Source organism: Aotus nancymaae, unplaced genomic scaffold (genome assembly GCF_030222135.1).
Source record: "Aotus nancymaae isolate 86718 unplaced genomic scaffold, 86718_ANA_hifiasm-v0.15.2.pri h1tg000002l, whole genome shotgun sequence".
Taxonomy (NCBI): domain Eukaryota; kingdom Metazoa; phylum Chordata; class Mammalia; order Primates; family Aotidae; genus Aotus; species Aotus nancymaae.
The window spans coordinates 56,012,364-56,255,883 of record NW_026988413.1 but is presented as its reverse complement, the minus strand read 5'-3'; the positions used below and the strand labels follow the sequence as shown (position 1 = coordinate 56,255,883).

At 38.3% G+C, this 243,520-nt stretch overlaps 2 protein-coding genes across 5 annotated transcripts; one reads left to right on the top strand and one right to left on the bottom strand.

Moving 5' to 3' along the window:
* Window positions 1-59,633: 59,633 nt before the first annotated feature.
* On the bottom strand, window positions 59,634-235,007 carry PHTF2 (putative homeodomain transcription factor 2). Of its 4 annotated transcripts, none has more exons than XM_012466553.2 (18): window positions 234,810-235,007; window positions 192,220-192,299; window positions 139,890-139,946; window positions 132,293-132,362; window positions 130,851-131,009; window positions 114,605-114,770; window positions 113,158-113,322; window positions 95,690-95,876; window positions 93,419-93,574; window positions 87,041-87,259; window positions 79,017-79,145; window positions 76,933-77,205; window positions 76,574-76,705; window positions 74,432-74,518; window positions 67,326-67,481; window positions 65,416-65,511; window positions 63,195-63,320; window positions 59,634-62,264 (listed from the first exon to the last, which is right to left on the bottom strand). In XM_012466553.2, exons 2-18 carry the CDS (start codon window positions 192,262-192,264, stop codon window positions 62,244-62,246), a joined length of 2,244 nt encoding a protein of 747 aa, XP_012321976.2. In that variant the 5' UTR covers window positions 192,265-192,299; window positions 234,810-235,007; the 3' UTR covers window positions 59,634-62,243. The 4 variants fall into 4 exon arrangements, with proteins under 4 accessions (XP_012321976.2, XP_064230977.1, XP_064230983.1 ...); XM_064374907.1 differs by having other exon boundaries at window positions 234,698-234,810; XM_064374913.1 differs by lacking the exon at window positions 87,041-87,259.
* Window positions 235,008-235,228: 221 nt separating this feature from the next.
* TMEM60 (transmembrane protein 60) lies at window positions 235,229-239,810 on the top strand. The gene is made up of 2 exons (XM_021667868.2): window positions 235,229-235,530; window positions 239,116-239,810. The coding sequence occupies exon 2, from the start codon at window positions 239,166-239,168 to the stop codon at window positions 239,565-239,567; it is 402 nt and encodes a 133-aa protein (XP_021523543.2). The 5' UTR covers window positions 235,229-235,530; window positions 239,116-239,165; the 3' UTR covers window positions 239,568-239,810.
* Window positions 239,811-243,520: the final 3,710 nt, after the last annotated feature.

The window sequence follows — 243,520 nt, the reverse complement described above, 5'->3', positions numbered from 1 at the left end:
CGCACACGCTGGGTGGAGAGGAAACATGGCAGAAGAACACTCATCCACTTCGAGGAAGTTGTATGTCTTTCAAAGACTTGAAGAAACACTAAAGAAGAGGCAAATTAAGGAGTCCGTATCCTATGCATTCTGTGTTTTCAGCTAGTGGAAATCGGCTCAAGTTTGTAAAACGCAGAGGTAACACTGAAGACGTTAAAAGAATGAATACACTTTCTTGGGAATCCTGAGCAAGAGAAAACAAACACCAACCAGAAAACAAAACAAAACAAAACAGAAAGGGCCTTTCTGAAGCTATCAAGCGGCAGATCTAGAATTTTTTCTTTTCGGAGCAGGTGTGAAAGTTTACTAAAAATCTTTAGAGTAATAAGGAAAGAAACAAAGCAAAATACAACTCGGAAGAGGTCCAAGGCGGCGGCTTAAGAAACCAAATGTGCAGCTTACCTCTCGACTTGGGGTTTTGTCCGTGGGCCTCCTTCCGGGATCTCGCCTTGCTTCTCCCGACTGGCCTGGCGAGATCTTATTGGAAAGCTGCTGATTCGTTTCAGGTGTTTTCTATTAGGAGCCTGTCTTTCCCTAGCACCAGCTGTGACTTTATTACTTTAGAGAAGCAGTTAACAACCACCTGACCGTGCCCTGAGGGTCTCCCAGCACCCCTGGTGTGTTGGGAGGAGCCCTCTGCTGCCCTGCTGTACCTAACTAGCCACCAGCTGTAACATTTTCCCCAAGAGTTCACGACCCCAAAGCTTTGGGGTAAAATGGACAGATGTCTGTCTTCTGTAACTGCTTCCTGCTGACAGAGGGGCAGTGGTGGTTCTGTGGGTCTTGGTCTCTTGCCAGCAGGGCTGAGTTGTCTCCATGAGTCGGTGAAAGTGATATCCAGCCAGGTCAAGGGTGACAGGGACAGGACTTCGTCTCTGTCATATCCCACTGACAGGCAGTCTAGAGGGTCCCTGTAGAAGGGTGATTATTGAATATTGAGAGGATGGTATCTCTCACTGAGGATCATGTGGAACTTAATGGGCTGAAGGCAAGAGGAGACAGATCAGGTTATTAGATTAGAAGACATGGACGAAAGCAAACAAGGGGGTGAGGACAGCTCCAAAATTCCTGAGGCTGCTGACACACCCAGGTAACTAGTGGCTACAATTATGCCTGCTAAGACCTGGGTGCATGGGGTTTGGCTTTCGTTAGCTCCCTTGGTCTTATCTTACCAAAAAAGAAACCTCCAGGATTACCCCCATCACCTGGCAGGATTTGAAGGATAATTAATTGCACAGAATTAGAATATTGATCCAGACTTTTACAATACCTATCATTTTTTTTTCTTCTGAGCTGCAGCCAGAGATCACTGTTGGTTTACAGGAATAAGCAGGGTTGATCTAAAATACAGACAAATACTTAAAAACAACTGATGAGACTTGAATTTAATGACAGGTATGTCATAACTTTTGAAACATAATTTGTCTCTTCAGTGCTTATTTTTGTCAACAAATCATGATAGGACTGATTTTTTTTTTTGGCACAATTAACTTTAGTCTTATTATACTTGGCCTGATTATTGCATAAAGTACAGCAAGAATAATTATTCTTCACATAGGCTTTTAAAGTTGACTTTGATGAAACTCTGTTCCATAAGGAATCTTCGATAAGACATTCTTAAAGCCCAGCCCAGCCATGGTTTTGTACCCTCAAATACCTATGAATTGGGTAAATTCCTCTTCTCTTAAGGTCCCAAGATAACTTGGGGCTCCTGGGCCTTAAAAAGTGACAGTCTTTACTCACCGCAGGTTAACAACTCTGTACAGGGACTGTGCAGACAGAGTATGAGGCCACTTTTCCCAAGGGGCTGTTATTGGCTCTATAAGTCAAGCTTGATTTCTTAAAATAAAGCATACCATTTCAGTCAAAGCCTTGGTAAAACAACCAGTTTCTCCAATTGCATTCTATTGCAAAAGAAAACATTCTTATTGCTCTTATGCAATTAACTATATTGCCATAAGAATATTCACCAAGTTTCTAAATTCTAGAGAAACCAAGTATCACAAAACAAATATGCCCCAAATTTTGTTCACAGGAGTACACTGTATTCAATTGTTAAAAGCTGTAAATAGCTCAAAAGTTTCCTTGACTCTGAAAAATAAAACAAAGATTAGCAGTGTTTTAAGCAAAAAGGCAAAAAAGATTACTTCACTATTCTATTAGTTTAATCCATTCAAGTAAGCCCTGGTCTGCTTGACATTCATGAACATTTCAGCTCTACATAGGTATAGCCTGGATATCCGCTTTTAATCAAGCTGACTTTTGATCATAGTGCTCTTAAAATCCTTTTAATCTCTTACTACTCAACTTTAGCCTGGCCAAATGGCCAAAACTCATGTCTTTTGAGATTTGCCAAAGGCAACCTCACAGGCGAAGTCGATACGTTTTAACTAAAGTTATGACTTAATCATGAGTGTACATCGTAGGTGATAAGAAGTTTTTACAAAATTTAGAGTCTACAAAGGTAGTTCTGAGAAAGGAAAATTCAAGAAGAGAAATAAGATGTTGTTCATGGAGGGGCAGGGAATACAGTGATTTTTATCATTTCTACAACCAGTTTGCACAGAGAGAGAAGTCTGACTGGTAAGAATTTTAATATTTTCTTTTGGAGGGAGGGGATGCCATCTGCTCTACCCAACAGGCTTAGCCCTGTCATCCTTATTCTACTCTCCATTATAAAAGACTTAAGAGGCTAACCTGAGGACCTCCTGCATGGAGGTACTGGGTTTCGAAGCTGACTCTTGTAATTTGTTCCCAGTTTATTTTTAAGCCAAGAAGTTTAAGATTTGGGGAAATTAGACTTTTCCCAGTTTTGGGGAATGCATCCAAGGGGCATGTCCTGTGATATGAAGATGTGATTACCCATCTGCCACTCATGGAGAACAAAGGAGGGACAAAAGAAGGCATCCTCCCTTTCTTCATATTATCCTGGATGGGGCATTCCCCATCATCCCGGGTTCCAGGCCTAACCAGTCTTACTGCGTACCTTTGGAGAGATCTAGAATTCTAACCTAGGTCTGTCTTAACACAAAGTCTGGTATTAAGTGCTCAACAAAGAGTTGTTGAATAAAGGAATACTCCTTCCAAAACACTTCTGAGAGCAGGAGTGATTCAAGCCGCCCTGTTTAGCTGCAGGCATTTCTGAAACAGAGCATGCTCTGCCTAGGACTTCCCTGGGTCATCTCTACACCTGACATGGCCCATATATATATACAGGATTTGTCCCCTAACACTAACAGCTAGCCTCGTTCCAGGGCCAGTAGCCAAGGACATAAACAGTAGACTTAATCTAGAGTTAGAATGGCAGGATTATTTCTCTGGACATATATAATGATTGTTTTTAAAGTGATATTATGAATATTTCCCTTTGATTCTCACACTATATAAAATGGGAATGGGAACTATCATCTTTGCAGAGACGAAGAAGTTGTGGTCCTTAAGATTATTTGCACAAAGTCACACAGCTAAGAAGCACAGTACTCAGCTTCTACATCCCAGTCTCAGACCCTTTCCAGCACACAATAAGAGGAAGGGGGCAGAGGGATTATAAGGACAAGGCTACCAAGTAGGAGGGGCCCACCTGCTGGGCAAAGGGGCATGACAGGGATCAAGACAAGGGAAGAACATCAGAAGTGGGTGAGATGGTGGGGACTGCTAGACCATGTAGCTGGAGGGGACCTCAGAGAGATGGAGATGAAAGGTGGTGCAATTTCAAGTGGGTCCTTCTGAATTAATGTGATGAAAACGACTCCCAGGAATAAAGAATAAAACATGCTCATGAAAGCGGAATGCTCCCTTAATATCTTTAAATGCTTACCTTAAGGCAAAAGCCACAGCAAAGGGAGACTGCTGAACCATCAGGGAGAGGACCTGTCCTATGTATCATAAATATTTTCACAAAAGTGTTAGCACGCAAAGGGTGCCTTGTTACCGGAAGCAAAGACAGAAAAGATCTGACTTCTTGAAATCCAGGTACCGCCAGGAAAGACATCAGCCAATTTATTTTTCCAGTGCTTAACAGGATAGTACCAGTGAGCTGCAAGTGCTTCAACCATAATGGACATGGAATAAAAAGAGAAATTCATAGAAATAATGCTTCAAAACAGAAACCCGTGTACATTACCCTGTACAAATGTTAAAAATCAGTAGGGAGTTATGAGACTCAGGGACATACCTTCAACTCTCCCTGTGTTATCCAGGTATGCCTGGATTCTTGCTTCTTGATCTGGATTTCCAACTCTGAGATGGCCCTAGTCGTGGCTCAAAGCAAGCCAACGTGAGCAAATGCGGCAACTGTGAGACAAAGGCTGAGAATATATGTATATATACTCACACATGAACACACAAAGACTCACAAGCACATGGATACACACACATATCCAGGGACTCCAATTTTAATATTTTTATTGTGACAAGATAACATATATACCAAAAAAGTACATAAAAACATTTGGATGGTTTACTCGGTTTTAAAATAGGCACATGCAGAACCATCATCCACGCTGATAAACAGCCTGAGATAAATTACTTAAGCCTGGGTCAGGCATGGTGGCTCATTCCTGTAATCCCAGCACTTTGGGAGGCTGAGACAGAAGGATCGCCTGAAGTAAGAAGTTTGAGACCAGCTTGGCCAACATGGCAAATATCCATCTCTACTAAAATTACAAAAATTAGCCAGGCATGGTGTCACATGCCTATAATCCCAGCTACCTGGGAGGCTGAGGCAGGAGAACTGCTTGAACCCCTGGTGGGGTAGAGGTTTTAATGAGCTGAGATCACACCATCACACTCCAGCCAGGGTAACAGAACAAGACTCTGTCTCAAAAAAAAAACAACATTGAGACTAACACAGAGTAAATACTTGACACATACATTTTGTATTAGTAATACTGTCATTAAGAGACATATAAATATTTGCAGTGGTGCTCTGGGACTGCCATTCAGCAAGTATGTTCTAGCTGTCAGCCGTGTGCCAGGAGCTGTGCAAGGGCCCCACCTGTGACAGTGAACTTGACTGGCAGTGTACCCTACCTCTTTTCATCATCAGGTAAATAATGCCACAATCAGTGACACAATTGCAGGGTAATGTGTACCCCCAGAGAGAGGTCAAGGACACCACACAGGGGTCTTGCTTCCTGATGGGACAGGCAGGCCCAGCTTCTCCTGAGGAAGGGACTGCTCTGCTGAAGGCTGAAGGTGCCCAGGACTCAGACAGGAACACACTCTGTGAGAACGGAAGCATCCAGAAGACAGTCAGGGCCTGAGGGAACCAGGATGATCAACTCACCATTCTGATTTTCAAACTAAAAATCCACATTCCAGCAAACCTCACAGGTGTGGGCAAACCACAGGGTTTGATTACCCAAGAAGGTATGGTGTGGGGACCAGACTGGCAAATCTGAGACCCCAACAGGAGCCAGTTGCCTGAGGCACAGAGGATGAGAGCAAAGTCACCAGCAGGAGGCTGGGAGCTGCAGAGTCCAGATCACGTAGGGCCTAATCAGCCTTGGCCAGTATGTGGGCCTCCATTCAAAAGGCAGCAGGAGGCTGCTGATGGGTTCTAATTGGGCAGAACTACCTGATGTGATGTCAGTTTCTTGTAAATAACACTCTGGCAATGGAGTGAAGACTTCAGAGGGGACAGGCCATGAGGAGACCACCATTGTGCTCCCTACCCCACCTGTCTCCCCTGTCCTCAGTTCCTCCTCTCCTTCCTCTCCATTTTCTTTGTCCTCTGCTGTAGGCTCCCGAACCTTGGAGGCTGGGGGCACCAAGCTCAACCTTCCTGAACTTCTGTCTTGGGGCTGGCATGAACCTTCTGGGGAGGGCTCAGGAGGCCTCACTGGTGCATTTACAACTCTGTGAAGAACCTTCCTGGACAGGTGTCATCAGTACACCAACTCACAATCCTCACTTTCCAGGTTCTCAGACCTTTTCTCCAACACCAAGGTGGATTGAAAGTTGATCTTATGTCTGTGGAATTAATACTCACCATGCCTAGCATAGAATAGGTGCTCAGTGAATGCTTGCTGGAGGTTGAATAATTTTTTTAGTACTGGTCTGTTCTCCAAATCCAACATCGTTTCCCTGAGTGTATTAATTCATTTTAATGCTGCTGATAACGACATACCTGAGACTGGGTAATTAACACAGGAAAAAGGGTTTAACCGACTTACAGTTCCATGTGGCTGGGGAGGCCTCACAATCATGGTGGAAGGCAAGGAGGAGCAAGTCACATCTTACATGGATGGCAGCAGGCAAAGAGAGCTTGTACAGGGAAACTCCCATTTTTAAAACCATCAGATCTCCTGAGACTTATTCACTATCACAAGAACAGCACAGGAATGACCTGCTTCCATGATTCAATGACCCGCCACCAGATTCCTCCCATAACATGTGGGAATTGTGGAAATTACAATTCAAGGTGAGATTTGGGTGGGGACACAGCCAAACCATATCAGTGGGTAGAAATGGCTTTCAGCCTGGCAAGCATCCCTGAGGAGTCAGTGGGCAATTTGTGACTTTCCTCAGGTTTGCAGCTGTGTCTATGAAATTCTGACACAGGAGCTTGACTTTGTTACTTAAGCATCCCTTGGGACAAAAGCTAAGCTTCTGGGACTCATTCAGGTGCTTTATCCAAAATAAGTCCAATAGCTCTTTCCCCTGGACTTTCTCCTCCTCATGCTCAGGTCCAGCCTTTGAAGCCAGCAGGGCTTGAGCAGGCCTGGCCCTGGCTCTTATTTTAGAAAGGCAAGGGCAGGAGCTGAACTACAATGACGGGGAAGGCCTTCTTGTTCTAGCTTTCCTTGCACAAACCCAGAGAGAGACTTTCCACTAATACCCTTGGCTGAATTTGGATACATGTGTCCAGCTGGTCAGGATTCCTTAGATGGGCTCAGCCTCCATACCGTAAATGTTTGCTGGAAGCATGTAAAAGGCCTCTGCCAGTCTGGGCCAGAGCTGATCCAGACTCCCTCTGCTTCTCTGTTCCAATTGCAACTCCTTTAAGTAACACCCCTCCACACACACACACACACACACACAGCACCCACATATCCTATTTGACTTCCTGCCCAGGGTTCCTCCTACTCATGTCAAGCAGCACTTTTGAGCTGTTTCAACCAATCTCAGCCCCGCAGCCTGCAATATGGTCCTGCCACTCACCAGCCAGCCCCTTGGATAAGAGACTCCAGCTGAACTCCCTGCATTGGTCTCTGAAGACCAAAGTCCCTCATGGCCTGTTCTCCACTGTCCTTCCCAGCAGAAGAGGCCATTTACTCACAACCCAACCCTAAAACACATTTTCACTGTTTTTAATCTGAGTCAACAAAGACAAAACCAAAATTGTTTTTTTCTCACCACAGCTATCATCAAGGAGCTAACAACATAGGGTGAGGGCTTTGTAAGGTTTAAATGCATAGTTAAGTATAAATGCCTTAAAACATAAAGCAGTCATCTGGAACACATAGCCACACTAAGGGGGTAAGAGCAGCGGGGATAATTTTGTCCTGAATGATCTTGCCAAGATATTGAAGACAGGAGCAGTGAATTGTTTGAACTACTTCTAGAAGACTAGCTGCTGTGACAAATAACCCTCACCCTCCAACCCCCCACAAAAGCTTATTCCTCACGCAAGTGACAGGTCAGAAGTTGCTGGTTGAAGAGGTGGCTTTTCTTGTGCACTGATTCAGAGCCCTGTGTTCCTTTCATTTTCTGGTTCCACCGTCCCCCAGGAGACTCACTTCTGAAAGAATGGCCTGAGTGCCGGCAGTTCGGACATCCTTGCAAGCTTGTTAGAAATGCAGGATCTCAGGCCCCACCCTAGGACCCAGAGTTTCAGAGCCGCATTTTAAGAAAATGTGCATGGGCAAGTGACTCATGCTCCTCAACTTGTGATGGGGTTACATCCCACTAAACCCATTGTAAGTTGAAAAAATATCATAAGTAGAAAATGCATTTACCATACCTAACCTATCAAACATCATAGCTTAGTCTTGCTTACCTTAAAATTATCAGAACACTTATATTAGTCTATAGTTGGACAAAATCATCTAACACAAAGCCTATTGTGGAATAGAGTGTTGAGGGCTGGGTGCAGTGGCTCATACCTGTAATCCCAACACTTTGGGAAGCACACAGATGCCTTGAGTCCAGAAGTTTGAGACCATCCTGGGCAACATGACGAAACCCAATCTCTACCCCTCAAAAAATACAAAAATTAGCAAGGTGTGGTGACACAAGCCTGTAGTCCCAGCTACTCGGGAGGCTGAGGTGGGAGGATCATCTGAGATCAGGAAGGTCAAAGTTGCACTGAGCTGTGATTGCACCACTGCACTCCAGCCTGGGCAACAGAGTGAGATCCTGTCTCAGAATAAATAAGTAATAAAGTGTTGACTACCTCATGTAATTTATTGAATACTATACTAAAAGTAAAAAACAGAATGGCTCTATGGGTACTTGAAGAATGGTTTCTACGGTATCACTTTCACACCATCATAATATTGAAAAATCATAAGTCTAACCATCGTTAAGTTAGGGACCACCTATACATATAAATTTGAGAATTTGAGAAGCCTTCAGAGCCCCAGAGTCCTCTGGAACCAGATAGCAGAAGGGGAAAGAAGGTTTGGAGCAATGACAGCCCCTTTTTTCCTCCTCAAGTGACTGGTCATGCTCATTCGTATTCCCTTGGTGAGAACTGGTCATGTGGCCACAACTGAACACAAGGGAGCTGGGAAATGTAGTCCCTGATGGGGCAACTGTCTGGCAGATACAACTCCACACTACGGAATTGGGAGGACAGATTTTGGTAGACAGACATTTCTCATTCATACACAGTACTTTATTTTTTACTTGCTCTGTTGCCCAGGCTGGAGTGCAGTGGTGCTATCAGTGCTCACTGCAGCCTCTGCCTTCCAGGTTCAAGTGATTCTCCTGCCTCAGCCTACCAAAAAATAGCTGGGATTACAGGCACCTGCCACCATACCTGGCTAGTTTTTTTTAATTTTTAGTAGACACAGGGTTTTGCCATGTTGGCCAAGTTGGTCTTGAACTCCTGACCTCAGGTGATCCACCCACCTCAGCCTCCCAAAGTGCTGGGATTACAGGTACGAGCCACCACGCTCGGCCTTTATTTTTTCATTAGAAGAAAGAATATTTCTGCCTCTATTCCAGAAACTGCCTGGGGGATGGCATCATGGGAATTTTTCCAGGTTTCTGTGTGAAGGTGGTGCTAACTGAACTGATATTTCAGACAAGAAGATAAAACATCTTCTTCACCACAAGCCATCATGTTCATAAGAGTCTGTGATCCCATGTGGTTCCCAGCAGTGGCTGCTTCCCCTCACCCCTACACAGAGGGTATCCCCAGATGACCTTCTCCTCCAAACACATCCAAGGGTTCTGACCACGGAACAGCAAACATTTTTGTAAAGTGTTGAATAATAAATATTTTAGGCTTTTCAAGTCATGTTATGTCTGTCATGATCACTCAGCTCTGCCACTGAAGCATGAAAGCCGCCATAGATAAACTATAAATGAATCCATGTCATATAAACAGAGCATAGGAGGATTGACCATCATTCATTTTGCAAATCTTTCCTGAGCACATATTAAGCAATGTAATGTCTCTGAACCCAGTCAAAATGTAAACTCCATGAAGGCAAGTATTATATCTATCTTGTTCCTTACTCTAGTCCTTGAACATAGCACCATGACTGGCACATTTATAGAACGAAAGAATGAATGGTCAAATGAACATCAAGCAAGGGAAAATTTACAAATCAGAAGAACTACAGCAAGTCATTTGCGGTCCATCACGGATAAGAGATCCACAGAGTCAAGGTTGCCATGAAACCTATGATAAGAATAAGACAAAAGGAAGTCATCCACCAGGTCATAACCTTTGGTAACTTGGCCCAGGAAGGGCCCTTACAGCAAAGCCTGATGACCCATTCTCCCCAGTGAGCAAGTGGCCACCATCTCAAAAACAAAGGCCCTACAGTAGGACAAGCAATGCTTGTATGTGCAGAAGAGAGACAAGCAGGGACCTATTAACAGAGAACTCATCAGAGTGGGGCTCAAAACCTAATATGGAAGCCCTAGACAAGTACAGAGGCCACAGCGAAGGGATTGCTATGAGAAAACCTGGTCAAGGGCAGGAGCAGTCACAAATAATGAGGAAATAGCATTAAATCAGCATGAGCTGTGTGCCCAGACATTTACATATGGCATCCAGTGTTATCCTCACAGCAGTCTTGCATGTTCATAATATTCTCCTTGCACCTCCAAAACTGCTTTGGTAAGGTCACGTGACTTCATTCCAGTACTTTACTGTAAAGCTACATAGAGTTTCTTAGCCCTAGCTTTGGGCCAGATAATTCTTTGTTGTTGGAGGCTGTCCTGTGCATTGCAGGATATTTAGTGATATCCCTGACCTCTACCCATCTATTATAATGATAAAAAATATCTCCAGACATTGCCTAATATCCTCAGAGGTAGAGGAGATTTGAGGGCCACTGAGCTATAGGAATCCAGACAGTGAGACACTGGTAAATGATAGACACATATGTCAGTGGAACAGAACAGAGTCCAGAAACAGACCCATTCATACATATATACATATGCCCATACATAAACAGACCCATACAAATACTTACATTTACATATAAATTTCAACAAAGATACAATGGCAATTCAATGGAGAGAGAATAGTCTTCTCAACAATTGAATATCCATATGTACAAGAAAAATGTATCTTGATGCATATGTGATATGATATACCAAATTAAACTTAGAATGGATCAGAGGCCTAAATATGAAAATCTGAATATGTGATAAATTGGACTTAAAATTTAAAATCTCTAATCTTCAAAAGATGGCTAAGAAAATGAAAAAAAAAAAGTCACAGATTGGGAGGAAATTTTTTCAAAACAAAAATCTGATAAAGGAGTTGTATCCTCAATGTATTTTTCAGTCTCAAAATTCAATAATAAAACCAAACAACTCAATTCTTTAGAAGAGTGGACCAGGCGCAGTGGCTCATGCCTTCAATCCCAACACTTTGGGAGGCTAAAGCAGAAGGATCACTTGAGGCCAGGAGCTTAAGACCAGCCTGGGCAACAGAACAAGACCTCCATCTCTACAAATTAAAAAACGAAAAATAGCCAGGCATGGTAGCATGTGCCTGTAGTCCTAGCTACCTAGGAGGGTGAGGCTGGAGGATTACTTGAGCCCAGGAGTTTAAGTTTACAGTCAGATGGATCATGCCGCTGCACTCCAGCCTTGGCAACAGAGCAAGACTCTGTCAAAAAAATCAACCAATCAATCAAAAATATAAAGAATGAAAGCTGTAAAAAGGCACTTCAACAAAGAAGATAAACAGAAGACAACTGCATAAAAACATGCTCAACACTATTTGTCATTAGGGAAATGCAAATTAAAACCACCAGGTGATACCACTTACATACCTACTTAGTAGGAATCCAAAAATGATACAACCATCTTGAAAAATATTTGGCAATTTCTTTTTCTTTTCCTTTTTTTTTTTTTTTTTTTTTTTGAGACCAGGTCTTACTCTGTCACCCAGGCTGGAGGGCAGTGGTGTGATCATGGCTGATGGCAGATGACCTTGCTTCCTAGTTCACATTAAGAAATTAGAAGAAGTTTCCACCACCATATCTACATTCATATTTGTGCCCCTATACTCTGCCACCAGGCCTTTTACTCTCAATTATTTGCCTATGCCACTAGCAAATGGCAACCCCTGCCCTTCTGGGCTAGACTGAGCTTGCCTGCTCAGTGGCCATACTGCAGCAATTCTCCTCTCTTTCTCCTGTATCATTCATTTGTCCCTCCCTCTTTGATCTTTCTCATCAGTACACAGGCTGAAAAACAGTACATTTTTCTTGAAATGGCAGGCATGCCTTGGGAGGCTTTTTCATTCCCTTTTTCCTCTAGGGAAGTTGCTCTTCCCCAAGATAGCCACATGCCTCTCCCTCTCCTTCGCTAGTCTTTACCAAATGACACCTCTGAGGGATGCCTTCCCTACCTAAGCTTGCAACCCCTCTGTGGCAGGAACACCCTCAGGTGACCTCAATGGGCCCTTGAAGAGTCCCTCTCCCCTTGAACGAGGGTAGACCCTGTTACTACTTGCTTCTAACTAATAAGATACAACAAAGGTAATGGGGTGTCACTTCCTTGAATCAGTTACATTATGTGACAAGGTGATGGGCTGTCACTCTTACGGTTATGTTACATTATTGAAGACTCCATCTCAGCAGATGAGCAAGAGACTGTCCTCATTGGCTTGGAGTCAGCTGCCATGTTGTGAGAAGGCCCTTGGAACTAGAAGGCCTCTAGGATCTGAAGGCGGCCTCCAGCAGGTATCCATCAAAAAGCGGGGGCCATGAGTCATCTGAAAATCTGAATACGGATAAATTGGACTTAAATAAAAAAATTTAAAACCTCTAATCTTAATTTAAAACTTCAGTCGTACAACCATAAAGAAATAAATTTTGGACTAGGCTTGGGAGCTCACACCTGTAATCCCAGCACATTGGGAGGCTGAGGTGGGCAGATCACTTGAGGTCAGGAGTTTAAGACCAGCTAGGCCAACATGGTGAAACCCCATCTTTACTAAAATATAAATATTAGCTGAGCATGGTGGTGCAAGCCTGTAATCTCAGCTACTCAGGAGTCTGAGGCACAAGAATCCTTCAACCCAGGAGATGAAGGTTGCAGTGAGCCAAGAGATTGCACTACAGTACTCCAGCCTGGGCAACAGAGTGAGACAAGGAAGGAAGGGAGGGAGGGAGGGGAGAGAGAGAGAAAGAAAGAATGAAAGAAGAGAGAAAGAAAGAAAGAGAAAGGAAAGAAGGAAGGAAGAAAAGAAAGAAAGAGAAAGGAAGGAAAAAGAAAGAAAGAAAAGAGAGAGAGAGAGAAGGGAGGGAGGAAGGGAGGGAAGGACGAAATGCTGTCAACACCATGAATGAGTGAGCTTGGAAGAGGATTCTTCTCCAGTCCATATTTCAAATGAGACTGCAATTGCTGACACCTTGATCACAGCCTTGTGACGTCCTAGAGAAAAGGCCTGGTGAACCCAAGTTCAGACAACTGGACCCACAGAAACTCTGAGATAATAAGTGTGTGTGTTAAGCATTCCTATATACCAATAACAGAGAGCCAAATCATGAGTGAACTCCCATTCACAATTGCCACAAAGACAATAAAATACCTAGGAATACAATTTACAAGGGATGTGAAGGACCTCTTCAAGGGAACTACAAATCACTGCTTAAGGAAGTAAGAGAGGACACAAACAAATGGAAAAACATTCCATGCTCATGGATAGGAAGAATCAATATTGTGAAAATGGCCACAATGTCCAAAGTAATTTATAGATTCAGTACTATCCCCATCAAGCTACCATTGACTTTCTTCATTGGAAAAAAACACTTTAAATTTCATTTGGAACCAAAAAAGAGCCCACATATCCAAGACAGCAAAAAGAACAAAGCTGGAGGCATCATGCTACCTAACTTCAAACTATACTACAAGGCTACAGTAACCAAAACAGCATGGTACTGGTACCAAAACAGAGCTATAGACCAATGGAACACAACAGAAGCCTCAGAAATAAAACCACACATCTACAACCATCTGATCTTTGACAGACCTGACAAAAACAAGCAATGGGGAAAGGATTCCCTATTTAATAAATACTGTTGGGAAAACAGGTTAGCCATATGCAGAAAGCTGAAACTGGATCCCTTCCTTACACCTTATACAAAAATTAATTCCAGATGGATTACAGACTTAAACATAAGACCTAAAACCATAAAAACCTTAGAAGAAAATCTAGGCAATACCATTCAGGACATAGGCAAGGGCAAAGACTTCGTGACTAAAACACCAAAAGCAATGGCAACAAAAGCCAACATTGACAAATGGGACCTAATCAAACTAAATAGTTGCTGCACAGCAAAAGACACTATCATCAGCATGAACAGGCAACCTACAGAATGGGAGAACATTTTTGCAATCTATCCATCTGACAAAGGGCTAATATCCAGAATCTACAAAGAACTTAAACAAATGTATAAGAAAAAAACAACCCTATCAAAAAGTGGGCAAAGGATATGAACAGACACTTTTCAAAAGAAGACATTTATGTGGCCAACAAACATATGAAAAAAAGCTCATCATTAGAGAAATACAAATCAAAACTACATTGAGATACCATTTCACACCAGTTAGAATGGCAATCATTAAAAATGTAGGGAACAACAGATGCTGGAGAGGATGTGGAGAAATAGGAACACTTTTACACGTTGGTGGGAATGTAAATTAGTTCAACCATTGTGGAAGACAGTGCACCAATTCCTCAAGGATCTAGAACTAGAAATACAATTTGACCCAGCAATCTCATTACTGGGTATATACCCAAAGGATTATAAATCATTCTACTATAAAGACACATGCGCACCTATGTTTATTTCGGCACTGTTCACAACAACAAAAACTTGGAACCAACCCAAATGCCCATCAATGATAGATTGGATAAAGAAAATGTGGCACATATACACCAGGGAATACTATGCAGCCATAAAAAGGACGAGTTTGTGTCCTTTGCAGGGACATGGATGAAGCTGGAAACCATCATTTTTAGCAAATTAACACAAGAACAGAAAACCAAACACTGCATGTTCTCACTCATTAGTGGGAGTTGAACAATGAGAACATGTGGACACAGGGAGGGAAACATCATACACTGGGGCCTGTCAGGGGGTGGGGGGCTATGGGAGGAATAGCATTAGGAGAAATACCTAATGTAGATCACGGGTTGATGGGTGCAGCAAACCACCATGGCGTGTGTATAACTATGCAACAAACCTGCATGTTCTGCACTTGTACCCTAGACCTTAAAGTAGAATGAAAAACAAATAAATAAAAATAAGTATGTGTGTCATTTTAACCTATTATGTTTAGTAATTTGTTATGGAGCAAAATTGAAAGCTAATACACCCTAGGCCGGGCATGGTGGCTCATGCCTGTAATCCCAGCCCTTTGGCAGGCCAAAGCAAGTGGATCACAAGGTCAAGAGATCGAGACCATCCTGGCTAATATGGTAAAACCCCATCTCTACCAATAATACAAAAATTAGCTGAGCATAGTGGTGTGCGCCTGCAGTCCCAGCTACTGGGGAGGCTGAGGCAGGAGAATCGCCTGAACCCAGGAGGCAGAGGTTGCAGTGAGCTGAGATCACACTACTGCACTCCAGCCTGGTGACAGAGTGAGACTCTGTCTCAAAAAAAAAAAAAAAAGAAGAAAGAGAGCTAAACACCTCGAATGCTCCCTGGGACCCTTTTCTATTTATCTTTTCACCTTAGCACTTAGCACTTTCTGACTTATTTTCTATTTCACTGATTTCCCTTGCTTATGGCCTATGCTTCCCCCGTGACTCCCACACAAAAGTTCCACTGAGACAGGGATTTTTGTCTTTTTTTTTTTCTCTACCATTATATTCTCAGCACCTTCAACAGTCTCAGGAAATATTTGTCGAGTGAATGAATACATGAATGGATGCTAAATCCTATTACCTAAGCAGAGAAATTCATCAAATGCATATATATCTCAGGGAGGTGAGACGGAAAATACAACAGGTTTGCTTTGTTTTTAACTTGTTGTTAAGGAAATGTTTAAGCATTGATTCTACAGCTCATGAGCAGCAAGGGGGAAAAGCATTGATTCAAGACCAACGTGATGTGTCCAAGTAATCGCTGCTTACAAGTGTGGCTTATTCCAGGGGTAAATTATAAATTTCTAATTTTTTATTTTTATTTTGTTTATTTTTTTGTCATCCAATATATAATTTTGACTGTTTCCAATACGCAACTTCTTAGAGCAGCATTCTTCAAGGTCTTTTAACTTGACTCACATTTTAAAAATACATTTTTGGTTTTTTTTTTTTGAGACAGAGTTTCGCTCTTGTTACCCAGGCTGGAGTGCAATGGCGCGATCTCGGCTCACCGCAACCTCCGCCTCCTGGGTTCAGGCAATTCTCCTGCCTCAGCCTCCTGAGTAGCTGGGATTACAGGCACGCGCCACCATGCCCAGCTAATTTTTTGTATTTTTAGTAGAGACGGGGTTTCACCGTGTTGACCAGGATGGTCTCGATCTCTTGACCTCGTGATCCCCCCGCCTCGGCCTCCCAAAGTGCTGGGATTACAGGCGTGAGCCACCGCGCCCGGCCCTTAAAAATACATTTCTTATCAAGCCTCAGTACATACTGATACATACATAATTGAAACAAAACTTTCACAAAATAGTAATTCTTTTAACACACTCTGATTATTTCCCATTGTGTTGCATTCTGTTATATTTCATTTTTTAAAACTGGACAAGACCGGCTGGTAGGTCTTAGAGAAACCCTCCAGGTGATTCTCCATGAAGACCAATCCGCAGTTGTCAAGCTTCTCCCAGGCTTGGATTGCTATGGGTTTGACATCATCCTTCCTGGTACCTGCAGTGAGGCTCCCTCCTCTGTGCTGCATGGAAAATAGAAGCACCTGCTGTAGCAGTTAGGGGAGCTGGGGGCAGGCCTGGCATTTTATTGTGAAACTGACATTGAGTGAGCCTGGATTGAGCCACCTGCTTCTACTGCAGCTGAGCCAAAGAAACACCAAGCCCCAGAGGTTCATCATCATTAGTTTGTGTGAGTGTTTCTATATTTCAAAGACTTTATAATATCCAAATAACACCACAACTAATCTTTAATCACAGTCATGTCTCAGATGTCTTAATGGTCCCTGAGTCACCAGCAGTTCGCCTTTGAATCTCTGATTGTAAAGTGATTAAAAGAATCCCTGAAATATTAGCCACCTTACATGATTCCAAATGGCATAACTCGTGAAGATAATGAAAATTATGGTAAAGCACTTTTCATATGGCGTGAACTAATCAGTGAGCCCAGAAAAGCTGATGTTGATGAAGTGCCATCAAGTTATGGCATGAAATGCCACCTGCGGGTAAACCTGGGTCTAATTTGCCTTTGCAAGTAGTTTTCTATTTATCTGGATGTGAAATGAATCCTAAGGATGGCAGATGGTAAAGATGCTGCCCCTTCAACACTGATTTGATTGGAAGTGCATTTGTCCTTTCTTTGAGGGTATAGTTTCAGAGAATTTTTCAAATCTCCCTTTGTGTTAGCTCAGCAGTGCAGGCAGAGGGGGAGATGCCCCTGGAAACTTCCTCCCTTGCTGCCTTCACCCCACCGTCCCGTCCAAAGGCTGAGGTGTGCCAGGGCAAGGAGGGGAAGTGCAGAATGCCAGAACTCACTCAGAGAGAAGTCAGGAGCCAGTGAGGCCCAGCATGCTTCTTCCCACACTTTTTGGCCCCCATTTCCCTTCCCTTTTGGCTTTGTCCCTGTTATTGTGATTCCCAACGTTAGATGGCCTCAGCGCTCCTGTTTAATGGAAATCTCTGCTAACGTAACATTCTCTTATCATCATGTGGCAGCAACAGCCAAATCCACAATGTGGACGATTCTATAGGACAAATGGCCCAGTTTCTTCACCTCATGAATAATTGGGTGGAGGTGAATGGGAGGAACAGCTATAATATAAGAGAGGAAAGGCATTACTCATTCAATCTTGTCTCAAAGGAGAAACAGGAGTATAGAGAATCGCCAATTGTGCATCACCCACCATCAATGTTTATCAATATTTTGTTCTTCTTGCTTCAAGTATTCACTCCAACAGGAGTGTGTGTGCATGTGTGTGTGTGTGTGCACATGTGTTGTGTATAGTAGCTATGGTCTCAACGTGCCCCCCTAAATTCATGTATTGGAAATGTAATCTCCCCAATGCAACAGTGTTGGGAGGTACAGGCCTTTTGGCCTGTAGTGAGGGCTCTGCCTTTGTGAATGCATTGATGCCACTATGAAAAGGGTTTTGGAAGTGAGTTGTCTGTCTTTCCCTCCTCCACTGTTCTGCCACATGAGAATAATCTTCCTCCTCTCTTGCCCTTCCACCTTCCATCATGTGAGGCCACAGCAAGAAAGCCCTCATCAGATGCTGGTCCCTTAATCTTGGACTTCCCAGTTTCCAAAATTATGAGAGAATAAATTACCCAGTCTCATTTCTGTTATAGCAACACAAAACAGACTGAAACAACAATATTTTAAATCCTAGAGTTTCTATTATTTCACCCATAAGTACTTTAATATATGTCACTTGCAAAGCACACTTTGGCAAAATTTTTTCAGCCTTTGATAAGGGGCTCCACTGGAAGCATCCCTGTGACTTTCTGTTTTTTTTTTTTTTTCTCGAGGAGTCTAGGTCTCATTGTGTTACCCACGCTGGAGTGTAGTGGTACTCCATTGGAGTTTGAGTGCATTACAGCCTCAAACTGCTGGGCTCAAGTGATCCTCCTGCATAAGCCTCTTAAGCAGCCAGGACTACAGGCATGTGCCAGCATGCCTGGCTGTTTTCGTTTTTGTACAGAAAGAGTCTCGCTATGTTTCCCAGGCTAGTCTCAAACTCCTGGTCTCAAGTGATCCACCTCAGCCTCCCAAAGTGCTGGGATTACAGGAGTGGGAGCCACTTTGCCTGGCCCCCTTTGTCTCTAAATGAGGGTTTATTCTAAGGACAGTGCTGACATTTATAAAAACACATTGTTTCTCTCTCTAAATCCTAAGGATAAAATTCCTTCTGGACTGTGCTTAGGAGAAACTTGGGTACCAAGATCTGCTAGGAAGCTTAGCTATAAAGTCTGTGGCCAACCATGTCATATATCTGCGCACAATGAGATAAAATTTTCTATTAGTGTTATTTTCTATTCTAATATGTTCCCCTTCTTTTTTTTCCTTTTTCTTTTTCATCCACTTCAAATTTGTGTTACCTTATTTTTATATCTCTGTAAGCAGAGGCAGAGTGGTGTTTTACAACTAGTTCTCTAAAAAACTGCATATATATGTATACATTTGTTATACATTTTGTTGCTATGAATAATGTATATCCCACAATAAGCAAATAATAGTAAAATACCTAATATTCTGTATTGTAAATTCCATGTAGCCAATTGATTCTCACATTTGCTTTCATTGAACTTTGTCAAATCCTTTACTTATCTTGTTGCAATTGACAAGAATGGTTCAGATATGAATGTTGACTGATATTTTGATTTAACAATAAAATAAAAATGAAATAATAAAGATATATGTCAGATGTGAGAACTTCACTCATTCCTTAATGATGTAATCAGGAACTGGCTCATTGTTTTCAAATGTGGGAGGAATATTTCCTCAATTTTTTGTGCTATTCCAAATATAACTACTATAGAGATCACTCACTAAAGTTTACTGTGCACTGTAACCATTCTCTTCATCACTTTGTTAAGTCTAGACAATCAATAAAGCAATTTTTAAAAGCCTTGATTTACAGTGTTTGCCCATTTCCATGGTGTAAATACTGCTACCCATGGCCGATTTCAAGATGCTAACATGTTGCCGAATGTGCATTTAAGAAGAGATGCAAAGTAGGACACCATTCTGTTTCACCATAGCGATTTTCACCATAGAGATACAATAGGCGTTAAATACCTCAAGCATATAGATAACTGTTGAACGTAATTAGCAAGTGATGAGCCTGAGTACTTACTACCTTTGTTTTTCATTTAATTAATTATAAATTTATGTAATTTAATTTTAATAATGGCTATGTTTAACAACTTATAAAATTCCTAAAAATTTAACAATAAAATTCTCAAAAGCCAGTATAAGATGACTCCAACACACCACTGCCTATAAGCCACCTAAAATTATTTTGGAATTAGGTGGGATATAAAACAGAAAAAGATTGACACACTTGTGGGGATTTCTCTTCTGGGAGTATTATAGGATGCTATTATAAAAATCCTTCTTTTAGAATACAACAAGATCCTGGATTATAATAACAAACATACTTCATGAAGTATTGCTGAGCTCATAAGAAAATATGGTCACTCACGCAGGTAGCACTACCTAATGACCAAGCAGAAGCAAGCACAAATCTCTGGAGGAAGAAATTAAGATCAACCAAACATGTTACCTCAATTACATATTAACAAATACAAAGGGAAACAGGAGAAACAATACACAATAGATTTACATCCATGAGAACCTCAGATATCAAAACTATTGGGAACAAAATGACTGTGTATGAAACGTTTAAAGAAAAATGTGGAATCAGAAAATTATCACGAAACAGGGAACCAGAAAGATTTGAAAATAATTTATATGAAAATTTTAGGAAAAATATTATTAAAACTAAAAAGAGTAAATGGCTTAAACAGAAAGATAAGATATACTGGAAAAAGAAGGAGGAACCTGGAAAATAGGTCCAAAGAAACTACCCTAAATTAAGCACATAGAGTTCTTGGAAATGAAATATGAAAATAAAGAGACATGGAAGATAGAAAGTTTAGCAAATGCCTAATCCAAAATGGAAGAATGGAGAAAAATGTAAAGTTATAGCATCTAAACATTTTTATAAATTCCTGAGACATAAATACATACAAAAGAAAGAATTTTATAAATTCCTGTGACATAAATACATACAAAAGAAAGACATGTATATTAGTCCATTCTCACACCACTAATAAAGACATACGTGAGAGCGGTAATTTATAAAGAAAAAGAGGTTTAATGGATTCATAGTTCCATGTGGCTGGGGAGGCCTCCCAATTATGGCAGAAAGCAAAAAGAATGTCTTACATGACAGAAGCCAAGAAATAATGAGAGCCAGGAGAAAGAGGCAGCCCCTTATAAAAGCATCAGATCTTGTAAGACTTATTTACTACCACAAGAACAGTATGGGGGAAACCACCACCATAATTCAATTATCTCCTACCCAGTCCATCCCACAACACGTGGGAATTATGTGAGCCACAGTTCAAGATGAGATTTGCATGGGGACACAGCCAAACCATATCAAATGGATAAATAAAAAGGAATCCCTACCTAGATATATTATAACAAAACCACAAAACAACAAACATGAGCCCAAAAGCAGTCCAAGAAGAAAGACAGCTTGTTCACAAGTAGTGACAATTAGACCACTAGCCAGCTTCCCTACAGCTATGAAGGAAGCCACAAAAGGGTGGGAAAATATTGCTGAAAGAAAATAACTGTCAACATATTTGGTTGCTGCAAAAGTAATTGCGGGTTTTGCCATTACTTTCAAATGGCAAAAACTGCAGTTGCTTTTGCACCAACCTAACAGAATTAGACAACCAGCAAATTGTCTTTCAAGAAGACAAGGTGGTGAGTTAGCAAACAGAGAGTTTACACCCAGAGGACTGCACAGAGGGAAGGACGTGCTTCAGAAGAAAAGACAGATTTCAGACGAGAGGATTGTGAATAGAGACATTCATAAGCATGGAAGCAAAAATAAAAACTAACTGTATAAAATAATAACAACTTTTAATGTTTAGGGTTAAAAAGACATTAAAATGCTCAACAGCAATCTGGAAGTAAGGAGGGGAGTTCTGAGTTAAAATGGTCTTCAGACCTCGTACTGACGGAAAGGAATTGAGATCTTGATCGAAGTTGTACCTTCAAAAGTTAAGTATGCATGTTCAAGTTTTAAGGACAAACACTAATAATGTATAAATAGAGGATATGACTTCCCACAGGTAAAAAGGGGAAAATGGAATTAGAAAACAGACAAGCAAGAAAACAAACAAACAAGACAATCCTTCAAAGGAAGGTCAGAAAGATGAGCAAAAGGAGCTGTGTGTTTAAATTGTGAAATTAAGGACAGTTACCAGGAGGAAGGGACTGATTTAGGGTATCTGAAAAGAAGCATTCATCTCTTGATTTGTACCCACCACCCTGCAGCCCCCTTAAGCCAGGCTGCCTCCAAGCTCAATAGCCACCCAGCAGATGGGCAGGCAGGTAGGTGGACAGGTGGGCAGGGGGAAAAGGGGTAGGCCCACAGTGTGCCCAGGCTCTAGACACCTCTTCTCAGGGAAGAGGGAGACTCTGCCCTTTGGCTTCCAGATCCGTAGCGCTTCAGGATCTCCCGAGCTTTGTTGCCTCTGTTCAATTCTCCCTTCCCCAGCTGCCTCCCCGAGGGTTTTGTCTAGTTACAGCAAAATCATGACATGTTTCTCTGGACAGTTAAGGCCTCTGCAGCACAGTAATGATGAAGTGCACTGGCCTGGACAGAGAGTTGAGGGGCTAAGACCTTGACTGCCAGTCTCCGCCCTACCCCTTGTAGACTGTGTAAACTCAGGACATGTTATCTCTGCACTTCTTTTCCTCATGGGTACAAATGAGAAGGTTGAACCAGATAATTGGCAAGGTCCCTTATAGCTCTACTATCCTTTGGTTAGGCTCTTATTAAATATGCATCAGATACATTCAGCTGTAAGCTTTATTTTCTGATAATATTAAACTCTGCCCTTGTGTGCATAGCCCTTATAAAATGCTGCTTGTATAATACGTTCATTTGCTCACAAAACACAATAGCAGTATTCCCTCTAACAGCAGCCTTCTATTCAGTGACTGCCTTTCTCATTATTACTTTTTTTTTTTTTTGAGATGGAGTCCCACTCTGTTGCCCCAGCTGGAGTGCACTGGCACAATCTCCGCTCACTGCAACCTTTGCCTCCCGGGTTCAAGCAATCCTTCCACCTCAGCCTCCCAAGTAGCTGGGACTACAGGTGCCCACCACCAGGCCCAGCTAATTTTTGTATTTTTAGTAGAGATGGGGTTTTATCATGTTGGCCAGGCTGGTCTCGAACTCCTGACCTCAAGTGATCTGCCCTCCTCGGCCTCCCAGAGTCCTGGGATTACAGATATGAGCCACTGCACCTAGCCTCAATATTACTTTCCTTATATTTCATGGAGGAGATGATGAAAATATAAAATAATTTTTTAAAAGCAAAAAAAAACAAACAAAAAAACACAAAACCCCAGTAACTCCCTTCACTTTGGTATATCTCCTTTTGCCTTTTCTCAGGTATTCAGGTGCATCAGGCTTGTGGAGTTGGCTCAGATCCTAAGTCCTCCACTCTGGGGAACTAATGGACCTTTATCTGCCTGGATTTAGAAGCCAGGTCCTATTGACAACATGCTATTAAGAGTTCCAAATGACCTTTAAGTGGCTAAATGAAATGATCATTATCCACCATGATCCTACTTGATTTAAGTGTTGTTTGTGATGAGAATCTCAGGGCAGTGCTTCACTAACTATTCTCATTAAACTTTCAAGGTTCTGGACTACAGGCTGTGGCATGTCTATTTCTGTCTACACCTTCCCCTCAGAGAGGTTTAGTGCCCATCATTCTCATGCAGAGGGCATCCCATAGCCTAATGCTCCCAGTCTTTCTTTTTCACTTATTATCTTTCAGGCCCAAACTCATCCACATGTTTCACCATAACAACAGCTGAGAAACAGAGCAGGCCTCTTCCTTCACAGGTCACTCAATTTCTGCCTTGCCTTTGCCTCCTGTTCAGGCCTTGTAGTCAAGTGCATGGTCCAGAGGCTTCCACGTGCAGAAGCCAACAAGACCAGGCTGCCAGCCTCTTTCCCCCATCATCCTGGGTTTCTTCTCTGAGAATGCCACAGTATTCTCCCTCCTTTAAGGCCTTGGGTGTGTTCACGGAGTCTCATCTCAGGCTGCCACCCACTGGCACCTCATGTAATCTCAGTGAAATCATTCACACTCTGTGCACCCAGGACCATCAGGATAAATCTAGTCACTTCATATTACTGTGCCAAGCATATTACCTCACTTAATTCTCACTTAACTCATTTAATTTAACCCTGAGAGGACTGATATTCAGCTGATTGGCACCAATAAGTCCTAATGAATTATTTATAATCCATTTCCATTCTCATTGGCCTAGGCCTGTGCCATGCCAGTCGTGAAAGGTATTAAATACGACATGGAGGCAGATGCCACTTACAGTTTTCAAATGAGGAGATGGAGGCCCTGAGTTACATGGGAAGAGGGGGAGAGTGCAAGGCATCTTTCGAAAGAAGACACACAGAAACTACAACAGGGATCATCATGGCAGACAGGAGGCAGAACAAGATTGCAGCTCTGATTTGGACAGACAGAGCAGTACACAGAGGCTCACATTGTGAATTTTAGCTCCAGAACAACCAGGAATCCTAAGAGGACCCACAGACCCTCTGAAGGAAGCGGACTGTTCCTGCAGGACCCAGGAGGTACCCCAAATACTGTGAGTGCCCCAACTGTGGAAGTGGGAAAGAGAGATCCTCTGTGCCTGAACACACACCCCTAATGGAGAAACTGAAAGTCTAGTTTGCAGAAGATGTTTCCAACCTTACCTGGAGCTGAGTCAGTTTAGAGAGCCAAGCAAAATATAAGGGTAGAGGAAGCAGTGGGAAAGGCCCTGGGAGCTCACTGGTTTCCCAAGCAGCCCATTCCTGCGTGGCACCACAGGGATCCTTCAGGAGAGCAGCTACAGGTGCGGGGGAAAAATGCCACATGGAGAACAAAGCCTCTAGCTGAACTTTACAACAATTTGAACCAGAGGAGAAGCCCCCTGGCCAGAACACAGGGGAGGGCACAAATCCAGCATGCAGATTCCACATGTGTGGGAAGAACTAAGCCCTTTTCTTTTGCAGCTGGGAGGCAGGTAGTCTGGGGCAAGTTCTCAGCCCTGCTTGCCTACTGCCTGGAAATAGATTTGGTGCTGTTAGGTAGGGGAGGCACTCTGGCAGTGAGACCAACCATTCAGATTGTATGGAAGCTGAGTAAGGCCTATGACTGCTGGCTTTCTCCCATTTCCCTGACAACCTGCATGACTCAGTAAAGGCAGCCATAATCTTCCTAGGTACACAACTCCATTGACCCAGGAACCTCACCCCCATCCCCCATAGCAGCCACACCAAGACCTGCCCAAAGAGAGTCTAAGCTCAGAAACACCTAGCCCTGCCCCCACTTGATGGTCCTTCCTTACCCACCCCAGCAGCTGAAGACAAGGGCACATATTCTTGGGAGTTCTAGGGCCCTGCCTCTCCATGCTACCATAGCTGATGCTCTCTGGAAAATGCCACCTCCAGCACAAAAATAGAACATTAGACCACCAAATCTAATAACCCTCACAGAATCCATTTCACCCACTTGCCACTTCCACCAGAACAGGTGCTAGTATCCATGGCTGAGAGATCCATAGATGGTTCACACAACAGGACTCTGTGCAGGCAACCCACAGTACCAACCCAGAGCCTGGTAGACTTGCTGGGTGGCTAGACCCAGAAGAGAGATAACAATCACTCCAGCTCTGTTCTCAGGAAGCCATATCAATAGCACAAGGGGAAGATTAGAACATCAAGGGAACACCCCATGGGATGAAAGAATCTGAACAGCAGCCTTCAGCCCTAGACCTTCCCTCTGACAGAACCTACCCTAACAAGAAAGAACCTGAAAACCAACTCGGGTAATATGACAAAACAAGGCTTTTTAACACCTCCAAAAACTCTCACTAGCTCAACAGCAATGGATCCAAATGAAGAAGAAATCCCTGATTTACTGAAAAATAATTTTGGAGATTAATTATCAAGCTAATCAGGGAGGAACCAGAGAAAGGCAAAGCCCATTGCAAGGAAATCCAAAAAACAATATAAGAAGTGAAGAAATATTCAAGAAAATAGACAGCATGAAGGAAAAACATCAAAACCTCAAGAAATACTGAACACACTTATAGAAAAATGTTCTGGAAAGTGTCAGCAGTAGAATTGAACAAGTAGAAGAATGAAATTCATAGCTTTGTAAGATTAACCCAATTCTACAAAGACAAAGCAAAAAGAATGAGAAAATATTAACAAAGCCCCCAAGAAGTCTGGGGTTATATTAAATGACCAAACCTAAGAATAATCAGTGTTCCTGAGGATGAAGAGAAACCTAAAATTTGGAAACCATATTTGGAGGAATAATCAAGGAAAATGTCCCAGCCTTGCTAGAGACCTAGACATTAAAATACAAGAAGCACAAAGAACACCTGGGAAATTCATGACAAAAAAATCATTGCCTGGGCACACTGTCATCAGGTTATCTAAAGTTAAGATGAAGGAAAGAATCTTAAGAGCTGTGAAATAAAAGCACCAGGTAACCTATAAAGGAAAACTTATCAGATTAAAAGCAGATTTCTCAGCAGAAACCCTACAAGCTAGAAGGGATTGGGGCCCTAGCTTCAGCCTCCTCAAACAATTATCAGTCAAGAGTTTTATATCCAGCTAAACTAAGCATCATATATGAAGGAAAGATACAGTCTTTTTCAGACAAAAAATGCTGAGAGAATTTGCCACTACCAAGCCACCACTACAAGTACTGCTAAAAGGAACTCTCAATCTTGGAACAAATCCTGGAAACACATCAAAACAAAACTTCTTTAAAGCATAAATTTCACAGGACCTCTAAAAAAAAATACAATGTAAAAAGCAAAAATAAAAATCCAAGGTACACAGGCAACAAATAGCATGATGAATGCAAGGGTACATCACATTTCAATACTAACAGTGAATGTAAATGGTCTAAGTGCTCCACTTAAAAGATATAGAGCTTCAGAAAGGAAAAGAACTCACCAACCATCTGCTGCCTTCAAGAGACTCACCTAACACATAAGGACTCACATAAACTGAAAGTAAAGGAGTGGAAAAAGGTATTTCATGTGTTTCCAGGATACCAAAAGCAAGCAGATGTAGCTATTATATCAGACAAAACAAACTTTAAAGCAAAAATAGTTAAAAAAGAAAAAGAGGGACATTATATAATTGTAAAAGGCCTTGTCCAACAGGGATGTACCACAATCCTAAACACATATGCATATGGAGCTCCCAAATTTATAAAACAATTACTAATTGACCTAAGAAATGAGATAGCAACACAATAATAGTGGGGAACTTCATTACTCCACTGACAGCACTAGACAGGTCATCAAGACAGAAAGTCAACAAAGAAACAATGAATTTAAACTATACCTTGGAACAGATGGACTTGACAGATATATACAAAACAGTTTATCCAAAGACCACAGAATACACATTCTATTCAACAGCACATGGAACTTTCTCCAAGACAGACCATACAATAGGCCACAAAATGAGCCTCAATAAATTTAAGAAAATTGAAATTATATCAGGTACTCTGTCAGACCACAGTGGAATAAAACTGGAAATCCACTCCAAAAGTAATCTTCAAAACCATGTAAATACCTGGAAATTAAATAACCTGCTCCTGAATGATCATTGGGTCAAAAACAATAGCAAGATGCAAGCTGGCTGGCCACGGTGGCTCACGCCTGTAATCCCAGCATTTTGAGAGGCCAAGACAGGTGGATCACCTGAGGTCAGGATTTCAAGATCAGCCTGACCAACATGGAGAAATCCTATCTCTACTAAAAATACAAAATTAGCCAGGCATGGTAGCACATGCTTGTAATCCCAGCTACTTGGGAGGCTGAGGCAGGAGAATCACTTGAACCTGGGAGGCAGAGGTTGCAGTGAGCCGAGATTGCACCATTGTACTCCAGCCTGGGCAACAAGAGCGAAACTCCGTCTCCAGAAAAAAACAAAGATGGGAGTTAAAAAATTCCTTGAACTGAGCAACAATAATGACACAACGTATCAAAACCTCTGAGATACAGCAAAGGTGGTGCTAAGGGGAAAGTTCATAACCCTAAATGCCTACTTTGAAAAGACCCTAAGAGCATAAACTGACATTTTAAGGTCAAGGAACTAGAGAAATAAGAACAAACCAAATCTAAACCCAGCAGAAGAAACAAAATAACCAAAATCACAGCAGAGCAAATGAAATTGAAATTGAAATACAAAAGATCAATGACACAAAAAGCTGGTTCTTTGAAAAGATAAATAAAATTGATAAACCATTAACAATATTAACCAAGAAAAGAGAAGAGAAAATCCAAATAACCTCAATAAGAAAGAAAATGGGAGATATTACCACTGACACCACAGAAATAAAAAATATCATTCAAGGCTACTATGAACACCATTACACACATAAACTAGTTCTCTAGAAGAGATTGATAAATTTCTAGAAAAATACAACCCTCCTAGCTTAAATCAGGAAGAATTAGATATTCTGAACAGACTAATAATAAGCAGTGAAATCGAAATAGTAATTTTAAAATTACCAACAAAAAAAGTCCAGGACCAGACGGATGAGTCACAGCAGAATTCTAGCAGATATTCAATGAAGAATTGGTACCAATCCTTTTGACACTATTCCACAAGACAGAGAAAGAGGGAACCCTCCCTAATTCATTCTATGAAGCCAGCATCACCCTAATACCAAAACCAGGAAAGGACACAACCAAAAAAGAAAACTACAGACTGATATCCCTGATGAACATAGATGCTAAAATCCTTAACAAAATACTAGCTAACTGAATCCAATAATAAATCAAAAAGATAATCCACCATGATCAAGTGGATTTCATACCAGGGATGCAGGGATGATTTAACATATGCAAGCCAACAAATGTGATACACCACATAAACAGAATTAAAAACAAAAATCACATGATTATCTCAATAGATCCAGAAAAAGCATTTGACAAACTCCAACACCCCTTTATGATTAAAACTCTCAGTGAAATCAGCTACAAGGGACATACCTCAATGTAATAAAAGCCAACTATGACAAACCTTCAAACAACATAACACTGAACGGGGAAATGTTGAAAGCATTTCCTCTGAGAACTGCAACAAGACAAGGATGCCCACTCTCACCACTCCTCTTCAACATAGTACTGGGATTCCTAGACAGAGCAATCAGACAAGAGAAAGAAATAAAGGGCAATCAAATCAGTAAAGAAAAAGTCAAACTGTCACTGTTTGCTGACAATATGATCATTTACCACAAAAACCCTAAAGAGTCCTCCAGAAAGCTCCTAGAACTGATAAAAGAATTCAGCAAAGTTTCCAGATACAAGATTAATGTACACAAATCAGTAGCTGTTCTATATACACCAACAGCAACCAAGCAGGGAATCAAATCAAGAACTCAAGCCTTTTTACGATAATTGCAAAAAAAAAAAAAAATACTTAGGAATATACCTAACCAAGGAGGCAAAAGACCTCCACAAGGAAAACTACAAAATACTGCTGAAAGAAATTCCAGACAACACAAACAAATGGAAACACATCCCATGCACATGGATGGGTAGAATAAATATTGTGAAAATTACCATACTGCCAAAAGCAATCTACAAATTCAATGCAATCTCAAAATACTACCATCATTCTTCACAGAATTAGAAAAAACAATTCTAAAATTCATACGGAACCAAAAAAGAATTTGCTTTGCCAAACCAAGACTAAGCAAAAAGAACAAATCTGAAGGCAGAACACAACCTAATTTCAAACTATGCTATAAGGCTATAGTCACCAAAACAGCATAGTACTTATATAATAATAGGTACATAGACCAATAAAACAGAATAGAGAACCCAGAAATAAACCCAAATACTTACAGCCAACTGATCTTCGACAAGGCAAACAAAAACAGAAAGTGGGGAAAGGACACACTTTTCAACAAATGGTGCTAAGATAATTGACTCACCACATGCAGGAGAATGAAGCCAGATCCTCATCTCTCGCCTTATACAAAAATCCACTCAGGATAAATTAAGGACTTAAATCTAAAATTTGAAACTATAAAAATTATAGAAGATAACATTGTAAAACTCTTCCAGGCACTGGCTTAGGTAAGGATTTCATGACCAAGAACCCAAAAGCAATTGAAATAAAAACAAATATAAATAGCTGAGACTTAATTAAACTAAAGAGCTTTTGCACAGCAAAAGAAACAGTCAGCAGAGTAAACAGACAACCCACAGAGTGGGAGAAAAACTTTACAATCTATACATTGACAAAGGACTGGATACATTCTGTATCCAGAATGTACAATGAGCTCAAATCACCTAGGAAAAAAAAAATCCCATCAAAAAGTGGGATAAGGACATAAAGAGACAATTCTCAAAAGAAGATCTATAAATGGCCAACAAACATGAACAAATGCTCAGCATCACTGAATTGCTGGATCAGATGGTAGTTCTACTTTTAGTTCTTTACGGAATCTCCAGACTGTTTTCCATGGTGGCTGTACTAGTTTACATTCCCACCAGCAGTGTAGAAGTGTTCCCTAACCACTACATCCACACCAGCATCTACTGTTTTTTTGATTTTTTGGTCATGTCTATTCTTGCAGGAGTAAGGTGGTATCAGGGAAATGCAAATCAAAACCACAATGTGATCCAGCAATCCCACTACTGGGTATCTACCCAGGGGAAATGAATTCATTATACAAAAAAGATACTTGCACACACATTTATAACAGCATAATTCACAATCGCAAAATCATGGAACCAACCCAAATGTCCATCAATCAATGAGTGGATAAAGAAACTATGGTATAAATATATATATGATGGAATACTAGTCAGTCATAAAAAGGAATGAATTAATGGCATTCGCTGTGACCTGGATGAGCTTGGAGACTATTACTGTAAGGGAAGTAATTCAGGAATGTAACCAAACATCGTATGTTCTCACTGATATGTAGAAGCTGAGGACACAAAGGCTTAAGAATGATACATAGACTTTGGGGACTTGTGGGGACTTCGAAGAGATATCTGCACTCCATGTTTATCACAGCAATATTCACAGTAGCCAAGATTTGGAATCAGCCTAAGTGGCAATGGATGAACTGACTGCGAAATGTGGTACATATATACACTGGGGTACTATTCAGCCATAAAAAATAATGAAATCCTGTCATTTGCAACAACATGGAGGTCATTATATTAAGTGAAATAAGCCAAGCACAGAAAGACAAATATTGCAAGTTCTCATATGTGGGAGCTAAAAAAATTGATCTCGTGGAGGTAGAGAGTAGAGTGATGTTTATTAGGGGCTGGAAAGGGCATGGCGGGGCAGGGAACAAAGAGAGTTTGGTTAATGGGTACAAAAATACAGTAAGATAGAATAAATAAGATCTAGTCACACAATAGGGTGACTATTCATAATAATTTATTGTATACCTCAGAATAACTCAACAGTGGAATTGGAATGTGCTTAACACAAATAAATGAAAATCTTTGAGGTGATGGCTATCCAAAGTACCCTGATTACACATTGTGTGCTTACATCAAAATATCACATGTACCCCATAAACACGTACAACTATTATGTATCCATAAACTATTTTTAAGTGGTATTTATGAAATACTGTTGGGCTAAGAGAAAAAATTTTAAAACAGTGGGGAAAAAAAAAACCTTCTCAATACCCAGCAAAGAGAATAGCTTTATAATGAATGAACAAACAAATGATGAACAAGAAAGAAAAATTGGACCCTCATGTTTCCTCTCCTCAGGTCAAGCCTATTAATTCCTTAAAAAGAGAAAACGCTTCCCTTAATGACATTTTTTTTTTTTTTTTTGAGGCAAAATCTCACTCTGTTGCCCAGGCAGCAGTGCAATGGCAGGATCTTGGCTCACTACAGCCTCTGCCTCCCAGGTCCAAGCAATTCTCCAGCCTCAGGCTCTTGAGTAGCTGGGACTACACGTGCCCACCACCACGCATGGCTAATTTTGTATTTTTAGTAGAGACGGGGTTTCACCATGTTGACTAGGCTAGTCTCAAACTGCTGACCTCAAGTGATCTGCTTGCCTCAGCCTCTCAAAATGCTGGGATTAGGGGCGTGAGCCACCATGCTCGGCCCCCTTACTGACAATTTTAACCCAGGTGCAGCTGAGACAACACACTGCCGGAGCGGAGAGCCCATCATCGGAAATGTGCAGCACATTTGTCATCAACACTAAGCACAACTAACTGTATTTCTTCTGTTTTTTTCCCTTCCTTTTCAGTGATGAAATACATCCCAGTCGCAGCAAATAGCAAATCTTTACGTTTAAAGTGCACTTGGATTTTACTAATTTACCTTGCTTCTGCATCACTCAAAGGGGGATTTTATTTCAGTACTTTATTTGTGCCTTCTCATTATTATTCCTTCTGGAAATGGCTCTTCACATATATTAGGTCTACAGCTTTACTGAAGATTTTTGGGGTGTGTGTAATTTCCTTTTCTTAAGCCTACAAAATGGAAGGGTCCATTTGGGTGATTGCTTCATGGTGGTGTTGAGTTTGTAGGTCAGTATGAATTCTAGTGAGGAGTGGGGCAGAATGAGGACTGAAATATTTCAGTACCAGAATATGGGCTTATGGTTTCTCGAAAGAGATCTTGTTTGAGACAAAAATCTCTAATTACAGAGGAAATGGCCTGATTTGGAAGTTAACAGGCAGCCTCTCTTAAATGCCAGGAACTATATTCCCCAGGGTCTGAAGAAGTGTGATTTTTTTTTTTTTTTTCTTAAAGAAAGAAATCCATTTTACCCCAGCACTGTGATGTAGGACATTCTCTATGTTGGGGATTGGGGTGGGGGCATGACAAAAATCTCACTGGCTTAAGAGACAAGCGTTGAAACCCCCCAAGGGAAGCAGGTGAAGAAGAGAGCTCCCACACCCTGCCTCCATGTCCCAGGTCGCCTCCTGTCAAGTTTGGTGCAAATCTTGTGCTGCCAGAATTTCCTGCACCTCTGTAGGCGGAGTGACAGCCCATAAGGAGCATCGATAAAACTTGATTGTTAAAACAGCATTTGATTACATGCCCAGGGCATCAGCAAGCATTCGTGGTCAGAGGTGAGAGGACTCAGAGAAGGAAGCAGATGGGTCCGTCTTAAGGAGTGTAGACCATCTATCAGCACAGCTCCTCTTGCAGAGCCCTCTAACCCCTCAGGAGGTCTGGGAGGGCCACTCCGGGCATCCTCCGGTGCCACTTTTCTGTATTGGCCCTCGTCTCTGGCTTTCCCCAGCACAGCACAGACTTGCCCTTGGTGGACATCAGGGAGTCTGAGTTCTTAGTGGCAAACAACAGGAACTAGTGGAAATCGAAGACAGCTGTAATGAGAACCCCTGGGAAGGACGAGAAACCAGACTCAGAGAGTGGGCAGGAACAGGGAGGCCAGACCGTGAGAACACAGCCAGACCTGACTCCTAGAGCCATCCTGTTGAATGCTGCCCTGGGATGCGAGATGAGGTCCTGCTCAGTGCCCACCTCTGCTGCTGAGGCCACCTGAGAAGGTTTTCGCTCTCTCTGTCTGCGGCTGTGCTTGAGCAAGCCCTGGCATGTGCCAACGTCCTCCAGGCAGCCTCTGCAACGGCTGGCTAGGCCCTGTGCTCACCTCATTTGGAACTGTTTCCAGTAAGAAAGGATGTTTGGATAGAGCGCAGCCAAAACAACAACTTCAGGGACCACTTTGCAGGCCCAGGACCCTCAAGCGTGAGGTCTTGTGCCAGTGTGAAGCCAGAAGTCCTTGGCACCATGACACAGTCACTCAGTGCACACCTCCTCACAGGGGAGGCTGACCCAGGGTTCACCTTGTGACCCAATAATGACCTCTGGAGAGACTACAGCATCATAGATGGACAGGGGCTTGGAGACCATCCAGTCCAAGAACCTCAGTGAGGAAACTGAGACCAAGCCCTTACCTCCAATGTCCTGACTCCTGACATAGCCAGAATTCACTGCGGCGTGGTGGGGTTTCCTTCCTCAGGCTTTAACTTGCGTGGTCATTGGCTGTGAATCAGTCTGAACCTGAATGCATTAAAACATAATGGTTTCACTAGCCTCAAAATAGAAACCCAAGTTCACTCCTGACATTTTCCATCTACATTTTCTTCGCTAAGTTTTTTCTTAGCTTCTGCTAGGAAGAGTCTGTTGCTGAAACAACTCTGCTTGTTATACTCTTGAAGAACATGCCATAACTGCCTAGGGTGAACTGATTAATATAAGCCTAAATTTGGAGCCCTTCTAAAAAAAAAAAAAAAAAAGAAGATATGTTATTATTCCAAGGATTTGTTAGGAACAAGTACTCACGAAGGTAGGAGTGAGACGAAATGACATTTTCATTTACAAATCCCTTAACACTTGAAGACCCAGCCATTTCTCCTGGTGATGGCTATCTTGGTCTTCCTAAAGACTGAGCGCTTGTTTTATTTAATCACTTCAAGAAACACAAACTAGCTTCATTTCATTAGTGTTTAAAACACCATTAAGATTAGGGCATTCAGCAGTGAATGGCGTATTTGTGTTGCTTAAAGTGGAGCATCTATTTTCATTGTGATTAATGTTCTCAAACTAGTCAAATAATACTTTTAAATATTAATGGAAGGTGGACAGGAAGGATGTTAGAATGGGTTCATCAAACAGAGAAGGATATACCCTCTTTTGTTAATTTCCACACTCACTTTTTCACATTTGTATCTCACGATCAATGGCAGTGCTTTTTCTCTTTGTCATACATAGAACAATGATGTATTTTATGATATACAGCATGTTAGATTCAATAAAACACTGTATTGCAAGCTACTTGTTCATATGAAATTACTGGTTGATTTATGATCCTGGGGAGAAATCAACTGTAGCCATTTCCTTATTTTAACATGTGCATGTGGCAAATAAGATTATCCACAGTGTCTATGACGTAATGAAAATTCCAAGCTTCCTGGAACTTTCCTTTGCTTCACTCCACGGCAGCCCACGTTAGTTAGCTTCTGGTAAGACTCGCTCTAAGCCTTCTGTTCTCTCCAATGTGTTTTACTCAAGTAGAGAAACAGACTGATTTGGTGATCTTGTCTTCATCAAAAGTGGTCTTATTAACCAGAGAAAAAGTAAAATATACAAGTTAACTTAGTTACAGAAGAATATGCAAACTTCCACTATAGGATCAGTAGGCTTAGTAGGGTTGGTTCTTCTTTTCTTTCTTCTTTAAAACAAACAAACAAACAGGCTAGGCACAGTGGCTCACATCTATAATCGCAGCATTTTGGGAGGAGCACTTTGGCAGGAGGATCACCTGAGCCCAGGAGTTAGAGACCAACCTGGACAATAAGATGAGACCCTGTCTCTACAAAAAAAAAAAAAATTGCCAGGCATGGTAGTACATAAGTGTGGTCTCAGCTACTGTGGAGTCTGAGGTGGGAGGATCACTTGAGCCACCTCAAGCCACTACAGGTTGGGACTACAGGCTGCAGTGAGGTCAAGGCTGCAGTGAGCTGTGATAGCACCAATCACTCCAGCTTGGGCAACAGCAAGACCTTGTCAAGAAAGAAAGAGAGAGAGAGAAAGAAGGGAAGGAAGTGAAAGGAAAAAAGGAAGGAAGGAAGGAAGGAAGGGAGGGAGAAGAAAGAGAAAGAAAGAAAGAAGAAAGAGAAAGAAAAGGAGAGAAAGAAAGAAGACTATACTCTGATACGTTTAAATTTCAACACCAGTGATAATGATCTGCCCCAATGTTAGCACATCCTATGACTAAGCATGCCTGTCTCTCAAGGTGATAAAAGTCATCCTGAGAATCCAAGAAATGATGCTAAGTCATTTTCACCTCATGTGTGGTTGCTGAGGCATCATAAGGACAATTTACAGCTGGTTCAGAGATAACCAACAAAGGCTTGCTGGTCTTATTAACAGGCTCGATGGAAAACTTAAAGAACAGGTTTTGAGTCAGATGAAAATGGCTGAGGGAGGGCACAGCGAGGAGAGGGTTGAGACTGAAGCATCTGCTTTCAGGGCAGGGGCCTGATGCCCCTGAGAAGGGTGGCATACCTGTGGCTGCCCCACCTGCAACTGCCCCTTCTCACTGACAAGGTCATGCTCCCATCCCCACCCCAGCCCTCGCTCCTGCAAGCTGGGGAGAATTCCCTTCTTTTTGATTCAGTCTGAAACCCTGGGCACCGGAGACCTCACTTAAGCTCCAGAGTCCCTCTGGGTTTGTTCTAAGAGGCCTTCTGGTGCTCATGGCCTAATGGCCTGGCAAAGGATCCTGATGTGGGTACCCATTCCAACTCTTCCAGGACCCTTTCTCCACAGTCAGGACAGAGCGCCCCAAGTGGGGTTCAAGCCAAGGCATTTGCTGGCTGCCAGCCAGCCTCATTCAGTAGGCATATCTCGCTTAAACAGACTTTGGTATAGACCAACAACTTTTATTAGGTTAGTGCAAACGTAATAGCAGTTTTCACCATTAATTTAATGATGAAAACCGCCATTATTGCACCAGCCTAATATAATTCAGTATAGATGTGATTTCTTTCAGCTATTTTTTATTGTGAAAGTAGTATGTGCTTATTGCAGAAAATTTGCATAGTAGAGTAGAAAAAATAAAATCAAACTTGTGCATATTCCAGAGACGACTTCTGCCAACGTTTTGGCGTGTTTCCAAACAGCAGCCCACCCATTTAATGGCACATCACAAGTGAACGGGAGGTTCTTGCCTCTCATTGAACTGTCACTCAGCTGGGTCTGTGGAAGGTCAAGGCTTTTATATTTTAATTCTAAGAAAGTAAAGGAATAAAGAATGGCTACTCCATAGGCAAAGCAGCCTCTTATATTTAATTTTTATATTTATATTTAATTCTAAATACAAATTTATTTGCTTGAGCATCCTAGAATATAATAGGCACCTGACATGTTGCCTCTTCATTTTGGTAGCACAAATTTAAACATCAGGCTTAGGTGATAATGAAGAGGGAGACCTAAGCATCTAAGACCACCTCCCCCTTGACTTCCACACTGCATTTCAATAGAAGTAAAGATTAAGGAGGGCCACCTTAATCGCCCTCCTATAGATCACAGGCATGGTATGGGGGAATCTTTCCAGAGGCATTGTTTTTACTTAAACAAGATCAAATCCCCACCTAAGCCACATACCCCATGCCTACTCCATGAACCAAGACCCTTTCACATGTAATTTCTAAAGCTGTAAACCCAAGACCCTTTCACGGGTAATTTCTAGAGTTGTAAGCCTTTATAAAGGCAGAGCTTTTCTTCGTTAGCCGTTAGCTGTTAGCGATTATCCAATAGCTGAGCCTGGTTATTAGGCAGCTATGCCACCTTGCTCCTGGCTGAAGTAAATCACCCCTTCCTTCCTAGTTCAGTGTCTGAGAGGTCTGTTTCCTGAGGCCGTTCCTGCTTTCATAAGTGCGTTCTAAAACTACGACTCCAGTAATACTATTGACCTTATTTTTCTGAGTAAGGAGATCCAGACTCTACATTTCGTTCAGTTCTTCTGAAAAAAATGGAGAAAAACACAGGAACAACATTCAAAGGTGAGTTAGTAGGGCGAGATTTTTACTAAGGGCCACGTCTCAGGGAGAGCAGACTACGTCTTGCATACCACGTATTTCTGGTCAGTGAGGAAGCCCTTTACCTATGTGTTCACCTTCCTTTCCACTCCCAAGGAGGCTACATGGGATTAGTCAAATAAAGACTAAATCCAATGAACACTCCATATCAAGAAATCACCCTCTTTGCTTTTCTTCTTCTTTTTCTTTTTTCCTTTTTTTTTTTTTTTCAAATGGTGTCTTGCTCTGTCACCCAGGCTGGAATGCAGTAGCTCAATCTCAGCTCACTGCTGCCACTGCCTCCCAGGTTCAAGCAACTCTCCTGCCTCAGCCTCCTGAATAGCTGGGGTTATAGGCACGCACCACCACACCCTGCTAATTTTTAGTAGAGATGGGGTTTCACCATCTTGGCCAGGCTAGCCTTGAACTCCTGGCCTTTAGTGATCCACCCACCTCGGCCTCCCAAAGTGCTGGGATTACAGGTGTGAGCCACTGTGCCAGCCTTTCTCTTTGCTTTTTTATTGATTCGTTGTCTTTTTATATTGACTCTGACTCTACATCTCTGTTATACATCAGAATTAAAGAAAAACTTTTCTTTGGGTAGAAAACACTTAGAATAGAAAGGAAGCAGGAGTGTGTTGGCAGACCCTGGAGTCGCTGACTGCAAATGCTCTAGGTTGAGCTGACTATTCTTGATATAACGAAAGTTGGTAAAAGGCCTTGGAGCAAAAAATGAAACCTTACCCAAATACCTGAAAAGCAACAGAAAAAGATTAAACTGTTCCTAGGAAGAGATTGTGGAAACTCAGAAGAAAACGTCAAAGTCTCAACAATGCTATAGTGGCCACATGATTGTGTTCCTTTAAAAAATCTTAAACGTGGGCACAGTTTGCTTCAGTTCACAACACTTCAAGGGTGCAGGTTATCATTGTCCAGCACCCGTCTGTTTACTAAATTGCCCCCTGCCCCTGGCTCATTCCATGTAGTTCTGGTAGGACCACCAATTCCAATTCCTCTTCTACCCCCTGCCTAAGGAGTGGGCACCTAACCCAGTCTGGCCCATGTTGGCACTACACAGCCATGGCTAAGGTCATTGGTTCAAAGGATGGGTGTGCAACCAAGTAAAGCCAATAAAACAGTCTATGGGATTGGAACTGGATGCTGGGAGAGAGTGCATCTGTTTCTATCTCTGGACTCATAAGCTAAAAGGTACAAGTGAGCTTGAAGCTTCTGGGGGCTATTTTGCAGCTGAATGAGGAAAACTTGGCTAAATGGGAAAGAAAAGAAGGAGGAAAGAAAACCCAGAGTGAGGTCATGATGACAATATTTGAACGCCTGGATCCAATTATGCCAGAGCCAGCACTAGCCTAACTTGATTTCCAGTTATATGAGTCAATATGTGCTCTTTTGTGCTTAGGCTAATTTGATGTAGGTTTCTCTCACTTGAAAACAAAGACCTACAAAGTTTTCTGACACTCCTTTTGTAAATGTGGAGAAATTAAACCCTGGAGAGTGTTGGCCAAGAGTAGACAATGCCAATGGATTAACCAGTATACTAAAAATAACCCTAAAATCACAGGGTTGGAGAGCCGCTTTCCAGCCATGTGACCTTCTATCCCTGCCTGGTCAGCATGAGAGTGTCAGCCTTTGTCAGAACACTGGAATCTCTGGATGTTAAAGTGATCCTGGACTCCCCAAATACAAATATCTTCCTTTTAAGCCTACCACTGTGCTTTACTTTCTCTCTTTTGTATGATTTTCCTCTTTAAGGAAAATATATGGAATTTATTTTTAAGATTATCTCGAAGATCCCAAGGGCAGGAGGTATAACTGGGCCTCCCAAGTGTCTAGACAGCCATTGGAAAATTAGAAATCTGTATTATTCTCTGTGTCTCTGCAGGGCTATACGGCTTCTTACCCTTTGCTTTTCTCTGTTCTTCTTCTTTCCTCTCCCTGTTTACGAGCCTTCTCATCTCTGACACTCATGTCTTCCCCAGCACCTGGGTTACCTAACTGCCCAGTTCAAGTATCCTAAAGGGGAGTAAATAGAATAAATTTCCCAACCCTCAAAAGTTTACAGCTGAGAAAAACTTTGTGTAACTAAAGACAGATTAACAAGAGAAAAGCAAGTTTTATTTTAACATATGCAGTGTACATCACACGGACGGAACCTCAGTTCATGGGCATCTTTCAAGGCAAAGGCTTGAAGTTTGGCCTCAAGTCATATTTCAACAAAGAGCCGTAACTCTCAGAGGAGTGAGAAGACAGAAAATCGTGGGAAGGTAGCATAGTTTGCTCCCAGATTTCCCTGGCCCTGTGGTGCCATCTCTGGGCTGATGAGCAAGTGAGAATTTACATCTCTGGCTTTAGGCAGGAAAGGTGCAGAGGAGGTGACAAGGATTTCCTTTGTGAGTCACTGTCCTATCATCAGGCAAGCAGAAGGAAGGGCAGAGTGTCCCCCTGCATTTTAACTTTGTTCAGCTCAACAATCCTCAGTATTTTAAAGAAAAATATTTTAGTTTTCTTCAATCCAAACAGAAATCACATCAGTTCATTTAGATCAGTTGTTCTCAGACATTTTGCTCTCAGGACCCCTTTATCCTCAGAAATTATTGAGGAACCCAAAGACCTTTTGTTTACGTGAGTTCTTTGTATCAGGATTTACCATGTTCAAAATTAAACCAAAAATTTTTTTAAAGATTTATGTGTTAATTTGATGATAGCAATAAGCCAATTATATGTTAATGGAAAATTTTTTTGATAATTTATTTTTTCTCACTCTGTCACCCAAGCCAGAATGCAGTGGTGCAATCTCAGCTCACTGCAGCCTCTGCCTTCTGGGTTCAAGCGATTCTCCTGCCTTAACCTCCCAAGTAGCTAGGATAACAGGTGCCTGCCACCATGCCTGGATATTTTTTTGTGTTTTTAGTAGAGACGGGGTTTCACCATGTTGGCCAGGCTGGTCTTGAACTCCTGACCTCAGATGATCTGCCCACCTTGGCCTCCCAAAGTGCTGGGATTATAGGTATGAGCCACTGTGCCCAGCCAACATGTTAATAGAAATATTTTTATGAAAATAATGATATTTTCCAAAAAGAATGACTTCAAGAATAGAATTGTTTTAAATCTTTGTAAATACCTTTAATATCTAACTTGATAAGAGATGGCTGGGACTTCTGCTTTAAAATAAGATAGAATAACAGGAACTGGATTTACCCTCCTGCTTGAAACAGCTAAGAAACTGGACAAAATATATAAAATAATAGTTCTTAAGACATTAGGAAATAGAGGATAGTGATTTCTGGAGGGATGGAGAACAAACAAGATAAACTGTACAATTGCTTTGAGAGAGTTTCCAGGCAGCAGTGCCAGAAGAGAAACACAGTAAAACTCTGAGGTCTCCCTGAGCTGAGGAGATAAAGCCAGGCATGTGGGTGGGTCAAATTGGGTACAGAACCCAGGAAGAATACCAGAAAAGCAGAACAGTCAACAAAGAGAAAATTCCCAAGATCTTAGAGGACGCCTCTCAAATATTCAGCTGAGAACTGGTCAGTGAATGCATGAAGAGAAACTAACCAAAGTTAATGAAAGAATAACCTGAAAAGGTTGGGAAGAGCACACAATGTTAAAAATAGTGTCTATTTCCACCAGTCAGAATGAAAACACCTCATAATTCATGAAAGAGCAGGTAGAGTACTCAAAAGTGTGTGCCTCAATTGTGGAGAAAAATTAACCCAAAACTAACCTAAATATCACCTGGTCCTGCTACAAAAAGCTTACAAAGCAGGACCCCAAGAGATCAAACTGTTTCTAAGTCATTTATTTTTTCTCAGAACAAAGTTTAAGGATATTTATAGGAATACAACAATATCCCACACAGGGCCAGGTGCAGTGGCTCACACTTATAATCCCAGCACTTTGGGAGGCCAAGGCAGCAGGATTGCTTAAGTCCAAGAGTCAAGACTAGCCTGGGCAACATAGCAAGACCCCATTTCTATTTTTAAAAATTTTAAAAACTAGCCAAGCATGGTGGTGTGTTCCTGTAGTACCAGCTAGTTGGAAGACTGAGGCAGAAAAATCACTGGCTCCCAGGAGGTTGAGGCTATAGTGAGCCGTGATTGTGCCACTGCACTCCAGCCTGGGCAACAGAGCGAGACCCTGTCTCAAAAAAAAAAAAAAAAAAAAAAATCCAACAAAATAAAATTCACAATCTCTGGCTTAAATAATCACCAATACAAAAAAGCAGAAAAATATAAAATGAGGAGGAAAATCAATCAATTGAAACTGAACCAGAAATGACACAGATAACAGAATTCATAGAAAAGAACATAGAAACAGTTTATTCTAACTGTATTCCATATACTCAAGGAACAAGCTAAAAGATTGAGCAGGTTAAGTAGAGACATAGTTTTATAAAGAAGACTGAACTTGAAATTCTAGAGATGAAAACAACAATGGAAATACGCTGACTAGGGATTAGCAACAAATTAGACACTGAAGAAGAAAAGATTAGTAAACTTGAAGATACCACCACTGAAGCCATACAAAATGAAACACACAGAGATAAAAAGGATGAAAAGAAGCAAACAGAACATCAGGGTGAGGCGCAGAAGATCTCTGAGTAGCCTCATATACATGCCTTTGGAGTCCCTGAAGCAGATAAGTGACAGAAAAAAAAATTAAATAAATAATGGTCAAGATTTTAATAAAATCAAATTTGGTAAAAACAATAAACTCATATATTCAAGAATCTCAATGAATCCCAACCACAGGAAACATAAAGAAAATGGTGGAGTCTTGACAAGATAAGTAAGCAACAATGAGGAAGGGGCCCCAGGTCGGGGAGAACAGTTATTCTGAGAGATAGATAACCACAAACAACCTGCTGGCACAGCATCCTGTTTCCAAATACCTCACTTTGCAAGTAGCCCCTTCAGCATGACACTATAAAACTTCCCTCCAGCCCCTACCTCTTGGTAGACAGCCCCTTCTCTGCTGTGCTTCCCATTGCACTCTTGCAATGTATCTCTGAACTTTCTCTAATAAATCTGCCTTTCTTTATCATGACTGTCTTGGTAAATTCTTTTATTATCCACGATGTCAGCCCTAGCCAGTCACACCTGTGACAAAAACTACCCCAACTTACTTCATATTCAAATAGCTTAAAACCAGTTTTAAAGAAAAAAATCTTAAAAGTAATCGGGGGGAGAAACCCACATTGTATATAGAGAAACAAAAATAAGTATGACAGTGGATTTTTTTTTAAAGGGGTCTTGCTCTGTCACCCAGGCTGGAGTGCAGTGGTGTCACAGCTTAATGCTGCCTTGACCTCCCAACCTCAAATGATCCTTCTACCTCAGCTTCCTGAGTAGCTGGGACTACAAGTGTATGCCACCGTGCCTGGCTAATCTTTTTAAAAATTTTTTGTAGAGATGGGGTCTCACTGCGTTGCTCAGACTGCTCTCAAATGCCTGGGCTCAAGCAATCAATCCTCCTGTCTTAGCCTCCCAAAGTGTTGGCATTATAGGCATGAACCATGGTGCCCAGACTGACAGTGGATTTCTCGTCATGAACAGTGCAAGTAAAAGAAAAATGAGGCTAAAAAAAAAAAAATCCCTGCCAAACTACATATATATATATATGTATTGTTTTTTATTTGTTTGTTTGTTTTTTGAGACAGTCTCACTCTGTCATCCAGGCTGGAGTACAGGGGCACCATCTCTGCTCACTACAACCTCTGCTTCCCAAGTTCAAGTGATTCTCATGCCTCAGCCTCCTAAGTAGCTGGGATTACACACACATGCCACCACGACTGGCTAATTTTTATATTTTTAGTAGAGACAGAATTTTGCTATGTTGCCCAGTTGCCCAGGCAGGTCTCGAACTCCTGGCTTCAGGTGATCTGCCCACCTCAGCTTCCCAAAGTGCTGAGATTACAGGCATGAGCCACCATACCCAGTCTCCAAACTATGTCTTAGTTGATAAAAAAAAAAAAAAAAAAAATCCTTCAAAAGTAAGAGCAAAATAAAATACTTTTTCAGGTAGGCAAAAGCTGAATGAATTTGTCACCAGCAGATCTGCATTAAAAGAAACATTAATGAAAGTGCTTTAAGCCAAATCAAAAGAAAAATAGTTAGAAATCTAGAGCTCCATAAATGGATGAAACAGGCCAGCCTGGTAATTATGTCAATAAATACAGTTTTTATCACTTAAATATCTTGAAATAATAACAAATTATTTATAATAAAGATAATTACAATGCACTGTGGCATTTATAACATATGTGGAAGCAACATGCATGACAATAGCACAACTGCACAGAGGGTAGAAATGCAAGTGTGTTATAAAATTCTTTTACAATATGTGAAGTGGTGCAACATCAATTGAAAATAGACTATGGTAAGTTTAAGATGTATAATACAAATCCTAAAGAAATCACTAAACGAAACAAAACAAATAGCTGTAGCTAATAAGCCAACAAAAATGACAAAAGAGAATTATAAAAATGTTCAATCCAAAAGCAGACAGAATAAAAGGTAAAAGGAAACAAAAAAACAACATTTTATTAAATCCAGCTGTGTTATTAATCACATTTCAAACCCAACCATATCAATAATCACATTTTGCCCAGTTGTAGTGGCAGGACGATTACCTGAGGCAAGGAATTTGAGACCACTCCGGACAACATGATGAAACTCTGTCTCTACTAAAAATGTAAACGTGGTGGTGTGCAACTGTAATCACAGCTACTGATAGGGTGGGGTGGGAGGATCACTTGAGCCCAGGAGGTGGAGGTTGCAGAGAGCCAAGATCACACCATTGCACTCCAGCCTGATTAACAGAGCGAAACTCTGCCTCATAAAAAACAAAAATCACATTTTATATAAATCATGTAAACATTCCAGTAAAAAGGCAGGGATTGAGAAACTGAATTTAAAAAGCAAGACCAAACTATGTCCTGGCTACAAAAAAACACACTTTAATTATGAAGATACAAGCTTGGTAAAAGTAAAAGGATGGAATAATATATGCCATGATAACATTAATCAAAAGAAAGCTGGAGTGGCTACATTAGTATTAGACAAAGTCAATTTCAGACTAGAGAATATTACCAGGGATACAGAGGATCATTTCATAATGAAAAAGACATCAACTCCTCAAGAGTTCATAACAATACTAAACATACATGTACCTAAAAAGGATCTCAAAATAAATAAAGCAAAAATTGATAGAATTTAAAAGAGAAATAGACACATTCACAATTATAGTTGGAGATTTCAATATCCCTTCCTTAACAACTGATCAGAAGAGTAAACAGATAATTAGTAAATATATAGAAAACTTAAATAACACTGTCAACCAACTTGACCCAATTGACAATTATTGTATACTTCACAAATAACAGCAGAACACCCATTCTTTCCAAGTTTACATGGATCATTTACCAAGATAGGCCATATTCATGGATATAAAACAATTCTCAATAAATTTAAAAGGATTCGATTCATATAAAACATGTTCTCTGACCACAGTGAAATTGAGCTAGAAATCAACAACAGAAAGATTATCTCAAATATTTGGAAATCCCTAAGTATTTGGAAACTAAAAGCAGGGTGCAGTGGCTCATGTCTGTAATTCCAGTACTTTGGGAGGCTGAGGTGGGTGGATCACTTGAGGTCAGGAGTTTGAGACCAGCCTGGCCAACACGGTGAAACCCTGTCTCCGCTAAAAATACAAAAATTAGCCAGATGTGGTGGTACACGTCGTAGTCCCAGCTACTCAGTAGGCTGAGGCAGGAAGATCACTCGAACCTGGGAGGCAGAGGTTGCAGTGAGCCAAGATCACACCACTGCACTCCAGCCTGAGCAACAGAGGAAGACACCATTTAAAAAAAAAAAAAAAAAAAAAAAAACTGTAAATAACTGATGTGTCAAATAATAAAAGGGAAATTAGAAAGAATTTTGCATTAAATGAAAAAAAACAAATCATATGTAAATTTGTGGGATGAAACTAATGCAGTATTTAGTAAATATTTTTAGCATTATATGCCTATATTAGAAAAGAAGAAAGGTTTCAACTCACTGACCTCAGCTGCCACCTTATAAAACTTGAGGGGAAAGAGCAAAATAATAGAACCAAATATCAGAATGTTAATCAATGAAATAGAAAATAAAAAACAACAGAGAAAAATCAATAAAATCAAAACCTGGCTTTTGGAAAATTACAACGAAATTTATAAAACTCTACCCAGACTAAACAGGGGGCAATGAGAATATATAAATTTCTAATACCGGATATGAGGGAGGTAACATCACTATAGATTCTACGGATATTAGAAAGACAGTAAGGTGGGTGGGCATGATGGCTCACACCTTTAATCCCACCATTTGGGGAGGCTGAAGTGGAAGGATCACTTGAGGCCAGCAGTTTGAGACCAGCCTGGGCAACATAGCAAATCCCCATCTCTATAAAAAATAATACAGACACAGTGTTGTGCACCTGTAATCCCAGCTACTTGGAAGGCTGAGGCAAGAGGATGACTTGAGCTCAGGAATTCAAAGCTGCAGTAAGCTATGATACCATGACTGCACTCCAGTCTGGGAAATAGAGGGACACTCTGCCTCTTTCAAAAAAAAAATTAAATAAGAAAGACAATAAGGGAAATTTAAAAACAATTATGCCAATAAATTGAACAACTTAGATAAAATGGAAAAATTCTTTGAAAAACAAACCGCCAAAGCTTACTCAAGGAGAAATTCCTTCAAAGTCACAAGCTCCCCAAAATCACTTTCATTAAATACATTGAATTTGTAGCTACAAAACTTTCCTACAAGGAATCAAAGCCTAGATGGTTTCACTGGAGAATTCTGCCAAACATTTAAGGAAGAAATAATATGATCCTACACAAGTCCCCTCAAGAAAAAAATGAAGAGGTGGGAAAACTTTCCAACTCATTTTACGAAACTAGCGTGCCAAAACTGGATGAGTTATAATGGGAAAAGAAAACTACAATCTAATATTTCTCAGGAGCATAGACATGAAAATTCTTGACAAAATTGTTAACAGGGATAATATACAACCAAGTGGGGTTTATCCCAAGAATGCAAGGTTGATTTTAACATTCAAAATTCAAACAATGTAATTGGCCATATTAATGAACTAAAAAAAAAAAATCCACACAGTCATCTCAACCATTTCAATAAATGCAAAAAAAATTTTGATAAAATCCAACATCAATTCTTGTTAAATACTCAGCAAATGAGAAATAGATGGCAACTTCCTCATTCTGATGAAGTCCATCCATTAAAAAACTTATCGCTAGTGTTATATTCAATGGTAAAGAATGTTTTCCCCCTAATGTCAGAAACAAGGTGGCTGTTCTCACCACTTCTATGTGACATTGTACTGGAAGTTCTAGCCAGTGCAATAAAGAAAGGAAATAAAAGTCATGAAGGTTGAAAAGGAAGAAGGAAAACTATCTTTAATCACAAATATGTTTGCTTTGTAGAAAATCCAATGGAATCTATGACAACAACAGAAAAGCATTTATAATTCTTAAGTGAGTTTAGCCAGGTTGCCAAATACAAGACTAATAAGCAAAAATCAATTTTATTTTTATGTACCAGCAAAAAATGATTGAAAATTGGAAACCGAAAGTTTTAACATGCCATTTACAATAGCATCCAAAAATGAAATATGTAAGGATAAGTCTGACAAAAAAAGTGCAAGACCTGTATATTAAAACTATAAAACATTGCTGAAAGAAATTAAAGAAGAACTAAATGAATGAAGAGATAGACTGTGTTTATGGATTGAATGACTCAATATTGTACAGATATCAATTCTCCCCAAATTGATCTATAGATTCAAAATTCCAATAGGGTTTTTGTTGTAGAAATTGACAAGTTGATTTTAAAATTTATACAGAAATGCAAAAGACTTGGAATAGGCAACAACTGTGAAAAAGAACAAACTTGGAGGACTTTAACTACATGAGTTCAAGAACTATTATAAAAGCTACAGTAATCAATAGAGTATGGCATTGATATAAAGATAGAGCAACAGGACAGTAGAGAGAATCCTGAAACAGACCCACACATACAGACAACCAATTTTTGACAAAAGAGCAAAGGCAATTTGGTAGAGAAGGGGTTGCCTTTTCAACAGTGGTGCATGCCTGTAATTCCTGCACTTTGAGAGGCCAAGGCAGGAGGATCACTTGAGCCCAGGGTTTGAAACCAGCCTGGGCAAGCAGGTGAGACCCAGTCTCTACAAAACAATTTTTAAAATTAGCCGAGTATGGCACATGCCTATGATCCTAGTTACTTGGGAGGCTGAGGCAGGAGGATTGCTTGAGCCAGAGAGGTCAAGGCTGCCTTGAGTAATGATCACATCACTGAACTCCAGCCTGGGTGACAGAGCAAGACCCTGTCTCAAAAAATAAAATAAAATAAAAAGAGGTTGGCCATACCAGGCACTAGTGAACATGTTAAGCAATTGGAGCCCTCATACACTGATGCTGAGAAGATAAAATGGCACCACCATTTTAGAAAACAGTTTAATCGTTCCTCAAAAAATTAAACATACACTTACTGTATGGCCATTTTATTGCTAAATATTTGTCAAGAGAAATAAAAACTTATGTCTATACAAAGTCTTATATATGAATGTTCACAGCAGCTTTATTTGTAATAGCCCCAGTGAGAAACCTAAAAGTTTATAAAAAGGCAAATGAATAAACCAAGTGTGATATGTATCACAATGTATGTATTTCACCCAGGCTGGAGTGCAGTGGTACAATCATAGCTCACTGTAACTCTGATTCCTGGGCTCAAGGAATTCCTTTCATCTCAGCCTCCCAAGTAGCTGGGACTGCAGGGGTATGCCACCACATTTAATTTTATTTTTTTGTAGAGACAGATTCTTGCTATATTGCCCAGGCTGATCTTGAACTCCTGGCCTCAAGCAATCCTCCTGCCTTAGCCTCCCAAAATGTTGGGATACAGGCTGAGCCACCACTCCTGGACTGATATATTAATACAAAGGAATATTATACACTAATATACTAGGAACTGACTATCGATACATGCTACAACATGGAGAATACCTAGATAATTATGCTAAATGTAAAAGTCCTGACAAACACAAATATAATTTAATATATAAAGTTCCAAACTAACTTATGACAGAAAGCAGATTAGTATTTGTCTGGGTATGGGAGGATGTCCAGAGGTACAAGAATGAGTGGATACAAAGGGGCATGGGGAAACCTATGCAGATGTTATTGAGGTTTTATTGCATAAATATCTCAACACTGACCAAATTGTACACTTTAAATGTGTGCAATTTATGTTAATTATACTGTGCTTCACTAAAGATACTAGCAAAGAAAGAAGATAGCTGTGTTCTTATTATGCTTCCTCATTCAGTTTGTTTTGATCTGTTGTTTTAAAGTACAGCCTCATACACATATGTTGTTGGAAAAGAAAAATATTTTATTAGCCCCTTCTGATAACTGTGGATGTTCTTTTATGCTATACCAAAACTTGACACGGGGTAGTTTCTTTAAGGTTAAGTCACTGGGTGGAATCTCAAACCATGCAATATACTTTTTACTCTGTTGCATTAAAATCCATTGTTTCATACTACACTTTGATGGGTCTTTTATCCATATGTGATTTTAACCTTTCGGACCCCTGAAAGTCTTAGGAAACCCCCAGAGATCCTGGAACCACGCTTTAACAATCACTGATTTAGATTGTCTTTTTAAGATTTTCTCTTTTAACGATTAAATTATCAACTGAGACACAGGTGGCTCTTCACTGAGCTCAGACCACACAGAAGTGAGGAAGGGAGGAAGGCAGGCTTTGTGCTGATTTAAGGGCTAGATATGGTGGGTAGTTTGGATCACTTGCATTTCTGCACCAACTGCTACTTTCTTCTTTAATACCCTCTTGAAACAAATTTCCTAAAAGACTTGCTGCTGTAACTGTGTGCCACATATGAGCACTCGGGGGAGCAGGGTTAAATGTCACTGCCATTCAGCTGACATATTCTGTCGGAACATATCATCTATCTTAAGTCTCTGAGGAAGGAACAGCATTATTTATGTTTACTGTCAGCATATAACTAGGATCACCAGAGTATTAGTCCGTTTTCACACTGCTATAAAGATACTAACCAAGACTGGGTAATTTATAAAAGAAAGAGGTTTAATTGACTCACAGTTCCGCATGGCTAGGGATGTCTCAGGAAACTTACGATCATGGTGGAAGGGGGAGCAGGCCCATCTTACGTGATGGGAGAGATGGGAGGCGAGACAGAGAGTGAAAAGCCCAGGAGAAACTGCTGTTTATAAAACCATCAGATCTCGTGAGAACTCTCTCATCATCAAGAGAACAGCCTGGGGGAACCGCCCCCATGATCTAATCATTTCCCACCAGGTCTCTCCCTCAACACTTTGGGATTATAGTTCAAAATGAGAGTTGGGTGGGGACACAAAGCCTAACCATATCAACCAGGGTCTCTGGGCCTCAGAAGTGTTGAAATGAAAGGAAAATACTGCAACATTATTTAGGGCACAAAACTTTAAGATGTCAGCATAACAGATGCATTTGTCCTAGCCTCCTCAATCATCAAACCCACTGACAATGTCTTCATCATTTGTCCAAAAACGTTTATGATCACTGTTTTAATAATGACAATTCTAGCTCGCCAAGAATAGCTTTGGGGCTTAAAAAAAAAGTCTTCTCAGAAAAATTGAATCAGAATCTCTGGGGGTGGGGCAGAGTTGTTAGCATGGTTTTAAAGATCATCTAAGTCATTCTGAAAGGCAGCCAGGGTTAAGCACATCATGAAGACATCATATTCTAAGCAAACCTCTTATCTCTTTCTGTTGCTCTCTCTTAGCCTCCACTCAATGAGTACCTGTGTCAAAGACCTACACTACATGTTTTGGAACATATAGAAACGGGCCTGGAATGGTAGTTTACCCTATAATCCCAAGGCCAAAGGCAGGAGGATCACTTGAGCCCAGGAGTTTGAGACCAGCCAGGGCAACATAGGGAGGCACATCTCTACACAAAATTAAAAAATTAGCCAGGCGTGGTGGCACACACCTGTGGTCCCAGCTACTTGGAAGGCTGAGGTGGGAGAATAGCTTGAGCCTGAGAGGTGGAGGCTGCAGTGAGCCATGATCACACCACTGCAGTCCCGCCTGGGTGACATACAGAGATCGTGTCTCAAAAATGAAAAATAAATACATAAAATAAATAAGAAAAATGGTAAGACGTAGACTTTGTTTTGGTAAGCATCTTACAACCTTGCTACATAAATTCTATGCACCATTAGAGTAGCAAAGCTAGGCTGGCTTAAATGATATGTCTACCTAGCAATTTTATAAGATGTGTGGAGGATAGAAAAAGTAAACTGGAAAGAGATGGCCAAGCTAAACAATACACAAAGAGCCAAGGGCAGAGGTTTTGTCACCAGCTCACAGGGTGGCAATCAGAGTCTAGTACCTGGTAGGGACTGGAGCACAGAGGAAAAAATGAAATGGAAATCAGTCAAGGGTCCTGTGTCCCAATCCTGGGATTCACTATTTAGAGAGAGACAAGGCTGTAGAGAATAAGAAGAGAATTGCCACCAACAGCTACATTTTAGAGATGGATAGAAGATGAATGGGAAAAGAAACTTCTGTTCTCAGAGTTGTAATACAAGGACCTACTAATGAGATGCAGTCTAGTTAACTCCTGGTAAAATGGGTGAATTAAGACAGACTGATTTCAAGGAATTAGGAAAACCTGAAATTGAAGAGGGTCATGAGCCTGAACACCAAGACTCAGCTTAAAAGTGTGATTGGTTAATCTCCCTTCACCTGAGCAAGTGAAGACTTGCTCAGGGAGCCGTGAAAAAGCCTAATTTGCTAAAGTGATGGGGCATGATGAGAAACAAAAGTGTTCTAAATTAGCTGTCCCACACACAAAAAATAGGCTTCCTCAAATTAAGAAAACTGATGAAAATACTCTGCTATAGTAATGGGGCAAGTGAATTCCTCCACAAGAAAACCTTTTCATTTTCTTTTAGAAACAAAGTTTAAAATACAAAACAATTAGCTGGGCGTGGTAGGGTACCTGTAATCCCAGCTACTCTGGAGGCTGAGGCAGGAGAATCACTTGAACCCAGGAGACAGAGGTTGCAGCGAGCCAAGATTGTGCCACCGCTCTCCAGCCTGGGCAACAGTGAGATTCCTTCTCAAAAAAAAAAAAAAAAAAAAAAATTTAAATATTTAACTATGACCACAGTCTACTTTCTGAGAATAAAAGAATTCTTAATTCTACCCCTTATTAGCAATAGAGAAAGAACATTTGAAGGAAAAATATCTCTGAGTGTTAAAGCTGAATGAGGATTAGATCAAGTAATTTTAATTCTGTCCCATCTTTATTCAAATAGAGGTTAAATGGCTACTTCAGGTCACCCAGGAAACCTATCTGAATGCAAAGGTACAAACCTAGGCTCCTGATATTCAGAGCAGGACCTTACTTCTGTGCATAGTCAATTGACATGAAAAATATACCATTGTAAAAAATACAATTTTCAGGATTACCTGCTATGTGGCAAAAAAGCATATGTAGAATCACAATGTTAAGTAGGACCCGAATGCAGCCACTAAGCCAATTCTTCTTTGCAAGCAGATGAACTTCAAAACTGCCCGAGGCATCATTAGGGTTGGAGAATCCACAGCTTCTATTAACACTCCACGTTGAGGGAGTAATTGATAGTTTTTTTGTGAAGGGCGAGCCTAGATTTAACACTACAAGTCAAATGACTGTGTATTGTTTTAAATCCTAGTATTAATGAATAACAGCTGATTGGGTCTTTGCCATAAACTGACATGCTTAAAAGGTAGGCTTTCCGTTTAAAAAATTTTCCATATCAAGTCATCCAAGTGTTTTCTCCCAAAGCCTTTATATTTCATCCTTTTAACAACTTAGATTTCTTTCGTTAGACAGCTTTGGTTTCTCTAAGTTCATTTTCTAATTGGTCTTATTTACTGAGATCACTTTGAATTCTTGCCTATTGTCCAAAGGGGAGTCAAATAAAAATGATAGTACTAATAGTTAACAGTTATTGTGGGATTACTATATGTCAAACTCTCAACTAAGAGCTTTCTCTAAGTGGCAGGATAATTTGCTACTGGAAGAGACTCAAAAGAATGAGCAATGTCTTTCTTTCCCCTATTCCAAGACAACCAGAAGATAGTCATATAATCCTGAGACTGATTCCCTACCCTCTAGGAATATTATTGCCTTTGGAGTTTCTAGGCTGAAAATAGAAGTTGTCAAGTCCCTGAAGACAACTGCTCAGCCAGGCATTGGTTTGAAAGTCTGGTGAACTCAGAAGAGGTGGTGGAGACTGAGGAGGTGGGAGTTGCTGGTAGAGCCACTCTTCCCCAAAACATGTTGCAGGTGTGCCCAATGGAGCATGGCTGGGAGGTGTGTGTTGAAGGATTCTGGGATCTGAGGCCTTATAACGGAGGTAAGGATGTTGAGGCTGAGCCTGGGGTCAGCAGGGAGGACCTCTGTGAGGAGCATTGCTCAGCGGACTGCAGCATCCACACACAGCAGGCACAGGAGGAGTTGGTTGGGCACCAGAAAGCACCAGGATGGAAGTACAGGTGCCACCAGAGAACAAACAGCAACACAATTCCATGTTTTCCAGGCATTAGCTGAAGCCCCTGGGCTTTTATCTAGGGGAAGGGTTCGTCCACACATAACATTTTTTTTTTTTTTTTCTGACAGGGTCTTGCTCTTTCGGCCAGGCTGGAGTGCAGTGGCATAATCATATTTCATTGCTACCTCAAACTCATGGGCTCAAGCAACCCTCCCATCTCAAACTCCCATGTAGCTGGGACCACAGGCATATGCCATGCCACCATACCTACTAATTTTTACATTTTTCATAGGAACAGGGTCTCGCTATGTTACCCAGGTTGGTCTCCCACCCCGAGCCTTAAGCAATCCTCTCACCTCAGTCTCCCAAAGTGCTGGGATTATAGGTATGAGACGCTGTGCCCAGCCTGACTTCTTGATACCTTTTGAATAGGTACTCAAAGCCAGATTTCATTTGATTTAGGACAAATAAAGTGAAGTTTTGTTGCACTGGAGTGTTGTAGAACAAGTCCATGCCCGTTACACAGACATCCTCGTAATTTCACACTCACAAGAACCACCTAAGGCTCCAATATTAGTTGCTTCCTATCTCATTTTACAGATGAGGAATACAGAAGTCAAATAACTTGCCCGAGGCCATCTACATGCTGCAAGGCAGCCCCAGCTCCCCCAGATTCCAGAGCCTGTGATCTTTACCATACTGCAAGATGACTTGAGCTGTTCTGTAAATTTTTTTTAAAATGGTGTCACTTTGCAAATAATTATAAATCAACTATATCAATCAAAGGTGAAGAAAGGCCAGGCGCAGTGACTCGCACCTATAATCCCAGCACTTTGGGAGGCCAAGGCGGGAGGGTGGATCATTTGAGATCAGGAGTTCAAGACCAGCCTGGGCAACAAGAGGAAACGTTGTCTCTACAAAAAATACAAAAATGAGCTGGGAATGGTGGCCTGCCCTGTGGTACACCCAGCTACTCAGGAGGGTGAGGTAGGAGGATCACTTGAGCCTGGGAGGTCAAGACTGCAGTGAGCCATGATCCCGTCCCTGCACTCCAGCCTAGGCAACAGAGTAAGACCCTCTCTCAAAAATCAAACAAACAAGAACAACAAAGGTGGAGAAAAAAACTGAGGTCAACTTAATTATATATACCCTGTGCTATAGTATTTTATATACCCCTCCAAATCTCATGTTGAAATTTGACTCCCAGTATTGGAGATGGGGCCAATGAGAGGTGTTTGGGTCATAGGACAAATCATGAATGTCTTACTCATGATTTACACATCTCCACATAAATACCTTGGTGCCATCCTCATAGCAATGAGTTTTCACTGTTAGTTCCCATGATAATCAGTTGATAAAAAAAGCATGGCACCTCTTTCCCTACACTTGCTTCCTCTCTCCCCATGTGATTTCTATGCATGCTGGCTCTTCTTCCCGTCCCTGCTGAGTGAAAGCCATCAGAGGCCCTCACGAGAAGGAAATGCTAGTGCCAGGCTTCTTTTACAGCCTCCAGGACCATGAACCAAATATATCTCTTTTTAAAATAATTACCCAGTTTCAGGTATTCCTTGATAGCAACACTAAATGGACTGAGACATCCTTGGATACAAACATACCATGTCAATGTTTTCTTACATAAAAATACTAGCATAGTGAATAGAACCCTTAATATACACTAAATTTTGTTAAAAATTACCAGCCCTGACAACAGAGTGAGACCCCATCTCTACATAAAAATAAAAAATTAGTTGAGTGTCGTGGTGCACACCTGTAGTTCCAGTTACGTGGGAGGATCACTTCAGTCCAGGAGGTTGAGGCTGGTGAGCCATGATTTGCACCACTGCACTCCGGCCTGGGCAACAGAGCAAGACCCTGCCTCCAAATACCGATCAATTAATCAATCAGTCTCAGTCTGGAGCGGTTTACCGAGTATCCTAGTGAAAATGGTGAAATCTCAGTGTTATACTCACCAATCAACTAGGACACGCCAGGCACTGTGCTAGGCAGTCCTTATCTTGAAGGTGAAATTCAAATTTCTTGGCTCCACAAAGTCATCTTCCACCATTAACTTCTACTCTTGCCTACACACATCATATTCTCCAGCCATACCTAACTGTTCACATGTGATACAGTAAACTGAGTACCTTCCCTACTTTGTATCAGTTGCAAAGAAAGCAAGTCCAATTGGAAAGGGCAATCAGGTTTTATTTAGTGGCCAGAAGGGGAGCTCTTGCTTTAAAGGCAGCTACTCCTGGAGCAACAGGAGTCGGGGAATCATAAAGAGTTAGATGAGGGGCAGCAGAGGAATGTAACATGCTCAGGGTGGGAGTTTCAGACGCACAGGTGCAGTCCCCAAACATGCTTCTTCATACATTGCACATACACAACATGGTAGCCATCTTCATTTAGGGACAGGGATTTTAGCATTGTAATGATATGTTAAAGGTCTGAAAGTAACTAGCCAAGCTATTGCTTGGTTTCTCTACTTCTGCCAGTCTTAGGCAGTCTCTGTTCATTTCTTCACCTTTCTCCATTATCACTACCTCCTATTGACTTTATGCCTTTGCTCAATTCATGGTTTCTCCTGGGTTTCTGCTTTTCTAGCAACTCCTCCTGCTAACACTATATCCTAAATTCAAATGTGCAATAAGAGGGAATCTCACTGAGTCAGCAAGTCACCATCGCGGATAGAGTGCCCCTATTGGGCAAGACTCTCATGCCAACCAACCCTATAAGCTACTTGCAGGCACAGAAAATGGCTGGCTGCTTTAGAGCAAGGCACCAATAACTGACCACTGAGCTACAGCCCAGAGAGAAAAGTGATACAGTCCAGCAGGGCTTGGTGAACATGCAGAAACAACTTTCTGTCTGTTCAGATGAAGGCTGAGAATGTGACAAGCCTTCACAGTGCCTTCTAGTATACAAGGGTTCCACCCAACCCGTAAACCTTAAATATTTCTCCCATACTCGAGATTCGATTATCTCTCATCGAAATCTAAATAACTTATAAAATCAGGAAAGGAAAAGATTAAAGGTGGCCAGGGACAGAATCTTAGAGACTGAGGGAGAGTTGGGCTTAGAGAGTAACATCTTTTCCACAGAGCTGTAGTAGGGAGAAGATGGCAGAAGTCAGGCTTAATGATTTCTATCTTTTCAATAAAGTTAGAGGAAACAAACACAGATGAGCAGAACTTGAGGGTGACAAAGGAGGTTTCAAAGAGCCATTGTAGGAAGCTTATAAATGAATATGAAATGGATTAAAAGACACATTACCAAATATAGAGCTCATAGATTTCAGTTATATCTTGATAAGCATGACTTCTAGAAAGTCAAGTTCCATGCTCTCCAGCAACTCCAAGTAAGAACAGCGAGCAGACTCCTTAAAGTTGAGGGTTGAGAGCAGGTTGAAAAATGAAAGGACTCTAGGGTTCTGTTAGTGAGAGTATCCACATATAAATGAGTCAGAGATCTAATAGTGAAGAGATATGAATGGAATATGCATCTGAGAATTTAGCAAAATTGCTCATAATTGGATATACAGTAACATGAAGGCTTGCAAAAGAATGAGACATTCCTCCCACATTTTAGTGAGCCTGCTTAGGAAGAAAGGGAATTAAATGTCAACTTCTTGTAAAAGAATTTTTCACATAGAGAAGAATGATCGTTTATATGAAGGATGAATCTTAATTTGTGCTCATATTTGGTGGGGATGCATGTGGTATCTTATGTAATATGAATGATTTAGCTTGGAAATTTTTGTTAATTGCCTTAGGCCATTACCTGTTTTTCCTGGTGAGAAACGTGAAGAGAACCAATTTCCTGCATAACCAACACATCGGTTCCTTGCTAGGTGCTTTACATACATAATCTCATTAATCCTCCTAATAGCCCTGTAAAATAGGTATTATTGTCAGCAATTTACAGCTGAGAAAACCAAAACTCACAGAGGTTAAGTAATTTGCTCAAGATGTTAACAGAAGTATAATGCCAAAGTGTACGTTCTTTCCACTAGGGCATACTGCAGAGTTGAACAGGGAGATGTCAAGATGAATTCTTTTTCCTATTGCCAAGGTTTACTAGTTTGTATATGACCTCACTACAAAAATGGACAGATAATTTGTCAATATCTTTGTTCTCTCCAGGGTATTCTTCCTATGATGAACAATTTTGATCAGTCAAGAGGTGCCAAATGCTTACACAAAGATATTATTATAGAATGTATACCTGCAAGGGGAATACGGAGAGTTTGGGCTCTATCATTAAGTAGTTGTGTAACCTTGGGCAAGCTTCTTAACCTCTTTTGAAGCCTATTTTTTTCACGTGGTAAAATGGGGACTTTGGAATGGGTGGTGTCAAAGGTCCTATTAGACTCAAGTCACTCATTAGATAAATATATTTTGATTCTTCTGCATATCAGGCACTGTTTCAGGTGCTAAGAGTGGTAAATACAGTTAGGATATCATGGAATTTCTATTTGTCAACCTAAAATAATCAAAAGGGTTAGAATCTAGTAAACTTGCCAGGGACAGGGGCTCACACCTGTAATCCCAGCACACAAGAAGGCCAAAGTGGGCAGATCTTAGGTCAGGAGTCAAGACCAGCCTGGTCCCCCATCTCTACTAAAAATACAAAAATTAACCAGGCGTGGTAGCACATGTGTGTAATCCCAGCTATTTGGGAGGCTGAGGCATGAGAATCACTTGAACCTGGGAGGCGGAAGTTGCAGTGAGCCGAGATCATGCCACTGAACTACAGCCTGTACAATACAGTGAGAATCCACCTCAAAAAAACAAAAACAAAAACAAAAACAAAACCCCTAAATTTAAGTAAGCTTACTCAAGCATGAAGTTTGACAACAAGCCCCGTGGAAGCACGTATTCCAAAGGATGGAAGTCAGTGTTCTGAAGTCTAGAAGTTTGAGATAATTTATATAGACAAAGTTTAGGGAAGCTTAACAGAATTTCTACATGTTTCTATAGAAGGTTTAACACATAGTTCAATGATCTAATTAGCCGAGGTGGTCTTTTCTTTCTCTCGAAAGGTGTATTTAATATTCCACACTGAAGATGTAACAGTCATGAGGTCTTTTGCTCCACCTGGTCTGATTTAGGTATAGGACAATGAAAGAGGCAGTTAATCTATAACAAAGATTAGAGACTAGAAGAGGGAGAAGTCTGGTCTCTGGTCTTTCCTGTCAATTACAGAACAAAACAATAAGGAAGAAAGTTAATCTATAATCTAAGAAGCAGACGCTGCAAATATGCTACCTTACTCTGTCTATAAGGTTTAAGTTTCCCTGGGCATAGTAAGTTTGGAGGGTCCTTAAATTTTATTTTCTTTTACGCATTCTACAAAATTTTGTGTCTTAAGCCTGTAATTCTCAATGTGGTGACGAGTGGTAAGTAGAATAAATTTTACAAATCACTTGGGGAATGCTTTCTTGAAAGTATATCTGTACCACCTCTGTGAAATTTATATGTGTGTGTGTGTGTGTGTGTGTATATATAAATATATATATTTATACACATATATGTAATTATATATATAAACAGGTCTCTGCCCCCAGTCACTGGCACAGAGCTCTTAAAGCCCTTATAATTTCCTGAAAGACAGGGGTGCTAGGACAATCTTCTGTTCTAATATTTGGTCTTTGACTCTAGTTCCTGACACACAGTTCCTAAGAGCTTTGCAAATTCCAGGTAATAGGAATGTACTGTAAGGAGGCAACTCTTGGTGGGCTCCTGAATGTGAGGGCTGGTCACCAGAAGAACCAAACCATGATTATAAACTTAGAACTTTCAGTTCCACATCCCATTCTCCAGAGAGGCTGGAAATGGAGTTTATTAATCATGCCTATGTGATGAAGCCTCCACAAAAATCCCTCAACTATGGGATTTGGAGGGTTTCTGGGTTGTGCAACACATGGAACTTCCTGGGGTGTGGCACACCCCGGACAGGGCATGAAAGCTCCACACCCCTTCCCCCATACCTTGCCTATGCATCTCCTCCATCATCTGTATCTTTTAAACCCGTAAAAGTTAAGTGTTTCTCCAAGTTCTGTGAGCAGCTCCAGCAAATTAATTGAACCCAGAAAGAGGGTTGTGGGAACCCTGATAGAGAGCCAGATCACAAGCTGGGTCTTATGACTACCTGGGGACAGTCTTGTGGGAATGAGCCCTCAACCTGTGGGATCTGACACTATCTCAGGTATAGTGTTAGAGCTGAGTTAAATTCTAAAACACCCAGTTGGTGTCTGCCAGAGAATCTGCTATCAGAAGTGTTAGGTTGAATGGTGTGAGAGTAGAAAAAAACACTTTGGTTTTTCCCATCCCTAACAGCCTCTTAGATTCCCCAGGCAGTCAGTACACTGGGGAGCCAGTGCTACTTACTGTTAAGCATTTGTGGTATCTTTTTGTATAGGTTTGGCAGAAAAAAAGGTTGAGAATTATGTTCTAAGTCATATAGCAAATGATTAAGAGGTGCTAGTCATATTGACATTTTGAAGTATGAAGGGAGATTGATTAAAAGAGTTAGTCTAAGCTTAAAGTTTGAAAGTGCACTTGAATAGTCCTAGATTAATTTAAGCCCTGTGAACACTTGCACCAATGAGATAATAGAAATATTAGAATGTTTAACCATCCTACCGTTGGTCATAATCTCTCATGCTGAATTCACATGGCAAAACCATTTGTTTAAAAACACCACTATACTTTCACAATAAGCTTTAATATTCTAGGCCACAGACAATTTGCTGTATTCAAAAACAAACAAGCAAACAAACATTAGTGATGTAATATCAGTTTGATTATGAGAAGCTTGCGTATGTATGTATTATTCTTTCATGTTCTCAGAACCATAACAAAATCTGAAATGTTGGAAAGTTATACAAAATTTATTTTCACTCCCTCCAAATATAACAGTTATAACTAAATTTTATGTTACCTAAACACAAAATTATCATAGAAATGTATATGACTTGAAAATTTTAAAAAAACAGTCAGTCATAGAATGTTTTATTTTAAACTTGCTGTCAAACTTTCAAATACAACACATGTGGCAAAGAAACAACAGTTCACACACAACATCTGCCACAATTCTATCTTTGAATTGCCTTTTCTGTATTATGTAATATGTTACAATTTCTTATATTCATGGTATTCTTAAAGGCAGCAATGTCAATTTTTCTGCTTTGAAAATAGTTCAGTTAACGTTCTGAAATTGCTTAAAATGACATTTTCCTTTTAGTATTCTACTGCTGCCCACACTGACATAATTCAACATATTAATAAGTTGTTGAGAGGTATGCTGTACTTAATAAATCAACTCCCAACTCTAAGTTAATCTCAATCTAAAACAAGCATTTTCTTAAACCAGTATACTCAGCTACTTTTCTCAAAAATATTTCCATTCTGAAATAAGACTTTTTTTGTGTGAGATACAATAGTTTCATCTTTTATTCCTAACAGAACTCATGCTGTACTTTTTTTCTCAAAATATATTTGATATATTCTGTGCAAAATGTTAAGTTCTGTATAGGTATGTACCTTATTTTGAAAAAGTTTATAAAATATAATTTCTAAAAACAACCTCAACATTAGACAATAGAGGAAGAAAAAACATCAGACAAAGCCTAAGAATGAGAAACTAAGTATGTTTTTAAAGCTCCAGTATTACATTCCTTGAAAAAACTCAGAATGCACTTTGGTCATTATTAAACATATTTGAACACAGGCAAATAAAACGAAATGCTTTCTGTTGTTTTTCATAGAAAGAAAAACAGACTACAAAATGAGGCTGAATTGAGGCTGATCAAAAGGAATGGTAAGAGCAAAGTGATATGACATGGCTCTGTTCTCCACACATTCCTGATTTTAAGATTATGATTTGGGGATTAGAACTGCACCAATCAAATAAATTATTTACAATTAATCGTTTTAAAGTTCTTAAAATATAGTAAAAATATGAAGATATTCCACATGACACACTTTGCACCAAGAAAATTCTAGATTGTTTCAAATGAATTTTTAGAAACCAGATGCTCAGTTTAAAAAAAAAAAGTCACAAAAACCATTTCACGTTTTTTGTAATTCCTAAAATACTAGATTGTACAAATATAACAAGGCCCAAGGTAAGATAATATAATATTCGCCCTAGTTGCCTAACACACCAACATAAGTTCTCATTGGACGCTTGGCAAATTATTCCTTGGGGGAGGTTAAACGCATCTAAAATAGCCCTTATATAATGGGGGTGGGGGGGGGAGAATGCACCAGATAAGTTTAGAGGATAGAATTTGCAAGCTGAGGCTGTCTTTTCTGAAAATTTGGATATAGTTTTATAACTAGCAATCAGAGAATTATTTTATTGGTTCTTAACCTTATTCTTAAGTCGTTCATCTGAGTGTGGTATGAATAGCCTACACTATAGTGTACCATGGGGAGAAAATTATTTACTTGAGTAAACATAATGTACTTTAGTAATATCAATAGGCACTTCACTTGTGAGATGAGTATATACCTCACTCAAAAGGATACCATATCATGCCCCAGTACACTATAACAGATCCCATATAAAGATATGCATTAAAAGTAACAATTTTAAAAAGTGCACATTTTGAGCATGCACAGTTGGAGCTGTGCAAACAGCCCAGTGTTGCAAATAAATACAAGTATTACTAGTTAATTTTTATCAAAATATTTTACAGTATGGTAACCATTTACAATTATTGCTCTATTACAAGTTCTATCATCAAAGAGCACTTGTTGACCTGTTATATAATACCGTATATATTAATACTGAAGGGTGCTTAAACTGAAACAATCAGTTTGGATCCTGGCATTGTTCCAAAATAATTCAAGAGAAACTCTGACTGGATCTTGATTTACCAAAGAAAATGTTTTATGTGTATAGCTGAGTTCAATGCAATATTCCAAAGTTAAAGAATTTTTCCTCAAGTAAGGCAAGTTCACGGCATTGATGGAGAAACAGTGCTTAGCAATGGCTTCTATTTTTACAATTTGTTATTTTGTCAATTATTTATGACCAATTACCAGGATCTCAAGTATCTGGATATCAGTTTCATCACCCTTTCAACAACTAAGTACATCAATGCTTAAAAATAAAATATAAAGACTAAAATAAATGTAAAAATAAGTGAACAAGTAAAATAAATATAAGAATTGCACAAGACAGTCTGATGTAAACACTTCAATTCTCCAGCTGAGACTCCTGAAACAAAGAATCAGTGACAAGCTTTCAGGCAGCTTAGTCAGTACTCTTATTCTGGAAAAGAGGCTACATCTTTTTCCTTTGAATTGTCATGACTTAATCTTCCATAGCTAGGAAAAAAAAAAAAAAAAGAAGTGGTGACAAGCCAATTTTAATATCAAAGCTTAAATTAGATAATACCACTTTAAAATTCAAATTTCATTCACAAATAAGTGCAGATTCTAATATTTTTAACTCCTGTACCCTTTTAAGAAGAACTCACCTCAAACACAAATAAAAATGTGAAAATCAGATTTTTCTTGCCTTCTCTTATTGAGAAGTGGTTATATATATATATAGAACTTGTTTAATATTATTATCTTACACCTTCTTAAGAGTTAGTTGTGCATATATTGCTATATAGATAAATAATACAACTTTTGGCTGAAAATAGAAAAAGGGCTCTTCTTTTTCTTATCACCTAAATTAGATTAAAGTTACATTAGTAAAAATAAATACTTCTGGCTGGGCGCAGTGGCTCACACCTGTAATCCCAGCACACTGGTAGGCCGAGGCGGGTGGATCACTTGAGGTCAGGAGTTTGAGATCAGCCTGGCTAACATGGCGAAACCCCGTCTCTACTAAAAATACAAAATTTAGCCGGGCGTGGTGGTGAGCACCTGTAGTCCCAGCTACGTGGGAGGCTGAAGCAGGAGAATTGCTTGAACCCGGGAGGCGGAGGTTGCAGTGAGCCCAGATAGTGCCTCTGCACTCCAGCCTGGGTGACAGAGCAAGACTCTGTCTTAAAATAAAAAAAAAATAAATAAATACTCCTACTTATCCTACACAAGACTTCTATTTACAATAAATACTGGTCCAAATTAGAAATTCCTACAGTATTATAAGACATAAATATATATCATTCTTTGAAATTAAATGTGAAATGTTCATTAATTGTAGTCTTACCAAAATAATTGCATTACTGTGCATGTGAGGGTAAAAAGAGTGTGACAAAAAAGCAACAGGAAACTAAGAAATAAAAAGTACTTGCAACCTCTTACCTTTAAATTAAATCCAAGCAAGTCACTGATAACACCAGAAACAGCGGACAGGATGACAACCTGGGTGATGTTATAAAGCAGCGGATTCATTGTAAGCCCATATAATCTAAAAGGACTGTCCAATTCCTAGCAGAAGAGAAAAGTCAGTCCCAGATTCAAAAAGAATTACTAAGTAAGCTAATTCAGGACAATATACAATGAGAATTTTAAAAAACTCTCTCAAAAAAGTTACCAATTATTGGATGCTTTTAGAAAGGATAAACTTGGTTAAACTTGAAATAAGTAAATTTTAATAGTAGTTTTAATTGTTTTAAAAGAAAAAGAAACTTCTTTTAAAAGAACTCTGTGACTAAATTTGTAACTCCAATTTCTGTCCCTTAAGCTATTATAAAGAGGCTAGAGAACATTTTTTAATATAAGAACTAGAATAGAAACAGAGAGAGAACAATAGCTTTCAGTAGAAGAATTAGAAATTAGCCAAATTTTCTGATAAGATTATAACATGTAAAAACTGCTCTTTGAGTCAATTCATTTTCAAATACATGGATTAATTAATTAATTGGTTCATTCAAACATTTAAAGTTCTATTATATGCCAAGTGCTAGGCTCTGGGAAATTAAGATTCAGTTCCTGTGCTAGGCTCTGGGAAGTTAAGATTCAGTCCCTGAGCTGAAGGACCTTACAGTTTAGTAGACATGCAACAAATAATTCAAATACGTCCCATTTCATAGGTACGTATAAAAAGCAATGGGGCCACAGAGGAAGGTGCTCCTGAAACTCTGTGGGTAGTGGGGAGTAAATATTCTAAAAGACACATGAGAACATGACACATCTGAATTGCTACAGGTTGCTCAGCATTGTTAGAGCCCAAGTACAAGGGAGAAAGATCACTGGGCCAGCAATGTAGAAGGAAGACTAGAGAGCAACGAGACCAGAAACAAGAGTATCTATAAGCAGTTCAGTGTATCAAAAGCTTAAGTGAGAGACAAAGATCTCACATAGGGCAGTACTGACAGAGAAGAGGATGAACTAGAAGATATTTAAAAGATTGAATCAATGGACCTGAGAATCTATTGGCTGTAAAGAGAGAAAGAAGGTACAATTTATGTTAGGTCCCAGATTTTTGACTAATGTATGGTTTAGGGGACTGTATGATCAAAAAGAATCATACTATTATGCTTTGTATTCTAGTCATTTTTATACTTTACTCTGAGACTGTGGCTGCTCATTAAGTCTCACCTTTGTAGCCCCTTCCTGTCTACCCAGTGCCTACACTCTGAAGATACCCAATATATATGTGTCAAGCAAACATAAAACTATTAATTCAAGATTTTTTTTCCCATTGAGCATTTTAGCCAAAAATAGTTTGCCTCTATTATCTTGCTCATTACTTAAATGTCATCATCTTCCTCAGGATAATGAAAGGAATTTGAAAAAGAAATCAATCTGTAATTGCTTTTTATTATTCCCCCACCCACTTCTTCTGAATCCTTTCAATATTATGTGATGCACAGTCTATACCCAATTCATACTGTTTAGTTGACTGAAGAATTAACTGTAACACTGAAACATAACTAATTTCATACCATTCTCTGAAAACATATAAATAACTATAACAATTATATTCAATTCATTATAGAAATTGAAATTTAAAAAAATATTTTCCTTTTAAGAAAGAAAAACATTACAAATATTTTAAGCAGTGATAAAAAATTACCCCCTGAGTTATTACTGAGATCAAATACATAAAAATTGTATTCCTTTTTATTGTTACCAAAAATGATTTAAAACTTAAATGTTTATTGATGACATATATTTATGATAATTATGTATTATTACTTTTTAAGCTAACTCAGGCCAACTAGAAGACTGCTCTGAGAAATACAAAATAAAAAACTTCCCAAGTTAACAACAAATTTTCTTTTCTGGAATCTAATTTAAGGTCTACGAGGCATACATTTCCAAAGATGCCAACCTCTACAATACTCTAAACATTATTGAGAGCCTTAATACACAATTTCCAAAGAAATTATTTTGATTAGTTTGAGCACTTTTGCAATGAGAAGTAAAATATAAATTGTATGTATATGCAAAAGTATAATTTGGAAACAATTTGAATAATCATGAAAACCAAATACAAAGTAGTATCTATAAACAAAAAAGTAAAATTATGTCAGAACAGCATATTTGACATTATGACAATTTTCAATTCTATTCTTACCTTTAGCAGTTTAGTAGCCAGTTTTAAAACATTATTCACTAGTGTCAGTTCCTCTTTTTTGTTAGGTTTTTTCTCCATTTTCAAGTAGAGGTTTATCTTTTATAAAAAAGAAGAAAAATACATAAAAGTATGAAAAATACACATATTTTAAAGGGCCTGAAAGATATTCACTCAAGTGTCTTGTTATTGAGATTACAGGTTATTTTAATACTCTTTATACTATATATTCCAAATTTCCTATACTTCTTTTATAATAGGAAAATAATAACTGTTACTTAAACATTTTTCAAACGTAATCAACAGCCAAAATAAAAAAGACTGAATGGCATTATTTAAAATGTGAGACACTTCAGTATCAAAGCCAAATCAACCTAAAAAATAAATAATGAGAATAAATTAAATCAATGGTTTATTATTTCTTTCTTTCTTTTTTATTAGAGATAGGGTCTTGCTATGTTGCCTAGGCTGGTCTTGAACTCCTGGAGTCAAGTGATCATCCCATCTCAGCCTCCCAAAGTGTTGGGATTATAGGCATGAGCCACAATGCCTAGCTGGTTTATGATTTCTTTATTTAAATGTTACTCAAAAATATTTGTATTTTTGTTATCCACTCTACAACAGACAATTTTAGGGTGCCTGCCCTGTCCACAGTTCCCTTCTTTGAAAAATGCTCTAACCCCAAGCCAGTGGAAGAAGCAAGCCTAGGTAACTGTGCTTATCCCATTTGATCCTACCTTCACCCCAATCTGGCAGCCACAGCTGATTAGGCTGGAATGTACACCCAAACCAAAGCCAGTCAATATACTGACTGGTGAGACTAACATGATATATCTACCAGATATTGTAGGAACGTGAACTGAGAAGTTAGTAAAAGTCTAAGCCAGAACTCATGCCAAAACAAACCAAAACTGTGTGTAAACCAAAATCATAAGGTAGCAACTCTACAGAAAGGCCACTGGAAGATAGGTGAAGAGCGTAGCAGAAATGAGAAACCATTAGCCTCAGAGTGAGTTGGAGGAAGTGGTTCATATTGTCCAATTCCATAAGGCTCAAGTATACTTGCTTTTATTTCATTTTTTGAGTCAGAGTCTCACTCTGTTGCCCAGGCTGGAGTGCAGTGGTACAATCTCAGCTCACTGCAACCTCCAAGGTTCAAACAATTCTCCTGCCTCAGCCTAACAAGTAACTAACATTACAGGCACGCACCATCATACCTGGCTAATTTTTCTATTTTTTGTAGGGATGGGGTTTCGCCATGTTGGCCAGGCTGATCTTGAACTCCTGACCTCAGGTGATCTGCCTGCCTTAGCCTCCCAAAGTACTGGGATTACAGGTGTCAGCCACCGTGCTTGGCAAGCTCAAGTATACTTTCTTAGGGATCTTTATATTTGTGAGTTACTCTTCTGTTTGAGCTCATTTGACAGGATTATTGATTCTTTAAAATCAAACTATCCCCAACTAAAATATTCATGGGCAATAAGTTTCTTTACAAAATTCCTATAAAATGCCGAGAGGAAAATATTTAACAAATTCATACAAAATAAAATTAACCATCCAAATCATTACGCTTTATTCTTTCTACTGATTAAAAATTTATACTTATTCATATGCAGGTCTGCTACACTGCAAAGCGAACATGTCCCATTCATAGTTTAAAATACATTATTTTAATAAATGGTACTTCCTTCTTGTCAAATAAAAATGGGACATTAAAAAAATAGATTAGATTAGATTAGAAATATGAATCAAGGCAGAAACATTGAAGAAAGGTTTGTGTCCTATTAAATTTTACATTTTGTTTTATAGCGCAAATGACTTTAATCAAAACACATTCTGGAAAAACATAAAGGAAATGAAAACATTTTAACTTACAGACATTAATTTATAGCATAATAAGCATGCATACTCACCTGTTCAGTAAGTAATATTGAGGTATTGCTATATTTTTTACTTGTTTCTGATCCAAGAGTAACAAATCTTAGGAGAAAAAGTGTTAACGAGATGCACCAAATTACCAATTCCCAATTGTAGTGACAATCAAGGAAGATCTCATGCACATGAAGTAGCTAAAAGTATGAAAAAGGTAACATAAAGCAGCAATGTGATTCAATTTCTTTTAAAAGAAATAAACATTTTACTTCATAGATTGTTCATAAATTTAGTATTACATTTTAGAAACATTCTACATATTTTAAGCACATCAAAAGTACACAGCATAATGTAATCAATATCCAAGGGGCCTCTACGCAGTTTTGTAAAATCTTAATATTTAGCTCTCTTTCATATTTAAAAAAAAATTACAGATTTAGTTGAAATCATTTAAACTTTTCCTTGATTCTCATTTCTCTTCCCCCGTCCACTTCAGAAGCAATGAATTTTATCTTTTCCACAATAGTTTTTATAGTTTAGCTACATATACATCCTTAAGCTCTAGCATCCTTTGTATATTTTAAAATTTATTTTCCACAAGCACTTGGGAGTTGAAAAAAAAAAGAAAAAGTTTCTATAAATGTTATCACATTGCCCACATCATTCTTTAATTTACTTTTTATTCCACTGAACTTTGTTTTCAAGGTTGATTCATGATGATAGATTTAGCTCTAAATTTGTTCATACTTATATTATAGTAAAATAATCAATCACAATTTATTGGCCAGTAAAAGAATCAACCACAACTTACTGGTCAACCCTATCATTAGTATTTTGTTGCCCATTTCCGTTATTACAAGCAATGCTGCAATACACATTCTTGTGTTTCCTTGTACACACATGCAAGACTTTCTTTAGAAGTTAATACCTAGGAGCCAGATCACTAGATTCTTGGATATTACATATTCAACTTTATTAGATGTTGTAAATTTGTCTCTGAAATAGTTGCATCAATTTATACTCTCAGCCGAATATCAGAGTTCCCTTTGCCATCACTTTCATTCATACTTGTTATTATCCAACTTCTTAATAGCTGCTAATCTAATAATGGGTGTAAAGTCTTTTCACATTGTTTTATTTTTCCTGATATTTAGGGATGTTGTTTCATATGCTTATTGGTCACTGAATTTCCTCTTCTGTGAGTTACCTTTTTATATTCTACATCCACGTTTTTTTCTAGTAGGCTGTCTGTTTTTCCTATTGATTTGTAGAAGTTATTTCTATAAGGTGACTAACAATCCTACTTAAGTCATCTTGCCACTATCTTTCCCAAACTCTGGTTTGTTGTGGTATCTTTGCAGCACATGAAATTTTAATTTTAATTTGTGGTCATATTAAAAATTTTTGTTTTTCACATTTAGATCTTTAATCCACCTACAATTTACTTTTATGTATGGCATGAAGTCATTTTATTTTGCTCCATTTTTACTTCATATTTCCATTATGTAAAGGCTTCCTGCATTGATATTTAATGCCATCTGATCATAGATTAGGTTTCTAACATATATGTGGCTACGTACAACTCTGTTTCATCCCAATGGTCATTCTGTGCCTGGGCAAAAATCATAAAGTCTTTCTGTAATTTTAAAATAAGTCTCTCATCTGAAGGTTCTAGAAGAAATTTAAAATAAAAAAAACAAAAAGAAAAATTAAATTAAGTCTTCATATTTCTGGTACAGCAACTTGTCCTTCAAAATTATCTCAATTACTCTTGTCTCTCTGTTTTTCCAGATGACTTTTAGTTAGGTTGATTATTTTTTTAAAATAGACAAACCATTCTGTTTAATTACATGGAATTCCAACAATTCCCCCAGGACAATATAAAACAGAGTCTTTCTACCTATTAACATTGTGACTAACATTGTATACCTTCTTTTTAAATTTTATTTATTTATTTATTTATTTATTTATTTATTTTGAGACTGAGTCTCATTCTGTCACCCCCACTGGAATGCAGTGGCATGATCTTGGCTCACTGCAACCTCTGCCTCCAGAGTTCAAGTGATTCTCCTGCCTCAGCCTCCCAAGTAGCTGGGACTACAGGCATGTGCCACTGTCTCCAGTTAATTTTTGTATTTTTTAGTAGAGATGGGTTTTTGCCACGGTGGTCAGTCTGGTCTTGAACTCCTGACCTCAGACGATCTGCCCACCTAGGCCTCCCAAAGTGCTGGGATTACAGGTGTGAGCCACCATGCCTGGCCTCATTGTGAACCTTCCTTCATAATTTTCAATATAGTTTTATCTTATTTCTCCATAAGGCCTTACAATCTTTTGTTAGAATTATTCCTGGGAATCTTATATTTTTTTGTTTGCTATTGAAAATCACATATACAGGGTTTTTTTTTTTTTTGTCGTTGTTGTTTTTAAGACAGGCTCTCACTCTGTCACCCCAGGCTGGAGTGCAGTGGCACCATCATGGCTCACTGCAGCCTTGACTTCCCAGGCTCAGGTAGGTGATCCTCTTGCCTCAGCTTCCAGGAGCTGGGACTGGGACTACAGGTATATGCCACCACACCTGGCTAATTTATATATATATATATATATATATATATATATATATATATATATATATACACACACATACATACATATATACATATATATTTTTTTTTTTGTAGAGACAAGGTCTCACTATGTTATATGGGCTGGTCTTGAACCCTTGGAATCAAGGGATCCACTCACTTTGGCCTTCCAAAGTGCTAGGTTTATAACTATGAGCCACTGTGCCTGGCCAGTATTTACAGTTTTCAATGATCTGTTTCTGTGTGTAGCAGATGTCAACGAATTATGGTCCATTGGTCAAATCTAGCTTTAGGCCTCTGTCTGTCTGGCCCCAGAGCTAAAAATACTTTTCATATTATTTCGAAGGGAATTAAAGAAGAGAAAGAGGAATTAGAAGAAAAAAATATATTTCAGAGATTATATGTGTCAGACAAAAGTCTAAAATATTTATCTGACCCTTTACAGAGGAAGTTTGCTGATCTTTGGTTTATGGAAACAAAGTTGATTTAGTTGATTTTTAAAATGTTGTTGTACCTATTTTTTTTTTTTTTTAGACGGAGTTTCGCTCTTGTTACCCAGGCTGGAGTGCAATGGCGCGATCTCAGCTCACCGCAACCTCCGCCTTCTGGGTTCAGGCAATTCTCCTGCTTCAGCCTCCTGAGTAGCTGGGATTACAGGCACGTGCCACTATGCCCAGCTAATTTTTTGTATTTTTAGTAGAGACGGGGTTTCACCATGTTGACCAGGATGGTCTCGATCTCTTGACCTCGTGATCCACCCGCCTCGGCCTCCCAAAGTGCTGGGATTACAGGCTTGAGCCACCGCGCCCGGCCTGTTGGACCTATTTTTTTCAATCTTGATCTAACAAATGTATTTTAAATAATATGTCTGTAAAGTCACTTGGATATTCTACGTAAACAATCATATAGTCTATTTTTTTCTTCCTAAACTTTAGACCACTTTTGTTCGCCTGTCTTTGCTGATTAATACCCTCCATCAAATGCTGACTAGAAGAGGTAAAGCACGTAACTTTGTCTTATTCCCAATTTTAAAGTAAATAACTTTTAAGGTGATAGCATTATGTATAATAATTGCTCCAAATTTTAAAAGATATATTTTATCAGATTAAGGACAATACTTCCTAGTCCTTGTATCATGAATGTCCACTGAAAACTTACTGTTTTCTGCATCTATTGATAAGATTGCATGTTTTCTGCTCCTTTAAAGGAGCAGAAATTGCATTAATGGATTTTCTAAAGTTGAAATGTGCATTCCAGGGATAAACTATCTTTGTCAGGGCATATTTATTGTTACTCACTTTCTGGATTCATCTTCTTAGTATTTTGTTAAGGAATTTTGTATCTAATAAGTGAAACCAGCTCAGTTTCCCATTTTCATACTAGTTCCATGGTACTGGCATCATGGTTACATTAGCCTCATAAAATAAGCTGAAGAATATCCCTTTTTTCTATTGACTGGATCTTTTGTGTAAGTTTAGGATTATCTATTTTAATATCTGACAAAATTCATCTGTAAAACCATATGTGTATGGAAGATTTTTGTTGGTGGTATATTTTAAATTATTAAAATTTTAAACTACTTACAGTTATAGGTCTCTGCAGGTTTTCAATTACTTTTTGAGTCAGGTTTAATAGATTATACATTTCTATAATATTGTCCACTTATGCTTTCAACTTTAACGACATAAAGCACTTCATACTAGTGTCTTTAAAAAATTCTCAACTGTGCTAGTAGTTTACAGTTTAATAGTGTTCTTTTACTTTTAAAGAATGTATTATTTGTATGTTTTTAAATCTCCAAATACATAAGCTTTTTTTGTTGCTATCATTTTACTTTGACTATATGACAGCTAGATATGTGGTCTGTACAGTATCAGACATTTGATACTTTATGGCCTAATACATGGGAAAGTTTTATAAACATCCTGTGCCTGAAAAAAAATTCATCAATTCAGAAAAATTCTTAGCCATTATCTCTCCAAATGTTGCTTTTCAGCATTCTTTCCTCCTGGAATTCTTTTCTTCAATTTTTTTAAGACAGTCTCGCTCTGTTGCCCAGGCTGAAGTGCAGTGGTACAACCTTGGCTCACTGCAACCTCCCCCTCCAGAGTTCAAGCAATTCTCGTGCCTCAGCCTCTGGAGCAGCTGGGATTACAGGTGTGTGCCACCATGCCAGGTTAATTTTGTATTTTTAGTAGAGACAGGTTTCACCATAGTGGCCAGGCTGGTAGCAAACTCCTGACCCTAGGTGCTCTGCCTGCCTCAGCCTCCCAAAGTGCTGGGATTACAGGTGTGAGCCACCACACCCAGCCTCCTCTGGAATTCTTATTAGACATACGTTGGATCTGACACAAATGTCTTAATATCCTTTTCACATCTTCCATCTTTGTGTCTCTGTCCTGTATTTTAGGTCATTTCTTTCATCTCTCAGTTCAATATGACTTTAGCTGTCTTTAATTTGCTATTTTTTCTGTTCATTGTGTTTTAAAAGTCAATGACTTCATTCCAGCAGTGAAAAGCAAAAGTCAAAAGTCAATGATTGTATTCTTCATTCCTTTGAAGTTCTTTTTTAAACTTATCTGTTTTTTTCTCCCGGTATTATCTATGTCTTTCATCACTGTAGACACTTAGTTTCTGCCTGATCAAACTGAAATAGCTGGAGATCTAATCCTGCTATTGGTTTATCTGTTGACTCCTTCATGTTAGACTGTTTCTTCCTGTTTTGACACCAGAAGGAGCTTTATCTATGGATCCCGTGAGGTCTAGGCTGAAGTTGCATGCCCCCCAAACAACCTTGATTTTGCTTCTGTCAGGTATCCAGGGGCCTAGGACCCCTCTGTGTATTCTTATAGGACAAGATGTATAATGTCAATTTGAACCCTAAACCTGTAATAAGGGCAGAGTTATAATTATATATTCTTAGAAGAGACTTTTCCCCCATCCTTGCCATCCAGAGTCAGATAAGCTTCCTTCTTGTCTTCCAGTGCTGGTGAGCAGACTGTTTTTCTTATCCAGCTTTTCACTGAGGCTGTAGATCTTTGAAGGTTTGACGTCACGGTTTGAGTGGGGAGGTACGCGGGTCAAGGCCTCATCTCCTGTACTACGTGGGCATAAAATTTCAAGTCTCTGGGATACAATACTAAGACTGGCAACGTACCTCTCTCTCTTATCCTCAGGCTGCCATGGCATTAATGCTTATTCTTAAATGCTCTGGTTTTCAGTTTTATCTTCATTTTTGGCCTTTTATTAGCTTATGAACTCAGATATGTATACAATATGCACATTAAAAAGCTGAGGGTTCCCCCCAGCATTGTTTGGTGTGTTTGTTGTTGTTTTTTGAGACACAGTCTGGATCTATCCCCTACGCTGGAGTTCAGTGACAGGATCTCAGCTCATTGCAACCTCTGCCTTCTGGGCTCAAGCGATTCTCATGCCTCAGCCTCCCAAATAGCTGGGATTATAGGCACCTGCCACCATGCCTGGCTAATTTTTGTATTTTTGATAGAGACAGGGTTTTGCCATGTTGGTTGGGTGGGCTGGTCTTGAAGTCCTGACCTCAGGTGATCCACACTCCTCGCCCTCCCAAAGGGCTGGGATTACAGGTGTGAGCCACTGTGCTTGACCTGTTTGATGTTTTTTTTTTTTTTTTGAGACGGAGTTTCGCTCTTGATACCCAGGCTGGAGCGCAATGGCACGATCTCGGCTCACCGCAATCTCCGCCTCCTGGGTTCAGGCAATTCTCCTGCCTCAGCCTCCTGAGTAGCTGGGATTACAGGCACGCGCCACCGTGCCCAGCTAATTTTTTGTATTAGTAGAGGCGGGGTTTCACCATGTTGACCAGGATGGTCTCGATCTCTTGACCTCGTGATCCACCCGCCTCGGCCTCCCAAAGTGCTGGGATTACAGGCTTGAGCCACCGCGCCCGGCCTTGATGTTTTAAAGTAGAAGAATTTCCAGGTAATCTAGCATGTCACGCTACTTGAAATGGAAGTTTGCATTATGTTTGATTATTTTTGTTTTTAAAATTTTAATACTTTTAAACTTATTTTTTAATATTACATGGCCCACAACACAGCCCTCAGGAGGAGACCCTGAGAACATGTTCCCCTGCACTATAGCAGTGCATATCCTGAGATACTTTTGTATTTCCTAACTGATTTGGGTCACTACAATTTCTTTTTCAGCGTATGCAGCAGTTAAATCACAGTAACAATTCAGACATAAGAAATAAAAGAATAGTAAACATGAATAAATTGAGCATTCATGGGACAATGTCATAACCCATATGTTTATTTTGGGAAGTAAAGATAATGAGAAGGGTTCTAGGCAAAAATTAATTAATCTCTGTTCATTCAACAGACATTTGAGTACACATGCTCACTGTTCATGGCACAGAGGTAAGATGCACTTATTTATTCTACCAAACAAAAAAAAATCTGCAAAAAGATAACTTCAAAACTTACTTTTCTAACTAGGCTTTACTTATATTACTATTTAACTGTTTATTAATCTAAAGGTAATATTTATACATCTGGTTAATTTCTACATGGAGGGAGTTAACTCACCTGGGCACAACAGATAAATACAACTGAGATAGTCAACAAGAAAGCAGATGAAACTATTACATCAACTGATCGCTGAGGACCTCGACGCTGTGGGGCATGGGCGGAGGGGAGAAAAGGAAACATTTTAAAATATATTTACTAATTAGCAGATAATTTCCGTGGTTTCAATAAAGATGTTGACTCATTACCATGAGTTGATCATAGCCCACAATGTTGAATATACCTAATTAGTTAGATGAATTTTCATGATAAAGTGTTATGATTTCGTGAAGATTTGCAACAGGGTTAAAAGGGTATCTGTATCTACATAGCATAAAATTATTAGTATAACTTTCGAATACTTTATTTTGTCAAACACAAATCATTTATTCAACAAATGTTTCTTAAGCACCTGCTTAGAACTAGATACTGTGCTGGGTGCTAGAAAGACAACAACAGAGAACAACACATGGTTCCTCTACCTTCACAGGAACTAGGAGGGGAGTGAGACATCAAGCTCAAAATCACAGATAGATGTGATAAACAGTGATGAGTGCTAAGAGGGAAAGATATAGGATGCTCTGAGATACGTGGCAGGGAGACTTCATTTAGATTTGAGGGTTACAAGTGTGGATCTGGGAAGATCTCCCTAAGGAAGTGATATTTACACCAAACTAAGGAGGAGGGGCAGGGGTATGATAGCACATGGCAGTGTTCTAGATAGAAGGAAGAGCATGTGCAAGAACATAAACCAGGATGGATCACAGCTCACATAAGAACCGAAGCAGTCTAAAGTGGCTGGAATGTAGTGGGTTAGGAAGGAGAGTGTTTCAAAATGAGATAAAAAGACAGGTGAATAAGGCAGCACCTAGATCATAAAGGGCATTATAAACTTTGTTAAGATTTTGTGCTTTATCTTAAGAGCAATGGGGAACCTCCAAAAAGTTTTAATAATATAGGGCCAAATACATATTTTTAAAAGTTCACTGGTGGCAGACTGAAGAAAGGAATGAAAGAAAGAAATGTGAATGCTGGAATGCCAGTTAAGAGGTAACTATAGTAGCACAAGGCAGATGATTGATGGTTTCAATGAGGGTGGTAGAAATGGAACAAAGAGAAGCAAATGGATTCAAGACATATTTTGGGAGTAGAAAAGATAGGAATTGGTGATAAACTGGATGCTAGAGATTAAACAAGGATAATTCCTAGGTCTGGGCTTACATGTTTCCTTTACTGAAGTATAAGCTTAAGTATGAGGGTAGGGGCTTTAATCTCATCCACAGTGAATGGCACATGGTTAACATAAATAAGTGTTTACTGAATAAAATAATCAATGTACAAAAGAATGTGACACTTGCTTAGGGTTGACAATGGGGAAAATTTTGGATGAATACTAAGTCAAGCAACGAAGTTCAGATTCATCCCTCCATACAACAGAAATGTCATAGTGAGGAAAAGAATATCTACGCCAATTTGCAACAGTGACACTAAGTGAGCTAAATTTAACAAGTTAAATTAATAAACAGAACAATGATTTTTTTTAAATATGAGTAGATAAATAGTGCAAATTTTTTTTACTTCTTTAATATTTCAAAATATAAAGCATGAAAGATCTAGGTATGTCAGAGGATAACTGGTCTTTAGGTTAACTCTACTAAGATATAGACAGTGTTGTGAATAAGTATCATTGGAACTTGCAGGATTACTCCATATATAATGACATTCTACTGCTACTTAATGCAATAACAGGAAGTAATCCTTAGAAAAAAAGTGTTTTTCTAAAAACAATTTAGATGTTTCCCTTTTCCTTCCAGAGTTTTTATATCATACTTCCATAATTAGGAAAATTATTTAAAAGATTAAAGGAAAATAATGACATAAAAAGAATGACACTGAATTGCAAACTAATATTTTAAAATAGTAATAGGTCACTTCTGTGAGGAAACTTATTGGTTAGATAGTTTTTAAAGTTCTTTTTTAAGTAGTAGGCTCCCTCTGCTGGTTTGTGATAACCAGTCTAGTAGAAACAAAATCCTTAATCCAGCTTTTGAATGAGTAAAAGTTGGTTACTACATATCTAGAGACAAATATATATTGATAAAGAAACGGGAACTATCAGAAGAGGCCAGCATGTTAAAACTACTTTTATCACTCCCATTCTACCTTAAGATAGGAACGGAGAGATAGCCACATTTTTATATTCTGAACTTTCTTCAACCGGAAATGAGGAACCTCAGATTTTCGAGCCCTCCTTGCAGATGTTAAATGTCCAAAGAGTTTTGCAAAAAGTAATCGCTAAAAAAGATTAAGATGAGGATTAATTTTCAAGTAGATTACCACAGAAAAACAAAAATCAACAAAATATAAGTTGTTAAGATTTTATTTGGTTAAGTACTATAAAAGCAAAAAAGAAAAATAATTAGGTAAAAACGATATAATGAAATAATAAAATACTTCAGGAATACTTTTAATATGATGAAAAGAATAAAATATTCTTATTCAGAAGTCTACATTATACCCACCTGTTTATAAGTTCTTTCTGCTACACAGAGCAAAAAAAAGAAAATCCACACAAGAGACACACGAACCACAAAACTTATTATAACCATAGAAAGAACTATGACATCTTCATTAGAACCAAATGCAATCACATAAAGTTCTGAAGCAGAATGTGCTGTGAGTTGTTCCAAATCTGTAGCTTGAGAGAGTCGAAAAACAAATGGAGTTAAACCCAGTATGAGAGAGACTGCATTTCCAAAAATCTGGTATCCTATTCCTGGTATATGGCTGTTCACCTTGAGAAAGCCAGGGGAAGAGAGAGAAAAGAAAATAAAATTATAACATAAATGTTATCTACAATGAAATTAATTATTTATCGCAATATGAAATCATTTGTTAAAATATTCACTTTAATATATGAGTAATTTGAATCCCATTAAAGTTTGAGAACCTACTACACATAAAATACGTCATTAATTCTTCAGATCTTAAAAACAATTCATAATCAGATCTCTAATTCACTAAGTAGATGGCAAAAGGATTGACTGTCTTATCCAGATCTTGAAAAAAAAATTATGTATTTCATTATTTCAAGTTAGAAATATTCACAAATACTGCAATATTAAAGAGAATGAGATCTCATATCCACTTTCTTAAATTTAATTCATTTAAGAAAAAACGTAGCATTACACTTATTTCATACATTTGTACCTTGGGGTTTTCTTTTTTCTTTTATGAGACAGGGTCTCACTCTTGCCCAGGCTGGAGTGCAGTGGCACAATCATGGGCTCGAGTGATCCCTCCCAGCTCAGCATTCCTAGTAGCTGGTACTACAGATGTACATCATCACCCCCAGCTAATTTTTTGTTTTCTGCAGAGATGTAGAGACAGGGTTTCACTATGTTGCTCAGGCTGGTCTTGAACTCCTGATCTCAAACGATCATCCCTCCTCTACCTCCCAAAGTGTTGAGACTACAGGGATGAGCCAACATGCCTAGCCACTTATGTTTCTCTTTGAATAGTCCAATATATAAATAAAAGTCTACTCTAAAAGCATTTTAGAAGAGAGATGATAGAAGGAAAAAATTAAATAGAAAGGGAAAACAGTGAAGGAATTATACGAAAACAAAAACCAAAACCTGGGTATTAGATAATGGGACAATGTAAGACTTTCCAATGTGCTAGACTGGCAGAACTAAAAGGGATCTTAAATATCATATAGCCAACTTTTTATATTATGTATTAGATAAATGAGACTACTGTAAGTTAAGTGATCTGCCAGTTCACAGGTAATTAAGTTATAGAGCACAAACTAGATCCAAGATTCCAGAGACTTCCTGGTCAAGTGTTTTTAATTGCTCACACTGAGATATGTAATAGGGAGTATTATTAATTTCTAGACCCAGTTATTTTAATTCTTGTCTTACATAAAGTGTGCACAAGAGTTCTAGCATAATAATGCACCATAGAAATCTAGAAACTATAAGTTAAAAAAAGTCCAGAGAAATCAACACATTTTAAAAATCAGTAATTATCTGGTAAAAGAAATAAGAGAAAATAAAATTTAAATCTACAGTATTTGCATTAGACTTCAAACTGCTCAAGACTTTTACCACTATTTGCATTACTTCTATATATTTAAGTAGACAAGCATGAATGCAAATTTACTAGTTTAATTTTTTCATGTTTTAAGTACTATTAAATAAATGAACCAGTAAGAATGATACAGAAAAATAAGACTTTTTAATTATTTTTGAAGTTTTTGTAACAACAATCTCTAGTCCCCAAAAAAAGTCTTTATTAACACCTGCATACATCTACAAGTTCCTGAATTTCAAAAGAAAGAATAGCATAAAAGAGAAAAATTATAGACTGTATCCTCTATTCTTGGTCAGTTAAATGAAAACACTAAAAGATGAAGAGTGGTTTGGTGACAAATCACGGTTTAAATCACAGACAGAAACAAATATACACATATAAATGTTTTTTTTCAGGGTAAAGAAATGAGGTCAGCAGGTTACTAATATAACATTCCAGTAATTATCTTATATACTGATAATCACTAAGTCTTATCCTTGAACTACAAGAATAAAATTTAAAAACTCACTCTGTTCATTATCATTCCACTGATTTCAAGTACAGACATGTCTGCTTTCTTACAATCGTTACCTTCCCATACTATAGCACTTATTTTTTCTAATCCAGGGTGGGAACTATGGAGCCAGGGCAAATGACTCTATAAAAAAAAATTAGGACAGATATTGATCACATTTAATAAATAAAATGTGTGCATATAAAATAGAATATATGTCTCCATATACACATACAATTTTAACAAAACTAAAAACATCAATGTATGTTTTATAAATGAAACATATAGATCTGTGCATAGCTAATATATTTATTATACACACAATTTTAAGACACTAAAATTCTATCTTAAAATTAGTTGGTATATAACTGAACATATATCATAAGAAGTTACATGTACAAGTTGAGAACTTTCTGTAACAAGTATTAGACAATCTAAGTTCAAAAAATACTAAAACGTGTCAGTAAAAATACTTAGTTGTTAATCAGTCTGCATAGCTGAAATATACTAATGCTAAAAGACAAATGGATATCAACTAGTTCATAGTAACCATTTTCCAACTTACGATCATTCACTGAAAAAGAATATGACATCCGAGATTTGAATCTCTTTGAAAGACTACAGAGTGCTACAGTCTTATCCCGAAAAAGACTCTTCCTTACATACTTAACCTTTAATATCTGACTTAGTTATCTTTCTGATATTTTAATCCAGCATTTCTCCAAAGGACCAATTCAACTTTTTTTTTTTTTCATATAGAGCAAATGGTACAAAACTGAAGCACTCAGCCTTCTAAGTAGCTTGGACTACAGACACGTGCCACCACACATGGCTAATTTATTTTTAGTAGAGGTGGGGTTTCACCATGTTGGCCAGGCTGGTCAATCTCCTGACCTCAGGTGATCCACCGGTTGTTGCCTCCCAAAGTGCTAGTATTACAGGTGTGAACCACCGTGCCCAGCCCCAAAACAGAGCAGTTGAGTTAATGATAGCAACAAAATTAATGACACACTAAACCTTTACATAATCAGACTTCAAAAGGAGAAGTAACACTAAAAGATTAGACCCAGAGAGAGATCAGTTTGCTTGTTTACATTACAGTATTTCTAGCATATTTTTAAGGAATCATATACTTCTCACATTTTCTAAAAATGATAGTTTTGGCATTTGTAGCAATCTCAGGAAAATAATCAATAGATCTCTGACATTCTAATATTAAAATTTTATAATATATTCCATTAAAAATAACTTCTAACAATGAACAGAAGAATCTACTCCAGGTACATTTATTCTTTAGAAGACAAAATGTGATTAAAATATGGTAAAGAAAGTTTCTTGTAAATGTTTAACGCTTTGCTCTAGGGGGAGTAAAGTTGCATAGATTAACTTCAACAAAAGTTGAATAATAATAATTCAATAAGAAAGCAGAGGTGGAAAATTTTTATCTTTTCCAGAGATATAGGATTTTAATATACTTTAAATTTCATGGTATACATTTCACTACTTGAGGTCCTGAAGAGTGCTAAGATACTAGCTATTAACTACCAACTTAATTTCTCAAATGTTATTTCCTAGTTTATCTCCAAACACAATATTCCATTTTGGGAAAGAAGGAATCTTTACCAAAATATGTATCAAACTTTCTTCAGAAATTTAATAATTGTTAAACATAATGGAATCAAAAAGCCAGAAACAAGAAGTGCAAGAAGCTAAAAGGAAAGAATTGTTAAGCTTGAGAGGCAACAGATTTCAACCACTGATTTATAGACTTTTTTAAACTCTCAGTCTGGAATAGTAAATTAAGATCTTCCTAACTACATGAAGAAAGGAATATCAATACCAAGAAACCCCATCTAGAGACAGAAACAAGAAATCAGGACATTCTCATTGTCCTTCCAAAAGTACTCCTTTTATATCTAGCTACTTGCCAGTTACTCTAACTAGCATCTGATATTATTTCTAGAAAGCCAAAAGGCAAAAGAGAAGACAGCAACTAGAAACTGAATTTTAAAAGATTTAATTATATGTTCAATGTTGTGTGTAGAAACTTGAAAAAAATAAATAAAAACTAAAAGACTGCTATCTGTGTGCATGTGTGTGTCTGTGTGTGTGTCTGTGTGCGTGCATGTATGAAATGTACAGTGAAAAACAGTCTTGTTGAATTATGTCTTCAGTGTGGAGTACAGCATCACATGAAATACTTTTTTTTAAAAGATTCAGGGAAAAATCAAAGCAGATAATTCCATTTTATAATTTTATCACACACGTTATTCTGAATACATTTTCTTATTTTCTTTCTTTATGCAGTTCTTGGCTCACTGAAACCTCCGCCTTCTGGGTTCAAGTGATGCTAATGCCTCAGCCTCCTCAGTAGCTAGGATACAGGTACCTGCCACCACGCCCGGCTAATTTTTGTATTTTTAGTAGAGACAGGCTTTCACCATGTTGGCCAGGCTGGTCTCAAACTCCTGACCTCAAGCGACCTGCCTGCCTCAGCCTCCCAAAGTGCTGGGATAACAGGCATGAGCCATGGTCCCTGGCCTCTAAATACATTTTCAAACTAAAATTTAGAACTTAAATTTTTTTTTTCCTTTGGAGACAGCATCACAGCTCCAAAAATTTATAACTTTTAAAACAATTATTCTTTTCCCTTATTTAAAATCTCAACTGCTTTGCTCCTTTGTTAATTCAAAACTACCTGAAAACCTTAATGCTAAAATGGTGGCATGTTTTATTTCAAATAAATTCACCATGACAACCACATACTGGTGTTTCCAACTGCGGGAATGCAGCCATTTAAAGCTTTATACTTACTAAAAAATGAATTTCAGCTGAATACAGATTTATATGTTATTATATATTCAGCTATAGAGGAGGTCTAGAGGAGAAAAGTTTTCTCCTTTGGAAATGTTTCAAATACTATTTACAAATAAAATAAAACAAACAATAAAACAAAGATACACATTCGGAAATATTCTGATTAGAACATACTAATTCAAATGCTCAGTGTTATTTCATGAGAAGGGATTTTTCCATCTTTATGGTAGGCAGACAAAGCTCTTCCAAACCTAACGGAGACTGGTTAAACAAGAAAAAAACAAACAAACAAACAAAAAAAAAAAACAGGTAGCTTTTTAGTAAAGGGAACTAATTTCTATTACTTAGCTACTAGTAAAACTAAAAACATGAGCTTTATGTTTTGAAACCTGAGAATTAAAAATCTGTCTAAGATCAAGTCTTTAATCTAAAAGCAAAACCAATATAAGCCTAGAATACCATAATTACATATACAGAGTAGAACACTAACAAATTTTATCTTACCAAAAAAGCAGCAGAGTAGGAACAATTTACTCTGCATAGACATCATAAAACAATTTTTAAAATCATTTAAGAAAGGCCTAATTGGCATGTGTTGAAAAAATTTAATTTTGTTTCAAGCACTCAATATTTATTAAATATGTACTGTGTACTTCACACTGTGTGATACAATATTGAGAACACATGGTCCCTGCTTTTATGCTGTTTATTGTCATCTCTAGGAAAATAACTCACAGGTATTTCCCTCAATCTCAACTCCAATTGTTAGTCTCAGTGACTTAGATGAATATGCAGATGACTCATTCAACATCCTATGGTTTCATGGATTGTTCATTGTTTTTTCATTTTTCATTTCTTCATTACTAGGGACTCTAAACTACTCCCATAGCCACACCCTAGATCTTGCCACCAAATGAAACTGTTCTACTTCTAAAAGGAATCTACTACAACCTCCCATCTTACCTGGTCTCTCAAACCTTCAATTCTAAAACACTTGTTCCCTTGAACACACCTATCCTTAAATGTATCAGTCCCTTCCTGATTTCATTTCATTCTCAGTCTAACAATCTAATGACTAGACTCCCACCAGATCCACCATTTCAATTATCTCCTCTCCTGTCCCTTGAACAGCAACTATTTATTGAGCACTTACTCTGTGTGACGTTGGGCACATTACTCAACTCGGAGCAATGTAAAATGAAAATAAACTACATTACCACAAGTTGTGAAGATTAAATGCATGAGATAATTTATCTAGATTACTTTGCACAGTGTGTGGCATAAGCAAATGCTTACTAAATGTCAGATATAATAATTATTACAACTATATTCCAGAAAACATCACATAACTGTATATAGCACAGGCAACTACAAATTCATGGCTTCAAATTCCAGCTAGACTCTCCACAATGTACCAAGGCAGTGTGATTGTTTTGATGTGTTCATTGGCTAGAACTCTCTCTCTCTCTCTCTCTCTCTCTCTCTCTCTTTCTCTCTATCTCTCTCTCTCCCCCTTTCTGTCCCCTTTCTCCATTCCCCACAAATGGTAACTTAAAGCCTTCACCATCATTGAAAAGCCTCCTATTGTATCATCTCCCTTATTGCCAGTAGATCCCTTGGACTCTTGCACTTCACAGAAAAGGGATCATCAGGCAGTAACTCTCTTATCATCTGGCTTGCTCCATGCACTCATCCTTATCCTCCTATCTCAGAAGAGGATGTTTTCCTCTTCCTGTCAAATGCTAAGCTTCCTGATTATGATTCCCCTCCAGAATTCTAAGAAATCTCATTCCACCAGTCAACATTTTCTCCATACCTCCTTGATTCTATTTTTAGTAGAGACAGGGTTTCACCACGTTGGTCAGGCTTGTCTTGAACTCCTGGCCTCTAGTGATCCACCTGCCTCAGCCTCCCAAAGTGCTGGGATTAGAGGCGTGAGCCACTACACGGCCATAGCCATGCTTTTTAAACGTCATTCCCCATTCTCACTCCTCAGCCCCTTGTAGTGAAGCTTCCTTTCCCCTAATACTTTTCCTGTGGCTGAAGCCTAAATTAATGGATCTATTTTTTTAACTGAAACATTTCAATCCGATAGAGAATAATAGTAACAGTAGGTTTTATCACATTTTAACTTCTCCCTTATTTGCATCAGATATTTAATAAAATATCACAGGTAAATCTGAAACCCACTATGCACCCTTCCCTTCTTTTACTCCCCAGATATATTATTCTAAATTTGGTGTATATTATTCCTTTGCATATCTTCATATTCCTGCTGCATATGCTTTTATCCATAAACAATATGTAATATAGTTTTACACATTTTACAACCTTATATAAATAGTATATATCTAAAGTAAAGGCAGCTTGCATTTTTCATTTAAAATTATATTCAAAAAGATTTATTCATGTTGATATACGCAGCTGAGTTCATTCAATTTCACTGCTGTACACTGTTTTACCACACATCATGATTGATTAATTCCACTATTAGTGGCTATTACATTTTCAACTTTCACTATCATGCACAATGTAATTAACATTTTTTAATGTGTCTCCTTGTGCCTGTCTCCTAAAGTTTCATTCTAAAGTGGAATGAAAGGGTTCTAGAATATATAGAACTTCAATTTTACTATATAATGACAAACTGCTCTCCAAAGTAGCTGTAGAAATAAACAACAGCATTAAAGGGTTCTTTCTTCATATTCTTGCCAATACTGAAATTTATCAGGTTTTAAAGGTTGACGATTTGATCAATATAAAATAGTGTCTCAACGCCGGGCGTGGTGGCTGACGCCTGTTATCCCAGCACTTTGGGAGGCCGAGGCGGGTGGATCACGAGGTCAAGAGATCGAGACCATCCTGATCAACATGGTGAAACCCTGCCTCTACTAAAAATACAAAAAATTAGCTGGGCATGGTGGCGCATGCCTGTAATCCCAGCTACTCAAGAGGCTGAGGCAGGAGAATTGCCTGAACCCAGGAGGCGGAGGTTGCGGTGAGCTGAGATCGCGCCATTGCACTCCAGCCTGGGTAACAAGAGCGAAACTCCATCTCAAAAAAAAAACAACAACAAAAATAGTGTCTCATTGTTCTAATTTGTATTTCCCTAACTAATATCAAGGCTGACCATCTCCACTTATATTTTATTAGTCATCCAGGTGAGTTGCCTGTTTACATCCTTTTATTTTTCTATTGAGGTATTTGTCTTTTACTTATTCATCTGTAGGAGTTCTTTACGTCCTGTATGTATTAACACTCTGATAGTTAATGTATTGGAAATATCCTCTCCCAGCCTGTGGCTTGTCTTTTAACATACCCAAAGTTTTACATTTTAAGATACTCAAATTTACCTCTCCATTTTGTTTGAGCTTTTTATATCTTGTTTTTAAAAATTCTTCTCTAACCTGAAGTAACAAAGATTTTTCTCCTATATTTTCTTCTAAATGTTTTAAAGTTTTGTTTTTCACCTTCAGAAACTATTTGGAATAAATTTTCATATGTATCATCATTTGACTCATAACCATATAATCCATTCTTTATCTACTGATTTGTAATGCCACTTATCATCTCATATTAGTGATCCATTATAAACACATGTCTATTTCTGGGTTTTCTATTCTGTTCCACTTGTATATATGTTTATATATATATCTACACCATACTATCTTGAGAGTATTAAATTTAAAGTAAATTTTTATATCCAGTAGGGAAAGATCCCTGTTGTTCTTCAAAATTGTTTTTGCTATTCTTGATATTTTGCTCTTTAATATGGACTTTAAATCACTCTAACTCCAACCAAAACCAGACAGAGATAGAGACTAGAGCTCCCTTATTTCTACCATGTAAGGATACAAGGATAAGATAGCTGTTGTAAGGCAGGAAGAGGACCTTTACCAAGAACCAATCATGCTGGCACCCTGATCTTGGACTTCTAGGCTACAGAACTGTGAGAAATAAATGTTTGTTGTTTAAGCCACCCAGTCTATGGTATTGTTATAGCAGAAGGTTCTTTGATAGCTATGCATTACTCTTTTATTAGACTGAAAGTTTTCTTTTTTTTCTTGTTTTCTGACTTTACTTGGTTTTATTGACAGAATTAGATGAAGAGTTGGATAAGAGAGATAAGGTGAGGAAGAGTGAGAATTTTAAATGAATGGAGAGGTCATTCACTAAAATTCTGAGTGCAACAATAAAAACAGATTTATGAGGGAGGACTGGCTAAATTTGAGGTATTGGTACGACATTCAAATAAAGATATCCTATAAAACTGTGCTGTCCAATATAGTACCCTACTCACATGTGGCTATCAACATTTGAAATGTGGCTAGTCTGGAAGGGCACAGTGGTTCACGCCTGTAATTCCAGCACTTTGGGAGTCTGAGGCGGGCAAATCACTTGAGGTCAGGACTTGAAGTCCAGCCTGGCCAACATGGTGAAAGCCTATTTCTACTAAAAAATACAAAAATTAGCCAGGCATGGTGGCAGGCGCCTGTAATCCCAGCTACTCAGGAAGCTGAGGCAGGAGAATCACTGAACCTGGAGGCAGAGGTTGCAGTGAGCCAAGATCAGGTCATTGCACTCTGGGCGACAAGAGTGAGACTCCGTCTCAAAAAAAAAAAAAAAAAGAATTGTGGCTAGTCCAAAATGAGAAGTGTTTATGCTGGAAGATTTAGGATTAACATACAAAATATTTCATTGATATGTTTCATGTTATACATTGAAGTGATACTTTGAATCTAATAAGCTAAATAAAACAGAATTTCCCCTTTTAAAAAAATTTAATTAGGCTACCAGAAAATTTAAAATTATATATTTGACTTTCATAACATTTCCATTGGATAGTATTACTACGAGCACTTGGAGATACAAATTTGATATTCATGAGATGTAGATTTATGAATATAATCTTATAGGTGGAGTTTAGACCAAGGTGTACATGCACCTGGTCATAAAGTGTGTTGCGTAAGAAAGTACTAATGCACCTAACACACGATTTGACTTACAAAATTCAATTTACCAGTAACTTTTCAGGAACATACACAACCATAATGTAAGTACTGAGATTCTATGTTTTGATGAAGCTAGACCACAGCTCACATAACAAAAATTATAGAAATATAAGCTTGAATGTAAGCTTCTTCTTCATCTCTGTAAAATTTGAACATAAACTCAAAGAAGCTTGACTGATAACTCCACATAAGCCCAAACCATAAACCAACCTGATGAAAAGGGTCGTCTCTATATTCTTTTTTCACACATGGATTAATTTGAGGATTTTCCACATCTGTCTCACTGGTACAAGATGAATGGCATTCTGCACAATGTAACAAGTCTTCCCATAACACATCTTCTGTTTCAGATTCTGGCCTTGCACTCTCAGAATCCTGTCTGGAACTTGAACAGCGAGAGCTGCAACTAGTACCCGATTTAGGGGCATCCTGAAATCAAGATATTCTTTGACATTAATACAATTTATGTACCCTTTCCAACTCAAAGGATTCTATCAGAACCCATATATTGATACTTTTGGCTAAAACAACAAATATAACCTCAAAGGACAGTGAGACAGGAAAACATTACAAAATATATTAGTTTTTATTCAGTAACAAAATACCCTCACATCAAAATTTGATTTCATATTTCAGCTCAGATATTACTTTGCATGCAAAGGTTGTAACTATTTTCTCTTAAATTTTATATGAAGTTCACAACTCAGGTAGGCAGAGACTAAATTCATATGATCTGCACGGTGAACATTAACTGACTTTAATTGATGTTATTAATGGTGATACCATTGGCCTTCCATATCCATGCATTCCACATCTGCAGATAGAAAAACCAATATTCCTGGGATGCAGAACCAACAGTTTTGGAGACCTGGAGGGCAAGGACTGATTTTATGCGTATCAGGTTCCACAGGGCTGACTGTGAGACTTGAGAATCCTTGGATTTTGTTATTTACAGGAAGGCCGGATATCCACCAATCTCCTGTGGATACCAAGGAATGACTGTATTTTCTTATTATAGTCATTTTGAGGATTTCATCTATCTACTGTTTTTGTTTCGCAAACAGAAATGAAATAAATTAACATAAAATTGACATCTAAACCAAGAAGGTAATTGCCAACTCATGTTCTTGAGATAATCTGTGGTATAAAAGTAAAAAACTAAAACAAGTTAAATAATTTCTAATCAGTTTACTTTATCTGGGAGATTTTAACGTATAAAATAAAGAATAAAATTGTGATTTAAATTAATTAAAAATAATTTTTACTGAACAAATCATGGTAATGGCCATCCTTATGGCCAGGTATGTTCAAATTTGGGTTTTTTTTTTTTTTTTTTTTTTTTGCTTTCCTCTGTGACTAGATTTGTCATGTACCTTTACAATGTGTTATATTTATCCCTTTGTCTTTCCTGTGCTATTATCGAGTTCAGACTTTATCATTTACACCTTCATTGCTATAAGCACCTCCTAATTGATCTTTGCCTGAAAGGCCTCCCTCGTCTGTCCAGAATAAACTTCCTAAAGCACAGCTGTCCTTTGACTCCTCTAGTCAAAATCTTTCCTTGGCTTCTCACTGCTCTCCTGGAAAGAGTTCCGATTCCTTCACTTAGAATGCTCATCTTCATACACGCTATTTTTTGACCTTGTCTTCCACGTCATACCACAACCTTTTTCTCCAGTGACAGTGGGCTACTCCTGAGCCCCCTAAGCATGGCTTGTTCTTTGTTTCATGTTCCACTCTACGACTTAATTATGCTCCTACCTCTTATCATTCTTCCTGCTCTCCTTTAAAAAGCTGTTAAAAATTAACAGAGCATGGAATACAAACCCGGCACAAAGCAGGGGCTCAACAAATGCTACCTTAAAGCCACCTACCCAGAGTACTCACTTTGTCCCTGAAGTGACTTATTTCATTTTTTTTGAGACAGAGGCTCACTCTGTCACCCAGGCTACAGTGCAGTGGCACACAATCTTGGCTCACCACAACCTCCACCTCCTGGGTTCAAGTGATTCTCCTGCCTCAACCTCCCAAGTAGCTGGGATTATAGATGCACGCCACTGCACCTGACTAAGTTTTGTGTTTTTTGTAGAGATGGGGTTTCACCACGTTGGCCAGACTAGTCTTGAACTCCGGACCTCAGGTGATCTGTCCACCTTGGCCTCCAAAAGTGCTGGGATTACAGGCATGAGCCACCAAGGCTGGCCTGAAGTGAGTTATTATTATTTATATTCATTTGACAGTAAATTTTGCACTGCTTTCCAGAATCAATCAATCTCTCTTTCTATCTATCTTTCTATGTATTTTTTTTGAGATGGAGTCTCCCTCTGTCACCCAGGCTGGAGTGCAGCGGCACTATCTCAGCTCACCTGCAACCTCCACCTCCCAGGTTCAAGCAATACTCCTGTCTCTTGAGTAGCTAGGACTACAGGAGCCTGCCACCACACATTGGCTAATGTTTGTGTTTTCAGTAGAGATGGGGTTTTACCATGTTGGCCAGGCTGGTCTGGAACTCCTGAACTTAAGTGATCCGCCCACCTTGGCCTCCCAAAATGCAGTGATTACAGAGGTCAGTCATAGCACCGGCCTCTTTCTTTTATTTATTTATTTTTTGAAGCAGGGCTGCATAGCTGGGACTACATGAGTGTACTATCATGCCTGGCTAAATTTCGTTTTGTTTTTTTTTTTGAGTGATGGGAGTTTCACCATGTTACACAGGCTGTTCTCTAACTTCTGAGCTTAAGGGATCCAACCACCTCAGCCTCCCAAAGTACTCGGATTACAGGCATGAGCCACCGCACATGCAGCCAAAAAAAAAAAAAAAACATTAATAAAGGTAGTTTATTATATGTATCTTCCGATGAAGGCTTGCTAATCAGATTTGGAAATAAGTAACAGGATTAAAGGCCTAATGACTTTAACTGAAACTAATGAATGATTTCAGGATTAAGAATATATCTATAATTCTTTAGAAGTGTTTTTTTTTTTTTTTTTTGCCAAATACTGATTAATAAGTGGGTTTTTTTTTTTTTTTTTAGACAGAGTCCGCTCTGTCACCAGGCTGGAGTGCAGTGGCAAGATCTTGGCTCACTGAAACTTCCGCCTTCCACCTGCTGGGGCCAAGCCATTCTCCTGCCTCAGCCTCCTGAGTAGCTGGGAGTACAGGTGCACGTCACCACGCCCAGCTAATTTTTGTATTTTTAGTAGATACGGGGTTTCATCATATTGGTCAGGATGGTCTGGACCACTTGACCTTGTGATCCGCCCGCCTCAGCCTCCCAAAGGGCTGGGATTACAGGCGTGAGCCACTGCGCCTAGCCAAGCAGGTAATTTTACAAATGTAAAAATCTGGCTGGGAGCAGTGGCTCGGGCCTGTAATCGCAGCACTTTGGGAGGTTGAGGCAGGTGGATCAAGGCCAGCCTAGCCAATGTGGTGAAACCCCGTCTCTACTAAAAATACAAAAATTAGCCAGGCATGGTGGCCAGCGCCTGTAATCCCAGCTACTTGGGAGGCTGAGGCAGGATAATCGCTTGAACCCAGGAGGCAGAGATTGCAGCCAGCCAAGATCGCGCCACTGCACTTCAGCCTGGGCAACAAGAATGAAACTCCATCTCAAAAAAAAAAAAAAAAAAAAAACACAAAAAACTAAAAATTGTTGCCTATAATTGCCTACATTTCAAACAGAATCTTATCTACAATATTTGTGTGATTAATAGTGAATTTCACTACAAATTGCCAAATAAAGTCTAAAAAAAGAAAATTGTAGAATTGAAGAAATCAGTTCAAGTTAACCACATTTTTTTTTTTAGGAGACAGAGTCTTGCTCTGTCACACAAGCTAGAGTACAGTGGCACGATCTCGGGTCACTACAGTCTCCACCTCCTGGGTTCAAGCGATTCTCCTGCCTCAACCTCCTGAGTAGCTGGGATTACAGGGACCCACCACCACGTCCGGCTACTTTTTTTTTTGTATTTTTAGTAGAGATGGGGTTTACCATCTTGGCCACACTGGTCTTGAACTCCTGACCTCATGATCCACCCACCTCAGCCTCCCAAAGTGCTGGGATTACAGGCATGGTAAGCCACCACAGCTAGCCTATTTCAAATCTTTAGATAGCTAAAACTGAACACAGAACCAAAATACACAGAGTATTTATTTGAAGAGAATATGGATTTATAACATAAATGCTTTTTGCAGGGGTGGAAGGAAAATTGTTTAAAAAAACTCAGAGAAGTTAAATAATTTTCCCAAGGTCATTTAAATAGCCTAATTCCACGCCCATGGTTTCTTCATTATGCTTCTGATCAAATGTTACCTTTATTAGATGAAAAGCTAACCTACAATTGGGAGTAAAAACTGAAAAATATTTGTACAGTTGAACAGAGCAGGACAGAGTAGGAAACAGAACAAAGGCTTTAAAGAAGCTGTAAGTTCCTTAGGACACCTGCTGCATCCCAGATAAGCAAGTAATTCCTCCCAACAAGAGACTGGAAGAAGTCAATCAGATATGGTAAATAGAAAAAGGCCAAAAACGGGAATTAAATGAAAGTCTACACATTAAATAAGATTCCCACCTCATCCCCAGTTCCCTTGGTGCCAAACACCAGAGCAGCCTGTTTTACTATCTACTACTCCCATCCAACCAGAAGACAGGATGATTCTTCCCTAAAAAATAGATGCTCCTAAAAAGCTGATCTATAGATATCGTCATCTGGGAGGCTTACAACAAATGGATACTTTCGTGACCATTTTCTTACAGTACAGCCCACCAATCCCATCCGTGCACAAAATACTTCCCCAAAGAATTTTCTTTTTCATTTTGTTTTTCTTTTATCAATTAGAATACTTTTATAAAGAAAAATTAAAGTTCAAACTATTCTATCTTTAGCTCCCAAGTGTTTCTGAAAAGACCTGGCTCTCTATCATATTATAAGAGGTTTCATGGTCATTTTGTGTATTTCCTGCAACAAATAAGAATCAAGAATCAGCCACTTCTTCAAGAAGCTGTTTTGTTTTTGTTTTGTTTTGGTTATTTAGTGATAAATGGCACAATCTAGGTTCTAGAGATGCTTGCTCATTGTGTTTGGGTGGGTCCAAATGATTTTTTCATGCCTCACTCTTAAAGGAAAAACACTACTAGTAATTTGAAGAGAGTACAATAATTTATAAAATAAATTTTAATTTATGAATAAAAACGCAAAAGCACCACGAATCTTCTGTTTCAATTTTATTTATTCAAAGAAGGCTTTATTTTGCTTTTATTTAAAAAAAAAAAAGCCCTTTAAAGCTGGTTTAAGAGGAAAAATTTTTTAGAACTGAACGCAGCTTTTAAAATATCACCTAGTCTACATACTTTATAAAGAATTGTATAGCCTTATTTTATATTTATGTAATTCCTTATATCATTAAAAAAGATGTAAACCAACCAGTGCTTACTATCAGCCTTACTTAGCTGGAAATAAAGATTTTAAGTAACTTTTTAATTTCAAAGTTAACATTAGTAGGTAGAATAATGTTCTCCCCTTCAAGAACCCTCATCATTTAAAATACAGTTATAAACCCAGAAGAGCAAAGATTATGGAGTGAGAAAAATACCTTTACTGTCAAACAATTTATTCTGTAGAATAGGGGTCAAACAGCCCTCCAGCTCCCTTCCAGCACCAACTGACTTCTAACAGTACACAGAGTAAGACAGAATTTTACAAGGTTTAGGAACAAGGGACAGTACACCAAATGACATGGGTGAAGAGGCAATGAAGCAGACACATTGGCATTAGTATCTGTCTAATGGCAGCCAATGGGAACAGAAACACAACCACAATCACCAGAAAGATTAACCAGAGACATGATCACAAAGAAGAGTGTGCAAAGAATAGTAACTCTTCTAATCTTAATACACTGAAGGCATTCATATTCTAGCAAAGCATAACGTGATTTTTTACAAGTTTAAAGGAAAAAGATACTAATAGTAGAAGGTCATGTTTATCAAAAAAGTGACATACAGTGCAATTTATTTGCTTTAAAGCCAAATTTTCTACCCTTAGATCAGAAACTGAAAATTCAATTGAATGAAATTCTGTTTTATTTAAATAATTTTAAGCTCAAGAGATATGATATAGTTGAAAAGGGTTTAGAGAAACTAAAAATTAATAACGAAAAATGGAAACAAAGAAAAAGTGAATTTTGCAGTATGGGGATATTTAATAACTGGTGACAGCAATATGAAGGAAATCACTTAAAATAAAAACTTTGCTATGATCAAATGTAGAAAACCTTTCAAATTGTGGAAAAGATGAACATAGGAGTTTGCAGATTCTCTCTCCTGAATGATCTTCTTTAAAAGCAAAAAACAAACAATGTATGAGTCTTCAAAGATAACGTACAAAATGAGCTCAAATATATGGCTATTAATACATGTGCAATACATAAACCCAAAACTGCTATTTTATAAATCCAGATCACATAACAATGATAAATACTGATAATAATATGAAATATTTATTTCAACAATTTTTAATTGTTGAAAGAAGTTATAAATTAGTAACATGTAAAACAGACATGTATGTATATACTTAAGGACAAAGTATTACCTCATTAGGGTAATGTTTCTTATAATGATGTGACTTTCTATTCCGAAGAACGCTTTCCGAAGTCCTGTCCATATGACGACGTAATCGGTATCCTGTTTCAGGACCTTCCTCACTGGAGACTTCATCAGAGACATTTGTTATTGTCCTTTGGGTATCCTAATTTGGGAGTACACAAAGAGGATTTTAGGTAATTTCTAAGTGAACTTTCTCATAGCTTTTAAACTATGAAATCTGAAATTACATTATACATACAACTTCAAAATACCCTGAAGTACCACAAAGTAACTAATTAGTATAACATGATTTTCGAAAAAGAAGTCTTAAATCAGTGACTATAATTTTAAAGCATTTTTACTTTTAAAAGTCCTTCAATAGCCATTTGTCAAATATCCTGTAATATTTCTGTTCAAAACATTTGAAACAGCTTCCAAAAATAAGAAATATACCAGACACAGTGGCTTATGCCTGTAATCCCAGCACTTTGGGAGGCTGAGGTGGGAGGATTGTTTGAGGCCGGGGTTCTAGACCAGCCTGGACAACACAGTGAGACTCAATCTCTTAAAATAAAAAATCAGCCAGGCATAGCAGGGCACACCTATAGTCCTACCTACTCAGGAGGCTGAGGTGAGAGATCACTTGAGCACAGAAGTTTTAGGTTGCAGCGAGCTGTAATTGTATTACTGAACTCCAGCCTGAGCAATATATTGAGACCATGTCTCAAAAAAACAAAAAAATTAAAAAGAAATATAAACGGGAGAAAAGCAGAAGAGAGACCACTTAAATGAAGGTAAAAGAACATATACTATTTTTTCAAACTGAAAAAGCCATCAGTAAGACCTACTACTAATTTAATAATGGTTTATGAGGCAAGAGGAAGTAAACAGCAACTGCATGTGTGCACATGTCAGACAACATTCTACACATACCAATTTGTAAAAGATATCCAGAGTTTAGAAATTATTAAATTAAATTACTCTAAAGCATAAGTTTTATTGATATTTTCATGTTCCTCATACAACTTTACTAAGAAATATTAATACAAGCCTGAAAACATGTTTGAAAGCTTTATGACTGAAAATTTATCTGCTGAATGATAACAGTGATGAGAGGCTCACATTATCAGAGCTAAATGCTGGGAAAAATCTAAAATCAGTAAGGGACTATATTCATTGCAGGCCCATGCTGTTCTGTGGCTACTGGTACTGAAAATACATGAACATTCAAGTAGTAACACATATATACTTTACTCAAAATTAAAGAACCCTCTTTTCTTTATTTTCCTCAACACAGTATATTCATGCTCACATTCCCAAATGTAACAGAGGTAACATCTTTTGACTCTCTCTCTATATATATATTTTTACTATAACAGCTTCTAAAGAATAAACTGTTACACCAAAAAAATTCAGGGAAGAAAAGACATGACATTGCTTTGTTACAATAAACCCACAGTCTCTCTATTTTAGAAAAGTAAAGAAATAATTGTACTCTTTAACGAATATGTACCCAGTAAGATTTTTTTTCCAGATTAAAAACAAAACAAAACAGATGTGTTGACACCACAGGTAATGAATACAGGAAAACCAAGATATCTTCTTATAGAGAACACGAATGGAAAACTGGTTTTCTAGTTCAGGCTTCTAAATAATTTACATGTTCCACTTAATGCAAATCTTACACACACAGAAATAGGGGGAAAAAAAAGTAAAGCTTAACAAACAACTGTAAATTATAAACTGCTTTCCACATTTTGGGGCTGGTCACAGTGGCTCATGCCTAGATCTTTGGAATGCTGAGGTGAGTGGATAGCTTGACTCCAGGACTTCGAGACCAGCATGGGCAACACAGCTAAGCCCTGTCTCTACAAAAAAAAAAAAAAAAATTAGCCGGGTGCGGTGGCGCATGACTGCAGCCCCAGCTACTCAGGAGGCTAAGGCGGAAGGATCATTTGTGCCTGGAAGGTTGAGGATGCTGTGAGCTGAGATCGCACTACCTCACTCCAGCCTGGGTGACACAGTGAGACACTGTCTCAAAGAAAATGTTTTGGAAAAATCAAAGCCATCAATTCAGAAGGTGTCAGATTATACTGTTAATCAAGTTTAAGTTTAATCACAATACTTCATCTCATTTACAGTTTCATCAGTGTTATAAAGGCTCACAGAATTAATTCTGGAGAAAATACTTAGTTCAAGGGCAACTACTATATCTAAGTCACTTCACATTAGCTAATATAAAATCACACAGGCAAATTATTTTAAAAATCACACTTACTTTGCTAGGACCATTCCTCAGTGTTCCTGTGTTCCAGGCTGTCTCTTCTGGTCGAAGAGTTTCACACTGAGGTTCATGGTTTTGTATTCCATCTTCATTGCTTTTAACAGTCTTTTTCCCATCAAGGGATACATAGCCATTGTCAGTTTCAGTTGATTTATCAATAGAATTCTTTGCTTTCTTTGATCTAAAAATAAAAATATGAAGAAGAATGTTTGGACTTAGCTTATTTTGGATAGGTAACTGACAGAAATTATAATCTGTTAATAATTACATCAGATAGCTATTTCTATGAATTTTAATGACCACCCTATTTGTATAATAATTTAGAAATATATCTAACAGCTAATATAAATGTGTAAATTAATGTCCTATTTCAGCTTATTATAAGGGTTTTGAGGTCTTACAGATAACAATTCTAGGAGACATGCCTTAACTTATCAAAAAATTCTTAGCAAATCATCTGGTCTTTGAGCAAAATCTAGAATCAAAATTTTGCCCATTTTATTATGGTTAATAATATATTTTGAAGTTTTATTTAAAAAATGGTCTGATTGTCAGATTGAGTTGCAATTCGTGGTTTAACTTAATTTTAATACTCTTAATTTCCTCAAATACTTTACCATTATTATATATACACAAATATCTCTGATAAATTCATTTTAATATACGACTCATTTTAATATACAATGAAGACACAGATCTTTTGTAACATAAAAAGATATGGAAAAAAGGAAAACTTTAAGTTTCTAAATAATGGAAGAAGTGAAAAAGAACAATACAAAGAAAATAAAGAAATAACCTCTTTCACCCACTGAAATAATCTCTGGAAAAGATATTAGTAATCATGCAGTTTATAAATATCTAAAGGGCTAGAATTGAAGATATTTATAAGAATAAAATTTTTTTCAACAAATAAAATACAACATGGGAGATAATAGGATGTTTTATTACTAACAGGCAAACACTTGGAGTCCTCTTCGAAGACTTCAGTGGATGAAAGAACAGTTATCCAAAGGAAAAGGTTAGTAGAAATATAAAGATAGTCCCACACAAAATTAAAATGTGCTCAATGCAGATTAAGTCTATCATCAAACATTTTTAAAGCAATTATATTTAAATAAATTCCCTTGAATTTTTGTCAGAGGTATCAGTTTTGCAAGTAAGGAAAAATAAAATTAGTATATTGCCTTCAATTAGGTCAATCCCCCCCAAAAAATGTACACAAACCAAAAAAAACCCACATTAGTTTTAACACTAAGTTACACAGTTCGATTGAAATCTGTATTTTAGAACTAGGCAGGACCTTAAAACTCACCTATTCTAAATGTTCATTTTGGAAACAAGGAACAAGAAGAAGTCTAAGTGACTTATTTAAGGTCACACAGCCAGTTAGTAGCAAAGCTGACACTAGAGTACAAACCTTCTGACTATAAAGTTAATTATATTCTCCATACTATCTCAAACTGCCCACTGTCCAGGAAATTCCCTATTAGGATTTCTTAACATACTCATCAACCTAGAAAGTTTCTATCTTATGTAAACAGGCCCCTTTCCTTCCTGTCCTTCTCCTGCAAGGTTCCTAAAGGGGGCAGAAAGACCATTATTTCCCATATGTTCTACAGAGCTCCAATGCTTTTTAGTCATTCAGAGCACATCTCCACAGAGTTGCAAGACTGAAAGGCCAAATCTCCAGATCCTTTACTCTCTGTATGATCCTCAGAAGCATGGAGAGACCAAGGGAACAATAAACCATGGGAAAAAGAGGATGGGGAGAAGGAGGAACATGAATTATAGGAGACTGGAAGATCTGCAAAAAAATTGAAAATTAAAGAGGACACTTGTTACTTTCTCTGTCTGGGAAATAAAGTGATAGACACATTAGTTATTAATTGTTCTCTTCACCTCTCCCTTGAACACTGTGCGATGTGCAGATGTGGAAAAAGACCAAGTGAAGTTAAGTTACCTGATATCCTGAAAATGTCAGAAACTCAAAGATAAGGAAGAGAGAATGTACTGGAAAGGTTTTTATATAAGGTTCACGAAAATTAGACTGGACTGAGAAGGGAGAGGAAAAGAGGGATAAATTAGGTGAAAGAAGATGGAAAAGTTGGTACAACCATTAATCAGACACTATATGCAAGACGAGAAATTTATTTAGGAAGAAAGACGCAACACTGAGAAATGTTAGTAGGCAGCTGAAAACATGAGCCTGGAGACCAGCAGTCAAAGGAGAAATAGTGGCTGAAAATTTGGGAATTTGTAAAATGAACCAGACTCTATAGGGTCAAATAAAAAAGGTGGAGGTAGAGTGGTGAGGGTGGGCCTAGGAAAAAGGTCTTTGAATCTGTAATAACTACCACTTTAAGCATTTTTCTAAGAAGAATGTATTCTTTCCTTAACAGGGCAGTGTAAATACTATGTCAAACCAGGGGAAAGAGTACTGGCAGCATTCATCCCATATGATACATTTCAGCTATTTCTCACTTCCTCCCATCCTTATCTCTGCTTCTTTCCAATCTTCTCTGGGTTATCTACCCCTAACTCCTCAAAATTCATGTAATACTCTCAGGAGACAAGAACAGTAATTTACTAAGCTGTAGTAGGTATTTGATGCTTCTCATGAGCCATATGGAGGTAAGTTGCAAACTAAGCTGCAGTGGTGAACGAAAAATGCTAAATATAAGTATTACTCTCAGAGTTTACAAACAGAGGCAGCCTGGTAATAGCTGGTAATGAAAGCACTTGCAAGAGTATCAGTGGAGTGGGACAGCAGAAGCAGCTGAGTAATAGTCAATATTGGGGACGATATCAGAGAAGAGTAGCAGGTACAGCTTGGCAGCATTAGAAGATGACCTACATAAAGGGGACTAACAGAATAAGTAAACATATTGAGGATAATGTGAATCAGATTTTTTTTTCTCTGATAGAGAAAAAAAACATAAACACAAAAAGGAGAAGAGCTAGAATGAACCCTGCAGGAATATTTGAATTGGAGCTATCAATGCTAATTGATGGTTTAATATAAGCACCCAATACAGGAGCACCCAGATACATAAGGCAAGTTCTTAATGACTTACAAAGAGACTTAGACTCCAACACAATAATAGGGGGAGACGTTAACACCCCATTGTCAATATTAGACAGACCAACGAGACAGAAAAAAAACAAGGATATCCAGGACTTGAACTCAGACTTGGACCAAGCAAACCTAACAGACATTTACAGAACTCTCCACCCCAAATCCACAGAATACACATTCTTCTCAGCAGCACATCACACCTACTCTAAAATTGACCACATAATTGGAAGTAAATAACTCCTCAGCAAATGCAAAAGAACGGAATTCATAACAGTCTCTCAGACCACAGTGCAATCAAGTTAGAACTCAGAATTCAGAAACTAATTCAGAACCACATAGCTTCATGAAAACTGAACAACCGGCTCTTGAATGTTAACTGGTTCTTGAATGTTGACTGGATAAACAACGAAATGAAGGCAGAAATAAAGATGTTCTTCGAAACCAACGAGAACAAAGACACCATATACCAGCATCTCTGGGACACATTTGAAGCAGTCTCTAGAGGAAACTATATAGCACTAAATGCCCACATGAGAAGCAAGGAGAGATCTAAAATCAACACCCTATTGTCAAAATTGAAAGAGCTAGAGAAGCAAGACGAAAAAAACTCAAAACCTAGCAGAAGACAAGAAATAACTAAGATCAGAGCAGAACTGAAGGAGATAGAGACACCAAAAAACCTTCAAAAAATCAATTAAATCCAGGAGCTAGTTTTTCGAAAACATCAACAAAGTAGACCACTAGCCAGATTAATAAAAAAGAAAAGAGAGAATAACCAAATAGATACAATAAAAAACAATAAAGGGGATATCACCACAGATTCCACAGAAATATAAAACATCATCAGAGATTATTACAAACAACTCTATGCACATAAACTAGTAAACCTGGAAGAAATGGATAAATTCCTGGACACTGGATCCTCCCAAGCCTAAACCAGGAAGAAGTAGAAACCCTGAATAGACCAAAAACGAGGTCTGAAGTTGAGGCAGCAATTAAGAGGCTACCACCTAAAAAAAGCCCAGGTCCAGATGGGTTCACAGCCGAATTCTACCAGACATACAAAGAGGAGCTGGTTCCTTCTGAAGCTATTCCAAACAATCAAAAAAGAGGCAATCCTTCCCAAATCATTTTATGAGACCAACATCATCCAGATACCAAAATCCGGCAGAGACCAAGCAAGAAAAGAAAACTTCAGGCCAATACCCTTGATGAACATAGATGCAAAAATCTTCAATAAAATACTGGCAAACCGATTGCAACAGCACATCAAAAAGCTTATCCACCATGATCAAGTAGGCTTTATCCCGGGGATGCAGGGCTGGTTCAACATATGCAAGTCTATAAATGTAATTCACCACATAAACAGAACCAAAGACAAAAACCACATGATTATCTCAATCGATGCAGAGAAGGCCTTTGACAAAATTCAACAGCCCTTTATGCTAAAAACCCTCAATAAATTAGGTATTGATGGAATGTATCTCAAAATAATAAAAGCTATTTACAACAAACCAACAGCCAATATCATACTGAATGGGCAAAAACTGGAAGCATTCCCTTTGAAATCTGGCACTAGACAAGGATGCCCTCTCTCACCACTCCTATTCAATATAGTATTGGAAGTTCTAGCCAGAACAATCAGGCAAGAAAAAGAAATAAAGGGTATTCAAATAGGAAAGGAGGAAGTCAAATTGTCTCCATTTGCAGACGACATGATTGTATATCTAGAAGACCCCATCGTCTCAGCCCAAAATCTCCTGAAACTGATAAGCAACTTCAGCAAAGTCTCAGGATACAAAATCAATGTGCAAAAATCACAAGCACTCCTATACACCAATAACAGACTTAAAGAGAGCCAAATCAAGAACCAACTGCCATTCACAATTGCTACAAAGAGAATAAAATACCTAGGAATACAACTAATAAGGAACGTAAAGGACCTCTTCAAGGAGAACTACAAACCACTGCTCAACAAAATAAGAGAGGATATAAACATATGGAGAAACATTCCATGTTCATGGCTAGGAAGAATCAATATCATGAAAATGGCCATACTGCCCAAAGTAATTTACAGATTCAATGCTATCCCCATCAAGCTACCAATGACCTTCTTCACAGAAATGGAAAAAAAAACCACCTTAAACTTCATATGGAACCAAAAGAGAGCCTGCATAGCCAAGTCAATTCTAAGCAAAAAGAACAAAGCAGGAGGCATCACACTACTGGACTTCAAACTATACTACAAGGCTACAGTAATCAAGACAGCATGGTACTGGTACCAAAAGAGAGACACAGACCAATGGAACAGAACAGAGGCCTTGGAGGCAACGCAACACATCTACAACCATCTGATCTTTGACAAACCTGACAAAAACAAGCAATGGAAAAGGAATCCCTGTTTAATAAATGGTGTTGGGAAAACTGGCTAGCCATGTGCAGAAAGCAGAAACTGGACCCCTTCCTGACACCTTACACTAAAATTAACTCCAGATGGATTAAAGACTTAAACATAAGACCTAACACCACAAAAACCCTAGAAGAAAATCTAGGCAAAACCATTCAGGACATAGGTGTAGTCAAGGACTTCATGATCAAAACACCAAAAGCATTGGCAACAAAAGCCAAAATAGACAAATGAGACCTAATCAAACTCCACAGCTTCTGCACAGCAAAAGAAACAGTCATTAGAGTGAATTGGCAACCAACAGAATGGGAAAAAATTTTTGCAGTCTACCTATCTGACAAAGGATTGATATCCAGAATCTACAAAGAACTAGAACAGATTTACAAGAAAAAAAACAAACAAGCCCATTCTAAAGTGGGCGAAGGATATGAATAGACACTTTACAAAAGAAGACATACATGAGGCCAACAAACATATGAAAAAATGCTCATCATCACTGGTCATTGGAGAAATGCAAATCAAAACTACATTGAGATACCATCTCACGCCAGTTAGAATGGCGATCATTAAAAAATCTGGAGACAACAGATGCTGGAGAGGATGAGGAGAAATAGGAACACTTTTACACTGTTGGTGGGAGTGTAAATTAGTTCAACCATTGTGGAAGACAGTGTGGCAATTCCTCAAGGACCTAGAAATAGAAATTCCATTTGACCCAGCAATCCCATTACTGGGTATATATCCAAAGGATTATAAATTGTTCTCCTATAAGGACACATGCACATGAATGTTCATTACAGCACTGTTTACGATAGCAAAGACCTGGAACCAACCCAAATGCCCATCGATGATAGACTGGACAGGGAAAATGTGGCACATACACACCATGGAATATTATGCAGCCATCAAAAACGATGAGTTAGTATCCTTTGTAGGGACATGGATGAACCTGGAAACCATCATTCTCAGCAAACTGACACAAGAACAGAAAATCAAATACCGCATATTCTCACTCATTGGTGGGTGTTGAACAATGAGAACAAATGGACACAGGGAGAGGAGCATCACACACGGGGGTTTGTTGGGCGGAAATATGGGAGGGACAGCAGGGGGTGGGGAGTTGGGGAGAGACAGCATGGGGAGAAATGCCAGATATAGGTGAAGGGGAGAAAGGCAGCAAATCACACTGCCACGTGTGTACCTATGCAACAATCCTGCATGTTCTTCACATGTACCCCAAAACCTATAATGCAATACAAAAATAAATAAAACCAAAAAAAAAAAAAAAGAAAAGATAAAAACATTCTTTTTTACATTTTCCTCCCTTCTTGCTGCTTTCTCTTATTTTCTGTTGATAACATACCCTACTGTAAGTCATTATCACCACTATGGCAACCAGAAAGATATCAGTGTTAATTTTGGGGTAGATTTCTTTTTTGCACCAAATATAAATAGAATCAGAAAACATGAACAAATCTGAGAATAACAAATCTTTGAAAAGTTCCTATTTTTGTATCACATTTATAAAATAATTATTTATATTTTCCTCATTTATATGCAGAAGTGATGCTTTAATTATGGTGCAAATATTGGTTAGAAAAAGCTCAGTTACATACAGAATTATCATCTGACCAGGTAAGTTATAAGGTGGCCAAACTATTACATAAAAAGAAACTTTAAGGTGAGTATGTAGAAATATAAAAGATAACAAAATTCTGAAATCTTTAAATACTATTCTGCATTTTTACCATGAAAAATGCACTGATTGATACAGTAATATTACTTTTTTAAATGACAGCTCACCTTAACCTCAACTCCTGGGCTCAAGACATCTGCCTACCTCAGCCTCTTGATCTGGAATGACATGTGTGTGCCACCACATTGGGCTAATTTTAGAGATGGGGTGTCATTATGTTGCTCGGGCTGGTCTCAAACTCTTGGCCTCAAACAATCTTCCTGCCTCAGCATCCCAAAGTTCTGAGATTAGAGGTGTGAGCCACCATGCCCAGCCCCAGTAATATTACTTTAAGCAGATTTATAAAAGGCTGTGACATCTTTCAGAAAAATAAGTATAACCATTATGACATTAAGAACTGAAGATCTTGTGTCTATTAATAGTATATCAGACAGTAAGATCTAACTAAGTCACATAAATATTTTTGTATTCTTTAACTGCGAAATGGGGTAATACTACCTACTTCGATTCCTCGACAATGTTTCTAAACAGATCAAATATGACAGTAGATGTGAAAGTGCTTTATAAAGCATAAATGTACCTGTATTTATGATAATATTATTAACCTTATGAAGAAAGAATAGGATTTATCAAACAAATTGATCATTAGAAAATATTTCTGGTATTTCTGAATGTAACAATACATAAATATTGAAAGTTTCCAATGTCCCTGGCCATTAGGTTGAACTAGTTATGTACTGAATTTTAGGAATAAACAATAGTAGTCAATGAATGAATGAATAAATAAATAAATAAATATAATTGTAAAGGGCCAAATACACATTTTCTAGCTCTGCTCACTGAAAAGGCCTGGGGTTAACAACACCCTAATCGCAACAAGCACATCTTGAACTCAGATTTTGGTTTGTATATACTACTCTCCTTGAAAAAATAGCCAATTCCAGGCCGGGACAGAGGAAATATGAACCCAAAACATTGTGTTTTGCCAGAAAGTAAGGAAATGCTCAAAGAGTGACATAGACATGTCAGAAAGCAAGGTAATTGCTCAAAGGGGTTCCATGGCCAAAATTAGGTCAATCTGATCATTAAAATAAATAATGACAGCAAAAAATTGAACAAAATTGAAATCTATGAGTAAATAAACAAATAAAGGAAAACTTCTCCTTAAAGTATAATACCAACTAATAAATGTAGAAGGAATAACGGAGTTAGAAAAATAACCACTTGGAAATAATAATAATTAGGGCAAGAATAATCTATAGATGCTAAAACTAGAAGGTGAAAGCAGGATAAGAAGAGGGTCATGGCCAGGCCTCCATATCCACAGGTTTTAGGGCAAGAATAATCTATAGATGCTAAAACTAGAAGGTGAAAGCAGGATAAGAAGTGGGTCATGGCCAGGCCTCCATATCCACAGGTTCCATATCTGTAGATTCAACTAATCTCAAATTGAAAATGTAGTTAGGCTTACTATGCTTGCATCTGTATTGAACATGTATAGACATCATTTTCTTGTCATTATTCCCTAAGGAATACAGTATAATAATGATTTACATAACCTTTATACTGTTATTAGGTATTAAAAGAGGATTTAAAGTAAAGAGAGGATACGCATAGGCTATATGCAAATACTATGCCATTTATACACAAGACTTGAGCATCCTCAGAGGTTGGTATCCTGGAGGGGTGGGGGTGGTGATGCGTGGGGATATCCCAGAACCAATCCCCCATAGATACCAAGAAACAACTGTGGTTTTGTTTTCAAGAGAGACAGAAAAGGTCTCAATCTGTCTCCCAGGATGGAATTTAAATGGTAGGAGAGATAACTTCCAATTATTGCAAGTAAAGAGGGTCAAAAACTGGCCGCTCCAGGCCAGGTTTAGTTTTACCACTGATTGCTATGATTCATATTGGCATTAATAAACAAAAGTAACAACCTCAAAGGACAATATTAACAAAACTAATTTCTCAAAAGGAACACCGCTTACCAAGACTTAAATGTTTAAGTAATTCCTCCTGTTGCCTTGTTTTAGGGAATAAAAATACAGTAAAGGCAGCAGGGCTGAGAGATTTATTTAAAAAACAAATACTGTAAAATTCTACTTACATTTTTAAAAAGGAAGTTAATTCTCTTTCAGTCAACTTTAAAACATGCACAAAAATAAACAGAATGCAAGATAAACAGCATTCTGATTTGAAAATAAACATATATACTGAAATGACCATTCCTCACCAAAAATGGAAAGCAGAAAGAAGCTAGTATTAGGAAGTAAAGTATTACCATATAGGAAGAAACCATACTTTTTAGTATCCACACACAAATACACAAGTCAACCTTCTGACACTTACAATTCCTGTATATAATATTCACTTCATAAAACCAGAGTTAATGCTATTTTCTTATATCAACCCAAACACCACAAATCATAAGCACCTGGATAGCAAGGCTAGTAGTATCTTGAACATAGGAGACGTGTCTGTTCATATCCTTTGCCTACTTTTTGATGGGGTTATTTTTTTTCTTGTAAATTTGTTTAAGTTCTTTGTAAATTCTGGATATTAGCCTTTTGTCAGATGGAGAGATTGTAAAAATTTTCTCCCATTCTGTAGGTTACCTGCTCACTCTGATGCTAGTTTCTTTTGTTGTGCAGACACTCTTTAGTTTAATTAGGTCCCATGTGTCAATTTTGGCTTTTGTTGCCATTGCTTTTGGTGTTTTAGTCATGAAGTCTTTGCCCATGCCTATGTCCTTAATAGTACTGCCTAGATTTCCTTCTACGGTTTTTATGGTTTTAGGTCTTATATTCAAGTCTTTAATCCATATTGAGTTAATTTTTGTATAAGGCATAAGGAAGGGGTCCAGTTTCAGTTTTCTGCATATGGCTTTTCCCAACACCATTTATTAAATAGGAAATTTTCCCAACAGCATTTATTAAATAGGGAATCCTTTCTCCATAGCTTGTTTTTGTCAGGTCTGTCAAAGATCAGATGGTTGTAGATTTGTGGTGTTATTTCTGAGGCCTCTGTTCTGTTCCATTAGCCTATATATCTGTTTTGGTACCAGTACCATGCTATTTTGGTTACTGTAGCCTTGTAGTATAGTCTGCAGTCAGTTACATGATGCCTCCAGCTTTGTTCTTTCTGCTTAGGACTGTCTTAGCTACACAGGCTCTTTTTTGGTTCCATATGAAATTTAAAAGTAGTTTCTTTTAATTCTGTGAAGAAAGTCAATGGTAGCTTGATGGGGATAGTATTGAATCTATAAATTACTTTGGGCAGTATGGGCATTTTCACGATATTGATTCTTCCTATCCATTAGCATGGAGTGTTTTTCCATTTGTTAGTGTCCTCTCTTATTTCTTTGAGCAGTGGTTTGTAATTCTCCTTGAAGAGTTCTCCTTGAAGGATATGAACAGACACTTCTCAAAAGACGACATTTATGTGGCCAACAAACATATGAAAAAAAGCTCATCACTGGTCGTGAGAGAAATGCAAATCAAAACCACAATGAGATACCATCTCATGCCAGTTAGAATGGAATGCTTTTACACCGTTGGTGGAAGTGTAAATTAGTTCAACCATTGTGGAAGACAGTGTGGTGACTCCTCAAGGATCTAGAACCAGAAATACCATTTGACCCAGCAATCCCATTACTGGGCATATACCCAAAGGATTATAAATCATTTGACTATAACATGCACACATGTTTATTGCAGCACTGTTCACAATAGCAAAGACTTGGAAGCAACCCAAATGCCCATCAATGATAAACTAGATAAAGAAAATGTGGCACATACAGACCATGGAATACTATGCAGCCATAAAAAAGGATGAGTTCATGTCCTTTACCGGGACATGGATGAAGCTGGAAACCATCATTCTCAGCAAACCAACACAAGAACAGAAAACCAAACACCACATGTTCTCACTCATAAGTGGGAGTTGAACAATGAGAACACACAGACACAGGGAAGGGATAGCCTTAGGAGAAATACCTAATGTACATGACGGGTTGATGGGTGCAGCAAACCACCATGGCACGTGTAATAAACCTGCATGTTCTCCACATGTACCTCAGCACTTAAAGTATAATAATAATAAAAGAAAACAGGAGACATACAGCTCTCTACTGCTTTTATTTATTCCACGATAGAAGCAGTATTTCCTAGACTTGCACAGTGTGCCCCTGACAACAGCCTAGGCGAGGACAAAACCTAGAAGCTTGGAGTAATTGAAAAGAGAATCGAGGCCTCCAAGTTCTGCTGTTATTAAGTGATTACAGTGTTATGAGGAAAAAATTAAGATGAAATCAGTGAAAATGTTATTTTGTAAACTGCAAATATTGTAGTAATTTTATTGATTTGACCATGACCTTACTCCTAGCTTTTGAAAAGCTGTGTACCAAATTGAGCATAAAAATAAAGAGAGAACAGTTTATATTTAGAAGACAGCTCATTCGGAATCTCAGCTTAATACGGATCCGATATAATTCTAGCACAAATCAAGGAAAGCTGTCATTTAATACTACCAGAAAATGTCAAATTTCTGGTACATTTTTCAGAATATTGTAAATTGATTACAGATTTTCATTTGACACTTTGAGAATCCCTAAAATTCTGAGAGACATTAGAAACAACAAAACTGTGATTTTCAGTATTTTTTCTGACTCTATTTTTCCATGATTCTCGGAGGAAAAAAAAAAACAAAAAACCTCAGATTTAATTCTGTCCTAGGTGTTAAAAAAGCTTTTAAGGGCAACTAGGGGCTTTTCCTAGGAATATCTTTCCAGGTGGAGGGGGAAGGACCTCAAAGAAGGCCCAGCAATCCAGACTTAGCCATTCACCCAGTGAACCATCATAAGGCTGCCGCGCTCAACTCTATCTTAGTTGCTCACTCTCCTATTCCCACCTCCTTGAGTTTAGCTTAGTTTCTATTCAGGAAAATGATACAGGAATGACCTTATCAGATTTCTGAGAACTATTCTTCTTATGAAAACACTGCATATCCAGCTCCTTATTAAAACTTAACTTCAAGACCCAAATGAAATATGAAGCCCTCCTGACTCTCCTTGGCAGAGATCATTGTACACTCCTTTGTGCTCCTAGGATATTTTGTTTGCATTTGCAACATTGTATTTTAGTGGATTATATGTGACTTTCCTCCACTAGCTTATGAGCTTCAGCACTGTATTCCCAGCATGCGACTCAATGCCTGGGTTAGGAGACGTACTCATGAGTCACCGCACCCAATCTAGGTATTTCTTTACTAACAAGAATCTCAGCACTTTGGGAGGCATATTGCTTGGGCCCAAGAGTTCAAGACCAGCCTGGGGCAACATGTTTTACTTGTCTCTACTAAAAATGCAAAAAAAAGAAAACTTTCTGGGCATGGTGGCACATGCCTGTAATCCCAGCTACTTGGGAGGCTGAGGTGGGAGAATCACCTGAGCCCAGGAGGTAGAGGCTGCAGTGAGCCATGAATAGTGCCACGGCACTCTAGCCTGGGACAGAGTAAGACACTGTCTCAAAAAAGAAAAAAAAAAAAAAAAAAACTATAGCCATTAGCATTTCCTGTATTGGATTTTTAATAGAAAACAGAAAAGATTTGAAATGAAACAATGTACAAGGCTTATAGTTCTATAACCAGTCTACCACTGTAATCTTTTGATGGCATGACCTGTGCAGAATTTTCTTTAAAGTATTATGCTTCACATTCAAGAAGTGGTTAATTCTATGTCAAAACTAATCTTGGGAGGAAATGACATTTAGAAATACATGCAGGAAAATCAGTTTCTTTGTGAGATGATTTTGGTTTTTTCCAAAAAATATAAATAAATGTATAATCTACATAAATAGATAGAAAAACTGAATGTGTCTTTCATATTGAAAAACACCCAAAAAGTTAATACAACTTTTAAAGGACCTGCTAGGTTATAAAATCTCAAAGCTATTGTTTCAAAGATATTAAAAACCTAGTTAGGTAATCAAGAACCCACTTGGTATTCTGTATTGCCATAAAACAATAAAGATTGGAAGTGTTTGCTGATATTCCCAAAAATATTCAGAGGTATATAATTAGACACAAGACTTCCAGTATTAAAGGACATGAGAGAGTCGCTGGGGAGAAAGTTAACAGTAGCAGATAACTGCTATTCTAGAACATGGTGCGAAATTTCTAGTCCGGCTCTCACTTCCACAAGGCAAGGAATCAAGGGAGAGGAAAAGTGGATAGTGGAGAAGCAGAGTGTATAAAATCTCAAATATATGAAAAAGATACAGAAGTCTCCATATTATTATCACTACTATCTGGAGCTATGCATACACCTTGGTTACATGCTAACAGCCCTTCAAAGACCTTTGGGCCCCCATATTTCCTGGGTGCCCACTATAACACATAAGTTTGAAAGAAACCCACAAGATTAGGTTCATTTGTGGTACCTGTAATCTTCTAAGACCAGTCCAACTCCAAACTAAAGTGACCTAACATATTAATGATATATCTAGTTGTGGTCATAAGGTATTCTTTAAAATCTAGTATATATTGGTATGTAAATCCCCTCCATCCTTGTATGTGGAAGACAGGCAACAGAACATCACCCAGTTTATAGCTTAAATGACCAAAATATTTAAATCACAAGTCAGTAAAAGCAAAATTTTAATCCTTGTACCAAAATTTTCTAGTGGAACTGCATATCACATTAACTTACATTCTGCAGCATACTCCATTCTGTAAAGAAAATTAATTTATAATTTTTTTTGAGACAGGGTCTTGCTCTGTCACCCAAGCTAGAGTGCAGTGGCACGATCTCAGCTCACCTCAGCCTCAACACCCTGGGCTCAAGCAATGCTCCCACCTTAGCCTCCCAAGTAGCTGGGACTACAGGCACATGCCACCATGCCTGCCTAATTTTGTTTATTTTTTTGTAGAGATGAGCTCTCACTATTGCCCAGGCTGGTCACAAACTTGTGGGCTCAAGCGATTTCTCCCACCTTGACCTCCCAAAGTGTTGAGATTACAGGTGTAAGCCACTACGCCTAGCTTTATTAAATCTTTAACTTTCACTTTATTGTTAAAAACAATAAATAATAAGACTAAATGACAGGAATCTTAAAGGTAAGTCACTCAGGCCCATTAGTTAACATGTGATCTGGTTTTATTCTGTCTTTAATTCACCAGATCAATTTACGTAAGTTACTTTCGCTACTCAAAAAAGAACATAATTCCTGTTTGCTGTTTTTCAGTGATACTGGGATGGTGAAATGAATCTTAGAGGACATGAAAGAAAACTTAGGATCCATGTGATTTCTGAAGTAAGTACTATGCTGAACAATACGCAATCAAGATTTAATTCATCCTATTCAATCTCTTCAGTAGAAACTATAATTAAACTAATTAAGATAACAATTCATTGAAATTAAAGTAATAAATCCTTAAGAAATATAACTGATTTCTATCTTTTTTTTTTTTTTGAGATGGAGTCTTGCTCTGTTGCCCAGGCTGGAATGGAGTGGTACAATCTTGGCTCACTGCTACCTCTACCTCCTGGGTTCAAGCAATTCTCCTGCCTCAGTCTCTCAAGTAGCTGGGATTATAGGCACCTGCTACCATGCCTGGCTAATTTTTGTATTTTTAGCAGAGATGAGATTTCACCATGTTGGTCAGACTGGTCTCGAACTCCTGACCGCAGGTTATCCACTGGCCTTGGCCTCCCAAAGTGCTGGAATTACAGGCATGAGCTACCATGGCTGGCCTCTATATCTTTTTAAATTGGTATTTTCTTAGACTTTGTTTTCTCAAATTTAAAAAGGTTTAATTTTTCAAATGAGAAATACTGTGTCTTATTTCAAAAAGAATAGTTTTATCTTGAGAATAAAATGTACTTGGAGATGACAAATAGCATCTTTCCAACTTATAAATACACGATTTTAAAACAGTGGTTCTCTTAGCTGGGTGTTGTGGCACATGCCTGTAGTCTCAGATACTTGAGAGTCTGAGGTAGGAGAATCACCTGAGCCTGGGAGGTCGAGGCTTCAGTGAGCCATGATCACGCCACTGCACTCCAGCCTGGACTAGAGGAGTGAGACCCTGTTGCAAAATAAATAAATAAATAAGTAAATATATAAATAAATAAAAAATAATACAGTAGTTCTCTCAGTGTGCAGTAAGATAGGTTAAATATATATATAATATAGTGGTTCTCATTCTAAAATCTAGAAAACCATCAAGATACCATACACAAAGCTTAGATATCTGTGTGGTTATTAATATTTTCCTATCAGTTATGTTAACAGAGATAACTTAATGGAAGTATCCAGCTTTTCAATTTACCACCAGAAACAATTTTGTTAAGTCTTAGTTGATATTTCAGTTTAAGCCCTTCCTGACTTAACAAAGCCTGAAAAAAGAAAATACCATTAAGATCTCTGAACTCAGCTTACGACTTCTAAAATTAACATTTCTCTTAAGGTCTTCTTGTACCTATTATTTTTAAAAGTCTCATTCATATGCTGGCAAACCAGCCCCAAAATGATAGATAAACGCAGTACATCTTTTAAAATATATAGATGTACAGCTGTCATGATTAAAGAGAGTAAGTCCAGAGTGAATCAACCACTATAATGGCAGCCATGATCATGGTCATGCTGCTGCCCAATAGTAGGAATATTTAAGTCTCGATCTCATTTGATGAGAGAAATATGGTAAACTTCCAAAGGTATCAACCTACTAGTTTTAGGGGGACTCTGAATACTACACACAATATCAGTTGTGGACAACCAAAACAAAAGAATGATTCCCAAAAAGTGAAATATATCCATTATGCTATTTATAACTACTTATCTGGAAAATGTTCAAGAAACTGATTTTGCAGTGACTAAATTGTTGCATATCAATGTTAGACAGGAGAACTATATATTATTATGGGTAAAAATTAAAAAAGAAAACACTAAAGAGAGTAATAGAATTCAACCCAAGTTAAAAAGCAAAAACAAAACTTACTGTCTCTGGAGGAAGAATAGGTGATTAGAATAGAAAGGGTTTCCACTTAATTACTGCCATGTTACTGTAAACTATTAAAATCTGGAAAACTTTCCCCAAAATTACAATCAATGAAAATATGCCCAGGATATAATTGCTTAGTTCTATAATGCATGATAAACTTTATCCTAAGAGCACAATCACAAATTGATGAAATATGGTATTAGTAAAGGAGTTAACAAAGTGACAGAATAGTTATTTGCAGTATCCCTTTTCTTAATTAATTTAGTACCTTTCATCAGTTACATTCAACATTTGACCACAGCTTTTTCTTTTTTTTCAAATTTATTATAAGTATATATAAACTAGTAATATAACCCTTAAGTGTTCTGAATTAAATATTCAAAATAATAATAATACAAGCTTGAGTTAGGTTTAAATTTTTTTGTTTGCCGTAATTATATTTTCCTATTGGATGAGTCTTCATCGATGGTACGACTATACAAAAAATCATTTTTGTATAGTTCAAAATGCACATGGTACACTGTAGAATTACATACTATAATACATATTTTATTCACTTAATTAACAATGCCTATATGTTTTATTTCAGATAATTTTGGATAATTGAGGCAAGAACTTAGAAGAAAAAAATTACAATTCACAAGACATTTTAATACAGTCAACTTTGACCTAAAATGGTGATAAAAATTAACCAATTAACAGAAGTAAAATAGTATTTGAGAAATACAAAAGAAACCAAAATAAAAAAACCCTGGCTGAGTGTATTGGTTCAAGCCTTTAATCCCAGTACTTTGAGAGGCTGAGGTGGGTGGATCACTTGAGGTCAGAAGTTCACACCAGCCTGGCCAACATGGTGAAACCCCATCTCTACTAAAAACACAAAAAATTAGCGGGGCATGGTAGCACGCACCTGCAATTCCAGCTACTTAGGAGGCTAAAGCAGGAGAATCACTTGAACCAGGGAGGCAGAGGTTGCAGTAAGCCAAGATCGTGCCACTGCACTCTAGCCTGGGTAACAGAGCCAGACTCTGTCCAAAAAAAAAAGGAAATCCTAACTAAATATACTTTGGTATATTCATTCTCATATAGGTGTATTTATACATGACCCCAGAAAATTTTGCGGTCTCTATTTTTCCTTTAACTATACTATTATAATTTATCAAAACAAAATCCATAATGAGGCTGTCACATTTAAAGTAATTAATATTAATTACCTGAGACTGAAGTGTCAGAAAAGGGATAGTGCATCTCTATGCCATATAAAGCCTTAAATAAATACAAACCCTGATAAAAAGAAAGCAGCATGCCAGAGATCTCTGAAGACAGCGCCAACGCTGTGAGAGGTGCTTGTACCGTGGCTCTGAACTGCTCCCTCTTGTGTGTTATCTGTGGTACTAGAACCATCTCCTTCCCTATGTACTTCCAAATGGGCTGCTTTTCTTAACTTCCTTCATCAGAAGAGATTAAGAATGGAAGGCAGCTTTAACATTTTAGTAACTACTTTCTTGGTAGTACAATCAAAATTTTGGAAAATATAAACACAGAAACGTAACAAAACTTAGATTTACTAGATAAAATTTAATCCAAATATCATGGTGCATATTCAAGACCAATTTCTAGAAATGTTAAGGTATTGGTCCTTGCTTATACTGGCCGGTCAGTGGACAGAAGGTTGTAAGGATGGCATTGAGCAGATATTTACAAAAGCATTTCTTCCCTATTTGAATGCCATTTATCTGCAGATGAAGAAAGAAGAAAATTTAGATTGGAGAGAATTATAATCTAATTCATCAACATTGCTATTTATCTAATGTAGGTATTATCTTTTAAAACTGAGATGGGCTTAAATCTCAGCACCCAAAAACTACAAATGTCACAATCTCTTAGCAACAATATTCAAAAGAGCATCTCCTCCAAAACAAATTCCAGGGTACTAGGTGGCCAGTGAGAGATGCTATGTTTAATGAATCAAAGGGCAATATTAAACAGATCCAAATAGAATTTAGTGGCCAGGTGTGGTAGCTCATGCCTGTAATCCCAGTACTTTGGGAAGCCGAGGTGAGAGGATCACTTGAGTCCAGCAGTTCAAGACTAGCCTGGACAATAAAGTGAGACCCCATCTCTAAAAAATAAAAATAAATAAAAAAACTAGGCAGGCAGGGTGGCATACACTTTTAATCCCATCTACTCAATGAGGTGAGAAGATCACTTGAGCCCAGGAGGTCCATGCTGCAGTGAGCTGGACTCCAGCCTAGGCGACAGAGTGAGAGAGTGAGACCCTGTCTCAAAGGAAAAAAAAAAAAAAAAAAAAAAAGAAACAAACAAAACAAAATAAAACAAAACCAACAAAACCAAATTGCATTTAGTAAATATGGTTTAGCTGAAATTTTTTCTAGGTTTTTGTTTTTGCCAAAGCATCTTAGAAATATAAGATTTTATAAATAGTAGGAATTATTATCAATCTAGCTAACATATATTGTCTACGTTGATATTAGGTGACTAGAAATGAGCTTCAAGGAAAACAAACAAACAAACAAAAAAAACAAAAACACAGGCATGTGGTCTTAAAATGGCCTTGAAGCAAATATAGAAGCTAAATCATTTGGTAACTGATTCTGAAGCTCAGTGTTTTATTTGAAAGAGCAACTTTATAAGATAAGAGGAGTCAAGAACAATTGTGGATTCAAATTACATAAATGTACAAAAAGATTATTTTTCAAAAAACAGTACCTTCTTCTTTTACCCCCTGTACTTAGAGGAGGTTTGGGTGTTCTCGTGGAAACAATCTGGCAGTGCACAGTTCCCAGGAGCAGCATCAGCCATATTGGCCCAATCACCTCTGTCAGAGGTATGCTATGTGGACTAGAAGTGGAACAGAATAATACTATTGCGGCAACTACAAAAAGGGAAAGAAAATAATGCTTAATTATAGATCTGATAGTCATCCCTTCAAAACTTTTAAAATTGTTTTTACATTACTTTTTGCCAAAATATTTTTCTAAGTTTAAATGGTTTAAAATATTACTACAGACAAGCTCTTTCAGACTGTTTTACTGTCTGCCACAGCCTAACCCTGGTATTTCTCAATAAACTCTTGGAACAAGACAATGCCTAACATAGTCTCTAAAGTACACCTCAACACTGCAACATAAATTAGATGCATATCAATCTAACGACATTTCTAAGTAACATCACAGACAGTCAAAGAACCACCCTAATCTCAAGTACAGTATTTGTTTTACAAATAAAGAAATCATGATAAGTGTATAATACAGCTATAAAGAGCTTCTTATTAATAGAGGTCTATCTCCTAGAATTAATAACAAATTTACTTAGGCATATTTTCCAGAGAAACCACTCAACATCCATCAACACTAACTATTACTACATGAAAGGAAAATCTTGTTTTTGCCTACACAGCATCCCTTGGACTTTCTAGACATAAACTCTCTTTACCTTTGAATAGTCTTCCTCTTCTATCCATCAATCAAACATTCTTATTTCTCCCACCTCAGGGACAGACATGTAATCTAGGCTTGTCACAATCTTAGTAAGTCTGAATACCAAAGTATATAAAAAGATGCGGGCAAGTGACCTAAGCAGGGCCAGTCAGTCTTTTACAAGGACTAATATAGGTGCTTCAAGAAGACCTTTCTTTGAGATCACAAACACTAAAGACTATGAAAAAATGAAATTGCTAGGGGCCACCTTAGCCATAATCCAGAGAGAGCCAACCTAAGAATGTGACCAGCAAGACCAGATTCAACAGCAAAAAAAAAGTGAAGATATTATCTGAGCCTCTCGATTCAGCCATGCCTGAATCCAGGGCTAAGGAGTACCTAAAATAAAATGTAAATATTAGAAGACTTTTGGTCATTTTGTTACGTGTGATCACAGTAATGTGGTTATATAATGTGCTTATTTTGAAGAGACACATTGATATATTCAGTGGTAATATGTCTCAATGTATATAATTTACTTAACAAAATAGATAAGTAAACATCCCACAATGTTAATAATTGTTAAATTAAAGAGATGGGTATCTGGGTGTTTAGGGTGACCATGTAATTTATCATGTAAACCAAGACACTTTTTTTTAATTGCATTTTAGGTTTTGGGGTACATGTGAAGAACATGCAAGACTGTTGCATAGGTACATACATGGCAGTATGATTTGCTGCCTTCCTCCCCATCACCTGTATCTGGCATTTCTCCCCATGCTATATCTCCCCAACTCCCCACCCACCACTGTCCCTCCCATATTTCCTCCCAACAGACCCCAGTATGTGATGCTCCCCTCCCTGTGTCCATGTGTTCTCACTGTAAACCAAGACACTTTTGAGAGTGAAAGGAGAGATGTTAATAAAAGCACCAGGACAACATGAGTAAACTTGGAATTGGATAATCCCAGGCAAACTAGGATATATGGCCACCCCAGCTGTTGTACTATTCTACCTAGTTTCCTATTTTTTTTTTTAACATTTATGATAAACAGTAAAAATAATCAAAAAACTCAACTTCTTGCAAAAGCTAGTTTGCATTTAGTTTCTGCCATCTGCAACTCAAAGAATCCTAGTCTAACATAGCTTATGTTCTATAAGCTTCTAACAGAAGCTTAAAACACTACTTAATCTGCTAAGATACTTAAAAGAGTATCATGAAAACAAATTTCAACTGTACATAATCATAAGCAATAAAGTACCTTAAAAGAAAAAAACAAAAATTTTAAAATGCCAATCATCTTTAAGAATTACCCTGGAATTTAACCCAAATTCTCTTGTTCTTCCATAAGAGTCTGGAATTTTCAAAAGCAGAGTCTTTTTTTTTTTAATATGAATTCTAATGTGACTTTTATCAAGTTCTTTAATATTTTTGAGCCATGGTTTATTCTTCTGTATATCTACATAGTATACAGCATACATATACATATAGTATATAGGCACTATAATAGGTTTTAGGTGAGGTAATAAATGTAAAATGTTTGGAAAAGATGCTTATAGACAGTAAATGTATACTGAACATTGATGAACACTAATTTTAAAAGGGAAGTACAACTGTTTACTTAAGAAGTTCAGAGTTTCAGACACAAAGGAGAACATCTTTAAAAACTGTAGGTTTATATAACCTGTTGCTGGTTATTTATCTGAACTCTTTCAGCCCTGTGATCACCATTCTCTGTAATGCGAGGGTTGGGAGCATACAAATTGTATTTTCTGTGTATCTTAACAGGAAGTTATTACATACTGTGAAATTCTGAAGACGAGGCATTAGAAAAAGGAGAAGAAGCCACTTTCTTCCTCTCTTTTTCCTCCTTTCTTCTGGCTGAATCTCTCTAAAAGTGATCATGTCCCTCACATGGTCTCAGTTCCTGAGACAGTGGCTCTTCCTGACTCTGGTATCACCTTCTCCTTTTTGTTTTCCTCTCAAGTGAAAGTTTAGAAGATACATGGAGAAAACATTCACTTCTTTTATATAATGCTGAGTTATACTTTTTAAGCATTTAACGAAGTCCTACGAAACAGACAGTGCTGCTAGAGATTTCTGGTGGAGATCAACTAAGACAGATTGTTGTTGGTAACAAACAGTTTCAAGGCAGGACTTCACATACTGGGCAAGTAGATCTCTAGGAGTAGGCCGGACACAATGGCTCACACCTGTAATCCCAGCACTTTGGCAGGCCGATGCAGGTGGATTGCTTGCGCCCAGGAGTTTGAGGCCAGCCTAGGCAACATGGCGAAACCCTGCCTCTATTAAAAAAAAAAAAAAAAAAAAAAAAAAAAAATTTGGAGTGTCGATCCAAGATGGCCGATTTGGAGGAACTCGGGATTGCAGCTCGGAGAGAGGGCGCAGAGGGACTGCAGGAAGTTCACATGGAAGCTGGGCGGAGCCCACAGCAGCTCAGCGAAGCCTCTGCAGGATGAGTGTGACTAGGCTGCCACCTTGTGGGCAGGGAAAACGGTAGCAAGACAGTGGGAAATCATAAAGCCCTAACTCCCGGGGACAGAACACCTGGGGGGAAGAAAAGGGGGTTTATGAGTTCAGCTGCTGCAGACTTAAAATTACCAAAATCAGAAAGACAGCAACTACAAAGTCGATAGGTGGATAAATCCACAAAGATGGGAAGAAACCAGCACAAAAAGGATGAAAACACCCAAAACCAGAACACCTCTCCTCCTACAAGGGAACACAACTCCTCACCAGCAAGGGAACAAGACTCGATGGAGAGTGAGTGTGATGAAATGACAGAATCAGCTTTCAGAAAATGGATAATAAGAAACTTCTGTGAGCTAAAAGAACATGTTCTAACCCAATGCAAAGAAACCAAGAACCTTGAAAAAAGACTTGACAAAATGCTAAAGAGAATGGACAACTTAGAGAGGAATATGAGTGAATTGATGGAGCTGAAAAACACAACACGAGAACTTCGCAAAGCATGCACAAGTTTCAACAGCCGAATTGACCAAGCAGAAGAAAGGCTATCGGAGGTCGAAGATCAACTCAATGAAATAAAACGAGAAGGCAAGATTAGAGAAAACAGGGTAAAAAAGAAAGAACAAAGTCAACAATAATTATGGGACTATGTGAAAAGACCTAATCTACGTTTGATAGGTGTACCTGAATGTGACGAAGAGAATGAATCCAAGCTGGAAAATACTCTTCAGGATACTATCCAGGAAAACTTCCCCAACCTAGCAAGGCAGCCCAATATTCAAGTCAGGAAATACAGAGACCACCACAAAGATATTCCTCTAGAAGAGCAACCCCAAGGCACACAATCATCAGATTCACCAGGGTCGAAATGAAGGAGAAAATACTAAGGGCAGCCAGAGAGAAAGGTCGGGTTACCCATAAAGGGAAGCCCATTAGACTCACAGCAGATCTCTCAGCAGAAACCCTACAGGCCAGAAGAGAGTGGGAGCCAAAATTCAACATCCTTAAAGAAAACAACTTTCAAACCAGAATTTCATATCCAGCCAAACTAAGCTTCATAAGTGAAGGAAAAATAAAATCCTTTGAGAACAAGCAAGTACTCAGAGATTTCATCACCACCAGACCAGCTTTACAAGAGCTCCTGAAGGAGGCACTACACATAGAAAAGAACAAACAGTACCAGCCACTCCAAAAACACACGAAATGGTAAAGAGCATCAAAACAATGAAGAATCTGGATCAATCAATGGGCAAAACAGCCAGATAGCATCAAAATGACAGGATCAGATTCACACTTAACAATATTAACCCTAAATGTAAACGGACTAATTGCCCCAATCAAAAGACACAGACTGGCAAATTGGATAAAAAGCCAAAACCCATCAGTGTGCTGTATCCAGGAAACCCATCTCACATGCAAGGATACACAAAGGCTCAAAATAAAGGGATGGAGGAAGATTTACCAAGCAAATGGAGAACAAAAAAAAGCAGGAGTTGCAATTCTCATCTCTGATAAAATAGACTTTAAAGCAACAAAGATCAAAAGAGACAAAGAAGGACATGACATAATGGTAAAAGGATCAATGCAACAAGAAGGGCTAACGATCCTAAATATATATGCACCTAATACAGGAGCACTCAGATACATAAGGCAAGTTCTTAAAGACTTACAAAGAGACCTAGACTCCCACACAGTAATAGTGGGAGACTTCAACACACCATTGTCAATATTAGACAGATCAACGAGACAGAAAATTAACAAGGATATCCAGGACTTGAACTCAGACCTGGACCAAGCAAACCTAATAGACATTTACAGAACTCTCCACACCAAATCCACAGAATATACATTCTTCTCAGCACCACATCACACCTACTCTAAAATTGACCATGTAATTGGAAGTAAATCACTCCTCAGCAAAAGCAAAAGAACGGAAACCATAACAAACAGTCTCTCAGACAACAGTGCAATCAAGTTAGAACTCAGAATTCAGAAGCCAACCCAGAACCGCACAGCCTCATGGAAAATGAACAACTTTCTCCTGAATGTTGACTGGATAAACAATGAAATGAAGGCAGAAATAAAGATGTTCTTCAAAATCAACGAGAACAAAGACACCACATACCAGAATCTCTGGGACACATTTGAAGCAGTCTCTAGAGGAAAATATATAGCAATAAGTGCACACATGAGAAGAAAGGAGAAATCTAAAATTGACACCCTATCGTCAAAATTGAAAGAGCTAGAGGAGCAAGATCAAAAAAACTCAAAACCTAGCAGAAGACAAGAAATAACTAAGATCAAAGCAGAACTGAAGGAGACAGAAACACAAAAAACCCTACAAAAAATCAATAAATCCAGGAGTTGGTTTCTTGAAAAGATCAACAAAATAGACAGACCACTATCCAGCCTAATAAAAAAGAAAAGAGAGAATAACCAAATAGATGCAATAAAAAATGATAAAGGGGATATCACCACAGATTCCACAGAAATTCAAACCATCATCAGAGATTATTACAAACAACTCTATGCACATAAACTAGAAAACCTGAAAGAAATGGATAAATTCCTGGACAGTTGCCTCCTCCCAAGCCTAAACCAGGAAGAAGTAGAAACCCTGAATAGACCAATAACAAGGTCTGAAGTCGAGGCAGCAATTAAGAGCCTACCACTCAAAAAAAGCCCAGGTCCAGAAGGGTTCACAGCCGAATTCTACCAGACATACAAAGAGGCACTGGTACCATTCCTGCTGAAACTATTCCAAATAATCCAAAAAGAGGGAATCCTTCCCAAATCATTTTATGAGACCAGCATCATCCTGATACCAAAACCCGGCAGAGACTCAACAAGAAAAGAAAACTACAGGCCAATATCCATGATGAACATAGATGCAAAAATCTTCAATAAAATACTGGCAAGCCGACTGCAACAGCACATCAAAAAGCGTACACACCATGATCAAGTAGGATTCATCCCGGGGATGCAAGGCTGGTTCAATATACACAAGTCTATAAATGTAATTCACCACATAAACAGAACCAAAGACAGAAACCACATGATTATCTCAATTGATGCAGAGAAGGCCTTTGACAAAATTCAGCAGCCCTTTATGCTAAAAACTCTCAATAAACTAGGTATCGACGGAACATATCTCAAAATAATAAAAACTATTTATGACAAACCAACAGCCAATATCATACTGAATGGGCAAAAACTGGAAGCATTCCCTTTGAAACCTGGCACTAGGCAAGGATGCCCTCTCTCACCACTCCTATTCAATATAGTATTGGAAGTTCTAGCCAGAACAATCAGGCAAGAAAAAGAAATAAAGGGTATTCAATTAGGAAAGGAGGAAGTCAAATTGTCTCTATTTGCAGACGACATGATTGTATATCTAGAAGACCCCATCATCTCAGTCCAAAATCTCCTGAAACTGATAAGCAACTTCAGCAAAGTCTCAGGATACAAAATCAATGTGCAAAAATCACAAGCATACCTATACACCAATAACAGACTTAAAGAGAACCAAATGAAGATAGAACTGCCATTCACAATTGCTACAAAGAGAATAAAATACCTAGGAATACAACTAACAAGGAACGTAAAGGACCTCTTCAAGGAGAACTACAAACCACTGTTCAACGAAATAAGAGAGGACACAAACAGATGGAGAAATATTCCATGTTCATGATTAGGAAGAATTAATATCGTGAAAATGGCCATACTGCCCAAAGCAATTTACAGATTCAACGCTATCCCCATCAACCTACCAATGACCTTCTTCACAGAACTGGAAAAAACCACCATAAACTTCATATGGAACCAAAAGAGAGCCTGCATAGCCAAGTAAATTCTAAGCAAAAAGAACAAAGCGGGAGGCATCACACTACTGGACATCAAACTATACTACAAGGCTACAGTAATCAAAACAGCATGGTACTGGTACCAAAACAGAGATATAGACCAATGGAACAGAACAGAGGCGTCGGAGGTGACACAACATATCTACAACCACCCGATCTTTGACAAACCTGATAAAAACAAGCAATGGGGAAAGGATTCCCTGTTCAATAAGTGGTGTTGGGAAAACTGGCTAGCCATATGCAGAAAGCAGAAACTCGACCCCTTCCTGACACCTTACACTAAAATTGACTCCAGATGGATTAAAGACTTAAACATAAGACCTAACACAATAAAAACACGAGAAGGAAACCTAGGGAAAACCATTCAGGACATAGGCGTAGGCAAGGACTTCATGATCAAAACACCAAAAGCATTGGCAACAAAAGCCAAAATAGACAAATGAGACCTAATGAAACTCCATAGCTTCTGCACGGCAAAAGAAACAGTCAATAGAGTGAAGCGGCAACCAACAGAATGGGAAAAAATTTTTGCAGCCTACCCGTCTGACAAAGGGCTGATATCCAGAATTTACAACAAGCTAAAACAGATTTACAAGAAAAAAACAAACAAGCCCATTCAAAAATGGGCAAAGGATATGAACAGATACTTTACAAAAGAAGACATACATGAGGCCAACAAACATATGAAAAAATGCTCATCATCACTGGTCATTAGAGAAATGCAAATCAAAACTACATTGAGATACCATCTCACGCCAGTTAGAATGGCGATCATTAAAAAATCTGGAGACAACAGATGCTGGAGAGGATGTGGAGAAATAGGAACACTTTTACACTGTTGGTGGGAGTGTAAATTAGTTCAACCATTGTGGAAGACAGTGTGGCGATTCCTCAAGGACCTAGAAATAGAAATTCCATTTGACCCAGCAATCCCATTACTGGGCATATATCCAAAGGATTATAAATCATTCTACTATAAGGACACGTGCACACGAATGTTCATCGCAGCACAGTTTACAATAGCAAAGACCTGGAACCAACCCAAATGCCCATCAATGATAGACTGGACAGGAAAAATGTGGTACATATACACCATGGAATATTATGCAGCCATCAAGAACGATGAGTTTGCATCCTTTGTAGGGACATGGATGAACCTGGAAACCATCATTTTCAGCAAACTGACACAAGAACACAAAATCAAACACCACATGTTCTCACTCATAGGTGCGTGTTGAACAATGAGAACACATGGACACAGGGAGGGGAGCACTATACACTGGGGTCTGTTGGGGGGGAGTGGGGGGGACAGCGGGGGGGTGGGGAGTTGGGGAGGCATAACATGGGGAGAAATGCCAGATATAGGTGAAGGGGAGGAAGGCAGCAAATCACACTGCCACGTATGCACCTATGTAACAACCTTGCATGTTTTTCACATGTACCCCAAAACCTAAAATGCAATTAAAAAAATAAAATTAAATTAAATTAAAAATTCAAAAATAGACTCGGAATGGTGGTGCATGCCTGTAGTTCCAGCTACTCAAATGTGGCAGTAGGAGGAATGATTGAGCCTGGGAGGTCGAAGCTGGAGCGAGCCATGACTGCGCCACTGCACTCCAGCCTGAGCAACAGAGAGACCATGGTATCTCACACCTATAGTCCGAGCACTTTAGGAGAGTGAGGTGGGAGGATCACTTGAGGTCAGGAGTTTGAGACCAGCCTGGGCAACATATTAAGACCCCATCTCTACAAAAATAAAAATAAAAAGAATTAGCTGGGCATGGTGGCATGTTCCTATAGTCCTAGCTACTTGGAAGGCCGAGGCTGGATGATTGCTTGTGCCTGGGAGTTTAAGGCTGCAGTGAGCTATGATCGCACCACTGCACTCCAGCCTAAGCAACAGAGCAAGACCCTGTGTCTAAAAAACAGAATAGAATAGAATAACCTTCCATTTTTAGGCCTGTTAATTTTTAAGATTTAGTGGTAATTAGGCAATGAAGAAAAAAAGACAAGACAGTCTCTGTTCCCTATCCCTTGATTTAGACCAGGGGTATCCAATCTTTTGGCTTCCCTGGGCCTTATTCCAAGAAGAACTGTCTGGGGTCACACATAAAATGCACTAACGATGGCTGATGAGCTTTAAAAAATTGCAAAAAAAAAAATCTCATAAGGTTTTAAGAAAGTTTACAAACTTATGTTAGGCCACATTCAAAGCCATCTTGGGCTGCCATATGGCCTATGGGCCAAGGGTTGGACAAGCCTGATTTAGAGGAAAAAAGGGACATATAATAAAACAATGAAAATACCTGCAATGAACTAAACTGTGCTCCTTTCATCCTCCTTACACAAATGCATATGCTAAATGAAGCCCTACCCACAATGTGACTATGTTTGGAGACAAGACCTATAAGGAAGTAGTAAAGGTTAAACAGATGCCTAAGGGTAAGGCCTTAAGCTTCATATAAGGGCTACTGTCCTTACATCAAGAGGCAGAGAAACCAGAGTACTCTCTCTCTCCACTCACACACACAAGAAAGGCCCTGTGAGGATACAGCAAGAAGGTGGCCATCTAAAAATCAGAGAAGCCCCATCAGACACCAACCTTGATGTCGTCTCACTCTTGTACTTCCATCCCTGAGAATTGTGAGAAAATAAATTTCTGTTGTATAAGCCACCCAATCTGTGGTATTTTGTTATGGTAGCCCAAGCTGACTAATATAATACTTACGATTAAGTGCTATAATATATATAAGAAAGATATGTAACTACACTCGGGGGTTATGAAAGGATTCTCAAAGAAAGTGATGTCTGATGCCTAATCTAAGTCTGAGAGAACAAGAGAATTGATTAAACAAAAGGGAAAAGGGCTACTTCAGGCAAAGGGAGTTGCATGTCCAAAGGCATGTAGGCCAAAAAGCACAGCATGTTTAAGAAACAGCCAAGAGCTAGTTTAGCCTAGTTAAGGTGGGATAGAAATTCAAGGAGGGATTTATAGAAAACTCAGCTTGCATCTTGAAAGCAATAACTGGTGAAGAAATTCAGACCTTAAGTGGCTGGTTTTAATTTGTCATTTAATAGGTAAACAGACAGAAGGTAGAAGATGATATAAGGTATCCTGGCAGTAATCTGGGCAACCAAGACATGGAGAAGTGGAAATAGAGCTGAGAATGCATAGTTGAGATACTTAAAAAGCATGTAATTGAAGTGAAAAACTATACATAGTTGTAAAAAAACAAACCTGACTGCATTTGATTCTTTCTGCCTTTCAAGAAGTGTGGACAAGAATGAGAACATAACTCAGAGATCACTGCAGCACCTTGCTTTTCACGGGTACTGCAATGGAGATAGAAGTACAAGTGGTTTTCAAAGGTATTGGCAGTCTGCTGAGGGTCGTTAGAGTCACATCATGACTTTGGCACTGGCTGTGTGATTTCAAGAAGGTTAAGTCATTTCTCTAACTAAACTTTACTAGGAGAATGCTTAGTGAGTTCATCATAAGGGCCTTCTGATTAAACCTGGGTTCTGAACTGAAAAATATCTCATTTAATGCCCAATCTAACCTGTGTTCCCTATTTAACTTAGAGGAATGAGTAAGTAAATTTCAGACACAATATTATTATGCAATGTCAGTGAACTTTTAGATACATTGGATACTTGCCTTGGAATACTAGAAAGCAGCAATAATTTAAAAAGCACAACACACTGTGATATACAACCAATGGTACTGAATTACTCTAATAAGCTATTGCAATTTCTGACCACATTTGAATAAAGTTTTCTCCTCTAGGTAAGCCAGAAAACCCTTGAGGATAACTATACTCAGATTAAGCTCTTTCAAGTACTTTTGAGAAGAAAATAAGAAAATAATAAAAATTATAACTAGAAAATATTTGAGAAAAATAAATTTAGAAGAACTGTCATGTAATGGCATTATAAACAAAAGACTGATTTTCAAAAAACAATGACAAATCATGTATAAAATCATTAGACATGTGATTACATTTAATTCCAGCCATTCTAAGACTATCATAAAAAATAATTCAAACTGTAAGAAAAGATTGATAAACAAATATGTTCACTGTAGCAGTAATTATAACAGCAAAAAATAGCAATCAGCTTAACTGCCCAATATTGATGTAGGACAAGATACTTCCTAGAACTTAAAAAGTCGTATTTACAAAGACTCTGATACTTATTGTGACATTAGGTAAAAAAATATATAAATGTAGCTGTTGATATAAAATAATCTCAACTATTTAAAAAGTGTTATAAAGTAAATTCAAAAGCAAGATGATGGGTAGTTTTTTTTCTTTCATACTTTCTACATTTTTCAAATTTTCTGCCATGAAGATATATCTTTAATCAGAACATACACACACACACACACACAAATAACAACAACCACAACATCATCGTAGTCTATACCCTTTTATGTATGTAAGATGTACCCTGGCTTAGAATAAACAATTTTATCTAAATAAAAGTCTGTAGTTTTTATTATATTTTCATTACTTAAAAAGTATCTCTTACTTAGAATCTGTTGAGAAAACACATTTAAATTATCATTCGGGATTGTAATTATGGTTTTTATTTTTAAAAAAAAAATATTAAAAGGAATGACAGGACATCAACCAAGTGAAAATAACTGCTTGTTCATGTGATGGAATATGAATATTTCTTCTTCAGTTTCTAAATGCTCTACAGTGTTATTCATGTTGTTATATACTGCACCTAAGATTATGCACTTGAATGTTGTGTTAGGAGACATTGTAAGAGCTGTTAAGTGTATGGCTCTGGAATCTGAATGCTTAGACTTGAATGTGGGCTCTAACATACTTGATGACGGTGTGGCTTTGGGCCCTCAGGTCTTTCAGGTCCCACATCTATATGTGAAGCATAATGATAGTCCCTATACTTCACTGGGTTGGTGTGAGAATTAAAGGAGACTCTAGAAAGCCAAAACCCATCAGTGTGCTGTATCCAGGAAACCCATCTCACATGCAAGGATATACAAAGGCTCAAAATAAAGGGATGGAGGAAGATTTACCAAGCAAATGGAGAGCAAAAAAAAGCAGGAGTTGCAATTCTCATCTCTGATAAAATAGACTTTAAAGCAACAAAGATCAAAAGAGACAAAGAAGGACATTACATAATGGTAAAAGGATCAATGCAACAAGAGCTAACGTTCTTAAATATATATGCACCTAATACAGGAGCACCCAGATACATAAAGCAAGTTCTTAATGACTTACAAAGAGACTTAGACTCCCACACAATAATAGTGGGAGACTTCAACACACCATTGTCAATATTAGGCAGATCAACAAGACAGAAAATTAACAAGGATATCCAGGACTTGAACTCAGACCTGGACCAAGCAAACCTAATAGACATTTACAGAACTCTCCACCCCAAATCCACAGAATATAGATTCTTCTCAGCACCACATCACACCTACTCTAAAACTGACCACATAATTGGAAGTAAATCACTCCTCAGCAAATGCAAAAGAACGGAAACCATAACAAACAGTCTCTCAGACAACAGTGCAATCAAGTTAGAACTCAGAATTCAGAAACCAACCCAGAACCTCACAGCTTCATGGAAACTGAACAACTGGCTCTTGAATGTTGACTGGATAAACAATGAAATGAAGGCAGAAATAAAGATGTTCTCCGAAATCAACGAGAACAAAGACACCACATACCAGAATCTCTGGGACACATTTGAAGCAATCTCTAGAGGAAAATATATAGCAATAAGTGCACACATGAGAAGAAAGGAGAAATCTAAAATTGACACCCTATCGTCAAAATTGAAAGAGCTAGAGGAGCAAGATTTAAAAAACTCAAAACCTAGCAAAACACAAGAAATAACTAAGATCAGAGCAGAAATGAAGGAGAATAGAGACACAAAAAACCCTTCAAAAAAATCAATAAATCCAGGAGCTGGTTTTCTGAAAACATCAACAAAATAGACAGACCATTAGCCAGATTAATAAAAAAGAAAAGACAGAATAATCAAATAGATGCAATAAAAAATGATAAAGGGGATATCACCACAGATTCCACAGAAATTCAAACCATCATCAGAGATTATTATAAACAACTCTATGCACATAAACTAGAAAACCTGGAAGAAATGGATAAATTCCTGGACACTTGCCCCCTCCCAAGCCTAAACCAGGAAGAAGTAGAAACCCTGAATAGACCAATAACAAGGTCTGAAGTCGAGGCAGCAATTAAGAGCCTACCACCCAAAAAAAGCCCAGGTCCAGATGGGTTCACAGCCGAATTCTACCAGACATACAAAGAGGAGCTGGTACCATTTCTTCTGAAACTATTCCAAATAATCCAAAAAGAGGGAATCCTTCCCAAATCATTTTATGAGACCAACATCATCCTAATACCAAAACCCGGCAGAGACTCAACAAGAAAAGAAAACTACAGGCCAATATCCATGATGAACATAGATGCAAAAATCTTCAATAAAACACTGGCAAGCCGATTGCAACAGCACATCAAAAATCTTATCCACCATGATCAAGTAGGATTCATCCCGGGGATGCAAGGCTGGTTCAACATACGCAAGTCTATAAACGTAATTCACCACATAAACAGAACCAAAGACAAAAACCACATGATTATCTCAATCGATGCAGAGAAGGCCTTTGACAAAATTCAACAGCGCTTTATGCTAAAAACCCTTAATAAACTAGGTATTGACAAAACGTATCTCAAAATAATAAAAGCTATTTACGACAAACCAACAGCCACTATCATACTGAATGGGCAAAAACTGGAAGCATTCCCTTTGAAATCTGGCACTAGGCAAGGATGCCCTCTCTCACCACTCCTATTCAATATAGTATTGGAAGTTCTAGCCAGAACAATCAGGCAAGAAAAACAAATAAAAGGTATTCAAATAGGAAAGGAGGAAGTCAAATTGTCTCTATTTGCCGACGACATGATTGTATATCTAGAAGACCCCATCATCTCAGCCCAAAATCTCCTGAAACTGATAAGCAACTTCAGGAAAGCCTCAGGATACAAAATCAATGTGCAAAAATCACAAGCACTCCTATACACCAGTAACAGACTTAAAGAGAGCCAAATCAAGAACCAACTGCCATTCACAATTGCTACAAAGAGAATAAAATACCTAGGAATACAACTAACAAGGAACGTAAAGGACCTCTTCAAGGAGAACTACAAACCGCTGCTCAACGAAATAAGAGAGGACACAAACAGATGGAGAAACATTCCATGTACATGGCTAGGAAGAATCAATATTGTGAAAATGGCCATACTGCCCAAAGTAATTTACAGATTCAATGCTATCCCCATCAAGCTACCAATGACCTTCTTCACAGAACTGGAAAAAACCACCTTAAACTTCACATGGAACCAAAAGAGAGCCTGCATAGCCAAGTCGATTCTAAGCAAAAAGAACAAAGCGGGAGGCATCACACTACCGGACATCGAACTATACTATAAGGCTACAGTAATCAAAACAGCAAGGTACTGGTACCAAAATAGAGATATAGGCCAATGGAACAGAACAGAGGCCTCGGAGGCAACACAACATACCTACAACCATCCAATCTTTGACAAACCTGACAAAAACAAGCAATGAGGAAAGGAGTCCCTGTTTAATAAATGGTGTTGGGAAAACTGGCTAGCCATGTGCAGAAAGCAGAAACTGGACCCCTTCCTGACACCTTACACTAAAATTAACTCCAGATGGATTAAAGACTTAAACATAAAGCCTAACACCATAAAAACCCTAGAAGAAAATCTAGGCAAAACCATTCAGGACATAGGCGTAGGCAAGGACTTCATGACCAAAACACCAAAAGCATTGGCAACAAAAGCCAAAATAGACAAATGGGACCTAATCAAACTCCACAGCTTCTGCATGGCAAAAGAAACAGTCATTAGAGTGAATCGGCAACCAACAGAATGGGAAAAAATTTTTGCAGCTTACCCATCTGACAAAGGGCTGATATCCAGAATTTACAAAGAACTAAAACAGATTTACAAGAAAAACACAAACAAGCCCATTCAAAAGTGGGCAAAGGATATGAACAGATACTTTATAAAAGAAAACATACATGAGGCCAACAAACATATGAAAAAATGCTCATCATCACTGGTCATTAGAGAAATGCAAATCAAAACTACATTGAGATACCATCTCACGCCAGTTAGAATGGCGATCATTAAGAAATCTGGAGACAACAGACGCTGAAGAGGATGTGGAGAAACAGGAACACTTTTACACTGTTGGTGGGAGTGTAAGTTAGTTCAACCATTGTGGAAGACAGTGTGGCAATTCCTCAAGGACCTAGAAATAGAAATTCCATTTGACCCAGCAATCTCATTACTGGGTATATATCCAAAGGATTATAAATCATTCTACTATAAGGACACATGCACACGAATGTTCACTGCAGCACTGTTTACGATTGCAAAGACCTGGAACCAACCCAAATGTCCATCGATGATAGACTGGACAGGGAAAATGTGACACATATACACCATGGAATATTATGCAGCCATCAAAAACGATGAGTTCGCATCCTTTGTAGGGACATGGATGAACCTGGAAACCAACATTCTCAGCAAACTGACACAAGAACACAAAATCAAACACCGCATGTTCTCACTCATAGGTGGGTGTTGAACAATGAGAACAAATGAACACAGGGAGAGGAGCACTACATACTGGGGTCTGATGGGGGGAAATAGGGGAGGGACAGCGGGGGTTGGGGAGTTGGGGAGAGATAGCATGGGGAGAAATGCCAGATATAAGTGAAGGGGAGGAAGGCAGCAAATCACACTGCCACGTATGCACCTATGCAACAATCTTGCATGTTCTTCACATGTACCCCAAAACCTAAAATGCAATAAAAAAAAAAAAAGATGGTTGGCAAAAAAAATAAAATAAAATAAGAAAGCACCTAGGAGAGTGGATATTTTTCTTTAACCATCTACAGATTCAAATATTCATAAAATGATACTGGAAAATAACTGTTTTCTCAAATATTTTTAATACCAAATCAATTATGTGCCTTTATTAACACCTCATACTCAGTAGTTAGTACATGTTTAAAACAAAGCCTTATTAAATCTAAAAATATAACATTCTGAAAGTTAAAAGCAAAAATCCCTTAATTATACCTTGAAGAAGATAAAGGACAAGAAGCCAGAAAAAGATGACCTTTGATGTTACTTGTAACCACCACCGGAAGAAAAAGGGGAAAAATACAACTCGAACAATTCCCTTTCTGGTCAGGGAAGTCCAAGGACTTTCGGGCTTTGCCTTTGCAAATGCAGACCCTGAAAAAAGTAAAAGAGGACAACAGAGTATATTTACATATTATTCTTTAATTTCTTTAAAGAAAAAGTTTCAATGTTTGAAAAACACCACATAATTTTATTCTGTATTATACTATGAGTGAGAAATGTCCAATTTTTAGACACTTTATTATATTTTATTTATTTATTTTGAGATGGAGTTTTGCTCTTGTTGCCCAGGTTGGAGAGCAATGGTGCAATCTCACCTCACCACAACCTCCGCCTCCCAGATTCAAGCAATTCTCCTGCCTCAGTCTCTCGAGTAGCTGGGATTACAGGCATGGGCCACCACACCCGGCTAATTTTGTATTTTTAGTAGTAGAGATGGGGTTTCTCCACATTGGTCAGACTGGTCTTGAACTCCCGACCTCAGGTAATCCACCCACCTCAGCCTCCAAAAGTGCTGCGATTACAGGTGTAAGTCACGTCACCCAACCAATTTGTAGACACTTTTAAGTATTTTGAAAAAAAACATTTTTTGAAATAGCAGAATTTCTCCCACATATTTTATAAATATAAAACAATATTCAAATGTCAGATCCAGGTAGGAATTACAAATGACCACTTTAATTATTTTATTTATTTATTTTTTTTTTTTGAGACAGGGTCTTACTCTGCTGCCCAGACTGGTGTCAAACTCCTGGGTTCAAGAGATCCTTCTGCCTCAGCTTCCCAAAGTGCTGAGATTATAGGTGTGAGCCATTGCACCTGGTCCCATTCTCTCTTTTTAATACTATTCTTGTCTTCCTTAAGGCTCACAACGTTTTTATTTCTACAAAAACAGACAGACAGATAGATATCTGATATAGTTTAAATATTTCTCCCAGTCCAAATGTGATGTTGAATTGTAATACCCAGTGCTAGAGGCAGGACATAATGGGAAGTGTATGGGTCATGAGGGCGAATCCCTCATGGCTTGAGGCTGTCCTGGAGATAGTGAATTCTCAAGAGATCTGGTCATTTAAAGTGTGTAGCACCTCCCCACCACCACTCTCTCTGCCTCCTGCTCTGGCCATGTGATGTGCCTGCTCCCGCATGCCTTCTGCCATGAGTAAAGCTTCCCGACACCTCCCCAGGTACTGTGCTTCCTGTACAGCCTGCAGATCCATGAGCCAATCAAGCCTTTTTTCTTATAAATTACCCAATCTCAAGTATTTCTTTATAGCAATGCAAAAGCAGCTTAATAAAATATTTTAACCTATTTTGAAATGTTTCTTCCAGGACAATGTCTACTTGTATTAAGCTTTTGTTTATTCAAGACTCACCTCTTACAAGATCAACATCTATGAGGTCTGGTTTCACATGTGCCGTTTTCTTTGGTTTATTCCTTAGCCCCTATAATATATTAAAAGAAGTATTGAATTTATTTATATATATATACTTAAATCTAAAACAGGACAAAATCAATTTCTAAAGCTTTCAATTTAAAATAAAGTTGTTAATAGTACAAAATGTAACATATGATGCATTTGTTACAAATGGAACACAATTACAGTATTACAATAAATTTCATTACTGTCTAAAAAGATATATTTAGAGATGTGTATAACATGCCAGGCCAGTTTATTACTAACAGTACAATTCTAATACAAATACTATTACTTCCAAGCAAATTTAGGTATACAGCTTTAGGTGTAGGGAGAACTGCATTGGCCCCACACTGGCATTAGGAAAGTGTTAAGGTTAGCCAGGGGAGCAGCAGCCCTGAAGGGACCTCAAGGTGTGATGCTGGAGGCATTACTGCAGAAAGCAGTAAACCACACAGTTGAGGACCAGAAAGGATGCAAAATTCTCAGCAGACGCCAATCAGTTGAGACCCAGAGAGGATGATGCACTACTCATGGTTGCCATTATGTTCACATGTCAACCCCTCATCAGACCATAAATGCCACCTCATCACCTCAGAACTTAAGACACCATGACCAGGAAGAGGGGGAGGGAGAGGCGGTTGTCATAAACTGAATTCATTTAAACTTGAAATTATTAAACAGAGTAAGATTATGTTTCTGCTATCCGTATACAGAGTAGAGTAAGGGTATAGATCGAAACCAGTGGGGGAAAAAAAAAACCTAGAAGAAAATAAATTACTCTATTACTTAAGACAAGAATGTTAAGAATTGGAAGAGCTAACAAAAATAAAAATGGAGAAAACCAAAAATAATCGGAAGAGCTTAAGCTAAACTCTTCAGGAGCCAAGTGCTGCGAGATGACACAAGTGTTTAGATGTTCACTCAATTAAGTGACACAAGTGTTTTTTATTCATTCAATTAAGCAAGTAACTGTGCAGTAAATCCTGTCTCTGGTCCCAATCCAAGTAACAATGACATTCCCCATCAAAGTAAAAATCTGATTAAGTATTCCCGTTTGTGTCTAAAACAAAGAAGAGAACCACATTTGAGGTCGGAATTAACTGAAGTGCCTAAACCAAAAATGTGCCCTGAAACCAAGATGTAATTAATTTTTGAATCCCTTCAAATAGTTCTGTTTGAAGTTGCAAACCACCCAGAGATACAAAAACAAAAATGAAGGAGAAAGAAAGGGTAAAAGTTAAAGAAATAACAATGATAATTTTATAAATAGTCGATCCTCATATTCTCGGATTCCATAATTGCAAATAGATCTACTTGGTAAAATTTCTTTGTATCCCCAAATCAATGTTCATGGTGCTTTTGCCCTAATTTGCAGACAAGTATGGAGTGAAAAAAAAAACTGAGTCACCCAACGTGCATGTTCCCAGCTGAGGGCAAACAAGGTGATGCTTTAAGGTTCTTGTTTCAGCTCTGATTACTGTAAACAGTGTCCTCTTCATGGTCTATTTGTTGTTGTGTTTTTCACATTTTTGTGCTTTTTGTTGGCAGTCCTGTTGTTCAAGATGGCCCTCAAGTATAGTGCTTAAAACACTGTCTAGTTTTCCTAAGTGCAAAAAGGCTGTGATGTGCCTTATAGAGAAAATGTATTAGATAAACTCTGTTCGGCCAGGCACAGTGGCTCATGCCTTTAATCCCAGCACTTTGTGGGGGCCAAGGCAGGCAGATCACCTGAGGTCAGGAGTTTGAGACTAGCCTGGTCAACATGGTGAAACCCTGTCTCTACTAAAAATTAGCCAGGCATTGTGGCACTCGCCTGTAATCCCAGAAGCTTGGGGAGGCTGAAGCACAGAGAACTACTTGAACACATGGGGTAGAGGTTGCCATGAGCCAAGATCATTCCAGCCTGGTGACAAAGCAAGATTCTGTCTCAAAAAATATATATAAAATAAAAAAATTTTAAAAATAAAGATAACCTCTGTTCAGATATGATTTACAATACTGTTGGCCATAAGTTTATTGTTAATGAATCAAAAATATATATTAAATAAGGTATCTTTAAACAGAAACATATATAAAACAAGGTTCTGTATTAATTGGTTTACAAAAGTGTTGTGACTAAAGGCTTGCAGGAACCTAACTCTGTATTTCCCCAAGCAGCAGTGGTCCAGTATTTGCTAATTCAGTGTTCAGGGTTGACTTTATAGAACATAGCTACCCCAAATAATGAGTATGGGCTGTATCTGTACGTTATTTCTGATTTTAATGTCACTATAGAGTGGCTGATAGATTAGAAATCATTCCCAAGATTTTGCAAATTGGAGAGGCAATTGTAATAATACATACATTTAAACAAAATTTCGTTAATAAAGGACTATTTTGATTTGGTATTAAGCTTATTACAGTAAGACTCTACCTTTATTACTGTAAAAATATTTGAAAATAGTAACATTTTAATTTACTTGTTTTTATAAATTGCTTCCCTAACAATTTGAAAGTAACCTTACTGCCAATGTCTTCTGACTAATCTGAATCTTAATTTATCACTGTATACCTAATATTTTTATCAAGATTGTTTAAAGAACTAAAAGTCCTTATAACAGAAATAGCAAGTTGTTTTGATTTGTGCAACTATTGTTTTTCAACATGCTTCTTCTACTTGACCTTGTTTATATGTCGTTCAGTTCCAATTTTATATTCTATTAAAATATATTTATTTTGAGCTACATTGTAGAGCCACATCCTAATAGCCAGTTTCAATAAAATTTTCCCTCCAAGGTAGCCTATTTAAAGTTTTTTTTTTAAAAAAAAAAAGAAAACCAGAAGGCCAGGGGCAGTGGCTCAACCTATAATCACAGGACTTTGAGAGGCGGGCGGATAATCTGAGGTCAGGAGTTCAAGACCAGCCTGCCAACATGGCAAAACCCCATCTCTACTAAAAATATAAAAATTAGGCATGGTAGCGGGCGTCTGTAATACCAGCTACTTGGGAAGCTGAGGAAGGAGAATTGCTTGAAACTGGGAGGTGGAGGATGCATTGAGCTGAGACCACACCACTGCATTCCAGCCTGGGTGACAGAGCGAGACTCTGTCTCAAACAAATAAACAAACAACAACAACAACAACAAAAAAAACAACAGGAAAATTTCACTGCTAAGTCACAAAAACAAAAGATAGCATCAAGATATGAAAATTCATAAAATCTGATTTTAATTAAGTAGATATTTTACACTGGAAATTTTTCAATTGGCTTGGGGTAAACTACATTCATACAAAGTAGCATAGCTTTCAGTACTATAATGAACTTTTAAACAATTTAAATAAATAAAAAATGAAAAGTAATTTTTTAAAAAATGAGATTTTAAAAACTACTGTTGTTTTATGCACAAACTAGAAAATAGAAACAAGCAGCACAAATACAATTAGTACCGAAGAATAAAAATATTTTATTTATTAAATATAATTTAAATTGTTATAGTATGCTCCTATAGTGAAATGACTCAAACACAGCAGTATAAAGTTTTTTATTTAAAAAAAAAAAATTCTCTTTGGCCCAACACAGATAATGCTGGGCCAAAAGAAAAAAAAAATGAAATGGGCTGTTTAAGTTTAGAAAGTGTTTCTACTCAGTTATTTAGACTTCTGTGTACTGTTAATATTTAGACTCCATCAAAATACATAAACAGTTTCATTTTCTAGAAATACTGTTTAGTTTCTCCATCCCCCTTTTCTCTGTAATGACTTTATAAGCTTCATGGTAAAGCTTTAAAAGTCTAGTAGATACTAAAACAGAAAAAACTTCCAAATTTACTGGTAAATTTTGGTCAAGGTGATCAGAAAAAAAACCAAAGTTTTTAGGTACAATTTCTAAAACGGTTATAAAAAAATAATTTGCAACTAAAAAAAGATTTTACACTTTAGCAATATCAACTCTGGGTCTGTAAATGAAAAATAAACATTTCTAAAAAATATATTTTCTTGTCTTTGATTTCTCTAGTAGTTGCTCACTGCTTTGACAACTAATAAAAGAATCAATCACATGGGACAAACTCAATACATATGGTACACTGTTCTCTAAACATCAGGTAGAGTGGTTTCTTAAAATTCAAATATTAACACTAATACACCACAGTCATGAGCCTCTCTACCTTCCTTAGAATAAATACAAAATTATTTTACACTATAAATAATTTGCCTTCACTAGAACATTTAGTAAGAATGAAATGTGCTTTTAGGCTTGTTAACAAATTGATCCTTTTAATTCAAAGTAACAAGAGTAGGGAGGATGATGATAAGTTGATTATGTATGTATGTATGTATGTATTTTTTAGAGACAAAGTCTCACTCTGTAGCCCAGGCTGGAGTGTAGTGGTATGATCATGGCTCACTACAGCCTCCAACTCCTGGGCTCAAGTGATCCTCCTGGCTCAGCCCCTCAAGTAGGTGGGACTGCAGGTATGTCCCGGTTAATTAAGAAAAAAGGCCGGGCGCGGTGGCTCAAGCCTGTAATCCCAGCACTTTGGGAGGCCGAGACGGGTGGATCACGAGGTCAAGAGATCGAGACCGTCCTGGTCAACATGGTGAAACCCCGTCTCTACTAATACAAAAAATTAGCTGGGCATGGTGGCGCGTGCCTGTAATCCCAGCTACTCAGGAGGCTGAGGCAGGAGAATTGCCTGAACCCAGGAGGCGGAGGTTGCGGTGAGCCGAGATCACGCCATTGCACTCCAGCCTGGGTAACGAGCGAAACTCCGCCTCAAAAAAAAAAAAAAAAAAAAAAAAAAAAAGAAAAAAAAAATTTTTTTAAGAGATAATGTCTCACTTTGTTGCCCAAGCTGTTCTTAACTCATGGACTCAAGCAATCCTCCCACCTTGGCCTCCTAAAGTGCTAGGATTTCAGGTGTGAGCCAGATAAGTTGATTAATGGGTAGAATGTACATTATTCAAGTGATGGATACCCCAAAAGCTTTGACTTGACTACTATACAAGCTATACATGTAACAAAATTGCACACGTACCCCATGACTTTGTACAAACAAAAAGAAAAAATAAAAAACATCTATAATTCTGTGGCTCTAAGTACAGCCACAATATTGTGCAATCATCACCATTATCTAGTTTTAGATATTTTTTATCACCCCAAAAGGATAAAAAATAATGAGAACAAGTTTTCTTAATTTTATCTTATTTTTAATCTTTATTCTTAAAGACTAGTCAAGTGCAGTAGCGGGAAAGGGGGAAAGAATGGAACAAGGAGTTCATCTGATCTTTGTGAACAAGTGAGATAACTTGCTACCTTCAGACCAGCCAAAAGAGCAAGCTTTTATGTTTTTAATTTTTCAATTACTATTACAAGGTATTATCTTTAAAGGGAGACATATTTCAGAAATAAATTGTAGGTCCTAACTTTCCCTAATAAACAGAAGTATATTAGTTACTACATCCTGTGTAGTAACTAATATAATCCTTCCTCACCCAAACCTCTATTTAGGCATCAAAATAGTTCTTTTTTAAAAAGAGGAAATTACATAAGTAATGTAGTTATTTGTAATGAATAGCTCCCAAAAACTAAAAAGTTATTTATATATATATATTTTTTTTTTCTGAGGCTTTTAAATTCCAAATCTGTCAAACGATAACACAACCTCTCAAGGTACTTAATATCTCCTATCCAATGAATTAAAGGCTTTCTAATTGTCAAAGAGAATTAAAGGTATTATGGCATCTTACTAGACCTCTCTGATGTTCTTTATTTGCTTGACTAACCCAACTCTTCTTCATACTCTCTCCATACTATTTTCTCATGGATCTCTTACTTCTCTTTCCTTCTTTACTTGGATCTCTTTATTTACCTACCCATTGAATGTTAGTTATTTCCCAATGCTCTGTTTTCAGCCCTTTTATTTCATCATTCAACAGAAATCCACTCATTCCTATGGCTATATCTATATAATGTTTTATATATACACATATATATATATATATATATATATCACATACAAATATATACCTACACAGTCACACTTTACAAACTGAGAACTCTCAAATGTCCCGCCCAAGTATCAAATAGCTATTTCTGTAACAGAATTCTCAATGTGCTCTTCTTCCAGTATTTCCTATCATCCTTAGTGCTGCCTGAGTAAATTTATTAAAATATAATCTTCTGCTTAAAATCCTTCTATGTCTCCCCTGTTGTTTTCCAGATTATGTCTAAACTCTTGGGGAAGGCATTAAGCCCCTTCATAATCTGACTTTCATTTTCCTTTCTAGTTTCATTCCTAATGACACTAATCTCCTTCCTCCATCCAACCTATTACAAAATCAATCTCCTTGAGGAGTCCCTGCCTCAGTCACGTTCCTTCCATCCTTTACATATATTTCCATCTGCTCTTCATCTGTCTGAAATGTCTTCCTTAAGTTCATGAACCACTTCCTCTATGAAATCTTTCCCAACCTCCCCAGCCTTGTCTCTCCCCTCATTCTCCTATAGAGTTTTAGACATGCCTCTCTTAATGGAATTTATCTCATGTGTAACTATGTATCTCACCTACAAAACTATAACCCATTTTATCTTTCTGTCCCATGACTTAATCCTATATTTAACACATACCACAACTTTGTTAAGTGTATTAATTCTTCCTCAAAAGTTTAGAGATTATCATTGCCAAATGGGAAAGAATCCTGCTCTTTATTACAAGTGACTAAGTAGTCTAAACATTAATGAATTTTAACATTAACAAATTTTTGGACTGATTTTTAGTAACTAAAGACACTGGTTTTCAATCTAATGTAAACCTTTCTAAACAAAATAGAAAATGTCAAGTAACTAAAGTAATACTGTCTGTGCCCAGATTAAATTTAGCTCGTGCAGAAACACACTGATTAGTATCTATGCAAACGAAAAATATAAATCTTATTACCAATAAAGAGTGCTGAGAAACAACAGATTCAGTTGAAAACCATTTTCATGCTATCGAGGTAATCTATGAGAATATTTTATCAGTATAAGAGACGTGATTACATGTTCAAGAAGAAAATGGCTACTACAAAAACATTTTAATTAGTGCTTTACTGTCCTAAATTCTTTTTTAAAATGACCACCTTTTCAATGACTCTTTTTGAGTCAAAGTCAATCTGTTAGTAGCACCAAAAAAGCAGATCTCAATTAAGCAAAGCAGCATTTGCACAGGATCACTCAGGCAGGAAAAATCCTGAAACACTTACCAGTTTAATAAACTGTACAGAGCAATGAGAGCATCAAAGGGGAGGAAAGCAAACTAGAAGTATAAGGTGACAAGTAAAAGGGGAAAAAAGCTGACAAAAAAATAGTCATTAGAAATTAAATTTTAAAAGAATGGAAAGATGATTTAAAAAAAAAAAACCAACATCAGAAGTAAACGTGACTACGGTAAATAAAGTTTACTTCTTTCTTTAAAAGCTTCAATAGAATAGTAATTTATATCTTAAAAGTATATGAAAAAACACTACAGAAAATGTAATTAATTAATTCACAGAACTATGTTTCAAAATAAACAAAATGAAATAAACTCGTTACCTTGATTTCTCTTTGTTCAACAGATTTTTCCCATATTTGTTGATCATATGCTCCAATCTATGAAAAGAAGACAACACTACGTTAAATGATCATTGCTGGTACCCATCAAATGGGTACAACTCTGCATGAAATACAAGCAACTCAGTATTCAGCACAGATTAGACTTCTCAAATCAGTATCATATTATCTCAGTGGTTCTCAAAGTATGATTTCAGAACCAGCACTATTAGGGTCATCTTGGAACTTGTTAGAAATGCAAACTCTCAGGCCGCACTCCAGAGTTACTGAATCAGAAATACAAGAGTGGGGCTCCAAAACTTATGTTTTAAACAGAGAGGGGAACAACAGAAAATGGGGCCAACTGAGGGAGGAGGTTCAAAGGAAAGAGAGGTTCAGAGAAAAAAAAAAAAAAAAACTATCAGGTACTATGCTTAGTACCCAGGTGACAAAATAACCAATACACCAAATCCCCAAGTCATGAGTTTAAGTATATAACAAACCTGAACCTAAGATAAAAATTTTTAAATCCCTCTTGATGATTCTGATATTGAAAACCACTGCCCTAGGGAATTCTTAATTGTAAATAAACATAACTGCTACAGCTCTGGTTTATTTGGGGAAAAACTCCCAAGTGATAAATTCTTTATGGTGTTATTTTTAAAGAAAAGTACTAATATTCTACACAATTAAAAATTTATAAACATGCAGACCACAATTACCACTTAAAGTTTAAACTGGAAAATAAAGTTGTGAAATGATTGCAGACACAGGAAAATAATTATCAAACAATTTCTTATAGCTTCTATTTCTACTATTCTTAGATGCTGGAAAGTTCTTTGAACTATACCTTCAACAGGGCAGGATGAACAAATCATTCTTTATTGTTCCCACCCAAGTCACTTGCTATTAGCTCCTACTGTCTCCAGTTTCCACTTAATTCCCCACATCTAAAAGGACAATGAAATGGGTCAACAGCATACAACTGTGACTAGGAATTTTCATTATTTGCATTAACTTAAAATTATAAGTCTAAGAAATTTAAAGTATTTTAGATAACTACACTTAAGAGACTAGAGAAAGAAAATGACCAGAGATATGCAAAGATATTACAAGAAAATACAGGAGAAAAGAGTATTTTCTGACTCATAATATAATTTACTCAAAAGTCCTTTAATCTACACATCATTTTGTAAATCTCAATTTCGAGAACTAAGAAATTGAGAACACCAGAATGGTTTAAAAGTAGACAGAAACGAGGTAGAATAAAAGAACTTAAGTGACTCCATAAGAACCTTTAATGTCTGTTATTCTCTCTTTTTTTTTTTTTTTTTTTTGAGGTATAGTCTTGCTCTGTTACTCAGGCTGGAGTGCAGTGGCACAATCTCGAATCACTGCAACCTCTGCCTCCTGGGTTCAAGTGATTCTTCTGCCTCGGCCTCCCGAGTAGCTGGGACTATAGGCGTGTGCCACCATGTCCGGCTAATTTTTTGTATTTTTAGTAGAGATGGGGTTTCACTGTGTTAGCCAGGATAGTCTCAATTTCCTGACCTTGTGATCTGCCCGCCTAGGCTTCTCAAAGTACTGAGATTACAGGTGCGAGCCTCCAGGCTGGGCTATTCTCTCTTATACGTTATCTTACTCATATTAATTCTTCTGGTCCTGTAAATCCTATTCTCTTTTTCACCACTTTCTTATGACTAATTTTTTATTTTAAAAGTCATATTATGGCTGAGTGCAGAGGGGCTCTTGCCTGCAATCCCAGCACTTTGGGAGGCTGAGGTGGGAGGATCGCTTGAGCCCAGGAGTTTGAGACCAATCTTGGCAACATCGTGAGACCCGTCTCTACAAAAAATTAAAAAATTAGCTGGGTGTGGTGCCACATACTTGTAGTCCTAGCTACTCAGGGGACTGAGGTGGGAGGATTGCTTGAGCCTGGGACGTTGAGGCTACAGTGAGTCATGATCATGCCGACTGCACTCTAACCAGGGCAGCAGAGTATCCTGTTTCAAACAAAAAACAAACAACAACAACAACAACAAACCTTGTTATACCCCCAAAATTAAAATCTTATAATACCTAGACCAAGCTACCTAGACCAAACAACATACTCATATGTAACTACAACTGCCATCAGTCTCTATAAAGCAGGATTAAGAAGTTCTAGATAAATAAGAACCAACTGGTTAGTCCTAATGGTAGAGTTGACCTGTGGTGACTAGTTGCCTTTCATCCTCTTAAATTCTAAATTCAATCAATCAATCATCTTCCCTAAAATCAGAAAAGGTAAGTATGGGTACGTGAATATTTCTGCTCTAACTGAATAATTCAGAATAACTGGGCTTATATGCAAATAAAAACATTTTTTAGGCCAGGTGCAGTAATTTATTTTTAGGTTGGGTATGGTGCTTATGCCTGCCATCCTAGCACTTTGGGAGGCTGAGGGGGACGAATTGCTTGAGTCCAGGAGTTTGAGACTAGCCTGAGCAACATGCCAAAACCTATCTCTTCAAAAAATACAGTAAATTAGCTGGGCATGGTGGTGTGCCCGTGTAGTCCCAACTACTCAGGAGGCTGAAGTGAGAGGATCAATGGAGTCAAGGAGGTCAAGGCTGTGATGGACCATGATCATGCCACTGTACCGTCACTGGGTGACAGGGTAAGACTCTGTTTAAAAAATAATAATAATAACAATAATAATAATTAAATGTGTTAACTATTTCAATGCACTGCATACTTTTCAGCAAAACAATAATTAAAAATAAAGAAGAGGTACCAATACGTTTTAATCACTATTTTGGCAGAATTTTGTTTTCACATACAAAAGGATGCCTAACTTATCTTCAAAAGAATTTTTTTATTTCTAGGCGACTCAAGAATGTGAACGTGTAGTATATTGTAGGTCTATGTCCTACAATCCTAAAATCAGGAAAAATAAAACACTCCTGTGCAATAGACCAAATTGGAAGGGCATATCAATCCTTGGCATAATAGGTTCAATGCAACCCTAGCATGGTAATCAATAGCCCCAAGGCTTAGAAAGGTACAGAAAGCCTAAGAAACTCTGCAGTGAAGCAGTAGGTAAAAGTGGAAATGCCTTTTGAAGGCTGACATATTTCACTTGTAAATAGCAGAATGCAATCCTAAAGGTGGGTGGGATAGACATTCCTATAAGAAAGGCCACAGGGTAAATGGTTTGTTTTACTGAAAAGACACATTTATTCAAAGATTTGATAGGTGAGAGAAAAGACAACTTTCACTGCAATAATATGATGCCTCATGGTGGGGAGGGGGTCTTAACTTTTTTAAACTAGATAAATTTCATTTTCAATCATAGCAATTAAATGTCTATAAGTGCAGGAATCAATTCTCCTTTGCAGAAGACTTCTTTTGTTTTAAAAATACTACCAGAATGAACATTTTAGATGCATAAGCAAACAGACTACTTTTTTGGAGAAAACTCTGAGGATGCTGGTTAACATAAATGCAGGTGCCTCAGAAGGAGATGTTCAGGATTTTGCTTAATAATACATATGCCTTTAACAAATTACCCTTATGTATGAATTCAGACTAAATTATCTCTAAAATTGTTTCTTGGGATATGTGTAGTACACCAGAGGTCTCAATATCTCTGAAATTGTTTCTTGGGATATCTGTAGTACACCAGTTGTAGCTGGGTCCTAGAAGTGAAAGTGAAGGAATTCTAAAGATCTCTTCTGGCCTTTAGTCTCACTTTATTCCCAGCTGACAAGATAGTAGATCAGAACACCTGTGGCTAGAGTCAAGCTCTTCCCTGAAAGAAACAATTATACTGTCAATCATTATAGGGCAAGAAAAGAAGTGACACTTAGGACTAGGAAAAAGAATCATCTTCTCAAGACTTAGGGTCATGGATCAAGAATAATTTGCAGAGCTGTGCTACCAAAGTTAAAAAAACAAATAAGTGGACAGGTTTTCCAACATTTCTACTTTACCTCTAACACACAAATATACCAAAACCATTTCCAACATTTCTATTTTACCCCTAACAGACGTTTCCATTAACACACATTTCATATTACCTCTAAACACAAATAATGTACTTTCCCCTTCTGTTTTATCTTTATTGTTGCTGTATCCCCCGACCTTTTTTTTTAAGACAGGGTTTCAGTCTGTTGTCCAGAGTGACTTGGCAGACTTGACTGAGTCACATAAATTTGACAGGTAATTTTTAACAAATTTATTCTACATAAAATTAAATCACAAGGCCAAATTCAATTACAATTCTCTGTGAAAGAAAACTCAGGAAGAAAATAACTACATTTTTTTTAAATGACATACAAAATATTAAAAGAAGCTCAGTGGTAACATTTGTCTAATGGTACAGTAATTTTAATAAGATGGTATGTCTTAAATTGAGAAGTAAATGCTATGTAATATTTTGACTACTTCCAAATTTTTGGTACCTCCTCACTGTTCTTTTTCTCCTCCCCTCCCCAAACGTCTCCAGTGTTTGTGTGTTTAGAAAAGGGCCTATTCAATATAATCCATAGGTTCACAGAAAAGAAATTTTTTTAAATGTACCTAACATTCTAAAAGGCTATATACTCAAATAATGTTGATAGATATACAGAAAGAGATATACTAAGGTAATTAATGTACAAGTAATTGTATAGATAACCAACTATAATCTTCATAGGTAATGATCTGTTTCAAGGAGGGCAAAAAAATTGTTCCATCATATAAGACGAGACTCTGAAATCCTGATTTACATTTTGTAGCCAATAGTTTTGTACATTGTAAGAATGTGAAGTTCTTTCTCTGGTGCTTGGCTATGGTAAGCAATTTTATCAATGCTCTTGTTATTACTCCCAGAGATGCCCTGAATACCTTAAGCCTCTGGTGCACTCTTCCCAACCAGAGCTATCTATAGTCAGTTTTTCTATTCCTGGTCCCAAATGACCACACACTTTGTCATCTACAAATTCATCCTATATCTTTAGCAACATGTCGGGCAGTTCTACACCAATCTCTTACAATAAATAACTCCTTCCTCTTAATGACAGCAAGGTCAATTCAAGATTTTCTTCCTACAAGCTTTAAATTCTTAATTACTGTGACCATCACCATTCCTGGAAGAATGTGTAGCCAATTACTACTTCCCTAAGAAGACTGAAGCCTTAAGATACAGTATTATTTTCTGTCATCTCCACAGAGATGTTTTCTAATCCAATTTATATTTCATTTTACTTTCTAGTATGTTTTCTCATCCAATTTATTTTTTATTTTTTCTTATCTTTGTAACAAAGTTGGAGCCATTACAGAGGTTAAAACTGATTTTAAAAAAATGATGAAATAGCATCCTGAAAGCGCTAAGATTTTTTTTAAAAAAACTGATATACTAGAACTTAGTAATATCAAACAAATGAAAATTCAACTAAATGAATATTCTTTACTTGCTTTCTGACCTAATGAAGACTGTTCTAACAGGAAAATGCATGTTTACATGCTGTAAAATTGTAATTAACATAGCTAACATTCTATATTAAATATATGTAAACATATACAGCAGATATTTAAAAGGATACATGAAAATCATTAATAATGATTATCTCTGCAAAGTACCAAACACAACAGCACTTTTCCTTTCTGCCTTATATTCACTGTTACTATATCACATTTTTTTCTTTTTTTTAAAACAGAGTCTCATTCTGTCACCCAGAATGGAATGTAGTAGCTTGATCTTGGCTTACTGCAACCTTGATCTCACAGGCTCCTGAGTACCTGGGACCACAGTGTGCCCCACCCTGCTCAACTAATTTTTTATGTTTTGTAGAGATGAGGGCTCCTTATGTTGCTCCCTATGTGGCCTTGAACTCTTGGGCTCAAGCAATCCACCCACCTCAGCCTCCCAAAGTGCTGGGATTACAGGCGTGAACCACTGCGCCCAGCCACTGTATTGCTTCCTCCCCTGCCCATCTCACTAATTTTATAAGCCAGGATTCTAACCCAGGTCAATTGGACTCCAAAGTAATTTGAACTAGTTATCTTAGAAACTAATATGTTCCATAGTAACTCGTAAAGTGACTATCACTGAATAGTAACTTTATAGAGAATCATCTACCTCCTCCTACCATTATTTTAATTTTATACATTTCTATACACTGAGACAAACAAAATGGGAAAGGGGAAGAAGAGAGAAAAGGGAGAAATGGAGGAAGGGAAAACTGGGAAGAAAAGAAAAGGGTAAAGAACGGGGAGGATTGGTCGATAGAGAAAAAGATTGCCTTTGTCTAGGTATCTGCCAACATCAACTCTGGCTCCCATGAGAAAACTTTGTAATTAATATGATGGTATCAAAAGTACAAATGTTAAAACCTAGATAATTAGATGGTGAAACAAGAAACATGTATCACTCAGGAATTTTAGAAAAGAAGTATCTTTGAAAAACAATTTGAAAAGCTACTCTTAGGCTATCTAATTACCTCTAGGTAATCACATTCAGAACACCAGTGGCTCAAGTATCAAGAGGCTAAAGACAAGGTATCTTGCTTCAAAAAGGTAGTTATCAATAGTTTAATTAGATTAAGTGCTTAGATAAAAGATTGAGAGTTCACAAATAAAAATAAGCAAGGCAAAAGGAGGCCCAGATTTGCAAACATATTTAAAGCACCTAGTTTTCTTAATAAGCAGATATATCGTAACACTGTATGCCAAAGCCCTAATTTCCCTACCCATGTTTAGTTTCTTTTTTCTGAATCTCATTTAAGAAACTCTGAAAAGCAAGCTATTAATTTTCACAAACACCAAATGCCATACAAAAAGCTAAAACAGAGCCCAGATTTCTTCCTAGATGAACACCATGCAACAAACATCAGAGGCCAATCATGTGCCAGTATAAATGTTGTCTAACTTTGTTAGCAAAAGTATCTGTTAAAAGTATTAACAATAAGGCCAGGCACAGTGGCTCACACCTGTAATCCTAGCATTTTGGAAGGCCAAGGCAGGTGGATCACCTGAGGTCAGGAGTTTGAGACTAGCCTGGCCAACAAACCCTGTCTCTACTAAAAATACAAAAATTAGCTGAGTGTGGTGGTGGGCACCTGTAGTCTCAGCTACTTGGGAGGCTGAGGCAGGAGAATCACTTGAACCTGGGAGGTGGAGGTTGCAGCGAGCCAAGATCACACCACTGCACTCCAGCCTGGGTGACAGAGCGAGACTCCATGTCAAAAATAAAATTTAAAGAAGTATAACAATAGTACCCTGAAGGCAAGAGATTAAAGAATCTCTTGAGATAGGGCTGGGCTTGCTAGCTCATGCCTGTAATATCAGCACCTTTCAAAGCAAAGGCAGGAGGATCACTTGAGACCAGGAGTTCAAGACCAGCCTGGACAACACAGTGAGACTCCACCTCTATTTTAAAAATTAAAAATTTACCAGGTACAGTGGCATGCATCTGTAGTCCTAACTACTTGGGAGGCTGACGTGAAAGGATTTATTGGGCCTAGGAGTTTGAGGCTACAGTGAGCTATGATTGTACCACTGTAGTCCAGCCTAGGTAACAACAACAACAAAATCTTGAGATAACCTCTAAATAAATAAATTAATGAATGAATTAATGAATGAATGGAGATGCACAAGCCCTTGGTGACTCTTTCCATTTCTAAATTGATATTTTAAAAACATTACTTTTTCTGTGACTTTTTTTGGTATATGCATCATCAACCGTAAAATGCTAATAGGCAAAAGTTATGTTGTTTTTATACCTAATGCAAACATACCACGGATCCCATATTTTATTTGTTTATTTATTTATTTAGAAACAGAGACTCGCTCTGTCACCCAGGCTGGAGTGCCGTGGCACGATCTCAGCTCACTGCAACCTTCGCCTCCCGGGTTCAAGTGATTCTCCTGCCTCAGCCTCCTGGGATTACAAGTGCCCACCATCACGCTCAGCTAATTTTTTAATATTTTTGGTAGAGACAGGTTTTCACCATGTTGGTCAGGCTGGTCTCAAACTCCTGACCTCAAGTGATCCGCCTGCTTCAGCCTCCCAGAGTGCTGGGATTATAAGCATGAGCCACCTGTACCCAGGCAACATTCCATATTTTAATAGTGATTTAATAGCTGTACAACCAAAAGTAAATTTTTTTAGTCTTTTTACAAAAATATATGTTATCAGTCAGAAAATACACTTTGTCAACTCAGGAATGGAAAATCAAATACCGTAAGTTCTCACTTATAAGCGAGAGCTAAGCTCACAAAGTACACAAAGGCAAAAAGAGTGATATAATGGACTATGGAAACTCAGAAGGGGAAGGGTGGGAAGTGGGGGATAAGGGATAAAAAACTACATATTGAGTACAACGTACAGTACTCAGGCAACAGGTGCACTAAAATGTCAGACTTCACCACTAGACAAATTCATCCATGTAACCAAAAACCACTTGTGCCCAAAAAGCTATTGAAATTTTTCTTTTTAAATTTTAAGATGACAAATTCGCAAAGAAAAAAGGAAAAGAAAACACACTTTGTCATATTTGGAATGTTGGTTTTTAACACTTTGTTTTCCCCAGCTTTTAATATTTGCTGATACAAGTGGAAAAGACCCTGGACTGTTTAAGAGACCTGGATTTATATCCTACCTCCACCATAACTACAGCCTCATGGACATGGGCAAGTTAACTGACCTCTGAACCTCTGTATAATGGGGACAATAAAATATATTTCATAGAACTGAAATGTAAAAAGAGAGTCTGGTATATAGTTGCACTGTAAAAATATTAGTTCTTTCCTTTCGTGGTAAATATTAATCTCTCTAGGCCTTAGTTATCTCACTTTCAAATTGCTATAGCTGAACTATATTTAATTATGACAATATTTATGCTCACTAATGATTTGGATGGCTACAGAGGTTTTTTTATGCTGCAGTATGGAAAGACAAAAGATTTAATGCTACTATAAAATCAGATAGAAGCAATAAGAGTAGTTAGAAAGGTGTAGGCAGAAAGTACCAAGAAGGAAGCCAAAACAGGGTGTGTAGATAAAAGTCTTTTTCCTAATTGTCAATATAATACTTTAGATAACTGCTTACAGTTTATAGAAGTGGAGCTGTCAACAAAATCATTCTGTTGACAAGATCACATTTGCCAAGATACCTAACAAATATGGTTTGCATTGTCATAATAATCTACCTATAAATTTGATAAAAAAGAAGAAAACTGAGAGGCTAAATGATATAACAAAGTTAAGTTACTGAACAAAATAGTGAATGTGAGAATGAAACGTTAATCACCAATGAAAGAAAATTATATCTCTAATCCCCAAAATTATGTTGTCATGGTGAACATTCAACAATTATTCTCAGTATTTCTCTTCATATTACAAAAAATATAGAAGAGACATCTAGGCCAGTTAAAATCATTAGAATGATGAATAACCTTCAGATAAATCTTATCCAGAAATAGTAGAAACTAATTATTTTGACGTTCTTTATTCAAAAGTAAAGTTCCCAATCCTCTGAATATCAAATAGGTTTTCACTGTTTTTGCTCATAACTACTACTTCTCAAACAAATTTGTCTCTTAAACTACCTGGAAAGATCTCTGAATCCTGTAATTGCTCCTAATAGGCCTCATTTCTAACCTGCTATTCTCACTACTACTCAATTTATGTGCTACCCTATTCCATCATTTTTTTAAACAATATCCTGTTTTAATCTACCTAATGTTCAGTGTTTGAACATGTTCAAACATGTTTAATGTGCAAACATGCACACACCCCCCTATAGAAGTCAGTTGTCACTCAGGTAATTTTAATGATGAGTATCAAATGAGGAAGCTGAATCATTTAATTACACAGTATAAACTATGAATGATGATAATGTCACACAAAAAAGTGTGGTCTGAGAAAAAAGCTAGCAACTCTTTCAAATACATAACCACCACCAAATTATTTTACCAAATCTCTAACTTTTCTGAATCAATCTTTTTTAAAAACTCTTAAAAATACATAAGAGGCCAAACTATAGAATACCTTTAACACAAACATTAAAAAATATTCCCCTATAATTCTAGTGTTATTTCAGAAAGACCTTAAATGGGTAAGTATACAAATTTAAGATATCCTAATTGGGAAAATAAGTCTAAATCATGGAATAAATATTATTGACCATAAGCACAGAGTTTGTTTTGCAACTACTTGAAAATCTCTTTGCTTAAACCATCACTTATTTATTTTGCTATCAATCATTACTGGAATATAATAAAAATAAGTGTTACTTAAAAAAAGGAAAGCTACTTGAGAAGGCAAATTTAAAAATAATTAAAATTCTTTTTTTTAGGATTTGAAATCTTTTGGTTGGGGGACAATGGGACTTTTCAAGGAAGAAAACAGATTTCTAGAATTCAGTCACTTTATATATCTAGCTAGCCATTTGGATCAAAACACCAAAATTTAAAAACATATTCTCATCTGCAGATACTAAAATGTAGCTAATTATCAAAGATTCCATTCATTATGAATAATTACAGTGAAAGCTACTTAAAATCTTCCCATCATCTAAAATGACACCATTCCCTGCATTAATCCCCAAAAAAGTATATTACAGACCACATACTTATAATTAAATCATGAATCCCAATCAAGCTCCTATTGCCTAGGAAAGCCAGCTAATCACATAGTAAAACAGACTCAAGTTTAGAAAAAAGTCTTGAAGGTATTCTTTATTTCAATGAAGAGAAATGATTATGGTAAAATCTGTCTCTCAGAAGTTATAAATCCAAAGAAAAAAATATTCAAAGAGTCATAATTCAAAGTAGAATCAACTAAGTACTACTGCATATTGCTGAAAGATGGTCTGAAAGGATCGATGTTTGTTAAGATAAAAAGTACAAGAATAGAAAACTCCCTTGATATGGATGCATAAGAAAGAAATAAAGATGACAGTTTCTGGCTTAAGTACCTGGGACTGCACTGCTATTATTAACCGTGACATCCTGGAATAAAAGCAGGTTTGAAAAAAACCCATTCAGCCGGGGGCAGTGGTTCACAGCTATAATCCCAGGACTTTGGGAGGCTGAGGTGTGCAGACTGTTTGAGTCTAGGAGTTCAAGAACAACCTGGGCAACATGGCAAAAGCCTATCTCTACAAAAAAAAGAAAGAAGAAAGAAAAACAGCCCTTGGAACCATAAGACAGCCAGGAGTTTTGGCTAGCAATCAGCAGAATTGGTAAGATACAAAATTTGGACCTCAGCAGCATCAACTGGGTGTTTGGATGTTATGTGGTCAATTTGATCACCTAGGGAAACTGAATATCTTAAGAAGGCCAAGAACAAAATATTAAAAAGGATAAACATATATATATGGAGGGTAGAAGAATCAAAAGCAGGTAATAAGACTTAGATAAATTAGATAGGTAGGAAGAGGACTGGGACAATATACTAATAAAAGCTAAACAAGGAAAGAGTTTCAAGAAAGAGGGTAAAGTCAGGAGAGCTAAAAATACTAAAATATTTTGAAGTGGTTATGGTAGTAATTACATTAATTACATTAATGTCAGTAATTTGATCTGGTTTAAATAGCAGGCAGTCATCAGATGAGATTTGGAAGCTGTGGAGTTTGGGAATGGGGACAATAAAAAAGGTAAAAAACAACCACTTGGGGAGACAGAATATATCATCCACTAGAGAGAGTGATTAGAGGGATACCAGATAGACCATATGCAGCCGAGTTGGTATTAGAAGCAGTCAAGTAGGTTATGTTTATATTTTTCCTTTTACCACCAAGGTTCAACAGTCCAGGATCAGGAGTGGAATTTAAATATCCACACATACTCTACCACCAAATACCTACAGTACACCAGGCATGATACTATGCACTTGCAAGTTTCCTCATTTAATCTTTATAGCTTCCTTTCTCTTTTTTTCTCCTTAACAATTCAGCACTAAAGCCATTAGTTGGGGCAGAATCATGGGAGCCTAAAGCAGGGTGCCAAAGCTACAATGGAGAGAGCCTGATGCATGGGTGTGGCCAGGCATGGGCTAACAGTCCAAGCAGGATGTGAAGGAGGACTTTGTGGGGTAAGGACAGTCAGAGCCTAAGCAGGGCAAGATGGATGACCACATGTAGGGGTGACCCAGCACAGGGCACAGAAGCTCAAGCAGGGTAAGGAGGACATCCACTTGTAGGATACATTGGTGTGAGGTGTTGGAGCCCAAGAAAGACAAAGAAGATCTAGAATAAATATCTTGAGAGAGATGAAGAGGGTCTCCACATACAGGATAGGACTGCAGCTAAGATGGGAGAATGATTCTATATGTGGGGACTGATGTCTCAAAAGCCTGAAAATGTTCCTATGTACTGAGAAATCTCTATCTCTAAAAAGCTAATAAAGAAATAAGAGATTAGTCTGACAACTTACGAATGCTATTTGTAAATAGGGGAATGGCTTAATAAATATGGCATACGCAGAGTAAAATGTTATAGTCATGAAATTATGTTTTTAATTGATATTTAGTAATATGAGAGCATACTTTTAGTAATGTTACATGAAAACAGGAAAATAAAAATAAAATATAATGCTAATTTTGTTGGGGAAAAGTCACAATGTCAACAGTAGAGCACTGTGTGATTTTAACTTTTATTACACTTTACCTGCATTTTCTACTTTTCCTATGATAAATATGTATCACTTTAACAATTATAATAAAAAAACCAATATTTAAAAAATCAAGAGGAAAAGGAAGCTAATACCCTCAACTAACAATCAAGTGTTAGGTGCTAGGCTAAGTGCTTTTGAATACATTTCTTATGGAAAAGTACTGTGAGTAGAAGGGGGAAAGTAATTAAGAAAGCAACTACCACTGCTCAAAATCAATTTGTTAAAATAAATTTGGCTTTTCTATAAGATACACAACAGAAACTTTCAGCTGAAGAGATATTTTAACAACAAAACTATCAGAAATTTTAGTAGTATAAAAGGGCAGATAGATGATAGATAATAGATTGGTCTATCCATTCTTGGACATCGGGAAAAAAAAAGAGTCAAAGAGCCAAGATGCTAAAACATGCCAATTACCCAGGAAAACAAAAATATTCCATCTTTGTGGCTGAAGAGTAACTTAAATTGCATTAAAAAAACTTAGGTGGTGATGGAAATAATTTAACTGATTCATACAGGAAAGGGAGGGAATGGAAGAAAGGGAGCCTGGTAAACAGCTTTGCGGTGGAGCTGGGAGAATTCCAAGATCTGGAAAAAGCCAAGGAGAGAAGGCCATCACCAGTTCTTTTGGCCTCTGCAGCCTTGAGGAAGGGTTGGCTATATGAGAAGCAGCAGCAGTCATGGACCGTCTCATCTGACTCCTCTCCATCCTCTCCTTTAGTCCTCAAAAGAGATTAAAAAGATTAACCCTCAATGCTAGTAACACTATGATTACAGTAGAATTTGCCTCTAAGAAGTTATAAATCCAAAGAAAAAAATATTCAAAAAGTCGTAATTCAAAGCAGAATCGAGTGAATACTATTGCATACCACTGAGAGATGGTCTGAAAGGACCAATGTTTGTAAGATAAAATGTACAAGAATAGGAAACTCATTGGATATGGATCCATGAGAAAGAAAGATGACCGTTTCTGGCTTAAGTAAGTGGGACTGCATTGCTACTATTAACCACGACATCATGGAATAAAAAGCAGGTTTGAAAAAAGGCCGTTTGGCCAGGTGAACTAGATAGATACATCTAGCTAGTTAGAGCTAGACAGATCTATGTATGTAGAAATAGTGTCACTTCAGGGGTCCCTCAATAACTCTCAAATGCCAAGCCATCATTTTTAAAACTTAAAGAACTAAATATTTAACTTAGAGATTAAAAACACACATCTAATTGATTCAATACCCATCTCTCATTTACACTTAAGTAAAATCAGTAAACCAATCACTGAAATTGCTTTGCAAAATTATGACAGTAAGAGAAAACTGACATAGCTTACTCCATCTTGCTTCTAACCTCCAAACTGTGCTTCATTCCTGGGAGTAGCCAAGCTAACTTTGAGAGGAATTTCGTTTATAATTTAAAGGAAGGATGATAATAGTCCTTCCCAAAACTACCCCCTCCTTTGAAACCACCTTTGTAAAACTAACAAATTAGCCACAAGACTAGAAATTATGGCTCAGGAGTCATGTAGCCAGAGGTCACAAGATTAATAACCTTCTCAATTGCTCCTACAGATAACATCGCTATCGTAAAACCTAAGATTGGTGTCTGAGGTATTTTTCGGACCCTGCATTCTGATGAACCAGCTGGCACCACCCAGACCCATAAAATGGCTCAACCGGTCTTGTAATCCCACCCAGGGACTGACAGTGCAAGAAGACAGCTTTAACCCCCTATGATTTCACTCCTGATCCAACCAGTCGGCACTTCCTATTCCCTAGCCCCCTGCTTGCCAAATTATCCAAAAACAAAAACAAAAACAAAACCCAGTCTCCAAAATTTCAGAGACCAATTTGAATAATAATAAACTCTCTTGTTCTGCTTGGCTGGCCCTGCAATTTTTCAACTCTTTGCTGCAAAAACCTGCTGCTCTGAGTGCATTGGTTTTTCCAGGCAGTAGGCAAGATGACCTCAATGGGCAATTACATTACTAAGTATAAAGTATTGAAGTCTTGCTATACTCTGAGATGGACTCCCAATCTCCACATATGTGTTATTTGATCCTGCACATCCTCTTCCCCGCAACAGTGATCCAAATCCAGACATATGACTCAAGTGGAGCCAATCAGATTTTCTCTCCATTACAGACATCACATGAATAGGAGAAACACAGAGACAGATGGCTAATACAGAGGAATAAAATTAATGTTCACCACAGATCCCAAGAGAGAAGTTTCTAGAAATTCTGCTGCTGAGGGCCCTACACAGCCTTGGTTTCCTTTCCTTTCCATGTCTTAGCTGGCCGATGTTGGCACAGTTTACACATGTGGTGAAATCTGTAAGTTTCTAGAAATTCTGCTGCTGAGGAGCCTTACACAGTCTTGCTTTCCTTTTCTTCCCATGCCTTAGCTGGTTGATGCTGGCACAGTTTACACATGTGGTAAAAAGTAGAAGCAGAACACTGTGGTGTTTTTTCCTGGCCCAAATTTAATGAGAACATTGCTGTTAATGCAAACCAATGCCATTCTGCATAATTTATGAAGACTGTTTATTTTCCAACTTGCTGGTACGTGACAGTTTGTTCTGAGTGGATTTATTAATCAAGCTACTATGTTATTAATAACCTTTCCCAAAAAGTCATCTTAGCAAAGATAATTTAACTTCTGCTTTTCTACTTAACCTAACCTTGGATGAATTGTGAAGACCCTGCTAATGAGGAAAGAAAAGATCATTATTGGCCTCTCACAGTGGCTCATACCTGTAACCCCAGCACTGTGGGAGGCCAAGGCGGGTGGATCACGAGGTCAGGAGTTTGAGATCAGACTGACCAACATGGTGAAACCTTGTTTCTACCAAAAATACAAAAATTAGCCAGGCATGGTGACACGTGTCTGTAATCCAAGCTACTTGGGAGGCTGAGGCAGGAGAATCACTTGAAACTAGGAGGCAGAGGTTGCAGTGACCCAAGACTGCGCCACTGCATTCCAACCTGGGTGACAGAGCGAGACTCCATCTCAAAAAAAAAAAAACCATTACTGACTTCCATTAATCATGGGAAAATAATTCAAATAAATCAATCCATGTCTGAACTATTTATTTATGTATTTATTTATTTGGTATAGACAGGGTCTCACTTTGTTGCCCAGGCTGGTCTTGAAATCCTGGGCTTAAGTGATCCTCCCTCTTTGGCCTCCCAAAGTGCTGGGATTACAGATGTGAGCCACCAAGCCCAGCTGACTTCTTTAGCTTCTAAATCAAACACAGTGAAAGATGGGATATAAACATTCTCTTCATTTTACCACTAACAAAATGTTGCTCATATTTTATATATCAAATTTAAAAGAGAAAAAACTCCAAAAAACGTGAACTTCATCGTCCCACCTAATCTAAGACATTAATCAACACTGGTCACAACTCTTGGCCAAACATGCATTTATAAAAATTGTATTTACTTGGTTAAATAACATTGACCAAAATCAACCTAGTCAGTAAATGTACAAGACTTCTAATAGACTAAAAACACTTAAGTTAAAGTGAAGTTGTATTTATAATCAGTAACTGCTGCTACCATTTACTAAGCATTTGTTGCTCCTTGGTGGCAGTCTAGGCAGGGAACGAAACACAGAGGACAAATTTAATGCCACTACTCTCAACCATCTAAGAACCAAAAGAGAAAAGTAAAAGAAACAGGCTAGATTTGTTTGTAAAGTACGGAGAGGAATCACCATAAGTAAGGAGTGGAGATACTGTGGCCCAGACCAACTAGATTTGAAATCTGGCTCAAGCACACAGGCACTGTGTGACCTTAAGAAAACTACTAGACTTCTCTAAACCATAGTTGCCTCACTTATAAAATCAGGATGATGGCAGTAATATCTATTTAATATCTATCTATTAAGGCAAAAAGAACAAAGCTGAAGGCAATACACCACCTGATTTCAAAATATATTACAAACCTATAGTAACCAAAAGACAACGGCCCTGGCATAAAATAGACACAGAGACCAATGGAACAGAATAGAAGGCTCTGAAATAAATCCACATATTTACAACCATCTGATTTTTGACAAAGGCACTAAGAACTTTCATTGGGGAAAAGACAATCTCTACAATAAATGGTGCTGGGAAAACTAGGTATCCACATACAGAAGAATAACTAGACACCTATATTTTACAACATATGTAATGACTAAAATATGTGTCAACTTGCCTAGATTGAAGGATACATAGTATTGATCTTGGGCATGTCTGTGAGGGTGTTGCCAAAGGAGATTAACATTTGAGTCAGTGGGCTGGGAAAAGCAGACCCACCCTTAATCTGGGTGGGCCAATCTAATCAGCTGCCAGCAAGGCCAGAATATAAGCAGTCAAAAATATGTGAAAAGAGACTGGCCTAGCCTCCCAGCCTGTATCTTTCTCCGGTGCTGGATGCTTCCTGCCCTCAAACATCAGACTCCAAGTTCTTCAGTTTTGGAACTCGGACCGGCTTTCCTTGCTCCTCAGCCTGTAGACAGCCTATTGTGGGACCTTGTGATCATGTGAGTTAATACTTTCATAAACTCCCCTTTATATATATATATATATATATACCTCAAAATGCTAAGGACTCTACTTCTATAGTATGGAGAATACTGTTAGTTCTTGGCATGAACTGTTTAGAGAGTTATGCAAAATAAATGCATTTGACACTCCTTATTCATAACTCATGAGAGCCAAGGAGTTTAGTGACTCAATACATAATATCTTTGACCATAGGTGGAGAACCAAGGAACATAATGAAGCCGGTAATGAAACTGGCTGGTTTCTTCTAAGTTCAGTGGACAAAGTGATGAAATAAAATGAACTCAGGGATTCTATCTCCTGGCTTCAGAAGCAGATATTGAGCCTCAAATCTGCTAAGATTGCCCTAGGTGAAAGTCTCATCTCCTCTAGAGAAATAGCTGAAATTGTGGAAAAACAGACACAAGCTCTTATCATGTGAGTGGCTGACCCGCAACAAAAGGTGCATGCATAGCCTGGCCAGGTGTCTACTGTTAAAGTGAGGGCATTGATTAGAAAAGAATGACACCCTGCAACTTGGAATGGGGATGTGTGGGAGAACTCTGATGAGGCTGAGGACACTGAGTTTGTAAATTCTGATGAAAATTTTTTGCCAGAAGAAATAGCTTCCCCATCCCCAATAGTGGCAACATCCCCTCCCCAGCCCATGCTGCCATCAGCCCTTCCACCTTTGTCTGAAGAGATAAACCTTGTGCTGCCTGAGGCAGTTACGGGGCAAGATAACACTGATTCTCCTCAGGAGCCACCCCCAACACCCCTGTTTGCTTCTAGACCTGTAACTAAAGTCCCAGCGGGACCCTAGAGACGAGGTTGAGAATGTGACCCATGAGGAGATATGCAACACTCAAAAAGAATTGCTTAAGTTTTCTGATTCATATAAACAGAAATCTGCTGAACAGGCATGGGAATGGATATTAAGGGTGTGAGATAATGGTGGACGGAACACAGAGTTGGATCAGGCTGAATTTATTGATTTTGGTCCAGTAAGTAGGGACTCTGCATTTTTGCAGCTCAGGGAGTTAAAAAAAGGTTCTAATAGTTTATTTGCTTGGTTAGCTGAAATATGGATTAAAAGATGGCCCACTCTGAGCGAGCTAGAAATGTCTGCTCTCCCTTGGTTTAATGTAGAGGAAGGGATCTAAAGGCTTACAGAGATTGAGATAGTGCAGTAGATTAGTCACTTTAGACCTACTGATCCCAGCTGGAGGGTCCAGAAGATATACCCTTGACCAATGCCTTGTGAAACAGATTTGTGAGGGCAGCACCTGCATCTTTGAAGAGCTCTATAATTGTTCTTCTCTGTATGTCAGATCTAACAGTGGGAACTTGAGTCACTCAACTACAAAATTTAAATTACAATGGGAATAACTCAATCCTGAGGTGGCAGGAGCCAAGTGGTGACAATCATCAAAGGCAAGGTGTAGCTACTGTAATAGACAGCAGAGGCAAAGTGGCAATCACAATAGTCTGACTTGTGTAGAGCTCTGGCACTGGCTAATAAATCAGTGCTCCTAGAAGTAAAACTGATAAGAAGCCTACAGCATTCTTAATTTACACAAGCAGGAAACTTCTAGGTCAAATGCACAAAAGACTAATTTGAATTATAAAAACAGAGAATCACGGCCCCTCAATCAATTTCCAGACTTGAGCCAGTTTATAGACCCAGAACCCCTTGAATGAAGGGCAGACTGGGTCCCCTTAAAGAAGGACCCCACTATACCATCAACAATTTATGTAGTGAATCTTTCTCCCATCCTTCCCCAAGGAGACCTCTGGTCTTTTACCAGAGTAACTGTGCATTGGGGAAAGGGAAATGATAAGACATTTCAAGGACTACTGGATCCTGGCTCTGAGCTGACAGTGATTCGAGGTGACCCAAAACATCATTGTTAAAGTAAGGACTTATGGAGGTCAGGTAATTAATGGAGTTTTAGCTCAGGTCCGACTTAGAGTGGATCCAGTGGGTCCTCAGACTCATCCTATGGTCATTTCCCCGGTGCCAGAATACATAATTGGCATAGACACACTTAGCAGCTGGCAGAACTCCCATATTGGCTCCCTGACTGGTAGCGTGAGGGCTATTATCGTGGGAAAGGCAAAATGAAAGCCATTAGAACTGCCTCTACCTAGAAAAACTGTAAATCAAAACCAATATTGCATCCCTGGAGGGACTGCGGAGATTAGTGCCACCACTGAGGACTTGAAAGACACAGGGGTGGTGATTCCCACCACATCCCCATTCAACTCTCCCAATGGGCCTGTGCAGAAGAAACATGGATCTTGGAGAATGACAGTGGATTATCATAAGCTTAACCAAGAGGTGACTCCAACTGCAGCTGCTGTACCAGATGCAGTTTGGGCAAATTAACACATCTCCTGGTACCTGGTATGCAGCCATTGACCTGGCAAATGTCTTTTTCTCCATTCCTGTCCATAAGCACCACCAGAAGCAATCTGCCTTCAGCTAGCAAGGCCAACAAGCAATTTACTGTCCTACCTCAAGGGTATATCAGCTCTTCAGCTTTGTGTCATAATATTATTCAGACACCCTGATCACTTTTCACTTCTGCAAGATATCACACTGGTCCATTACACTGATGACATTATTCTGATTAATCCAGTGAGCAAGAAGCAGCAAACATACTGGACTTATTGGTTAAGACATTTGTGTGACAGAGGATGGGAAATAAATCTGACTAAATTCAGGGACCTTCTACCTCAGTAAAATTTCTAGGGGTCCAGTGTTGTGGGGCTTGTTGAGATATTTCTTCTAAAGTGAAGGATAAGTTGCTGCATTTGGCCACTCCTACAAACAAGAAAGAGGTCCATCACCTAGTAGGCCTATTTGGATTTTGAAGGCAACACATTCCTCATTTGAATGTGTTACTCCAACCCATTTATCACGTGACCTGAAAGGCTGCCAGTTTTGAGTGGGGTCCAGAATAGGAGAAGGCTCTGCAACAGATCCAGGCTGCTATGCAAGCTGCTCTGCCACCTGGGCCATATGACCCAGCCAATCCAGTGATGCCTGAGGTGTCAGTGGCAGATAGGGATGTTGTTTGGAGCCTTTGGCAGGTCCCCATAAGTGAATCACAGCGGAGACCTCTAGGATTTTGGAGCAAGCCACTGCCATCTTCTCCAGATAACTATTCTCCTTTTGAGAGAAAGCTCTTGGCCTGTTACTGGGCTTTGGTGGAAACTGAACATTTGACTATGGGTCATCAAGTCACCATGCAACCTGAACTGCCTATCATGAACTGGGTGCTTTATAACCCATCTAGCTATAAAGTAGGTCATGCACAGCAGCATTTCATCATCAAATGGAAGTGGTATACATGTGATCGAGCTCAAACAGGTCCTGAAAGCACAGTAAGTTATATGAGGAAGTGGTTCAAATGCCCATGGTCCTCAGTCCTGCCACCCTGCCTTTACTCTCCCAGCATGCACTGATGGCCTCAAGTGGAGCTCCCTATGATCAGTTGACAGAGGAAGAGAAGACTGGGGCCTGGTTCACAGATGGTTCTACACAATACGCAAGCACCACTGAGAGTGAACAGCTGGAGCACTACAGCTGCCCTTTCTAGGACATCTCTAAAGGACAGTGGTGAAGAGAAATCTTCCCAGTGGGCAGAACTTTGAGCAGTATACCTGATTGTGCACTTTGCATGAAAAGAGAAATGGCCAGATGTGCGATTATATACTGATTCACGGGCTGTGACCAATGATTTAGCTGGATGGTCAAGGACCTGGAAGAAGCATAATTGGAAAAGTAGTGACAAAGAAATCTTAGGAAGAGGTATGTGGATGGACCTCTCTAAGTGGTCAAAACTGTGAAGGTATTTGTATCCCATGTGAGTGCTCACCAGCAGGTGACCTCAGCAGAGGAGGATTTTAACAATCAATTTAAAGTGGAAGGGATGATACCACTCAGCCTCTTTCCACCCCTGTCATCGCCCAACGGGCCCAAGAACAAAGTGGCCATGGTGGCAAGGATGGAGGTTACATATGGGCTCAGCAAGATGGACTTCCACTCACCAAGGCTGACCTGGCTACGGCCACTGCTGAGTGCCAATTTGCCAGCACCAGAGACCAACACTGAGACCTCAATATGGCAATATTCCTCGGGTGATCAGCCAGTTACCTGGTGGCAGGTTGATTATATTGGACCTCTTCCATCATGGAAAGGGCAGAGGTTTGTCCTCACTGGAAAAAACACTTACTCCAGATATGGGTTTGCGTATCCTGCATGCAAGCTTCTGCCAAGACTACCATCATGGACTCATAGAATGCCTTATCCACCATCATGGTATTCCACACAGCATTGTCTCTGACCAAGGCACTCACTTTACAGCTAAAGAAGTATAGTAGTGAGCTCACGCTCATAGAATTCACTGGTCTTATCATGTTTCCCACCATCCTGAAGCAGCTGGATTGACAGAACAGTGGAATGAATGGCCTTTTGAAGTCACAATTACAACAGCAACTAGGTGACAGTACTTTGCAAGGCTGGGGCAAAATGTATGCTCTGAATCAGCATCCAATGTACGGTACTGTTTCTCCCATAGCCAGGATTCACGGGTTCAGGAATCAATGGATGGAAGTGGAAGTGGCACCACTCACCATCATCCCTAGTGATCCACTAGCAAAATTGTTGCTTCCTATTCCTGCGACATTACGTTCCGCTGGTCTAGAGGTCTTAGTTCCAGAGTGAGGAACACTGCCACTAGGAGACACAACAACGATTCCATTAAACTGGGAGTTAAGATTGCCAACTGGACACTTTGGGCTTCTCCTACCTTTAAGTCAACAGGCTAAGAAGGGAGTTACAGTGATTGACCCAGACTATCAAGATGAAATCAGTCTACTACTCCACAATGGAGGTAAGGAAGAGTATGCATGGAATACAAGAGATTCATTATGGCGTCTCTTAGTATTACCATGCCCTGTGAATAAGGTCAATGGGAAACTACAACAGCCCTATCCAGACAGGACTACAAATGACCCAGACCCTTCAGGAATGAAGGTTTGGGTCACTCCACCAGGGAAAAAAACCACAACCTGCTGAAGGCCAAAGGAATACAGAATGGGCAGTAGAAGAAAGTAGTCATCAATACCAGCTACAGCTACGTGACCAGTTGCATAAATAAGGATTCTAACTGTCATGTTTCCTCCTTTTTTTGTTAAAAACATGTTTGTGCATATATACGACTTGTACTAATAAACTATCTTCATTTTATTTCCTTTCTCCTTTATCATGTGACAGATTTATTGACTTCGCATCGCATTTAAGTATTGTTAACTTTATATAATAGTATTGGGGATGGGGATTGGTGTGTTTCTCATTGTACAAAGCATAGTGGTATGTTAGGTGTAATTATGACATTATTGTCTTTATTTGAAGATTATGTATGCTCTCAGGAGATGTGTATGGGTTCAAGTTGACAAGGGGTGGACTTGTGATGCTTAATACGGAATGTCAACTTGACTGGATTGAAGGATACAAAGTATTGATCTTGGGTGTGTCTGTGAGGGTGTTCCCAAAAGAGATTAACATTTGAATCAGTGGGCTGAGAAACGCAGACCCACCCTTAATCTGGGCGGGCACAATCTAATCAGCTGCCAGCAAGGCTAGAACATGAGGAGAAAGAAAAGCCAGTCTGAGTTCCAAAACTGAAGAACTTGGAATCCGATGTTCAAGGGCAGGAAGCACTCAGCATGGGAGAAAGATATAGGCTGGGAGGCTAGGCCAGTCTCTGTTCTCGCATGTTTTTTGCCTGCTAGCCTTGGGACAGAACTTTCTCTCATGCTGAATGCTTCCTGCCCTTGAATATCATATTCCAAGTTCTACAGTTTTGGAACTCGGACTGGCTCTCCTTGCTCCTCAGCCTGCAGATGGCCTATTGTGGGACCTTGTGATCATGTGAGTTAATACTTACTAAACTCCCCTTTATACACACACACACACACACACACAAACACACACACACACACACACACACACACTCCATTAGTTCTGTCCCTCTAAAGAACCGTGACTAATACAACATACACCAAAAAAAAAAAAAAATCAAAATTTAAAGATTTAAAAATAAGACCTAAAACAATAAAACTGCTATGAGAAAACAGGGGAAACATTTCAGGACATCGATCTAGGCAAATAATTTTTGGGTAAGACCCCAAAACCACAGGCAACAAAAGCAAAAATAGACAAATGGAATTATATGAAACTAAAAAGCTTTTGCGGAGCAAAGAAAACAAGAGAGTGAAGAGACAATCTGTAGAATGGGAGAAAATATTTATAAACTATGTATCCAACAAAGAATTAATAACCAGAATGTATAAGGAACTCAAACAACTCAACAGCAAAAAAAACAAACAATCCAATTCAATTATGTGAGCAAAAGATCTCCAGAGACATTTCTCAAAAGAAGACATACAAGTGCCCAACAGGTATGTAAAACAACAACAACAAAACCTCAACATCACTAATCGTCAGGGAAATATAAATCAAAACCACAATGAGCTATCATCTCACTCTAGTTAAAATGGCTACTATCAAAAAGACCAAAAAATAATATATGCTGGTGAGATGTAGAGAAAGAGGAATGCTAAAACACTGTTGGTAAGAATATCAATTAGTACAGCCACCATGGTAAACAGTATGAAGGTTCCTTAAAAACTAAAAATTGAACTACCATATGACGCAGCAATATAAAAGAAGGAAGTCCTGCCATTTGGAGCAACATGGATGAAACTGAAGGCCATTATGTTAAATGAAATAAGCCAGTCACAGAAAGACACATAATGCTATGTTCTCATCTATGGGAGCTATAAAAGTTGATCTTATGGAGGTGGAGAGTACAGGAGACTGGGAAGTGAGGAGGATAAAGAGAGGTTGGTTAATGGGTGCAAAACATAGATAGAGGAATAAGTTCTAGTGTCTGATAGCACAGTAGGGTTAACTATTATATATTTCAAAATAGCTGGAAGAGTAGTTTTAAAATGTTCCCAACACAAAGAAATGATAAATGTTTGAGGTGATGGATATCCTAATAACCCTGATCTAATCATTACACATTGCATGTATCAAAATATCACATGTATCCCATATTATTATATATCAATCAAAATTTTAAAAATAAAAAAATGAAACAGATGTAAAGACCTTCAATAACTTGCTCAAAGTCAAAACACAACCAATGACAGAACCAGACTCAAAGACAGGATGTTCTATTCCAAAGATCTTTTTTTTTTTCCTGCTTGATTTTTAAGTCACTAGGATTAATAAAGTAGAAATAGGATCTATATTTGTATGTGGTACAAATTCAAATTGTTCATGACAAAATAAAAGGGAATATTTATTTAAAAATTTCTCAGATACTGTGCTAGAACTTTGTCAAAAATCATTTAAAAGTCAACATTATTACTCCCCTTTTAAACATGAGGAAACTGAGCCTCAGGGATGTTAGCCCAAGGTCAGATAGTTTTTAAAAAACACAGAAGTTGGATTCCATCTGCAAGCATAAAAGCCTACAGGCTTTCCATTATATGCTACCTCCCTAGGATAAATCTGATTTGTCTTTTCTTAATATAACAGTAATTTGTGGAAATTGCTATTCTTAGTAGCAGAAACCATTTCAAACTACTTGCTTAGATGAGAAATAAATGTACTACCCATTTCAGGTATATCCATTTTTGACTTGCTGAAATTTGTTTTTAATTAATCAGATTACTAAGAATAGCTTTAACTTTTTCTTTGTATTCGTGATTGTAAGAAAAAGTCCAATTTTGGCTGGGCAACATGGCTCATGCCTATAGTCCCAGAACTTTGGAAGGCTGAGGTGGGAGGACTGCTTGAAGCCAGGAGTTCAAGACCAGCCTGGGCAACAAAGCGAGACTCTGTTCTGTACCAAAAAAACTTTTTTTTTAATTAGGCAAGCAAGGGGATGCATGCAAGGCTAAGGCAGGAAGATAGCTTGAGCCCAGGAGTTGGAGGCTGCATTGAACTATGATAGTACAGGCTACCATACTTGAGCCTGGCAACAGAGTGAGACCCTGTCTCAAAAGAAAAAACAAAAAGTCTGATTTTATTACTTCTTTCACATATAACAGGCTAAATGCCACCCAAGGAGACTGGGAAGTTTCCACCAAGGCATTTTATGTAGAATGGGGGAAAAAACAAAATGTTTCTTAACATTAATGGATATATTATGATATCCTCTCATCTGTATCAACTACTTTATAAAAGGTATTAGGCATGAATTGCCCCCCAGAATACAACTTGCTTTAAAGTTCTGCCAAATTTGTAAATTCCTTAAACATGGATTCACCAGTCTACTAAAACAGAAGAGCGTATGTGCAGGAGAACTGCACAAATGTTTTACTATATCAAGCTGTAGATTAAGTATTTACTTTATTACATCGTCTATCACTCAATCTAAGATAATGTTAGGAGATAAAAATGAAAGCTCTCATATATTTCTTATCAACTGCCAGCTACTATTAGATAATTTTTTTTCCTATGATACATCAGAACTTATTAGCTGCCCACCCCCCACCTTGGATAGAAAATCCAACCATGGTTACTGAAGGAACCATGGTCTCTGCTTTCTACTCCTCAAATGGCAGTTGAGGCCGTTAATGGTCACAATATTACAATAAGCAATAGTAAGTAGTTAGCATTTATTTATCAAGTGCTGATACCCCTTCCATGAATTAACTTTTTTAATTCACACAGTACTATTAAGTAGATATTACTGCTATCCCTATTTTTATGATATAAAAACTTAGTTGTACAAGGTTAAATAGTAGCAAAAAATAGAAATTCAAATCTAGACAAACTGGCTCCATAGCTGTGCTCTTACTTACCAGTAATTTCATTAACATTCATCCACAAAAATGACCCAATGTTCACTTGCCTTGGTTCTGACCACTAAGAGATGTCTGGATAGGGTTACATTTAATCCCTTACCAATGTCGTATACTTCTCCCTCTACTACCTTCTGTGGTCTATCTCGCCAGTAGGGATGTTGTCAGGGCTCATTAAAAAAGCAAATAAAAATATTCAAAACTCTTCAAGAAGTCCAACTTAGCCTTAATAATATGTAAAATGATTAGTATTATTAATCACAGGGTAATTGTGAGGATTAAATGTGCTAATACCTACAGAGCTAACAACAGGAACAGACATACAAAAGCTCAATAATTAGCCATTACATCATCTGGATATTACCTAATGCTTCCTTCTTCTTCACATTGCAGCATGTGACAAGGAAAGAATGTATACGCCTATTTGCATTCTTTTATTACTCATCATAGTATATATTCTGGCTTATCATTCTAAAACATAACCCTAACTAAATCATGTGTACAAAATATGATGCAAGGCTATAGCACCATCCTTGTTTGCATATTTCTAATAGTTTACTACAAATAGCATGAAAAGCTATGTCATAGTTTAAAGCAATTTAAATGCCAAGAACATTAACATATCTTGGTTATTTATTTTAAAAATACCTAACATATTACTGCTGCTCATTCATTTTAAATCAAATATAAGACCACTAAACAGATCTGAATTACTGAAAACTTATTTGGCTTTCTTCCAATTACTTATACAGGGTCAGCAGTAGTGGAAAAATTATGGAAAGACTCAAACCTTCTTGGAAGGCTAGAAGGTTTTGCAAAGGCCTTGGGGAAAGGTTTATGGCTGAAGGCAGCCTAATCCTCTCACCCTGAGCTAATAGGATAGAGCAGATAACAAGGAAATGTAAAAGAGTTTATCTAAATAGCTTGTTTACTCATGTGATCCTAAGACTGATCTTCGATCTTCCATAGGCACATGACTGCTCTCTACTGGGGTGTGGGGGGGGTGCAGGTTGGAGGGTGGGTCGGCAATGTTAATTACCCTCTAATGGTGTTTACTTGAGACCTTTGTCATTAATCTGCACTGAATAAATGTGAAGGCCTCAGGCTTATGGGGGCCACTGCTGACTCTGGCAGAAATACCCTGGTTGCGCTGACTGGCAAGCCTGTTTCAGTGTATATTTTTCATCCATCACTTGGTTGAGTCTGCCCATTGGACATGACAGTTGGTGCCCCATATGAGGATGTTCTAAGGGACTCAACCAGGGTAAAACTAAAAATGGAAAAAAAAGATAAGATCAATTGCTTCTGCTCCAGATTCCCCAGAATTAGAATCTAAGGAATCTGTACCTCTATCACAATTAGCCAAGAAAAGGTTTGCTATAACCTAAGACTTCAGGTGGCCCTAGAATTGTTACTATGAGGACTACAGGTAGGTCTACAAAAGTTGTATCTTTAATGTTCACTATGTAGAATTAGAGAAAACTGTGCAGAGGAAGAAATCAAATACTCACTTACAGTATTTGTTAAATTTATAATGAACTATTTACCTACATAAGATTGTGCAGAAGTACTAATCTTTGTCAAGAACACTGTAAAGCACATGCAATCTTATGCTGTACAGACCAGTATTAACTTTTTTTTTAACTGATGAGACAAGTGAGGCTTTAAGTGACATCACGTTTTACACCTAGTAAAACCCAGTTTCTGACTTCCAATTCCATGCCCTTTCCACTGCACCACACTCTTTTATGTAACTAGATAACCACAGGCCAGTATTTTCCTAACTACGTTCAACAGATATACAGGGGGAAAAATTAAATCAAGGAAACGATGTTTCTTCTGTCTGCCTTTTAGACAGCCACACTGCACATTATTTGCATTGGAAAATTCTGAAATCATAAAACTTGTTTACCTGTATCTCACTCAATATTTTCCAAGCTGATTTGACTATAAAATCCCTTTATTCTCCTAATATTTATTAACATCATGCAGAGCACACTTCAGGAAATGTTAATACAGAATAAACTATTACGTTTAAAACTTTTTTTTTTTTTTTTTTGGAGATGTAATCTTGCTCTGTCATCCAGGCTGGAGTGCGGTAGTGTTATCTTGGCTCACTGAAACCTCTGCCTCCCAAGTTCAAGTGATTCTCCTGCCTCAGCCTCCCAAATAGCTGGGACTACAGGTGTGCACCACCACGCCTGGCTAATTTTTGTATATTTAGTAGAGACAGGGTTTCACTATATTCGTCAGGCTTTCCTGAACTCAAGTGATCTGCCTGCCTCAACCTCCCAAAGTACTGGGATTACAAGCATGAGCCACCAAACCCAGCCTAATACTTAACGTAATAGATAATCACTATGAAGAGCCTATTTCACAGATTTGACAACTCAAACCAAGTCACTTGAAATAAGTGCCGGGCTTGGTGCATGGCACATCAAAGGTACTTAAATAAGAATGAAAAACTACATAAAAGTTTAATATAAATACTGTCTCTTGACAGCACCGTTATCAAAGCAGTAAACATTTACCAAGTACCAAGTATACAGTAAGACCCTGAAATAATGGAGATATAAAGATAATGATTCTTATTCTCATGGATTAGCAGGGGAGATTAATTATCAAGTCAGGCTGTAATAAGCATCAGAACCAACAAAATAACACTGTAATACAGAAGTAGAATAATTGATATTATTATAAAAGAGATTGGCTCGGTGCCATGGCTCACACACCTATAATCCTAGCACTTTGGGAGGCCAAGATGGGCAGATCACGAGGTCAGGAGTTTGAGACCAGCCTGACCAACATGATGAAACCCCGTCTCTACTAAAAATACAAAAATTAGCTGGGCATGGTGGCACACACCTGTAATCCCAGCTACTCAGGAGGCTGAGACAAGAGAATTGCTGGAACCCAGGAGGCAGAGGTTGCAGTGAGCCAAGATTGTGCCCCTGCACTCCAGCCTGGGTGACAGAGGAGACTTCATCTCAAAAAAAAAAACAAAAAAAAAAAAAAAAAGAAAGAAGAAAGAAAAGAAAGAGATTCCCAAGTAATTATTGTTAGATGGAGCAGAATAAATTTAGCTTATATGGAACATCTCAGGATATTTATATCTAGGATGGTACAAAAGGATCAAGACCTCTCTGTAGCTTTCCCTGTCTTTATGCGGAAACAACTGCTTCTATTTCAAATTTTTTTCCTCAAGGAATACTATCACATACTACTAGCGTCATGTCAAAAAGAATCAGAAGCCAACCTAAATAAGCTCCTATTATTAAGACAGAACAATGTGTCTGTCAATAGGACAGACATCATTATGGACAATAACTCCAACAAGTATAAACAGATCAAATATCTTTAAAGTCATCAGTTCATAATGATAATTAAAAACAAACAAGCAACACAGTGGGGACTTTTGGAGGATGCTAGGTAACCACAACATTACTCTGTAAACTGTAAAGAGAAAGAATCAAAAAAAAAAAAAAGTACTATACCATTGCCACAAAAAGAACACAAACAACTTTCCCCCAAGAGCACTGGCAGGAAGAAATACCTAATCCAGTCTCCAGGGGATTATGAAAGATGTCCTTGAGGGGAAGATGCCAGCTTTGAGTTTTAAGGACCATCTTTTGTTCTTGAGTTAGTTAACAACAACAACAACAAAATTAAAAGCATAAGTGGGCAGTCTAAATACTAAGGTGAAAAACAGCATGGGGAGACTTCAAATAGTTTTAGTTAGAGAGACAGTGTTAGAAGGTAAGAAAAGTTGAAGGCTGAAAGGGGTAGGCAATCAGTCTACAAAGCTAACTGGAATTAGACCAGAAAAATCCTTATAGGCCTTGCGAAGAATTTGTGCCACATATGAAAGTCTTTGATGAGTGTTAAAAAGATAAGTGACAAGGTCAAATTTTGTTTAAGATAAATCACTCTAGTAGGTATAAGAAAAAAACATTTAACTGGAACAAGAATGAAAGAATAATGATGGGAAATCACAACAGATTTTAGAACTATTTAGAAGACAAAAGCAATAACAGAATGCTGACTAGAGGAACAAATTCACAGGGAACTTGATGTGAGTTCCTGTAACACCTTCGAGTTAATTCTATTGCAGCATTTACCATAAAGTATAATAGCTATTTGTTTACATCTTTGCTCCCCCATGATGCAGTTTCCTAAAGACAAGAATTCAGTGCAGCTGGGCAAGGTGACTCACACCTGTAATCCCAATACTTTGGGAGGTAGAGGCTGGAGGATTGCTTGAGCTCAGGAGTTTGAGCCCACCATGGGCAACATGGAGAAACTCCATCTCTACAGAAAATGTTTTAAAAACTAAGCCAGGCACAGCAGCTCTCTCATGTAGTCCCCAGCTACTTGGGAGGCTAAGGTAGGAGCCCAAAAGGTTGAAGCTACAGTGAGCCATGACTGTGCCACTGCACTCCAGCTTGAGTGACAGCATAAGAACCTATCTCAGTGCCTGATACATAGTGGACCCATTATAAATGTTATTTAAAGATAAATGAGTGTAAATTCTATCAGGACGTTATTTTTTGGAAATAGAAAGTCTTACTTAAAAAAAAAAGTCTTTAATAATCTATGTGTAATAAACTTTAGCTCTAGTAACTACACTGAGACCAGGTGAGGTAGGGAGGGAAGAAAAAAAATCTTTAATCCTAAAAATCAATCTCTACAGGTAAAACTAAATGTACTGAATTTTCCCTATATGAAATCAATGTAAGAGGTTCTACCTAGTAATTTTCTCCTTGGTTTTCTACCAGTAAATAAAAATAAACTGTATAATAAAGTGTCACAGTGGACAAAACGACAGTAATTAGAAATACATCCTCCTGCCTACCATTTTGAGATTGGAAAAATAGGACTTCATTCCTCTGATTCCTCAAAGCTCTAAAAGAAGTATGTTTTAATAAGGCTACCTTACTAACTAGCTCTTTATATACTATCTTACTTGACTGGAGACTACACTATCCCCCTTTTCCACAAACTAGGTAAATCAGAACTCTTTATCAGTAATTCAAATCCATCACAGGGGTAGAGAAAAAGACACCCAAAATAGAAAGCAAACTAATGCCAGACTTCACTTAAAATGACCAGGCAAAATATATCCTAATAAGAATACTGACTCAGGACAAAAGTTCAAACGGGAAACTTTTAGGTTGTATACATTCAGCATTTTATTCTCTGTGAATCAATCCTTGGTGCTGAATCAACAGCTTTTATTTGAATAAACTCCATGGTCCATTGGGCAAAGAGCAATTTAGCTTCTAAGTTAACTTGTTAAACAGCATTTATAAATGTCATTCTTTGTAGAACTGTTAACATACAGCAGGTTAACAACAGTGATTTAGTCACTCCCAGGCCTTTCAAAGTTGGAACATTTACCTAATTTGAGGCTGCCAATGGTAATCTACTAATTTATTTCACCATCATGTCTGTTGCTATGGTTAAAAATAAACTGCAAGACACATGGAATATAACTGGCAAACATTATATCACTGACAAACATCTGTTTTAAACCTATTCATCAAAAAATTTAAAAAAAGTTAGAAGCTAGTTTTCCAGTATGTCATAAAATATTTTTCTTTCCAATACACCACAGATATAAGAAGCTTTATTCAATAAAGAACTTCACCTCTATTCAAATAGCATCATTTCTTGGATCTCCTCATACCTGTGCAAACTACTACTTTAATTTTTAGGTGCTGTATCCGGCAACTGCTATAGGCAAATAAGTGTTTCCTTTTAATGGAAAAACTATTTCATTTATTCACAAAAAGTCATAAGCAAATGACTGCAGTATTTCAAATAAGTTGTATACTATGTAGAAATTCCTAGTCTTGAAGGTATTTGCAAAACAAAAACCAAAAACATTGTATTATCAAATACTTCTACGTGAACAAATATAAAATAAATGGCAAGAATTTAGAAGTGTATGTATTATAGTGTCTGAAAACTGTAAAAAGACATCTCAAAAACCTTAAAGAATTTTCTACTGATATTATTTTTATGAAGTCAGTACCTTTATACTCAGGAGGAGTTTATAAAGCAAAACTGTGTAAAAGCCTAAAAAGGTACTGCTTGGGAAGAATACAAGGTATTTTTTTCTATTTTTCCATTTTCTTTACCAATGAGAGTTGAATGTGCAATCTCCATTAAGTAAACATACTGCTAATTCTAAATATAAAATTCTATAAATTCATGGTACAGTTGACAAGATCTCTGGACTAAGAAAAAAGAAAAAAAACCAAGACCTTAAATTCCCTTCTCTCTCAATGTTTCCGTTTTCTCATCTGTAAAATAAAGATAATAGAAGATTAATTTCTAAGGAATCTTTCCCTTTCTGTATTTCTGATTCTTCGGTAAGGTTAGTTTCTAGCAAAAGGTAGCCTCAACAGTTGTAGCCTCAGACAAAATAAAAACAAAGGAACAACCATAATAACAACAACAACAACAAACAAACAAACACAAAAAAAAACAGAAATCAGGGCTTCTGAATCATCAAAAGAGCTGTCAGCAAAATCAGTTCATTGGAGTAGTACTTGACTTTTCACCCAAAGAGTTTTATTCAGAATAGGTTTTTACTTTAGAACAATGTAATTTATTTACCTACAATTATTGTTTTGTCTGGTTTTGTTTTGCTGGTGGAGTCTTGCTCTGTAAGCCAGGCTGGAGTGCAACAGTGGGATCTCGGCTCACTGCAACCTCTGCCTCTCAGGTTCAAGCGATTCTCCTGCCTCAGCCTCCCAAATAGCTGAGATTACAGGCATGCACCACCACAGCTGGCTAATTTTTGTATTTTTAGTAGAGATGAGGTTTCACTATGTTGGCCAGGCTGGTTTCAAATTCCTGGACTCAAGTGATCTACCTACCTTGGCCTCCCAAAGTGCTGGAATTCCACAAGCTGATTAAACAACAAACCAAGATAAGGCTAAAGTGAGAACTCACACAACTGTAAAGTCTTTTAGGCTGACTGATGGTGGCATGGAGGCCATGTTAACCTCTGTGACCTGCAGGGACACTCCAGATGAGTTCCTGGAAAATCTAAAGTAACTGGAAGACGATGAAAAGAGGAAGAAATGATCAACCCCTGTAGTGCCTATCTGACTTTGAGACATTCTCTATTGTTCCTTATTCCCGTCCTAATTGATAAGGCCATCTTGGACTTTGTAACCAACCTTGGTAAACCTCCTGACTCCACCCCCTAAGACCCCTCCCACCTTGCAAACCTATGACCTGCTCCCAGCTTGCAAAAACCACCCTAAATTGTAACTTTACACTGCCCACCCCAAACCCATAAAGCCAACTCCTATCCCACTGCACTTCACTGATGCCCCTTTCAGCCTCAGCCCACCTGCAGCTGGGTGAATAAATAGCCATGTTGCTCACACAAAGCCTGTTTGTGGGAGGTCTCTTCATTCAGCGCATGGGTTTTAACAACAAAGGACAGATATAACACAATGTATTATAAACCAAAGCCATAATAGACAATAACAACCACAAATCAGGAAAACATTAGAAAATGGTCATTTCTGTAAGGTCTGTTCTCACCAAGCTTAAAGAGAAGATCTGATGCGAAGGAATTTATTCAGGCTCCCGGGTGAGGTTCTGCGGTCCGACAGGAGGGGCCGGAGAAGTCGCGCGGACTCCTCTCAGACGTGGGGTTTTATAGGGAGTGAAGGTGTTTGATTGGTTGTGCCTAAGGTGAGTGGGACAAAATGGTAGGGAGTGGGGCCTGGATGGTACAAAATGGCGGGGAGTGGGGCCCAGATAGGACAAAATGGTAGGCAGGGAGTGGGGCCCAGATAGGACAAAATGGTAGGCAAGGAGTGGGGCCTGGATGGGACAAAATGCTATCAGGTAGGTCCTGGTAGGGCTTTTTTCCCAGGCTCCCGGGTGCGGGGGTGGCGGGTGTCTGAGCTCCCGGCAAGGGAAGGAGGTGTGTCCGAGCTCCCAGAGAGGGAAGGGGGTGTGTCCGAGCTCCCAGAGAGGGAAGGGGGTGTGTCCGAGCTCCCAGAGAGGGAAAGGGGTGTGTCTGAGCTCCCCGAAAGGGAAGAGGGTGTGTCCGAGGTCTCGGCGACGCAACCACCCTTACGTTTTCTACTCTATTTGCAGTGTTAAAAGACTTTTGGAAAGAGTCAAAAGTAAAAAAAAATTGATTTTTTTTAATGTGGTGTAAAGAAAATTCACCACATAGTATATAGTGCATTCCTCAAAATTACCATGTAGAATTATGTGTAAGACATAACTGAAACTATATCTGCCTTTATAGTTATCTATTCTATCCACATTTTAATGCATCATTTGTTTTGTCCTTCCTTTTTTTTTTGAGATGGAGTCTCACTCTGCTGCCAGGCTGGAGTAGAGTGGCGCAATCTCGGCTCACTGCAACCTCTGCCTTCCGGGTTCAAGCAATTCTCCTGCCTCAGCCTCCCAAGTAGCTGAGACTACAGGCGCACGCCACCATGCCCAGCTAACTTTTGTATTTTTAGTGGGGTTTCACCATATTGGCCTGGATGGTCTCAATCTCTTGACCTTGTGAGCTGCCCACCTCAGCCTCCCAAAGTGCTGGGATTACAGGTGTGGGCCACTATGCCCAGCCTCTTTTGTTCCTTCCTGAAACACCCCTCTTTGCCATGAAAACAAAGTACTTCAAAGGATCCCAGATAAAGAATAACACATGCTAAGGAAAAATTTGTGTCAGAAATTAAAGCAAATAATAAAAATAAATAAAAATAAAAAAATAAAGAAATTAAGGCAAAGAATAAGGAAGAGAGCAATTAAATGTAAGTACATAATTCACATAAATGCAAAGGAAAATTGACCACTACTAATGGTGTTTTTCCATTTTAACAGATACAGAAATGTCCAATTTAAGAGAACAATTAAGGCCAGGTAAGGTGGCTCACGACTATAATCCCAGCACTTTGGGAGGCCGAGGTGGGAGGATCACTTGAGCCTAAGAGTTCAAGACCAGCCTGGGCAACAGAGTGAGACCCTACTGCTACAAAAAAAAAAAAACAGAACTAAAAATTAGCAGGGCAAGATGGCACATGCCTACAGTCCTAGCTATAGGCACAGGGTGGAAGGCTAGGGTGGGAGGACTGCTTGAGCAGAGGAGGTCAAGGCTGCAGTGAACGGTGATTGTGCCACTCCATTCCAGCCTGGGTAACAGAGTGAGACATTGCCTTAAAAAAAAAAGGGCAATTAACAAAAACCTTTAATATACTATTACTTCTTTAAAAATTAATATGTGTTTATATATACATACTGCCTTCATGCTTTTGTCAGGGTTCATAAAAAAATCTAGTTCAAACTTGCTTCAACAAACGGGGAATTACTTAGCTGATAATGGCTAAACTACTCAAAGACTCGGGCAAAGCTTATCTCAGTGTAGAGAGAATCCAGAGACCAGAGTAGCATGATGGCTTGTGGCTGTCTCTTTATCCTATTCATGATGTCTAGTGCTATCCCATTTCCTCATCCTTTCCACAACTTTTTCCAATATGGTAACACATCTAAAAATAGCTCCAGACTTTCATCCTTGTTAACTCCCTCATGAAAGAAGCAACAGTCTTTTCTACCAGCTCTAATTTTTGAAAAGTTTATGGAAGGACAGCTTGGATCACTGCACATACCTGGACTGATCACTATGGCCAAGGGGATGAAAACCCATTTCTGACCTTGCCTTAAGCACATACCCACCACTTTGGTCAGATCAAAGGAAGAGTATTAGTAGCAAAAACAGGGTCATTAGAGATATTCTTGAGTAATGAAAGACACTCTAATTTGGCATCTATTATATTCCAAGTATAAGATAATTACTATTATTATTTTTAAGAGTGATACTGTCATCCCTCAGTATCTGTGCAGGATTAGTGCCAGGACCACTTGCAGATATCAAAATCCATGAATGCTCAAGTCCCTTATATAAGATGGTGTAGTATTTGCATATCAACCTATGCGCATCCTTTCATATACTTTATATCATCTCCAGATTATTTATAAAACCTAATACAATATAACGGTTCTGTAAATAGTTGTTATACTATATTGTTTAGGGAATAATGGCAAGGAAAAAAACAGTCTGTACATGCTCAGTACACTCATAACCATCCATTTTTTAAAAATACTTTTAAGCCAGGTATGGTAGCTCACACCTGTAATCCCAGCACTTTGAGCCTAGGAGTTCAAGATCAGACTGGGGAATACACTAAGATGCCATCTTTACAAAAAATTAAAAAATTAGCTGGGTGTGGTGATGCGTCCTCTAGTCCCAGCTACTAGGGAGGCTGATGTGGGAAGATCACTGGAGCCCAAAAGTTCTAGGTTACAGTGAGATATGCTCACACCACTATACTCTAGTTTGGTACACAGAGCAAAGGCCCTGTCTCTAAAAATAAATAAATAAATAAATAAAATTTTTTAAATATAATTTTTGATCCACAGTTGTTTGATGTGGAGTCCACAGACCTGGAGGGCTGACTGTACTTCACATTTATTGACAATTTACAAGCTACTTAAACACTTATTTTTATTTTTTAGAAATAGGGGTCTCGTTATGCTGCCCACGGTGGACTCAAAATGTTAGACTCAAGCAATCCTTCTGCCTCAGCTTTGTGAGTAGCTGGCACTAAGGTGTGCATCATCAGACCTGGCAAATAATTTTTCAGAAATCTTATTTAGGTTATTGGAGCAAGATGGCCAAATACAAACCTCTAGTAACCATGCCCCCAGAAGGAACAACAAATTGAACTATCCACACAAGAAAGCAACTCCGTAAGAACCAAAAATCAGGTGAGTAAACATAATCAGTACCTTGTTTTAAACTCTTATCAAGGAAAGACGCTGAAAAGGGTAGGAAAGACAGTCTTGAATAGTCAACACCACCCCTCTCACATTTCCCGCAGCAGCCACGTGGCATGGACACAGTATATCAATGTCCTTGGGAGACAGAGCATAGTGATTATGAGACTTTGCATTGAAACTCGATGCTGCCCTGTCACAGTGGAAAGCAATATAGGGCAGAAGTCAGCTGGTGCCCATGGAGGGAACATTTAGACCAGCTCTAGGCAAAGGGGTATCATCCAGCCCAGCAGTCAGAAACTGCATTGCAGCTAGCCTACCACCACAGGTTAAAGCCCTCTGGGGTCCTAAATACTCTTGAAAGGCAATCTAGACCACAAGGACTGCAATTCTTAGGCAAGTGCTGGTACTGTGCTGGGCTGAATGCCAGTGGACTTGGTGTGCATGCAACCCAGTGAGATACCAGCTGGGGCAGCCAATAGAATGCTTGTACTACCCTTTCCCCAACCCCAGGCAGCGCAGCTCACAGCTCTAGGAGAGACTCCATCCTTCCATTTGGGGAGAGGAGAGTGAAGAGTAAAGAGGATAAGAAGACTTTGTCTTGGAACTTGGATAGCAGGTTAGCCATAACAGAATAAGGCACCAGGCAGAGTCCTGAAGTGCCCATTCCAGGCTCTCAGACAACACTTCTAGATAGCCTGGGTCAGAAAGGAACCCACTGCCTTGAAGGAAGGGATATAGTCCTGTCATGATTCATCACCTCCTGACTATAGAGCCCTTGGGTCTTGAATACACATAAGCAGCACCCAGGCAATACTCGCTGAAGACCTTGGGTGAGACCCAGGGTCCTGCTGGCTTTGGGTGTGACCCAGCACATTCTCAGCTGTGGTGGTTCCAAGGAGTGATTCCTTCTGCTTAAGGAAGAGAAAGGAAAGAGTAAGGAGGACTTTGTCTTGCAACTTGGGCACCAGCTTGGCCACAGTAGGGTAAAACACGAGGCATGCTCCTAGGGTCCTTGATTCCAGGGCTTGGGTCCTGGTCAGCATTTCTGGACCCAGGATGGGCCACAGCAAAGCCTGCTGCCCTGAAGGGAGAGAACAGGCCTGGCAGCACTCACCAAACACTGAATGAAGAGCCCTTGGTCTATTAGTGAACACTGGCAGTAGCCAGGCAGTACTTGCTGTGGGCCTGAGGTGGTGGTAGCAATGGGGAGCCACAGAAAACTCCTACATGAGCAAAGAAGAGTGCAAATAATTTTGTCTTGTGGTTTGGGTGTTAATGCAACTGCAGCAGAATAGAGCATAAAGTCAATTTCTAAGATTTGTGACTCCAGGCTCTGGCTCCTGGGTGGCATTTCTGTACCTGCCCTAGGCTGGGCAGAGAGGGGAAGGGTGGGGAGTGGGGCAGGGGAGCTTGATGCTCTGAAGGGAAGGACACAAGCCTGGCTGGATTCACTACCTGCTGACTGAAGAGCTCTTGGGCCTTGAGTGAACGTTAGTGACAGCCCAGATAGTGGTCATTGTAGGCCTTGGGCGAGACCCAGTGTCATACTGGCTCGGGGTCTAACCTGCACAGTCCTAGTAGTGGTAGCCAAGGGAGTGCTTGCATCACCCTTCCCCCAGCTCCAGGCAGCTCAGCAGAGACTCCATCTGTTTGGTGAAAAGTTAGGGAAAAGAAGAGACTACGCCTGATAATCCAGGGAGGTTTCCCAGTTCTTATTCAAGACAATCAAAGCAATACCTGCACAAGTCTCCAAGAGTCACAGCATTACTGAGCTTGGGTTGCCCCTAATACAGATATGGCTGCAGTGACCAAAGATTTAGATCACAAAACTAAATTCCCTTTGAATACTTGGAAAGCCTTCCCAAGAAGAACAGGTACAAACAAGCCCAGACTGCAAAGAATACAATACCTAACTCTTACCCAACATCAATGAACATCCACAAACATCAAGACCATCCAGAAAAACATGACCTCACCAAATGAACTAAATAAGGCACCAGTGACCAATTCCAGAGTGACAAAAATATGTGACCATTAAGACACATAATTCAAAACAGCTATTTTGAGGAAGCTCAAATGAAATTCAAGATAAAAGAGAGAAAGAACACAGAATCCTATTAGAAAAATTTAACAATGAGATTAAAATAATTTTAAAAAGTAAATCAAATTCTAGGGCTTTAAGATATACTGGGACTTTAAAAAAGAGAAAAAAAAAGAGGAAAAAAAAAAAATCTGGGGCTGAGCGACCAGACACATTGGCTCACACCTGTAATCCTAACACTTTGGGAGGCTGAGGTGGGTGTATTGCTTGATCTCACAAGTTCAAGACCAGCTGGGGCAACATGTTGAAACCCTGTCTCTACTAAAATATAAAAAATTAGCCAGGCATGGTGGTGTGCACCTGTAGTCCCAGCTACTCAGGACGCTGAGGCATGAGAAATGCCTGAAGCCAGGAGGCAGAGGTTGCAGTGAGCTGAGATCACACCACTGTACTCCAGCCTAGGCAACAGAGCAAGACTCTGTCTCAAAAAAAAAAAAAAAAAATTCTGGAGCTGAAAAATTCCACAGACATAGTCTGTCAACAGAAAACTGATCAAGCAGAAGAAAGAATTAGTGAGCATGCAACTTGAAAATATAGTCAGAAGAGACAAAATAAAAAAGAATTTAGAAGAATGAAAAATGGCTATAAGATTCAGAAAATAGCTTCAAAAAGGCAAATCTAAGAGTTATTGACTTTAAAAAGGAGGCAGAAAGAGAGACTGGGGTGAAAAGTTTATTCAAAGAGATGATAACAAATCTAGAGAAAGATATCAATATTCAAGTACAAGAAGGTCATAAAACACCAAGAAGATTTAACCCAAAGAATACCTCAAGGCATTTAATAATCAAACTCCTGAAGGTCAAGGATAAAGAAAGGAACCTAAAACTAGGAAAAGAAAAGTAACAAATAACATACAGTGGAGCTCCAATACATCTGGCAGCAGACTTCTCAACTGAAACCTTGTGGGTCAGGAGAAAGTGGCAGGACATATTTAAAGTGATGAAGGAAAAAAAATTTCATCCTATAATTGTGTATCTAGGAAAAATATCCTTTAAATATGCAGGAGAAATACTTTCCCAGACAAACAAAAGGTGAGAGATTTCATCAACACCAGACCTGTCCTTCAAGAAATGCTAAAGGGAGTTCTTCAATCTGAAAGAAAAGGATGTTAAAAAAACAAAAAGAAATCATTGGAAAGTACAAAACTCACTGGTAATAATTAAGTACACAGACAAACACAGAATATTGTAACACTGTAGTTGTGACGTATAAACCACTCATATATTGAGTAGAAAGACTAAAAGTTGAACCTATTAATAACTGCAACAACTTTTCAAGATAAAGATAGTATAAAAAGATATAAATAGAAACAACAAAAAGTTAAAATGCAAGGAGTATAAAGTGAAAGCATGAAGTATTAGTTTTCTCTTTGCTTGTTCATTTTGGCAGTCAGTATTAAGTTGTCATCAGTTTAAAATAATGGGTTGTGAGATGATACTTGCAAGCCTCATGGTAACCTCAAATCAAAAAACCTACAACAGATATACAAAAAATAGAAAGCAAGAAATTATACCACCAGAGAAAATCACCTTCACAAAAAAGGAATACAGGAAGGAAAGAAGGAAGGAGAAGACCAGAAAAAAAATAACAAAAGGCAGGAATAAGTCCTTACTTATCAATAAGAACACTGATTATCAAAAGACTGAGAGTGGCAAAATAAATTTTAAAAAAGACCCAATGATCTGATGCCTACAAGAAACACACTTTGGCCAGGTGTGGTGGCTCATGCTTGCAGTCCCAGCACTTTGGGAGGAATGAGGTAGGAGGATCACTTAAGTCTAGGAGTTTGAAATCAGCCTGGACAACAAAGACACTGTCTCTACAAAGAATCTAAAATTTAGCCCAGCATGGTGACACACACCAATGGTCTCAGCTACACAGGAAGCTGAGGCAGGAAGACTGTTTGAACTCAGGAAGTCAAGGCTGTAGTGAACTGTGATCATGCAACTGCACTCCAGCCTGAGCGACAGAGGGAGACCCTGTCTCAAAGAAGAAAAGAAAAGAAGGAAAGGAGGGAGGGAAGGAAAGAAAAGAAACACATCTCTAAAGACACACTCAAAGGAAGAAAAGAAAAGCAACACCTCATCTATAAAGACACACACAGACTACCACCTCACCTATAAAGATAAACACAGACTGAAAATAAAGGAATGGAAAAAGATACTCCATGCCAATGGAAACCAAAAGAACGTGAGTAGCTATCCTTATACCCAACAAAATAAATTGCAAGCCAAAAACTATAAAAAGAGACAAAGAAGATCATTATGTGATGATAAAGGGATCAATTCAGAAAGATGATATAAAAACTGTAAATATATATGCACCCAACATTCGAGTACCCAGATATATAAAGCAAATATTATTAGCCTAAAGAGAAAGAGAGAGACCCCAATATAATAATAGCTGGAGACTTCAGCATACCACTTTCAGCATTGGACAGATCAGAAAGAAAATCAAAAAAGAAATATTGGACTTAATTAATCTGCACTATGGACCAAATGGACCCAATAGATATTTATGGAACATTTCATCCAACAAGTGCAGAATACACATTCTCCTCAGCATATAGATCATTCTCAAGGATAAACCGTATATTAAGGCACAAAACAAGTCTTAATGTTTTTTAAAAACCTGAAATTATATTAAGTATCTTCTCTGACCACAATGGAATAAAGCTAGAAATCAACAAGAGGAAATTTGGGCCAGGCATGATGGCTCACGCCTGTAATCCCAATACTTTGGGAGGCTGAGGTGGGAGGATCACCTGAATCCAGGAGCTCAAGAGCAGCCTGAGCAACACCCATATCTGCCAAAAAAAAAAAAAAAAAAAATTAGCCAGGTGTAGTGGCACATGCCTGTGGTCCCAGCTACTTGGGAAGCTGAGGCAGCAGGATGATTATTTGAGCCTGGGAAGTCGAGGCTACAGTGAGCTGTGATTGGGCCACTGCACCACAGCCTGAGCAACAGAGTGAGACATTATCTCAAAAAAATAAATAAAATAAAAATAACCTTTTTATTTTTTGAAACAGAGTCTCACTCTGTCACCCAGGCTGGAGTGCAGTGGCACAATCTCGGTTCACTGCAACCTCTGCTTCCCAGGTTCAAGTGATTCTCCTGCCTCATTCTCCTGAGTAGCAGGGATTACAGGTGCATGCCACCATGCCCAACTAATTTTTCCAATTTTTAGTAGAGACAGGGTTTCACCATGTTGGCCAGGCTGGTTTCAAATTCCTGACCTCAATTGATCTGCCCACCTTGGCCTCCCAAGAGTGCTGGGATTACAGGCATGAGCCACTGTGCCCAGCCAAAAATAAATTTTAAAAAATTAGCCAGGTGGGTACCACATGCCTGTGGTCCCAGGTACTCAAAGGTCGAGGCAGGAGGATTGCTTGAGTCCAGGAATTCAAGGCTGCAGTGAGTTATGACTGTGCCACTGCACTTCAGCCTGGGCAACAGAGCACGACTGTCTGACAAAAAAAAAAAAAAAAAAAAAAGCTTTGGAAACTACACAAACACATGGAAATTAAACAATATGCTCCTGAATTACCAGTGAGTCAATGAAGAAATGAAGAAGAAAATACAAAAATTCTTGAAACAATGCATCTTAAGTAACTAGAAAATAAGAGCAAATCAGACCCATATCAGTAGAAGAAAATAAATAATAAAGATTAGAGCAGTAATCCCAGCACTTTGGGAGGCTGAGGCAGGTGGATCACTTGAGCTCAGGTGTTTAAGACCAGCCTGGGGAATATAGTGAGATCCATCTCCAAATTGAAAAAAAAAAAAAAAAAAAAAAAAATCAGAGCAGAAATAAATGAAATTGAAACAAAAAACCCAAAATATCAATGAAATAAGTTTGTTTTTTTGAAAAAATCAACAAACCTTTAGCCACATTAAGAAAAAAAGTGAAAAGACACAAATCAATATAATTAGAGCTAAAAAGGGACACATTACAACAGATACTACAGAAGTTCAAAGGATCAGAGACTACTATGAGCAACTATATGCCAATAAATTGTAAAACCTAGAATAAATGGACAAATTCCTACACAAAGACAACCTACCAAAATTGCACCAAAGAAATCCTAAATCTGAACAGACCAATAATAAGTAACGAGATCAAAGCTCTAATAAAGTCTTCCAGCAAAGAAAAGCCCAGGACCTGATGGCTTCACTGCTGTACTTTACCAAACATTTAAAGAAGTAATACCAATCCTTCTCAAACTATTCTGAAAAGTAGAGGAAGAGGGAATACTTCCAAGCTCATTTTACGAGGCCAGTATTACTCTGATACCAAAACCACACAAAGACACACCAAAAAAGGAAAACTACAGGCCAATATTCCTGATAACCACAAAAATCCTCAACACAATACTAGCAAACCAAATTCAACAACACATTAAAAAGATCATTCATCATGACCAAGTGGGATTTATTCATGGATGCATGATGGTTCAACATACGCAAATCAATCAATGTGATACATATCAACAAAATAAAGGACAAAATCCATTAACATCCCTTCATACTAAAAAAACTTGGGTATAGAAAGAACATACCTCAACACAATAAAAGCCATATATGACAGATGCATTGCTGGTATCAAACTGATTAGGGAAAAGCCAAAATACTTTCTTTTGAAATCTGAAACACAACAAGGATGCTCGTTTTGGTTTTTTTCCCCCTGATGCCCTTACATTCTGGGAAGAAAACAGATCACTTTTCTTTCTTATTTATTTATTTATTTATTTTGAGACAGGTTCTCACTCTGTGGCCTAGGCTGGAGTGCAGTGGCATAATCATGGCTCACTGCAGCCTCAACCTCCTGAGCTCAAGTGATTCTCCTGCCACTACCTATCTCTCAAGTAGTTGGAACTACAGGCACATCCCACCATTCCTGGCTTTATTATTTTTCTTTTTCATAGAAATCAGCTCAAGTGATTCTCCTGCCACTACCTATCTCTCAAGTAGTTGGAACTACAGGCACATCCCACCATTCCTGGCTTTATTATTTTTCTTTTTCGTAGAAATCAGCTCCCACTATATTGGCCGGCTGCTCTCAAACTCCTGGACTCAAGAGATCCTTCTGCCTTAGCTCAGATTACAGATGTGAGCCATCCTGCCTGGCCTTTTTTTTTTTTTTTTTGAGACAAGGTCTTGCTTTGTCTTTCAGGCTAGAGGCACAAACATGGCTCACTGCAGCCTCACTTCTACGGCTCAAGTGATTCTCCTACCTTAGCTTCCCAAGTAGCTAGAAATATAGGGGTATACCACCACACCTGGCTATTTTGTTTTTTAATTTTATCGAGACAGGGTTTCACCATGTTGCCCTGGCTGATATTGAACTCCTGGCTTCAAGCAATCCTCCCACCTCAGCCTCCCAAAATTCTGAGATTACAGGCGTGATCCACCATGCCTAGCCACTGCCCACTTTCACTAATGTTATTCAACACAGCAGTGGAAGTGCTAGCTAGAGCAATCAGACAAGAAAAGGAAATAAAAGGTATCCAAACTGTAAAGAAAGAAATACAATTATCCTTGTTTGCAGATGATATGATCTTTTATTTCGAAAAAACCTAAAGACTGCACCAAAATTCTATTAGAACTTATGAACAAATTCAGTCAAGTTGCAGAATACAATCAACATAAAAAAATCAGTAGCTCTCATGTGAAGGCTCTAGGAAAAAAAAAAATCAGTAGCATTTCTATATGCCAACAGTGAACAATGTGAAGGAGAAATCAAGAAAGTAATCCCATTTACAATAGCTACAAACAAAATAACATACCTAGGAATAAATTTAATCACGTAAATGAAATATCTCTACAGTGAAAACTACAAAACATTAATGCAAAGAATTAATATTGTTAAAATGGGCATACTATCCAAGGCAATCTACAGAGTCAATGCAAGCCCTATCAAAATGTCAATGACATTCTTCATAGAAATAGAAAAAGTAATCCTAGAATTTAAGTTATTTGGAACCACAAAAGACCAATAGCCAGACATTCTGAATGAAAAGACAAAACTGGAGGAATTGCATTGCATGACTTCAAATTATACTACAGAGCTACTGTAAGAAAAACAGCAAGGTGGCTGGGCATGGTGGCTCACACCTGTTATCGTAGCACTTTGGGAGGCCAAAGTGGGTGGATCACTTGAGGTCAGCTCGAGATCAGTCTGGTCAACTGGTGAAATCCCATCTCTACTAAAAAAAAATTAGCCAGGCATGGTGGCACATGTCTGTAATCCCAGCTACTCAGGAGGCTGAGGCAGGAGAATCATTTGAACCCAGGAGGCAGCGGGTGCAGCCACTACATTCTAGCCTGGGTGACAAAGGGAAACTCCATCTCAAAAAAAAAAAACAAAAAAAAACAGCATGGTACTGGCATAAAAACAGACACGTAGGTCAGTGGAGCAAAACAGAAGCCCAGAAACAAATCCATGTATCTACAGTGAACTCATTTTCAACAAAGGTACCAAGAACATCACAATGAATGTTCTCTTCAATAAATGGTAAAAGGACAGTCTCTTCAATAAATGATGCTGGGAAAACTGAATATCCATATGGAGAAGAATGAAACTAAACCCCTATCTCTCATCATGTACAAAAATCAAATCAAAATTGTTTACATATTTAAACCTTAGACCTTAAACTATGAAACTACTATAAGAAAACATTGGGGACATTCTCCAGGATATTGATGGGGCAAAGGTTTCTTGAGTAATACTCCCAAAGCATAGGCAACCAAAGTAAAAATGGACAAATGTGATCACACCAAGTTAAAAAGCTTCTGCAGAGCAAAAGAAATGTCAACAAAGTGAAAAGACAACCTACAGAATGAATGAAAATATTTGCAACTACCCATCTGACATGGATTAATAACCAGAATATACAAGGAGTTCAAACAACTCCACAGGAAAAAAATCTAATAATCCATTTGAAAAATAGGCAAAAGGTCTGAATAGGCATTTCTTATAAAAAAAAGACACAAAAATGGCAAACAGATATATGAAAAGGTGCTTCACATTATGGATCATCAGAGAAATGCAAATCAAAACTACAATGAGATATCATCTTACCCCAGTCAAAATGGCTTTTCTCTAGAAGACAGGCAATAACAAATGCTGCCAAAGATGTGGAGAAAAGGGAATTCCCGTACATTGTTGGTCTGTTAGAATATGAGAGACTTTTCCCAAAAGGTTTCATTTCTCATTAGCCAGAATTGGAATACATGACCCAGCCTATGACAATCACTGGCAAGGGAGACAGAATGCCACGACTGGATTAGACTTATCAGGATTCACCCCTCTGAGACTTTGGATACACATTCTCTGGCTATAAGGCCGGTGGAGAAGAATGAATTTCTTAACAAAGTAGAGGCTCTTCCACCAGGAAAAAAGGTCAGGAATAATTTTGGGTAGGAAACCCACTATATGCCAGTCCTCTACACATCCTTTCTTTTCAAGGAGCTAAAAGAGGAGTCTGGAGGAACCTAGGGGTTTGTTCTCATAACATGGAGAAAGGCATCTGTGATGAGAAAGAATAAGCCACCTCTAGAAAAGCAATAGGAATAAAGGGGTAGATAAGACACATCTGATGGTGCTCTGGTCTTGGGATTAAGTCAACCCTGAGAAAAGTTTCACCACTCAGCATGATTTGGCTTGAAAGCCAATAAATTTCCCTCTTTAAGATAGTTTGAGTTAGATTTGTCTTACTTGCAAAAGAATCCGGGAAACTGATGAAGGAAGGATAATACTAAATGACTGCACGTGGTTTTAGAGTTGAACGCTGAGACTTAATACTTTTGAACCATCTGTGCAACCTTAGCCAAGTTAGTACTCTGAAATGCCCTACACATACTTAAGTACACACATACACACACATACATGTGCGCATGAGCACACACACATTAATATAGCTGAACTTTACCAAAAAGGTAGAGAATTTAAAGTTCCCAACTATTTATAATTGATAGCAGTTACCAGTCAAGTTCATGTTACTCAGGCTAGTTTCTCATTTAAATAACTAAATGAATCCCAATGTTGGTTCATATTTAAAAGCTATTAAACATATTCATTAGTTTTCTTCCTGGCAACTGATTCCTTAAAGGCAATGACAATGCTGGGCGCGGTGGCTCACGCCTGTAAACCCAGCACTTTGGGAGGCGGAGGTAGGCAGATCTCGAGGTCAGGAGTTTGAAACCAGCCTGGCCAACATGGTGAAACCCTGTCTCTACTAATGTTACAAAAAATTAGCTGGGCGTGGCAGCAGGTGTCCGTAATCCCAACTACAGACTGAGGAAGGAGAAGAATCACTTGAACCTGGGAGGCAGAGGTTGCAGTGAGCCAAGACTGACCCACTGCACTCCAGCCTGGGCGACAGAGTGAGACTCCATCTCAAAAAAAAAAAAAAAAAAAAAAAAGGTAATGACCAATATTTGTATCATACAGTTCTTCCTCAGCCCTATATGCTAAATTCACTATTTTACTATCTCTATACAATGTTGCTAGTGCTTTTCTTCCCTTTTAAATTTGGGAAGTTTTTCTAGGCCACTCTTCTCTTACGTATTTATCTAGTGAAAATAGAACCTCATTCTCTCATAATTTTGTCTGCACAGTCACAATGGAATCTTAAGGGTCATTATATTGTTTAAAGGAATACTTAGTGTGTCAATTACCTTTGAATACATATAACTTCAGGTCCCTATTTCGAATAACTTCCAAAAGATAAGTAACTCCATTCCCTGTCCTTGGAAATGAGAAACTAGAAATATGAGAGCAGAGAATTTTGCTGCAAAACATATTCAATAGCTCATTATTAACTAAAAACTATTCTGGTCTCTCCCCTGTTGTCATTCTTGTTGCATTTTAAAACCTCAAAGTAAACCATACAGAGAATAATTTATTTAGGCCAGGTGCAGTGACTCATGCTTGTAATCCCAGCACTTTGGGAGGCCGAAGTGGGCGCATCGCTTAAGGATTTCGAGATCAGCATGGCCAACACTGTGAAACCCCATCACTACTAAAAATACAAAAATTAGCTGGGCATAGTAGCACACACCTGTAATCCCAACTACTCGGGAGGCTGAGGCAGGAGAACTGCTTGAACCCAGGAGGCAGAGGTTGCTGTGAGCCAAGATTGCGCCACTGACTCCAGCCAGGGCAACAGGGTAAACCTTCATCTCAAAAAAAAAAAAAAAAAAAACAAGAATAATTTATTTTAAAATGCTTGATATTTAAGTAGAATTTCTATATACATTTATAATAATTTAAAAGTTTGTTTTAATTTTCTCCTGGAAATTTCACATCTGATATTAGAGCTCATGTTCAAAAGAATCTACGAATCAAGTAATGGATTTTGGCCATTCAGTATTCAAATCATAAATATAAAAATGTCACAATTTTCTAGTGGAGAAAGGTGACTCTAAAGTGAGTTATGGCTGGGCATGGTGGCTCAGACCTGTAATCCCAGCACTTTGGGAGTCCAAGGCAAGAGGCTTGCTTGAGGCTAGGAGTTTGAGACCAGCCTGGGAAACGTGGTTAAACCCCGTTTCAAAAAATACAAAAATTAGGTGGGTGTGGTGGCACATGCTATATAGTTCCAGCTACTTGAGGGGCTGAGGCGGGAGGATCTTTAGAGCCCAGGAGGTTGAGGCTACATTGAGCCAGGTTCACACCACTGCACTTCAGCCTGGGCAACAAAGTGAGACTCTCCCTCAAAAAAAAAAGAAGAAGAGAGTTACTACCAAACAAATATTCAAGAAAGTGAAGATAAATGTTTTTGGTTTTTATTTACGAGGATACTACTCAGTATAAGCTGGATACTACTGAATGATAGTCACAAAATCAAAGAACACTACAATATTAAAACTTCTAAAAATCATATAATCCAGGACTTCGTAACCTGGGTTTTAAGACAGATCTGATATTTTCTGTGTATGTACATTGTATACATTTTTCTTAAAATATGATCCTTAGCTTTCAACACAATTTCAAAGGGGTCCATGATTGAAAAGAGGCTGAGAACCACTGGCTAGTCAATGTAGAGAAGTGGAAATTGAGGTTCAAAGAAATAAAGTTATTTGCCTATGGCTGAATAATCAGTAAGTACAGCTGCAGTTCTCATGCCCTCATTTCACTGAAGCACAAATGCCTCTAAAATTTTTTTCAATAAGCATATATTTAAGAGAAAAACAAACCTGTATGACCTAAGCCAGTGAGGGGAACTCTCAGGCTAATTATAAAAGAAACTACTAAGATGGCAGCCAGGGAGGCATGACTTCAGAACAATCTATTCAGTATAGACTAAATGAACAGAGTTCTAGGAGGGTCAGTTCCAAGAAAGAAAAAAAGGAAGAGAGAATACCTGAATATGATTCACTGCAACAAAAGAAGCTTTACAATTTCATCAGAGACTTAGAAAAAGAATTCAAAAAACCAAGCAAAAGGAAAAAAAAGTTACACAGATTGGAAATATTATAACAGCACATCTTTAAATAATACATACACAACATCATAATGTAAGCACCAAATATTGATTTAACTAAAATTTGGAGTCAATGGAACAACAGAAGGAAGAAACTCAGGGGAATCTTATAAAAAAGCTAAATCCTAATCATATAGTCAAGTGTCAACAAGTAACATCTACAATGAAATGACCAAGAAAAAAACAAGGCAGGCATGTTTCAAAACATGAAATATCATTTTAAAAAATGGTGTTATTCAACAGAGGGTGTCTTAGAGCACAGGTCAGCAAACCAAAGCCTACATGGCAAATCTAGATAGACCCCTCTCTATTTTTCTAAATTAAGTTTTCCTGGAACACAGTCATGCTCATTAATTTTACATATTGTCTATGGCTGCTTTTGTGCTACAATGGCAAGGCAAGGTTGAGTGGCTGCAGCAGAGACCTATGACTCAAAACCTAAATTATTTACTATCTGGCCCTTTAAAGAAAAAGCCAATCCAATCCTAGTTTACAACACTGTACGATATTTTGTATCTCCTACCGACAAATGCCAGTATTCCACTAAAAGTCATTAGGATGAAGACTGGTAGAGCTTCGGTTTCAGAACCACTGAGCTATAAAGACTTTAAAATGATTGCCTCTGGGGGAGCAAAACTCAAAGATTAGGTAAGGATAAGGATGGACAGTATGGGCTGCTTTTTTTTTTTTAACAATAATCCTTGAAACACTAACTTTCAAAGTATTCACATGCATTTCTTCAAGAAAATTGAATTTAAAAGCAAAAGAAAAAAAAAACAGAGCAAATCAAATCCAGTTAATGGTTCTAGCAACTCCCTAATATATGTGATAAGCCTGCGCAACATGGCAAAATCCCATCTCTACTAAAAATACCAAAACTAGCTGGGCATAGTGGCACAAGCCTGTAGTCCCAGCTACTTGGGAGGCTGAAGTGGGAGGATCACTTGAACCCAGGAGGTCAAGGCTGCAGTGAGCTGTAGTTGTGTCACTGTACTCTAGCCTGGGTAACAGAATGAGATCCTATCTCAAAAATGAATAAATACAAATAAAATAGAATAAATAAATACAAATAGAATAGATTTGCTAATATATTTTATGACATTTCTTATGGTTGCTCTGGAGAATATTTTGGTTGCACATATCCAAAGCTGCCAGGTAAATGACCCTTGGATAAGAGAGGTGTTACAGGGCCAACTGAATGTGAGTATAATATTTCAAACCCTCTGATCCCAAGAAAGGTCAGTCAACCTAGTATGTTCTGTAAATGATCTTCAGTAAAGTTTAAAATGTTTAATGTAAAAAGCCAAACAGAGAAAATATTTATTACTCCCATAGGTAGAAATTAGGAAAGAGAAAAACTTTCAAAGATACAGACATGAAAATTTTTAAAGTTTTTTTTGTTTTGTTTTCCTCGATTTACATTTTCATTTAACTTTTTAGTTAAGTAGACTGATTTTTAACCTGATTGGAAGTTTAAAAGTAAAGGAGACATTAACAAAAGAACACAAAAGACAATTAATAGTATATTGGCATCAATACTTCCACTAAGGTACCTTATATGAAACAAGCAATTATACACCTGCGGCATGTCCTACACAGAAAAAAATAACACATCTAAAGACAGACCATAATCCCATGCCAGCTACTAAGGAAGGTTTAGGTAGGAGGATCACATGAGCCCAAGAGGTCGAGGCTGCAGTGAGCCATGAGTGTGCAACTGCACTGAAGCCTGGGCGACAGAGACTCTGTCTCAAAAAATAAAGAAGACCATATTCTTAGGTTTGTAAGAGTGTTTTAATTGTCACTTATTTTCAATTAAACAAAACTTAAAAATCGTCTGTTTGGCCAGTTGTGATGGCTTATGCCTGTAATCCTAGCACTTTGGGAAGCCAAGGAGGGCAGATCACCTGAGGTCAGGAGTTCAAGACCAGCCTAGCCAACATGGCAAAACCCCATCTCTACTAAAACTACAAAAATCAGCCAAACATAGTGGAACGTATCTGCAATTCCAACTACTTGGGAGGGTAAGACAGGATAATCACCTGAACCCAAAAGGCAGAGGTTGCAGTGAGCCAAGATCGCACCACTGCACTCCAACCTGGGCTACAGAGAGAGACTCCGTCTCAAAAAAAGAAAAGTTTTAAATATATCATTATATTTTGTTAACACAGACATGAAGAATAAGGTCTCAAACTGTTTTAAAATGTGAAAAGAAATATAATTCACTATGTACACAAAAGATCTAAGGTATTACACAAAACAACATAAATTTTAAAGAATATAAACACTCATTAGGAGTAAACCGTTTATTGTATTTTCAAAAAATATCTATATTCTTTTGGACTTCATAAAGAAAAACATTGGTAAAGCTTATTTTGAAATATATAAGATGATACAGCTACTTAAAGTAGATATGACAATCCTAAAACATCAAAATAAACACTTTAATATTTCAGTTTATAAAATAGAATCCCCAAAACTTTATTTTACTGAAAAATTCAGCTATCGAATTGTAACTTACAAGAAACAGATTAAAAACTGTTGATATAAGTTATATAACAGCTCTGCTAATCTTTCTTTTAAAAAATTAAAATGTTAATGCTTTTGTAAAACGCTGATTTCATCCACAGTCCTGGAGATTTAGTTTATATTATAATTAATCTAGCTACTTTGCTATTGTAGAATAAAAAGTAGAGAAAAAATATTTTTAAGCATCTTTCCAATTTATTTAGAAATAAAATAAGTACAAGGAAAATAAAAATAATCTTTTTCCACTCAAAATCCTAACATCTATAGCATGAAATAAACATGTATTTTTGGAATTAAAACATTTAGAAAGCTAAAAGTTTTGACTATCAACTTACCTTCTTTTGATACCAGACTATAGCATCTGTGACTTTGGACGCCATTTATTCCACTGAAATCACACATTGGTCATTTTAGGCTATGCAAGAGAAAAAAACATACAAATGACTTTAATTCCACCTTCCAAAAGGAGACCAAACAGCATGCAGACATAGCACTCTGGTTACTTGCAGAGCAAGGGGTGTATGACGAGACTTGTATTACACCCTTCCTCATTACTATTTTAGCAACAGGTCCTCTTAAGTAAACAAAATCAGTTGCCATAATAAAAGCAAGTTCTATTTGTGTGAATAAATTAACACTTGAATTTTCTTACAAAATAGGTTTTTTGTTAATAAACTTTTAAAATAAATTTCATAATTTCCTAGGTTATACAGGAAATTGTTCATCTACAAATCTACATACAAGAAACCAATTCATTCATTCAGTAATGTACTTTCTTTCTAGAAACCAGTGTCAATTACTGTTGCTAAAGAATGGCTTAATAGAGATGACAGAATTTATAATGATATTTAATTTTCCCTGACAGTCAACACAAAACTGAATTAAAATAACCCAAGAAGCCAAAAAGTATTTCTATTAAATACTAAGCCAATATTAGAGTTAATATACAGGAATAATTAACATTAAAGACTTCCCAGATACCAGTTTGCTAACTGTCATTTAAGTAGTTATGACAGTTAATCCTCAAACATCAAAATAAACACTTTGATACTTCAGTTTATAAAATACAGTCCCCAAAAGTTTATTTTACTGAAAAAATTCAGCTACTGAACTGTAACTTACAAGAAACAGATTAAAACTGTTGATATGTTATATAACTCTGCTAATCTCTTAAAAATAATTAAACTAAGACAAACACCAAAAAACATTTCATAAGCATCTTTTCTGTGTTTGTCTAAAACAGGATTGGTACTAAACTTAATGATTCCTTAAACCTAGAGGTTATTTGAGACTGATTCCTATCAACTCTAGAATACTATTTTAGTCATAAGATGACACTGGCATAGAGGGCACCTCTGATCTAGTGTTAAGGATGAGCCTAAAACAAGTTCAAAAGCAGATACCAGTCCTAGAACTCATTACAAACCAGGATCATCCAAGGACACACAGGATGATCTCAGGGAAATCCTGGGGGTAAAGCACCCTGCTGAGGCAATGCTAGCACATACAGATCTGTAACTTAGAAACACTACCACTAGTCTAGTTTGCCTCAGTAAACAAAGTACCAGAGGTTTTATATACCACTCTTGGGAGCATGCGTGCTTGTTGAGCATATTAAGATTCAGATATAATAAAAATCATCAGCAAGTTCAAATGTTTAGACAATAAACCTCTAAAATTTAAAGCAGAACTTATTTAATGCCTGTATTTTTGACAGCGTTATAAACCAAATTATTTTTATAAACTTTCCTAAGAGATTAGTGACTCTAACTGATCAAATTCAAGCAAATTATGTTTTGAAATTCCTAACAAACAGCCTAACATAATGGAAAGGAGGATAGAGTCAAAAGGCCTAAATTCAAATATCAGCTCCACTATCTATTATGCAATATTGAAGAAGTCGCTTAATTTCTCTCAACCTGTTTCTTTCCCTTATAAACTAGAAATAACTGTACCTACCCATTCCTTATAGGATCTTTGTGACCAATAAATAATATACATAAGATGCTTGCCACATTCCAGAACATACAGGTTTTTAATTATAATTATTTTTATCATCAATTTTCATTTAAAAAAAATTCCCCAATCTAGGAACTATTTATAGTTTCTTTTTTAAACATGGCAATTTACAGAGAAATACTTGCAATCAGTTTTCGTTCACATTGAAAATAAAAATAGCTACCCAATTATCATAAGATCACAATGTCAATTCTCAATTACATGAACATGGATTATTTACAGATTTCAAAGTTCACCTCCACTAACTTCTCAGTCAGGTGTGGCTACCTTCATTTCTCTCAGCAGAGGTTTTTGAGGAAGCTTTACCTTACTGACTTAAAATGTCTCATTTTTGTTTTTCTGTCCTGGAAGGCTTTGGATATGATTCATTAACTTTAACCACATTGTATCTTAGAGGTTTTCCCCACTGATTTTGCTAGGGGCCTCTTCAATATAACATTATACCTTCATTATATTTGTTTGTCAATACAATTGTGAATGCCTTCCAGATTGGTTAAAACCTATCTTCTCAAGCAAACTATGAAAAATGGTACAAAAATATGAGAATATAAACTTTTCAGTTTATCCAATCTTTATTGACAAATACTCATCTACCAAAATAAAGATCCTCTTGCCAAACCCCGTAACAGTGTAAATAATATACATTTCATATATAAAATGTGAAAGGATTTTATCACTCTATTAAACATATCAGATATTTAATATATCTAGGTAATATTTAAATGTTCACATATAAATAATGGTATTTTTTTTAAAAAAAGGAAAAAGCTCAAATGAAAGTGAGAAAAACTCTGCCTGCCTCAGAAGAAAATAATTGTAAAGACTTTATATATATATTTTTTTGGTTTACCAAGCTACACTTAGATTATACCAAAAATCTAACAAATCTAATAGTACTCTAGTTATATAAAGTGTTCTAATTTTTTTTTCTTTTGAGACAGAGTTTCACTCTTGTTGCCCAGGCTGGAGTACAATGGTATGATCTCAGCTCACCGCAACCTCCGCCTCCTGGGTTCAAGTGATTCTCCTGCCTCAGCTCCCAAGTAGCTGGGATTACAGGCATGCCCACCATACCCTACAAACAGGGTTTCTCCATGTTGGTCAGGCTGTTCTCGAACTCTTGACCTCGTGTGATCTGCCTGCCTTGGACTTCCAAAGTTCTGGGATTACAGACAGGAGCCATTGCGCCCAGCCAAGTGTTCTAAATATTTTAACTATATTTATTTGGGCCTACAGGAATAAAAATTCAATGAATTTTCTGTTTTTTTTTTTTTTAAAAAAAAAGGCCTTTCTTCAGTAATGGTAAGATTTTCTGTGCAAACTCATTTAATAGTTTTTCCGTTGTGTCAACAACCTTTCAGTCCCACTGAATGGCTCATACCTATTTTTAAAACGGGTTTTACAGCATGCTGAGACAGATTTCTGAACTGAACATCTGACAAAGCACATTCAAAGATACCCAAATTATACATGGGTATAAACAACAAGGATTAATAAGTCAAATTATTTCATGAATAATGAAGATTATTTCTAAAGTCTTTCCAACTTCTTTGATTTTTATGACAGTCCAGGAATACTTGTTATGATAGCTTAGGTTTAATGTTAAATTATTATATTAAAGTTTATTCACAGAAAAAAAGCATAAAAAATTTATTGGGTACCTTTGATAGAGGATCTTAATCTTTTTTGATCAACTGATCTGATACAAGGATGGGTATTATGATACATAATATTTACTTCTTTGGAAATAATACAATCCTAAAAGCATAGGGCTAACTGCAGTTTTAACATTAAATCTTGCTATATAGACAGTTAACTCTAAGCTAATACTATCCTTGACATAGATTTAATTATCATGCCTTAACAGAATATCTGAAATTATTTTTTACTGTATCAATTTCTACACAAAATGCCAAAGACCAGGGTAATGGGAAAAGATGAGTACAGAAGAGATGGTATATTAAATCTGCCTTTACAGAATCTCAATCAAATACAGTGGAACAACATGGCGGGTGAGCTGTGCTGGTTCACTTACATGTGGATTTTTTCAATAAAAGTTATACCAAGTGTGCCTGCTGTTCTGCCACCCTTTCACCTCCTTTACCTCTTCTGGCTCTGCTATCTGAGAAGGCAAGACCAACCCCTCCTCTTCTTCAATCTATTCAATGTGAAGATGACAAGGATAAAGACCTTTATGATGATCCACTTAAGGAATAGCAAATGTATTTTTCTCTTATTTACAATTTGGTAACACTTTCTCTTTTTTTTTTTTTTTTTTTTGAGATGGAGTCTCTCTCTGTAGCCCAGGCTGGAGTGCGGTGGTGCAATCTTGGCTCACTGCAACCTCCACCTCTCGGGTCCCAGTTCAAGCAATTCTCCTACCTCAGCCTCCCAAGTAGCTGGGATTACAGGCACGAGCCACCAAGCCCAGTTAATTTCTGCATTTTTTAGTAGAGACAGGGTTTCACCATGTTGGCCAGTCTGGTCTTGAACTCCTGACCTCATGATCCGCCCACCTCAGCCTCCCAAAGTGCTGGGATTACAGGCTTGAGCCACTGCGCTCAGCCAATAACACTTTTTCTCTAGCTTACTTTATTGAATTATACATTATATAACACATATAACATATAAAAATATGTGTTAATCAACTGTTTATGTTATTAGCAAGACTTCCTGTCAACAGTAGGCTATTAGTAGTTAAGTTTTGGGGGATTCAAAAGTTACAGCCAAATTTTCCACAGCACAGAGGTCAGTGCCCCCAATCTCCAAGCTGTTCAACGGTCAACTGTATAATAATACCCAGGAGTATTCTTTGTACAAATATGGTCTCCCACATTGTCAGATTTTTAACCAATCCCCATGTTACAAAAAAATTATCAAATACTATATAATATTATAATGTACATCTCTCATTATTCTGAAACAAATTTCTCTGTTCTGACATATGACTAGGCTCAGAAAACAATGTATTCCCACCCCTAACACTTTGGTGTGTTATTATTCCTATTCCATTCTTTCTCCACTCATCTTTCTAAATCAACTCAAATCCGACTTCCTCCAAGATGAAGCTTTCTTACAAGTACTCATTTGGACTAAACAACGCTGAAGCTTGATCTCTCTCTTCTAGCACCAATATGTGCTCAAAAATCTAATTTAAATAAAAATGCAAAGCAGTATGTGACGACACAGGTCACTTGGTCATATATAAACACTCCTAAGGAAAAAATGCGGCATCATTCTTCCTTTGTCTCTAAGTACTCAGTACACTGTAATATGTGGTAGAGGAAGTACAGCAGATAAAAAGCAATCATATAAGCATCAAGAGGATGGGGTTCTAGATCCAAGTTCTGAAACTGAGAGCTATGTACTCTTGAATAAGTTACTGAGTTCTCTGGATCTCAGTTTTCCCCAAGTGTCATCAAGCCAAATATTCCACAACTTAATAAAGGTTAAATAAATAACAATTGTTTGAAAAGAAAAAGAGCTCAGAGCAGTCTGAGCTATGTGAGGTATGCTCACACAATCAGGAGAGTATGGGACTTCAGTCAAGCCCCTACACCCATGGTTACTGACTAGCTGCCTCACTCATTTATTTATCTTCATGTTTCTGGAATTTGTGATACAAAGAACAATGTCTAGCCAATCATTAGCATTAGCTTATATTATTTTAACATAAATTCTCAGTAAACAACTCAGGAACTGCCTCTTCTTTCCCTTTAAAATTAAAAAAAAAAAAATCCACTTTTTTTTTTTTTTTTTTTTTTTTTTTTTTGAGACAAGGTCTCACTCAGTTGCCCAGGCTGGAGTGCAGTGGCATGATCAGGGCTCACTGCAGCTTTGACTTCCTGGCTCAAGCAATCCTCCTGCCTCAGCCCCACAAGTAGATGGAAGTACAGGCATGTATCACAATACCTGGCTAATAATTTTTTTGAATGTTAGTAGACATGAGGGATTTTTTTTGAATTTTAGTAGACACAAGGTCTCGCTATGTTGCCCAGGCTGGAAAAATCCACTTTTAACTGCAGCTAATATGAGTATATATTCAGAGCAACTCAAATCTGTGCTCCCAGTTGCAATCCTCAAACTTGATCCAAATAAACCCTCTACCTGTATTAATTTTGCTTCAGCTTCTTCCTTTCAGGTCACCAATTCCAATAATGTACAGAAGTTCCTCTGAATTCTTACTAACACACCCCAAAACATTAATATTACTATTAGTGTTACATATATGGAACTTAACATAGTAGAAACTGTTAAACTAAATTAAAAATCTTATTTAAAATAAATGTCTTATTTAAAATAAAATACAATATTTTATTTTTAGAGACAGGGTCTCTCTGTCGCCCAGACTGGAGGGCAGTGGCTCGATCATACATAGCTCACTATACCATCAAACTCCTGGGCTCAAGCGACTGTCTGGCCTTCACTTCCCAAGTAGCTGAACTAAAGTTGCATGCCACCAAATTGGGCCATTTTTACAATTTTTTTGTAGAGACCAATGGGGTCTCACTATGCTGCCCAGGCTGACCTTGAACTACTGTCCTCAAGCAATCTTCCTACCTCCGCCTCCCAAAGTGCTGGCATTACAGGCGTTAGCCACTGCGCCTGACCCTAAAGAGTTTTTAATTTTTTTAAGGTAATTTATATAAATTTCCTCAGGCCCTCATATCATTATTCCATTCCAACAACCTTGTATCATTCTCTGCTGCTTATAAAATAAAATCCATGAGTATTATATTTAGACTCTCTACAATCTGATTCTGATTGTCCGACATTATTGCTCATCATCTTCTTATACATCCTGTTTCAACCATCCCATACTTCCATCATTTTTCTACCTCTGTGCCAAAATTAACACTTCTCTAAAACAAGGAGGCATTAGATTCTCATAAGGAACATGCAACCTAAATCCCTCACATGCACAGTTCAGAACAGTTTTCGCACTCTTATGAGAATCTAATACTGCTGCTGATCTGACAGGAGGTGGAGCTCAGGTGGTAATGCAAGTGATAGGGAGCAGCTGTAAATACAGGGGAAGCTTCACTCACTTGTCCACCGCTCACCCCCTGTACCAATCCAGTACCTACCAGGCAACAGATCAACTGGTTAGGGACCCTGTCTTACTGTACCTAATTTATAAAACAAACTTTATCATAGGTATGTAGATATAGGAAAAAACATAACATATACAGGTTTGGTACTATCTGTGGCTTCAGGCTGCCATTGGGGACCTTGGAATATAACCCCCACAGATAAGGGAGACTGCAATATACTTAATATATTGTTTTATATAGACTTTAGTTATTTATCTGTATGTGCCCCCACCTCCCACTCATAAGTTCTTTGAGCGCAGTCCAATGTCTTTATTATCACTGCATTTTCCTAAAACTTTTTGCCTACATTAAACACAAATGTTTACAAACCAAATTAAAATGTTGCCAACCAAAATACCACCACAGATCAATTAATTTAAGGGCTAAAATTGAAAACTCTACCTGTCTAACTCCTGTACTCCCCCAACATGCACATAAACAAGCATACTCTTTCATAACATTAAAAGCTACAAGATATCATGAAGTATAATAAATATGGTTGGTTTATTTACTGACATGCCACTCAATCACCAATATATAAGATTTTAAAAGTCTTAAACATTGCAGATCTTTTAAAAGGTCCAATGAAAATAGTTAAAGTCTAGTCTCACACCATTCCCAAATGTTAAAGTTAAATATAACTCAGTTGCCTTCTCCACAACTAAAACAAGAAATTTTTAGACCTTGACAACTGGGAACAAAGCTGCTCTGCTAAAAGGGTAATAAATGCTAAGGTTCAAATCACATCTTTCATACTCATAACAAGAGCTAAACAAAAAGAATGAAATCTTCTACTAGTTTCAGGGCTCCTACTTCATAATCATGTGACCTACAAATTATTACAACTTACTGGAACAATTTTAATTCTTCATCTGGAATGAGGATAATATTTCATGGAAATGTTTGGAAAAATAAACACCACACGTTTTATGTTCAAAGTTGTAATTTTAAACAAAATGCAAAATAAGGTCTAATAAACAGTTATACATTTTCTATTATACCAGTCACAAATTTGAAATTTTTATTTTCCTTAATGTAACCAATGCATAGTCTGTGTACTTTGGACTAGAAGATTATATATAATCTAAGAAGAAAAAACTAGAGGCAAGTAACATCTCTCTACACCTGTATTAATAAAAGTGTTTTGTGCTGTTAGAAAATATAAGTGAATCCCTATAGTTATAAACTCTTTGTTAGGAGACAGTCTCACTCTGCAACCCAGGCTGGAGTGCAATGGCGAAATCACAGTTCACTGTAGCCTCAAACTCCTGGGCTCAAGTATTTCTCCATCTCAGACTCTCAAGTAGCTGGGACTACAGGTGGACACCATAGCACCTGGCTAATATTTTTTATTTTTTAACTTTTTGTGGGGCTAGATCTTACTGTGTTGTCCAGGCTGATCTCAAACTCCTGACTTCAAACCATCCTCCTGCCTTGGCATCCCAAAGTGCTAGATTTACAGGCGTCAATCACCACAATCGGCCTAAAGTTAGAATTTTTTTATTTGTATTTTTTTTATTTTTTTGAGACAGAGTCTCACCCTGTCGCCCAGGCTGGAGTGCAGTGGTGCAATCTCGGCTCACTGCAACTGCCAGTTTCAAGTAATTCTCATGCCTCAGCCTCCCAAGTAGCTGGGATTAAAGGCATGCGCCACCACCCTCAGCTAATTTTTTTATTTTTAGCAAATAGTACTTTTTTTTCTATATAAATGTTGTATTTTGTATTTTTAGGGTTTCACCATGTTGGCCAGGCTGGTCTTGAACTCTTGATCTCAAGTGATTTGCCAACTTCAGCCTCCCAAAGCGCTGGGATTACAGGCGTGACCTATGCCGCCTGGGCTACAATTACAATCTTGATACTAACCACAAAGCCCTCTGCAGAATTTCCTGTTGTGTACAATCAACCCACGTGATGTGCCTCTTAAAGCAACTTTTTAAATTTCAGGGTTTCTTAACTTTAGTAATATTACTACCAACTAAAGTACAACCACAGATGAATTTAATTTACTATTTACTTACTCTACCATTCCTTGAACATTCTTTGGGTTTTGTTGTTGTTGTTGTCATTGTTTTATTAAGTACTTAAAGGTCCATTTAACACCCAATTATAATGTATTGGCTTTTTGTTTTATTTGGCTGCTGTGCTGCTTAGAAAACTCAGTAAAGAAATATGACCCATTTAAATGGTTTAACTTTCTCATTTACTCACAAGAAAGTTTTAACACCAACCTCTCAATTTTAACATGGACATTATTACAGACCTGCAGTAGAAATACTCTAAATTAGTGTTCCAGGTATTCTTTATCAAAATAATAATGCACTAAATGATACCTAAATGGCTTAAAGAGTTAATTAAATGATTTAAAGAATTAACAGACCTTGAAATGACTTAATTTAGAGGTTAAAATCTGCTAACAATACAACATCATCAAAAATGCTATTGAGGTTGGGCATGGTGACTCATGCTAGTAATGTCTGCACTTTGAGAGGCTGAGGCAGGCAGATCATGAGGTCAGGAGTTCGAGACCAGCCTGGCCAACATGGCGAAACTCCATCTCTACTAAAAATACAAAAATTAGCCAGGCGTGGTAGCATGCACCTGTAATCCCAGCTATTCGAGAGGGTGAGGCAGGAGAATTGCTTGAACCCGGGAGGCAGAGGTTGCAGTGAGCCGAAATCGTCCCATTGCACTCCAGCCCGGACAAAAGACAAAAGTCTCTGTCTCGGGAAAAAAAATGCGATTGAATAAAAGTTGGACATTGCTTTAGAGATGTTTCAGCCACTATCTAATCATTTAATAAAAATATTTACTGAACATTTACTAATACTGCACAGTAATCAAGGCTGAGGATACAACAGTGAACAAGAAACAAGATGGCTGCCCTGATGAAACTTACATCGCATAGAGAAGATAAAAAATTATCAAGATTTGTGTTGAGGAAGTACCATAAACAAACAGGGAAATGACTGGGACTTAGAGATGTTTCAGCCACTATCTAATCATTTAATAAAAATATTTACTGAACATTCACTAATACTGCACAGTAATCAAGGCTGAGGATACAACAGTGAACAAGAAACAAGATGGCTGCCCTGATGAAACTTACATCGCATAGAGAAGATAAAAAATTATCAAGATTTGTGTTGAGGAAGTACCATAAACAAACAGGGAAATGACTGGGACTGGATGGGATACCTTTGGAAAGAAAGGATGGCTAACGAGTTCCCCTCTGCAATATATAAACTGAGATTAGAAGGATAACAGCCTGCTATGCTAAGAATTAAGGAAAGGACATTCTAGGCAGCAGGAAGAGCAAACACGAAGACCTTGGGACACAAATGACAGTGGTTCACGATGAAGTGTGAGGAAATAGGAGCCATCAGGTCATAAATACCACAGCAAGTAATTATGTTATAAATAAAACAGAAAGTAATTTAAGTGATCCTGGCAGAGCAGTAACCATCTAATTTCCAAAAGACCATTCTTAGGAACAGGATTGAAAGGCTCAGAGTGGAAGTCATGAGGCTAGTTAACAAAGTATTATCACAGTCCCATACAAAAGATGAGGATATAGTGGGCTATGAGGCAAGCAGTAGAGATGGACTAGTGGTAGTTTTGAGTCATATATATGGGTAAAATCAAATCTAGGAATAGACTGGGATGGGGCAGGTTGAGGGAGGGATTAACAAGAAAAGTACCTATGTTTTTGGCTTGAACCATTTTCTGAGACCAAAAAAAAGGAATGCTTATGAGAGGAAATACAAAAATCTAGTTTGGGGCCTGTTAAGTTGACAATAGCTACAAAACATAAAAATAAAGCAGTCGAAGAAGACATAACCTAAACAGAGGAGTATGAGTTTTATTTATTTATTTATTTATTTATTTAGAGACAGGGTCTCACTTTGTCACCTAAGCTGAAGTGCAGTGGAGCAGTCATGGCTCACTGCAGCCTGGACCTCACCAGCTCAAGCAGTCCTCCTGCCTCAGTCTCCCAAGTAGCCCTCCTGCCTCAGTCTCCCAAGTAGCCAGGACTACAGGTGCACACCAACATGCTGGCTAATTTTTTTTTTTCCATACTATGTTGCCCAGACTGGTCTTGAACTCCTGAGCTCAAGCGATCCTCCCACTTCAGCCTAACAAAGTGCAGGGATTACAGGCACCATTCCCAGCTAAGATTTTTCTTTAAGGTGAAGAATAATAAAGAATATTATTTCAAAATCAATGTGCAAAAATCACAAGCATTCCTATACACCAATAACAGACTTAAAGAGAGCCAAATCAAGAACCAACTGCCATTCACAATTGCTACAAAGAGAATAAAATACCTAGGAATACAACTATCAAAGGATGTAAAGGACCTCTTCAAGGAGAACTACAAACCACTGCTCAACAAAATAAGAGAGGACACAAACAGATGGGGACACATTCCATGCTCGTAGTTAGGAAGAATCAGTATCATGAAAATGGCCATACTGCCCAAAGTAATTTACAGATTCAACACTATCCTCATCAAGCTACCTATGACCTTCTTCACAGAACTGGAAAAAACCACCTTAAACTTCATATGGAACCAAAAGAGAGCCTGCATAGCCAAGTCAATTCTAAGCAAAAAGAACAAAGTGGGAGGCATCACGCTACCGGACTTCAAACTATACTACAAGGCTATAGTAATCAAAACAGCATGGTACTGGTACCAAAACAGAGATATAGACCAATGGAACAGAACAGAGGCCTCAGAGGTAATGCCACACACCTACAACCATCTGATCTTTGACAAACCTGACAAAAACAAGCAATGGGGGAAGGATTTCCTGTTTAATAAATGGTGTTGGGAAAACTGGCTAGCCATGTGCAGAAAGCAGAAACTGGACCCCTTCCTGACACCGTACACTAAAATTAACTCCAGATGGATTAAAGACTTAAACATAAGACCTAACACCACAAAAACCCTAGAAGAAAACCTAGGCAAAACCATTCAGGACATAGGCACAGGCAAGGACTTCATGACTAAAACACCAAAAGCATTGGCAACAAAAGTCAAAATAGACAAATGGGACCTAATCAAACTCCAGAGCTCCTGCACAGCAAAAGAAACAATCATTAGAGTGAATCAGCAACCAATAGAATGGGCAAAATTTTTTGCAATCTACCCATCTGACAAAGGGCTAATATCCAGAATCTACGAAGAATTAAAACAGATTTACAAGAGAAAAACAAACAAGCCCATTTTAAAGTGGGCGAAGGATATGAACAGACACTTTACAAAAGAAGACATATATGAGGCCAACAAACACATGAAAAAATGCTCATCATCACTGGTCATTAGAGAAATGCAAATCAAAACTACATTGAGATACCATCTCACACCAGTTAGAATGGCGATCATTAAAAAATCTGGAGACAACAGATGCTGGAGAGGATGTGGAGAAATAGGAACACTTTTACACTGTTGGTGGGAGTGTAAATTAGTTCAACCATTGTGGAAGAAGACAGTGTGGCGATTCCTCAAGGACCTGGAAACAAAAATTCCATTTGACCCAGTAATCCCATTACTGGGTATATAACCAAAGGATTATAAAGTGTTCTATTATAAGGACACATGCACACGAATGTTCATTGCAGCACTGTTTACAATAGCAAAGACTTGGAACCAACCCAAATGCCCATCGATGATAGACTGGACAGGAAAAATGTGGCACATATACACCATGGAATACTATGCAGCCATAAAAAATGATGAGTTTGCGTCCTTTGTAGGGACATGGATGAACTTGGAAACCAACATTCTCAGCAAACTGACTCAAGAACAGAAAATCAAACACCACATGTTCTCACTCATAGGTGGGTGTTGAACAATGAGAACACATGGACACAGGGAGGAGAGCATCACACACTGGGGTCTGTGGTGGGGGAACTAGGAGAGGGACAGTGGTGGATGGGGAGTTGGGGAGGGATAACATGGCGAGACATGCCAGATATAGGTGATAAGGAGGAAGGCAGCAAACCACATTGCCATGTATGTACCTATGCAATAATCTTGCATGTTCTTCACATGTACCCCAAAACCTAAAACACAATAAAACATATATTTTAAAAAAAAGAACAATATGATTTCATTTTACCAAATAAATAAGCAAATCTCTATTGGCCTGATACAGCAGAGAACAGACCCAGATAGATATACCTCTGCAAATCTTTGAAGAGGTAAGGGATGAGGGATAGCTAGAACTGAAAAGAGAAAGAAAAGCAATCATATTTTATATCCTTTTGAATATCTTGCATTTATTAAGATGAGCACATATTCCCTTTTTTATTTAAAAACATTAAATGTGGGCTGGGCACTGTGGCTGACTCCTGGAACCCCAGCACTCTGGGAGGCCAAGGTGGGCGGATCACTTGAGGTCAGGAGTTTGAGACCAGCCTAACCAATACAGTGAAACCCTGTCTCTACTAAAAAAAAATACAAAAATTAGCCAGACATGGTGGCTGGTGCCTGTAATCCTAGCTACTTGGGAGGCTGAGGCAGAAGGATGGCTTGAACCTGGGAGAAGGAGACAGTGAGCTAAGGTCACACCACTGCACTCCAGCCTGGGTGAAAGAAAGAGACTCCGTCTCAAAAAAAAACACAAAGTTTAATTTTCCATGAACTCTAAGAAAACAAAAACTGGAAAAACTCATGAATTTCAGATGTCTTGCCACAAGAGTTATTTAGGTCTTAAAAGATCCTCCTAACATTTAGAAAAAAGTTTCCTTAGCTTGTAGAGCCATCAAAACAAAAAAGGGATAAAAATCATTCTTTAATAAACCCCATGCTTTTAACTTTTTATCTACATGTTCAACTTTACATTGTATCCTTGACTTCCTGATATGAAAGCTGACATAATTAGCATGCTTATACTTCTCCAAAGATTGAACATTTAGATTTTACTCCACAGCTACCATTCTCAAAGTTCTTCCGTTTTCTTCTATATTTAAATGGATTTGATGACTCCGGATTCTTTTAAGATGGCTTTGCCATACCTGAAGTCATTACTGTTTAATTTTGTTTCATTTAAGGTTGACTTGATTTAATCATCAAGCAGTATTTTTCAAGAATATCTCAGGAGTGCTATATTCTCTGTGCTCTTACTTGTTAGAGAACATCTGCTTGCTTCCTACATATTTGATTAACCACTTGGTTGGCATGGCAGAGACTGCTAATTGACTCCCATTATTCCATCATCCTCTTTGAAAATTGTGCTGGCACACTGCTGCCCAAAATAAAGACCTTTCCTAACCTTTCTTGCAACTAGGTGTGGCCAAAACTTAAGTTCTGCTCCAAACACCACCAAAAGTATTGGGTAGTACTTGCAGCTGGGAAAAGCACTTTAGTTCTTTCTCCCCTCCCTTTTCCTGCTTCTTTCAATGCTATTTTAATGACTACTGCTTCAGCAGCCTCCATAGACAGTGACATTGAGACTAGAAACAGGTGTGTTCATAGATAGGGAAGATCCTGGGTTTCTTTGGGTGAAGCTACCACACTAGTTCTACACTATTTCCATACGTCTTATACCCAAGATTATAAATCCTTATAGTTTAAGCCACTGTTATTGGCAGCCAAAACAAATTTAACTGTTGGGTATAATACTCTTGTTTCACAAATTCCTATTCCATTGTCTTCTGGAATTGACCATAACTGAGAAGTTAAAATTTAGCCATCTTGAATTTTTTTCTCTTTATATAGGTCACGTTTTTCTCTTTTTGGCCAGGATACCAAAATAATTCTCTCCCTTTTTTTTTTTTTTTTTTTTTTGAGACGGAGTTTTGCTTTTGTTGCCCGAGGCTGGAGTGCAAATAGCACGATATCAGCCCCCTGCAACCTCCGCCTCCTGAGTTCAAGATTCTCCTGCCTCAGCCTCTCAAGTAGCAGGAATTACAGGCATGCACCATCACGCATGGCTAATTTTGCATTTTTAGTAGAGGCAGGGTTTTTCCATGTTGGTCAGGCTGGTCTTGAACTCTTGACCTCAGGTGATCCACCTGCCTCGGCCTCCCAAAGTGCTGGGATTACAGACATGAGCCACCACACCTGGCCTTCTCTCCTTATTTTTGAAGTTAAAAATTACTAGAATATGGTCAATTTTAATCATTTCATTTTTTTTCTAGTATTTAGTGTGACTGTCAATCTGCAAATACACATTTCATTTCAAAAACTTTGGTCTGGATTTTATTTATGCGTACTTTTTCTGTTCCATTTGTTGAAGTCTCTATTTTAGGAATACCAGCTATTCTTACCAAGGACAATCTTTTCAGAGTCATTTCTTTCCTTTATTTTTCTCCTATATTTGTAGAGTCGCCATGCTATTTTTTTAATCACGTTTAATATAGAAACTGCTATCCTCAACTCCTATTTATTTTTTTCTGAGACAGTCTTGCTCTGTCACCAGGCTGGAGTGCTATGGCGCAATCTTGGCTCACTGCAACCTCCGCCTCGCCTCCCAGGTTCAAGTGATTCTCCTGCCTCAGCCTCCTGAGTAGCTAGGATTACAGGCAAGCACCACCATGCCTGGTTAATTTCTGCAGTTTTTTGGTAGAGGCGGGGTTTCACCATGTTGGCCAGGATGGTCTTGATCTCCTGACCTCGAGATCGATCTGCCCACCTTGGTCTCCCAAAGTGCTGGGATTATAGGCATGAGCCACCGCGCTCGGCCTACTCCTATTAACTGTGATATCCAAGATTCTCCTCTTCAACCCCTAACACCTTTCTCTTCTTAGTTGGGGCCATTTTTACTTTTGTGTACACATTTATATATACACACACAAACTTCAGTTTGAGAATCAGGAATTTCTCTTAATTTACTTTTCCATAATCCAACGACAAAAAAAAGGAAGAGCTAAAACTGGACTGAGCACAGGCATTGCTGAAGTGTCCTTAATTGTCCCGTATCAAGACTGATCTCCCTATTTAGGGAGCTAGCCTACCTTCACGGGCTTTGCTTCTTGCCCTTAACTCAGAGTACCATTCAAAATGGCAATGCTTACTGCCTATGCTGAGGCTCAGCACTGGTATGTAGGGTCTTCTCAAGGATTTTTCCTTGACTTTTTGCTTCCTATTTACCTCCTAGGTCTACTTCTCTAAAAGTATGAATGAGATACTGCAATATTTTGTAGGCTTCCTCTTTCCTTAGTCTTGTTTTTGGGATATGGGCCTGGGATTAGAAGCCCTGTCATATACAACCAGTGTCTTCTCATTCTTTCTTTACCTTCTACTTTTTGAAGTATTTGGTATAAGGCTACAGATACCCTTTTTTTGTCTGCTTCTTTCCATTTTTGCCCTTTTTCTCCCACCCACCATCTACTCTTTCCTTCTTTAATTTGGTTTTATTGAAAACAAATTCTGTGACCGCACTTCATCTTCACTCAGAAATCCCTTATTTTTTAAAAACTTAATCTTTTATATTACTGACTCAATTAAAAAGTAAAATTTATTTGGTAGGCCAAGGCAGGCAGATCACAATGTCAGGAGTTCAAGACCAGCCTGGCCACCATGGTGAAACCACATCTCTAATAAAAATACAAAAATTACAAAAATTAGTCAGGCGTGGTGGTGCACACCTCCCAGCTACTCAGGAGGACGCTGAGGCAGGAGAATTGCTGGAATCCAGGAGGTGGAGGTTGCAGTGGGACAAGACCACACTACTGCACTCCAGCCTAAAAGTAAAATTTAAATATTCTAAGATAAGGTTCTAAACTAACAACAGCTACACTGTTACTTCTGTTATTTCGAACAAAAGGAAGTAAAGGGAAGAGACACCCAGTTTCAATTCTTTTTATAAACTCAAGATACTAAGCAAAAAATACAAAACCATAAACTAAGCTCTTCTGTGAATTTGTTACAACTATCTCCAAGAAAAAAAAAAATGGATTTTCCCTCCTCAAATCTACTTTTACTATCTGCTCAATTTTGCAACAAAGAACTCCAGAATCTTTCTTATTTCCTCCCCTTTCCAACCTCCCACCACTATCAATTCTATACCTGGCACACAGAAACCACTCAATAATTATGAAGCAATAAATTAACACAACCTATTTGTCATACCTCCAAATCTCTCTCGTATGATCCCTCTCTGGCCCCACTACCATACACCTGGTACAAGCTGATATCTAATACCAGGACTACACTAATGATCTATAATTGTTGCTTTACTTTTACCACTTATCTTTGTAAAATACTGACCTTATCACTTAAAAATCTCTAGTCTCCTACTGCTGAAGTAAAGAGTTTAATCAACACTGCATTCAAGACCCTTCTTATACAATTTGACCACAGATTTACTATTTCTCTAGTCAGTAGCATCCATCATCTCTACTTTGTTCCACACAGGATCAATTACCTGCCCTCCCCAACCTCCCATCCATATACATACCTTACATTCTAGCTACACATGTTCACAAATACACCATATACTTTCATGCCTGCCATCTACTCCAGGTAATATTCCTTGTCTAAAATAACTTTCTCTTTGTTCTGATCTATTTGAAAAGTTACCTCAGTTCCTTCTAAGGAAATTAAAGTGTGAAAACATATAAGGCACGGTGTTCAAATAACTCTACTACTTAATGAATAATTTAAGATTTAAATATTTTTAATTTCAGAGGGTGACATCAATAAGATGACTGACTAGAGACAGCCGGCACTCATCCCCCTCATAAGAACCTAGGCATAAAATAAATAGCTAAGATTCACCTTGAGTGTCAATGGGAGAGTGCTGGAGTGCAGCAAGAAACTGGAGATGCACGTGTGGAGACTGGAAGTCCATAAGGGCAGCATGGAGGTACCTGGCCACTGCAGCCCTGTCTCCCCAGCCTAGATTGGATCAGCCCAGAGTCAGAAGGGACCTCTCATTTTAGGGAAAAGGTAAGCAGAAGATCCCTACCAGCCCCTCACCACCACTGCAAACACCTACAATCCTTACTACAAGAGAATCCCACAGTCTTTGCAAGACCCAGACCCAGTTTGGAGAGCTGCCAAATATTCATGCAGCTCCACTCCCCCAGATTAGGAGTACAAGGTGCACACTCCCCTGCCCGACCCATCCACTCCCTTTGAGACAAGTTGCTGCAGCATGGTGCCATCTTGAGACCAGAGCCACTTATGGAGCATATCCTGCTCTGGAGGCTAGTAGCCACTGTCCCTCTCCAGCACTGGGGCTCCATCTTCATTCCACCAAACCCACAAGGGTGGCTGAACACCACAATCCCAACTATGCAGAGCTTGTGCCCAGGACTGGCTGTGACTCCAGTGCTGCAAAGCAGGGAAACCAACCTCCCTTTTCCTCCACTCCCCAAAACCCTGCCACCACTGCCACACTTCCAGCCAGAGGAATAGTCTGGCAGTCCCATCCAAGGCAAACCTGCCCTTAAGGCAGTGAAAACCGCTACATGTCCTCTAAGTGAAAGAGAGCCCCCTAAGTTTCTAAGCAGCTGATACACCCCTTGGGCTGGCAGAGAGGCTACACATTTGCACTCAGGTCCTTAGAAACAGCTCTACAGCACTCCCCAACCGCAGACATGCCCTTAGCTCTCCACCACAATGAAGGTCTAAGAAACAGTCCTGTCCCTGGGCACAGTAGGCTTCCCCTGGTAGGCATATCCTCAGGCCATCCAGGCAGCCATAAGCCCATGACTGGACCTGAGAAACCGGTCTGTGGGCCACCTCTGGCAAACATGTCACCTGTGGGCCTATGGAGGGCTCACTCCTAAGTCACACCCCTGAGTCAGCCAGGCAGCCTTGTGCCTGCATCCCCAACCTGAGAAACAGTCCTGTGGACCACCCATAGTAGATTCATGCCCAGGCTGGCTGAGCAGCCCTGTGCCTGCTCCTGGGCTATGAAACAGCTCCATGTGGGGCATCTTCAACACCAGCCAAGAGGTTGTGAAGCCATGTCAAGGGCCTGAGAAACAGCCCTGAGGGCCTTCTATGGTGGACACACTCCTGAGCTCCCCAAACAGCCCTGTACCCATGTTCCAAACCTGAAAAACAGCCCCGCAGGCCATCTACAGCAGACATATCTGCAGGCCAGCCAAGCAGAAGAGAAAGGAAAAGGTAAAGAAACATATTTAATGAAATAACAGCTGCAAACTTCCCAAATCTTGGAAGAGAGAGATGGACATCTAGGTCCAGGAAGCTCAATGAACCTCAAACAGATGCAACGCAAATAGGTCCTCTCCAAGGCAAAATATAGTCAAATTGTCAAAAGTCAAACACAAAGAAATTCTAAAAGTAGCAAGAGAAAAGCATCAATTCACATATAAAGGCATTCCCATTAGACTAATAGCAGTTTTCTCAGTAGAAACCTTACAGACCAGGAGAGAATGAGATGATATATTCAAAATAATGAAAGGCAAAAAAAACTGTCATCCAATAATATTATATCTAGCAAAGCTATCTTTCAGAAATGAAGGAGAAATAAAATCTTCTATAAACAAGCAAAAACTAAGTAAATTCATCACTACTAAGCTAGTTATAAGAAATGCTCAAGGGAGTCTCGCAGTTGGGAAGTAAAAAGATGATAACCACCATCATCATAAAAACATATGAAACTATACAACTCACCAGTAGAGCTGATAAAGAAGAAAGAGAAAAGAACCAAATCTTATTACAGAAAACTACCCAACCACAAAAATGAAAAATAAAAGAGAGAAAAACGACATAGAAAACAACCAGAAAACTATCAATAAAATGACAGGAGAAGGCCTCACCTATCATAATAACCTTGAATGTAAAAGGATTAAATTCCCCATTTAATCAAAAAGGAGACTTGACAACAAATACCACAGAAATGCTGAGACTACTATGAACAACTTGGGATGGGTGCAGTGGCTCATGCTTGTAATCCCAGCGCTTTGGGAGACTGGGGCAGGAGTATCACTTGAGTCTTGAGTCCAGGGGTTCAAGATCAGCCTGGGCAACACGACAAAACTCTATTTCTATGAAAAAAAGAAATATATATATATATATATATATATTATATATATATATATATATATATATATAAATTAGCTTGGCATGCTGGTTCACACCTATAGTCCTAGCCACTCAGAAGGCTGGAGCAGGAGGATGGCTTCAGCCCAGAAGTTTGAGGTTAAAGTGAGCTATGATCATGCCATGCACTCTGGCATGGGAGACCGTGAGACCCTGTCTAAACAAATAGAACATTACAAAACAAACACACACACAAACTATACACAAACAAATTTAAAAACCTAGAGAAACTAGATAAATTCCTGGACACACACAACTTACTAAGATTGAACCAGGAAGAAACAGAAAACCTTAACAGACTAAGTAACCAGAATGAATCAGTAATAAATTCTCCCAAAAAAGAAAAGTCCAGGACTGAACGACTTCACAGCTGAATTTTACTGAACATTTAGGAAAGAATTAATCAGTCTTTCTCCAAACTATTCCAAAAAACTGAAGCAGACTGATTCTCCCTAACTCATTCTATGAGGCCAGGATAACCCTGATACCAAAACTGGACAAGAGCCAACAAACAGAAGAAAACTGCAGGCCAATATATTTGACAAGCATATACATAAAAATTCTCAACAAAATAATAGCACCACAAATCTAACAACACATCAAAAAGATAATACATCACAATTCAGGGGAATTTATCTGAGGAATGCAAGGATGGTTCAACAAATACAAATCAATAAATATCATACATCACACCAATAGAATAAAATTCAAAAACCATATGAACATCTTGAGAGATGCAGAAAAAGCATTTGATAAAAGTCAACATTCTTTAATGATTAAAAACTCTCAAATTAGGGACAGAAATGAAGTATCTCAACATAATAAAGGCCATATATGACAAACCCACAGCTAACATCATACTGACTAGGAAAAAACCAAAAGTGTTTCCTCTGACTACTAGAACAAGACAAGGATGCCTACTTTCACAACTCTTATTCAACATAGTACTGAAAGTCATAGTCAGAGCAATTAGTCAAGAGAAAGAAATAATAGGCAACCAAGTTGAAAAAGAGGAAGTCAAAATGTCTATCTGCATATGAAATAATCTTATATATAGAAAAACCTACCGACTATATAAAAAACTCTTAGAACTGATAAAATCAGTACAATTGCAAGATATAGTATTAATATATACAAATCAGTAGCATATCTGAACACAAAAAATGAACTGGCCGAAAATGAAATCAAAAAGATAATTCTATTTACAACAGCAACAACAACAGAATACCTAGGAATAAATTTAAACAAGAAGGTAAAAGACCTCTATGGGAAAACTACAAAATGCTGATTAAAGAAACAAAGAGGATACAAACAAATGAAAGACATCTCATGCATATGGATCAGAAGAATAGTGTTAAAGTGACCCCATAACACAAAGAAATCTACAGAGTCAATGTAATCCATGTCAAAATAACAATTACATTCTTCACAGAAATAGAAAAACAATCCTAAAATACATATGGAACCACAAAAGTCTCTGAATAGCTGAAGCAATCCTGAGCAAAACAAGGAGGCATCACACCGCTAGACTTCAAAATATACTACAAAGCTGTAGTAACCGAAACAGCATGGTACTGGCACAAAAACAGACATATAGATCAGTGGAACAGAATAGAGAACCCAGAAATTAATCAATCCATGTATCTACAGCTAACTGATTTTTGACAGTGTCAAGAACACTCACTGAGGAAAGGATAATCTCTTCAACAAATACTTCTGGAAAAACTAGATATGCAGAATAAAACTAGATGCCCATCTCCCACCCTATACAAAAATCAACCCCAAAATGGATCAAAGATCTAAATGTAAAACCCACAACTTTGGCTGGGCGCAGTGGTTGACGCATGTAATCCCAGCACTTTGGGAGTCCGAGGCAAGTGGATCACAAGATCAGGAGCTCAAGACCATCCTGGTTAACATGGTAAAACCTCCATCTCTACTAAAAATACAAAACATTAACTGGGCATAGTGGTACATACCTGTAGTCCCAGCTACTTGGGAGGCTGACACAGGAGAATTGCTTGAACCTGAGTGGCAGAGGTTGCAGTGAGCTGAAATCATGCCACTGCACTCCAGCCTGGGCAACAGAGCAAGACTCCATCTCAAAACAAAAACAAAAACCCAAAACTACCAAAAGAAAACATAAGGGAAATGCTTCAGGGCGTTGTTCTGGGAAAAGATTTTATGAATAAGTCCTGCAAAACATAGGCAACAAAAGCAAAAATAAACGTATTTTTATAAAAATAAAAAGCTTTTACACAGCAAAGGAAACAATCAACAGAATAAAAAGATAACCTATAGATTAACAGAAAATATTTGCAAACTATTCACAGGAGAGGGAATTAATAGCCAGAATAAACAAGGAACTCAAACTTTTTAACATCAAAAAAAAAAAATCCAATTTTAAAAAAGGGCAAAAAATCTACTTTTCTCAAAATAAGACATATATGTGGCCAATAAATATATTTTAAAATGCCCAATATCACTAATTGATATGGTTTCCCACCCAAATATCATCCTAAATTGTAGTTTCCATAATTCCCATGTGTCATGGGAGGGACCTGGTGGGAGGTAACTGAATGATTGGGGGTGGTTTCCCTCATGCTATGCTCGTGACAGTAAGTTCTCACAAGATCTGACAGTTTTATAAGGGGCTTCCACCTTTGCTCGGTTCTCTTTTTTTCTCTCTCCTGCTGCCACGTGAAGAAGGACGTATTTGCTTCCTCTTCCGTCATGATTGTAAGTTTCCTGATGCCTCCCCAGCCATGCTCAACTCTGAGTCAATTAAACCTCTTTCCTTTAAAAATTACCAGGCTCCTGTATGTCTTTATTAGCAGCGTGAGAACAAACTAATACACTAATCATCAAGAAAATGCAAATCAAATCAACAGCATAATGAGATACCATCTCACCCACTTAAGATGGCTACTATAAAAAAGACAAGAAAATGATAAATGCTAGAAAGGATGCAGAGAAAAAGAGACTCTTAAACACTTGGTAGGAATGTAAACTAGTACAGCTACTATGGAGAGGAGCATGGAAATTCCTCAAAAACTACTAATAGAACTAACATATGATCCAGCAATCCCACCACTGGGAATTTTATCCAAAGGAAAGGAAATCAGTAGATTGGAGAAACATCTGCACCTCAAGTTTACTGCAGCACTATTCAAAATAATCAAGATATGAAATCAGCCTAAATGCCTAACAACAGATGAATGGGTAAAGAAAATGGGGTCTACAGACAGTAGAATACTGTTCTGCCGTAAAAAGAATCAAACCCTGTCATTCACAGCAACATGGATGGAACTGGCGGACACTATGTTAAGCGAAAAAGCCAGGAACAGAAAGTTAAGCCCTGCATGTTCTTACTCATATGTAGAAGCTAAAAAGCTGATCTCATAGAAGCAAAAAGTAGAACAGAGGATACTAGAGACTGGGAAGAGCATAATGAAGGGAGGGATAGGAAGAGATTTGTGAAAGGTTACAAAATAACAGCTAGATAGGAAGAATAATATCCAGTGTTCTATATACCACTGTTGGATAACTATAGTTAAAAATAATATGTAGTTGCAAATAGCTACAAGAAATTATGTTTGAAATAACATATACACTAATTACCCTGATCTAATTATATACATAACATGTATTGAAACATCATTATGTACCCCTGAAATATGTACATTATGTGCCAATTAATAAAAGTAGGTTTTTAAAATAATATAACTGAATTGAACAAAATGAAACCTGTATCTGTTCTGGACCCATGTACTACAACCAGGTAAACTACTAAAAGTTATTTCATGTCAGGCATGGTGGCTCACTCCTGTAATCCCAGCACTTTGGGAGACCGAGGCAGGCAGATCACTTAAGGTCTGGAATTCAAGACCAGCCTGGCCAACATGGTGAAACCCCATCTCTACTAAAAGTACAAAAATTAGCCAGGCACAGTGGTGCACACCTGCAATCCCAGCTACTTGAGAGGCTGACGCACAAGAATGACTTGAACCTCCCAGGAGTCAGAGGTTGCAGTCAGCCAAGATTGCGCCATTGCATTTCAACCTGGGTGACACAGCAAGACTGTCTCAAAGGAAAAAAAAAGTTATTCCAATATATTAAAAACAACAACCAAATTTCCACGAGGAAAAAAAAAAACAAGCAGAATAAACACAGGCATCTTACTTCACTCCCTTACAATATCTAACTGAAATAACAGCAAAGGCATACATACACAAGAACAGAGAGAATGGGGGGGAAAAAACAACAAAAATTAAGCTTGAAAGAAGATATGTGACTTGTAACTGACAGTTGATCTGAGAAAGCAGACAGCAATAGTAGAGAAAGGAGAATATTAACCCAATTTATGCAATAACATCAACAAGTGTCAGGGATTCATCGTTCAGGCAACCCCTGGAAATGGGATTAAAGTTAGTCTCATATTTAGGCAGACTAGTTGAAAGATCTTAAAATAATAGATCTACTTTCTCACGCCATGCCAATGAGTGACTATTTTTCTATGACACTGCAGATGTCTGGAAGTCAAACACGTATCTCTATGAATGGTAAATAAAATATCAATTGAAAGAGCTGAACCTGTTTGTCCCTAGGAAAGAGAAAGTGTGGAAAAGGAACTCTAGGGCTGTTATTGCCTAAATTTTGTATAACTATCTCTGAAAACATCTATCTGTAGAACTTTGATAAAAACTACAAATTGAAAAGAGTTTAAAATTTCAATTTCCAAATAGTTATAGCTTCAGTAAAATGGAATTCTTACCATCATAAATAGGATGAAATTATGCAATGCATTCCAAAATTTCCATTTAACCTACTGGTCAGCCACTTTCATAGATTTCATATCTGCAAATCTGCCTGCTTGCTAAAATCAATACTCCTGGTGCTTTTGCAGTCATTTGCAGACATGCACAAAGCAGAGAAAAATTTGAGGTTCCCAACATGTATGTTCCCAGCTAGGTTGAACAAGGTAACACCATCTTAAATAAGACAGCTATCATACTACAAACAAGTGTCCTTTTAGTGGTGTAGTATCATGTTTTTTCCATTTTTTTTTTCTTTTTGTTGGAATTTTGTTGTTTTATTTTATTTTTGAGATGGAGTCTAGCTCTGTTGCCCAGGCTGGAGCTGGAAAGCAGTGTTATGATATTGGCTCACTGCATCCTCCACCTACCACATTCAAGAGATTCTCTTGTCTCAGCCCCCTGAGCAGCTAGGATTACAGGCACATGCCACCATGTCTGGCTAATTTTTTTTTGTATTTTTGGTAGAGATGAGGTTTCACCATGTTGGCCAGGCTGGTCTTGAACTCCTAACCTCCAGTGATCCACCCAAAGTGAGCCTCCCAAAGTGATCACCAGGCCTAGATTTTGTTGTTTAAAAATGCCCCCGACATGTGGTGCTGAAGTGCAGTCTAGTGCTCCTAAATGCAAGAAGGATTTAATGTGTCTTACAGAAAAAATACTATGTTAGGTAAATTTCATTCGGACAGGAGTTTAGTGCTGTTGGTTGTGAGTTCACTATTAACAAAATTAACAATAAAATTAAGTAAGGTGTCTTTAAACAGAAACACATATGAAACAAGGTTATGTACTGATCAGTAGACAAATATGTCATGAACAGTGGCTCACAGGAAGTCAACTCTGTATTTACTCTAAGAGCAACGGTTCACTATTGGCCAATTCAGTTTGCAGTGACCTTTTATTAACACAGCTGTGAACAATGAGAATTTGTTGTAAATCGTCTTAGAGAGTGGGCTTGCAATTAGCTCCAAGAAGGTAGATGGAAAGTTAATGAAGTAGAAATGAGGACTGAACTATGTTTCCTGAGTTTTCTCCTCCTGTGGTTACAGGGACCAATTTAAAATTAGGATATGTGGCTTTAAATGCTATTCTTGATACTAGGTCATTTTAAAAATGACGAACATATGACTGGATACCAAATCTTACTATTTTATGTAACAACATTATTAACATGTCCAGATCATCAATTCATGATTGATAAAACTACTAAGCCAACTGCCTAAACCACCTAGAAACTGGAGAATGCAATACCATTTAACAGCCACTATCCCTAACATTCTTTTAATCTAAAGAAATTTTCTAAAAGTCAGGAAACCAATATTTCAATTTGTAGTCTATTCAAATCCACATCACAGAGAAAAGTACTTAATAAACATACTGCAACTATTAAGCCAGAATCATAGGCTATGTATAGCTCATACATTTCATTGTTGCTTAAATCTTTTCAGCAATATGACATAGAAGGTGCTCAATAAATACCATACCATTTCTTTTCTCCCTTTCACAGAGTAAAACATTGCTATCTACTCTCACTTCTCCATCTCCTCTCTTCAATCCAATCATGCTTTTACCCCCAACCCTCCAATGAAAGCTCTTTCTAAGGACACCAATGACTTCCAGTTGCTTAATGTAATGGTCAGGTCTGAGTTGCTCATCTTATTCAACATACTGGTAGCGTAAAGCACACTGATTATGTTTTCTTCTGGAACACTTTATTCACTTAGTTTCTGGGAAACCACTTTCTTCAGTTTGTTCCTGTTTTCTAACTCCTTCTCAGTTTCTTTGCTGGTTTTCCTCTTCTCCCTGAGCTCAGTTTTTACACATCTCTATCTTCATGCAGTCCCTTGGTGATCACATCAAATATCTCGGTATCAATACTATGTATAAAAGAATGTAACTGGATTGTTTGTAACTTAAAGGATAAAATGTTTGAAGGTCTGGTTTAAAATTAAATAAATAAATAAATACCATGCATCTATAGATGACTACTGTTAGATTATGCCTGTAACCGAACCTGTTCCTATATCCATTAGATTAGAAAAAGTCACAAAGTTCCCTTACTTGAGGACTTCACAGAGCTTTTAACATGTTACTCTGCATTATAAATATCCAACAGAAGATTATGTACACATTATTTCTTACATTTATTTATAACAGAATCCTTTCCTCATGATACATCTGGTGAAACATACTATTGACTAAGTCACTAAATATAGCATACTTAGACATCTCTCAAGTAGTTCTAACTTCTTACAGCACAAATTATGTAAAAATAAGCAAGCTTTTCCTGGTTAGAGATAACAATTGAGTTTGAAGTATTCAAATCATTTTACTCCATTAGAGGAAACTTGCCTCAAAATTTTCCTTATGCAGAGATAAATTTATATCTCTCTTAAAATGCATTCATCTATATTAATTATATACTCTAAGTGAACACAGATTAAATGTGTGTCATTTCTTCTGCCTCAAACAACTTAATAAGTATATGTTGCCATTAATCTTTTTCCAGACTAAATGTTCCCAACTCCTTCACTTGTTCTTCGTATAACATGAATTCCAGGCCCCTTGCCATCTAAGTTCTTTTCCTCACCAGATAAGATCTAAGTAATTCTTGGAATCCAGTTAATCAACAAAATAATGTATTTGAAGAATGCAAAACACTGGAGCTATAATTTCTTGCAATAAGGATATGATCACTTGGTCATGTAACCTAAGCCTATATTCACTTTTTTATTTTTAGCAGCCATGACACTAGTTATTATTATTTTCTGAAAATAAATGTGTATTACAGACACCCATGCACATACACACTCATCCATATACACATATACTTAACTACGTACACTCAGATGGCCTAGAAACAATGATTCCTCAGTAGCAACAAGCAAACCTAACATCTACATCTCTAAATACCACTTCATAGTTAAAAAAAAAAAACCAACACTCCTCAAAGAAATGTCTTATTCTAGGGCTGGTACAGAGATAGTACCAGATGACTGTGGAATGTCTTGTTGGATCAGAAAGTAAAAAAAATGCTCAAAGAATCATAGAGATGTTGGCAAAGGGATAAAACAAGAATCCACGAGTCCATACTAATATGAATATATAAATGAATAAAGAGGTAGAAGCTTTTCTTTATCACAGAAGTCAGCTAATAAACAAAAATAAATTACAGAATTAGAAAAATCACCATTTGGCACCCATCTTGATAATAACTGATTCACACAAGAATCATCAATAGATGTTAAAAATAATGGGTAAGTTTGAGAGTAGAAGGATATTAACATAATTTTAAAGTATCTAGCCACAGGTACTTATTAATTACAGAGAATAAAGTAGTGACTTTACCTTGGAGAAACCTGGCAGATATCTCCTTAACTAAATTATAAAAGTTATCATCACCAGTAATAGGAGAAATTTGCTTCCTCATACAATACACTGAAAAGTACACAACATCATGTCTGTGATATTCCAGCCTAAAGTACACCACCCAGGGCCGGTGCAGTGGCTCATGCCTGTAATCCCAGCACTTTGGGAGGTTGCGATGGGTGGATCATCTGAGGTCAGGAGTTCGAGACCAGACTGGCTAACACGGTGAAACTCTCTCTCTACTAAAAACACAAAATTAGCTGGGCATGGTGGTGGGTGCCTGGTCCCAGCAACTGGGGAGGCTGAGGCAGGAGAATCACTTGAACCCAGGAGGCGAAGTTTGCAGTGAGCCGAGATCGCACCACTGCACTCCAGCCTGGGCGACAAGAGCAAAACTCCACCTCAAAAATAAATAAAAGTAGGCTATGCACAGTGGCTCACACCTGTAATCCCAGCACTTTGAGAGGCCAAGGTGGGCAGATCACGAGGTCAAGAGATCGAGGCCATCCTGGCCAACATGATAAAACATCTCTACTAAAAATACAAAAATTAGCTGGGCATGGTGGCATGCACCTGTAGTCCCAGCTGCTCAGGAAGCTGAGGCAGGAGAATCACTTGAACCCAGGAGGCGGGGGTTGTAGTGAGCCGAGATTGCATTGCTGCACTCCAGCCTGGTGATAGAGTGAGATTCCGTCTCAAAAATAAAAATAAAAAAATAAAAATAAAGTACATAGCCCAAATCTAATCAAGAGGAAAAAATCAACCAATCTTAAACTGAAGGTCATTCGGCTGGGCATGGTGGCTCATGCCTGTAATCCAGCACTTTGGGAGGCCACGGTGGGCAGATTAGAAAACAGTACTATAAATGTCAATTTCCTGATTTTGATCATTATACTGTCTTTATGTAGAGAACAATCTTATATTTAGGAAATAAAAAGTCAGTAGCGGTAAAGGAGTGTCATGACTCAAATTAGGAAAAAAGTAATACATATGTACATATATATATCAAGACAAAGAAAATGATGAAGCAAATATAGTGAAATGTTAATACATGGGTAACTGGGTGAAGGGTATACAAAGTTTTTTATTATTGCACATTTTAAAAAATCTGAACTGTCAGAATAAAACAAACATAACTGATAAGCTTTAATTCAATTTTAAAATACCTCCTTTCTCATGTTAATTTTCTACATGCCAACTATTGACTTAATACACATACAACCTTCCTCTCATGATTTCATTTAGTGTGGTTGCAATGGAAAAGTAATATAGGATGGGAATAAGAACACTAGCCCAGTGCCTCAATTTTACCAATTCATATAATCTACTTCCATCAGAAGTAAAGCTAAAGGTCATTCTAGTTGCCTATAATCAATGAAGAGACAAGTTAAGCCCATCTTAAGTCCATTTCACCCACAGAGATCTTCAACAGTCCTTAATATCTACTATGTCCAAGGTTAAGTTAAATTACCATTCAATATATGATTACAGTAGTATTTTCAGTCAATGTTGCAAATATTTTCCAATGATAAAAACTGAATTATTATACCCTTAAGAAAATAAACATTTCTCATTAATCTAATAATCTTCCTTAGAAATTATACAGACATATTTTGTACACACACATACACAAAGTTTTGTTGTCAATAAGAACTGGGTTTATGGCCAGGCATGGTGGCTCACGCCTGTAATCCCAGCACTTTGGGTCAGGAGTTTGTGATGAGCCTGGCCAACATGGTGAAATCTCATCTCTACTAAAAACACAAAAATTAGCCAGACATGTTGGCAGCACTTGTAATCCCAGGTACTTGGGAGGCTGAGGCAGGAGAATTGCTTGAACCTGGGAGGCGGAGGTTGTGGTGAGCCAAGATCATGCCACTGTACTCCAGCCTGGGCGACAGAGTGAAACGCCACCTCAAAAAAAAAAAAAGAACTGGGTTTACATAAGAAAATGCAATTAGTTGCTTACCTTTTAACTCATCATACATGCCTACATTTCTTTTAAGAGAAACAGGAATGCTGACAAAGATGAACCTAAACATATTCAGCCAATCAAACCTATAGTCTACTGTGGTTCTGGCTATGCAATGTTTATGCACCCTAAATACAAAGTTGGGATTTAAAAATAACAAAAATAAAAATGGTACTTTTTATATTTATATTTTCCATTTAAACTATTACTTCAAAACTCAATATACAGAAGTCCCCACTTCTAGACATTGTGGGAGTAACAAGGACCAGGACCAGATTATTCCTCTCCATTTAAAAACTAAAAAATTAGAAAAAAAAAAAAAGTGAAACTTTTCAGATACTGGGAAACTGATAGCACATCTCCAAAAGAGTGGAAACAAAAAGTAAGCCCTATGATTGTCCAAATGTGCTGTTGCAGTTTCCAGGATGCAGTGCTAGAAGGGGAAAACCAGAGCCCAGAAGTATCCCTACATTAAGAAGCCAGATTTGAGTATTCAGAGACACCAAAGCAGCTAGAATTCCCAGAGCAAAGTACCCAAAGAGGAGAAAGCTGTACAAAGAATAGTTCTGTAGCTCTGTAGAGGATTCCCCTTAAGTCTTCAGTTGAGTATTGATTGGTATACATAGTGTAGGAAAAACTACCTGAAGCAAGGGAAAGAACCACCAAAAAGGAGCAGGAAGACCAATTACAGCTTGAAACAATGTAAAATATAAAATGTCTGGTACTCAAACAAAAAATGTCAGGCATATAAAGAAACAGGAAAATATAATTCATAATGAGGAGACAGAATCAGACCCACAAATGATAAAGAGAATAGGACTTGTAAACAAGGATATTAAAACATCTATTATTTAAAACATTGCTAAAAGAAATTAGAGACTTAAACAAATAAAAAGAAATTCCATGTTCATGGATTGAAAGATGTAATATTGTTAAAATTTCCATCCTACCCAAAGTGATCTACAGATTCAATGCAATCCCTATCAAAATCCCAAGAGTATTTTTGGCAGAAATAGTAAAACTCATACTAAAATATATATTGAATCTTAAAGGACCCCAAATAGCCAAAGCAATTTTGAAAAAGAACAACAAATTTGGAGGACTCACACCTTCTGATTCCAAAACATATTTTAAAACAGTAATCACAACAATGTGATATTGGTATAAAGATAAATTAACAAATGTAATAAAGACTCTAGAAATGAACTCTCATGTATGTGGTCAGATAATCTTCAACAAGGTTACCAAGACCACTCAATAGGAAAAGAACAATCTCTTCCACAAATGGTGCTTGGAAAATAGGATACAACAAAAAAAATGAAGGTGGACTTTTATTTTACACCCTCTACAAAAATTAACTCAAAGTGGATTAAAAACCTAAACATAAGAAATAAAACTAAAAAACTCCTAGAAGAAAACACAGGGGAATGCTTCATAACATATGACCTGGCAATTATTTCTTGGCTGTAACACCAAAAGTATAGGCAACAAAAGCCAAAATAGACAAATGGAACTACATCAAACTTAAAACATTTTGTGCATCAAAAGGCACAAAAGGCATATATTTTCTCCCATGTAGAATGGGAGAAAATATTTGCAAATCATAAATCTCATAAGGGGTTGATATTCAGAATATATAGATGCTCCCACAACTCAGTAACAAAAAATCAAATAAACCGATTTAAAAATGGGCCAAGGACTTGAATGGACATTTGCCCAAAGATGATCTACAAATGGCCAACAAGCATACAAAAAAGATGCTCGGATGATTAGCAGCTCGGGCACGTACCTCCCAGTGAAAGCGCAAAGAACGAGAGGACGCCACACTTTCAGACGAATATTAGTTGCTCACGGACCAGGAGATTCCCAGTGGAGGAGCTCCACGGGTCGCCAGGGCGACTCTTGTGGCCGGCGTGGCGGTTTTGCTGGTGCCTTAGCACGCCAGTTCTTGGTGCAGAGTCCGGAGATTCCGGGCAGAAAAGCACCAGCAATCTTAACACCGCTGTTTTGGCCGGCTCAGTGGATTGCTCAGATTTCCGCGCAGGGAATCAACAAGTTGGACGTCAGAGACCCAGTTAGAAAGTCGGTAATTATAAAGACAACAGACGGACAAATATATAATGAAGGGAAGAAACCAGCGTAAAAAAGTAGAGAATACTCAAAATCAGAATGCCTCTCCCTCTACAGGGGATTGCAATTCCTCATCAGTAACGGAACAAGGCTTAATAGATTACACGTGTGTTCCAATAACAGAAGCAGGTTTCAAAACGTAGGTGATAAGAAACTTCTGTGAATTAAAAGAACTTGTTCTAACCCAATGCAAAGAAACTAAGAACCTTGAAAAAAGGTTTGACGAAATGTTAACGAGAATGGACAATTTAGAGAAGAATATAAGTGAATTGATGGAGCTGAAAAACACAACACGAGAACTTCACGAAGCATGCACAAGTTTAAACAGTCGAGTTGATCAAGCAGAAGGAAGGATATCAGAAGTCGAGGACCAGCTCAGTGAAATGAAACGAGAAGACAAGAATGCAGAAAAAAGGATGAAAAGGAATGAGCAAAGTCTCCAGGAAATATGGGACTATGTGAAAAGACCTAATTTACGTTTGATAGGTGTACCTGAATGTGATGAAGAGAATGAATCCAAGTTGGAAAATACTCTTCAGGATATCATTCAGGAAAATTTTCCCAACCTGGCAAGGCAGGGTAATATTCAACTCCAGGTAATACAGAGAACACCACAAAGATATTCTTCAAGAAGACCAACCCCAAGGCACATAATCGCCAGATTTATTAGGGTTGAAATGAAGGAGAAAATACTAAGGGCAGCCAGAGAGAAAGGTCAGGTTACCCATAAAGGGAAACCTATCAGACTTAACAGCAGATCTCTCAGCAGAAACCCTACAAGCCAGAAAAGAGTGGGGACCAATATTTAACATCCTTAAAGAAAAGAACTTTCAACCCAGAATTTCCTATCCAGCCAAACTAAGCTTTATGAGCGAAGGAAAAATTAAATCTTTTGCGAACAAACAAGTACTTAGAGAGTTCACCACCACTAGGCCTGCTTTACAAGAGCTTCTGAAAGAAGCACTATACATATAAAGGAACAACCAATATTAGCCTTTCCAAAAATATATCAAAAAGCAAAGAACTTCAACACAATAAAAAATTTACATCAACTAATGGGCAAAACAGCCAGCTAGCATCAAACGCCGGTATTAAACTTGTATATATTTTAATTGGATAAAAAGCCAAAACCCATCGGTATGCTGCATCCGGGCCCATCTTACATGCAACAATACACAAAGACTCAGAGAGAAGGAGGAAGATTTACCAATCAAACAGAGAGTAAAAATAAACTAATAAACAAAAAGTAGGAGATGCAATTCTCGCCTCTGATAAAGTAGACTTTAAAGTAACAAAGATCAAAAGAGGTGAGGAATGACATTACATAATGGCAAAAGGATCAATGCAACAAGAAGAGCTAACAATTCTATAGATCAACGAGATAGAAAATTAACAAGGATATTCAGAACTTGAACTCAGACCCGGAACAAGTAAACTTAATAAACATTTATAGAACTCTCCACTTCAAATACACAAAACATACATTACCACCTCACACCTATTCCAAAGGTGACTATATAATTGGAAGTAAATCACTCCTCAGTAATCGCATAGCATTTCATAGGTTTAAATTAAATACTGGTTGGCTGTTTGTTTGTTATCTTCTTCCCTTATTCCTTCCTGACTACATCATTAAGTATAATTATCAGTATAAAAGAGGTTTTCAATACCCATTACTAAATTGCATTCTAGCCTGGGCAAGAAAGCAATACTCCCATTCTCTCTCCCTCTTTCTTTTCCTTCTCCCTCCTCCCCATTCTCTCTCTCTCTTTCTCTTCCTTTTTCCTCCTTCCTATTCTCTCTCTTTCTCTTTAAAAAAAAAATAAAATAAAAAATAAAAATAAAAAAAAAAAGATGCTCAACATCACTAATTATCAGAAAAGTACAAATCAAAACCACAATAATATATCACCTTACATCTATTAGGATGACTATTACAAAAACAAAAAACAGAAAATAAATATCAGTGAAGATGTGGAAAAACTGGAACCCTTGTACATTGTTGATGCAACTGTAAAATGGTACAAAAAGACTAAATATAGAACTACCATATGATTCAGCAATCACATTTCTTTGTATATGTCCAAAGGAACTGAATGCAGAGTCTCAGTGAGATATTTGCACACTCATTCATAGCAGCACTATTCACAATAGGCAAGAGGTGGAAGCAGCCCAAATATCCATCAATGGATGAACAAAAAGTAGTATATACATATGAAAGAATACTAGTCAACCTTAAAAGGGGCAAATCTAAGAGTGTTTAAAAAATTTTATATATATAATGTATATGTGTGTGTGTGTGTATATATATATATACATATATATATATCTTCAAATCTCTTTAAAAGAGAACTGACAAAAGTTAGAGATGAACAATATAGTTCAGGATTTATAATATGCAGCACAAATAACAGCACAAAGTTTCAGAAAGTGGAAACAGTGTAATATTAAAAGGTTTTCATAAAATATATGAAGTAGTTTTTTGACTCCAAAGGAGACTGTGATAATGATGTATACTAGCTGCTACAAACAAAAACTACAAGAAAAAAGAGCTATAGACAAGTCAAAAAAGGATATAAAATGAAGTCACAAAAATACTCAAAGAATCCAAAGAAGAGAAAAGGAACAGATGAGACAAAAAACAAATAGCAAGATGAAAGACTTAAACCCAATAATATCAATAATCACATTAAATGTAAATGGTCTGGGCCAGGCACGGTGGCTCACACCTGTAATTCGAGCACTTTGGGAGGCCTAAGCAGTCAGATCACCTGAGGTCGAGAGTTCAAGACCAGCCTGACCAACATGGGGAAACCCCATCTCTACTAAAAATAGAAAAAACTAGCTGTGTGTGGTGGCATATGCCTGTTGTCCCAGCTACTCAGGAGGCTGAGGGAGGAGAATCACTTGAACCCGGGAGGTGGAGGTTGCAGTGAACCGAGACTGTGCCACTGCACTCCAGCTTAGGCAACAAGAGCAAAACTCCATCTCAAAAAAAAAAAAAGATCCAAATTAAAAGGCAGAGATTAGGAAATTGGATTTTAAAAAGCAAGACCCAAGACCCAAAAGCAAGACCTATTTTTATGTGTATCTGTCAAAAACTCACTTAAATATAAACATAAAAAGGTAGAAAGTAGGGGGCAGGAGCAGTGGCTCATGCCTGTAATCCCAACACTTTGGGAGGCAGAGGCAGATGGATCACCTGAGGTCAGGAGTTCAAGACCAGCCTGGTCAATATGGTGAAACCCCGTCTCTACTAAATATACAAAAATCAGTCAGGCCTGGTGGCAGGCGCCTGTAATCCCAGATACTCTTGAGGCTGTGACAGGAGAATCACTTGAATCTGGGAGGCAGAGGTTGCAGTGAGCCAAGATCGTGCCATTGCACTCCAGCCTGGGTAACAAGAGGGAATCTCCATCTCAAAAAAAAAAAAAAGGTAGGAAGTAAAAGGATGAGAAAAAATATCATGTTAACACTAATAAAAAGAAAGCTTGAACAGCTATACAAAGTAGATTTTGGAGCAAAATATATTACCAGGATTAAAGAGGTCCATTTCAAATGATAAGGGAATCCAATTCACCAAGCAATCATAACAATCATAAATATGCATGCACTCAGCAATAGAACTTCAAAATATATGATGCAAAAACTTACAGAATTCCAAGGAGAAATCAGCAAGTCCACATTTATAGAGATTCAATACCATTCTTCCAAAAATTGATAACAAGTAGACAAAATTAACAAGGATATATAGAAGACATGAACAATTCTATCAACCAACTTGACTTGATTGACTTTTTTTTTTTTTTTTGAGACAGAGTCTCCCTCTGTTACCCAGGCTGGAGTGCAGTGGCGCGATCTCAGCTCACTGCAACCTCCACCTCCCAGACTCAAGGGATTCTTCTGCCCCAGGCTCCTGAAGAGCTAGAACTACAGGCATGTACCACCACACTTGGCTAATTTTTTGTATTTTTAGTAGAAATGAGGTTTCAACATGTTGGCCGGGCTGGTCTCGAACTTCTGACCTCAAATGATCTGCCTCCCTGGCGTCCCAAAGTGCTGGGATTACAGGCATGAGCCACAGCACCCAGCCTTGATTGACAATTACAAATCACTCCACCCAACATTCTTTTCAAGTGTGAATAAATCATTGGCCAAGGTAGACCATATTCTGGGCCATAAAATAAGCCTCAATAAATTTAAAATGATTCAAAACATACACTGTATGTTCTTTGACCAGATCGAAATCAAGTTAGAAATAAGTAACTAAAAAATATCTGAAAAATCACCAAGTATTTGGAAATTCATCTATATACTTATAAATAACCGGTAAAGTCAAAGAAGTCACAAAGGAATTTATCAAGGATTCTGAACTTGAATGAAATGAAAACAACATATTAAAATTTGTAAGATACAGTCAAAACACTAATTAGGAGAGAATTTCATAGAATTAAACACTCATTTCAGAGAAGATTCTTATAAATGTTTCAAATTATGAGCTAAGCTTCCAACTTGATTCCAGCAAATCAAGAGCAAATAAAATGCAAAATAAACAGTAAAAACAAAAATAATAAAGATGAATAGAAACCAGTGAAACTGAAAATAGAAAATCAATACAGAAAACTAAAAACTGGTTCTTTCAGAGGATTGATAAAACAGATCAATAAACCTCTAGCCAGGAGAATAGGAGAGAAAAGAGAAAATACATCAGAGTTGGAATGAGAGGACAGCACTATATGTCTTATAGACAGTAAAAAGATTAATTAGGGAATGTCATGAATAATTTTATGCCAATGAATTTAACAACTTTAGATTAAATGAACAGATTCCTAGGAAAATACAAACTATCAATGCTAACTCAAGAAGTTATAAACTGAGTAAGTCTTTGTCTATTAAAGAAATTGAATTTACAGTTAAAATTCTTCCCACAAAGAAAACCCCAAGCCTACATATGCAAGTTACTTAGTACTGTCTGAAGTTTAAGATATATGGAAGGATCAAATATTTATTAACTATCAAGTGCAGACACTAAGGATATAATTTTGATATTATGTTAGTATTTCAGCAAAATTATTCTGAAGGAAACTGTGTGAAGAAATGATTAGTGTAAGGCTAAATTAAAAGGAAGTAAATGACAATAATTTGGGGACAATAATGAGGGTCTGAACTAAGTCAGTGCCAATGGTTGTTTTGTTTTGTTTTTCCTTAATTGTGGGTGTTGGGACAAGGCATGATTGAAAGATAGATGATTAGTAGACAGAAGGACCAGATGTAGTGATTGACTGGCAATAAAAGATACAGAGAGGAACCACATAACTCTTGGCTTGAACACTAAAAGAACCCTCATTAAGACTGGGTGTGGTGGCTCATGACTGTAATCCCAGCCCTTTGGGAGGCCCAGGTGGGTTGATCACCTGAGGTCAGGAGTTCAAGACCAGTCTGGCCAACATGGTGAAACCCTGTCTCTATTAAAAATACAAAAATTAGCTGGGGGGCAGGAGAATCACTTGAACCCAGGAGAAGGAGGTTGTAGTGAGCCTAGATCACACCATTGCACTCCAGCCTGGGCGACAAGGGCAAAACTCGGTCTCAAAAGAAAACCTCATTCACTCATTAAGACAAAGACTACAAAAGTAAAGATTTGGGAACAAGAAGATGTGTTTGTTTTTCAACAAATGATACATTCATGCATTCCAACACCCAAAAGACACACACAGGAAATCCGTGCAGTCAAATCAGTTTGCTCTATCTCCCAGGATTACTTGCAATTAAAGCATTCCCGTAACTATACAATTAATAGCTTTTCTCTGTCAAATAATTTTAGAAATAAAAAAGAAAGTGGTTAAGAGATTTGAGAAAAAAAGTCCCTTTTCCTATACACTTAATTCACTGAAACTCTACTTCACTGATTTTTTTCATTGTCATTTGGAATAGCAAAACCTTATTTATACACTCCAACTGATTTTATGAGTTTGATATACTTTCTTCAGAAAAAAAAAGTTGATCATGTGAAACTCTCTCCCGATATTTTCCCTTCTTTTGTGTGGCTGAAATGATTCTTTATTCAACTCTGCCTGTTGAATCCTATTGCCTCCTTTTAAGGTTTTATTTGCTTGTTTGCCATTTTCTGGCTTCTCTTTTACAACACTCGTGCGCATGTGCACACATACACCTATTTAACTTAGTCAAATAACTGCAACAACCACTTTTTTAGCTAGTCTTAGAAACCAAGAATATGTCAAGTGCTTTACATACATTATCTCATTTAATTCTTAAAATCTCACAAAGTAGGTAACACCATTTAATGAACAAATAAAACTGAACCTCAAAAAATTACATAATGAGTACAATGTCACACAACCAGTGGATGGTAGAATTGGGACTTGAACCTAGGTCTATAGACTACCAAAACTTATGCCACCTAATTTTTATAAATTTTCTGCTATCTGTAACAGAGCCTATACAGGTCTTCCTAAAGTACTTTCAGTCATGCAACAAATATGAGTGACTATATGTCTTTAAAATTTCTGTAGATATACTTTTAACAGCTCCTTTCTTGTACTGTTTTTGCAACTGGAAAGCTGCATACTATGCACTTTTTTACCCTTTACTTCCTCTCATTAAATGTCAAATTTAATCATGTTATGATTATTATCAGGTAGTGGTTCAGCCACGGCTATTTCCTGCTCCAGTTCCTGTTCACTACCTAGAATGAGATCCAGCAGATTTTCATTCCTAGTGCTCGAAAACTACCTGTTCTAGGAAGCAGTCAGGTTTTCTCACCCGAAAATTCATTTCTATCTTTTGCGTCATGTTAGCAATTTGCTTAAGACTAACAAGGTGGACTAAAAACGCAGCTTTCCTAAATGTCACTTAATATTTTCTACTTAGTCATATGATTCTGGTCATCAAGTGATATTTCAGATTTGTAAATTTAATCTGAATATTTATGGTTCTGCATTAATCTGAGAAGAAGACAAAAGCATGCGACTTTCTCAGATTTTCAAGAGGAGTCCCAATTTAAAACACACTGGAGCCAGGCATGGTGGTTCACATCTGTAATCCTAAGACTTGGGGAGGTCAGGGTGGGAGAATCACTTGAGGCCTCTAGCCTGGCCAACTTAGCAAAACCTGCATCTACAAAAAAATAAAAATTAAAAAATTAGCTGGACACAGTGGCGCATGCCTGCAGGTCTAGCTACTCAGGAAGTTGAGGGAACAGATCGCCTGAGCCTGTGAGTTCAAGGTTACAGTGATTGCGCTACTGTAAGCTGGAAGACAGAATAAGACCCTGTCTCAAAATAAAAATGTTCTATTCCACTATCATGTATCAAATAGGAGTTAAGAAAAGACAGTCAAAATATATGCAAACGGGAGTTTGCAATAATGACTCCATGTGGCTACAGACCAGGTAAAGAGGATAAGGGATGGCAACAGTCACTATGGGATTCTTCCTTGAGTCTTAATTTGCACTGGGAAAATAAGTAGTGAAGGTAAATATTAAATAAACACATGCAATAATGGACAAACTGTTGAGGTTCTCCTATAATTTTAGTATCTAAGTATGCAATTTCTGATCATCAAAACTGGGTGGTACTCACTTTGCCCAACCACATTTACATACCATTATCATTTAAAGCTGGTCTTCACACATGTATTTTATATAAAGTTACAATAACCATTCCCTCAACAATCCATATTTCTGTTATGAGACTTTGCTGCTTCCTGCTCTGCATGGCATGCCCTCTTTCCCCATCTACGAACACCACCTCCGGACCTTTTAGGCTTCAGTGGTAGCTCCCCTCAAACTTAACCAGTTCTCTCTTAAAATTATTTACTGTTTCTTTTTCTTTTCTTTTTATTTTTTTTTTTTGAGACGGAGTCTCACTCTGTCACCCAGGCTGGAGTGCAGTGGTGTGATCTCGGCTCACTGTAACCTCAACCTCCCAGGTTCAAGCAATTCTCCTGTCTCAGCCTCCCAAGTAGCTAGGACTTACAGGTGCATGCCACCACGCCCCGCTAATTTTTTTTGTTTTTTGGGGTTTTTTTTGCATTTTTAGTAGAGAAAGGGTTTCACCATATTGATCAGGTTGGTCTTGAACTCCTGACCCCGTGATCCACCCGCGATGGCCTCCCAAAGTGTTGGGTTTACAGGCGTGAGCCACCGCACCCGGCTTGACTGTATTTTGACTGTAATCTGTCACATGAGGTCAAGTGTCTTGTGGCATCATCTTGGCACTCAAAAAGTTTCAGATTTTGGAGCATTTCAGATTTTCAGTTTACAGATGCTCAATCTGTATACACTGTATTGTATTATCATCATTTGTTCAAATATCCATCTCTCCCACCAAATGGATGCTCCTCAAATACAGAGAAGGTGACTCCATCTCTTTATCTTCAGCAACATCCGACAGTGCCTACATCTCAAAGTGTTATTGTGTACAATAGTGGATTCAATTTATGGTTTTGCAGCATTATTTTCCACTCAGTAGTATCCTACTATAAAGTCTCCACGAAGCCAATTATACTGCGACAATACAGTATAAGGGCTTGGAATGCAGGTTTTGGAATCAGACTGCTTAGGTGTCTACTGACTCATTAGAGAAGAAATCTCGAACATATGAGTTAAACTAAGTCTTGGTTTGCTTATCTATAAAATGATGGTAATCAGTACCCATCTCACAGGACTAAAAGGTTAAATAAGATAATATACAAGTAGTCCAACTACTTTGAGTCTCATTTTATCCACATGCCACCCAAAATTCTCTTCAGTGTAGTGACGCTTTTTTCATTACAAATTCCTTGCAATTTTGCATTAAATGGACCAGTCAAAAAGGTTCATGCTTTAAAAATTGGGCGAGCCATTATTTTTAGGGCCAACTGTCCAGTGCCAGTTTGGGCTCAAAAAGAGTCTACTCTTGGAGGCTTCACTATGCAAGAGTGCCCCCATTGTATACTATACTTCTTTACTGACCACATTTTCATGCTCTACCAGAAAGTGGTCAAAATTAGAACACGAAAACTCTCCGCCTCACTAACACCTAACTTAAAACTATCAGACGCATTCAGACAGCTAGTCTGTGTGGGAGGCAGGCTATTTCTGGAGCAAAAAAAATTCCTGGAACCACTATGCGTCTGGTCCCAGACATGGCTCATTCTCCCCAGACCTCCAGATTCCTCTCCTCCAGGTTATGGAGGTTGAGCCACTACAAACGATAAAGCATATCCATTTCCTTCTCTTAAAATTTGCAGTCCATACACCATATCCAAGTTAGGATTTCAAATTGTTATGCTAGTTTATGGCCCTTTAGGCTAAAGTGTACAGTTTCCAAATTCTCAGAATTCACCTTCCAATATTAAAAATATGGTGAAAAAAGGCCCAGTTTGAAAGAAAATAAACTTTACAAAAATACCTGAAAACAAGATCAAATAGTAAGTCTCTAGCCAATGTCTTGGAGGAAAAAAAAAATGATACAAATGTTTAAAAATGGCAAAAGCTAACCAAAAGCTGTAAAATTAAAGTATCACACCTAAAAAGTAGTCTAAAAGTAAGCAGGATATACTATTAACAAAGAAAGCAACTGAAAACTACAAAATATTTAATATTCACCATGAATTTCAAATTACTTGGCATGTAAAGTACACACTGAGATTAATAAATTGTTCCAGATCCTGTACTTGCCAGGTTAGTATAAAGCAGTTCCTTGTTTTTGCCAGGCTAAAACTAAAAAGGGTGACAGATAGTGACAGAATGATCCCTAAAGTTACACAAGGAGGTGCTGAGTTAGAAAGCCATAACTCGAAGGACAATACCAGAACGCCGGCTGTCAACATTGGGCAGCTAAAAATAAGAAAAGATGTAGCATGCTGATGGAGCAGGGCATTGTTTCCAGACGGGAAATATCCCTTAAGGCCGGTGCCTAGTATCTCAGTACCCGCTCCGTAATGTTGGGAGCAGAAAACTCGATCGCCGCCTGCTCAGAGGGGGCAGGGCAGCGACCCTCCTTCCACCTCCTCCAGCGCGCGAGCCACCGCCCCCTCCCGAGCCCGCTCCTCCGGCCGCTAGCCGACCTCTCCCCGACCGCCGGGCTCGCCACCCGAGACCCCTGAACGCCCTTCCAGGACCCGACGACCCCTCAGCACAGCGCCAAGGGAAGGAAGCAAAGGACAGGGGCCTGGGAGCGGGGCCGGAGGAGCGGGCGGCGGTGCTGGGCTTCGGCCAGTCACCATCAAGGCTTGAAGACCGCGCGGGCTCGGGAGAAAGGCGGCTGAGCCTTCGCCACCGGTCGAATGAGAGGAGGGAGCCGCGGCTGACCCCGGCCCTCAGCTACTGGAGACTGCTTGGAGAGTCACCGGCCGCAGGCGGCGACGCGTTGGCCCGGGAGCCCCCACCTCCATCCCGACAACCGCTCTCCTCCCTCGTCCCGATCCATCCTCGAGATTCTGTCAGAACTCGATGACCTCCACACGGCCCACCCGAGCGCGGAGGTGATACCGCTCTTACCGTAGGAGCAGGCGCCGCGCCGCTAGGAGGCGGCTGAGGTGCGCGCGGGAGACACCGAAGCTAGCGCCGCGGCCGCCAGAGCCCGAGGAGCCACAACGAGGCTCCCAGCGGGCGCGCTGCCTCCAAAGCGTTGCCCCGCCCCCTCTCCCGCAGGATTTTGCGCCGGAGCCTGCAGTCACTGCGCGCGGGCGGGGAGGACGGGAGAAGGGGCGGGGCGCCCCGAGGGGGCGGAGCTGAGCGCCGGCTTGGTCTGATTAACATCTGTAGGCCCAATGGGAGCACGGAAACTCCAGGCTGAGCTTGGACTGACTTCCCTCCTAACCCGTGACAGTAGAGAGGCGGGACCAATGGATTCTTTTATTGCCGCCTTTCTGTCGAACCCGAATGTAAAGAAAGGTCGGTTGGTTTGCACTGGCCGACAAATGGTCCAATTGCCGTGAGAAAAGGGGCCTCTGAATCCAGATTGGCGTCGTCTCTACCTATAGGGTAGACTCAGGGGCGGTGAGAACCAGCCCCGGATGTGGGCGCGGCCCTGAGGTAGAACTGTGAGAGCCTCTACCGCGGTGGATTGGGGAGGCGGAACTGAAATTTTTTTCCTAATTATCATGTGACGGATTCTGGATTTAATGGGGGGAAAAGTGCGGAAAAGGACAAGGATCCAAACTGGCGAATTTCCTGATCTTCGCGCCCGTTTCCGCTCTCCCGCCGGCGGCGTTGCCAGGTGAGTCCGAGGCTCTGCCCTAGCCTGCACCGTGCACCTGAGCTGGCCTCCGGATTCCTCCGTGGGCTGTGCGGCCGACCCCCAATCCATCACACAGCCAGCCCCAAACGCGCACACACCTGCTTGGTTCCAGGGCTTCTGTGACCATCCAGCATGAACCGTGTTAAACTTCGTGTGCTAGGCCCACAGTCCATAAACGGGGGACGTCCTGGTGAGGCGCCGCGAGCCGACCATCGGTGTTTGCAGAAGGGCAAGGATAGTTTAGGAACGTCCTGAAGTTCCAGAGGCAAGTAGGCCCCCAGATCAGCGAAGTTGTAAGCGGAACGCTGTTCCTTTGGCCGAGGCTGTTGCAGCACGGGCTTTTCGAAGTTGACTCACTATGAAGAATTTGTGGGCTCATGAAGCAAAATTACCTTTGGGATGAGGCAGGCTCACTTGGTAGAGTACTGGCAGTGGCGAGAGAAGGGAAATGGGGGCTGATACTTAGACGCAGACAATGTGGGTAGGGCTCTGTATATTTCCACACGGGGGTAATTCCGAAGGTTTTAAAAATAGGAATCATTATTTAACTGTCTTCCTAATACCAGAAATAACCACCTTAAATGGGAAACATTTTAGTTGAGCACATTTTTGGAGTACGCACCTCCTCCTCTCATATGGAGAGAATAGTAGGAAACGTAACTACTGCCTAAATTGATGAAGACATAAATATAAAATTGGGGTCGTATGTCGTCGTTGTAGTTCAGCATGCGAGCATACAATCCTTCAGTCGTCATTTAAGTATCAGCAGTGCTTCCCCATTGAGAGTATTTTCGTGCAAGAACATAACATAATTTTCTGGCATCCCACATTATACATCTTATAGGAACGATAAGATTGTTACTTGCATCCTTTCACCTCCAGCCCTAAAACCATGGTGAGTGCAGCCAATCATAAGAAAAAAAAATGAAGCTTGTCTTATCCGATGGCAGATGGAAAAGTAAACCTTTTTTTAGAGGTTCACAGAAACGTCCAGATTGATTGGAGATGGGGATTGTGCAGTTTACAGGATGAAATCCATCCATGGCTATTAACACAGACCCCTCCAACCCTGCTTCCAAATTCAGTCCCACATCCCACTATATGACAGCCTCTGGCCAGGAAAGGAAACCAACACAGAAAAATTACTCCTTAGGAGCAAAAAGTACTGCAGTATGAAGCCTCTGCCAATTAAGTAAACAAGTTTAACTGCCACTAGATGGATGTAAGGGGAAAGAGGTGAGTTAGGAGACTCATACTTAATTGTTGAAATAAAACAGATATGTTCTCTTGCACCAGAATAGCCACCATTTAAAGTAGTATAGATTTGTTTAAAGTAGTATAGATGTTGCACAGTACATCAAGATTGGTTCTAAAATACAGTTAATTGAGCACACTAATCTAGGGCATTTGGCTCATTTAGCTAATTTCTTCACCTTTTCCTTGTTATCTTCCTGCATCTTTCCTTCTACCTTGCATGTTTTTGTTCCTATCCCTAGCACCTTCTGATCTTTTTCTCTTTCTGTCAGGTATCTTCTCTCATCTTCAGTGTCATTCCCCATTGCTTTATTTCTCTGTTTATAGTCATAATTAAATTCTTCCTTTCCTGAAAATTTCTTCTTTCAGTTTCATATACCTCATCTTTCATTTTCTCTTCGCCAAATGACTCAAAGGAATACAATGTTCTCCACTGTTTCCATTTCTGGATCTTCTGTTTACTCCTTAACCAACTGCATGCAGTCTCTGGCTTCTAATTTCCCATTCTACTTATCCTTTTTCCAAATGGTCATAAAGATTGGTATAATAAACTTGAATAAGCAGAGGAACATGTCATAAACCTATATGTGAAGATTAAATGTAATAAATGCTATCCCTAAGTTTTATGCATTCACAATCAAAATTCCAAGTTTTTAAAAATCAGCTTAGCAAATTCAGCATTAGCGCAAAATAGAAAATATTCTATACCTGAATGGAACCTTAGAGGAAAAAAGCAGAAAATATTCTAGAAGAGAGGCCGACACTTTGGGAGGCCGAGGTGGGTGGGTCACCTTAGGTCAGGAGTTCAAGACCAGCCTGGCCAACTTGGTGAAACCCTGTCTTACTAAAAAATGCTGAAAATTAGCCGGGCTTAATGGTGGGCGCCTGTAATCCCAGCTACTCAGGAGGCTGAGACAGGAGAATCACTTGAACCTGGGAGGCGGAGGTTGCAGTGAGCTGAGATTTTGCCATTGCACTCCAGCCTGGGCAACAAGAGCGAAACCCCATCTCAAAAAAAAAAAAAAACTATGCCACAAATCAGTGAGAGTATTGTTAAAAGAAAAAAATGTATATTATATCAGGAAAGGTATTTGTAAGAATTTTTATGAGAAAATAAGTGAGAATTTAAGAATATAAGTTCCAAATTATGTGAAAATCCAGTGTTATCAATGACTTTTATATTATTTAGCCCAACAACCTCTTTACAATCTTTTTGTTTTCTTTTTTTGAAACAGTGGGGGGTGTCTCACTCCGTCGCCCAGGTTGGAGTGCAGTGTGCAACACAGCTCACTGCAGCCTCAACTTCCCGGGTGCAGGTGATTCTCCCACTTCAGCCTTGCAAGTAGCTGGGAATACAGGCATGTGCTACTGTGCCTGACTAATTTTTTGTATTTTTAGTGGAGATGGGGTTTTGCCATGTTGCCCAGACTGGTCTTGAACTCCTGGGCTCAAGAGATGCACCTGCCTTGGATTCCCAAAGTGTTGGGACTACAGGCGTGAGCCACTGTGCCCGGCTACTAAAATCTTAATTCTACTTGATATCCTTGTGATTTTTATTAACCATTCCCTCCTTTTATTGATGGATTGACTGATGGAGACAGGATCTCACTCTGTTGACCAGGCTGGAGTGTAGTGGCACGATCTCATGGCTCACTCATTGTAACCTCGACCTCCTGGACTTAAGCAATCCTCCCACTTCAGCCTCTCAGTAGCCACCACGCCTGGCCAGTTTTTTATTTTTTGTAGAGACAGGGTTTCACTCTGTTGCCCTGGGTCGTCTGTAGCTCCTGGGCTCAAGTGATATGCCCAGCTTGGCCTCCCAAAGTACTGGGATTACTGGCATGAGCCACACACCCTTCCCATTCCCTCCTCTTAAAACTCTCTTCTCAGCTTGATACCACCTCTCCCCTTTTCACTACTTTGAATGTTTTTTTCTTTGTACCCCTTGAAAGTGAATGAAAAATTACAGATTTGCAAATGTAGAGGAAGATTAAGAGCATCTTTGCAGTGCAGGAATAAAGTCATAAGTGCCTGGACTCCAGTGATAGCACTGAAAAGGAATCACCTGACATTCTGAATAGAGCTCATACAGTGGATATGCTAAAAATTGTACTTTGTCACGGGCTATAGAGAATGGTGGATGTAATGTCAACGATCACTGTAAGTTTTAGAGGATTTGAAAGGAAGAATGGTAGAATGTTTTCACAATTAGGAAGTCAGTTGGGAAAGAGCCAGCTTTGTTCACTAGGAATGGAAGTGATTTATTTTTTCTGGTATCAAAACAATCTTGACTTTTTCTCCTTCTCTTAGGGTATTTTTCCTTTTTTTCGATCCTGCAACAGCCTCTTTAAACTGTTTAAATGAGAATGTCCTTGGCTCAGAGAGTACTGCTCACCTGGCTTTTCACGTTACTCTTCTTGATCATGTTGGTGTTGAAACTGGATGAGAAAGCACCTTGGAACTGGTTCCTCATATTTATTCCAGTCTGGATATTTGATACTATCCTTCTTGTCATGCTGATTGTGAAAATGGCTGGGCGGTGTAAGTCTGGCTTTGACCCTCGACATGGATCACACAATATTAAAAAAAAAGCCTGGTACCTCATTGCAATGTTACTTAAATTAGCCTTCTGCCTCGCACTCTGTGCTAAACTGGAACAGTTTACTACCATGAATCTGTCCTATGTCTTCATTCCTTTATGGGCCTTGCTGGCTGGGGCTTTAACAGAACTTGGATATAACGTCTTTTTTGTGAGAGACTGACTGCTAAGTACATCATCTCATTTCTATTGCTGTTCAACAAGTTACCATTAAAGTGTTCTGAATCTTTTCAAGCTTTATGAATACCAGAAAACTGAGGGAAAATGCCAAATGTAGTTGTATACTACTTCCATAAAACAGGATTGGTGAATCATGGACTTCTGCTCAGTCTACAGCTTAATTATTCAGCATTTGTTATTGAGATCTTTATTATCTCTATGTAAATAAAGTTTCTTTTGGACCTCATTTTTCTACATGACTCTTGAATAATATGTTGTATGTGGTCAGTATCTAAAGTAAGTAAATATAAAATCTTTAACCTACATGTTTGGGCTGGGTGCGGTGGCTCACACCTTGTAATCCCGACACTTTGGAAGTCCAAGGCTGGTGTATCAGGAGTTGGAGACCAGCCTGGCCAACATGGTGAAACCCGTCTCTACTAAAAGTACAAAAATTACCCAGGCGTAGTGGCGGGCACCTGTAATCCCGGCTACTCAGGAGGCTGAGACAGGAGAATCGCTTGAACCCGGGAGGTGGAGGTTGCACTGAGCCAAGATTGCACCACTGCACTCTGTCCTGGGTGACAAAGCAAGACTCTGTCTCAAAAAAACAAAAACAAAACCTACATGTTTGAATAGAAGTTTAATATACCATGGCTCTATTATGACCAAATAAATGGCCATGTGTGTTTCTAAATTATGAAGGAAAAAAACCTAGTGACTGAAACAGGGATGCCACTTTGTATTTACATTCAGAAAGAATCTAAGTTTGACAGATTCTTATTTAGGCTAAGTTCACTATTTCCTCTACCTTCTGGTTGGGACAAATAATTCAGAGGTGGCATGTTAAAACAGCAGAAAGGCCGGGCACAGTGGCTAATCCCTGTAATCTCAGCACTTTGGGAGGCTGAGGCAGGCAGATCACGAGGTCAAGAGATGAGACCATCCTGGCCAACCTGGCAAAACCCCATCTCTACTAAAAATATGAAAATCACCTGGGTGTGGTGGCGGGCATCTGTAGTCCCAGCTACTCGGGAGGCTAAGACAGGAGAATCATTTGAACTTGGGAGGCTGAGGGTGCAGTGAGCCAAGATCGCACCACTACACTCCAGCCTGGCAACAGAGCAAGACTCCATCTCAAAAAAAAAAAACAGCAGAAGCTTGCCACTTCCTAAAGTTCGAGGTACCTTATCCTGATTCTGTCAGGACAGGCCCAGTTTATGCCTATAGTCCTGGGGTCTCAAGGAATTAGTGCCCCTCTTGCTCTTAGAAGTATCTTGAATTAAGAGAGCATATGATCACCCTACCAAGGTACTAATCAATTCCAATGAAACAGAGGTGGCAGCACTTACAAAAATTCCAAAGAGGTTGAAGTGTCTTGTAGCCCTGAAGCACAATGATTGTTCTTACCCTATACAACCCTCACTTTTAGCTGTGAGAGAAATCTGAAGTGGCTTTTCTGTTTTAAAAACATCACACAAAAAGTGATTTCTGGCTACTGAAACAGGTCTAGTTCTCCCTTGTAATGACAGATAACACAAGTTTCACAACAGCAAATTAATACAGCTTAATTCACTAAGCATTTGAAACTAAAGAGCGAGGCTAAATAAATAAAAACAACTGCAAATGTTTTCATCTTATAGTTGGCAATAATATTTTTGGTATGTAAAAATAGGATAGAAAATAGTACTGGGAACTGAATGTTCCAGGCTTGATCAGATATGTCTAACTCAATTGAGAGATCCATGCTTTGGTTTATGGAATCATTATATAAATTCAAAGTAAAAGAAAGCTTACATCTCTCTGAAAAACCAGCCAAGAGGATTTTGGAGTACAGGAAAAAGGAAAAGAAGGGATGGCACCATGTGCAAACAATCAGCTAGGCCAGGAGTCAGCAAAATTTATCTGTAAAGGGCTGCTCAGTAAATATTTTAAGCTTTGTAAGTGATATGGTTTTTTTTGCAATTACTCAACTCAGTCCTTATGGCAGAAAAAGCAGCAATAGACCATGGCTATATCCCAATAAAACCTTATTTATTCATGGACACGAAATTTAAATTTCAAAAGATTTTCACATCACAAAATACAATTTTTACTTTTGTTTCAACCATTTAATGCCATGAAAACCATTCTTGCCTCACACACCATAGAAAAACTGGTGGTGGGTTAGATATGGCCTGATTTGCTGACCCCTGTGCTAGGCAATAAAAGCAGAAAGAAATTCTGTATGAGATGTGAAGAGGAAAGGTGGAACAGGTCTCTTGCTCCTGCAAACAGTTCTACAAAGAAGGAAGACAGAAATTAGGTAAGAATTGTATGTAAACAGCAAGACAATAACCAACCTGTTTACACATGAGGGTCAATGAATTTTAACAACATCTGAAGGATTCCCAGAAAGAACTGCCACACTAAAACACTTGAAGCAACACAATAAGTTATCATGGATGTGTGCCTCAGTACATACAACTGCATTAAAACATTAAGTAATGAAAGACATTAAAGATAGAAATCATGTTTCCCGGTAGAAAAATCAAAACAGATGGACTAATATGTAAACAATTAGTATTGTACAAAAATACATTCCTAGGTTTTAATTATAGGATTCTTCCTTTGTATTACAGAGATATTTACTAATAATGTTTATTAAGATTAAACACACAATGCCTCATGAAACTTAAACATCAGAGGCTCTTACCAAAGCCGTTTTTTTCTAGGTTAGCATGGATGTAACTTACTCTGGTTTGGGCAAAAGATTTGTTATCAACAGAGTAAAAGCAACCTGTGCACAAAAAAACTTTTTATAAGACTTGAAAATATAAAAAGGAGCTGAGTGCAGCAGTTCACGCCTGTGGTCCCAGCTACATGGAAGGCTGAGATGGGAGGATCACTTGAGCCCAGGAGTTCAACATTACAGTGAGCTATGATCATGCCACTGCACTCCAGCCTGGGTGGCAAAGTGAGACCCTGTCTCAAAAAAAAAAAAAGTCCCAGTGCAGTGGCTCACGGCTGTAATCCCAGCACTTTGGGAGGCCAAGGCGGGTGAATCATGTCAGGAGCTCAAAACCAGCCTGGCCAAGTCAAACCCCATCTCTACTAAAAATCCAAAAAATTAGCCGGGTGTGGTGGCAGGCACCTGTAATCCCAGTTTAGGAGGCTGAGGAAGGAGAATTTCTTGAACCTGGGAAGCAGAAGTTGCTGTAAACCAAGAATGTGCCATTGCTCTCCAGCCTGGGCAACAGGAGCAAAACTCCATCTCAGAAATAGAAAACATTCAAATGATCCAAAACTTAGTAACATTTCATGAATATAGGGACCAGATATGGTAGCCTCAACCAAACATATAAAACATGAACACAGGCCGGGCATGGTGGCTTACACCTGTAATCCCAGCACTTTGGGAAGCCGAGGTGGGCAGATCACAAGGTCAGGAGTTCAAGACCAGCCTGGCCAACATGGTGAAACCATCTCTACTAAAAATACAAAAATTAGCTGGGTGTGGTGGTATGCGCCTGTAATCCCAGCTACTGGGGAGGCTGAGGCGGGAGACTGGCTTGAACCCAGGAGGCAGAGGTTGCAGTGAGCCAAGATTATTGTGTCACCACACTCCAGTCTGAGTGACAGAGCAAGACTCCATCTCAAAAAAAAAAAAAGAAAACGTGAACACAAATCTACCAACGAGTTTTCAGCAACCAAGAAAAATACTTGTACAAAGCTTCAAGAAGTAGAGATCTATCCTTGTGTTCAAGCTTACTGCAATTTTAAAAGTTGTTAACCTTATAAATTTGGTCGTCCGGTTTTCCACTTTGCTTTTTCACAGTGCGGCAAATAAGAGGGAACTATTGACTAATGAACAGATGTGATAGCCAAAGGAGAGGAAGCCATAGAATGCTCTTCATACAAGGGCAGGCATATCACTATGCACCTGAGTCATCAGGAAAATCAGTTAATTTCTCTTTA

Coding starts and splice junctions, on each gene's coding strand:
- TMEM60 (XM_021667868.2), top strand. CDS start 239,166: ATGAGAATGTCCTTGGCTCAGAGAGTACTGCTCACCTGGCTTTTCACG.
- PHTF2 (XM_012466553.2), bottom strand. CDS start 192,264: ATGGCGTCCAAAGTCACAGATGCTATAGTCTGGTATCAAAAGAAG. Junction 114,771..130,850: donor TGTCCTTTATCTTCTTCAAG/GTATAATTAAGG, acceptor CCCTTTTTGTAG/TTGCCGCAATAGTATTATTC. Junction 79,146..87,040: donor GAGACGACCCTTTTCATCAG/GTTGGTTTATGG, acceptor TTTTTTTTATAG/AGTCATTTGCCCTGGCTCCA.